General features: G+C 46.2%; 1 protein-coding gene and 2 long non-coding RNA genes across 7 annotated transcripts; 1 reads left to right on the forward strand and 2 right to left on the reverse strand.

Annotated features, from left to right (window-relative positions):
• Positions 1–48,830: 48,830 nt before the first annotated feature.
• On the reverse strand, positions 48,831–70,394 carry LOC116599651. The gene is made up of 3 exons (XR_004289441.1): positions 70,317–70,394; positions 50,883–50,936; positions 48,831–49,767 (listed from the first exon to the last, which is right to left on the reverse strand). It is a non-coding gene; the product is annotated as an uncharacterized LOC116599651 (long non-coding RNA).
• Positions 70,395–81,373: 10,979 nt separating this feature from the next.
• LOC116599370 lies at positions 81,374–97,110 on the reverse strand. Its single transcript, XR_004289341.1, has 3 exons — positions 96,816–97,110; positions 95,554–95,634; positions 81,374–81,411 (listed from the first exon to the last, which is right to left on the reverse strand). It is a non-coding gene; the product is annotated as an uncharacterized LOC116599370 (long non-coding RNA).
• On the forward strand, positions 94,491–216,998 carry FLI1 (Fli-1 proto-oncogene, ETS transcription factor). Of its 5 annotated transcripts, none has more exons than XM_032359182.1 (10): positions 94,491–94,731; positions 95,942–96,022; positions 165,164–165,375; positions 174,399–174,553; positions 178,858–179,061; positions 187,887–187,952; positions 209,734–209,799; positions 211,879–211,938; positions 213,800–213,847; positions 214,988–216,998. In XM_032359182.1, exons 2-10 carry the CDS (start codon positions 95,984–95,986, stop codon positions 215,515–215,517), a joined length of 1,380 nt encoding a protein of 459 aa, XP_032215073.1. In that variant the 5' UTR covers positions 94,491–94,731; positions 95,942–95,983; the 3' UTR covers positions 215,518–216,998. The 5 variants fall into 5 exon arrangements, with proteins under 5 accessions (XP_032215073.1, XP_032215078.1, XP_032215074.1 ...); XM_032359187.1 differs by lacking the exons at positions 94,491–94,731; positions 95,942–96,022 and adding exons at positions 103,379–103,671; positions 136,864–137,023; XM_032359183.1 differs by lacking the exons at positions 94,491–94,731; positions 95,942–96,022 and adding an exon at positions 103,379–103,671.
• Positions 216,999–219,747: the final 2,749 nt, after the last annotated feature.

Consider the following 219,747-nt stretch of genomic DNA (forward strand, 5'->3'; position numbering starts at 1 on the left):
ATGTGAGCAGTGTGAAAATCATACATTTGTTATAGGTGAAAATATACAGCTTCTTTTATTCACATATTCGGAACCATGGTTAAGAATGTTATATTCATGTAAAATCATTTCTAGTAATACGGTTATTTTGTTAAGAGAAAAATTTTTTGAAAAGTCATTATTTGGGGGCGCCTGGGTGGCTCAGTGGGTTAAAGCCTCTGCCTTCGGCTCAGGTCATGATCCCGGGTCCTAGGATTGAGCCCCGCATCAGGCTCTCTGCTCAGCCAGGGAGTCTGCTTCCTCCTCTCTCTCTGCCTGCCTCTCTGCCTACTTGTGATCTTTGTCTTTCAAATAAATAAATAAAATCCTTTAAAAAAATTCTGTTTAAAAAATAATAATAATAATTTAAAAAAAGAAAATTCATTATTTGGCTGCTTAATTTAAGAGTTTTATCCTAAAAGATTCTATCTTTTTTGAAGAATAGATGGGAGCTGGATTTGTCATGGTTGGCTCCTTTCTCTTTCTAGTGACATCACAAAAGCACAACTTGGAAATTCTATGAAAATCTAATAAATGTCCCTCAGAGCAAAAGCATCATTATCCTTCACTCTATAAAGCTAGCAATGCAGTTAAGATGGTGTTGTAATTAAAATGAGATTTTGCTGCTCATCTTTTTTCTATGCACTTTAATATGGCTTCGAAGAAAGGAAGAGATAACGCCATTTGGTGCAGTATTGTTTAATAAATGTCTGTACCAGGCACTGTGCTAGACACTGGAAAAATAACAAGTTTATGCTGTCGTGGGAAGAGAGACACAAATCAACCATTGCAATACAGTGCAAGACATGCTACCTAAAAAGCTCATGGTCAATTAAACCCATCACAACTAATTATAATTGTATTTACTATGTTTGCAAGACATTTGGAAAAAAAGCAGAGAAGACATGGATTCTTGTCCTCCAAGGGTACACGGCATGATTTTTAAGAAGTTCTGGAGTTGGACGTTGTCTACATAAAAGATCATACAGTCAGCAATACTTGAGGACCTTAGCTCCCTCCTCTACCTGTCATGGTGAGAAAGAGCATAAGCTAGAAATCTGAATGATGCCAAGTAAGTCATCACTGTTGTAAGTTGCCTGGCAATGCCCAGGAAAGCGGGAAGTGTTATTTAAATTGGTATTTTCAAAAATGCAATATTAGATCGGTATCCACAGGCAATAAATGAAGTTGAATCCTCATCTCACACTACACACAAAAATTAACTCAAAATGGATCAAAGACCTAAACATAAGAGTTAAAAACATAAAGTTCTTAAAAGAAAACATAGAGAGACACTTCACAACACTGGATTTGGCAATAATTTATTGGCTAGGACACCAAAGCCCAGGCAATAAAAGCAAAAATAGGTAAGCTGGAATTCACCAAAAGCAAAACCTTTTGTGCATCAAAGGACACCATCAAGAAAGTGGAAAAAAATGAGAGAATATATTTGCAAATCCCTGATAAGAAATTAATATTCAGAATACATAAGAACTCCAAATAAAACAAATAACTCCATTACAAAATAAACCCATTACAAAATGGAGTTTTGTAAACAAATAACCCCATTACAGAATGGGAAAAGGACTGGAGTAGATTTCTCAGCAAAGATATACAAGTGACCTATAAGCACACGAAGAGATGAAGAGGCGGTCAACATCACTCATCATCAGGGAAATGTAAATCAAAATCACAATGAGATAGCATTTCACACCTATGAGGATGGCTCTTATTCAATAAAACCAAAACAGAACAGTACTAGGAAAGAACAGGTGTTGGTCAAGATGTGGAGAAAGTGGAACCCTTCCACAAATCCTGGTGAGAACATAAAACGGGTGTAGCCACTATGGAAAATAGCATAGTGGTTCCTCCTAAAATTAAATGTACAATTATTATAGGATTCAGAATTCCCTTCTAGGTATACAGCCAAAAGAATCAAAAGCAGAGACTTAAGCAGACATTATACCAGTGTTCACTGTAGCATCACTGACAATAGCCAAAATGTGGAAACCACCCAAATGTCTGTCAAGACATGAATGTATAAGCACAATGTGGTGGTTACGAACAACGGAATATCATTGAATCTTAGAAAAATGAGATTCTGACATACTATAACATGGATAAACCTTAAGGATAGCATACTAGACAAAATGAGTCAGACCTCAAAAGATAAATATTGTATTATTCTACTTCTACAAGGTACCTAAAAGAATCAAATTCTTAGAGACAGAAAGTAGAATAAAATCAACAGGATCAGAGGGGAGTGGAAAATGAAGAGTTAGTGTTTCATGAGGACAGCGTTTCCCTTTAGAATGATGAAAAGTTCTGGACATGCAAGGTGGTGGTAATTACTTCATGTCACTGAACTGTATGGTTAAAATGATGGGGCACCTGGCTGGCTCAGTCAGTAGGTCATGTGATTCTTGATCTTGGTGTTGGAAGCTCAAGCCCCACATTGGGTGTAGAGATTACTTAAAATTAAAACCTTAAAAAAAAAAAAAAAAAGATGGTTAAGTGGTAAATTTTATGTTGTATGTATTATACTAAAGTTTAACTTTTAAAGATTTTATTTATTTATTTATTTATTTATTTATTTGACATAGAGAAAGAGTGAAAGAGCACAAGCAGGGAGAGCAGGGGAGGGAAAGGGAGAAGCAGACTCCCTGCTGAGCAGGGTTATATAACAAGGTTATAGCTCAGAACCCCAAGATCATGACCTGAGCCGAAGACAGATGCTTAACTGACTGAGCCACCCATGTGCCCCTGTACTAAAATTAAAAAAAAAAAAAAATACACTGACTTGAAGAAAAAAATGTAGGTCACCAGGGTAAAGTAGTCCATTTGCAGAAGGAATGCTTTCTGATCAAAATGGATGGTATGGGACAAAGGAAATGATCCTCCAGAAGAAAAGGGGATGTACTTGTAGCAGCGTGGGATCTCCCCACTATATAGAGCCCCTCCGTCAAGTCATCTGTCAAAGAGGAGATAACATACCGGCCCAATTTCATGAGGTTGTTGAGATGACTGTATAATTGGATAATTAGTATAAACAATTAACTGTAAAGGCCAAAGCTGGTTGTTCTTTTCCATGCTCTTGGATATCAAATTCTATGGAGAAGGACCTTAGGAAAGATGACTATGTATTTCAAGATACTCAAGGAAAAAAAATATTTAAAAACCCAGTTACCTAGCAAGCATATATCTTTGGGCTCCCTTGGGAAAGAGTTAAATCGAAAGTATTGTTGGCTTCTCTAAATATCTCCATAGCCCAGCCTGAAGGATGGTAGTTTCAATATAGTTTAGACACATTTGGAATAGAGCCTGAATGAATTTCTAGAATAATTACCAAGCGATTTGCTGCTCTTACTGTGAAGAAATCTTTTTCCTTCTCTCAGCATAACAAATGACATTGCAAGTTTATATTTCCTAAGAGGAAAAATGGAGAAGAGAGGGAGGGAGAGGGAGAAGAAGAGGGAGAAGGAGAGAGAGAGGGAGAGAAGCAGATGCCCCGCTGAGTGCAGAGCCCCACATGGGGCTCGATCTCAGGACCCTGACATCAGGACCTGAGCCGAAACCAAGAGTCATCTGCTTAATCGACTGCACTACCCAGGCACTCCAGCAATCCACATTTTAAATCGCCGTCTGCACACAAAACAAGTTTGAATTCAGCAATGGCATTAAATTTAATGAGAAACTAAGCAAAATCATCATTTGTTGCATTGTACATACTATCTCTTTTCTCCTTCCATCTCCCTGAAAAAACCTCCGATGTTTAAGAAGACCCCATACATGCAGGAAAGCAGCATCTAAACATAGTATCGAAACTGAGTGGAGGTAAAATCCAGATACCGTTACAAATGCAGTGGTCACCAAATATCGGAGAGGCCCCAAAAGATAAGATGAAAGGAGAGTAGGGAACAGAGAACCTTTGTCTACTCATGCTCCAGCTCTGGAACTTCTTATCCTGTACTTTGTAATGAATCTATCTCCCTTCCGTGATCAAAAGCCAAGTCTATGTCTTGAGCCCCAGACGGATCAGCAGTGGCACACACACGTGTGCGCACACATCTGGCGCCCAGGTGCCTGTCCTTTTCTGTGCCAGCGAGCCGATGGAGAAGCTAGAGTTCTTGGCATAGCCCTCCCAGGACCCCGCGGTTGCTCCAACCGGCTTTCCTGTTGTTTCCGTCCTCTCTCCGATGTGAAATGGGCCTGGAAAAGGGCCCCAGATAGACACTGCAACGTAGCTTAGATCAGGCTTGTGAAAGACACTTCACCATCCTGGTTCCCTTGGGTTCACGGAACATCCTTTGAAACCCACGAATTCGAAAAGTTCTGACAGAGCAGAGTGGCTGATGGTAGGGTATATTGGAGCCCGCAGAAACCCATCTCTAATCACCCTCTTTTTGACTCTGTTCCTTTTTCTGTTCTTTGTCACTGTGTCCCTTGTTCCCTCCTCCCTCGAAAGACCTTTACTTTTTCCCTCTGTCAATAGACTCTGACACGGTTAGCTTTAAATTTCTATTTTTAATTATACAATTAATTTGGGGTTGTAGTATATTCAAACAATACACAAGAATGTGGATAAAAACTCAGAACTACCACCCTTGCCCCCTTCCACCTGATCTCACACCAAAAATGTAACTATAATTTACGGTTTGATATGCAGCCACCCCCTCCCCACTTGTCCCTACACCTTTCTCAAGGGTTTATGTATATGCATTGTTCTGAGACATCCAGTACATTTCCTGGTGTTGTCTTTCCACATTTCTCAATGGAGCTCTCTCATTCATTTCAGCAGGAAGTCTAATCGTCCATCATATTGTACGTGAATATGGATGTCATGAGTCTAACAGGTTATGGCTTGACAGGTCTAAATATCATACCTACAGAATGATACCATTTGTTTGCAATCTGAAAGCACTCATCACCTATGTCATTTCTGGTGGCATGGGAGATGTTTGCTTGCTTTATTCTTCTTATGTGTTTGTGTTTTCTGCTTTTCGTATGAAGTTGTGCTCCATTTGTATTAAGATAAGCAAAATTTTCTTTTCAAGTGTGTGATTTTATTGGTCTAATCAAGATTACAGTAGAGCACCCCATTCTAGCACAGTGTTATGGACTTGAGATTATACTGTCCCAACTTGAATCCCAACCCTCTTCTTCTTAAGTTACCTTGAGCATGTTAAGCTTTCTGACCTTTAGTTCCTCCAATGGAAAACAAGAATAAGGATATATACACCTCAGGGATTATTATGAGAATTAAAGAAGCATTGAGTGCTAAGTATTTAAATAATTAAGTTTGTACCTGATCAGTATGAAGCATTGTTATCAGTGGCAGCATAGGCTTCCATTTTCCGGCCACCATGCCCCACGAATCCTGAGAATGCATGGGCTGCTCTTCCCTCATGGCTGGAGTGTTGGGCTCCTGCTCCGGACAGGAGAGCCTGACACAGCACTGAGTAAGGCAATTAGGACAAGCTTGCTGAGAAACGGGGTCCTGCTGGCTTTGTACAAGGCCAGCCACAGCTTCTTCTGCTTGGGGGCTCCCACAAAGAAATGTTGCCCATGTTAATTTTCCCTTTAGAAATAGTCCAATGATTACAGATTGAGTCCAGTCTTGGGGTCAGGCCCTCCTCCCCAAGATGATAACAGCACCAAACTTGAATTTCCCCAAGCAAATTTTCTAGTCCTCATTTAGAAGGCAAACGACTTTCAATGGAGGGACTCAGAGACCATTAATCTATTTCTTGATTTAACTTGAGATAAACTCCTTCTTCTTCATGGGAGGCTGTCAGGGTTTCTGGGAAGCAGTCTGAGCTCTACTTTCTCTAGGTGCTCAGGATTGGCTGTGTCTGCGTGAACTGTACACTCTCTCTGTGCCTTGGACATCTCCCTATTTTTGCCCCTCACCTGGACCAAATCAGTAGCATCTGTTCAGAAAAGATATGCTTTCCAGAACAGCACCATCATGACAACAACTATGAGCTTGTGAGCTGGGAAGAATCTTTAGGGATTCTGCAATCTCATCACCTTTCAAGTAAGTAAACAGAATTGGGGAAATCAATCTTCTAGTTAAGAAAGTTAATAAATAAATTTGTGACTTTTCTTCAAAGCCAAAGCGTTAGCCTATTTATAGGAACCATTGTCAGCTGCATCTTGAGCATCCTGGATAAGTCTAGAGGTCTATGTTTGAAGCTAGGGTAACTAGCACTACAGGAGAAAATTCAGATTAATTGAACTGTTGATGAGGTTATTGTCCCGTTTTTACATCAGATGCCTGGAGACTCAGTAGACAGCTCAGTCCTCAGTAAACCAGGAAGAGGAAAGAGCAATCCAATGTACCACCAAAATATCACCATGGATTTGCTGTTTCAAAATGTGCTGAGGACGAAGTCCAGTTAACAGCAGTCAGCTACAGGCATAAATGCATTGAGAGATTTATAGAACACCACATTCATCAGTTATTAGTGGGTTCTTACTTTGGCCTTGTGCTGATGAATGATTGGAAGTAGATTGGTTTGTTTTGTGCTTTTTGGAACACCATGTCCATCAACTGCCAGCTTTGCTGTTGACATCTTTATCCTTGATGCTTCTCTTTCTTCCTCAACATAACCAAGGTGATTCCTGAACTCAGGGACCAGGGAAACAAACCAAGGTGATCCGTATGTCTCCGCCATTCACATATGTGTAGTTTCAACTCGTTCTACCTCTATGAGGAGGCTTTCTCTAATCACACCCTCTTCCCTTTCTCACTAGATTGTCTTCTCATGACATGTTTTAAGAGCATGTCTCTCTCTTTTGTAGCAAAAATGATGTTGTAATTACTTGTGTAATGTCCATCTCCTTTGTTTATTGTGAAATCACGGGTTGGGGGAATGGGGAGGAAATGGATCAGTCTTGTTTACCATTGTTCCTGTAGCTATTATCATTATACCTAAGACCTAAAGTAAAGGCTGTATAAATATTTGATGGATGGTTGAATGAGTAAATGGATGGATAGATGGATGGATGGATGGATGGATGGATGGATGGAAGAAAGAAAGGAAGAAAGGAAGAGCAGATGGATATTTGAATGTCATCTCTACATTCTCTAATTTACCTATAATTTCTTAACTTTGGTTCTTTGATCTTTAATTCTCCTTTCATTGCTCCTGTATTGTCATACACTTTACCAAACTCTGGCACCCAACTCTGTCCCCAGAAAACACATCACACAACTGTTTCAGCATGAACTTTTTCCCAGTCAACATAAAAATAAACCTGTCAGGAGAATAATTTATCTTTTACATAGCACGGAGTGAAGTGAAGAACTGACAATTAACCAGAAAATTCAGTCTGTGTAAACAGGCAGAATGAGTCACCACTTCACACCAGATTTCTTTTTGTCTGTTATCTGGGTAATTCAGCCTACATCTGGAGTGTTTTTCCTTTACTATTTGAGTAGAAGCATCAGTACAGCCCTCATCTTATTTTTCTTTAAGGATGAGAAAAATAGAAGTAATTGACTTGTGATTGCTGGGCTGAATCTAGACTGTTGGGTTTTGTTTCCCTCCTCGTTTGTTTGCCAAGAGTTTCAGGTCTGACAAAAAATCTGAAATGTGTTACTCATTTTTATCAATGGCTGTTGGGAACAGAAAACTCTTCACAGTGTATAGGTATATAGAAAAGGTATCCTGGGACTGATTCAGAATGAGACGAGCATATAGTATGGAAAGAAACACTGTGATTGTACAATACAATTTTTAACTTCCCTTATTGCATACAAATCTGTAATCTAAAACACCCATTTCTTTCTTACTTACTTTCTTTCTTTTTTTAAAGGGACAGCTACGGAAATCATATAAGCTTGAACTCAAACGTTGCACCAACCAGAAAACATCTGGGATAGCCAACAATGCTGACCTTGCTACCAGGGAGAAGCTTGTGACCAGAGAGAATCTAGTTCATTATGCAATAAATTGAAGTCCTAATTAAGGCTGCCTCCTCTTGCAATTTGCATGATAGCCCACCACTGGCCAAAGCACAGAATAATTCGGTGGAGCACTTTTTTTTTTTTTAAGATTTTATTTATTTATTTGACAGACAGAGATCACAAGTAGGCAGAGCAGCAGGTGGAGAGAGAGTAGGAAGCAGGCTCCCTGCGAGAAGAGAGCCCGATGTGGGGCTTGATCCCAGGACCTGAAACCATGACCTGAGACGAAGGCAGACGCTTAACGACTGAGCCACCCATGCGCCCCCAGTGGAGCACTTTTTATCTTATTTTGATGGCACTTTGAACGTGGATTTTTAGAAATTTTGGGTGTTTGGATAAAAGGTACCTCCAAAGAGGGCAAAAAAAAAAAAAAAAAAAAAAAAAACAACCCAAAAGAGTAAAAGTAGAAAGAAAAGTATTCTTGCTCCTTGCTTAGTGTAAGGCAGAATTCTCTGGTGGGTCAGAGGTAGAGAAGGGCTGGTACTTGCCCAGATTTTACAAATCAGCTCTAAAGATGAACAAAATTCAAAGAAGCTTAGAGTGAAGAATTTATATTGAAATCGTGCTCTTCCCCTTAAATCACTTCCTAACATGGAAATTCAAGGACTTTAATCTTGAATCCAAGAACAATTCTGCCTTCTATCCTTTTTCCAAATAATTACCTTTCTTATTTTTCTACTTATTTTTTTAAAGTTTTTTTTTTTTTTAAATTGGGGTGCCTGAGTGGCTCAGTGGGTTAAGCCTCTGCCTTCAGCTGTCAGGATCTCAGGATCCTGGGATTAAGCCCCCTATTGGGCTGTCTGCTCAGAGGGAAGCCTCCTTCCCCCTTCCCCTCTGCCTGCCTTTCTGCCTACCTGTGATCTCTCTTTCTCTATCAAAATAAAATAAATTTTTTAAAGATTTTTCTAATTAATTAATTAATTTTTATAAGTAGTTCAAAGATTTATTTAACTGACAGAGAGAGAGCTCAAGCAGGGGAAGCAGCAGAGGGAGAGGGAGAAGCAGGATCTCTGCTGAACAGTAACTCCGACATGGGGTTCGATCCTAGGACCCTGGGATCATGACCTGAGCTGAAGGCAGATGCTTAACCAACTGAGCCTCCCAGGCATCCCTATTTGTTTATTTTGAAAGATAGAGAGAATGGGAGGAGGGGCAGAGGCAGAGAAAGAGAAAAAGTCTCAAGCAGACTCTGCACTGAGCGAGGAGCCTGATATGGGGCTCATCTCATGACTCTAGGACCATGACCCTGAGATCATGACCTGAGCCAAAATCAAGAGTCAGGCAATTAACCGACTGAGCCACCCAGGTGCCACAATAATTACTTTTTTATCTGAAAGCAATAGATGTTTACTGTTGAAAATATGGGAAATAGGAAAAAGTAAAAACAAGGTTAAATTAATCTATAATCCTCCATTCAGAGGTAGCCAATGATAATAGTTCATAAAGACAATTTTTTTCTAGTTTTCTTACATAGATAAGTATTTTTAATTTATATAAAATAAAATAGATCGCATTACATGTGATATTTAACCTATCTTTCTTAGTTATAAATCTTAACTTATTTTTAATGCCATTAAATAGCTGCCCTCAATGGCATTTTTAATGCTTCATGAGATGCTTGTATGTATTCCTAAAAAGTCCAGACATTTACTATAGGACTGAGCTTTCATTTTATACTCTACCGATAATTAAAGAATCACAGGAACTGGATGCAATTCCTAAGTCTACTAACTGGCTGTTATGTTTGGGGGCAAGGTCTCTGGGCATTGGTTTTTTTTATCTGTGATGTAAAAGGTTATATAGTTAATTTCTAGAAAGTCCAAGAGAAGGACCTCGGGGACATAAATCATATAATGCATAGTTTCTTAACTATTCCATTTTGCCTATATGTCTACTCCATATGAGAGGGATTTCCCTTTTCCTTCATCCTTTGATTTGTTTTCCTTTTATTTTTCCATTTCCGTTCTCCTGAAACAATGAAATGTGATGCCTTTGATCTGCTCATCAGAAGATGGGTGGCTGGATTCTTCTTCCCTGGCTTCTGCAAACTTGGCACCACTCTCCTGCTGTGAAATGCAAGGTCTGTTTGGAGCCCCAGGCCCCAGACAGGTACTCATACAAGTACTTCTGCCACCAGGCTCACTGGAGCTCCATGCCCCTGGTGTAGAAAATCAAGTCCTGGAGCTTCAAGTAAGTCTCTGCCTTCTTGAAGTCTCCAGCCAGACTATAAGAAAATATAAAAGGCACATTCATTTTCTTTGGACCAAGAACAGAAATGTTAATCTCTCTTGCTTTTAAAGGGCCCAGTAAGGATTTTGTGTTCCACATCAAAGAGAAGCTAGGAAGAGACAGTGTTTTTCCACTGTAACTTATGAAAATGGATGGGGAACTCAATTTGCCCATGAATTGGAATCTAAAGGAATTCCTGAGGTCTGCTATAGTAGTTCAGAGGAAGCATTGTAAGGTTCCCTGAAACTTCTGCCTGCAATCTTATAGCACTGAGTTCCCAAGGTATCTTTCATGTTCATGGCCTGAAAGGAAGGGTGCCCCTCCCCCATCCCTGCTACTTCAGGTCTCACCAAACTATCCACATAACGGGCCGAGACTGACAAAGATCAAGAGATGAAGCACAGATCTGAATATTATCTCTGTATATTTCTGGAGTCTGTCAACTTAGGTATCTCCACAAGAGCCAACATCTCACTAGAGTGTTTTCTGTAGTCCATCCATTGAGAAGATGTGAAGAAGCCTCTGATGTTTTGCTTTTATCATGAATTCCACTGACCGCAGAGACTTGTGATTCTGGTGTGAAATAGGAGGAGAGGGAGGACTAGTCCTGGCACACATTTCATTATCTCAGGAGGTGCTGATATTCCCACATATCAGCAAGCAGGATTCCAAAAGATGATGGCATCAGATCATGGAGTATCTTGGGAGACATTTCCTTCCTGATTATTTCTCTCCCATCCCTGTCAGTGTTACTAAACACAGCAAGAATATTCATGGAACCAGGCACCACTCCCTACTGCTGCCTAGGATCCTAGCAGGTCTTTTCTCATCGAGATGTTGAAAAATAAAATGAGATAATAGAGACAGAAAATGCTTTGAAAGTCAAATGCTTTGCATATGAAAGGAATTAGAGATTTTGTTTATGATAGCTCTGATGAATCCTGCCTTGTCTCATTGCAGCAGTCTGTTATAATATTTCATTGTTAGAATTGAAATTGCCTCATAATAGACAAGTGTCATAGACTTGAATCAGTAGATAAACATTAAGGGGAGCATATTTCAGATCAAAATGATGAAGTGCTTTTGAACATGTAGAGAGCATTTGAACATTTGGAGCCATTCAAAAAAGAAATGAGTGCCTGGAAAAGCACTGGGTAAACTGAAATAGAGCTGGAGAACCAACCAGCAGGGATGCTGTAGAGAAGTTTCTTGCATTGTACCAGATAGCTAAGGTTCCATCCGGCTCAGAGAATCTGTGAAGCCACTATTGCGATGATCTCTACTGCTATTTTTAAGTATGTAAAGGGCTGTAATGGAGAAGATGAAGTTTTTTATTCCAAAAGCATCAAGCTAGGCCTAGTTAATGGAAGGTATAAGAAGCTGAGCTTTGGCACAACAGAGAAACAATATTCAAGCCTTTATAGGTAATTACCTGATTCATACTTGAGTAGATGTAACTACGGATGCGTAATGAGACCAAAGCTAACCCACCAGTCTTAGACCACAAAGTCCTGATGTTCAGTCCAGTTCTGGGTTCCTGTCTCATGCCTCCTTCAGTCCAAGACAACACATACTTGGAAAACTCATATTTTAAAAATCAGAGGAAAGCCATACATTGGTGACCACTCACTAAGAATCCTTTCATGTTCCTTCTGCCTTATAACCCCTTCCTTTATTAGACTCTGTCTCTTGGGGGGATGGGGAGGGATTAAATTCTTATGCTTGTGTACTCTCAGACCTCCAGTTACTAGATTTAATTAAGTAAAAACTCTTGATGGGAATTTTCTATTTGTTTTTAGGTGTTTGTGTTTTTACTACCATTTGGAATGTCCCCATAACAAAATCCTATTCAGTTGTCACCTCCTCTCTGAATCTTCCCTGCCTGACTTTATCACACCTGTGGGATCAGGTGTTCACCTTCCCAATTCACATTTTCAATTACTTTGTACATAAATCCAATGTGTTTGCTGGCCTTACACATTACCGACTTGTTTACATTCAGGCTAAGGATGGTGACTTACTTATCTTTGTATCTCTAGCATCTTACTTGGTACTTGGCCCTCAGGAGCCTCTCAGTATAAGTTTATTTGATTGAAAATAGACATAGGTTTTAACTTATTTTAGAGCCTAGAAGGTTAGTTGTAAATGGATCCTGTGGCACTCTCCAAAGCAACAAAATATTTCATAGCACTTACTCTTTCTGGACCTACTTATGCATTTGTTTATTGTTTGCTTCCTCTCTCATCATAAGGAAAGACACTTTGTAGGTTCTGTTCATTGCTGTATCCCATAGAAGAATGCTTGGCATATAATAAAGGCTCGGTATGTGTTTACTAAACAAGTGAATGATGAATGAATGAATTGTTGAAAAAAACATGATTTCCCAATAAAAATTTAACAACATACTCGAAAAAAACTCAAAGAACTCTCCTGGGACAAATTGCAAAATGTAAAGAGATGCAAAGTATCAAATAATATAAGTTTAGAGACATAGAAGATCAACTTGGGATGTCCAACATTCACCTCAAGAAGTTTCCCAAAAAAGAAGAGAGAAAATAAAGGGTAGAAAATATCAGAAGAACATTTATGAGAACCAAAGAGAGTCACAATCTTTTTTTTTTAATTTCAATTTTTATTTACCTTTTAAGTATCTCTACACCCAATATGGGGTTCAAAGAGATCAAGAGTCACGTGCTCGACTGACTGATCCAGTGAGGTGCTCTGAATGTCGCCAATCTTATAATTGAAGTTTCATCCAAGGATAAGATAAGATTCAAAAACCTTTTAGAAAGAAGGTAGCAAGTCGTTTACAAAAGAATGAGAGTAAGATTGGCACCAGGCTTCACATTACAAGCACTGGGTGATAAAGGATAATAAAGTCGTGTCTTAAAGATTTTGAATAAAAATTATTTTGAAACTAGAAGTCTATACCTAAGCTATCAAGCAAGTATAAAACAAAATAAAAACAGTTTCAGGCATACAAAGAATGTGAAGAGTTAGTTTCCATGAAATCTTTCTGAAATGAAAAATAAGATGTACTTCAGCAAAATAAAAATAGAAACAAAACAAAAAAAAAAGAGGAGAAAATAAGATCAGGCAGAAGGGGGCCTTATCCAGGAGACAGGTTTACAATAGATTTCAAAAGCAATTAAAGAACAGGAAAATATCTTAAAAGAAGGTAGATTTCCTTGTAACATATAATTTATAAAAAGTTGGATGAAAGGTGAAAAAATAAATTGCTTTAACTAATAAGGAAAAAAAGCAATCAGAAACACCAGGAAAAACAAAAAGGTATTTAAGAAAATCATAGGATGAAAAAGAAAATGTGATCTGATTTTAACTGATTTATGGAATAAGAAAGAGAATTCTTTAGTTCCTAAAATTTGTCAAGCTTTTCATTTGCACACATGTATATGACATAGAATTATACCTCATTCTATAAAGTCTAATTATACAATTTGGTTCTTACTACAAATGAGATATCAATTTTTTGAATCAATCTATAGACAAAACATGACTGACTTAATTATGGTTATAAATGAATGCAAATGTAACTTTGATGATATGAAGAGGTAGAAAGGTAGAAAAACATAGGAGTACTAATTTCATCATTTCACACTACATGAGATCAGAGATGTTACCTAAAGATGATGCACGAAAAAATAAAAATTTGAGATGTGCTATTCAAATTAACAGTGATAATTAAAACAAACACCTAAAAACTGGAAAATCACTTAAAGATTCAGAAGCTAGTGGGGTTGGGTATAGTGTAAATGAACCACTTATTTTATGTTTTGCATTGATGGTTAATTGACATGGTTTAAAGTGATTAAGTCAAGAGGTAACAGAAGTAAATTGCATAAACTATGGAATTAACTATCAAAATACTAAAAATAGAAATAGTTTAAGTGGCTACCTTTTGGGAGTGTGACTCACTATGAAATGGGTATGTCGACTTTCACTTCTCATTTCATAATATCTGTTTTGTTTGGCTTTTCATTGTCTCACAAATATATACATATTATATATTAAAATCTCTGCTTTTAAAAAAGATACTATTTATGTTGGGAAGATACTGGCCTATAATCATTTCTCTTATGACATTTGATGTGTCAGCATAAGTCTGAGCAAAAAAATCCCAAGAATGAACATTTGCCTTTATTTTTCTGATTTCATTTATAAATGCTATGAGGACCTTTGGAAAGACAACAGAAGTTGGTATTAAAAAATAGGAATCTTAGGGCGCCTGGGTGGCTCAGTGGGTTAAGCCACTGCCTTTGGCTCAGGTCATGATCTCAGGGTCCTGGGATCGAGTCCCACATCGGGCTCTCTGCTTGGCGGGGAGCCTGCTTCCTCCTCTCTCTCTCTGCCTGCCTCTATGCCTCTATGCCTCTCTGCCTACTTGTGATCTCTGTCAAATAATAAATAAAATCTTTAAAAAAAAATAGGAATCTTAGATATATCTCTTAATAAATTCCTATATCTCCATCTTCTCATCTTTCAGTGGGGTCTTTGCTGATGTTTTACTCCTTTATTCAGTGTCCCAAGGAGATGAGAAGTTCAAATCCCAAACTATTGGAAACACTGCTGGTGGTTGTTTTCAGACTACGTGAACCAGGAATTGTGGAAAAGAGAAGGGTGGTCTTTATGAATTTGTGGCATGCAAATGAATGTGCCAAATGTTTAAATTACTCAGTGTGATTTCTAAGTCAACAGCTTCCATGCTCCTTGTGGCATAATCAAATTTCTGCACGAAGAGCTGACTTACTGAGCGCTCCGCCGGCAGCCGCCCACCCAGCTCACAGCATACCTCAAAAACACTGAGGTGGGGCAGAGTGAAGAACTTTCTTCAAGAGACCTGTAGCCAGCCTCATCCTCCTATCTCAAAGACCTGGATTTTTGACATTTTTCAAAAGGCTCTGGGTAGCCATCCATTCTATTGCATCAGGCTGTGAGAGGACAGTGGAAGGTGTCTTGCAAAATTCCTCCCTCCCCCACACACATGTATGGCTTTCCTCTCTCTAAACAAAGGGCTCTCCAGTTTCTCTTTCCAGAGTGGTGGTGTTTCCACGGGGTACATTGGGTTGGGTTGGGGGTGGACAGGAAATCTACAGAAAATAGAAAACAAAAATGATTTGTGCAAATTCTCATCTGGGAAGCCGGCATTCCTGGTTGCCTGCATTTATAATATTAAGGGGGAAATTACAAATAAGGCAGTCAATGAGTTAGTATGAATCGGATCTTTGTTCTTTGGCGATCCCTGCCTGGAAAGTGGAGTTCAGCTTTCTCATTGACTTGCGGCATCAATATTATAGAAATGGCTTCAAAATGTGCCCAACGCCCATTCTCCTTCCACCAAGCCAGAAAAAGTAGGCGAGGGTGGCCACACAGCTGGATCCCCTGTGGTCTGGCTTAGGAAAGGGGCAAACTCTATTCAGTGCCTATGTACTCCGCAAAAATCTGGAAAAGAAATGACAAAACGGTCCCTTGGAGGGACCTAAGAACAGAGAAAGGGAGCCAATAAGAGTAATTTCTCCTGGCTCTGTTAATGCCACCCACATCCATGGGCTAGATACTTTCTCTGAATGCCAAAACTGCCCTTCCCAGTCACTCTGTAGCCAAAGCGTAGCTTCAGAAGGCAGCCAGAAAATGCTACAGCCCAGGCAAGCAAAAGAGTTTGACTGTGTACAAGACCATGGGGTGGAAAAAGAGAAAGGTAAATACATTTGTAGATCCCCTTGAAGTTCAAAATGCCTGCACTTTTAACTCGTTTGTCCTCCAGTTAAATTTGCGGAGCAAGCTGATTTTCCCCATTTAATAAATATTGAAAGATAAGCTTCGGGTTTGATCAGGATCATAGCCATTCTGCACAGATAGGATTGCTCTGTCCCTTGGCCTTCTTGTTTTATGGTGTTTTCCCCAGAGCACATTACCAGTAGATGTCATTATCCGACCAGCAGATAAATACTTGACAACAGAAATTCTAGCCACTTGGTGGGAAGGCAAGGATCAGGGGGAGCTTAGCCAGAATTAGAAAGGCTTGAGAATGGTCTTCCCTCCACAGAGCTAGAGGACTAGATTTCATAAGATTTCCCAACATCTTCTTATTTCCTTTCTTATGGACACTCAGTGACACCACACTGCCTCTCAGATCTTCTATCTCTTTGAAACCCCACCACCCCCAAAATGGACGTGATGGACCACATGTTTTCCCTCCAGATTTAAAATATAATCCCAAGGGGTTTATTTTTATATCATTATTATGTTTTATTTTGTTGTTGCTGTTACTTAATCCTCTCTGGTCAGGAGTCTTCTACATGTCCTAGAACAGGTGGGTTCCTATAGCTTCCATTCTAATTTTAATTTCTACATGAATGGAATAAACATGGCTGCCTTAGGATCTCATTTTCCTGTGCTGATGGAAATTAAAACCCAGCCTCTCTCTCACTGGACAGCGTGCTGTTTTGATGCTCCTGCCATTATTAACATGGCAGCTGTCATAGCAGTTACCATGGAAAGACCCATTAGCTCATCTGATCCCATTTCCCTGCCAGGACAGGATATAGGCCCTAAAAATTCTTCCTGGTCTAATGACTGCTTCAGGGTTTATTTATCCTAGGTTACAGCAAACATGGATTCAAAAAAACAGGAAATAAAGTCCCATCTTAGTTAATTATGATACCAGTTATAACAACATAGTAGAGGCTTTCTGGAAGCAAAACTTGCACTTCCATACAAGGCTGCGTTGGAACTTCACCTATCAGAGAGCAGGAGGGTGCAGCTGTGATAACTCTAATAGGACCTCGAGAATATTACATATTCCTACAGTTACATTTCATAGGGCCATCAGAAATAAAGAAATTCTATCCTTTGTGCAGTTCTTAAACTAATCCTAATTGACTGAGCTCCCTGTGGGCAAATTGTCTCATTTACGTTTGATTGTGGCCAGTACTTAAGAGATGCTGAGTAAAATTTTAATTAGTTAAGACTGATTGAGAAGGAGCCCAGGTTTAACAGAGAAGAGGGGAAAGAGAAGAAGGATTCTGGGTTCTTCGTATGGAGAAGCCTGGGTAGATGACAGCTCAGCTCAAATGCAAGAATCATTTCCCCTGCTAAGTACTACATTCTTTTCTTTTTTTAAGATTGTATTTATTTATTTGTCAGAAAGAGACAGAGTTAGAGAGGGAACACAAGCAGGGGGAGTGGGAGAGGGAGACGCAAACTCCCCGCTGAACAGGGAGCCCAATGCGGGGCTCAATCCCAGGACCCTGGGATCATGATCTGAGCTAAAGGCAGCTGCTTAACTGACTGAGCTACCCAGGCACCCCTAATTAAGAGCTAACACTGTATACTTACTACTTTGTCCAGTACTGAACTAAACCCTTGGCATCTGATAAAATTATCTGGTAACAACCCTTAAGAGAGGTGGTATTAGTATTCTCATTTTGCCGAAAGAAAAAATGAGGCCACAGTAAGTTAAATGATTTGCCTAAGGTCACATACAAGTAAATCTGAATTCAAATTCAAGTTGCTCTGACTGGTTGAAGCCCGTATTAGTGACCACAATGTTATACTACCTTTCTGCCCTTGGTTTATTTTTGGACAATCTGTGCTTTCAGAGAAGAGAAGTGAGAGGCAATACCATTGCTGTTATTCATGAGATAATTTTAACTCTTAACCCCTTTCTGAGAGGTGGTTGTTTTCCTTTTCTACCTTCCTTGGTCCTCAACTGACCCTCACCGGGTCTTCTGTTGCTCTACTCTTCCACTTTTCTCCTTCTAGCCTCTTTCCTACTACAACCCTATGTGATGGGTGAACTAGAAAGCACAGTCATGGTCAGTAACTCTGCTAACTCCACTTTCTTTCCATTCCTGCCTCAAGTTCAGAAGAAGACATCATCTCTTGGGTGCTACCTTCCACGACTAAGGATCTAACAACAACTATTATTAGAATGTAGTTCATCTAACACCTTCTTTCTTGATGTCTTATTTGATAAACAGGACTATCTATACATTAGGCCAGGTGGGATCATTAACATATTTTACAGATAACAAAACTGAAGCTCAGAAATCAAATGGTGTCCAATTTAACTTCAAATCTCATCTGCTTCCCTCCAAACTATTCTCTAATGAGAATCGAACTTGCCTGTTCATGCCATCCTAAGGAGGTGATCAGCTCCATCCAGGATTTCAAGTCCAACCCAGGCAGCACTGATATCATTCATGTAGGTGAGGTTTTCTTGGTAAGCAAAGGTTTTCTCTGAGATCTCATTTTATGTTGGGCATTGTGTCCCTCTTCTCCTTGCATGTAAATCACACTAATTGGATTTCCTTTAGTTGTTTCTGCATTGCTTTAAACATTGCCTTGATATAAAGGGGAAAATATAAAGTCTTAGGCATCAGTACAAAGTTTATCAGTATGTCTAAATGGAAATATGTGTATCATTACTGAGCATAAACAATAGGGAGGTGTAAGTCGAAAGACCGGGATTCTAGCACAGATGACCCAGAGAGTCCTAGGAAACCTTGGGAGGGTTTTGCAAGCTCTCCAAGACTCCATTTCTGCAAAAGGCTAGAGGGATTCATATAGAGTCTCAGCATTAAAAAAAAAAATCAGTGTTTTTAGAATTCTTGCCCATTCTGATCCTGATCTAAGTCAGGGAAGTGTATTCATTCTAAACAATTGCTACTGTAGAAGACCAGGGTGTTTCCTTTATGGGGTAGCCAGGCAAAAAGGCATAGGTGAGAAGAAGTCCAAGAAACAGAATATGTGTTGAGCGGGAGTGGGCTGGTCCATAAGGGAAAGAACAGAAGTGCTGAGAACCTTCCCTGAAGAGATGCTTTGAGCCCACTGAATGACACTGGTGACTCTCCATGGGTGGCCTTCCAACTCTCTTTCTTCTAAGAAACCTGGTACGAAATGGGCTTAGCAGGATTAACTCTTCCAAACAACATGTACTAAGCCCTTCTGTGTTCCAGATATTTGATAAGAGCTAAAAATAAAAGATAAAGCAATATCGGTTCTTCGAGCTTACAGTTTATCAGGGTACAAGAAACTAGATGATCTACATTTTTAGTGGCGGCGTCTCAAGTGTTAGATGAGGGAGAAGTTCAGGAAACTAAATCTGATGATCTCTAGGGATCCTTTCATCTCCAAAATTTGTGTAATTACTCTTTCTATTTGAACATGATACTATCTAGGGCATTTTTTTGCAGATCAGAGTCTCCTTATTTGCCTTCTCAGAGCTTGAAACCCTGTATTTGAAATCCTGCTATTCCTTCCTCCGTGGTTCAACAGGATACATTATTTTACACCAATTCATCAAGGTTTCCAACCATTGACTGTTATGGCAAGTCCTGGTTCCCCATCTATGGATATAGCTCCTTTAGGCCGGATCTAGACTCTTGTCTGTTTTGTTTGTTCCACAAGACCTAACCTAACAGTAAGCACCGCAGATCTGTTCTCCAAATGCTGTAGTCCTTCCCCAATCTGGGCACGTGGTAGAATCTCACTTCCCTGTGCCCTTGAAATTGGGAGTAGCCCTAGGACTTGCTTTCACTGATAAAATTCGAGCCTTTCTGGCAGAAGTTTGGAGAGCCTGTGCACAGTTTCAACCATTCTGTTTTTCTCTCTGGTATGTGTCAGATAACAGCTGCTTATCATCCTGGGCCCACCGTCACTCAGATGTTATTGAACATAGCCCCCCAGCTGCCACAGCCACCATCAACCTGTGATCTTCATGCAGCAATTGTCGATGAGTAAGGAGTGTTGCTTCAAAGCCACTCGGGTGTTTGTCTCCACAGCATAAACTAGTCCAAACTGAAGGCTACTGAAGTACTCAGCAAATGCTTGCTGAGCTCTGGACCAATGGCTTCATGATAGCAGAAGAGTAGGAGGTAAATAAATCAGGTTGGCAATGCCCCGGAGAGAAGCTCACCTCCACTGGAAACTGCTTTGCTAGCTCTCTCCAACATGATATTATTGTTCTTGCTTCTAGAAAAGTACTGACATTTTATATCTCTTGGCATTTCTTTCACTTGGAGTCCACTTTACCTTAGCAGGAAATGTCTGTCTTTGCCTCTGAGACATTCACTTAATCTGTCTACCCGTTACTGTTTCCTCATCTGGAATCCGAGGGTAACACTAGAACTCCATTCTGAGGGTTATTGATGACATAAAAAGGTAATGTTCCTTAACAATAAGAAGGCATCTTTATATTTTGTGCTTTTTAAAAGTGGCTTCAAGATAAGTAAGGTCATTTTCTCAAGCACTTAGCACAGTAACTACAACATAGTAAATCTCCAAAAAGAAAGATATCTCTAAGAAAACAGAAGGATGTGGAAGCATTCACTCAGGGCCATGGAACAAAAAGGAAGCTCTGCCCGGGCTCAGCTTCCAGGAAACTCTGAAGTGCTTGCCCAGAGCACAGTGATGCGGCCATTGGCCTTCACCCACACCATGATGATTCATTTTCCAGATATCAGAACCTGCCTAAACCTCAGCCAGTTAAAAGTGCTCTCCGAACAGTGCTCAGGTAGCTTCTTGAGAAGCTTAGGAGACCATAGAGAGTAAGGGGTCGAATGAAATGAGAAGCTCCTTCTTTCTGGGCTGGGTTGCAGGGGTAACCAGGACACTGGAGGAGACTGGCTTTTGTTCTGGCTACCTTACTCTGAGACACTGGCCAGAGGCCCCAGGACAAGAGAGAACTTGGGAGGTCCTTTGTTCATCTTCATTGGGGGGTGGAGAGGTCCTCCTGTCTTCTTGTTCCAGGTAGATGTGGCCCCAGAAAAAGCAGGAAAGGAGGAAAGGCTTGCTGTGACCTACCCCCACCTCCCTCCTTCTGGGCCCTCTCCCTTACCAGAGTTCTTACCTGGGTCCACACACTCAATGCTCTCTGCCCCTGAGAACACCATTCTCCCTGGTAGACTGGAGAAAAGGAAAGTTTGGAATAAAATATCTGAAGCTGAATGCTTCCACAACAGCTTTTAAGTCGTGGCCCAAATAATAATTAATTATTTTATTATCATTTAGCAATAGCAGATTTGGGGTTGATTTGAACAGCAGAGACAAAGACAAATTCATTGTCACCCTTGCAGCTGAAGTAAAATTTAGCTGGATGAAAGTCCCGAACCGGCCTCTTTCACTGATTTTTTTTTTTTCCCCTCAACCCTTTCACTCAATACACATTTATTCTGTGTCTCCGAGTGTACTAACTGGCATGAGTAAGGAGCATGAAAGCGTCTGAAAGGCGGAGTCCCCAACCTCATCGCGCTTACGACCTGAGGAAGGGGCCAGCTACAAAAATAGCGTGTAAGGCAAAGCAGCAAAAGCAGTGTTTGAAATATGGCCAGCGTACTACAAAGGAGGAACACCGATTGACTCTAGAGAGTTCGGGGAAGGCTTCTGGGGGAAGACGTGGCCGACCTGAGTGTGAACCTTCGCCATGAGTGCGACAGGGAGAAGAGGCACAAGGAGAGGCAAGGAGGAAGGGGGTGAGAGGGGCAAAGGTTAATTCAGGCAAGGGGGGCAAGACAGGAGAAGCCTTTCCCTTTTGCTGCCGCATTTAGTAGGAGGTGGAGAGTCATGAAAAATATAGATGTCCCTCACACCCAGCGAACTTTCATTTTAGAAAGTAAACCCTAAAGTGAAGCCTTGATTACTGGAACCAATCTACAGCCGGTCCTGCACACATTCCCAGGTCCCATTAATCCATGCTGAAAATGGAAGGAAGACCAGAGTGCGATCGTCAACATGTTCAAAGCTTCCTCCCGGCCTTTCTCTCCCTCTCTCCCCCTCTCCTGTTTTCTGTCCCTTTTGTGAGTACCAAACCTCCAATGGTAGGAAGCATTTGTCTAAAAATAGCCCTTCTAAAAGACCCAGTCTTTTCTGAGTTTCATAAAACATCTGCTGAACAGTTTCCTATAACTGTTTTTGGCCATTAAATCAAAGCTGGGAGAAACAATGTTCTGTTTCTGCCTTTAAAGCCAAGAATTGCCATCAGACCTTCCTCTCAGACCCCGACGACAATAGGGCCAGAAATAGCCACAGGAGGCTTTGAAACACCTTGAGGCCCAGGACCAAGAAGAGAGTTACTAGTGTCTTGTTTTTCTTTCTTTTGAAAGAGGCTGCTCATCTCACAAGAGCAGAAAAGAAACTTGGAGAGGCAAAACCTCACGGGAGAGGCTGGCTTGCACCATGCAAATCCGCACCTGGGCCGGCAGGAGCTGGCGTGGCCGGGTTGTCAGGGGACAGCCGCATGGGGAGCGGAGCGTGAGCTGCCTGGTGGCTGGCTGTGTGTTTGTGTGATGGGGCCGACTCCCTTCTATGCCACGTCTGAGACTACGCGGGGTTCCCGCTGGTTCCCGTGGCACGGAAGGTGGAAGTTCGCACCATCCAGAAAGCATCTGGGGTGGGAAGGCGGTAGAACAGAAAGCATCTGGGAAAACCAGCAATGAGGCTGATCTTGCTGCCAGGGAGAAGCTTGCGACCAGAGAAAATCTGGCTCATTATCTAACGACATTGAACTCCTAACTAGAGTTCCCCTTGCAGTTGGCCACATAGCCCGTCCCTGGCCCGAGCACAACGTGATTCAGGGATGTTGGCTGGTCCAAGGGGAAAACTCACAGACACAGTGTCTAGAGACCTAGTAGGTGCCATCCAGAGGATGATTCCCACTAGCTGAGGGTGCTTGGCAAGGCACCTCCCATCTCTGACCCTTCCAGCTGTAGTGAGCTGCAGGCTGACCTCTTGTGAATGAGAGCATCAGTACGCAGACTATTACCCAAACCGCTGGGCTTTGCAACTGAGGCAGATGGCAGTGGGAGGAGGAAGCTCGGGATGGTGCGGTCAGGAAAGTGCCCAGGGCCAAGTCTGGCTCTGCCCAGCAGCAGAGCAGTAGGCTCAGAGCTGAAGGTCGGCCAAGGGGCCAACGTGGGCAGAGCTGACGTCAACAGCCGCTTGGGGAGCTGGGATGGCTGGGCACACGGTAAAGCCGGATCCAGTCCCCCAGGGGACAGAGGGCCTGGGACACCTTCTCTCTCTAGGACATAACTTCTGTCTATGCAGCCAACTTGAGGGTTAGAGGAAAACACTCAAGGCACAACAGGAGAGGAACATGTGACGCTAAGACCACAGGGCACGAAGGATTCATCTCTAGCTTGTGTCAAAGGTTCTCCATAGCACATCATTTGGGCCTCAAGACCATACTCTCTGAAAATGGTGATGAAGTCAAATACAGGGCATACACTGTGCCATTGTTGGAAGCAGCTCAGAACAGAGGAGGACCCCAGGACCCGCCCATAGGCACAGGTGTGAACCAGGGGTACGGGAGCCAAGAATACAAAGCTGGACTTCACGACCTGTCCCCCGCTTCCCAGATTCAGCTCCCTCTGCAGCTGCGTGCTTTCTCTCCGTTTGTGAAAATGGCCCCGGGCAGGTTCTAGTGGAAACGGGTCTCCGCGTTCCATGTCCAGTTAGGTCAGCAGGCCATGGAGGCTAGCCCATCTAATCTGTGGGCGTAGTTAGGTGGATCCCATGTCTGTGACTGTGAAGGTAGGATGGGGAGTGAGAGCTGGTGGGTCCTCCCCATTGTTCATAGGCTTGTCCTGAGCCTATGTAGCCAAAGGATGGTCATGCCAGGAGAGAGGCGGGCTCGTTGTCTTTCCAGCTCCCTCCTTCCTACTTCCCTCCCTTCCCCTTCCCCCCTCCTCCCTTCCCCCTCTCTCCCTTCCTCCCTCCCTCCTTCCCTCTCTGTCTAGATGCCCAGTGGTACTAGTAATGCTCTAAGAAGTGATAAAGAAAAGAAGTGATAAAGAAAAAAGATACAGATTCATATTTTATCCAAAACAATGAAACCAAAAGCCGTTTAAGATGAAGAGACAATCCTAATACAGGTAGGAAACCCTCCCAAAATCTTCCTGAAAGCTTATGATCCAGGAGATATCTACAACATCCAAGCAAACAACTCAAAGCAGGCCAACATTTCAGCTGGTTTACAAGATCATTTCTGCACACTTTTCACTTTTTGAAGTACAATGCAAAGTCTGTTTATAGATCTATATTTATTTGCTAGAATAACAATAGCATCGAACGGGCTGCTTCAGGGTTTACCTGTTGCAGATTAAGTGTGTGTGCACATATGTGTCTATGTGTACATGTGTGTACGTGTGTGCGTGTGTGCGTGTGCACGCCAACCTGGGAAGTAGTAATGACTACTAGCTCAGGCTGTGCTCACGGCTCCCGGGTCCCCGAGCCACCCTCCTTGTTTCCCAGCCACCACACACAGAAGTCCAGCCCCAGTCCCGGCCCTCTGTCTTGTTGCTGATGAACAAAACTATGCCTCCTCCTAGTGAAACAAAACCATGCACAAGTAGAAACACAGAAGTCACCGAACCTCAGTGGGTCATGATGGCCACGTCCCATACTATAGCTGTGGGAAAAACCTTCATGATTTTTTTTTAAATGATTGACCTCTGTTTGCCATTCTAGTCTTAACATGCCTGCCCAGGGAGGCTTCTGTATATCTGGGCCTGTGTTACCAAGGTGGAGCGGTGGTCAGCAGAGCCCTGGGCTTGCGGGGATCCCTCAGCCCCGGGTGGGATGTCTCGGGCAGCCATGCCCTACCCCTTTGCCCCTGGAGACGAGTGCTGCAGCATCGCAGGCCAGCCCTTCCCCAGGAGGCCTGCTGGAAGCCAGGCCGGAACTCCCAGGGGGCAGGCCTCAGACTCTCTTGAAATGCCATGCTCATCTTCCCATGTCCGTCCTAGTCCCCAGATTCAAGGCACATTCCAGGGGGCCTGGAGCCCTTGGTTTCTCTCCTTCTGCTTTTAAAGAAGACTTTGTTTTGCTTCCTCTTTCCCTTTCCCTTCCTGTAGAAAAAGACCAGTATATTCCTCGTGGGATGCAGATGTGAGTGGGACACCTGCTCTGGGGAACAGCAGGAAGGACCGTTGGGGCCTCTCAGCTGTGCCCACAGGGGGCTGGCGCTGCGGAGCAGGCCCGGCAGCTGGCTCCTGCCCTTGGAGGTTGCTCAGGTGGCCGCCGTGCCATGTTCAGAATGTCCCAAGGCCACGGGCTCTGTGTCCACAGAGACAGGACTGTGGGCCTTTGTTCCCTGGGAAGCCATGGATTTGATGGGGCTCAGAGCTGGCCACTGGGGCTCAGAGTAGGTTTCTTGAGAATAAAGAAGCCTGAAGATTAGAGGGGCCTCTTACGGCAGCATTTCATGGGAGGAGGTGACCAGAGATGGCAGCTGGAGACCGTCCTCCTGGGACAGGGGGAGCAGCTGCCTTCCCAGGGCAAGACTGGAGGGAAAACACAGATCCTGACACACGCATGCACACACATGTGCACATATAGACATACATATGCGCAGACAGACAGACCCAGGTTCAAGGTTGGCTTCCCCTCCTAGCTCTGGGTCTATGGGCCAATTACTCCATCTCTCTGAGCCTCAAATCCTTCATCCAAAATAGACAGATAGATGATAATAGATGATAGATGATAGATAGATAGGTAGTTAGATAGATAATTGTGCTCTCCATAGGCTTCTGCCAGATCTAGGAACACCATGGGAAATAGTGCAAACACACTACTGATGTGATTACTGTCCAGGGAGAGGCACATTACAAACCAGCAAGGACCCTAGCACGTGTTCATTTACACATTGTGACAACAAGCTCCGGAGGAGGGTCCGGACAGAGAGCAGCAAAGAGGGCTGGAGGCCCCCATTCTATCTGGGATGGTCCCTGAGGAAGGGGTGTTCAGGCCACAGGCTGAGGGTGAGAAGGAACCAGGCTTTGGGCCCAGTAACGTTCAGTCCATCACGCAGCAGCTCTGATGTGCACCAGGCTCTTGGGACACAAAGACAAAGTCCCTGCTCTAGTGGGGCTTACAGCTCGGTGAGGGGAGAGAGCCTGTAAACAGAGAGCATAAGAGATAATGATGGAGGGTGCCTGGGTGGCTCAGTGGGTTAAGTGTCGGCCTTCAGCTCAGGTCATGATCTCAGGGTCCTGGGATCGAGCCCCACATCGGGCTCTCTGCTCAGCAGGGAGCCTGCTTCCTCCTCCCTCTGCCTGCCTCTGCCTGCTTGTGATCTCTATCAAATAAATAAATAAAACCTTAAAAAAAAAAAAAAGAAATAATGATGGAGGCACTGAGGGACAGAAGGGGATGGGGTGCTGGGAGGGGATGGAACAGAGTTGGCGGGGGTGGGGGGTGGTTCCTGTTTCTTTCGTACAGAAGGCTCAGAGCAGGACAGATGGCAGAAGTGACATTCAGCTAGCCCTGAGGAAGATGGGGGAAGAAGAGAACCTGACAGGGTGGTCTGTCCTCTCGGGCTCTTCATGAGGCAAACAGGGGACAGGCCAGCATAGACCGGGTTGGGGAGGCAGCCATTGCCAAGCTCCCTCGAGACATGATATGGCTCCTAGTGGCCAGTGGCAATGCGGGGGACAGGAAGCAGCTGGATACCGGATAGAGTTTAAAAAGTAAAGCCACAGAATTTGTCGACAGGCTGGATGTGGTTCTAAGGAACAGGGGAGCCAGCACCCTCCAGGGATCTGGGCCGCAGAATTTGGAAGCACGGGGAGAAGGCTGGAGTCAGGTGTCCCATCACGGCCACATGAATTCCGAGGGGTCTGCTCTGTGGGCGTCCCCTGTGTGTCCGGAGTCCGAAGGGGGCTTGGGCTGGAGACACAAACATGAGGCTGACCTCCTACATCACTTCCTTCTAAAGCCATGAGGCTGGATGTGTTCCTCAGGGAGGAAAGAAGAAGGCAGAACCGAGAGCCAAGGACCCTCCAGTGCCGAGGTGGTGGGAGGGCGAGGAGCCAACAGAAGGGGCTGAGTAGAGACCACAAAGCAGGGGCAAAACCAGAAAGAGGGCTTTCTGGAAGGCCCTGCAAGGAAAGCATCACCAGGAGAGATGACGGTGTCCCCTGCTGCTTGAGAAGGAAACAAAACAGAGCACAGACAACGGACAATCTTATCTCAGAGTGACCTGAAGGGGTGTCCAAAGCCCCATCCCCCCGAGATAGTTTCTCTTCCTGCCCCGGGGCCTGGAACCCAGCCTAGAAGCCCCCCTGGGGACAGAGCCACAAAGGCCAAGGCCTCCTCTAGTCTGGGGGGACACCACAGAGGAACAGTCTGTTCCCTGAGAGGCAACCAGCCTTCGCCACAGATTCATAAGTACCTTGGTGTGAGGAAGAGACAGAGTCGGTCTAGGCTCAGAAAGTGACACCGTCCCCTGACAGAAGGGGGTTGGCAGAGGACTCCTCTGGTGGGAACGGCTTGGTGAATGGACATTACAGGCTACTCTCAATATTCCCACTCTCTCAGCAATTTTGACATTTCCACCCACTCTCTAAACCTCTCTCCGCTGACTGTGCAGGCAGTTGAAGGCAGCTGGACATGAGAGGAGGACCGGCGGTAGCATCTGTGGTCCCTGGGGGAGAGGAGGGACAGCGCCCAGGGCTGCCTCATCTGCAGGCCCCGGAGCCACCTTCCTGTCCCTTGCGCCACGGTGTTTATGGAGAGGAAGGCAGTGGGGCTGGGCTGCTGAGAGCAAAGCCAAAGGCCTGGTCTGCTCGCCGCTGATAAGTGATTCCACAAGACAACCAGAAGGAATCCAGACAGAGATCTAAGAACATCCAGATGCTCCGCACAGCGGCCGGTTCCTGAGGTATGACAGGCTTTCATGTGCGCCCCGGCTCCTGGGGAGAGGGGCCTGGCTGCCGGCCACCCCCCTCGCCAGCTCAGACCCAGGCCCCCAGTCAGGGGAGGGGACCAGGTCTGTAACCAGATCTCCTCTGCCCCTGCCACTTCTTCTCTGTACACACCCCCCCAGCAAAGGCACCATCCCAGCTCTGTACCAACGAGGGGTTCCGCATGTCCCTCATAATTGAAAGGAGCGGTTTGTATCTGACACCTGCCAGGTTCTTCAAATACTTGAATAGATTCAGTCCTTACACACCGTCTAGGAGGTAATTATTATTTGGTCTCCATTTGACAAATGAGAAAAGGAGGCTCAGAAAGATGAAGTCACTTCACCGAGGTCACACAGCTAATAAGTGGCCACACTGGGGCTCCCATCCCCTCCCCCCACACAGTGGCCATCATATCCCTGCACTTGCAGACGTAGCCCACCACAGAGCCTAACTTCCTCGATAATCAGGGGAGAAGGACCACTCATATCTGACAGGCCACTTTTCCGCTCCCAAAATATCTGACATCAAGAAAGAAAGGGGACGAGGGAGGATTGAGCAAAAATGAGGTACCACATACCAAGCACAGTCCCGACATTTCTGGGTCCTCCCATCCCTGCCTCCCTCCACCAGAAAAGGAAAAGTAAATTGCCTCATGCCTTCTCCCCTGAGTTTGACAGAACCGGAAGCACAGGACAAGAGCGGAGAGGGATGAGATGACGGGTGTAGAACTACGGCCCCTCGACTTGGTCCCTGTCGAAAGACCATAACCGAAACAGGATCTTTCCACGTGGTTGGGGGAGAAGATGAGCTGTCCTCAGAGAGAGGCTCTCCTTCCTACTCTGTGACCACTTGTCATCCTGCGGGACGGATGGGATAAAACGCCAGGAAGGAGGACAGAACTGGGGAAAAGAAGCAGCAATGGTGAATGAGGGGAAGAGAGGCAGAGAGAACAGTGAGACAGACGGACAGATCCAGAGGGAGCCAAAGAACAAAGGACTGGGTACGCTTACTTTTGAGGTCTTTTCCTTCCCTCCAAGTCTGGGAGATCTGATGATTTGGGGAGGATGACCCAAAATCTGGGGCTCCAGAGTGTTCACTGAAAAAAGCCAAGAACAAAAGAAAAGGAACGTTTCTAGGCTAGCGCAGCTCCTGGTACATAGGAACCAAAGACTGACAAGGACCAGCAGGGAGAGAACATGGAAAGCAGAGAACAGGGATGGGAAAAATGAGAGTGGACCCAAGTTGAGCAAAGACAGAAAAGTCACGATAGAACAATCGGCGGGATGGAAGAAGAAAATCTCTTCACCTAACTGTATTCCTAACCTTGACCTTCAGATCCAAAGCAGGGGTCACATAGTCCTCCACCTCAGGACTCTGTTGGCTCGTTCCTGGCCCTGAGATCCGTCTGTAGCCGTGGTTTGGTGACCTCGTGGGGGGTGGGTAATCTGAGGGCCCTATTAGACATGAGCTCTGTGAGGACAGGAAGAACGGCGGGCACTCCATGAACACGGGGTTGGATAGGTGTACGGATGGACTAATGCACAATGGAGCTTCTCTGCTTTGTGGGACTGACCCTCAGCTGGGCTTTCTCTCAGAGGTGCCACCCCTGTTCCCCTGAGCTCCGGCTGCTTTTCCCAGAGTCACATCCTGCTGAAGAAGGTGCTACTTTCCCCACGCCCGTTCTGTCTCCACATCCGTCCCCGTCCCTGGCTTTCCCCCAGGGAGTGTGAGAAGTCTCTTCTGGAGCCAGGAGACAGAGAAGAATTCGGCCCAGCACTGGGATGGGAGGGATGGGCACAAGTGTTGTCTTTTGTGTTCCTTTGTCTGCCAGCCTCCGGTCTGTGCCCGGATTGGGGTTGGGGGGAGGTGGTCAGGCAGGGAGGGGGCAAGGAGCTCTGCTGTTCATACAGCTCCTGGAGGACTGGAGAACGTAAGGCAGCCAGAGACGGATTTTTTTATTGCAAGGAATGCAAGAAAAAGCAGTAAGGCAGGGATGTCCTCTCCAGGCCGACCCAGGGCTCAACACAAAATAAAAAGATGAACAACTTCCATGGTGTGTCTGGGAGGTAGACCCCTTGGGTCCTGTACCAAACGGCTTCTAACTCCAAGTCAAATCCAAAGCATGTCTTCTACAGATATATCCTGCCCTGAGCCAGGTTCTACGAATACTCAGGGTCAGGAGCAAAGCAAAAAATAATACCCACTAGGTCCCCTTCCCAAGGGGACATGTGGGCTACCGGAGAGAGTGTGTCAGCAAGGAACTCGTTTGATGGCAGGTGCATTAAGTGCCATGAAAGAAAAAGCCTAGGATTCAGGGCAGTCCACCTCCATCAGGAGAGTGTCCCCCTACCAAGTGACTTTTAGTGATCCCCTCGGAGGTGAAGGGTGAGTAGGAGCAACCCCGGCAAAGACGGTGGTGAGGGGTGTCAAGTGCGAAGGTTGGAAGTAGCCTGTCACATCCCAAAGGGGCCGGTAGGGCAGCAGTGCAGCGAATAATAATGTGTCCAGGTCGCCCCACTGAGGATGGGAAAACAGAAAGCCTGGGGACACACCATTCTTTCAGGTAGAGTCAAGATCCTGGATATTAAAAGTCATCTAAGGCGCTAGATCAGCATATTTGTGAAGTCCAGGCCTGCACCTCCCTGACCCCTGTGGCCCAGGGACAAGGTGGGTCTGCCTAAGAGGTCCTTAAGAAAGGTAGGGCAGTATAGAGAGTTGGGCACGACAGACCCAGAAGCCCCAGGGTGGGTGGGGGGGACACTGGCAGCGTAAGGGGATGGGACCAGGTCCTGAGCCGGGAGTGAAGTTAACCCAGGTATAAACAACTACTAAGCTCAGCATTATAGACTGAAGAGATTGCACAGATTCAAAAAAAAGAATGGGCTAAAATAATTTGGAAGTCTTAGAGAAGACAGAGGAGAAATTTAGATTTAAGGAAAGTCAAAGGATAGGCAATGTAGGGACAGGTAACAAAGAGTGGGGTTCATCCCCCGGTGGGGAACAAAAGAGCAGAGCTGAGGGAGGTGTGCACCCCACACGGGAGAGGAAAGCCTGACGGGAGAATGAGTGGGAGTGATGGGTCTGACTGGCCAAGCTCTGGGACACCTTCTGAATTCCAGGTGGAGGACTTCCAGGAGAGGCCATGGGAGCAGGGAAGGGTTCTGAAAAGTGAGCAGCAAACTAACAAAGACAGAAAAGGAAATTTAGTTAGACAGCGTTGTGCAGCCTAGAAGGGGAGGAGAGAAACGCTGGTTAGATGCCACAGCGATCTGGGCCCTAAGACAATGGGATGAAGAGCGCCACCGCAGGTGGGAGGAGAAAGTGCCAAATCCAAGAGGCATTTCCAAGGCAGCAAGGGATTTCCTGTGGAGGTGGGAATTAGACTCCTCAGTACACCCCAAGATTTGGAGCCCGAATGACTGGAAGGACGGTTGTAATAGCAAAGGAAGGGAGGAGAGGGGAAAATGGAGAACAGATCGGGGGAGGGGCACGTTTATTTGGGAACATTTTTTTCCAGATGTTGGGAAGGGCAGAAGGAGAAAGAGAGAGAGAGAGAGAATCTTAAAGAGGCTCCATGTCCAGAACAGAGCCTGTTGCTCGACAGCCCTAAGATCATGAAATCAAGAGTCAGAGGCTGGACGCTTAACTGACTGAGCCTCCCCAGCACCCCTAGCTGGGGTCATTTTAAATCTTTGCAAAAACAATTTCAACCTAAAAGCCAACGGTTGCCAAGTTTATTTTAAGCAGCAAGCCCAATCTTCGGAGGAACCTAACACATATGGTAGATTGAAAGGGAGACGTGCTAGTTTAAAAGTAGGCCAGCGCCCCTCCACCCGTATCTCAGATCCCCGGGGCTCCTCCGGATTTCATGGGAAACCCACTGCTCCAGGCAGTTAGAGATACTGAACCAACTTGGATGAGAGATTGACATCAGAGATGAGGACTTAGGGTTCCCAGTGTAGAACTGATAACTGGAGACATTTATGACATGTCTCAGGAAGAGAAAACACTGGGGATCAAGGAGCAGCTGGGGACCTTGAGTCAAGACTCCAGACAGCTTTGACTATTTCAAATGTCAAGTTCATGTTTGTAGTTCATGTGTGCAGTAGACATGTCTTCTCTCCAGGACCCTCCTTCCGCACTCTCCTCTACCCTGTGTCAAGGTGTATCTCTTGTCCAATGTACACTCCCCTCCCCTCTTTCTCCTCTTCCTCCCCTTGCTGTCTGCCTTCTGCCTTCTTTCTCCACTGGCATCCTTCCCTCTCCTGCCTCCGGGCTCTCAGCTCTTCACCTCCCCCACCTTACCACCCCTCACAGGGGTCTGTTCCGTCATGGTTTATTTTTAGCTCCCCTGCCATCCTGAGGATGTGAACAATATTCCTGAGTCATGGTTTTATGAGGAAGCAGAAACAGAGAGCTCCCTCGATGTCTCTGAAGATCACTTATCAACCCCCAGCCAGGCCCGCAGCGGGGAGAGCATCACCGGTCAGTTCCTCTTCTGGCTGGAACCCCCAAATCAGCCTCTTAGTCAGAGAAGCAGCTGCTTCTGCAGGTCCCCAGGAAGCAACTTGAGCTAAAGTCACTGCACCCACATCAAATCCTTCACCAGGCCCATTCCAGGGAGAAGGACCGTGTAAGCCTCTGCTGTCTGGGAGACAGAGTTCCTTCCGGAAAGGAAGAGGTTCCTTCAGAAAGGGAACAGGTGGAATCAGTTCTAAAGAGCCTTGAATTTGAGTCCAGAGACTTGTGGTTCAGGGCCCTGAGTAGCTTGTCAGTTCTACTCAACAAGTATTTACAGGATCTCTCCCCTGGGCGAAGTATCGGTCTGGGTTCTAGATTCATACAATAAAACTAGGCAATTACGCTAGATTAGAAGGGCTTCTATCTACCGCATAATTGCCGTATGCAGTGCAACGTATAAGATTCTCAGGGGCAACTCTGACACTATCCGTGGGGAGAAGTTGAATCTCAAAGGCCTTAAAAAAAAAAAAAAAAAAAAAGTATATGCATTTACTTGAGAGAGGGAAGGAGAAAGACCTGATGTGATGCGGGGCTGATCCCAGGATCCCAGGATCATGACTTGAGCTGAAGGCAGACGCTTAACTGACTGAGCCATCCAGGGGCCCCTCAAAGGGCTTTAACAGAGCCATACGGTCAATAAGTCAAAACCACCGAAGTGTCATCCAAATTCCAGGCATTTCCACGCCACTGCTCTGCCTCCTTGGACGGGCTCTAAGCTCTGCCTCTCATTAACACAAGAGAATAGCAACGGAGTCTTGGAAATGTATCCACTTGCCAGGGACTCAGGCTGGTGGTGTGAAATGAGGAGTTTCAGCAGCACACCCATGGTGATTAAGGATTTGGAGCTCCTTCTCCCCTCCTGGCCAACAATAACGGAGCAGGTGACATGTTCAGCCAGGCAAGGGGGAACAATGTTCAGATCAGGACGAACTGATTATTCCTCATAGACCATCCCCTGCTGGACAAAGTCCCCAAATGAGAGAGAAGGGATTTTTGTTTCTGTGACATGGTTTCCCCCAGTTCTATAATCTGAACATCTACAATGTTGTCAGGCAGTAGCAAATAGGACAGAATTATTAATTATAATATTACAGTTGTAAGCCTTAGAGACCTGGCTTTTTCCTGGCCATTTTCCTTCCACATTCTTCTCTCTCTGTTTCTGTCTCTGTCTCTCTCTCTCTTTCTCTCTCGTATGCGTGTGTGTGTGTGTGTGTGTGTGTGTGTGTGTCTCCTTTCTTCATTCTCTCTCTCTTTTCCTTACAACCCTCCCTTCCCGCCAACCCAAGACACGATTACCTCTGACTTCAGCTTGAGTGTCCCTGCTTGCCTTTCAGATGTTTTGGGATTTCCCAACAGAAAATGTAAACTGATGTGTAAATCACATGGCTGGGTGAGAGGTGGGAAAGCGAAGTAAGTCCTGAACAAGACTCAGAGACGAGTTTCTTCCAGATGGACATGAACAGTCCCAGGGGTGTTGCTCAAAGGGGAGGCTGGGCTGCTGACCCCATTACAAGTCCCGGGACCCAGATGATCCCTGTAGGATATTAGTCACTCTATAAAGCCTCTAGGCCAGTTTCCCAGGCTATGGGGCCCTATAGGCAATCTCCCATAGGGTCTCGGAGCCTGAGAACCTATGCATCTCACCGCTCGGCAGTGGACTCATGTTGCCTCAGACTGGATTTCTCTTAAAACATGACTTAGCAAATGTCGCAAGACAAAGCTGTAAACTTTCTCTACTCCGCTCCCAGTGGGAGCTCTGCGACCCACCGGGTCACCCTCTCCCTGGCCACTAGGCATTTCGGAGCCTGGAGAACCCCAGAGTCTTTGCCATATGTGTTTCCAAGAAGGCACACCTTGGGAGTGTCAGAGATGGTCTCAGGCCAGACGAGGTGGCAGCTAAGAGCTGGGAGAAGACAGTCAGCTCCCTGGGCACAGGAGACACAGCCTCTGTTGACAGCCCTCAAAAATGATCCCGCATTAATCCCTCCCACTGTCATCTCATTCTTGGATTTGTCGGGTCTTGGCTTCAATTCCTCTCTTCTCTCCCCAGCAACCGACTTCATCTTTGGATTCCTTTCCACATTATTACAGTTTTCTGTAATAAATGATCCAGTAACACAGCGGCAGAGATGTCTCAGCCGTGACAGAGCAAGAGAGCACATCCCGTTCCTTCATGTTCCTTCAGGACCCACTCCGTCCTTCCGTACTACGGGCCCCCCATGTCCACGGCAAGGAATTCCAATTTAGAAGATGAAGCAAGATCAGAAGGAGAAGACGTTGGGACAAGAGAGGAAGGAAGAGGGAATATGGCTGGGTGTCAGACAAGGAGGGCGGAGCTATGCCAGCTGGGTGGCAGGGTGTGCAAGGAGGGGGCTCAGCCCTGACTCCCAGGCCTGACATGGTGGGGGCTGGGAGGGTATTCACACTCTGGGCTCAGCACAGCCAGATGCCCAGCAGGAATGACTCCCTGGGGCACTCCTTTCTTCCTGCCCCGCTCCCCAGCCCCTTGAGTCCTAGCGGCTCAAGATGAAGCCCAAAGCCTTCCTCCTAAAAAATCCAAAGTGGTATTGGACGGTATTTTCGCTCTTGAGAATGACACACGTGAGTAGAGTCTCTGGGCCGTAAGACAGTGGAATCAACCCATCAAGCCAGTAATGTAGAAACCACAGCAGATTCCAGAACAAAGGCTTCATCCTGTATTCCAACCAGCACAGACAACTGGCCACCTGCAGAGCCCACGTCTCACCCAAGAAGCAAGGGTTTGAGTCCCATGCTGGCGGGGGTGATGGTGGGGGGACAGGGAGAGAAATCTAGAAAACTGGAAAGGCAGAAGGAAAATGGCTGGGCCCTCAGGAGGCCTCACTTGCCAGGTCTTAGACTGACTTTCTGAGCATGAATGTGATCTAACCCCCTGGGTGTGGGGCTGATTTACACTGGCCCTAGGTGATTTCCTGTTTTTGAAGAGAAGAGGTAGGTAGGAGCTCAAAGGCATGTTCTGGGCACCCGGCAGCTTTGACAAAACAGTCCTCTCCTGACTTCAGCATTACTGGGGCAGATATACAAGATAAAATTACTCCCTGGGCCAGAATTTTTTTTTTTTTTTTAAACCAGGCAGGCTCTGCTCTTAGGAGAGGGGAAGATGCCAGCTTGGGGGCTGGGCTCTGGGGGCCTGACAGGGGTGGGCATGGGCATTGGGTGAGCTCCCAGGCCAACGGGCTTTGGCTTTGACTGCCTTCGCTCAGCACCAAACAAAGAACGCAGCACTGAGAGTGACAAGAGAGTCAGAGACAAGTGCCAGCTGCTGCTGTTGCTGGGAACTGGCTTGCTTGCTGCATGTTCCTTGTTTATTCGCCGGAAAAAGCCTCACGGTGCAGAGGTCACCGGGCAGGTGCCGCGGGACTGAAGGGCACTGGCGGGTCAGTAGGACCACAGCCCGCTCAGGATTTTATGGGCAAGACTCAGTTTCCAGTTGCTGATCTGCAGGTGTCTGGACGTTGAACCAAGCTTCAAGACCACGTGCCGTCTTGCAGCAAGGGAGGGAAGTCACTTGCCCTTGTCCATGACCATGGACAACACTAGATGGGGGTGGGGTGGGCTGGGTCTCGCTTCCCATCAGGCACACGCCCTGCTCAGGGAACCCTTCTCCCACCGCTCCCCCGAAGAGTGCACGTGGGCTCCACCCTGGTCCCCTCCACCCCGAGCCCTTGCTCTGAGTAACAGCGACGATCCCCACCTGACACGTCACTCGTTCCCGGGTCTCGCCCCCATCTCACCCTCGCCATGTGGCAAAGCATCTGATAAGTGGTGTTTAAAAGAGCAAGCCCCTGAAGGAACCTCTCATTTACCCCTTCTCGGCCTCCACTTCTTCGGCGCAGGGCCTGTGTCTGACAATTCTGCAGCTCTTCAGGGCCTCGGAAGAGGAGGTGCTCTCGTACATGTCCATGAACACTGGCCTGTTCCAGCGGATTCTGTCTCTGGAAGAAAGGAGGGACGACCGGACAATGGCAGGCCCCACAAGGGGCTCTGCTGAGCAGCACCCAGAATGCACACATCATCAGACCCTCCACTTCGGAAACTTGCTCGGAACCCCAGGCCTGGGTCTCTTCTGGCTCCCCTACCCTGCAGGCTTCCCTTTTCCTCCAGTGCTCTGTTGACATAATTTTTCCACCCTACACTCAGTGTAGTGTGGTCACTCAGGGTGACCTGGTCACTCAGGGTCTCCAAGCATTTCTATACCTAAATCAGCCAGACCTACCTGGGCCTGACCCCAACTGAAAGACACAAAGTCCCTGGTTTAACCCAGCAACCCAGCATCCCCAACTGAAAGACACAAAGTCCCTGGTTTAACCCAGCAACCCTGGGGCAGCTGACTTCCCCAGGGATGAATTTCTTTAGCCAGGAAAGCACAGTAAATTCAGGATGGGCTAGGAAGGAAATCAGGGTGGGGAACGGTGTAAAAGTCCTCATTACCTTACTTTTTGGGGAATGCCTGCTGATTGCAGACAGTTTCCCATGAACTTGTGGCGCTCGTTCCCCATCCTGAGGGCGGCAATTAGCGCTCACTGATGAGGGAGGTGCAGAAAAGTCAGAAGCTCACAGGGAGTTTCAGGGAGACCCAAACTTGGGGCTCTGGTCCTCCGGCCATGTGCGCGCACAGCAAGTCACCCCACCGGTACTAATGGACACTACAAAAGAGCCCAGGCTTTGGGATCAGAGAGGCCTGAGAATGAATGATAAACCATTTTGCCAGCAGTGTGACCTTGCAAAAGCAATTTTTAAAAAAGATTGATTGACTGATTGATTTGACAGAGAGAGAGAGTGATAGAGAGCACAAGTACGGGAAGCAGCAGAGGGAGAAGGAGAAGGAAGCTCCTTGCTGAGCAGAGAGCTCAACACAGGGCTTAATACCTGAGCTGAAGGCGGAGGCTTAACGGCTGAGCACCCCCCCACCACACCTGGCGCCCTGCAAAAGCAATTAGAACTCACTGAGCCTCGGTCTATGTCATGTGAAAATGAGAAACTCTCATGCACCCCACGGGGTAGTGTGCTGCTTTGGTGAGACAGCCGGCAGAAGGTGCCCAGTCGGCGTCCAGGCATTGCAGATATTTGATAAGACCAAAGTTAGCACGTGAACCTTTGGTTTGGTAGAACACCAGGGACCGTACAAGGCCCAGCAAGGACTTCAAAAATAATACTATCCACTCTTTAAAAAGAGGAGAAAGAGATAAAGAGGAGAGGGAAGACAAGGAAGGACGAAAACGAAAAGAAGACTTAAGAGCCATTAGCAGTGGATTTGAGTGGAAGCATAAGAATGGCAGTAATCGTGAACTCCGCTCTCTGGATGGCAGAGGGGGCCCTATGAGCAAGCGGGGGTGCTCTTCGTAGAGGTTGACCTCACATGGTCAGCACGGACGAGGAAGAATCCAACAAGGAAGGAGAAAGGCATCCAGGCAGAAGGGGTCACACATGTCCAAGCACCACGGTGAAGGCCTCCCCTCAGGTGGCCTGCTCCATGGGGTACACAGGGAAAGTAATGAGAAAGGAGACAAAGAGGCAGGCAAAGCCAGACGGTGAAGGACTCAGTTTGCCTGACTGAGTAGTGGGTTTTTATCTGAGGCCTCCGGGGTGTCCGTGATGGGGGAGGCGAGGGATGGGGTGGGAAGAGACGTGACCAGATTTGTTTCAGAAAGATGACTCAGGTGGTTGGGGGGAGGGGTGTCACAAGTGAGGGGAAGCTGGACCGGGGAGACGGTGAGTAGCCACCCCAAACAGGAAAGCGTACAGGTAGATGCCCTCCCCCCAAGGCAAAGGAGCAGACGAATCTCCCAGGCCAAAGGTGAATTCCAGAGTTGCTGAAATCTAGAATGCGAGTTGATCGCCCAGCGTGCTCTGTTTCTCCTGCTCTGTGTGAAAGTCGCAGTAAACCCTATCTCTGCTTCCCAGCCGCTTTGTAATCCCAGAGATAAAGGTGAGTAATCCAAAGGAAAGGGCCCCCAAAACCAAAGGGAATATTTATTTTAAGGAGATTGACGTCTGTAGGAAGGGGGAAAAAAGCCGGCCAAGGCCTGAGCGGGGTGGCTGACATTCACAGATGCCTGCCATTGTATAAAGAGAGAAATTCCTCAAGATTGTGTTTGTCCAAGAAATCAGACAGTTTACGGTCCCTGAGTCAAAACACTCAAGGATTGGAAGCCAGAGTTTCCTGGGCTGAACCCAGTTACTAAATAAAATGAAAAGGAAAGAGCAATTAGACGCCATGAATTGTTGTTAGGGGGTAGGGTTGGTTGCCAAGGCTCTACTCCAGCAGATGCGACAGAAAAAAGGCAGGAACAAGGCCCTCGGGTTTGCCAGCTCCCCATCCCCCAACCCCCCCCGCCCCCCGCCCCCTCCACAGTCCACCACCTCTCCAACCTAACTGGTACTGCTGGTGAGCCACAGTGAGACCTTCTGGGATCTGGAGATGCCCTAGGACCCAGGGGAGGCTGTGAACCGAGCCCCATCTTCAAGGCCAGCCCGCTCAGCATCAGGCCCATCCCAGAGATCCAAAGAAATTCCCACTCTTCTTGCTAATTGAGTAACAGCCTTTGCTAGTGTCCAGCAAAGAATGACCCCCAGAAGGGTCTGCCTGTGGTCCTTCATCCTGATGGAAAATGCTATGGGCAGTGGGGGTAGGGGGGCTTTATCACCTACAGGGGAAGGGGATTAACAGGGAAAGCCACCCACAAGGGAACAGTGAAAAGGAAAGGTGGCAGAAAGGGAAAGAAGAATAAAGGGGAGGCTGCCCCCAGAACATTCTGGAGCCGACTCAATTCCTCCTGCACCCCCCAGGGAGTCCAGAAGCCACCGCCGCATGCAGGCTATAAGTAAAAAGCTCTCTGTTGGCAACAGAGTTCTTATCGGGACCACCCTGGCTGAACACTCAGGGAAGAAATAGGGACAGTGATGAGGAAAGAGTGTGCTTGACATTGTAATGCCTCATCTGGGCGCCAAGTCACTGAAAGTGACCTGTTTGTAGTAAGTTACAATCCAGCTGCCTCCTGCCTGGGGGGGAAAACACACCAGGCCACTTCTGGCTGGGCTGTGTATGTTTGGGGTTGCCCAGTGACCCTGGACATTGCTCAGCTGTCTCACACGGGACCACACCTCGGTGGCCCGCAGAGGGGTGCGCTTTTCCAAGTGGGGCTGCTCATGGGACGGCATTTGCTGCTCCCGGATCCTCCGGAATGCAAGTCCTAATGACTGCCCTTGATGAGACAGCCTTCAGCTCGGCATTCAACATAATGACAAGTTCAGAGGGATGTGTGAAAGCTCTTAAAGGTGAAGAGCAGAATCATTTCATAAACACATGAAAGAGGAAAAACCCCAGCCAACGTCTGTAAACTATTAACCGTATCTTGGTTTATTTAAAAGAAAAAGTAGATGGACTCTGCTTCCTTTTTTATAAATTAAAAGGTTAGATTTTTTTTTTTTTTTCCTTTAAAGTCCTTTTTAAGGAAACTCCAACTTTTCTTCTGAGAACAGGACTGGGTGTGTTCTGGAGTTGAGGCTGATCTCGTCGGCATCACCGCGACCTGCGGTGGGGATCAACCACACCGTGTGGCAGAAACAGCCCGGCCCGGACTGTTCCACGGGCAGATGCCATCAGAGTGTGCGGAGGGCGAATAATTCATATTCATCTCAGGGCTCCACCTTACTCTCTGGAGATCTGCTTCCTCCGGTAGGTGTGGAGGGTGGGACCCTTGTTTTGAAACAAGCAGCAACATCCTTTATCTGAACACACTTCATTTTGTCAAGGGCGGTGTCAGAACCCTCCACGCAGGACCAGGGCTAGGGGACAGGGGGAAGGGAGGGGCCCTGCAAGGCAACATTTTGTCCCTTCTTTTTTCTTTCTTTCTTTCTTTCTTTCTTTCTTTCTTTCTTTCTTTCTTTCTTTCTTTCTTTCTTTCTTTTTTTGCTGACCCTCCTGCTTCTGCTCTCACTCCTAGTTGGTTTTGTTTTGTTTTGTTTTTTCCTCAGCCAAAAAAGGAGCCAACTAGACCAAAGTCAGACATTCAGGGCTAAATTAGCCATCTCTTACGGAAGTGTTTGCATTTTGCACAGCAGCCGAATTCTCTGGACCAGAGCTGCAGGGGAGGATGGTGGACATAGAGCCAGGAAGGCCAAGACCAGAATGGGGGAGGTGGGGTGGGGCCTGTCTGGCCAGGTCTTCTGAGCACATCTCCAATGCCACCAAAGTGGCCTGATAGGCTAGAAGTGAAGATCTTTTTGATAAAGATGACTTTCAGAGAGTGAGGGGTAGGGGGAGACCAAGCAAAAGGTGATCTTATCATCCTCCCCTGGAAAGTCCTGCAGACGTGCGGGGAGACAGCCAACGAAGCTGAGTGGGTTTGATCTTTAGCCTACGACTCAGCAAGAGGCGAGGATCTGGTCGTTGAAAGACCCCTGGAGCTACTTCAAAACAGCTAGAAGTTTCACAAAGCCTGGCTAGTAGCGCAGGAGACTTTAAGCCACTTCCCCCTCCATACCCTGTAAAACGTGGACCCTCTTAAGTGATTGTTGGTAACGAAATGGGGTGATACCCTGGAAGAGGCCTCCATTTAGACATGGTTTTGCCAAATGACTTCCAGAAGCAACGGGACCCACCATGTTTTCTCTGAGCGAGGTAGTAGCTCTTCCGCCCTTGGCTGATGATGCGAGGGCCTTGGACAATTCTCTAGAAGCCCAGACCATGAGCACAGGGAGACTGACAGCAGAGGCGGGCCGCAGGGTCAGGCCAGGGAGCAGGGAAGTGGCCATGGCAAGGCCCCAGGGGGGCAGGGCCCATGTTCCACATGCTGGGCGCGCTGGGGCTCTCCTGTTTTGAGCTTTCAGGGAAGCCACCTAGTTCGGAACCTCAGACCTGGCAAATAAGCAAATAAGCAAAGGGAACATTGGTCCCAATTATTTTCCCGGGCATCCATTCTCTCTGATGTTAGCTTCCCATTAGCATTAACCAGAGGCAGAAGTTAGTCTTATTCTGTCAATGGGCCGTCAGGCTCTGAAACACCTTTCCTGACAAGGTTAAGGACGCGGAGTCTGACACGGATACTGTCTCAAGTTGTGTGTGTGTGTGTGTGTGTGTGTGTGTGTGTGTGTGTGTGCGTGTGTGTGTTAAGGTAGCTTTATAGTTTTCTGTTTACAGTACAGGGAGCAAAGAAAAGAAACAACACACATTGCAATAAACTTGACTTCTAAAAAGTCCTCCCATTCCTGCAGTGTAGCAATGTTGTTTTTTAAGAGCTGTTTCTTCATAAAGACAAAAGTCTTAGCAGTTTGGATTTCAGCTTTTGAGTTCTTTTCTTTCCTTGATATGTCATTTCAAGTTGTGCTGCGGTTCCATCTCCCTGGAACTAGGTGACTACAGCTCAATGGCGCCCCCTGAAGGCCAATAGGGAAGGGTGCAGTAAAGAGGAGGAGGTGAGGAACCCTGTCCCATCCCACAAGAAAAGTCAGTATCTAGGTAGACCCAAAGGCAGAGTCAACAAACCAAGTAGATGTGTTACCAGCCCTCTCAGACAACCACAAGCTGTTTATGTACGTGCCCACCAAGATGAAAAGAGATTGGACTCTGGCATAAAACAAGCCTTGGATTGAATTCCATTGAAGATGAGTTAGTGCCTCCCCGACTCAGTTTCTCTATCTGAATAATATGGCATGCAAAGCAATATATTTTTGGTTGCTTACCGAGCGGCAGGCTGTGAGTGCACTCACAGAAACCCTATGGCTTACATGCCGTTATCCGTGTTATACAAAGGAGGAAACTGAGGCCCAGTGTGAGTTATAAACCTTCACGGCTGGTACTTGGTAGAACCAGATTTGCAACCTCATCACGTGTCGCACAGCTTCCATACCTCCCCCACGGGGCCTCTGAGGACTGAGAAGAAGATGGTCACTGCTTAACTCTGAGCTTGGCACAAAATAAACACTCAAGAAATAGTAGCCATAACCTGGTTCCCCTTCTTTGTCAGCCACTTCCATATGCATGACTGGCGGAAAACACTGACTTCTCTGTGCCTCAGTTGTCCCATACAGAGAACGGGTCTATGGAAATGTCCTCCTAACTTAACCTAACCTAAGAGTTTCATAGAATCTACCAGATAAATCACTCACTGCACCCCTCAGGATATGTCCTCATCCCTAAATTGAAGTGGTTGGTGATCCTTAAGAACACCGGTGGTGTCACTGAACACCATTCTGGTTCAAAGACAATGAAGTTATTTCTGTGGACCATCGAGAGAGACATATATCAGGGACTGTAGGCATGAAAGCCAAGACCCATGTGCTACCCCTCGGCGCTGCCCTTGCTGAGGGTTCTGGAGCCGTCTTAACAGAAAGGCTGGGTGAGTCTTTACAATGTAATCAGCGAACAGGCTTGGGTGCAAAGAGGTGGTCCAAAAGCTTTCTAGTGTTCTGACCCACTTTTGGGGCTCACTTGTCCATCCAGGGACACAGTGTGTCTAATCTCTACCTCATTCAATCAGAAATAGTGTAAGAAGGAAGAATGCATGTAGGGTACAGTGGGGTCTCTAATTATCTGGGTTGAGCTCTACTTCCCAGTGTTAGGTGGGAGAGAATCCAAAACCACTTAGCACCTCACAGGAAAAATGACCATGCATGCAGGGAACTGGGCAAAAGAGATGACGAAAAGGATGCTTGTTGCACTTTAAAACTCAATTAGATCTTGTGTGGCTGCCTTTTTTCACTTGGTGTGATGTCCTCCAGGTTCATCCATGTTGTCACATGTGGAAGAATTTCCTTCTTTTTTGGAGGCTGAGTAATAGTCCATTATATATAAGTATATGCCACCCATCTTCACCCATCCATCTGTCAATGGACATTTAGGTCGCTTCCAGGTCTTGGCTACTGTGACCAATGCCGCCATGAACATGGAGTGCAGATATCTCTTTAAGATCCTGATATCAGTTCTTTTGGATAAAGGCCCTGAAGGGGAATTGCTGGCTTATAGAGCAGTTCTATTTTTAATTTATAGACAAACCTCCATACTGGTTTCCATAGCTGCTGTGCCATTTTGCATTCCCATCAACAGTGTGCAAGGGTTCCAGTTTCTCCACAACCTCACCACTGCTTGCTGCCTTTCTTTTTTAATAACAGCCCTCCTGACAGATGTGAGGTAATAGCTAATGGATGGGAAATAGGCAAATGAGTTGTCTCATTAACAGGTAAAGAAACCAGTAATATTGGGGCAACCATCATGCCACATCAGAAAATACATTATGTATACATCAAATAATTCAATTAACTCTTACTTTAAATTCTTGGTCTTCTTCTTGTTATTAACCTGTGACAATAGAAAAATTCATTTCAGGGAGGATTCCCAATTATATCTGTTACACACACACATATGGTGTTATTATACAAAGAAATTCCTTGTCCAAAGAAAAGGACAGGTGAATCTAGGGGTAAAAGGGGAGAAGTGAGAAGCTGTTTTCTACCGTGAGGGGGTCTTGAAACACGCCTTCCAGAGGGAGGCCAAATATAGGGGTATTTCTTTGGAGAAAGGAGAGGGGCTGAGTTCCTCTTAATATAGCAAAAAGCATGAGTCAGATTTTCAAGGAAGTCTGGCTTTTGTCCCTTACAAGAAGATGCCCCTCTCTGCAGCTTCCCTTGACTGCTGCGCTGGGAACCTGTGTTCTGCGACTAGAGAGACCCCTTCTGCTCAAACGATGTTGGTGCAAGGTGGCCAACCACGGAGACCTCACAGGCAATGCGGGGAAACGGAGATGCCCAAATCTGCCTGGGGTCTGGGCTGCCCCCGCGAGTCAGAACAACGCTCTGCCCCTCGCTGTACACGCCCTGGGCCCCCATGTCATCAACCAGCTCTTCCCAGCTCCCGTGACAGCTGCAGAGGACAAGGGTGGGACATAGCTATCCATTTCCATGAAGCTCTCAGAGCCCGCTGCAGGAGGGGGCAGGCGTGTGTGACTAGAATCTGGGTGGGAAGTCTCTACTAGAAGGGATAGCAGGGCAGTGATGATCCTTTTCGAGGACACACAGAACCTTCTCAGAGGCCTGGTGGAGGGACCCCGGCCTGGCACTGTGGGACCTCAGGGTTTTTTCTGGGGCTGGGGCATGCAGTGGGAAGCTGAGAGTGGGAAAAAGCCAAGGCTGGAGAAGCAGGAAGAGGGGATGTGGAAGGGGCCTGTGTGCCTCACTGAGGGTTTGAGATTTGTCCTATTAGCAGTATGTGGCCTTTTAGGATTTCAGTGAATGCTCAAGATTTAGAAAGGAAACCTGGGACTCCTCCAGGATGCACACCTGGACTGGGTTTAGAATGACACAGGGACAAAGTGACAGGACAGTGGCCTCCCAAGGAGCCAGGGACATCCTCCCTTACTTAGCCTCAGTTTTTCTGCCCAAATGTCATTTATCACCTCTCTCTGAAGGACAGTGTGATGCATTTATGACCAAAGGGGCTGGCTACAGAGGTCCATACCAATTCCTAATTTAAAGCAAATAATCACAACGACAACAAAAAAGTCTCTATCCCTCCATGGGACTTCTGAGGCAACTAGAATCTAATTTAGAGGAAGTTTGCAATAAAGCAGGAGTAAAAAGATGAAAAAACAAATATAAGAAAGAAAATCATGACTAAATTCACTTTTATCTTTTAAGAAAGATAAATCACATCACCTAGTCACCAGGTGACCCTCGTGATCGAAGAGGTCAGTAAAGAAATGACTCGTGTCCCAAATGGCCCAGACCTTTAGCATCTCTGCAATCTGTTTTTAAATGCCCATGAAAAGAGCGATCCTGACAAGATGCAAATAGAATAACCGACCAGAAATCAGAAGCCTAAATTCCTACTCAAGTAGAGCCCTGCCCTAGCTGGCTCTCCTGGACAGACATCTGGGGCTGCCCTGGGTTCTGGGCTCCACCTCCTGCTGTCTGGGGGTCCTGGATACAGAGAAGAAGTGAGAAGTCCCTTTGGCAACAAGGAGTAAACGGAGGGATTTCTCTGTGGTTCCAGAAAGCAACACAGTTCTCCTAAACTCCCTGGAGCTACTGAACTGATTCCAAGCCCAGGGAATATTCCAAAGCCGGGGCTTTGCCTCAAAGCCCTTCAAGTGACCTCTTCATGAGGTCGGCAGTGGAAAGCGATGGCCCCCCCAAGCTCCTATTACCAACCAGGGGCTCCAAGTCCGGTAACGTGAGCCTTCCCTGGGGCCCCACCCTGCGGCTTTCTTGTAACCCTGGCTGCCTGGAGCAGACAGACTCAAAAGCTGCTGACAGTCCTCTTTCTGGAAAAGAGCAGGAAATGGGGCTCCCTGAGATCCTGGAGGGTCTCCCCTCAAAGACCCTTGAAAGGCCAGGAACGTCCCCTTGGGAAGAAGGGTCATCCGATTAAAGCCACAGAGACTAAAGCCCCCAGCTATAAAGAAGTCCAGGTTCCTCCCTATCAAAAGCAGGGGCCTCGCTTGTATGTCCCTACGCTGCCCCTGCCTGGCACACTTCCGTGCATGTAGTAGGTGCTCAATCATTATTGACGGCGTGCGCGGAGCTGATAGCAGAATTACATCTCCTTTATCACCTCCATCCCCATCATCACTGTCATCACCCAAACATGAGCAGCAACAGCCGTCTTAGCACTTTGGGCGTCCCCACCCCACTGTCTTCAGCAGCCCCATGACTCGGACCCCATTATCAGCCCATTTTCCAGATTAGGGTCTGGCACTAGCAGAGCTGGGCTGCGCATGCATAGGTCACAGCCTCTCAAAGGCACACTTCTCCTTGCCCAGGCCCCAGGACCAGGAGTTCCTGAGACTGTGCCTCAAGAAGGGTCTCCTTCCCAGCCAAAGGGTTGACAGCCAGGTCGGCACTTTCTTCCCATTTGCAAACCCGGGAAATGTTGTAGGTGTTGTCCTCCCTTCCACCCTCATCTTCTGTTCATGCAGCAAAGAATTTTGGGGTCTCTGTGGTGTGATCTGCAGAGCACATGAGAGGAATAATGACCATGACACGTGTGGGTCTGTGTAGACGAGCTTCTGTGTGTGTTACTGAGGCTAGTGAGGAGAGAGGATGGAAGACAAGGAGGAGAGGAGGAGTTACAACAACCAGAAAACCCCTGTAACTAGTCTGCTTGCCTCTAACTTCTGCTGCCCTCACAACCACCACACCCCCACCTCCAAAAACCTGTCTTCCTAGAAGGCATTCGGATAACTATCTAAGGTACCTGCTGTCCGTCCCTCCCCACCAGCATCCAGACGTGGGAAAAGCATAGATAGCAGAACAAATAAAACTTCAGTCTGAAGTCCAGTCTCACCATTCCCTAACTGATGACCTTGCTGAACCTTAGGTCACAGCTGTAAAATAATTTTCCCTTCGGGGCTCACGGAGGGGCTGCCCCCAGGTGGGACAAGGCACATTTGGGGTGTGGGGTTAGGGGGTAAATGTCCGGTAGGGGAATGGAGACAGCTCATGAAAAGTTGGTCTAGGGAAGTGTGCATGGAGAAAGAAAGAGAAATTTGGTGGTAATTGGGTGTGGGAGCATGGTGGAGAAATTAGGGATGGAAAGGAATTCTGCACCTTTATGAGCTCAGGAGTGTAAGCAGCAGAGAAAGGCTGAGTCACAGGGAGAGGAAGGTGACTTGGGACACTTGGAAACCAGCAGGTGGTCGAAGAGTGAGGATAGGATGGGGGCAAATAAGTTGGTCCCTCTGCTCAGAGCCGAGTGGGGAGGAGGGAAGTACAAGTGTGGAGAGGTAGAGAGAAATGCCCAAGTAGCCCACGGACACATGGGAATGGTAATTCCTGATAGGATCCCCCCCCTTTTTTTTTCTATGAAATTGGAGTAAGAGCCACTGTGAGGACCAGGGAGTGAAATACTTGAAGGAAGTTTGAGATGATGGGGAGGGGAGAAGATGTGAGGGTTGAACCCCGAGTGTGGGTCATGGAAGAAGGAGATGATTAAAGCAAGAAAAAAAGCGGATGGGAACCTCTGAGTTCTAGCTGAGTTAGGAAACCGCAGTTTAGTTATAAAATTATACTTAAAAACAAAATGTAGTTAAAAAACGGTAGAGGATCATGAAAAGTCATACACAGGGCCCCTACAGCTCCACTGGGGCTGGGGGACACAGAAGAGCGGATGGAACAGGAGAGAAAAAGTGGACAAAGGGCAGAGGGGCAGGAAGGGACGCCCTTGCGATGACCCAACGCGGCAGGGATAAGGAGCACAGCCAGATGTAGCCGATCTCAAACACCTGAGCGTTGGTCCAAATGTGTTCGGAGCCCAAGCTCCCCTAAGATCTAAGACAGAATTAAACACTGCACGGACTCTTAAAAAATAAATAAGTAAACAGAATCAGCATGGTACAAACATGTCCTGCTTTGGCCAGAAGATGACTAGGAGTTTAGCACATTGGCGTTGGTCTTGCTGTCTATAAAGGATGGGGTTGTGAGAGCCTGAACCACCATCAGCTTGGGCTCCAGAAGCTACTCCCAACACCCCCAGCAAGCGTTTACCGAAACCGAATGCTTCTCATGAGCCATCCATTCTAATCCCATCCAGGGTACCTTCCTTTCTGGAAGTTTTCAGTCCAGCCCGGTGCTGCTGCCGCCCATCACAGGGAGAGCCCGCCGCCTGGTGGTCACACTGCCTGCCTGCAACGTGCGCGCCCGCCACCCCGCCCCATGAGAAAGCTGTCGTTCTGGGAGACCCAGAAGCCCCACCTGAGCGGCTGCCCCTTCCTTTCCCCTTCTCCCCACCTGTTTCCACGAATTAGAAGCCACTAAAATGTAAAAGCAAATAAATAACAAATCGTAGCGGGAACGACCAAAGAACCCGAGAGAGCTACTGAGTGTCCCCTTGGCCTTCCTGCCCATCGGAGACGGCCACAGGCAGCTTGGGAATCTCACTCTTGAGATGCCAAAAGCAACAGGAGCCGCAGACCAGAAATCCATGTGCTTCGTCCCCTCCCTTTCCCGCTGGATTATTTTCCCATTACCTCCAGCTTTAAGGGGGACTTGCAGAGGGCCCATGGGAAGCAGGGTCTGCTGGCAAACTCTGGAGAAAGACAGGCTTGGGCCATAGTTGCACATACATCAAGTGGAGCTACGGAAGATCCTCCCGGTTTCTTTCATTAAAAAAAAAAAAAAAAAAATCCATGGTATCTTAAGGAAAATGGGACAGGTAAGGACAAACCCCACACAGATGAATCTCTGTGCCCTCCGCAGCTCTAGCCCTTGACAGAATCTTCCAGATTCCTCTTCTTTGCTCTCCTACAAAAGGGTGGATCCCAGGGAGGCTAAGATCTGTGTAGGCAGTCAAGGAGAAAGGAGGCTCTGGCAAATTCTAGTTCATTCTGGCATTGTCAAAGCCAAACAGGAAAATACAAGAAAAATAAAACCTGAATTATCGGATTTGGGTTTTAATGATCATGTTGACTATGCGTTTCTTATTTGTCATATCTTCACTCTGTTCGATTGCTATGTTGGCACAGCCTCAGGCTGGAATGAGGAGGGCTCAGCAGAGGGAGGAAGCAAGAAAGGGGTGGGGGGGAGGAGGGAGGGAAGAGGGAGGAAGGAAGAAAAGAAGGGAGGAAGGAAGGGAGGGAGGGAGGGAGGGAACTGGGTTGACCCCATTTTCAGATGCTTAAAACTCATCAACACATCGATAGAGACTCTCTCCTGTGGCATATACCTGTGTCCTTCAGGTAATATCCCCCATTCTCCAGGTTCCTTAATTCCTAAAAGTCATATCTTGGGGTCTCATGCCTGTAGGACCCTTGAGGGGAGCAGAGGGAACAGAGAGGCTAATGTGTCCTATGGTATCAATGAGTCATGTTTACCTCCTCTCATTTAACATTTGGAATTCCAGCAGCCTTTATGGCCCTGACCTCAGTGAGTGAGGGTTATGAAATGCTGATCCCTCTCCCAGGGTGATGCATTTGTAGGACCGAAGGGAGAGTTGGGAGCTCTTAATTACCTACAGATTTTATACTGCTTGTAGGACTGGGCCAACATAACTGCTTTACCCAGAGCCGAAGGAGGCCCAGGAGGGCCCTGCCTGAACGCAGGCTCCTGAGCTCCCTGTCTGTGAAATCATCATTTGCAGTCTCCAGAGGAAGTCTGAGGATTTGGGGCGAGTGGGGAACAGAGCAGAGATAAGAGAGAAGAAGGAAGCCAGCAAGAAGGGGAAAAAAGAACTCCTTTGGGAAGCCCTCAATGCAATTGAACTCTCCTGCTGGCGCACGCTGCTTCCATGAGCCGGAAGTCTCTGCAGGAAGTGTTGGTCCTGATGGTAACAGGAAACTTGTGAAGAAGTATCTAGAAGAGGAAGAAATGTCTCAAAAGATAAATCAACACGCTGTAAAACCCATCATGGTACTTGTTTGGACACAAGCTAAGAAAAACAGGACACCAAATGATCCTGAAAACACACAGCTTAGCACACCACGAATGGGGACCTGAAGACTGTGGGCTCTATGGCTGTTACCAAGGGTCAGGAGTGCTGACCCCCAAACCCACAATGGCTTTTCCTGAAATACCTAGGATTTCAAGCAAACGAAATCTAAGGCCATTATAACCTCAATGGATCTCCATTCCTCCCTTCCCTTTATAAGCATAAGAAATTTCCATCAGTTTTGATTCCACTTTTTTAGAAAATGATTTCTGGTTGCCCAAGACAGGGGAAGGGATCCCTCCTGCATGCTTCCAGTTTCCAGGACCCTGTTATAATAATCTGTTCTATAATTGCTTGATGACTCACCTGAATCCCTTACTCTACAAACCCAAATACGGCAGAGACTGGGTCCTGTTTGCTCTGATATCCACAGCTACGCCCAAGGCCTGGCACATGGTAGGCCCATATGCGCCCTTCGTTCCCCAGCAGAGGACACGTATTCAATCAATATGTGTTAAATGGAATCATCTACTAACCCTCCTTAATAATAACAGCAAATGTGTAGTTAGTTCCTGCTGATCTGCATACCTTGAACGTATTAACTCATTTCACTTTTATCAGAACCTTCTGAGGAATAGGCTAGAACTCTCCAGACAAAAGACTGACACACAGAGAAATGGAGTTTCTGCCCAGGGACAGCCAACCTTTTAAAAGGCTCCAGGGGCACCTGGGTGGCTCAGTGGGTTAAAGCCTCTGCCTTCGGCTCAAATCATGATCCCTGAGATCCTGGGATCTCGGGCTCTCTGCTCCACGGCGAGCCTGCTTCCTTTCCTCTCTCTGTCTGCTTCTCTGCCTGCCTCTCTGCCCACCTGTGATCTCTGCCTGTCAAATAAATAATAAATAAAATCTTAATAAATAAATAAATAAAAGACTCTGGACCCAAGGCCCTCTGACTTTAGAACCCCTGTTCTCGCCACTATGCAACTTTTTCTTGCCTCTTGCAACTTTTCAAGAAACTTCCAATTCAACAAGCACTTACTTGACATCCAACTATTCCAGACCTAGAGGCACACAGAGGAGGAAACCATGATGCCTGTAAGGAATAGACAGGAACATCTCAAAGAAGCTCCATGTTACAGAAGCAAAATGATTCTACCATGTCAAGAAGATATATGTGTGTGTGTGTGTGTGTGTGTGCGTGTGTGTATACTTTAATATGGGAATGACCAATAGGGTTTCAATTATAAAATGCTCAGGTTCACTCTGAAGTGGGTTCTCTCTGACACAACACTAAAGGCACAGTGGTAGCTGAGCTCTGAGCAACAGGTCCCTCTCGAACATTTGCAGAGTCCAGGTCCAGAGTCCAGCAACATTCACTGCTCCCATTGTACGATGGAAGCCAACATTGCATATGCCTAAGTGCTTAAAAGTTTAACTCAAGCAAATATACTGATAAATGTATATGTTCTATCCTCCTGGCTTGATAAGCTTTTACAACAACAACATGTTTTCTTAAATGTGTAAAGCTATGGGCCTTTTTTTTTTTTTTTTTTTACTTTATTTATTTATTTGAAAGCAAGAGCAAGCGAGAGAGAGAGAAACAGAGGAAGCACAAGCGGGGGAGGGGCAGAGGAAGAGGGAGCAGCAGAGCTCCCTGCTCAGCAGGGAGCTCAACATGGGGACTGGATCTCAGGACCCTGGGATCATAACCCAAGCCCAAGGCAGGTGCTTAACCAACTGAGCCACCAAGGTGTCCCAAGCTACGATCTTAAAAGTACTGAGAGTCAGCAAAATATCAAAGAAGTCTGAATCTAGTTATTATTTTGAAGGCTTGATTGATAAAATGGAACAACAACGGGTGTGAATAAAATAAAGACAAATATAAATAATAAATTGTTCTATGTATTTACTCTGTAAACTTTACTGCTCATGTCTACATTTTGGTCAAATTATCAATTATAGTGTTATCATCAGAATTTTCAAATAATTTATGTCCTATTGACAGTGCTAACTTAAAGATAGAAGGTAATCATACTTAGGGCACCCAGGTGGCTCAGTGGGTTGAGCATCTGACTCTTGATCTCAGTGTAGGTCTTGATCTTAGGGTCATGGGTTCAAGCCCCATTTGGGGTTCCATGCTGGATGTGGAACCTAAATAAATATAGATAGATAGATAGATAGATAGATAGATATAGATATAGATATAGATAAAGGTAATTGTACTCAAAGGGTAAACATTTTGAATGTAGCCTATCAAAACCATAAATTGAAATGAATACTAAAAGGAGAAAATCAATTATTGTTTTTCTTTCCTCAGTGCTTTTCATTTGCCACATACATCTTCACCATCATATCAGTCAAAACACCAACTATTTCTCTTGCCAAGGCTGCCTTTTCTCCTACCTCTCTCCAAGTTCCAATGAAGATATTTGAAACAGAGTAAGGAGAAGTAAATGAAACATTTACCCCTAAAGTGTTTTTTTTAATGACATTTTTCCTTCCCCATTTTACCAGTTCATTTTGTTAAAAAAACTTAGTTTCAGGACGTTGTTAGAATGTCCCTTAACAGTCTGTGTGATCTATGCCTTCTTTCGCAAATCATTATGTAGTGCTTACTATACACATCCAAACAGATGTTTAAAAAAAAAAAAAAAAAAAAAAAACAGAGTGGCTCAGTCGGTTAAGCGTCAACTCTTGGTTTCAGCTCCGGTCATGATCTCAGGGTCAAGGGACTGAGCCCTGCATCTGTCTCCATACTCAGCGGGGAGTCTGCTTGAGATTCTTTCTCCCTCCGCCTCTCCCCCTTTTCTCTCTCCCCCCTCCCCCCAAAATAAATAAATCTTTAAAAAAATTAACTTGAGTGGATCTGGGTGTCTCCTTTGATTTTACAGACTGAGTCTTCTTTCAACTCAGAAATATGTTCTTCCATACTAGAGCTTTTTATAATATTAACTCTCTCCTATGTGTCTTTTTTCTTTCTGGAGTTTATGTATCACTTCCTTCAGGAATTCTTCCTTCATGCACTGGGAGTAGTTAAATAGTACCGTCCTTTACTCCCTCATAGTACCATACACTTACCTCAACTTCAGATCTCAACACATATCGTTTCCTAGGTAGCTGTCCCTCCCCACCAATAAACTTCAGGCTGCTTCAGGACAGACAATGTGTCATGTTCACTGTTGTATTCCAATACCTACTTCAGTGCCTGATACATGGTAGGTTCTCAGGAAATATTGGCTGCTATTAAATGAATGAAATAGGCTCTGACTTCCAAATACACTAGGTGTTGCTGGCAAATCATCTAGCAAGACCACCAGGCAGCTCCATTCCATTGATCCATGGGCATTTCTATCAGGGAGCCAGCTAAGTCTATGCAATGTCTAAGGGGTAACCATCTGTCTTATTGAAGCCCACCTAAGGGTCTCAGTCTGCCAACACTATCTCCTCTAACCCTTTCTTTCTTTCTTTCTTTCTTTCTTTCTTTCATTCATTCATTTAAGAGGTAGAGTTTTGTGATTCATCAGTTGCATATAACACCCAGTGCTCATGATATCAAGGACCCCCCTTAATGCTCATTACCCAGTTACCTCACCCCCCACCCCCACCCCTCCAGTATCTTTCAGTTTGTTTCCTATAGTTAAAAGCCTCTCACAGTTTGTCTCCCTTTCTGATTTCACCTTATTTTAATTTAACTTTTAATTTTAATTTTCTGTCCCTCCCCTATGTTCATCTATTTTGTTTCTCAAATTCCACAAATCAGGGAGATCATATAATAATTGTCTTTTTCTGATTGATTTATTTTGCTTAGCATAATACCCTCTAGCTCCATCCACATCATTGCAAATGGTAAGAGTTCATTCTTTTTGATGGCTAAGTAATATTCCTGTGTGTGTGTGTGTGTGTGTGTGTGTGTGTGTGTGTGTGTGTATGTGTGTGTACCACATCTTCTTTATCCATTCATCTGTCGATGGACCTCTGGGCTCTTTCCATATTTTGGCTATTATGGATATTGCTGCTGTAAACATCAGACTGTAGCTCTCGTTTCTAAGCATGCTTTTAACATCCTACTAGAAGAAACAGAATAGTTTTAGGAGATGGACGAGATCTCTGAACCCCCCAGAGAATAGAGATCTTCAAAGTCTTAAGAGGTGCATGAGAGTCTGGAATTCTAAGTCCTTCGGAGTGCAGCAAAAAGAAAAGTCAGTCCCATGCTGAGGGGCACAGTCCACTAGCCACCTGCTGCATATCGTCAGGCTGGCTCTCACCCTGTCCTCATCTTTGCCCAAAGCTTTCATCTTACTTGATTAAGATTTATTTCTATGGTACCACCACTCAGATGGTAAAAAAAAAAAAAAGTGCAAAATGGCATCTGGCCTCAATTTAAGTTCTTCATGGAAAATTCTGCCAGCCTCCCATTTACTGTTCTTATTAAGACAGAAAAAAACCAAAAATTCACAATACCAACATTCAAGACTCTTGATAAATCCAGGAAGACCCACTAGCTGTGGACCCTATAGAACCTGGCTGATGAAAATGGCCGATGGGGTGGGGAACAAGGCAGATCTGCTCATCACCTCGCTTTCCTTCAGGATACATGGTCTGATCAGCATCAGTAGGGAAACCAGGGAGCTGTCCCTCTGTCTTGGAGGCACTTCTCTCCTCAACTGTGCCACTTCCACAGCCCTCTCTCACGCTCAGATCAGAACCTGCTTCCATAACTACTTAGAGGCTGCCAATCCGAGGGGGAAAAAAATAAATAAAAAATAAAATAAAATAAAAAATTTAAAACCTGGGTAGAAGCTAGGTGCGAGGACTAGCAGCACCCTGTGGCTTCCTGCAAGGCTGAGCATCAGAACAAAAGCCAGAAAAGCCCAGTGAGGCAATGCAGCAGAGCAACCAAAGGAAGGTGAGTCCCATGGCTGCAAATGCTGGAGCTTAATGGTGTTCAGGCAGCCTCTGTGTTCAGCTTGACAGAGCAAACTGCAGGTGGTAGAAGATGCTTTCTCATGCCAATTGAGCAAGTTGGCTGAAAAGCCCGCAGACACTAAGTCTGTATCAGCCTGACTTTTTTTTTTTTTTAAGATAAATTTATTTATTTATTTGAGAGAGAGTGAATGCGCATGCACATGGGCGAGGGAGGAGCAGAGGGACAGAAACTCAGACAGACTCCCTCTGAGCATGGAGCCCCGGGGCTTGATCTCTCCACCCTGAGATCCTGACCTGAGCTGAAATGAAGAGTTGGAAGCTCAACCAACTGAGCCACCCAGGCACCTCTCTAACATTTTTTTTTTTAAATTAACATCTAATATATTATTTGTTTCAGGGGTACAGGTCTATGACTCATCAGTTTTACACAATTCACTGCACTCACCACGGCATATACGTTCCCTGGTGCGCATCACCAGCCACCCCACCCCTCCCACCTCCTCCACTCCAGCAACTCTTAGTTTGTTTCCTGAAATTAATAGTCTCTTTTGGTTCATCTCCCTCTCTGGTTTTGTCCCATTTCATTTTTCTTCTCTTCCACCCATGATCCTCTGCCTTGTTTATCAAATTCCACAAATCAGCAAGATCATACAATAATTGTCTTTTTCTGATTGACTTATTTTGCTTAGCATAATACCCTCTAGTTCCATCCATGTCATTGCAATCAGCCTGACTCATATACCTGTTGAAATGAACAGGGAGTTGAACACGTGCCTAAGGATACAGAAGGCATATACAAGCCCTCTCCATACTGAATATTTGCAAACATTTTGTTTGGTTATCCATGGGTCTTTTTTTAAAAAGAAGATTTTATTTGTTAATTTGAGAGATAGAAAGAGAGAATGAGCACACAAGCAGAGGGAAGGGCAGAAAGAGAGAGAGAGAGAAGCAGGCTCCCCACTAAGCAGGGAGCCCAACATGGGGCTCAATCCTAGGACCTGAGATCATGACCTGAGCCAAAAGCAGAGGCTTAACTGACTATACCACCCAGGCACCCCTGGTTAGCCATGGGTCTTACAGGGGAAAAAAAAGTTACAGAGCATGAGAAAAGGTATATCATCTTAAAGCCTCAGGAAAATAACAAGTCTCTAAAATGGTGGCTTCAATATATTGCCAGAAGGTATGGTCTCTGACCTAGTAACAGAACCCCTAAGGAGAGACAGGATATGATTTTTAAAAGTGTGCAAAAAAATAAAAAGGAGATGAATCAAAATGTGGAAAATTACAAACTAAAGAAAAGTATAGTCTCAGAATTACATTAAAGGCAGGAAAAAGGAGAATGGAAATTGTAGGGGGAAAAATATAACACAACTGATACCTGGAGGATAAACTTGAAAAGTTCTTCCAGACCACAAAGGAAAAAAGTCAAATGAAAACAGAAAAAGTATGAGACACGGAGGACAAAGAGTGAAGTTTGGGTCTAAGTCTGATAGTAACCCCGAGGAATAAACCAAAATTGCTCAAACCAAAGTAATAATCAGAAGCATAACTAAAGAACATTTTTTTTGAGCAGGAAAAAATATCTTTGAAACCAAAAGTGTTCACCATGTCCTAATGTAAAGCAACAACAAAGAGGCATGTTCTGAAAATGTGTTATAAACATAAGATAACAGGGGAAACCCTGCAAGTATACAGGTAAAAAAACAAGTTACCTCTAGTGGAACAGTAAAAAATATTGGTGAAGTATTTATGGAGGATATTGAAATACAAGAATTCCATGCTCAGTGCTGTTGTCTTTCACTTCGAAAGGAAATGAGAAAATATCTTCAAGCATTCAGGAGCTCAGAAAATATCATGCTGTATACCTTTTTTGAACACACATGCCAAATGAGGAAGGAATTTCAGAACTTAGGAGTGGTGATGTCATAAAAGCATCACACCACCAGGCAACATTTAAATGAATTACATCTAAAACGAAATCTAAACAATGGTCCTAAACCATGGTTACAAAAATAAATGCAAATGTCAAAAGTGTTTCCTTTTTTTAAAAAGAAAAATGCAGAGTACAAAATAATAATTCTTTTGCAACCATCATCTGGATTAAAGACTCAGGAAAATGGAAATGGTGTATGGAAACTGCTTAGCTGCATTATTTTCTATAGGAAATGCTTCAAGAAGCAACTTTACTCTTGACTTTGTATAATTAAAGAAATACAGATTAAAATATTTTTATAAATGTCAAGGTAACCGATGGATGGTGCAGTTAAAAGCATAACTCATTCCATTGTTTCTATATGTTTCTTTCCCCTGCAGCTCAGGATTACACAAACAACTGTGCCTTCTCTTCCCTCCAACCTATTCCCCTCCTACCAACAATTAAACACCTTCAAGTCTATGCATTCTTTAAAATATATTTGTATATAATTTCAACCCTGCATCTCCTTCTAACCTGGAGATTGTCAGTTTGGGTTGCATATTAGAGTCACCTGGGAGCTTTATAAACTCTCCCAGTGCTTGGGTCTAACTCCCAGAGATTCCGAATTAATTGGTCTTGAGAATGGCGTTGGCATTGGGATTTTTTAAAGGCTTCCACATAATTCTATCATACAGACAAGACTGAGAACCATGTTAGTCCTTACTCTCTGCTTCCTTTCTCATCAAAATGCCTAGACTTTTTCATAAAACCTGCTTCCATTCCTTTTTCCCCTAGTATTTCTTCAAATCACAACCAGGCTTCTGCCCCCAACACAATCCTAAAACGGGTCTTGTTAGAGGCATTAAAAACCCAAATGCCACAAAATCCAAGAGCATGTTTCAGTGCTCATCTCTGCAGACTTCTCTGCAGCTTTAGATGTTTATCATGACCCCTTGTTTCTTGACGCACTTTCTTCCTTTAGACACCAAGACTCTGCACTGTTCAGCTTGTTCTTGGACATCTCCGCTGCTTTACGGAGACTTATCCCCTTCCCACCCTGACATCAGAAATAGACCCTCCTGGGGGGGGGGGCAAGATGGTGAAGGAGTAGGAGATCTAAATATCATGGGGTCCCAGGAATTCAGTTAGATAATTATCAAACCATTCTGAATAGCTACAAACTCAACAGGAGATTGAAGAGAAGAAAAGCAGCAATTCTAGGAACAGAAACGTGACAACTTTCCGGAAGGTAGGAAATGCAAAGAAGTGAACCCAAGGTGACATATGGGAAGAAGACCATGGAGGGAGGCCAAGGCCAGGCAAGTGGTAGAGCAACAGAGCATAAACTTGGAACATTTAGAAGTCTGCTTCACTGAGTGATGTCGCTCCAGAGGCTAAGCAGGGGTGGAGCCCTCATGGGGACAGTGTGGTTTCAGGACCTGCAGGGTCACAGAAAGATTGGGAGTGTCTGAGTGTGGCAGAGCTCCCAGGTATCAGATTGGGAAGCTGGCAAAGGGAGCCAAAATGTGTGCTCTCAGCTTGGGGTTACTTTAAACCATGACCCGAGGCACAACTGGGCCACTGGTCCTTGAACAGGGACCCCACAAGTGGCAGATCCAGGGAGACTCACCTTCCTCCTCCAGGAGGAGTGGCATGGGAGCATGCAGCAGGAATCTGCTGGGTTTGGAGACTCCAAATGGGGGTTGTGCGCCAGAGATAGAAACTCTCAGTAACAGGCCGGGTGAGCTCGAGTGCTGTCAGAGACCAGGAAGATGGGAGGGATTGACTGCTTTTCTCTGAGGGTGCACTGAGGAGTGGGGTCCTGAGCTCTCAACTGCTACAGGGCCCAAGATTGGGAGGCTGCCATCTTCATTCCTGTCCTCCAAAGCTCTACAGAAAGCACTCAGGGAACAAAAGCTACTAAGCATGAACCCAAGCAGATTACTTAGCCTGTCCTCTGGCAAGAGTGGTGCAATTTCGCCTCAGGCAAAGACATTTGAGAATCACTGCAACAGCCCCTCACCCAGATCAGCAAGAACATCTAGCCAAGACCAAGTTACCAATCAATGAGAATTGCGGAACTCCAGAGCTACAGAAATACAGCACACAGAATTCATAGCTTTTTTAACGTGATTCTTTAGACCTTCAAAGTTAATTTTTTTTAATTTTTTAATTTTTTCTTATTCTATTTTTTAAAATTTTTCCTCTTTCTTATTTTAATGTTTTTTTAACTATATTATCTTACCAATACCTTTTTAAGCATCTTTTTGCTTATGTATATATATGTATTACATATATATTATATATATATACATATTTTACTCTCTCTCTCTATATATATATATAGATATTTATATGAAGATATAGATATAGATAAGATATAGATGAAGAAAGAAGGGGGGTAAAATATATATATTTATATATATATATACCAGAGACCTGGTCTCAGGTCTCTTCTGATTTGGTTAGTGTATATTTTTTTGGAGTCATTTTCACCTTTTTTAGTATTTTGTTCTCTCCTTCATCTATTCTTATCTGGATAAAATGACAGGGTGGAAAAAGTCACCTCAAAAAAAAAGAACAAAAAGGCTGTACTGATGGCTAGGGGCCTAATCAAAATGAACATTAGTAATATGTCATAATGAGTTCAGAATGATGATTATCAAGGTGCTAGCTGGTCTTGAAAAAAGCATGGAAGATACTAGAGAATCCCTTTCTGGAGAAATAAAGAACTAAAATGTAACCAAGTTGAAATTTTAAAAAGCTATTAATAAGGTGCAATAAAAAATGGAGGCTCTTACTGCTAGCATAAATGAAGCAGAGGAGAGAACCAGTGATATAGAACACCAAATGATGGAGAATAAAGAAGCTGAGAAAAAGAGTGACACAACTACTAGACCACAAGGGGAGAATTCGAGAGATAAGTGACATCATAAGATGAAACAATATTAGAATAATTGGGATCCCAAAAGAAGAAGAAGGAGACAGAGGGGCAGAAGGATAATGGAGCAAATCATAGCAGAGAATTTCCCTAATTTGGGGAGGGAACAAGTATCACAATCCAGGAGGCAGAGAGAATACCCCTTAAAATCCATAAAAATAGGTCCACACACCACCATCCAATAGGAAAACTTACAAGTCTCAGTGACAAAGAGAAAATCCTGAAAGCAGCTCAGGATGAAAGATCTATAACATACTACAGTAGAAATATTAGATTGGAAGTAGACCTATCCACAGAGACCTGGTAGGCCAGAAAGGACTGGCATGATATATTCAGAGTACTAAACAAGAATAATATGCAGCCAAGAAGAATACTATATCCAGATAGGTTGTCACTGAAAATAGAAAGAGAGATGAAAAAGCTTCCAGGACAAACAAAAACTAAAACAATTTGCAAACAGCAAACCAGACTTACAGGAAATATTGAAAGGGGTCCTCTAAGCAAAGAGAGAGCAAAGAGAGAAAGTAACAGACAAAAAAGGAACAGAGACAATATACAGTAATGGTCACCTTACAGGCAGTACAATGGCACTACATTCGTATTTTTCAATAATTACCTTGAATGTAAATGGGCCAATGCCCCAATCAAAAGACACAGATATCAGAATGGTTAAAAAAAAAAACAAGAACCATCAATATGTTGTCTGCAAGAAACTCGTTTTAGACCCAAAGACACTTCCAGATTTAAAGTGAGGAGGTGGAAAACAATTGACCATGCTTATCGACATCAAAAGAAATCTGGGTGGTAACCCTTATATCAGATAAATTAGATTTTAAGCCAAGATTATAATAAGAGCTGAGGAATGACATGATATCATACTTAAAGGGTCTGTCCAACAAAAAGTTTTAACAATTTTAAGTATCTATGCCCCTAATATGGGAGCAGCCAACTATATAAACCAATTAATCACAAAATCAAAGAAACAGATCAACAATAATACAATAATAGTAGGGGACTTTAACACCCCCCTCACTGAAATAGACAGTTCATCTAAGCAAAAGTCAACAAGGAAATAAAGGGTTTAAATGATACACTGGACAAGATGGACACAAAAGGTATATTTGGAACATTCAATCCCAAAGCAACAGAATACACATTCTTCTCTAGTGCACATGGAACATTCTCCAGAATAGATCACATCCTGGGTCACGAATCAGGTCTCAACTGGTACCAAAATATTGGGATCATTCCCTGCATATTTTCAGACCACAATGCTTTGAAACTAGAACTCAACCACAAGAAAAAAGTTGGAAAGAACTCAAATACATGGAGGCTAAAGAGCATCCTACTAAAGAATGAATGGGTCAACCAGGAAATTAAAGATGAATTTTTAAAAATTCATGGAAACAAATGAAAATGAAAACACAACTGTTCAAAATCTTAGACACAGCAAAGGTGGTCCTGAGAGGAAAATATATAGCAATACATGCCTTTCTCAAGAAACAAGAAAGGTCTCAAGTATACAACCTAATCTTACATCTAAAGGAGCTAGAGAAAGAACAGCAAAGAAAGCCTAAACCCAGCAGGATAAGAGAAATAATAAAGATCAGAGCAGAAATCAATGAAATAGAAATCGAAAGAACAGAAGAACAAGTCAATGAAACTAGGAGTTGGTTCTTTGAAAGAATTAATAAGATCGATAAACCTCTGGACAGTCTTATCAAAAAGAAAAGAGAAAGGACCCAAATTAATAAAATCATGAATGAAAGAGGAGAGATCACAAACAACACAGAAGAAATACAAACAACTATAAGAACATATTATGAGCAACTATACACCAGCAAATTTGACAACCTGGAAGAAATAGATGCATTTCTAGAGACATATAAACTACCACAACTCAACCAGGAAGAAATAGAAAACCTGAACAGATTCTTAACCAGTAAGGAGATTGAAGCAGTCATCAAAAATCTGCCAGCAGGGGCACCTGGGTGGCTCAGTGGGTTAAGCCTCTGCCTTCGGCTCAGGTCATGATCCCAGGGTCCTGGGATCGAGCCCCACATCAGGCTCTCTGCGCTGCAGGGAGCCTGCTTCCTCCTCTCTCTCTGCCTGCCTCTCTGCCTACTTGTGATCTCTGTCAGATAAATAAAGAAAAAATCTTTAAAAAAAAAAAATCTGCCAACAAACAAGAGCCCAGAGCCAGATTGTTTCCCAGGGAATTCCTACCAAACATTTAAACATTACTATCTATTCTCCTGAAACTGTTCCAAAAAATAGAAATGGAAGGGAAACTTCTAAACTCATTTTATGAGGCCAACATTACCTTGATCCCAAAACCTGACAAAGACCCCATCAAAAAGGAGAATTACAGACCAGTATCTTTGATGAACACAGATGCAAATATTCTCACTAAAATACTAGCCATTAAGATCCAACAGTACATTAAAAGGATTACTCACCACGACAAAGTGGGATTTATTCCTGGGCTGCAAGGTTGGTTCAGCATCCACAAATCAATCAATGTGATATAATACATTAATCAAAGAAAGAACAAGAACCATATGATACTCTCAGTAGATGCTGCTTTGACAAAGTACAGCATACTTTCTTAATCAAAACTCTTCACAGTGTAGGAATAGTGGGTACGTACCTCAATATCATAAAAGCCATCTATGGATGGTGAATATCATTCTCAATGGGGATGAATATCATTCTCAATAGGGAAAAGCCGAGAGCTTTTTCTCTAATGTCAGGAACACTGTCCCCACCACTATTCAACATTCCACCAGAAGTCCTACCCTTGGTAATCAGACAACAGAAAGAAATAAAAGGCATCCAAATTGGTAAAGAAGAAGCCAAATTCTCACTCTTTGCAGATGATATGATACTTTATATGGAAAACCCAAAATACTCCACTTCAAAAATGCTACAACTCATACAGGAATTCAGTAAAGTGTCAGGATTTAAAATCAATACACGTAAATCAGTTGCATTTCTATACACCAACAGCATGACAGAACAACGAGAAATTAAAGAGTTGATCCCATTTACAATTGCACCAAAAACCATAAGATACTTAGGAATAAACCTAATCAAAGAGGCAAAGAATCTGTACTCAAAAAACTGTAAAGTACTCAGGAAAGAAATTGAGGAAGACACAAAGAAATGGAGAAACATTCCATGCTCATGGATTAGAAAAACAAATATTGTGAAAATGTCTATGCTACCTAAAACAGTCTACACATTTAATGCAATCTTTATCAAAATACCATCAATGTTTTTCAAATAAATGGAACAAATAATTCTAAAATTTATATGGAACCAGAGGAGACCTCGAATAGCTAGAGGAATATTGAAAAGTAAAACCAAAGTTGGCGGCATCACAATTCTCGACTTCAAGCTCTATTACAAAGCTGTAATCATCAAGACAGGGTGGTACTGACACAAAAACAGATACATACATCAATGGAACAGAATAGATCCCAGAAATAAACCCTCAACTCTATGGTCAACTCATCTTTGACAAAGCAGGAAAGAATGTTCAATGGAAAAAAGATAGTCTCTTCAACAAATGGCGTTGGGAAAATTGGACAGCCACATACAGAAGAATGAAACTGGACCATTTCCTTACACAACACACAAAAATAGACTCAAAATGGATGAAAGACCTCAATATGAGACAGGAATCCACAAAAATCCTTGAGGAGAACACAGGTAGCAACCTCTTTGACCTTAGCTGCAGCAAATTCTTCCTAGAAACATCACCAATGGCAAGGGAAGCAAGGGCAAAAATGAACATTTGGGACTTCATCAAGATCAAAAGCTTTGCACAGCAAAGGAAACAGTCTACAAAACCAAAAGACAACTGACAGAATGAAAGAAGATATTCACAAATGACATATCAGATATAGGGCTAGTATCCAAAATCCATAAAGAAGTTAATTAAACTAAACACACAAAGAACAAATCATCAAGTCGAGAAATGGGCAGAAGGCATGAACAGACATTTCTCCAAAGAAGACATACAAATGGCCAATAGACATGAAAAAATTCTCGACATCACTTGGCATCAGGAAAATACAAATCAAAACCACAATGAGATAAAACCCTCATACCAGTCAGAATGGCTAAAACTAAGAAGTCAGGAAAAGACAGATTTTGTGGAGAAAGGGGAGCCCTCCTACACTTCAGTGGGAATGCAAGCTGGTGCAGCCATTCTGGAAAACCGTATGGAAGTTCCTCAAAAATTTGAAAATATAGCTACCCTACAACCCAGCAATTGCACTGTTGAGTATTTATCCTAAAGATACAAATGTATTGATCCGAATGGAGACATGCACCCAAATGTTTATAGCAGCAATGTCCACAATAGCCAAATTATGAAAAGAACCTAGATGTCCATCAACAGATGAATGGATGAAGACGACGTGGTATATGTATACAATGGAGTAATGTGCAGCTATCAAACACCGAAATCCTGCCATTTATAACGATGTGGATGGAACTAGAAGGTATTATGCTGAGTGAAATAAGTCAATCAGAGAAAAATAATTACCATATGATCTCTCTGATATGAGGAATTTGAAAGGCAGGGCAGGGGGTTGTGGGAGGTAGAGAGGGAAAAAATGGAGCAGGATGGGACTGGGGAGGGAGACAAAGCATAAGATAATAATTACATATGGCCATGTAAATTTTCATATCATTCGATGTTCCAGTAAAAAGAAATCAAGAGATAAGGCTTTTTAAATATAATCTTAATTTCTAATTTCTCTTCAGTGAAAACTGAAAAGGAATCCCCTAAAATGTTAATAGTGATTATTCTAGGTTGTAGAATTATGGATAGTTTTTACTTGCTTTTAATATTTTTCAGAATTTTCTAAATTATTTGTAAGAAAAATACATTAATCAGCAAAAGTTGTATCAGCCAATTATGCTTCCTGTTACAGGTGACAGAAAACTAAGTTCAAAGTGGCTTAGAAATGACAGCAATTTATGGGTAACATAATTGAGAATGTTCAGTTATGGTTTAATCAAGGCCCTAGCTTCATTTCCTGCAAATATTTTATGTTTGGTCTAATTCTGTGTTTACCTTCATCCCTAGATTGACTTCCTTCATAATGGCAAAATGGCTTCAGGGTCTCCAGGCTTTCCTTCTTTATAGCATACCACACAGAAGGAAAAACAAACAAACAAACAAACAAGCAAAAAGCATCTGTGCACCACTCAGATTGGGCCAGTTTAGGACACAGGTCTACTCATGAACTAGTCACTGTGGTTTAGGGATGCTGCTAGTCCATTTCTCAATAGCTAGAGTTGGAGCTGTTGTAAGATTCCCTAGAACCATATGGACCACCAAACACAAATTCAGGGCCATTGGAAATGGTCAAGGAGGGAGTGGATGCTTGATCGACCTGTCCTTTGTAAACATTTAAAAATAAAATGCTTGCTTACTTAATTTAAAAGACTAAAAGGTGTAATGCAGTGAAAAGGGCACCAGGAAACGACAAGGATGTTCCTTCCATACCACTCCTATGCTACATCATACTAGATACAATATTAATGAAATAAGAAAGGAAAAGGTATACAGATTGGGAAGCAAGACATAAAACTGTTCCCAGATGACATGATTGTCTATGTAGAACATCCAAAAGAATCAAGGGAAAAACTCCTGGAACTAATAAAAGATTAAAGCAAGATTGCAGGATACAAGGTTAATATACAAAAGTCAATTGCTTTCCTATATACCAACAGTAAACAAGTTGGATTAAAATTAGAAACACAAATCACTTGCATTTGTGCCCAACAAACTAAAATGCTTAGGTATAAATCTGACATATCTATAAGAACTATATGAGGAAAAGTACAAAACTCTGATGAATAAAGCCAAAGAACAAAATAAATGGAGAAATATCCATGGGCAAGAAGACTCAATATTGCCAAGGTGTCAGCCCTTCCCAAGTTGATCTCTAGATTCAAGGCAATCCCAATCAAAATCCCCGTAGGTTATTTTGTGGAGATCAACAAACTGATTCTAAGGTTTCCACGGAGAGGCAAAAGACCCAGAAAAGCCACATAATATGGGAGAAGAACAAAGCTGGAGGACTGACATTACTCAACGTCAAGACTTACTATAAAGCTACAGTAATCAGGGGCAGCTGGGTGACTCAGCCAGTCAAGTGTCCGCCTTCAGCTCAGGTCATGATCCCAGAGTCCTGGGGTAGAGCCCCGCGCTGGGTTCCCTGCTCAGAGGGGAAGCTGCTTCTCCCACTCCCTCTCCCCCGATCATGCTCTCTCTCACTATCTCTCTTTGTCTCTCTCAAATAAATAAATAAAATCTTTTTTTTTTTAAAGTTACAGTAATCAAAACAGTGTGGAACTGGCAAAAGAATAGACAAATTATCAATGAGACAGAAAAGACAGCCCAAAAATAGACCCATGTAAGTATAATGAACTAAACTTTGACAAAGGCACAAAGGAAATACAATGAGCAAAAACATTCTCTTCAACAATGGTGTTAGAACAAGTGGATGTCCATGTGCAAAACAGCGAATCTAGACAGAGACTTTGTACCCGTCACAAAAATTAACTCAAAATGGATTACAGACTTAAATGCAAAACTATAAACTCCTAGAGGATAACACAGAAGAAAACCTAAATGATCTTAGGTATGGTGATGCCTTTTTAGATACAACACAAGGACACAATGCATGAAAGAGATCATTGATAAGCTGGGCTTCATTAAAATTAAAACCTGGGGCACCTGGGTAGCTCAGTAGGTTAAGCCTCTGCTTTTGGCTCAGGTCATGATCTCAGGGTCCTGGGATTGAGCCCCACATCGGGCTCTCTGCTCAGCGGGAGGCCTGCATCCCCATCTCTCTCTGACTGCCTCTCTGCCTACTTGTAATCTCTCTCTGTTAAATAAATAGATAAAATGTTTTTTTAAAAATCAAATTAAATTAAATTAAAACCTGCTGCTCTGTGAAAGACAGTATCAAAAGAAAGAGAAGACATGCCCCAGATGGGGAGAAAACACTGGCAAAAGACACATCTGATAAAGGACTATTATCTAATACACACAAATAACTCTTAAAATTCAAAAATGAGGGGTGTCTGGGTGGTTCAGTCATTAAGCTTCTGCCTTTGGCTCAGGTCAAGATCTCGGGGTCCTGGGATTGAGCCCCACATCAGGCTCCCTTCTCAATGAGGGGTCTGCTTCTCCCTCTGCCCCTCTCCACTCATGCTCTCCCTCTCTCTCTCTCTCTCTCTCTCTGTCTGAAATAAACAAACAAACAAACAAACAAACTCAACAATGAGAAAACAACCTGATTTTTAAAATGGACCAAAGACCATGGCAGACATCCCACCAAAGAAAATATACAGATGGCAAGTAAACATATGGAGAGATGCTCCACTTCATAAGTCATCAGAGAAATAGAAATTAAAAGATGATACAACTACAGGTTTTATTTATTTCCAGAACACTGACAACTAATGCTGGCAAAGATATGGAGAAATAGGCATTCTTGTTAATTACTAGTGGGAATGCAAAATGGTATAGAACTTTGAGAAATATTTGGGCTTTCTTTACAAAACCATACATATCTTACCATGCCGTCCAGCAATTGTGCTCTTGGGCATTTACCCAAAGAAGATGAAAACACGTGTTCACACAACAACCTGGCCAGATGTTTATAATAGCTTTGTTCATAATTGCGACACTTGGAAGCAACCAAGATACCCTGCAGTAGATGAATGGATGAACTGCCATACATCCAGACAACGGAATATCATTCAGGGCTAAAAATAAATGACAGGCAGCCATGCAAAGACATGAAGGAAGCTGAACTGCATACTTCTAAATGAAAGAACTCAATCTGAGAAGGTCACATACCAAGTAGTGCCATTCTGAAAAAGCTAATAAAAGATCAGTGGTTGCCAGGTGGAGGTGGGGGAGATGAATTAGGCAGAGCACAGAGGATTTTTAAGGCAATGAAATTACTCTATATGATGGGTGAATATCGTTATATGTCAGTCCCAACATAATGAATATACAATACCAAGAATGAACCCTTAGGTAAATTATGGACTCTGAGTAATAATGTATCAATGAAGGTTCATCCTAGGTTTAAAATAGAAAAAAAAAGGTACCATTCTGGTAAGTGATGCCAATAATTGTGGGAGCAGGAGGTATATGGAAATTGTTGTGCCTTCCTCTCAATTTTACTATGAACCTAAAACTGCTTTTTCAAAAAAATTAATAAATAAAGGCAGGACACCTGTGTGGCTCAGTCAGTAAAGCATCTACCTTTGGCTCAGGTCATGATCCCAGGATCCTGGGATCAAGTCCCACATCCGGCTCCTTGCTCTGGAGGGAGCCTCCTTCTCCCTCTGCTTGCCCCTTCCCCTGCTTGTGCACACACTCTCTCTCTGACAAATAAATAATAAATTATTTAAAAATAGCAACAAAAAAATAAAATTTATTAAAAAACGGGAAGAGGAGGAAGGGCACTGGGACCCAAAATCAGGAGACCTGAGTTCAAATTCTGCCACCACCTTTTACTTCCTATAAGATTTGGGGCAGTTCTCCAGGTCATTCAGCATGTTTCCTGCTCTGTTAAATAGCTACCTAAAAGCCCAGTCCAAACAAATAAATAAATAAATAAATAAATAAATAAATAAATGCCCAGTCCTAGGACGGAAGAAGGGTAACATGCAGGCAGATACAGGATGTGGATTTGGTGGCAGGAAGTTCAAGGCGTTCCCAGCTGATGGCTTCCATTTTTTCAGTGAAAGAGACATGCATTGCTTACAGAGCAGGAGGTGAAGTGGGGGTCCTTGAGGTACAGGGAGCGCCGAAAAGGTTTAAAATCAGTGTTGCCAAAGTGAGAGAGGAATGTAGTACGAGCATCCTCACAAACTAATAACTCAGTAAATATTTCTCAATAAAGAATAGCTTTAAAAATGATAAAGGTGCTCTGTATGATGAGAACAAAATGAGCTACAAGAATGAATGCGCTATCCAAATATAAAATAAGATGATGATTGAAGTTAGAGGCTAATAAGAGAATTCACTTGCCAGACATTTGCTTTGGATTTTCTCAAATGCAAATGTTCTGTTTGAGTAAGACGCTTTTAGAGGATGAACTCTAAGTATTTTCACATGGAACACCGCAATCCCTATGTAATTTGGACTCATGGCTGTGTACCACAGCAATTTATCTAACTTGAGCATCACCAGGACTAAACAATTAACTCAACCTGGAAATTAAATTTAACTCAACCTGGAAAAGGTAAGAGAAGCTATTAAAAAAAATAATGATAAAGATGGAACTCCCGGGTGGTTCAGTGGGTTAAGCCTCTGCCTTCGGCTCAGGTCATGGTCTTGGGGTCCTAGGACTGAGCCCCACATCGGGCTCTCTCTGCTTGGTGGGAAGCCTGCTTCCTCCAATCTCTCTACCTACTTGTGATGTCTCTCTCTGTCAAATAAATAAACAAAATCTTCAAAAAAAAAAAAAAAGGCAAAATGTCATTTTCTTGGAGTCAACAAAGGGCAGTGTAAGACACTGACACAGCAAGGGAATATACAATTGAGGAGAGCTTTTGTTATGTTTATGTTATATAGGTATCCTAAGAAAGGGACTTCTTTGCATAGGATGTAGGCGAGCTTATTACCAAGTCCTCTTTTTTCCCCCTCACCACCTGGTAGGTTGGGGCTCTATGAAATACGTTCAGGCTTTTTCCTTCAAAGGCTCCCTCCCAGTCCTCACTTTCATCCCAGTGAAAACTTTGCTTGGCATCCCAGCATCAGGGGAATTCACTTTGATGGGAAAATAAATAAATAAATAAATACTTACTTACTTCTTGCCCCAACCCTCAACAAGAATACCGGAGCTGTTTCTTGTGAACCTGGCAGTCTTGTTTGACAATATAATGAGATCTGGTTAAAAAGATGAAAAATGCCTTAACCTGAGTGTTTATCTCAACCCTGCCAAAGCTTTCAGCCCCCCAGGCACTCCCTTCTCTGCAGAGAGGGTCAAGAACCTTTTCTTGCAGCCCTTGACTCTGAGCTGGCGTCTTGCTACACCAAGCCACTTTTGCAACAGCAGAAGGCAGGGGTTTCTGTCAGTTTGAATTTCCTGAAGTGTACTGGCCTGTGTCACGATCTCAATGGTGTCTGAGGGCAGTCTGTTCTGTCAAACCCCTGGAACAGAATGGGAAGGGAGAGGAGAAAGTGAGCATTAGAAAGTGGCCAAAAAGCAGGTTGGTAAGAGATATTCAACAGTGTCCGGCTAGGACTGGGCTGGGTGTGCGGGAGGCTGGGACCTCACGGATGAAGAAACTTGAGAAAGCACCCTCTCAAGGTTCTAGACAACCAAATGCATAGGCTCGGCAGAGTCTGTATTCTAGGCGACTCGTTGGTCATTCCTTTAAAGCCAAGTGTATGAAAAACAGAGTGAAAAGGAATTGAGAAATTACCCAATTAACGTAAATAAATTATGTAGCCAATCAGGATAGCTTTTAACGAAGATGCAATTTATTACTTGAATGTTTAGTGTGAGAATTAGTCTGACCCAGCGGTGATTGTGGACCCATCCACCTCGGGCATTTGCTTTTGAACCTGATCTTTTTCTCTGCAAATCCCTAGCACAGTTCAATAACACTTACGCACTGTGCTGTAGCCGTGGACTTACATGGATTTCCTCCACCTAATGGGGCGCCTTGAAAGCTAAGTAGTGTTTTCTCCTGCACATCTTCCTTCCTAGAAGGTGTTCTATAAATAGACAATATTGAATTAATCAGTTAATTCATGAATAAAATAATTCTTTTGAGAAAGAATACAGAAATATGTACCTTGAGGGTTAGCACTTTGGGCTCTCTGGGAACCAGGTTACCACGCACCTTTGTCCTTCCCCACCATGCTCCAAATAAAGGGATAGGTTTCAACACAAAGTAACTGCCCCCAAGTGCTTCAGGAAGACATCAGCTTCCCCTCCACTTCCTGTTCTGATGCCAGGGCGACACTGACATTCAGCTACCCGTCACTTGCATACTTGCCCCATGGAGACTTGATTTTCATGAAGGATCAAGTGATTTCCAGAAAGTTTCTTGAAGGGATAGAAATATATCAATATAGTTAAATATTCAAGAAGTTTTGTAGGAGGGCATCTGGATGGCTCAGATGGTTAAATGTCTGCCCTGGGCTCAAGCCATGATCCTGGGGGCCTGGGATCATGTCCCACGTCAGACTCCTTGCTCCTTGGGGAGCCTGCTTCTTCCTCTGCCTCTCTCTCTTTCTCTCTCACTCTCTCTCTCTCTCTCTGCCTCTCATATATAAATAAATAAAATCTTAAAGAAAGGGGTTTTTTTTTAAGTTTTTAGGAGATATTTAACCAAGTTATCATTACCTGGAATTTATTTTCTTTCAGTGGTTCACTTTATTTTAGAACATATCACACTGTAGTCTGAGCTAGTCTACTGTATATTTCCACAGAGACTCTAAGCTCTTTGAAGAAAAGGAAAGACCTTAACTTTTTACCTGTCACATGCTTGGCATACAGTCATGACTCAATATTTGCAGAATACAGAAATTAAGAATGTATTTGGAGATAAGCACAAAGGAATCTAAGATACACGTCTAATTTTTATTGGACTTTGTCTCCCTATGAGGTGGACACTGTTGCTGTAGCTTACTCTCGATGACACTGACCATGGTAATGCAGACATAGAGGAAAAACCATAGACTTCACGTGCCTTGTGTGACGTTCTCGTGTGTATCTGTTTGGGGGTTTTACTTTCTCTTTAATGTGTGTGTAAGTGAAATGAACACCAAATAGTCTGGATTGCACAAACTGCCTTCCCCAAATTGTAGTCTGCCCAACACCCAAGGAAGTCAGATCTTAAAAATAGAAGGAAAGCCCACAGTGGAGAACATGACGCCCTAGAGAGAGAAGGGAGGCCAGACAGTGGAGCTGTACAGGGCAAAAGGCAAAGCTGGCAGGAACAAAGGAGATGTTGTCCCTGTTTTTCCCTTTGGATTGCTTCCACAAGGTTAGAACTGAAATAAAGCGACATGTTACTCAGAAAATTAAGATGTCCCTTTTAAAAATGATCTCTCCAGTGATCATCAGGGCAGCCCGCATCCCGAGGGTCGTTAACCTTCTGCCCTCCATCCCTAACCCCGGGGGCGCTGGGGGTATCTGTCTAAGAGACCGGCTTCCAGAGGGGGTCAGTATTCCCTCTTAAGAGCCCCCCAGAGCAAATGACTGAACAGATTAGGACGGATTAGACAGATAACAACTCAGACCCTTTTACAAGCACATTTTTCACTCGACACTCAAATTCCCTTCTGTGCCCCACAGTGTCACACAGCCCAACGACTGGATAGTATTACTGAAATATCTTTGCGCCAGCCGAGTGCGTGGAACTGTGCAAAGCCAGATGTTCCTGTAAGCCTGTTTTACTGAGTTATTTATATCCATATAATATTTGACATTTCCTGTGTTGTTAAAGAGTTGGGGGCCTTGACGTATTTTTAAGAGAACGGTGCCGACTTTTTATTTTTTTCTTTGATGCCCAGCACCAGAACTAAGTAATAGAGAAGGGTTGAATTAAACAGACGCTTAGATATCTAAAGTCTACCTTATTTTAATGCCTTTCATCTTAAATGATCTTCATGAACGGCAAGATGCTAGAGTCATCTAGATGGAGCGTATGAATTAAGCCTACCATGCAATAAAACACATGCCCATGGGCTTAAAATAAGTCAGCCATAGACAAAAAATTTTAATAAATATTGAAAATATAACCCACATTTCTAGGACTAAACTTTATGGAGTATTGATACATAAATTATATCATCCCTTTGAACTTGATAGATATGGAAAGGGCTAGTTAAAATATTTTCAGGCTTAATAAAATATTAGCTGGCAGATTTCTCTGGTTAAGTGAAATAATGGAAACTTTATAAAGCTGAAAGTATTTGGTTGATTCAAAGTGGTAAGAATATTTATACTGTGTATGAAATTCGATATCACAAAAAGTAATCATACTGTTTTCTTTCTTTACTGTAAGGAACCATTCACAAATTATTCTCTTTATTTTTAAGATTTCCAAATTTGAAAGAAACTTTCCCCTTTATAGGATGACAAAAGAATGGGGTCCTGGTTAACAATCAATTTTTGGTATCTCTGCTGCCCAACACTGAAAGCAAGGTTTTTAGAAAAACAGAAGAAACATGTGAATTATTTATGGGCTTTTTGGTCTTCAGAGGTGCTTTATAAACTTCTACTTTTTTCTAAGAGTTATTTATTTCTTTGAGAGAGAGAGAGTGGGGGGATGGGCAAAGAGAGATGAGAGAGAGAATCTCAAGCAGACTCCCAACCAAGGGCAGAGCCCAATGCAGGACTCGAACCCACGATCCTGAGATCATGACCTGAGCTGAAATCAAGAGCCCAGCACTCGACTGACTGAGCCACGTAAGCTCCCCATTTTATAAACTTTTCAAAACTCCCTATGCTGTTTTTTTTTAATCTTAAGATTAGTTTCCTTCTCCAAAAGCAGAAAAGGTATGCTTATGTCATTGTACAGAGAAACTTCCAGTCTTCCACTGAATGCCTTATTCCTATTCATCCACTCTATACCCCTTTCCACTCTCTGAAGCTGAGGACCCTCCTTGTAAATCAAATCCTTCCCCCAATTTCAGAAAAAAAGATGTCATGGCCCAGCCGTGACAGTAAGCCTGCCCACTCCAACCCAGCAGTCAAATCCCTTGCAAATCCACTAAGCTCTGATGAGTCTCAAGTCTTCAAATAATGGAGATATCCTCTTGGAGCATGGAGATCAGGAGAGCCCTCAGGACACAGGCTTGCTTTTTGTAGCCTCTTATTACTGATCGTATCAGATTCTGCACTGAATCATGCCAAGATTGCCCCAGTACCAGTTGGGATATGGGAGTAGTATCTGGAAGGCCAGTATGATCTAAACCACTGACAAAGGCTTTACTCTGGATCTGTGTCTCCCAGATTTCTCCAGAACCTAGCTAGACCACTGGTCTCTGGCTCCCAAGTCAAGATCTTTTCCCACCTCCTGAACCTTAAAATTTTTTCCTCCTACAAATATTTAAACCCCTACTCTTTCCTATCAAAGACTAGATTTTTGTTTCCCTCAACATTTATCATTCAACTTTGCTTCTTTCCTATTTACTTTAGAACTTTTTCCCTACTCCCCTAACCGTGTCTGTCGAATGCTAAAAATTTTCCCATTAGGAGCCACCCATAGTTCCCTGGGACAATTGTCCCATAGTGTTGGTCATAGTGTTTGGGAAGAGGTCAAATTTCTGTTCACAATTTTCTTTCATCAGCCTTCAAATACAGACATCCAGTATATTCTCATGGCAACGTTTCCTATTCTGAAGTATAAATTTATACACCAAATACAAAGACTCAAGTCCAAGAGATATTTCCTCCAGAAGATCTGGCCCTTTCTTCAAAGATACCAATTGATTCACCTAGTTGGACCCTAGAGTTTATGAAACAAAGGTCCCATGTTTTGACTTTGAGGTTGGCAAGTTCATTTCACATTTCACATTTGGGGTTGGCAAGTGACTTTCACAGTCACAAGCAATACATTCACAAGCAATACATTCACCCAGCAAAACTGGAATAGTGGACGTGGATACATAAGACAATTCATCAGCACCAAATGGAAAACTAACAAAATATATTATACTGGGTTTGGTAACTTAAAATTTCCAAATGTGAGTACTGTATGCTTAAGTCTAAAGAATGACATCCATCCCCCAAAAATGGAGATAAAGAATGATATAGAACCTAGAAGAGTTAGGACCCATTGTGTATCACAGGTTCTAGCTTATGAAAACTAAATGTAAATAAGAAAACATAAGCAAAGCACCTAGCACTGTGTCCATTATATAATAAGGGTTTTATAAATCATAGCTAGAATCATTATGGTTATTATATTTGGGATAGGTAGAGTCTTGCCTTTAAAAAAAGACATGGAGGCACAGAGAGGGAAAAGCTACCTACTACCAGGGCAAACCCTCCTCTCCTACTCCTGTCCCAAATCTCTACTCTCAAAGCAAAGACTGCCTATAGAGTGGCCTATTCCTGATTCCCATCCTCTGAACATAACATTCAGAAACGCTTAGAAAACAAACATCTAGTCACCAGATGTCCCTAACATCTGGCTAAACCCATAAAACTATCCTCTACCACCACTACCTCCTTCCTAAACTCCAAAGTGCAAGGGGGGGAAAGAAACTTATGAAATCTCTGATGTAGTGAAATCAGATCTTGACATGTTCATCTTTGTGATTTTTTTTCTTTCTTTGTTGTATGCCCTGACTCTCTCCTCCGTTGTTCAGAGGCACCCACATGGCCATAAGGAAAAGTTTGACTTCTATAGCGAGAGGATTGAAAGAGAAGAAAGTCTAATATTCTTTTCTTTTTCAAGTTTGAAGCTAAGCTCTTGCGAGTCAAAAGGGAAGGTCATAAGTGTAACAGGAGGTAATGTGTGTGCCAGAGCAAAGAAGCCAGAGAAGAGGAGGAGAAGGAAATGATCATACCCTCCAGGCTAGAGAGACCTGATCATGGTAGCCTGGGCGGGCAGTAGAGGAGTGGATGGGCGGAGGTCAAGGTTAGAACATGTCAGGGGCTGACTTTACTAGGGACTGACTTTACTAGAAGTAAACCTGGGGGGATTCATTAGAGAGAAAGGAGTTCACATGGAGAGAGCCAAGCAGCACACCAGCTCACCACACTGGGAGCCCCAGTAGAAGTGAAATTCCTGAAGACCATCATGCACTGTTCAAGAGGTATACCAGCTGACCTCAGTGCTCTCAGGGAAGGGTCTGCTGGCATGAGTTTCTTGCAAGAAACCTGTGGCTTCTCCAGCAGAAGGACACCCTGGCCAAGCTTCAAGACTTTGCTGAGCCTCAATGTGGGGGTCAATCTGTGAACACTCCAGGATCCTCATGCATCCTTACTATGGGATGGGTCACCTGACTTCTAACCAAACAAGAATGGTATAGAAAGGAAAACGCAAATAAAATTTTTTTTTAAAAAAAAGAAAAGAAAGCTCAGCATGGGTCCTTGGGTTGCCTGGACCAAGATCTTTCAACCCCAGCACTACTTTTATTTGAAGCTGTTTAATTCTTTTTTATTTTTTTTAAAGAATTTATTTATTTGACAGAGAGTTAGAGAGAACTAGGGAGCACAAGCGGAGGGAATGGCAGAGAGAGAAAGAGAAGCAGGCTCCCCGTTGAGTAGGGAGTCTGATTTGGGGCTTGATCCCAGGACCCTGGGATCATGACCCAAGCCAAAGGCTGATGCTGAGCCACCCAGGTGCCCCGGAGCTGGATAATTCTTTGTTGTGGGGGTTGTTCTGTGCACTGGAGAATATTCGATAGCATCCCTGGGCTATAGCCACTAGATGCCAACAGCACACCACTACTTCCTAGTTGCAACAACCAAAGCCTGTCCAGACACCCCCTACAGGGGTAGGCATGCAGAGCTGTCCCTATGGAACTATTGGTCTGGACAGGAAGGAGACCATCCCTAATTACAGTGAATCTGTATCTACCTTCAATATTCCAGTGCAAGACATCAGTGATATCCATTTGTAGCCACAATTTGTGACTGGCAAGCCCAGTCATAAATCTCAGATGTGACACTAATAAGTGCACTTATTTTAAGAGTCTCAACATATTTAAAGCACTCAGTACTACTATCAATAATTATTAGTTCTAATAATTAGTTCTTAATAATTATTCATTGGTAATACTTATTAAATAATTATTAATATCAGCACAATAGTCTTACAACACACACATATACACACACATGCAAACTTTTAATATTAGAAGTCTGATGTAAATCAGCTCCAGTGCATGGAACACCTGGGTGGCTCAGTCAGTTAAGTGTCTGTCTGCCTTTGGCTCAGGTCATGATTCCAGGGTCCTGGGATAGATCCCAGGGCTCTCTGCTCAGAGGGCAGTCTGCTTCTCTCTTTCCCTCTGGGTGCTCTCTCTCTCTCTCTCAAATAAATAAATAAAATCTTAAAAAAAAAAATAACCAACTCCTGAGCAAATGATTTCTGAGTGCAGTTAAGAAGTTCAGTAGTTAAGGGGCGCCTTCGGTTCAGGTCATGATCCCAGGGTCCTGGGATCGGGCCCCGTGTCAGACTCTCTGCTCAGCGGGGAGCCTGCTTCCCTTCCTCTCCCTCTGCCTGCCTCTCTGCCTACTTGTGATCTCTGTCAAATGAATAAATAAAATCTTTAAAAAAAAAAAAAAGAAGTTCAGTAGTTAATTGTGAAAGGGACATTTTTATTAGCCTAAGGACTTCGAGAGCAATAAATGGAAACTAGGTAACAATGATGCAAGTGGTCAAACCCCAAAAATGGAAACAAGTCTAATACAGAATTTGGGACTGTTGGCAATTGTTGTGGAACTGACATCCCTTGCCTTATTAACATTATACTCAAATATATATTAGTAAGCTTCCCCACTTAGTAGATGTATAATATTGATAAAAAATTAATTTTTCTAACGCTTTTTATTCACCAACAAAACCCAGATATAATAACATACTATAGGATTGCACTACAGATTAAATGAACTAAGTCATTAAAGCAATCAGCACAGGGCTGGACAATTAATAATATCTTAATAGAGTTAGCCACTGTTATTTTCACCATAACAGAATAGCAAATTGAACTGGTGAATGATGCAAATAAACACATTTTGCAGCTCTGACTTATCTGATCCCCACTCAGCCTTGTGACACAGACACAGTGACCCTAACCCCCCTTTAACACAGAAGTGAAATGCTGCAAGTCGAACAGACTTGCTCCCAGACACATCACTAGCGCTTGGCAGCCTAAGGCTTTAGGCTAGATCCTTTGGTCCCTACCTGAGTTCCCTTCTACCAGACAGCTCTACACCCTGCCGAGAATTAAAACCCCTAAGTCAGGATGATTTCAGCTGACTCAGATGGCTTAAAATTCCTTCAAGTGAGGAATCCTCTTTGCTCATATAACTGGACATTCAGAAGTTGGGCAGATTCCAAGAACAAGCAACCAGGACTCTGGCTGCATTTCCCTGAGATGCTCTAGAGCTGCCTCCCTCTGAGTATCAACTTCGTTCTCATGGCAGCTGCCCTGGGGTCATAAAATGGCCAACAGAAGACACTGAGGTGGAGAGAGAGAAAGTGGCTATCTACTGCTTCTCCTAAAAGTGAGAAAGAACATTCCAGATGCCTCTGCCATCTTTGCCTCCAGCAGAATAAGGCCACATGGCCCCTCTTGAACACAATGTGTTCAAGGAGAATGGCATTGCCCTGATTTTTGTTTTCAAATCACAGCCCATCCCTGGAGCCGAGGGGGGCTGAGGCATCCCTTAGAAACTAGGACAGGGCGTGAAGAGGTGTGCACTGTGCTTGGATTCGCTCAGGAAGGAAGGGAAGGACAGGTAGGCCTCCACCAAACCCAGCTTCCTAACGAGGGCCATTGTCCAGTTTCCACTTCCTTTGTGGTGAATGTCCACAAAAAAAGAGTTCTAGATGAATTTAATAAAGCCCTCACAAGGAAGTGGGATTTAAGGAGCCTTTGAGAGAACTGGGGGACTCCTACATCCCTCGTAGAGGCATTTCTATCCAAAACAGGAGAAGCGGCAGGTCTGGATGAAGAGGAACTAATGGCATGAAATCCTCAAAAAGATGAAAATCCCATGGAACTTCCTTCCAAAGCCTCAGACATCCCACCAAGGGCTTCACGGTCTTCCCTGACATTTCATTTGCTCCAAGTAACAAAAAGCAGCTCTACACCCTCGGTTTGTTATTTAACACATTGCAGAGAAGTTGGCCGGTCGGGTTTTTATGAATAGTTCCTCCTCTGGAACGTCGTAAATCCTTAGCGGTTCTTCCAGTGTTGGGTTCACTCTGTTTCCAGCTTTCAGCCGCAGCTGATTCACAGATACCGCCTCGCACTGGCCCGAAGATGTCCCCCGAGGCCCGGGATGACGAGCTGAGAAACCCTTCCTGGCGCCTGGGGGAGAGGACTACTTAGGTTATGCTTTCCTCCTGGGCTTGGGGCTTCTGTGCAGTCCTGAGCGGAAAGCCACCGCTCTGGGCCACCCGGTGGAAGGCGGAGGGCGGGCGTGCAGGGGCAGGCAGAGAGGAGACATCCTTCTTACAGGTCAGAGAAGAGGAGAGAGCACGAGGGAAGCCCAGAACCGGTGGGTGTGCTGTGGCTTTACTGCTTCCTGAGCGGTCCCCAGCTCCCCACCCAGAACCCACACTGGGGTAGAAAGGGACAGCAGCGAGCACAGAGTGAACCTTCCAGGCCCTCCACGATGCCCTGACCATGGGCCCCGCGTGCAACCTGTTCCTCTGCAAGGCCCACCCTCCCCATCAACCCCCCCGCGAGGTGCCGAGCCCTCACACACTCGCAGGTGAATCCTGAGAAGTCCTATCGCTAGGAGAAAAGAACAGAAGCAGTTCCAGCAAGTCAGCTGCCCTTTTAGGGCTACCCAAATATTCCCAGATGACTGGCGACCACCACTCCTCCAGGCACGCACACTTTCCAGCATTAAGCTAAGAACCGTTGCACCAGCATGGCCCCCAAACTCAGTCACCCCCTCAAAACTCCATGAGCAGCAAACCCAAAGTTGGGGGGCACAAGGGGGGGGAATGGGACAGAAGACCAAAAAGAAGAGCCGCTTGCTTATGGCATAGTTCCTGGTCACCTCTTTCTGTTCGGGGACCTGCGCAGTGGATCTGGAAACCTCAGGCAGGGCGGGCTGAGGTCTGGGGGTCCACCAGAGACATCCCTGGGCCTTGCTAGCAGAGCGCTTCTCTTCGCTCCACACATGTGCTCCCTGAGCTGCGCGAGCCCCAGCCCTTCTGTTTCTGTTTATTTGTCTTGCGTCGTGTTGTTTTATTAACCAGAAACTTGAAAAGGAGACTTTCTTTGTTGTATTGCCATTTGGCAGAAGACTAGAGGTTACAGTAGCAAGCGAGCCTAAACATTTTATTTTTTTTTTAATCTCGATGAAAGTTTCTTCCAGAGAGAAAAACTATATCCGATTCCCTGTCTCCCATTGAACCTCCAAAGGACTTCCCACACCTTACCTTCAAATAACAGAACCCCAGCCAACGAAAATGGAAAAACGTAAATTTGTGCACGTAAAATGAAAAATCAGAGGGTGCCGACAGGCCTGTGTCAACAGGGTATTTTTAGCTATCAGTGAATTTTTAGAATCAGGCTCTCCGGCATGGTTCTTTGCACAAGAACCTGGGGTGTGTGTTTTTAGGATCTCCGCAGCCATAACTATCTTTATCTCATTTTTATCCTTGTTAAGTGGAGAGGATCCCTACTTAAATGATGAGGAAAACAGAGGCCCAGTGCAGGGGAGAATGGCGGGCAGAAGTTTCTGGTGAGTGAAGGGCAGAGATGACTGTCTACGCAGGACAAACCCTTAATCACTACACCTCTCCAGCCGTCATGCCCAGATCTTCATTTCTCAATATCCACTTGCAAGCCCCCTCCATAGAATTAAATGGTGCCCTTTTATTGTACATTATGTTCATCTTTCTCCATTACAGACTTCCTCTGCCCTAAGCTCAAAGGAAAAAATTCCACGCGGAAGGAGCTCTCTTGGCAAGGTTCTCAGAGTCTCTGTCCCGGATCCTCACCGAATGGTTTGAACGCAAAGGTGACAGTGAGTGACGAGCTCTGGCTGAGGTTCATTTATCTCGGGTGCCGCCCCTGGTTCCAGGGGAGGGGATGCAGGCAGCAGCTCAATTTTCCCTCTATTTCCCTCAGCAGCCACGGGTGGCTAAGTCTCAACGATCAAGCTGTGGCCGTTAGAGGGAGGAAATGGAATCGGAGAAGAGAGAGGCAAAGTTACCCACCATGGAGAGCCCAGGGTGCTTCGAGCTTGTCCAGGTCCCCGAGCCCCCAGCCCGGGCGTACCGGAACAAACTCTCTAGGGCTCAGACAGCCCATCGCATTTCCTGAGCTCCTTGTGAACCTAGGTCTCAGTCCCCACCAGTTGGGGTTGCCCAGTGGCTTTGGAGGACCTGTCCTGAATTTCCTGAAAAACTGACTCGATAGGGTCCTGTTGTGCGTCCCTATCTGGGCTGAGAATCAAGTGGAGGGGTCTTGTCCGTGCTCCTTCCCCAAATGGAAAAACTGGACTGCAAACCGCTTCCCTTTTGTCCTCAGTTTCCAGCAACTCTGACACGTTAGGGATCTAAAAGGAGGACACAGTCCTCCAGAGGTGGTGACAGAGACCTTTTTTACCAACATGTTATATTCAGCTCTTATCTGTGGCCAGTGCTGATTCTGACCAAATTTCCCCCATGTCTGGACACTCATCCACTTAAATGATGAAAATGTGAGGTACAACAGAGGCAGCTTTTCCTACAATCATGCAAAAAGAGTGAGAGACTGAAAGATTTTCTTTAAAGTCACTAAACAGAATTGTTTATAAGCTGAATTAGATGAATTCCTAAAGCCAAACACATCTCAATTTTCAGCCTACCACAATGTGTGTGTGTGTGTGTGTGTGTGTGCCTGTAAACTGAAGAGAGTTTTCTTACCTTAATAATTAGGTCAGGTGGGGCGCCTGGGTGGCTCAGTCGTTAAGAGTCTGCCTTTGGCTCAGGTCATGATCCCAGGGTCCTGGGATGGAGCCCCACATTGGGCTCCCTGCTCAGCAGGAAGGCGGCTTCTCCCTCTCCCCCAGCCTGTGTTCCCTCTCTTGCTGTCTGTCAAATAAACAAATAAAATCTTTAAAAAATTAAAAAAATAATAATTAGTTCAGGAATACTATTAGGTTATGAAGCTGCCTCTCTTTGTTTAAAAATCAGTCAGCATTCAGTCACTTGTACTCCCGGTTTTTACAAAAATTAACAGTTTACCAATACATCCCTGGAATTGAGACTGATTTCAATGGAAATAATTCAATGATTTTTTTTTATTAGAAATTTTTCTGGGGATGTTACTATATTTCAGAATAAGTACACTTTTTTAAAGTTTTATTTATTTAAGTAAATTCTACACCCTATGTGGGGGCTACAAGTCATGATCAAGATCAAGAGTCTTATGCTCTTCTGACTGAACCAGCCAGGCGTCCCCAGAAAAGGTTCGTTTTAGCGACTATAGCTACTGAATTCTTTAGAGCTTGGCATAACCAAATTTCATCAGTGACAATAAAAAATATTTGAAACATTTAAGATAAAAAACTCTTTATTAATATAGCTAATATTTATTGAGAATCAGGTTCTGGACATTGTGCTGAGTACTTTAATACATAAAATAAGTTAATCTTTATTAGAATTTTTTGACATATTAGAACTCTTTGTCAATGAAGAACCATTACACAAACCAGGGTCTATTTGACCCAAACCTGGAATATTACCAACCACACTATATTGCTTCATAGTACGGTTGGTGGTGGAAGTTTAATTGTAATTGTGAAATCATTCTTGACAGCACTGTTAGTCAATCAGATTTCTGAGCCCTTAATTGATAGTCAGATTTCTACATATTTAATTCTTTTTAAGGAGTTTTCCAGTAGTTAAAAGATTATCTTTTATGTTGTTTATATAATAAAAATATAGGTACAAATAAGTTTTTGTGTATATACTGCATTGCATGATTTTTTTTTTGAGAATTATTATCCCCATTCCTTGATAATCAAGGATATATTTAGGCTTATATTTTATGTCTCAGTACAGAACCTTTTATGTAATGCTAAATACTAATATTTGTGGCTCATCTTAGCCACTTATAGTGGCTTAGCAAAAATAGTTCAACAAGGTCAGATGCAGCAATAAAAACCAGTGTTGTATAAATTCTTTAGAAGATGAACACAAGGGGCGCCTGGGTGGCTCAGGCAGTTGAGCGGCTGCCTTTGGCTCAGGTCATGATCTCGGGGTCTTGGGATCAAGCCCCAAATTGGCCTCCTTGCTCCTCAGAGAGCCTGTTTCTCCCTCCATCCCTCCCCCTGTTTGTGTTCTCTCTCTCTCTCAAATAAATAAATAAAATACTTAGTAAACAACAAAAAAAGAACAAGATGCACGCCAATTTTATGTTTCTGGAAATTGTTAAAATGTCAGTTCCCTCAGTTTTCTCTAGGTTCATCACAATCCCAAACACAACCTCAGCAATCTTGTTGAAATATCGACAAGAAGATTCTAAAATTTTTATAGAAAGACAAAGGCACTAGAGTAGCCAAAACCATCCTGCAAAAGAACAAAGGCACAGGATTCATGTTATCCATACATACTATGATTTTAAGACTCACTACAAAGTTAGCATAATCAAGGCCATGTGGTATTGGCAAAAGGTTACATATACAGATCAATAGAACAGAATAGAAAACTCATAAATATACCCACACAAATATAGTCAACTGGTTTTTTTTAATTTAAAATCAATTAATTAACATCTAGTGTATTATTAGTTTCAGAGGTAGAGTTCAGTGAGTCAACATTTGTATATAACACCCAGTGCTCATTGGGCTTAATGCCCATCACCCAGTTACACCCCGTTACCCCCCTCCCCTCCAGCAACCCTCAGTTTGTTTCTTATGGTTGAGAGTCTCTTATGGTTTATCCCCCTATCTCATTATGTCTTGTTCTATTTTCCCCTCCCCTCCTCTATGCTCCTCTGTTGTTTTTAAATTCCACATATGAATTAAATCTCATGATAATTGTCTTTCTGTCATTGACTCATTTCACTTAGCATAATACCCTCCAGTTCCACCATGTCATTGCAAACGGCAAGATTTCACTTTTTGATGGCTGAGTAATATTCCACTGTGTGTGTGTGTGTGTGTGTGTGTGCACCCCACATCCATTCATCTGTCAATGGACCTCTGGCCTCTTTCCATAGTTTGGCTATTGTGGACATTGCTGCTATAAACATCGGGGAGCAGGTGCCCCTTCGGATCACTACATCTGTATCTTTGCGGTAAATACCCAGTAGTGCAATTGCTAGGTCATAGGTTAGCTCTATTTTTAATTTTTTGAGGAACCTCCATACTGTTCTCCAGAGTGGCTGCACCAACTTGCATTCCCACCAACAGTGTAGGAGGGTTCCTCTTTCTCCACATCCTTGCCAACACCTGTCATTTCCCAACTGGTTAATTTTAGCCATTCTGACTGGTGTGAGGTGGTATCTCACTGTGATTTTGATTTGTATTTCCCTGATGCCAAGTGATGTTGAGCACTTTTTCCTGTCTGTTGGCCATTTGTATGTCTTCTTTGGAGAAATGTCTATTCATGTGTTCTGCCCATTTCTTGACTCGATGATTTGTTCTTTGTGTGTTGAGTTTAACAAGTTCTTTATAGATTTTGGAGACCAACCTTTTATCTGATATGTCATTTGCAAATATCTTCTCCCATTCTGTTGGTTGTCTTTTAGTTTTGTCGACAGTCAACTGATTTTTGAGACAGGTAAAAAGGCAATCCAATAAGGAAAAGATAGTCTTGTCAACAAATAATACTGAAACATTTAGATATCTATATGCAAAATATTAAGTAATTAAATAATGAACCATTATAAATACCTCACATCTTATACAAAAATTAATTCAAAACACATTAAAGGCTGAAATGTAAAATTTAAAGCTATCCAACTTCTAGAAAAAAACATAGGGGAATATCTCCATGACTTTAGGTAGGGCAAAGAGTTTTTAGATATGACAATCAAAACAAGACTCAGAAAAAAAATATAAACCAGGCTTTATCAAAATTTAAAACTTTTGCTCAGAGAAAGACATTAAGAGACTCAAAAGATAATACACAAAATAGAAAAAATATTTGCAAACATTATTGTGAAAGAGGCACCTGGGTGGCTCAGTCAGTTAAGTATTTGCCTTCGTCTCAGGTCATGATCCTCCTGGAGTCTTGGGATCAAGTTCCACATTGGGCCCTTGCTCAACCAGGAGTCTGCTTCTCCCTTTGCCTTTCACCCTACTTTGCTTGCTCTCTCTCTTTCTCTAATAAATAAATAAAATCACTTAAAAAATAAATGTGATAACGAATGTATTTCCAGGGAATATGAAGAACTCCCAAAATTCAGTAAGAACTCAGGGCCCCTGGGTGGCTCAGTCAGTTAAATGCCCAGCTCTGGGTCTCAGTTCAGGTCTTGTTCTCAAGGTCATGAGTTCAGGCCCAATGTTGGGCTCCATGTTGGTTGTGGAGCCTACTTAAAAAATAATAATAATAAAATAAAAAATAAAAAGTCAACAAGAACGAAACAACAAAATCGTAGACTAAAGACATGAAAAAGCTCTTCACCAAAGAAGATGTGTGGATGCAAGCACATGTACACACACATGAAAAACATCCAGAATGGTTAGGTATTAGGTAAGTGCAAATTACAACCAAGCGCCCAAGTGCTCAGAAGTGTTAAAAGCAAGTAGAGCTCTCAAACCTATTGGTAGAAAGGCAAAATGGCACAACATCTTGGGAAAAGAGTTTAGCAGTTTCTTCTATAAAGCTAGACGTTCATTAACGATAAAGCCCAGAAATCTCACTCTTAGATATTTACCCAAGCAAAATGGAAACTTACACACAACCAGAAACCTATACGCAAATATTTATAGCTTTATTCATATCTACCAAAAATTGGAAATGGCCTAGATGTCCTCTAGTAGGTGAACAGATCATTGAAACATGGTGCCTCTGTACGAGTACTACCAACAAAAAAATACTGTTTAGTGATGAAAAGGTACACACTACTAGCTCATATACCAACATGAATTAATCTGAAATACACCTACAAGGGAAAAAAGTAGACCCAAAGGTTACATTTATATGACATAGTGAAACTGACAAAACTTTGGGCATGGAAAGCAAATCCCAGTGCTTGCCAGGGATTGGGGATGGGAGGGTATTTGCATTGTCTCAAAATAGCACCCCCCACCCCCAGGGCCCAGAAATACTTGTTAATGACAATGTATCTCCTTCCCCTTTCCAACTCTTGATAATTGTGAAGGGAAAAAATAGTAACTTTGTAGTGGCGTACCCTGGCCAAAACCACGTTTATCAAGTGCTCGAGGTCAGCATCACTAGTAAGAAGACATCAATGTCATGGACCCTCCAGGATGATGTGCTGTAAAAGGCATATCACCTCAGTGGCGTTCCTCCCCAAAATACATATCTCTAGCTAATCATGGTAAGACTTCAGACAAACCCAAATTGAGAGGCATTCTACATCATACCTCACCAATGCCCTTCAAAAGCGTCGAAGTCATGCAACAGAACTTAAGACCAAGGAACTACTGCAGATGGAAAGAGGCTAAGGATATCTGACAATTAAACAGCATAGGGACCTGGACTGGGCCCTGGAGCAGAATAAGGATATTACAGGAAAACTGATGAAATCTGAAGAGTCCAAAGTTTAGTTAATAGTATTGCATTAATACTAGTTTTGGGTAATGAGACCATGGTTATGTAATAAGGTAACATTAAGAAAGGCTGGGTGTGTATACATGAACTATCACTCTCTCCTATCTTTGCAACCCTTCCTCCTGGGATGGAAGGAAGGGAAAGAGAAAGTAACACTAGGTGTTTTAAACGTTGAAGAGAGAAAACAGTTATGAAATCAGTGGACTGGCAGTCATGTTGAACAACCTCATCACTTTTTAAAGGAGATGGAAAGCTCGTGAACCATGTTGATGGAAACTCAACAAGGAAACAGAAGATGAGAAGGGAAAAGACCTAAGTTCTAGCCAAGCCCTGTGGTTCCCCCAGCAAAGCATGAGAAATTACTTATAAAATTATAGATAATGTCTGTAACACATTACTTAGATAATATATGAGATGATTCTAAGAGATTCAAGTTTCTCACATATGATTCAGTTTCACCGTGGAAAAAAGGTGGTGATAACAATAATCATGTTCCTTAATGAAATAAGATATTTAAATGTTTGAATATTTAACTACTTAAACAACTTACATAAATGTATTTAAATGAAATACCATATTTAAATGAAGCAATTTCTGCTTCAGAGTCTGTTTCTTCATCTGGAAATTGAGCATGAATTTCTCTAGGGTCCATCCAATGACATATGACTCTAAGTGCTACATAAAATATATAGACATTACAATAGTAGAACCAGATCAAATTTTCTACACACATTCATCTCTTTCATTTAACAGAGGCAATATGTGCAATTTTTTTATTAACACAAGTGATCTTCTCAATAGCACATAATGAAAATTGGAATAAAAATTGACCCTAAAGTTAAATGCAAGAAGTGGGGCGAGGCACTTCTCTTTACAAAAGCATTATTTATTTATGACATTTTTTAAAGGCAAGACTGCGGAATGCATAGGAATGTTCCCCTGGTGCATAATATGCAAAGTAATCTTAATATAACTGATTTAATAGTAGTTTGTCAGAATTGTGTTGCTTTCATCAAAGCAAGTAGCTAAGTACCCACACAACACACATATGTACCATGTGTACACGTGTATGTGGATTCAAACACATAATGATGGGTGGGCTCTTTTCTTATTTTATGTGTCAGAAAGCTGTATGAAAAGTATATCAGGAAAACAATGATCTCCTTCGCTCCAACTCACACCCTAGCTGATCTCGGTGGGTCCCTTCTTCCCCCACCCTCCACCCCCACCACCTTCTACTCCCCACAGCGGCGGCGGGGTTGAAATGAGGAAACCTGACATCAGCAGCGTGTTCCCTCCATTCCTGTCCCCAGTGGGGCAGGCAGGAAATGCCAGCCTCCTCACAGGAAAGCCTGTTGTGGTGAGATTTCCCGATTTACTTTATAAATGCAAGAAGCCCAGATACAGCAGGAGATAAGCACTCAAGATTGCAAATGCTTATCATCTCTCTCAGGGTTCTGGGCCCCACAGCCATGACCAGTTTCTTTTCTAGAGATGCAAGCCAAAATTCAGTTTGGTTCCAAATCGAAAAGCCTCCCCAACTGAAAAATTTGACCATCTACCCTTGTCAGAAGAAAACCATTGCAGACAGCTTGCTGAAGTTTGACCAGGAGTGGTATTCTCACCCCAGGAATTCCTAAGCAAATTAAGAGACTCATCTAGGCATGTAGTCGGGGTGTGTGTGTGGGGGTGGGTAGATTGGGGTAGCTGGTTCCCCAAGCTCGTAGCTGAAGTCATGGAACCCATTTGAGTCTTGTCTGAGTGGACCCATGAAATTTTCCACGGGAGCCCTCCTCCCTGGCTTTGCTTTTTCACTGCTGGTGCTGCTTCTATAAGCAGTTAAACAGAGTGCAAAAGGTAGGGATCTCCAAAACAAGACAGCTCACTAGCTCAGTGGCTAGCTGAGTCAGAAAAGCACACTTGGAACTAGCTCCATTTGAAATCAAGCACAGTCTCGGAGCCACACTGGCCGACCCACCCCTGGGTCAGAACTTGGAGAAGGGAGAGGTAAGGACTGGAGGGGGCATGACACACTTACCAATTTCTTCAAGACCCACTTCATTCCACCCCTCCCTGGCTCGTCAATTTTTATAAAGTACAACCAAAATCAAGACCCACAGAAGTTAGCGAGCAGGCTCCACAGAGTGTGAAACATAATTCCCACTCTGCCCACCTCCACATTACCAATCACTGACGCAATGAGAATTTCACAGTCAAATACTCAGTTCATCCATGCATCGCTCACAAATCTGAGCTTTTAAAAAGAGAAACGAAGGTTTGCAATAAATCTATATTCCCCTTGAGCTTGGCCAAAAATCTAGGAGACACCTTACTTCACAAAGTCTGATCTAAAAACATACACCAAGAAAATGAAAACACACCCTCGACTTTTGATCTCTTATCTAGGGAAAGCAGGTTCCCTGAGAGGAACTCACAAGGCAGTGAGTCCCCAGTGTTTATTGTGTTAAGTGGGGGACATTGTTTTGTGTTCAGCTATGACGTGCATTGAAGTAATAGTGAGTGACCGTGCTCTCTTCAGGACCCCACTGTCCCCATCTATCAAAGTTGAGGGTCACCAAAATAATAATAATTACACAGCAGACCAGTATTTGATCAGACAAGTAGGTACAGAGTGTCTTTTCCATCTATAAGTTGTAAGTGCTTTGTGGAAAGCAACTCAGTTCTCAAAAGACTATCCCTAGGTATTAGTATTAGGGACATTATTGATATCTGTCTTTATTCAAGTACCCCCCACACCTGACCTCAATCCTATCACCTCCATTAAAAAAGCATACCCTCAAGACCTTTGTGTCAGATATAATTGGCATGGGTCCGGCTCGATTTTTGTCTAGGTTTTTTTCTTTTTTCTTTTTGAAGATTTTATTTATTTATTTGAGAAAGAGGTGCAAGCAAGAGAGCAGAAGCAGAAGGAGCAGCAGAAGCAGAGGGAGAAGCAGGCTTCCCGCTGAGCAGGGAGCCCCATGCGGGGCTCGATCCCGGGGTCCTGAGATCATGACCTTACCCAAAAGCAGACACTTAACTGACTCAGCTACCCAGGCAACCCCCCCTTCTTCTTTTATAAATTGGAATTATAAAGGCCGGCAGGGAGCAATGAATAATAACGTCACTACTTCAGACAACACTGCTCTGGTGTCCTTGGTAGCCAGAGCATATTTTCACTTCTGTGGCATTTTTCTCAACAGCATCCCAAAGGGTTGTTTTGTTTTCAATTAATACAATCACCCTTCACTTCAAAGTTGTGGTGGACATACAGTTGTCCTACTCAACACTTTTGAATCCTTTACTATCCCTGATTCATTCCCCCTAACACTGCGATGGCGACTCCTTCTACAAGGGGTTCTGAACTTGATGCTTTCATTAATTCTGTTCTCTTTCTTCTTCTAAGGGTTGAGTCAGTCCAGGTCAATAGAGCAAAGAGAACATGATCTTTGCAAATCTTTGCCTTCTTAGAGCTAGCAAAGTGATACTATTCAGTCCCTTTCCATGACCCATTTTCCCGCCCCTAGAACACAAATGAATGAACGGAAACATGAATGGATTATTCCATTCAATCAGAAAAAGCATCACCCAACCTGCAACCATACTGGAATGATTATGAAGAACTAACCTTGGCCTAGCTAACTCTTATCTCGGTTTTCTCTTTTCTCTTTTAAAACAGGAGCAAGGATGAACGATGTCTCCCAATAAACTAAAAAAATCGTAATTATAGATGAGACTAGTAAAATGCTCTTTAGAATTATAAAAATTTAAGATAGAACAGGGTTCAGGGGTCATCTAATAAAATTAATTAATTGATATTCGTGGAGAGAGAACTTAAGGGGAGAAAATTTGTTAAGGGAGTTGAAGGAAGGAATATAATGTATATATAAAAATCTTTGGTCCTTAGAGATCCTTGTTGCCTTAATGCATCGTCTTACTCGTTCTCACCTCTTCATCCACAGTCCTGGAAACTTCTTTTTTTTTTTCCTTAGAGAGAGAGCGGGCTGGGTGTGGGAGTAGGGGGTAGGAACAGAGGGAAAGAATCTCCACAGACTCCACACTAAGTGCAGGGCTCGATCCCAAGACCCTGAGATCATGACCTGAGCTGAAGGTGAGAGTCGGACGCGTATCAACTGAACCACCCAGCGCTCCCGTCCTCGGGAACTTTGTATGTGTTTGATCTGCAGGTGGGGGTAAGGGGTGAATCAGTTAGCTTAGGAGAGGCCCTTTCTTTTGTGTCTGATCAGATCACAGATCTCTTGATCTGGCAGTTCTCCGTCCTTGTTCTGAAATCTTCTTATTTTGCACCCTATTCTATCCCATCCCAAGATCCTCTGTTACGCTGAGGATATGCATGAATGCGTGTGTGTGTGTGTGTGTGTGTGTGTGTGTGTGTGTTGGTATGTGATGGGAATCAAAGGACTGACCCACTCACATGCGTCAGAATCCAAAATGCCCCAGTCTGGTAGCTCTTCTCATGGAGTCTGTTCTACTCACTGCCTCCATTTCCTGGACTTATCTCTCTGAGCAGATTTCCCACTTCTCTCTCCTTGTAATTTCCAGGAGCTCAGTGTAGGTTTGCAGCCTTAAAGGGCTACAAGAGGACACAAATAATGAGAGATAAGGAGCATGACATCTTGCTGGCTACCCTTTAAAACCTGAAATTGCTTGATGGGAGAGCAGGAAGCGACTTCCTTCCTTCCCATCATTAAAAGCAAAGGGAATAGAAAATGTGGAGGACACTGAAACTCAGTGTCATTGAAGTCTTTATTTGGGGTGGAAAGAACCACAAAGATCAGAATACTGCTTTATATGCAAGGCTACACAGGACCAGAAACACTGTGGATGGCAGCTCTTCTGGAGAGTTCCAGAAGAGTTGAGTAAAGTGTGTCAACATTGTCAATTCTTTTACTTGCTTGAGGAAACCAAATCATGGCAAAGTACTATTCCCCACTTGCATTGGTTTGCTAGGGCTGCCATAATAAATACCAAAGTATTAGTGGCTTTAACAACAGAAATTTGTTTTTTCATTGTTCTAGAGATTAGAAATCCAAGATCAGGTTCCCAGTAGGTTTGCCTTCTCCTGAGGCCTCTCTCCTTGGCTTAGCACTATGTACTAATCTCCTATTCTTATAAGGACCCCAGTCCTATGGGATTGGGGCCCACCCATTTTACCTTATTTATCTCTATAAAGGCCCTGTCTCCAAATGCATTCACATTCTGAATTACTGGTGGTGAGGGCTTTAATATATGGATTTCAGAGGGACACAATTCAGTTCATAACACTATTCATTAGAGGCAGAACTAAAACTGGAACCCAAAGTTTCTAACCCTAGAACATTAATTTGCCTTTGATTCACATGCTTTCCCAGGTCAAATAATCTCACAGAATTTTTGGAGGGCATCTCATGATGGTCTAGTTGTAACTCTCTCATTAGCCAAATAGGGACACTAGGTCCTCATAGACTTGCTGAGAATCATAGAACTCAAGGTGCCCCCCCCCCCACAGGATAACCAACTCTTCTCCCCTAATGAATGTGCTTTTTGGATTCCAATCTCCCAAGCTCCTAAAGTCAACATCAGAGTCACTTGCTAATGACCAGGCTCTCGGCTGCAAATCAATGGCCAAAGGAGGCAGCCTGGTATAGGCTGGCAAGGAGGCAATAACCGGGGAGCAAGAGAGCCCCGCCCCTTTCCTTTTGGAAGCAGTTAGAGGGATAAGCTGGCTTTAATGAGTCTTCCTGCCCCTTTCCCTTCATTCTCTCCTTTCTTAGGCTCCACCTTATGGCAGCTGTTACCAGTTTCAACAGTTTTCTTCTGGCAAATTGAAGGCTCCAGGTGACAAAGGGAGTTGGCCATATCCTTCTGGAGGATGAGATAGCCTGGGTCCTAATCCCACCCCACCCCTGCTCCCAGACAGGGTGGTTAGGGCTGCCAGCACTCCCTGGGTGGGCCTCCACAAGTCTCCCCACCCCCTCAAGTGTGCAAACAGGTCCTGCTCCGAAACCCTAGCTGAAAGGGAGTCCAGATCAAGTCCACTTCCTTCTCAGCTCATCTGTTTTTCCAGGACCACCAAGATTTTATTTATTTGCATGATCCTCAGCGTGAATGCCCATTCTAGCTCTTAAAATTACATGAAGAGGAGGAAATAGGAGGCCATCCATGCGTGGGTGTGCACAACACACACACACACACACGCACAACACTGAAGGGTTTGATATAGAACTAGCAGAGGACACCTCTGTCAGAGACGGAGGATCTCTTGATCCCTGGTTAAACCATTTATGTAGAAATAAAGTCCACCACCCAGGAGCCCTGACTTTCTCCCACCCTGCAAAGCAGAAAATGAATTACTGTACTCAGGTGAAATGTGCCTATCAGATTTCACTTAGTAACAATGTGATGGCTTGGCTTTGTTTGTTTCGTTTTCCCTATTGTTCAGAAGAAGAGACAGAGGTAAGAAATTGTCCCACTTCAATGCTTGTCAATTTCAGTGTGGACCCGGGGTATCAAGCTGGGAAGGAAAAGAAAGCAACACCTGCCTTCAGGAAGCTTACAGTCTAAGGAAGGGAGGCCAACCTTGGATGGAGAGGTCTATGAATAAGGGTGTGATAATAACTCTGAAACATAAAGAGGAGTTTAAAATCTGAAGCAGGTACTCAAGCGGTCTCTTTGGAAGTCCCCTTTCAAGAAAAGAAAGGAGACAGTAGGGGGGCGGGTGGGGATGTTGAAAAGAAAGCAATTTCAAATCTCCAGCTGTGCTGCAAAAAACCTCTCCTTAAAAAGCATGACACTGGTCTGGGATGTGTTGCCCTACAGAGGAGCACCTTCAGTTTCATTTGTGGTTGTTTGGAATAGTGTTTGTTCCCTTTGGGAAGGAAGACCACCAACCTCTGCACGGAATCCCAGGAACAAAACTATGGGGGCACAGGCCCTTGTACTTCAGGCCCCTCCCCTCCCCAAGCCTCTCTTGTTTTCCTAAGCAATGGTCAGGAATGTGCAGGGCGGGGGCAGCCTGGCCATCAGCCCCGAGCCCAGGCAGCCCCAGCCTCGGTCCCAGGCTGGCCTTTCACCCCAGAGCTCTCCCGGCTGCTCTTATTAAGCAGCAAAATGTTTCAATATGTTGAGCTTTGGGGGAGGGACGGAGAGAAAAATCGGGATATTGTTGAGAAGGAAATAATGAATAACCCTGCCGCCAGTCTTCATACCCCCCACGTGGGGAGATCTGGGTGATAAGTGTGCTTTCTCCAGAAATGGAATCCTAGCAATTGCTTTTGGTCAGAAATTTCCAGAGCCAGCTGAGGGGTGGGGAGCAGGGAGGTGGAGAGGGAGCAGGTACCGAGTTAATTTTCTCGTGTCCAGAACCAAAGCAGCCAGCAGGGTCTGGGTACCCAAGAAAGAACGAGGAGGGAACGGCTTGAGAAACTGAGGCTAATTCTCAGAGGGGACAGAAGCTATGGCTTTCTTATGACACACTCTACCCTTACCTGTCACACAGCCCCCCCTTGGCTTTGCCCTACACCCAACAATGCACACCCAAGTTCAGCTGCTCTGGTCCCTGCCAAGGGCTCTGGACAGAGGTCTGGTGCAAAGCTCTGGGTTACTGGAGGCTCAGGAGACGCAAAGTCATGGAAGGGTGTGGAAACCACCAGCCTGGCAGGGAGCACACAGGCAACGCATCGGCATGGCAAGGCCCAGTCGTTTTGTGGAGAATGGCCCTGGACTGGGCAACTAAAACAGCGAATGTGGACAAGAACTCAGAAATCTGAGTCCCATTCAAGACCTGGTCTAGAAATGAAGAAGCAAGCCAGATTCCAAAATTTAAAAAAAAACAAAAACAAAAACAAAACAAAACAAAACAAAAAACACAAACTCAAGGACCCAGAAACTACTCCTGAGCAAGGGTGTTGTTATATGTAATTTAAAATTGAAACTCCGTAATAGGGTTGCTTCTGACATTTGCAAATCTCCTTGCTCATATAGACGATGCCTAGAAATCATGGGTCTGAAAAGGATGTGTTCTGGGGAGGTCCAAGTAAGGGGAAGAGTCACCTGTAAGTTAACTGAACTTAAGGGCTTGAAAAAGCCAAGAGGACGTCCATCACATTGCTTAAGTCTGAGAAAAAAATTATTTGCACAGCAATCGTTTAAAGCTAATCACATAAAAGCAGGCCAGGGTCTCCGTGTCTCCCCTCGGCTTTATATCTGTAGTATGTGTGTGGCTCCCAGTATTCCTTGACATTTCCTAGCACTACCGTGAGGTTTCTGGAAAAGCAGTGAGGGACAGATGGGTGGCTGTCTACTAGAACAATTCATCAGACAGCAGTTGAAATATTGATAAGAAAACGGAAATCAAGTTAAAAGACGGGAAAAGAGAGAGGAAGGGGGAGTGGGACGAAGGGAGACATCAGGGAGGAGAGCTGCAGGGCACACAGACCAAGTGGTTTCTGTGTACCCCCACCCCCACCCCCAGCTCATACTAGGACTGAGGCTGGCTGTGTGAAGGCGCTGCAGAGAAAGGCACATTTTGACTCCGGGCAGCCAGCAGGTTTAATAGGGCACCGAGGATCCGGGGCTCTAGGTGCAGAGAACTGGCACCCAGAACTCGAACATCCTGGAGTTGCTGGAGTTCTGCTCCTGCTGGCCAAACAGGAAAGGGTATCTAAGGTGAGCGTTCCTGTGTGTGAGATCCTTGGGGGAATGCAGGAGGTTAGTGGCGCCCCTTTCTCCACCAGGAATGGGAGGCTTTCTGGGACTCTCTCTTTCTCTCCGGCACTTTCTTTTCTCTCTTCCCCTGCTCCCGCCTCACTTTTTTCCCTGCAAATTCCATTCCAACTTTCAGAGAAAATGGGGGACACTCTCCACAAGGACCCCGGGATAGAGGCAGGGAATGGGAATCTAGGAGCCCAAAGGAACATACCTGGTCCCTGAACTCACGTATGTGTGTTGTGGCTTCAGAAGCCGAAAAGCTGGAATTTGTTAGTGAGGAGAAAAGTGCTTTATCAGAAACACATTGGCTGCCGGAGAAGCCGCACGCTGCCACGTTAAAGATGGTTTAAGAGAAGGAAGGGAAGAGGGGAGAGAGACAGCCCCCGGACTTGGCCAGACAGGGAGAGACTCACGCAGGGGCACCTGGCATTCTAGGGTGGTTTCTGACCCGGCCAGCCCAATTACTCAGACTTCAGACACCAGCTCCTCTGCCACTAGAAATAAGGCTGCGTTATTCATTGTCTTTGTCTCTGCTGTAAAAACTGTTTTCTTTAAGAAGCAGGGCTGCGGGAAAGGACCTCCCCAGACCTCAAGAAGCTTCTGCCAGTCTTCCTTCCCAAGTGGTCCAGCAGCAGGGAAGAGGGTGGCACCTGAACTCTGGCAGAGTCCTGGGGTTTTAGGGGAGCCAGGCAGGAGATCTGTGCCTGGAGGGCCTGAACTTGGCAGCTCTGTAAATATCTGGTCCCTGGGTGGTTGGGCTGCATTCGAGGGGAAACCTACCTTTATCCAGGCAGCATTCTGTCTTCTGGCTCAGATGGTCCCCCGTCCCCTGGTGTCTGCAGGTGTGAAACTACCCAGGCCCTGGTGGGGAGATGGGTGTCTCTGATTGTGGGTAGGGGAGGGTTACAAGGCTGTGGGAAAGAGACCCAATGGCGTCAGCTGGCTCTCAACCTTCAAGTCTGGAGGCAGAGGGGCAGGGCGGGGGCCCAGTGCCTAACAGTTCCGATCCTCCCTTGCCTAACAGTTCCGATCCTCCCTTGCTGGCCCAGGCGGATCCCAGGCAGATCCGAGCATCCCAACTCTCCTCCTTCATCACCTAACCCCACCCCCACCCTCTACCCTCTCACCCGTGTTGTACTGTTGGGTGACTGAGGTTTCTCCTACCCAGGCTGGTTCTTGGGCCTTCCCCACCCTTCCTTACCAAGCCAGGATGTTTCAGACGGTCCCCGACACATCGTCTTACGTCAAGGTAAGACATGACAGCGTCTTTAAACAGGTAATAACCCCTGCCCCTCTGCCACCCAGGCCTGTGGTCCCTCCATCCCCTTTCTTGGGTCAGAGGGTGGATCTGGAGACTGGGGAATCCTTGATTGAGGAGACAGGCTCTCGGGCAGGTACTGTTTGGGAGACTGGAAGTGGGTGAGCCTGGTGAAGTTTGGGCAGGGAAGCCGAGACGCCAGTCCCTGAACTGAGAGCCAGTGTCCGATCCCAGTGGGTCTTGCGCTCATGCGCCGCGGGCGCACAGCAAGTTTCAAGTTAAGAGTCTGCCTGTACTTGGGAGTGTGCATGTGAGTCTCTGGGCATGTGTGCGAGGGTATGTGAAGGCGACGCGCTTCTCCACTGGTTAGGCACCCCGTCCGTCCTCAAGCACACCTTTCCTTGGCCCCACCCGCTCCTCCAAAGCGCAGCATTTGACAGCATATAGAACGTTTTTTGCACTCATAACAGTTCCCAAGAATGTAAACAAATCGAGGGAAGGACATCTGCGTTACACGTTTAAATGAAAATCCGCCAGTGGGGCGGGGCCGAGGGTCCGGGGTAGGGATTCAGGCGCGACCTCCCTCCTTCCGGGTAACAGCCGGGAGCTGGGGCTGGCTGAGCCTTCCCTAGTTCCGAGGAGGAAGAGCTCGCCGGGGTTCGGCAAACCCACCCCTCAGGTCCCCGCCCCGCCCCCTTCTCCGTGAAACCCCGCCTCCTCCGGCCCCCACCCCCACCTGCGTGCCCGCGCAGAGCTCCCTGCTGCGTCGGCGAATACCACCGACCTGTGGGACAGCCGGCACTTGACCACCTCGTTGGGGTGCGGCTCTCGGGAGGCGCAACTTTTGCATTCGGCCCTCCTCCCATTCCTCTACAGGGAAGTTTGTTGAGACTGGGTAGTATCACCCCCGCCCATTCCCGCCCCCTCCCGAGGTCTAAAGAAGTTTTACAGTCACTTGGGGGGGCCAGGTCCTGGAGCCTTGGCGCGGGTAAGAGTTGTTTAATCTGGAATGAATGAAAAATAAGTGAATCGATGTGTCTACAATCCATATAATGGATCGCTGGACGGAGGGCTCTCGGGAGGTGGCGGGGCGTACACAGGGAGACTAAAGCGCACCGGGTTTCCGGGGTTCGTGGCGTTGTTTTCCCAGAGAGGTTAGGCCGGCTGTGACCCTTCCCACCCCGGCACTCCCAGTACTCAAAGCTAAGGGCGTTCCCTCTTCCAGCTCTACCCCAAGGGCTGCAAGTGGCCCCGGGGTGGGGAGTCTCTCTCCCATCCACAGCCCACCCCCACCTCCCCAGCCCGTGTCTGCACACACCTCGGGGACCCAAAACCTCGGGATGACGGTCCCAAGAGGGGCAAGCAGGAGCCCAGGAGACTGACCCAAGCGGAGAGTAAGAGAGAAAGCAAACCGGCCCAGGAGAGCAGAGCTGTCCAGAGTGGGGAGTAGGGAGAGAGGCGGCAGTCTAGGAGCTGTGGGCAGCCGAAGGAGCCGCTCGCCGCAGGAACTCTTTTCAAGGGGGAAAAATGGATTTTTCAGCAGCCACAAAGTTTGTATTGTTGCACAAAGGGGTGCATTGATGGCGGCTCAAGGTCTGCGTAGCAGGGACAATCTTGGGTCTGTTCCTCCCGCTCCCTACATCGACCATTTGCCAGAGGGGCACAAACAGTCTCTCCCCCCCCCCCCCCCCCCGCCAAAACCCTGCCATTCTGTGTCAGGAACCTTCGAGGTTGTTGACAAACACCGCACGCCCCGGCGCCCAGGCTGGGAGCCTGGAGCCTAGCCGGGCTGCAGAAGCCAAGGGTGCCCACTCCACCGGGCAGCGATCTGGGTTCTGAGAACTCACAGAGTCCTCAGGGAGATTCCACAGGAGAGCGCTGAGGGAGGGTATGGAGCTGGAAGGAGAGAGGAAAAGGGAGAGAGGGAAGGGGGGTGACTCTTCAGGACAAAGACGTTGCAGTAGGTGAATAATGGTAGTAACATCATGGTAGCCCTTGCCTTTGCTAGGCCCTGTTCTAAACATTGTATTTGTACTAACTCATTTAATATTAATAACAATCCTAGGAGGTAATCCATTTTGCAGATGAGAAACTGAGGTATTGAGAGGTTAAGATAACAGAGCTTGTAAGAGGTGGGGCCAAGATACAAATAAGGGCAAAATTGTGCTGTCAGGCAAGTTCCAGACACTCATTTCAAGTTTAGGAAAGCCTTTTGAGGGCTACGTCCTATCACAACACCCATGTACAGATGGAAGACACTGAGGCACAGAGAGGTTAAGGAACTTGTTCAAGGCCACAGAGCTGGTACATGCAGAGCCAGAATTCAAACCCTAGGTCCCACAGTGTGACCTTCCACCTGGATGTTCCACTTGTAGATGTGGGAAGTCATCCTGCCCCTGCAGGGTGCAAATCCCTTGTCAGTCCCAGCGCGGGGAGCACAACCCAGAAAGCCCCTGGTCAACCCCGCGGAGACTGGCTGGGTCCTCCACTTTCTCCTCTTTGCGAGTCTTCCGGACTCCTTGCTCCCGCTCCCTCACAACCTAGCCTGAAGGTTCAGCCCAAGCTGCATTCTGGAGGAGACACCCCGCCCCCCCAACCCAGACCAAAGGAGGCTTCTAGCCCCAGAATATTCACAGCGACCGACACGCCCCAGGGGCAGCATCTGGCCAGCAGGTCCAGCAGCAGCGTTTCAAGGACACAGGTCTGTACTTAGAATAAATGCCATTTGGGGCGGCTGGGAGGCAGGGCGGACAGAAATCGGAGAGGTTGAAATGCTCCCGTGCCCCCCCGCCCCAGGCCCCCCGTCTAGGCATCGCCGCTGGGTGAGAGTCCTGACACCTGGCTGGTCTCCACCTCTTGTCAGCCTGCGCTCTCTGGTCGGCCTGGGACTCCCTCGGGATTTCCTCGTCGACGCCGAGTGGTCTGGGGACCCGGCCCGCAGCGCCTCGGGCTCTGGGCGCAGAGACCCTCCCCCAGCCGAGCCCGCCGACCCCCGGCCCTCCCGCCGCCGCGGCCTCCCACGTAGCGTTTTGAACCCGCTTGGCGCTAAAGCAAGAACGAGCGTGGGGAGCGGGCAGGGCGAGCAGAGGCTCTAAATCTTCCTTCAATCTGTGAGTAGATGAAGTCTGAGAAACAAATTCAAAGCAGGCGCGCCTGCAGAGCCTTCCTGCAGAAATATTCCCCGGCATTCAAGCGCATCCAGGGGCGGCTCGAGCTGCCTTGTTTGGCTAAGGTCAGACGAGACTCGAGTTCTCCAATAAAAATAAATCTCAAATTAATTATGGCCTGGAGCGAGGGGCCAGACACTTGAAGCTGCAGTTGTGCAGTCTGGAGTTTTGGCGCTCGCTCGCCGGTCCCTCCCCCGCGCCCCCGCCTCCCCGCCCTCCCCGCCCTTGCCAGCTCGAATACCAGCCGAGGCCGCGCTGGACCCGAGGGGCGGGGGAGGACGGAGGACGGAGGGACGGAGGGGGGAGGATCCGCCGGAGACATTCTGCCAGGCCTGGCATCTTTCGGGGTTTCAAGTGACGGGGCAGTCCCCGGATCCGGAGGCACCCCGGGGACCCGGCACCGATTGTCGCGTCCTCCCGCCTCCAACCTGGGCTGGGACCGAAGAAGCCCAGGAAGTCGCGTCTGGAAAGTCTTGACCGGGTCAAAAGGGCTGACATTGAGCGAGCCAAGACACGTTTCACCCAGCCGCTTCCCTCCCGGAGGGAAGCAGGACTTCCGCATCTTTGAAAATACTGTCAAGTGCGGACGGTGAGAGGCAAGTCCTCCGACCAGAGTTCCAGCGAAAATGTTCAAAATCCAAATGTTTTCCTAAATATTCACCCTCCATGTGCATGCTTTCTGTACGTGACCCCTAGGCTTAGAACGGTGCCATGAGTTGTTTTGTGGGTCCCCCAGTTGGTAGCTTTTGTTTTCCATGCTGGGCCGCTTCCTTGGCTGCCAGCGCTCCCCGACTTGAAAGCTGGTGGGCGCTGAGGGTAGCCGGCACTGGCTCCTAGGCACCAGCCCTGCCCAGTCTGGAAAAGGCAGGCAGGGCAGTCTCTGGTGAGCCAGGAAAGAGGGTGTGTGCAAGTGTGTGGGCTGGGGTAACCAGCTCCTCACTAAGCTTGGAGAAGGGAGAGGGAGAGAGGGGAAAAAGAAAGGGGAGGGCGAGTGAGGAGATGGGGAGGGGTTCCCCAACTCAAAGACACTTTTCATTTGTAGCGGGCCTTACCACAGGCTCTCTATCAATTTGTCTCAATGCAAACATTCAAAATATTCTCTTTGGCTGCTCGTGAAAACAATGCGAGCTGCCAGGATCAAACCATCTTTCCAGATGTCTGGTGTTAACCACATGAAACAGGGCAGACTTGTTTACTGTTGTGTTTGGTTAGGGCTTTTTCCCCCTTTGGGATTTAAAATAGAAGCAGCAGCAGGAGTTGAGCCTCAAACCCAGAGTTATATAAGTGGGGCAAACTTGCCTACCAGCATGTCAATATGGGGTAGAGGGAGCCTCAAATCCCTCAGAGAGCTGTTGTTCCCAGCTGGGGGGCTTCTTTTTGCTGGTTGGAGGACATCGTGAATGGACAGGAGCGCCTCATGGAGGAGCTGGTAAATAGCAAAAGGCATGGCATCAGTGCCAGTCCATGAGTCACAAAGGGGTGACAGTTATGCCAATGTCAGCCTCTCCCCCCTCCATCTTCCAAATTATGAAATTGCCATAGCTTTGGTTCTTCCGGGAGAAACAAAGTGCTATTGAGTTCCACAGCTAAAACAGGAGGGCAGGGGCACCTGGATGGCTCAGTGGGTTAAGCCTCTGCCTTTAGCTCAGGTCATAATCTCAGAGTCCTGGGATCAAGTCCCTCCTTGGGCTCTCTGCTCAGCAGGAAGCCTGCTTCCTCCTCCCCCTCTGTCTGCCTCTCTGCCTATTTGTGATCTCTCTCTCTCTGTGTGTCAAATAAATAAAATCTTTAAAAACGATAAAATAAAACAGGAGGGCAAGTCCTCATTTTAATGTAGTTTCATATTGACCAACTTCCTGATGTGAAAAGGCAGTTCCTGCTAAAAGGAGTTGGGGGTACTAGGGGGGTGTGGGGGTGACTGTCCTGATCAGTGCAGTGTAGATAAGAATATATGCTCTTGGCCACCCTTCATAGGAGGTGGGAAGAGAAACCTAGCCAACATTTTTGCCATGGAGGTGACTTCTCCAGCACTAGGAGGAGTCTGGAAGGAAGGGGGAGCGGCTGGCTGGTGTGGGGTGGCCATTAACAACCTCAGTGTTTGCCCAGGACCAGGAAGGGGGCCTCTGGGTGGTAGAGTTGGAATCTCTTCTGCCTGAGAAAGGGGCAACGAAGCTGGGGGTGCCGGGTTTCTGGCCAGGTCTGGGTGGAAAGCGGTCTCCCTGCACCCTCCTGAAAGCCCTGTTGTCGTTTGAAGGTCGACAGAGTCTGGGCTGAAAAGGAAACAATTTGGGGTTTGAAAGGATGTAATTCATTCTTCCTTTCCCTTTAACCTCTTTCCTTTCTGGAAAGCATGTGGAAAACTGAAGGGAAGAGTGAGAGCGCAGGCTGCCGGCTGAGGAGACGAAAGGGTTAAGTCTGATTTCTTTTAATTGAACTCCAGAACTGGTGGCCCCAGGCAAAGGGGGGGAACTGACCCCGCTAGCGGTAACCAGATGTGGCAGTCTCTGGGGAGCCCCGGAGCAGACCCCTGGATTGAGAAGCAGACAGGAGGTGGGGGGGGTGTCGGTCCGGCCCCCAACCCACCCCCCCACCCCTCCCCCACCCCACTCCCCCATAAGCACACCGAGTCTCAATTGCTGGCAGGCTGCACCCGCCACTCCAGGTCTGGTCACGTTCAGACCCGCGTCTGTATTCGAACCCAAAATTGGAGCTGAATTGATGAGACTAATTTCGAGAGGGGGTGGGGGGAGGGAGGGAGGAAGGCAAGCTAGCTTTCTGGCTCACTTGGTCCAGAAGAAATAAAGAATTAATAAGTCACCTTTTTCGCCGCTGTGGACACCCTTTTGAATTTTTTTTCTTTCCAATTGACTCGGATCTCCTCTGGATTTTTTTTTTTTCCTCCTTCCCCGGGTGGACTCTTAAATAAAAGTGAAAAAGTCCAAAGCGTGGTCTGGAGAGCGTGGACAAGGTAACCTGTTTTGGAGGTTGGGGAGAAGGGAGTCAAGCCGAGAGCGCTCGGAGGCTGGGGAGGGGGGTCCCCTTGCTGCGTCTGGACTCCTGAGGCTGCCCCAGCTGGAGCGTTCGGCGGCAATGCAGGGGGGCCGGGGAGGTCTCCGGGTGGCGGGGACCAACAAGGCGGGCCAAGGGCCGGCTGGCCTCCCGGCTGGGTGCGCATGATGGTCCTGAGCACTGACTCCAGGGGCTCACCCGAGGGGGAAGTCTGAGTCTGTGCGGCGATCTTGCTTGCTGCGCTCTGGAAACCTGCTGACCAGCGTAGAAGGAATGTCCGCGGTAGTGTAGGTTTCTCCGGGGCTCGGAGTAGCTGCATAGGCGGCTCTGGCCGAGCGCCGGGACTTGGGCCATCGGGTCCAGGTAAAGTGCGAGGGGTTTGACCCTAGAAGGCGCAGATAGGTGGCCTTGGGTGCCGCCGCTCCCGCCTTCGGCGGGCGCCGGGAACTCTCCGGGAGCGAAAGGCCGAGGCGCGCTGCCCCGAGGGCGCCCTTCTGCTAACAATGCGCTGGGAGCCTAGTCCGCGCCCCCGACGGTCCTTCCGAAACCGCCCGGAGTCCGCGTCGACCGGTGAACCGCTCTGAGTCTGCCGCGACTCGGCGGCCGAGGGCCCGAGTGGAAAAATTCCCATTGGATGCACTTTTTTAAATGGTTGGTTTGCTTCGGTCTGCGTCCGGATCTCCCCGGGCAGTAAGCTCCAGGTTATCCCCAGCCCGAGTAAACTCCCCCCCCAACCCCCAATAAGTTTGACTCCGGCTGGAAAAAGCATTAATGAACGTATCTGTGGGAAGAAACGGAAAGTGAATGAGTCAGGAGGGCCACCTTCGGCCAACGGCCCGGGAAAAGGAAGGAGGCCAAAGACGTTTGGTTTTGGACTTTGGGGGAAGGTGTTGGGGGTGGGGGTGCAGACTGCGGGAATCAGGGCGCGGGCGCCGGGCGTGGACCCCGGCATTGTTCCCGGCTCGCTCTTATCTCCCAGGAGCAAGTATCCTGTGTGCGCTGCGCATGAATGTATCTGGGCATCTCCGGGTATATTTATATAGTGTGTGTGATGCGAAAAGCAGGACCAGCAGAGGGGAGGAAGAGGGGGTGTGGGGGGAGGGAAGGCAAGGGAGAGCAGAGGGGAGAGGAGAAGAGAGCGCGAGACAGAGAGAGAGAGAGAGAGAGAGAGAGAGAGAGATAGGACTTCCTCCTCGATTCGCAAAGTGAAGTCACTTCCCAAAATTAGCTGAAAAAAAGTTTCATCCGGTTAACTGTCTCTTTTTCGCTCCGCTACAACAACAAACGTGCACAGGGGAGCGAGGGCAGGGCGCTCGTGGGGGGCACGCAGGGAGGGCCCAGGGCGCCAGGGAGGCCGCGCCGGGCTAATCCGAAGGGGCTGCGAGGTCAGGCTGCAACCGGGTCAATGTGTGGAATATTGGGGGGCTCGGCTGCAGACTTGGCCAAATGGACGGGACTATTAAGGTAAGCGATGGGGCAGTGGGCGCGAGAGCGGCGGGTCCGGCCGGGGCGGCTAGGCAGAGGGCAGGCTTGGCGCGGGGCGCCGGGGTCCCGGAAGACGTGGCTACTCTCCCTTCCTTCCGTGCCCCGGCTTCGCGCCTTCTCCTCCCGCGCTCGGGTGGCAAGTTTCACTCGCGGGGGCGACCCTCCGGGCTCACCACAGACAGCGATCTCCCCCAGCACCCCTTGTCCCAGAGTCGCGTCCGGCTGCCCCCTACGCGCTGCGGGCCAGGCTGCGGGCGGGGTGGGTCCGCATGAAACCTAAGGACCTCGGGCGCGGATCCAAGCCTGGGGCTGGAGACCTTCGGGTCCACCACTCCCACCGGGCAAGCTGGGCGCCTTAGCCCCGGCGCTGGGCACTCGCCTGGCCGGCCGGCTTCCTCTTCCCCGAGGCCGAAGGCGACGGGGGCGGGAGCTGCAGCCGCCACCAGCTGGGGTCCCCCCGCCTGGAGGGCTTTGGGGCGGGCAAGTGGATGGGTTGCAAGCGGATCGGGGTGCAAGTGAGTGTGCCTGGGGGTCTGTGCGAGCGGACTTCTCCAGATGGAAGTCCCTGTTTACATGTCAGCGCGAGCTGGTTTCCCTTCCTCTTGGTGCTTGTGTTGCGGAGCTTTCTGGCCCTCGAGGGCTGCCGGCTCCCCGAGACTGCCGGGCCGGCCTCTGCGCTCCGCCGGCAGGGGATCCCTCTGCAGCCTGGGTCGGCGCCGCTGCCCCGCGCCTTGCACGCGGCTCTGGCTCTCCACTCCCAGCCGTGCGCTGGCTCCAGGGCAAGGGCTCCACCGTCTTCCCAAAGAGGGTCCCGCGCCCTGCAGAGCCGCTTCTCCTGCGGTGGCCGGCTCTGAGCCGACAGCCCCTGCGACCGCGCTGGCAAATCCACCCCCCTCCCCACCCTCACCCCACACCTGGAGCCTGCCTCTAAGTTGCAAAATGCAGCCCAGAGGGATGGATGAGGGTCTGGGGTTTGTGTCAGACTTGAGGAGTGTTGATTGCCTGCCCCTCCTGGAAGCGGGAAGTGGTCCCGGGAGCTGAGAGGAGGGACACCCCCTAAAGTGACTGACCTTAGAGGACCCAGAGGAATGAATGGGACCAGGAGTCGGCTTCCAGGCTGTCCCGCAACCCCAAGCAGGAGTCAGTCTGGAAAAACTATTAGGCTGGTGAGGTGGGGACTGGCAGAGCCGGCCATTCCCCAGAACCCAAAGGAATCAACTCCTTGCTCAGGACTGAGTTTAGAGGAGAGGGAAGATGAAGATGTTGTGCTTGGAGAATTTAAGAGATTTTTATCATTTGGGTGGAGTAGTGGTTTTTATTTTCTAAGTTTGTTTTTTTTTTTTTTTTTCTGAAAGTTTGAAACACGCTGACTTAGGTAAAAGGCACCAAGAGAAGGAACTTGAAAATCTGGAGATGAGATAACTGATTGTACCGAGTTCAGGGGGAAGCCTGCGTGAGTCTGGGTTCATCCAGTTTAAAGTGTGCGGGGGTGAGGAGTGTTCCTACGGCGAGTGTGGAGGTGGCCACTGGTCACTTACACCTGTTTGTCTTCATGTTGGTGTGCGCCTGCAAATGTCTGGGTGTCTCTGGTTTGGTAAAAGGATGCCCCACTCTAGAAGACTCTCTCACATTAGGACACTTACCACTTACCCAGAAGCTCTGCCTCTGATCTGGAAGGGTGGCAGGATGGCTCCAGGGTCTTGATGTGGACACCCTAAGGAGAAGTGAAGCAATATCTCCATGATGCTTAGACCTCTAGGGCCCTGAGCAAATGGAGGAAGCTGTGGTCTGTGTACCCAGGATGTGCTAACCTCTTTAGAGACACACACAAGGATTGGCATGGCAGGCAGGGAAACCAGGCTGAGATGAGGGCCCTGGTCCTTCATGCTAAGGATGGAGGGGAAGGTCTTCTTTCTCCTGTGGGCGGTGGGAGCCTGTGAGTCCCTCCAGCCCCTCCGGCCCCTCCTCGGGAGCACCCTTGTCCCTCCTCGGGAGCACCCTTGTCCCTCCTCCAGGTGACCTGGTTCTGCAGACACACCCACAGAGCAGTGGCTTCTCAAGTCCTAGGGCGGGACTTCAGTCCCCAGAATGCTCAAGGATGGGGCTGTTAATGTATGCTTCGGTATTTAAATTGTGCGAAAGCCACGGTTTCCGGTTCCTATGTGACCTTTGGATCTTGAGGTTCCTAGACCCCATTCCTAGGAGGGTTCAAACACTGTGTTTGGAGGGGACAGTGGACAAGGGGAGGCTAGTGGATTTCTAGCCTCTCACATGAGAATGTATGATCCACTGAACCTGTTTGAACTTCAAAATCTTTGTATAAATGAAACAGGGGAAGTAAAGTCCCTATACAGTATATCTTTCCAATATTCGGTTCCTAAAATACCATGTTTATACGTTCTTATAAGGACATAGGCCTGCATGTCCATGAAATTCTGTCCTGTACAGATGGAGGTCTGTAGACAGAAATCTAGAATGTGTGTTCCCAGTTTGAGTGACCTTGACAAATCATCTTTGAGCAATTCTGGAATGTGATTCTTATGCACCTGCATATTTCTTCCTCAAATATAAGGCATGTCAATATTTCAAAATACCTATGAGTCTCCACACTAAGGAGATACTTAGGCCAGGGAAGTCTGATTGCTTTGAGGAAGGTTTTTATTTTGTGCATAATTTGCAGAACTCCATGTGATTTCAAAATCTTAATTTTGCCGCCCTTGTTGTAAGTCCTTCTGTGTCGTGCTCCTGCCTTCTTCCCAAGAATGTCTCCTGGGAAGGCTTTAAAGAGTCATGTTGGGAAGACCAAAATTTGCAGGAGCCATTCTGCTCTTCTTTGGCCACAGACAAGTTAACCTGCGATATTAAACAACACTTATCTCACCCCTGCCCCCACAGTGACATTATCAGTGTTGAAAATCACGTGATACTGGTTGCTGCTCAGAAGATGACCCGGTTTCAAAACCTGCATCTTTGTTCTAGGCAGTCTTCCACTGAATCTAGTTCCTCCATCTATGAAAGCTTGATTCAATGCACATGGTACCATTAAAGATGGAGAGACAATCAGAGAAGATGCAGACTTGATGAATGAAACAGGGAAATGTGGGGTGGACTTGAAGTCAGAAAATCTGAGTTCATTCTCAGCTGCTACTCAGCTGCTGTGTGCCCTACAGCAAGGCCCTTCAGGTCTTTGAATGTCAGTTTTCTCATCTGTAAAGTGGGGCCAAAGCACTCCCTTGCCAGAAACCACAGTGAGGATTAAATAAAGTCTGGTACCTTAGTGGAATGCCCGTTTGCTGAATTTCTCCTTGGGGTTAAGGACTTTCAGGGATCGATTGGTCAGAGCATCGGATCACAAGTCTGGGTGTCCCATAATACATATTTTATTAATTCAACCAATACTGATTATGTGTCTATTATGTTCCAAGTCTCTGCTTTCTGTGTTGAGAATAAAAGAGGTTATCAAAACCCTGCTAGAATGTACATCTCATAGTAGGGGCAGACATCTAAATAAATAATTTTGTGTCTAGGGTTGATCCACTTTCTAAAGAACAAAGAGGCAGGTTAGGGGGTAGAAGGTGATGTAGCCATATCAGTCAGGATACCAGGGGAGGATGCTTCAGATAAAGTCATAATGGAGCGGAGAAACTGTCAGTCTACATCGTTTGCCTTGGGAAATGGCAGCACCATACAATCCCTTAAGTGATGGGAGAACAAAATGGGAAACATAAGGGGAGGTCCCCACTGGCTTCTGTAAGCCGGCAGAGAGTGTGTGTGTGGCAGATGGGGGCCAGGAGGGTAGGTTAAGGCTGACAAGACAATGCTTTCCAGTCTGGAAACTTCGGGATGGTATCTGAGTAGAAAGCAACAGAGTGAGGAACCCTGGGAACAAAGACTCTACGTCTGTCCTCAAAAATAGGTGCTACCTTGACTTTGAAGAGTGAATTATACAACCCCCCTCCCCCTCACCACTACCTTTTAACCTTCCTGGAGTCATGAGAATGCCAGGCAGAACAGCACTATGTCAATTTCTCTGTCCCTGTGACCACATTGAATTGCTTCCTTCAGGTATTTAACAAATGATGAATCCTATTTCCTTGGTGAATAATTCCCACAAAAATCTTCCCTCGACTTCTCCTGCCATTCAAAGCAGATCTGTAGGTTTGCAACTTGAGAACTTTTGAGATTATTGAGCTCAATATGTTTGTTCTGTGGGTGGGGAAACTGAGGCCAAGAGTTGTTTAATGCACTACCTAAGATCACATAGCTAACCACTGACAGAGTCAAGAGGAGAATTCAGGGATCCTAACCCTCAGGCTAGTGTTCTTTCCACCACATTGCGAAGATTTCATTTGCTTTCATTATAATACCATGAGTTACAGAATCCTGGCGATCATGTGTGTGAGAGAGAGGCAGACAGAGACAGACAGAGAGAGAAGCCTTAAAAAGAAAAACCATGAGGAATTTGGCACTTTGAGCTAAAGATGTATCTGCTATTTAATGAAAAATTTATTACTGCCATCCTGAATTATATCCATACTTTAAAAAGAATTCCAAATTCTCAGATAGGATTTTTACATAGCTGTTTTCCAAAATAAATCCTTCTTTTCCTATAGACAAACAAAGTCTCAAAAGGCAACAAAAAAATAAAGGATTTTGCTTAAATAACCAATAGGTCCCTCTACCGACCAAGGGCAGGTGGGCCGAATTCCTATTTCAATTCCTTTAATAATTGAGTATTTGATGATTTAAGCAAAATATGTTCAGATGAATTACAATATAAATTATAGACCCATCTTTCAGACTGTGTAGTAAGTAGGTCTTAAATAACAACTGCATTAAATAAGAGTTCAGATTTCAATGTCTGCTCATATTTGGGGTTATCTGGTTAACGTGGCATTCGGTTTTAAAAAGTGATTGATTTAAACCTAGTCTGTTTTCTAGAAATGTAACATTGGTCTAATGCTAGTACTGAGTTGCCCCAGCAAAAAAATAAAAATAAAAGTAAAATTTGGGAAAATCTTCATGATGATAAATCACCAGACAGGATTTCTAATGCACTGAGGCCTTTATCTTACCTCAAACTTCAAAAACTATCCTCAAATTGTAAGTCAGGACTCAAGCCATCCTAGTCTGCTCTGAAAAAAGGTCTTATTCTATCTGAAGCTTGATATAGGGGTTTTCAGATTAAGGACAGACTCTCTAGAGTGAGAATTGAAAATCTACTATTTTCATTCATTTTAGACAATTAGCTACATTATTTGGGTCTAGAATAATATTTCTGTTTTGTTTTGTTTTATTTTGAATAACGTGACTTTCTTTTCTTGGCCTGTCGTTGGAACAGTCTTTCTATCTTTGGCTTGTTGTTTTGTGACAAACTGAGAAGGCTAAAGGACATTGGTCACTATGTACACACACACACACACACAATCTCACAAAATCATCAACCAGAATAACAGCTTTTTTAGTAACCTCAGATCTGTGCAGGTGTGTTTTCCTTGCAGAAGACTGTACTCTGCTTCATTTTCTGTTGTTTTAATGATTTACATCTACAGTGCTCATCCTATCCACGTATCAGTTCATCGATGGGATGGTACTACTAAGTGACGTCACTCTCACTCTCCTACTGACCTCTTACACCCAACGTCAGTGGCCTATAGCCTTGAGATGTTTCCCAGAGGAAATGGGTGGGGTTTTGTTACCCCCATATCGTCCCCTTTGGCGCCAGTATCATGGAAGTCTAACAGGATTAGGCTGTCTAGGGAATAATCCTTTTGGTGAGGGAAGCTGGCTGGCTATATTGGGATCTATAATCTTAGTCTCATTGGCATCATAAACTGATGCCAGCCATATTAACGCAAGACAGCAAACCATGCAAATCAGTAAGGTCTTTTGCCTGACTGTAATGTAGGGTAAGGGAATGGGGTCAAGGTAGATAGAATGCCAGTGGCAAAGAGGCTGCTTTCTGAAGACATCAGGATAAGCCGGGTGTGTGCACAGATGAATGCAACAAGTGTTATGCTGACCTCAAGGAAGGAAGGAGCAATTTCAACTGGAGAGACCCAGAAAGACCTAACCCCAATAGTTATCCATATGGTCCTTTCTATTTACAAAGCACTTTTGCGTAAACCTTCATCATTAATCCTCAAAACAGCTCAGTAGGAGATAATACCATCACGCCTCCATTTTGGATAGGAGAAGTTAAAGTTCAGGGAGGTTAGGTAAGTTATCTAAAATGACAGCTGATGGATGGCACAACTGGGTTTCGAGCCTTGGGTTTCTGATTCCAGAATATTTGCTTTTTCTATACACACAGCCTCTTGGTGTAGGTAGAACTGGACCTTGGTTATGAAGGATGGGCAGGACCTGCCCAAGAAGATACAGTTCAGGGGCTTTCTCAGAAATCAGAATACTTTGGTGAGGGCGGGGGGAAGGGGGTACATATGAAGGAAAAGGAGGAGGGGAAAGATTGGCTGGAATTGTATTCCGGACACCTTCAATACCGTAACAAGAATTGAGGTCTAGAAAGGAGGAATCAAAAAGTCGTGAAGAGAGGTATGACCAACACAGATGTACAAATCTCTTAGACATGAAACCCTTCCTGTCCACATCCAGTTCCTTAGGAAATGGAGAGGGAGTGGCTCCATCACTTGCCCACAGGTGGACAAGAGGCCCCAGGAAGTGAATAATTGACAGGATTTGAGAGCCAGTGATATGCTCAGGGAACCAGACCATGCTCTCAACTGTCTTTATTTTTTATTTATTTATTTATTTTTTAAAACATTTTATTTATTTGACAGACAGAGTTCACAAGTAGGCAGAGAGGCAGGCAGAGAGAGGAGGAAGCAGGCTCCCTGCCGAGCAGAGAGCCTGATATGGGGCTCAATCCCAGGACCCCAGGATCATGACCCGAGCCGAAGGCAGAGGCTTTAACCCACTGAGCCACCCAGGCACCCCTCAACTGTCTTTAAAGATGCCTGTTTATTAAGTAAGGAGTCAGGAGAAGGAGGAGAAACTCTACTTCACCAGAGCTCATAAAAATGTGATTTTTTTCCTTTAACTCATTTAACTGTGTCCTCTGTCTCAGTGTTCTAGAGATTACACCACAACCCTCTTTTTTTTTTTTTTTTTTTGAAGATTTTATTTATTTATTTGACACAGAGAGAGAGAGAGAGATCACAAGTAGGCAGAGAGGCAGGGGTGGGGTGAAGCAGGCTTCCTGCTGAGCGGACAGCCCAGTTCGGGCCTTGATCCCAGGACCCTGAGATCATGACCTGAGCTGAAGGCAGAGGCTTAACCCACTGAGCCATCCAGGTGCACCACAAGCCCTCTTTTCAATTAGGCGGCTATCCTGGGGTTACAACTTCAATTCCCTTTGACAATGAGTCAGCAAATAGTAATTGAGAAGAGACAAAAGGAAATGTTGTTTCCCTGAGACTCCAATCTAACTTCGATAGAAAGTCAAACAGGTCTGACAGACTTTCATCTTTTGGTTGTGCCCATCACCTCATGGTGAAATTTCACCAAGCACACCAGAACTCAGTTATCACCACCATTCCAAACAGGATCAGAGATTAAGTGTTCAGATTCATTTCCAGATCATTCAGTCCCACTTCAGGGCAGCTTCTGAGTTGCTTATACCTACAAAAATGAACCAAAATGCCAGCATATTTAACATTAGTTCCCCTCTTTGGGAAACAGGGTACCTACTACTTAGTTCATGATCAAAATCCCAGAGTATGTACATTTTTCAAGTTACCTCCTAGGGAAGGTAGATTTGAAAACTGAAATGTTTTTGCATTTACCTCGAGCAGGGCCCATTTACTCAGACAGTGCTATGTGTCCAAGGTAATGAAAGACCCATGTCTCATCGCAGTGCACACATGCAGGAGGCCAGAATTACGCATGCCATGGAACTCTAACCCGTGTGGGTTTCACATGTCTCCTGGAATCTAACATTCCAGTAGCAGAGTTGTTGGGTCTAGATATATGGGGATTCATTGGTTTTAGGTGTGAAGGAGTCCAAGCACGAAAAATTTTGCACTATAGTTCATATAGCAGAAATGTGGTAACAGTTATTATTATAAAATCACTCCGTTTTCAAATTGTCTTTAAGTTAATGCTGTTACCATCTGTGTAAATGCGTAGAGTTTAATCTAAATTTTTATGCCTGAAGAGTCATTTTGCTAAAGTCATTACTTAATTCATACTCATTCATTTATTCATTCAACCCTAAACTGAATGACACAACCAGGCACAGTTCTCAACAGAACTCCACATAAGTGAAGAAGAACAAGTTGCCTATAATATTTATTCTGAACCTGTAGAGAATAGGGCTTTCTCTGCTTTTGGATTTTAAGGTCTGACTATTGGAGATTCCAAAAGCAGCAATACTCATTGGGCAAATCTTTATCTGTGGCTTTTTACCATAAAAAGTATAGGAACATTTTCCCAAGGATAACATCTGGCTTATAATTTCCATCGCCCCTTCACTTTTGGTGATACTAGTCTGTTGTATGGACATTTTTGGAAAACCAGGGCTTCAGCCAAGGGAAGGACTTCTTATTCTCCCTTTCTTAGCTGTAGGTTCCTCTGCATATATTTTAACACAGAGGAAAAACATCATAGATCAAGTGCAAAGATAAATCAGAACCTGAGGAAGAATATTTCTAGGGAATAAAACAAAAAACAAAAGTCCCAGGATATCAGATTTCTTACAATAAGAAAAAGGTAGACCAATTAGCAGAAAGGTTGGCAAAAATGCTATGACAGACACTGCTAGAAAAAGAAATACAAATGGCCAATAGACCTGTGAAAAGAATTGCAAGCATGTGCCTCATGATAGTCCAATGAAAATCATGAAATCCCAACATCTATCATCTATGAGTGCAGTGTAACAAAGATTAAAACAGCTTAAAATTGCCTCATGTTAGAGTAAACAGAAAAGTCACTGTCTTACCTTGTGGGTGGGAGTCTAGCTTGGTAGTCATTCTGGAGAACACATCAGTTGGAAACATCAATCAGAAACAACGATTGAGATATTAAATATTTACAGAAATTCAGTAACAAGTCCAATTTCTAAAAATTTAGCTTACAGACATGTTCAGTCGGATATGAAAGATGTATGCACATGACGGTTATTGTACCATTGTAATGGCAAAAATTGGAAGAATCTAAACTTCCATCAACAGAGAACTTGTTAAATATGTTATAGATGATGCTTATAAGAAAATACCATGCAACTATTCTGTTGAATAAAATCAATTGTCTATATACACTGATTTAGACTCTTCCCCGGGGCATAATGTCACATGGAAAAAAGCAAGTTACAAAATGTGTGGTCTCATTTTTGTAAAAAAAAGAAAAAAAGTTGAAAATGCACACATATGCATGTTTATGCATAGACAATTTCTAGAGGAATATACAAGAGGCTGTTAACAGTGGTTGCCTCTGGGAAACTTTTATTTTCCCACACGATAAACTTAGGTAGTCTTTCTTTTTTTTTAAGTCAGTAGTATATATTACTTTTATAAATTTAAATAAATAAATAAATAGGGGCTTCAGAAATAGATTTGTAGAAAAGGGGCTGGACACCAGCATTCTAACCCAAATGTGCTGATTTCAGAGATTTCTGGGTCCTACTTTGTAGTAAGTAAGTAAGTAAAAACAGCCCAGCCTAGGATCCAGAGACCTGAATTCCAGGCCTAGCTCTGATGTAAATGAGTGATGGGGTCTTAGGCAAGTCACTTCAGTCTTTGAGAATTCATGTAAAATCTCTCATGCTAAATGTTTTCTGGTGCATACAGTGAAGGTATCATTTCAAATTTTCCTTTCAGCTTCCATGCTCATAAAACTCTGATCACTGGCAGTCTTTAAAACCGTTTCTTATTTGGGGGGCATGGATGACTGAGCCTTTCATAGAAGTTCTGTCTGGGCCCATGTGGCTCTTCCCCACAATATCGGGGCTAAATTCTAGAATGATCTTTGAGGCTAGTTGAAGCCTGGAGCTCTTAGGAGGTGCTTTGTGACTTTCTGTGAGCTGGTTGTTTTTATTACCAAGTGACACTGGAGCTGTGCTAATCCCTTTGCATTAATACAAACTAAGAATAGGGCCTGATTCTGCTATGGGGTCTTATACTCTTTTTCAAAATTTGGTCTCATTTAAAACCCAAAGCACATTTGGCCCCAAGCGCCTTTCCCCTGAACTTTTAAAAAATCCTGTTTAATTGAAGGGAAATTGAATTCGTCTGGTTTTGATTCATTTACACTTAACTCTTAAAAAAACGATATTTTGAGGACTTATTTGATGTCCAAGAAGAATTTTGAGCCTCTTAATGAATTTTCTGGAAGGCTTTTTTTCTTCTTCTTAAAACAGGAAGTGATGCTATGCTAGGGGTAAAAACACAGTCAACCCCAAAAAAGCCCCAATTCAGTTTGAAACTGTATCCCCCACTATTTTACATGAACCCCAATGGCTCTAGCTATGGCCTGTCTTTCCCTACTTCTTACTTAAGAGCAAGAGACTCACTTGCCTTCCATGTGAGGAGGGATAGCATGAGGAGGAAGGAGGAGCAATCAGAGTCATCAGAAGGGAAAAAAAAGGTATTTCTTTAGCTCTTACTATGTGCCAATATCTGTGTTCACCTTTATAAACATGCCCGCCTTTGATCCTTATACCAACCATGTACATTGCAATACATTTGCAATAAGGGTGTTTCCAGGAGCAAAGTTATCAAGACTTCATCACTTCCATTCTGGAAAGGTGGAGTCACTTACCCAAGGTCATGAAGGCAGAAAGTGGAATAGCAATGATTTGAACCTAATCCCGTTTGCTTACAAAGCACATAGAGCATAGCCACAATGATACGTTGCCTGTTGACACATACATCCATGAAGTTTAGGCTCCTAGTCGAACCATCTACCTTGGAGGTTTTGTTGTTGTTTATCATGTCCCTTAGTCTACATGACCCCATCCTTAGCCTGCATGGGTCAGATTCGTGGGGTATCTCAATTCTTTACCACCCTTTACTCAAGAAGGCCTAAGCCCTGTGTTTTCCCCAGGGAAGATTCCCTGCCTGACTTCGCCAACAGGTATAATATGAGGACAGCAGGCAAGTGAGCATGAAACCAACAGGTTTTGTTTTATTTTTGTGGGCTAACGAAATGAAAAAAAGACAGACTGTTACAGCTTCATAGAGAATGGCACATTCTTTGCCTTGACAATGCTTCCTCCTCTACCACCTCCCCCTTTTCTCTCTTGTCCTCATACACACACACACACACACACACACAGATGCCACACATACACTACACATGCTTAAAAAACACACCAACCCAGATTGGGAGCTTACACAAAACACAAAGAAGGGAATGTTTTGCAGGGTTAAAAGGAAACCACCGAGAAAAGCTGAGTGGAACTCCAGTTTCTCCTGAATAGTCTTTCTTGTTATTTCAAGGCTGATTGACTTATAACTGCTTCCACGGCGAGCTCACATGGGTGCCTTTATCAGCCTAAGTGAGACTTCCTGTGGACTGGCCCAGCTTCCTGATTTATTTCCTTTTTCCTTTGACAGAACAAAGAAAACCAGAGCTCCAAGGATACTTGGGACCAAACATAATTTAGTACCGAAGAAGCTATTATTTTTAAAATGTTCACTCTCAGGGCATAGGGGCCGAGGACCTGCCTTCGCAGTTTTCCACAACGTGCCGCACACTATCACGATGGACCCCACATGCAATTATTGGGGGTCAACGAGCCCCTTGAACTCATCCTAGTGGTAGTTTGATTTCATTCGAAGGGGAAGATTGAGCCCATTCTCCTCACTAACAACCCACGAGCACCCCTCCAGCCCCACACACACAGGCATGCTTTCAAGAGTTACCTAGATTACCTCTATATTGAGGGTTTACTCTTTTGTTACCCTAACTCAGCCCCACAGGCCAACAAAGGAACTCTCTTCTTTAGAGATCTTATTCCAGCAATACTCAAAGTTCTAGCTCCAGAAACCTGCCTATAAGAAGCTTTGAAGGCTATCCAAAGGGTCATTGACGTCAGTTGAAGAAGAAATTCCAGAAATTGGGATAAAGGCGTTGCTTTCCTCTCTTGCCTGGATGATGCCATATCACCCCTTATCACTTGGCCTGCGCATTATTTCTGAAAAACCTTTAGGCATAACCCGGAGAAAAAGGGACGGGGCTAAGGAAGTTCTCTGTAGCCCCTTTATGGCCGAGGGCAAATATCGCAAGTTGTCAAATGATAGTAAGCCCCAGTACTCTTAGAAAATAACAGGGGGCACCTGGGTGGCTCAGTGGGTTAAGCTGCAGCCTTCGGCTCAGGTCATGATCTCAGGGTCCTGGGATTGAGTCCCGCATCGGGCTCTCTGCTCAGCAGTGAGCCTGCTTCCCTCTCTCTCTCTCTGCCTGCTCCTCTGCCTACTCCTCTGCCTACTTGTGATCTATCTCTGTCAAATAAATAAATAAAATCTTAAAAAAAAAAAAAAGAAGATAACAGGCCAGTGCACAGGAGAGATTTCAGGTTTCAGGTTGGGATGCATCTGAAGATGAGAACCAGGCAAAAGCTACTCAGAGCAGAACTTGGGTATTCCTGGGCCCAAGCAACACATTTGCAATAAGAGTGTTTCCAGGAGCAAAGTTATCAAGACTTCATGAATTCATGCTTTCTTATTTCCTTAAAACTGTATAATACTCCTGGGGAACTGAAGATGGCATTTTCCATAGATACCAGCTAGATAGCTAAGTAACCATGCAGCCACCCAAATGTTACTAGTGACTTTTCTTTCACTCTTTTTTTTTTTAAACAAAGATCACTGATTTGAAATGGAAATCATATTGAAACTGAAATTACCTCCCGAGGCAAGCAAGATATTTCTGAGAGGAGAGGGTTAATCCGCTGTTGTAATTCACACTGATATCGCCCACCACGGTTCTCAATGTAAGCCTCTCTGGATGAAAAGACATTGAAAGGGTATTTCAAAGAGGAAAAGTGACTTCGGAAACTAGATGGCATGAGGGGAGGGTGTGAGGGTGGTTTTGGACATGACTGGGGTGCTAAGCCTCACATCATCTGCTTTGGCAATGCCAAAGGGAAGGGAGGCACGGCACCCTCATGTGCGAGCAGGAGGGCTCTCTTTTCCTGGCACTGGACTCTGCCACGAGCTCTGTACCAGGTCCATGGCCGGTGAGGAATCCTAGAACACAGATCCATGGCTTATCTCAGACAGCAACCCCAGCCTTGATAATCCCGTCTGTAGAGAGCCTTGTGCAGACCTTGGACTTCTCCTCAGTAAGAGCATATTGGGCCAAAGGGCAGAAGTAACCTTTCTCAAATAGGGTATTTGGTGCAACATAGCACTTCCCCAGAGGTCAGGAACTTGAGGGGTACCTGTATTTTCTGCACTTTTTCTAGAAAGGGGAGGGAGAAAGAACAGACTACTTCTCTGGCAATGTCATTTCAGGAAAACTGGCATGAGGAGACTTTTCCAGGGTGCCTCTGCAAAGGCTTCTACAGCCGCACCTGTGCTGCTCTGGCCACTAGAGCCTCTGAGCCTTTCCTTCTGGAGATGGGTGGATCTCTGCATCCCTACTGGGTCTGTCGTGTGGTAAAGCGGTACCATGGTCATCCTCGCTGCCTTCTTAGAGTTCGCCCCAGAAAGTCTTATAGATGAGCCAGGGTCAGGCAATGGGACTGGGTTTGGAATTTATCAGAATTAACCAATTCTTCCCATCACTTTGGAGTGGATATGGCCCCGGCTCTTCTCTGCCCAGAGCACCTTTTTTTTTGTTTTGTTTTGTTTTTTCTCCTTGATTTTAAACCCTGTGTACATTTCATGGGAAATTTCACACGCCTGTTTCTGATTCACTTCCAATTAAAGGCTCAAAATGCTGGTTTTGTAAGAGCTCTTTGATGATTCAGATTCATGTTGGTTCATCTTTTCTTTTCCCTCCTTAAAGCCCACAGAAGTTTAATAAATTTTGCTCAGACATTTGCATGCTTAATTGTTAAAAAAAATAATTGGAAACAGGAGAGGATATTTAACTAGTGTGCCAAAAACATGCACATTTCCAAGGAGAAAGAGACGGATGCCTCAGTGAAGGTGAACTCCTGTGGAAAAAGAAGGGGTATCACTGAAGGTGGGCCCATCACTGAAGGAGAAAGGGTTGGCTCTGAGCTCAAGTCTTCTAGAAGGGTAAAGGGGAACATTGCATGAGATACAGGAGTCCTTCCTAATGCAGCCAGTCAGCATGGACAAGCTGTTGGTTGACAGGTCTGTCTTGTGGCAGGTGCAGCAGGTGGAGTGGCAGTTTCCAGATGCTCATGTTGCTTACAGCCCCCTTCTGATTAGAGGGGGTTAGTGTTCTCACAACAGCAAGCCTTGTTCTCTACCCCCTTCCTCATAGACATTAATAAGCTTTGATGATGAGCTTATCTGTGTACACCCCTGCACTAAAGGCGGAAGTGTCTGACGGAGCAGACCTGTGCTCCCTGGGCAAGGGGCCCTCTAGTCTACCCATGCATCAGTCCGTCTGAAGCACCAAAGTGGGCACCAGGATTGGGTAATTTCAGTCTGGTCCTGGTTAGGTCTTTGGCTGGCTGGATGACTTTGGGCAAGTGACTCTCCCTTTCTTAACCTCAGCTTCTCCATCCACCCGAAAGGATTAAAACTACTAGCAGTAACCCTCTTCTCCCATGGATTTGGTTTAAAAAAAATGTCTGGAGTGATGAGTTACTTTGAATTTCTTGAAGAAAGCATTAATTAATTGCTACAGTTTGACTATTGGGTGGCTCATTATATGGTTGTTCTTGTCAATTATAAATCACGCAACATGTTCATTTCTGGGGCCTTATTTGAACTTTTTACTAGGGGATCGTCCTTCTCTCTATTGTCAGGGGCTGGTTAATTGTATTCAGTCAGCCTGAGTTACAAAATACAATTTTGTGCTCATACAATGTGATGTGGGAATGCTTTTGTGCTGTATGGTGCTTCTTGCCAAAGAAGGGGGACACAAAAATCTTGTGAAGGCCAGCAGTGAGATGCTGGAGGGTTTTGTAAACCATTAGGACAGTGGCAGAATGGTTCCATGAAAGCCATGTGCCACTTGAAGTGTGAAAATCTAGATTTAAACCTACTTATTAGTGTGATCTTCGGCCAGTTATTAACTTTTCTAGTCTTCTCATTTCCTAGTTGTAAAACAGGAATACTAATGATAATAATAATAAATAATATTGTTTTCCAGCTGCCATACTGTCTAATTGTAAGAATCGAAAGAAGTACAGGAAAAAAAGCACTTCATAATTGCAAAACGCTGTGTAAATGCTAATTGGGATTACCTTTGCTGTTATTCTCAACCAAGTCAGTGTTTGAACTTAACAAATGATAAAGTTTGCTTAAATTGAATCTATGGGGTCGCTCTTTTCTGCCTTTAATGATTCCTAAGACTTAACTTGCAGTTGGTTAATTTTACCAAGTAGCTACTTATTCCTATCTTGTTGCCTATAAAGACACTCTTCCCTCTGAATGCATCAGTACAGGACTGAACACCACATATTCCTCCTTTCCCTCCCTCGTATCCGGCCATTGTTAGACTCATGAAACTCCCATCCCAATCAATGGAGGTTTTACGTAAAAACTGAATTCAGGATATGAGTGCAGCCTCAGGAATTCCAGCCTTGTGCTGCTGATAAAGAGAGTGTGTCACACTGAAAATACCAGAGAAACAAAATTCTCCTGTCCAACCTATGCTCAGAGTTTTTTTTTTTTTTTTGAGGGGGTGTGGCTTGGGGGAGTTGGGTGGTTTTTTTAGGTTTTAAAGAGTCAAGAGTCCTCCCGGAATATGAAACACATTATCTTTTACAACATTCCCTTGGGAACAGTCATAAAATGCTCACCCAGCTAGCCAGAGCCCCCACTGGCTCTCCTGATTGATTCACCTGTGCCCCCTCCTCTCATGTCTTTGTGTCCTTGTGGTCTAGAGTGCAGGAAGTCAGGGCCAGGCCTGAACTCGGTTCATTCAGAGTGAAGCTAACATTGGGTCTTTCCGTATGTGCCACTTTACCATCTCCTTCCAGAAAGCAGTTTTCCAAACTGGCAGGAATCAGAGAACTCAACTCCTTCAATCAAGGGCTCTGAATTCGTTGGGGTCATGTTGGACTGCCTTACGGGTCGGAGCCACTAATAAGCTTCAGCAATTTAAGCATGAGGGAAGGGCCAACAGAATGAAGGTAATTTGCCCCGACAATAGCCCTCTGTTAGTGTTGAAGTCGGGAATAATCCCGGTTCTTTTGCCACATGAGATTAGACAAAGCAGACTTAGTCTTTATTCTCATTGTGCATCATCAATATTTTCGGAAAGGTTGTATCTCTGCCTTCCAGGCTATACCATGTGACCAAATAGGATTATGAGACCAGACGTGAAAAGGAAGAACATTTGTCCATATTCAACCCTCACTGAAGTAGCTACGTAATGACATAAAGAAGGGAAAATGAAGTTGACCATTCATCTTAAAGTGCTCATCTGAACATTTAGGATTGAGATTAAGAGCTGTTCCTTATATCTTTTCTCTGAATATGTTGAATTATATGCTAGTTTTTTTCCCGGTTAACAGAACTGGGATTTCACAGTCCGTGGTGCTGGACACTGAGTTGCTCAGATAGTGATCTGTAGTTCTTTAGGAACCACAGTTTAGCTAAAATCAGTCTTGTTTCTTTGCCCATGAAAACAAATGATCACCAAGATCTTGATGTTGTACTCAAGGGGAAGTCTGTGTTTTCTAGACCAAAGCCATAGCATGAAGGTAAAGAGATGAGAGATCATCTCAGATATTTCAAATTATGAAGAACATCTCATACAACAGAAATAAATGGCACCTTACATGAAACACATTTTGCTTAACAGTGGTGTCTAGCTCTGCAAGATTGGATCATATCATGGTTCTCAACAAACTCACATTGCAGTTGTCTTAACTGTGTCCTATGTCTTACATAAACATTTACACATTTGGGAAGAGCTAATGTCAAATCTTTTCCAAGTAATTCTAAATTTCTGGTTTTAAATTCAATTTGGGTAGAAGGGAGCTGTATTTTCTTGCACTGCGGAAGGGGCAAACATCTCTCGAGAGAGTACTGATGTATAGGAGGCTTCATGACAGATACGGCTCTTGCACAGTTTTTAGGATGAGGGATTTGGGAACTGTCACCAATAGTTCTCATCTTCCTTAGCCTTATCTCAAAGGCAGAGGAGAATGGCAGATGTAGAGACCCATTTTTATTGGACTTTTCCAGTAGGATTGCCTGTGAAGGAAGAATGCCCTGTTTTGCACTGTCCAATATGACAGCCACTAGCCCGGGATTCAGGTAGCTCCTGAACACTTGTGCTGTGCAACAAGGGATTAAATTTTCAATTTCATTGCAGCTGACTTTGCTTAACCTGAATTTAAATGGCCACATGCAGCTGGTGACTCCCTATCAGACAGTACAAGTCTATATAATTCAGATCAGAAGCATCTTAAAATTTGAACTCAGTCAGAGGATATATTTACCTGGATTATTTTTATTGAGCCAGTGATGTGTTGTTCACATGGAGAATAGGGCTTCCACTAACTCCTCATGATCAGCATTGATCAGTCTTGTAAACGTCCAGATACTATCCGTGTTGGCCTGGAGTAGCAAGTAAGGTTACCCTGTAGTCTCCTGGCTTCTTCCTGTGCGATCTTTAAGAATATAATGTTTTCTTTTCCTTTCGATAAAGTGGAGGCATTTGGAATTTATCACAAGGATATTCACAAATTGTGATTAAATGTATTTTGCACTTGTCAAAGAAAGGTATGGGCTTTTTGTATATACCCTTTCAATGAAAAATGGTCTGAGCCCAAGAGAATCCTGCATAACATGGTGATTTCGTTTCCCTCATTTTAAAATACCGCCATTGTGCTAAATTACTTTGAAGGTCATTTTCAGTTCTAATCCTTTTTGCTGCTGTGAGTATAGGATTTTCTGTTACGTGGGACTCTATCCTATTAACAGATGGTTGGCTTTTCTAGTTTCCAGATCCCTATAATTTGTTGTAGGAAGATTTCCCTTTAAGTATAAATATGTACAAACCAACTTCATTGAACAAATAACTCACTAGAGTGTTGATCTTTGAACCCCAACTTCCCTCCGGTGGTAATCCCTAGATTTGGACTGTTCCATGGTACTCTCGGTTACCAAGATCCAAATGCCCACTACCTCTGAGACATGAAGCAAGTTCTCTCTTTTTTCTGCGGCCTCATGGATAATAGAAATGACATGCTATACCTGATGTGGCTTTGTATTTAACACGAGGAATAAACACCTTAGTCTTTCTCCAAAGGAGACCTAATGAGCAGATAGACGGTGGTGTTCACATAGGAAGACTTCAAGGTTGGCATCACTGTGAAGGTCAGTCCTGTGTCCATCACTGATTTTGTGGCATACATTTCTGAGTCGAATTGTTTAAAACCAAGATGGATGGATGCCATCTAGAACATGAGGCAGAGTTCTCTGAGCGCGACATGACAGAATGGTCTTAGGAGAGATGGACCACTGTGGTCGGCTCCCACTCCCACCTGCCCTCTGGAAAGGATAAAATACAGATCAATCCCCAGACCCAAGGGAATGCCCAGTTAGAATCCTTAATAGTCGCATCCCAATTAAGTAGAATCTGTCATTAGCTCGATATTTCTGTGGTTCCTGCATTTTCAGAAGAATGTCTCTTCAGTTTGAAAACTTCCCCTTTTGTTCTTTTCAGATTTTATCTAGAATGAGACGAGGAAGTGTGCGTAGAATACAATCCTGTGATCATGCTAACTGAGTTACTCCTGTTACATGGTTTTAATATGCATCCAAGTGTAGGTTTTTCATGTCTGCACAAGCTCCTTGAGGGCAGACTCTCTGCTGGTTTTCCTTTGAGACTCCACACCTGGCACGGCTTCATGCATTTACTGAGCACCATCTCTACGCAAGGCACTGGGATACTGGTGTAGATAAAGACAGGCAGGGCTGCTGCCAGGCCGCATTACAGCAAAGGTGGGAAGACAGATACTGAGCCACTTGTTATAAGTGCAAAGAGTGAAAAGGGAAGTGCAGGGTACATCAGGAAAGTATAATACTGGGACCTGGCCTAGTCTCAGAGGTCAAAGGTTTCCCTAAGGAAGTGACATTGAGGCTGAACCCTGAATGATAAGAAGGAGCAAGCATGAAACAGGTCCCCAGTAAGTCTGCAGAATGAGCGAATGAATTAAGGGGCCGCTCTCTTACCCAGCCGCTACGAGGCACTGCCAATTTCAGCATCACGAACTCCGTCTCTGTGTCCACGCTCCCTCCAGGCATTATCTGTGTGTCCATGAGCCATTTTCTGAGCCATGTTCCTCTGCAGTCAAGGCGAGTAAAGTGTAATAAAGAATACTCTGAGAGGACAATGACCCCTGGAGGCATTACTGGGCCAGCATTTTACTGAGTGCATGGAACATACATGTACCAGCTGATGTATGTTTAATGTACAGCATGTCCAGAAAGGTCAAGGGCCTGACGATTCTGGAAGGTTGACTTCCACCTCTGAGAACTCCAGTTGGGGGAATCAGCTTAGTGTCAGCCTTTGTAACTCCACCCCTGCAAAGTTGGGTGGCTCTTTGGCAGACAGATCTCTGGAAACCATGCTCACCGGCTTTGATACCAAGCGCTTGCTGTCTGTCCTTCAGCAAGGGCCTGGGTCTCCCCACGCTTCGATTTCCTCAACGGCAGAACGGGGAGATTCTGCCAGTGATAATTTCACCTCAAAAGGATGTTGTGATAAAGATGGCCGTGAAAGTCTTTTGCAAAATTAAAAAACACAACAAAACGCCTACTGAGGAGGCCTATTATCTATATCAGGCATTTGCTAGAATGTCAGAGACGTCTCATCTCTGATGAAGAATGTCAGAGACGTTCTTCATCTCTGATGAAGAACCAGGATTGGCTTTCAAGATCTTTTCTGGAATTACTGTGCCCTTGGCCTCATCCTTACTTCAAAACAACCATTGGTAGGAGCTCACTGTGATGTCAATAGTAATAATGACAGTAACTATAATCACATTTATTGAGTAGTGAGTGATAAACTCACTGTCCTGAGCTGTCCTGAGCATTTAAATGCATTTTAGCACTTCCTTCCCACTGTAGCCCGTGGAATACGTCTATTATTAGACATGCTTTACCATTGAGAAGGAACTAAGGCATAGAAAACTCAAGTCATTTGCTAGTAGTGTCTGTCTGATCCCAAAGACTTTGCTCACTACATATGTGAAATATTTTGAGCTTTTCAGAATAAGAGCTCGGGGTTGCTAAGTGACTAAACATATACAATTAATTACGCCTGCCTTGGAATACAAGAGTGTTAACATTAGCAGAAGTTTATTTTTGCAATTCCTCTGGCCTTCTGGTGTTTCCACATGCCTCTCTACCCCTTTTCCTAACTGTATTGCTCTCCTGTTGTTTAAAGGGGGAGGGGAAAAAAAAAAACCACAGCTGAGCTTCCAACTTGTGCAAATAGAAAATGAATCGCATTCACCGTAGCCAGCATCACCACACAAGACTGATGCGCAGATGCCAACACGTTCTAGAGAGAATCTTCCGTCAATGTTGAGAGAAGTCAGGATCCAGGCACTGTTTTATTTCCTGAGATCTTAAACAATGTTCAAGGGACCTCTTATTACCTTCCCTGTCCCCTCCATCCCGTCTCATTAACTTGGATGTGAAAGACAGAAAACAACACTTTTCTACCTTCTTGAGATCGAAAAAATAGACTTTGCCTGTGCTACTTTTATTTCCCCGCTGGGGAATCGGGGAGCTGACCTGATTGAATTCCACTCGTAGAGGTCATTCTTTGAATTCAAGGCAGAGGAAAAAGTGAAGAAAACATTTTGCAATGATACCCCACGGGTCCAGAGCACACCGGGCCTCTCCTGGCTGCATTGTGGTCCGCTGATAAGGATAACGTGGATGACAAGCGGAACATTTCCAGAACAAAGGAAATTCCCTGTTTCATTGTTTAAAGGAAGCCACCAGCCCACTCAGGAGAACGGGGTTTCAGGCAGAGAGACGCAGATTTCCCTGCTGGCCGGCAAGAGAGGCAGAGCAAAGCTGGTAGTGGGATGGGGGAAGCTGCCAAGCGGCTTGTGAGCACGTCTGTCCCTAATTTCATCTGGGGCGCTCTGGCGTGGTTGGAAGTCAAGAAGGGGTCATTGCAGTTTATGGCATTCGCAGGGGGTTGGAGATGGAGGCATCATGGGCTGGGAGAGTTAAAAGCCCGATTCACACAATGTGGTCCATTGAAGAATCACAGCAAAAGCACCAGGAGATTTTGAGAAGTTGATCTGGTTTTGAGTTTAAATTCTGGACCTCTTTTTCACCCCACCCCCTCCAAGCCAAAATGTCAGAAAAGGGCCTGGTTTCCCTTTATGGAGTGCAAAATAAACAGATCTTCAGCGGCAGGAGAGGGGCCCAGTTCCCCAGCCCATAATGCCAGAGCTGGGGGTGGGGGACCGTGGGGAAAAGCAGTTAGTCTTCTGTCTGGTTAGTATTTGGCATTGACTTTCCTTTTCTCCAACCTCTGTTTTCTAGAAGCCTGCCTGTACGGGAAGTACAGGAATAAAAGAGAAGCTGATCTTGGGAGTTTTTTTCCTGCCAGACTTCAAAGGAGGTGGATTTGGGATTCTCTATAGTTTGAGGAGGCATTTGCAAAATTCAAACTGCTTTGGGGAATTGAACCCAGAGATGGAGATCTGAGCTGTGTGCCCATCCGAGGGCACTGCTCTTCTCCCGCTCGAGCCAGAGCTCTCTGGGAGCTCTGCGGGCCCCTCCCAGTACCCGGAGCGCGGAGCCCTGGGCATCGTGGGGTCAGCTGTGGTTAGCCTGGCCACAGGGCTCTGCATTCCTTCTGGGCTTTGCTTGGTTTGGGTGGGTGTGACCACGAGTTTACTCTGGAGAAAACTGAGACAAAGAGTCTAAATTGGGCAGGATCTCGAATCTAATGACTTGTTTACAGATCCTGTACTTTTTCCAGGCCAGGGAGGAGGAAGAGGAAAGGGCAAGCTCGTCACTGTGGGCATGGCACGTTGTTGTTTTTCATTCTAAGGAGGTAGGATCGTTTCAGAAAGCAGCAGGCATCTGCCCGGCAGCCAGTGGGCACAGTGGCCCTCTGTGTAATTTTCCAAGGTGGGGAGGAAGCAGCGCGGCGGCCTGGGCCTCTGCCCATCGGCTTGGCTTCCGGGGAACGGACCGCTCTGGGGAGAATGCCCGAGCCTGCCACATGAAAGGCCCTGTTTCCTCCTGCCGCCACTTCGAGCGATGGGGGACATTACCCTCTTCACCCCGGCTCCAAGTGCACCCCAAACCAGAGTCCCCGGTCCCAGTCCCACATGCACCTGTGATGTGGCTGAGGAAACTGTGCAGGGCCTGTGTGAGGAGGGAGGAAATTCCCAGAAGGCACCCTCGAAGAGGAAACAGACTCGTTAAGGTTTTGCTGTCAGGTAGCCTTTATTCAGTGATTGCTAAGTGTCAGAAATCCCTGCAGAGGAAGGGATACTGCGGACCTGGAGACTTCTTCCAGGTTCTGGCAGTTCTACCAGGGCCCCAGACATTTAGGTCCCCAGGGTTGATCCCAGAGGGTGGTGTGGGACTGCGGGGGAGGGTGGGAAAAGCCCACATCCACGGGTCTCCCCTTTAGTTCCCACAGCAACCCGTGAGGTATATATTGCAATTACCCATCTTGTGATGAGGGAACTGGGGCCCAGAGATGTTAAGTAATTTACTCAAGGCCACACAGCTGCTCCACATGTCATGCCCCATCTCTTTTGCACCCAGTTTCGAGGGTCTGCAAGGCAAGACAGTCACTCCCTGTGTGCCTGCGCCCCTCAAGCTGAAGAGGATGTGGCCCTAAGAGGCCATCTGCTACCTCTCCTGGACGGTTTCAGCTGGGTGTGGATGGGTCAAAGTCGTGCTTCAAGAGAATGCCCTCCAGCCTGGGAGTGGAGGAGCCCACACGACCATGCACGGAGGACTCTTGCTTTCCGGAAGCCCTCCGATGTTCCCACGGGGTATCTAAGGTGGTGTCCATTTGGTGGGGGGCAGGGGACTGTTCTTGGGAGCCTCTGAATGGGAAGCCTCATAGATAATGGCATCCCCAGTTTAAAAATTCTATGACATCTATTAAGTCATGTGAAAGCTGAAATGCAGGCAGGCCAGCTATTAAGATGGGGACAAGAGGAGCCTGCTAGAGTAGACTGGAGTTCTAATCCCAGCTCCTGCCCTCAACGGGACGTGTGACTTTGAGCAAATCATGTCACTTTCCTAGTCTCCGATTTCTCACGTGCAACACGAGGGACGTACTCCCCGTGGGATCTGGGATACAGAGACGATCCTCCCCAGCCTCCAGAGGCTCCCCCAAAGCCGGCCAGGCAAAGCCACTGCTGAGCACTGTCACCTCCCCTTCCTCTTCCAGCCTGGCTGGAGTGTAACTGGGGGGAGGCCAGGTCCATGGGAAGGAGGAGGGGGCAAGATTCCTTTCCATTTATTTCCTGCACCTGGAGACAAGAACAGAAGCCATTATTTGGATGACTTATTGTTTAGAGCTTTTGTTTAGTTTTTTTGTTTTTAACTTTATAAAAAGAATCTTGCATATTTTTCAAATTTCAAGCTGACTAACCCAGCTCACCACCTTGCAACTGGCCAATCACTGCACACATCTTAGTAGCAACAGACAGTGTTACTTATCTGTACCGCACGCGGGACGTGGAGGGTCTGTGAAAGGGGAGAAGCTGCAGAGCAGCTGAGGTTGCTCGGACACAGTGGAAAATCCAGAAGTGCAGATGTCGATCCAAATTGGGCTGAAAAATCTCATGAGATCAGGCTTTCTTGGACTTCCTGCTTTTAGCCGAAGCAGTATGTTCAACATAAACGAACTTTCGGTATTTTGTAACTTCCGTTTCTGATCTCAGAACCTGGAAGTAAAGAGCTGTGGTGAACATTTCCACAAATTCTGTCATGGCTGTGCTAGAGGCCAGGTTGAACCCAGTCATCATGGAGCTGTGGGATGCACCGCCACCACAGCAGGCTGCGGGGACAGCCATGCAAGAGGGGGAGTGGCACGCTGGCTAGGAGCTTTGAAGACAGGCAGAACTGGGTTCGAATTCTAGCTCTGCCACTTCTGGCCTTGTAACTTAACCTCTTAGACTCTAGGTTTCCTCATCAGTTAGATGAAGAAAATGTACCATTTCCTAATGCCATGAGGACAGAATTGTGTGTGTGTGTGTGCTTGATCTGCCACCCCCAACAAGTATGTGTATGATATAGGCATCTCTGTATATATGTGTGTATACATGGATCTCTGTGTACATCTCCACAATGTACACGTGTGTGTGTATATATATGATTTACTTCCAACTTAAATAAACTCTCCTGGGGAGACTAAAGTAGCCAGTTTCTGATAGCTGCACACTTGGGAGTCGCCGATATCTTCCTAATATATGTCAAATGGTGCTTTATGCCAAGGCAGTGAGGGCTCGGGGGTGGGGAGGCAGATAGCATGAGCTCTATGGAATGGGACAGATCTCAGGCGCTCTCCAGGGACCGGTGAGACTCACCCTGGACTTGGGATGCTAAGCAATGTTCATCACAGCCGCTTTTCCTTCCAGAACCTCTCTTGCTTTTCTCAAACAAGCCAAAAGGAATGCCAGGCAGACAGGTGCCACAGGGAAGGAAGGTGCTGTGGAAACAGCATACAGTGATGGGTTGGAAGGAGCAGAGCTGTGTAGAGATGAGAAAGAGAAACAGAGATCCAGGGACGGGAGGGACGGTCCATCAACATCCACCCAACGGTGAGAGAGTAGGCTCCCCTCACGTGACACCGCAGATACCCTTACTTCTTTCCTCTTCCATGCTGTGGCTTAAAATGTTCTTTTGCTTGTTAAATACCTTGTGTCTTCTTAAAGTATTTTTTTTGAACATGATGATTTCCAAAATAATACATCCGTTTTGTATACAATGGGGAAAATAGAGAAAAATCACAAAAGAAAAATGTAAGAGCACCCATTGTCCCACAACCCAGAAAGCAGCCTGTTAAAGCATTGATATGTTTCCTTCCAGTCTCTTTAATGTAAATATATAGATATATATGCCTTATTTTTTAAAAATATTTTTATTTATTTATTTGAGAGAAAGAGAGAGCATGAGCAAGGGTAGGGGCAGAGGGAGAAGCAGACTCCCCACTGAGCACGGAGCCTGATGCCCGGCTCAATCCCAGGACTCTGTGATCATGACCTGAGCCGAAGGCAGATGAACCCACTAAGCCACCCAAGTGCCCCCATACATGTCTTATTTTTATATAACCAGAATCACATTGTTTTGCAACCTCCTCTTATTTTCTTATTACTAAATTATGGATATTTCCTGTATTATTATTCTTCTACACCCCTACTTCTAATGGATGTACAGTAAATCACTAAAAGTGTGCTAAGTGCTGGGCTTTAAGTCTACGTCACTTTGGTTCTCTCCCAGTTTCTGGACCTGGGATGGCATTTTGTAACAGGGCTAGATTTCTCTCCTTTTTATTTCAATAAAATATTCTTTACAGCCTTTAGAAAGAAAGCCACATGAAATGCTGAAAAGGAGATGTTAAAAAAGTCACAGAGTCCCCCTTGAGTCATAAAGTCGGAGGCCCCGGGGGCGGGGCCAGCCTTAGCTCACCTCTCCGGCCCCGCCCCATGGAAGCCCGCGGAGACCGATTACAGGCAAACCCAGGACCTGATCTGATAGCACAAAGACACCCACAACTCTGAGTTTCCTGCTGCCACGAGGCCTCTTTTTGCATAGGCTGTTTGACTTACACATACGTGGAAAGCAACTACTAATAATAGAAGAGTTGCCTCTTTTCTTCCGTTGTCAGACTCTCCAGTTACTGCTCAGCGAGCCCAGCGTCTGGGGCAGCTGCCTGCCCCCTCCCCTGCCCCTCACAGTAATAGGGTCAGCAGGCTCCTTGTCAGCAAGAGGCCAGGCCCTTTCGCCTTCTCGGTGTGTGGCAGAGGTTGGGAAGGTAGCTTTCTGCAGGCGCTTTGTCTGGCCAGGGAATGGGACCTCTGCAGTGGGGGCCCCTCTGGCTACCCCCTGCCCTCCCCCCAGCCAATGATTTTCTTCTCCTCCAGACCCCACCAACCTGAGCTCACTCAGCTAACCTCAAGAAGTTGGAAACTCCTGGCAACTTTGGTAGAATCAGCCCTTCCCCATCGGGTGCTGACAAATGTGTGAATGAGAATCCTCTAGGAGCCCCTCAGGACTAGCCCAGCATTGCCTCACCCCTGCACAGTGCCTTGCAAAGCTGGGACAGTCAAGTATTTCATTAATGCTTTGACTCCCATGGTGCCACTTATTTCATCATTCATTCATCCCATGAATATGTACTTAGTGTCTCTTGTTCTGGGCACTGTGCTGGAGTTAGCAGCAGGATTGGCAAAGATCCCAGAGAGCCTGGGTGCCTCAGTCAGTTAAGCGTCTGCCTTCGGCTCAGGTCATGTTCCCAGGGTTCTGGGATTGAGCCCTGCTTCAGGCTCCCTGCTCTGCGAGGAACCTGCTTCTCCCTCTTCCTCTCCCTCTGACACTACTGCTGCTGCAATTACTTGCTCGCTCTCTCTCTCTAATAAATAAAATCTTAAAAAGCAACAACAACAACAACAACAACAAAAAACAACAACAACCAAAAAACAGACAAGATCCCTGCTATCCTGAAAGATACAAAGAATAGAAAGGAAGCACCTCTAGTCAAAGAGTCTGGGTGGAGGGTCTCAGGAGTAACATCTGCTGAGTTATAAGAGACACTTGATACTCTCCTATGTTATGTTTGACACTGGGATCCTGTCCTTAATCTACCCCCTGTCTCTCTTGAGCTTGGCTCTGTTCACAGCTCTTCCAGCCGCAGAGCTAAAGAGAGACCATCTCTTTGTGCAAGATCAGTTGTGGGCAGGAGAGCGAGCCTGGCTTAGGCACACAGCCCCACAGACCCTTGTGGTCAGGGAGTTCCTAAATGAACTCAAACCTTTGGGGGCTGGGATCTGTTTACTCTTGGCACACTGGGATTTCCTGTTTCTAAGAAAATGGGCTTAGATGCTCAGCTGCATTAACCAAACAACATGTTGACGCAAATGAATTTGAAACTTGCTAGCTCCAAACTCTCTAGAAGGTCAGCTTTAGGAATGAAGGAACCGAATGACGTTCCAAACCCTGAATTCCAAGCAAGATGACTCAGGCCATGTATTTACTGGGGGGACCTCCTTTCCTACCTACCCTTCCAGCCTAACACCTCACCAATTAGCTTCAGAGTCAGAAGATCCCTGGTCGCCAGGGAGCAGAGAAGGGGCGGGAAGAAGCTTTACCGGGCCCACGTCTAACCTTAGATGTAGGTGTCCTGGGTAGCTGTCATGGGAGGCTCTGAATGATTCACCCCCCACAAGACTCCACCACCAATATCCAATCTTCCTGAAAAAGTCACCCTGAGCTCATTTCTTGGAGCTTCAGGAACCTCACGTCAACATACCGAAGTCACTGGTCGACATGACTTGAGCGACCATGTTTACTCTAAGAGCTTAGCTTCTTCGCAAGGTCCTGTGACTGTGGCAAACCTGGCACAGTGGTTTTGACAGTGTGTGGGGGAGGGGAAGGAGAGGAAAATTTATGAAGGGGTGCTTGATAAAGAGGCTCAGTCCCCAGAGGGGAAGGCACTGAGGTCGGAGTGCAGGAGAAGGATGATGTTCAGACCAGAGGCAGAAAAAACTGCAGACACCAATTTGGTGATTGTAGACATCAAAAAAATCCCCACCTGGCTTACTTGCCTGCAGCTGGCCTTCACACAGAGCACTCACTTTCCTATCTGTGGCCCTGGGGTAGGAGGAAACTCTGTGGGGATGCACCAGCTCAGGCTCCAGGGGAGACAGCTTTCTTTGCTGGGAGAAGAAATTTTAATCAATATTTGAACCAGGAAACCAAGTGGCATGGCTTCCATAATAAAGTGAACCGATGTGGGTCAAAAATGTGTAAATTACTGGAGACCTATTCCATCACAGAAACTAGAGTCCTCAATGTGGCTCCTGAATATTGCTTCAGCAGCAGCTAGTCCATCAAGGTGAAGTTCCCTTGGGAAAACCCAGGGTCTGCGGAGCGATGCAGGATACTGAGAGTCCCTGTCGGACCGTCTAACACAGTCATTCATTTCGTATTCTGATCGTGTATCCAGTAATGTGAACTGTGGGGAAGTCTCCAGAGAATCAGGAGAAAAAAATATCCATGACAACTGCATACAAGTCCCAAACAACAGTGTAGTAATTAAAGAGAACGGAGAAGCGACCAAGGGATTGGGCAGCGTAAGGAAAATGGCTGTGGGTTTGGACTGGTTGGGGAGTCCTCATGGAGGAAGTACGCTAGGACCCAGGAAGGTTCGTCTTCGTGGGTGTCTACATCTTTGAGTATCTGAGTCAGTATCTTTGTAAATGTTGGAGGCCACGAGAATGATGAGCAGTGAATGGCTACGGTTGATGTTACAGAACTTACACACAAGGCTATAAACATTTCAGAAATGGAAATAAAAGGACTGCCTTCCTAGTGCCATAGACAGGTTGAGCGTTGGGAGGTGGCCACGTGTGGGAGAGAAGGAAAGAAGGAGGACAGGTGTAGGAAGACTCTGGAAGGAAGAGATGAATGGAGCCCATTCCTTTTCTCAATAATTTAGTATCAGACATTTACTAGGCACCTATTTTTCTAGGAAGCGTCCAGCACTGTGAAGGCAATTATGCCTCAGACGGCGTCCCAGTCTTTGACTGACTCAGAGTTTCCTGAGGGAAACAGGCATATACAGACCCTCACACGCTAACAACCAGAAAGTGCTTTCACGATACGCACAAGGTGTCCTAGGAGACCAACTGAAGGAACAACTAACTCTGTTGGGAAGGGCTGAGGTCGTTGAGGATGGCTTCACAGGGCGAGGGTAACACTGAAGCTGATTTCTACAATGATCTGGAACTGACCGCCGAGAGAGGGAAGAGAAGCTGGAAACTAGGACTTGACCCTTTAAAAACGTTTAGACCAGGCTGTACAGAGTAATATTTTAGGTTGCAGGTGACAGGAAAGTCAGTATGTGTTTTTCTAAGACAGTGTGACCACCAGTATTCAATTCAATGCCATTGAATACGCATCTGGGTAGAGCACCTCCTCCTGGCAAGGCACTCACTGTGCTGGGTAGCTTTATAGGCCATGCCAAGAGAACATATCCCAAGCCCTCAAGAGACCCCCAGGAAACTTGATGAGGAGCAGGGAGAGAGAGGGAGGGTGAAGAGAAACACAACCACAAGTAATTCTGTTATAAAATAGGAATGGGTTCGTGGTTCTAGGAAAGAGGCCAGCAAAGGGTTATGGAGGCAAAGATTCTCAATAGCCTATGTTTGTCCCGGCCCTCTAAGTCAAAGCAGGCCTGATTTGGAGGACCAACCCCTTCTCGTTTCCTCAGTAATATGTCCACGATTCTCCCTCTGACTACCAGCAAAAGTGCTTTCATCCGGGTCCACACAGAGCTATGGGTTTCAAGGCCAGACGCCAGCAAATAGGATATACACAAAAGCCACCCGAAATAAGCCTGACAGCTTGCTGTCCTGACGGGCCGCCACGCTCTCTCTGCTCGGGGCTAGATTCTAGGCTGTGCCTCTAGGTGTTCTGGTGGTTTAGATAAAAACTATAATTAGCTGCCACAAACGCAGTGAATGTGGGAGGGGCAAGGGGGAGACCTGAATGTAAAGTTTTTTTCTGGATTCATTTATGTCTGGCTCCTCTTATTGCCTCGAGTCTGTGTTCAGCTAAATACTGGGGCCTCTTGGGCAATAGGCGTTTGAACCGTGAGGGCCACTTCTACTCCGATGGCTCCCAGTAGAGCAGTGCACAAGTGTCCTCTCTTCCTGAGGGTTTTCTCCGTGACGTTGTCTTTTCTCTTGCTGACTCTACTGAAAGAACACAGTGTGTAATGCATGTAATGTACAAAGTAGGTGCTAATCGCTGTCAGTGTTATTGGTGAGGCTTCTGGTCAAGAGCAGGCTGTTAAGTAGTTAAGTCTGTGGAGGTGGATTTTCAACCGTGCAGGGTTCTGCGCCCCTAGCCTCCACATTGTTCGAGGGTCACCTAGGAACCCACTAAGTGAGCCTGAACTTGATCCCCATGGAGCACTCAGAAGCTCAGTCAGGGGCCTCCTGGGTCTCCCTCCCCATCTCCTCTGCTCTGTCCCCAGCACGCATGGGTTGTATGTCCCTAAGAGTGCACGTCTTCAAGCAGGACGTGGGAAGCTGGCGGGTCCCCTTCAGAGCATGACCAAAAGTGTCAGCCCCTCACACCTCATCTGTGAGCACAGGCTGCCAGGGGCTCTGGCATAAGGACACCCTCCGTCAAATCTACCTCAAGATGCCCAGAAGCCTGGCTGAGAAGGCAAGTCAAGGACAAGGCAGCCACACAGAACTTTTGCTTGTAATACATGATTTACAGACATCTTTCATCCTTCCTTTTCATCTCTCTCTTTTTCTTTCTCTCTTGCTCTCTGTTTGACTGAGTTGCCCCAGGGCTGGTGGTTTCAAAACTAGCAGCTGCAAACTTATGAAGGAAAAAAAAACCCAAACCACAAAAACCTTTCTTGTGAAAACTGTGTGCCAGTCTAAAAGCAGTAGGCCATGCAGGAGGAATGCCTGTGAACGTGTCAGGAAGACAGAAGCAAGGGAGTGTGATGATCACAGCCGGGTCTTTAGAGCAGAGAGGAATTACAAGGCATTTGGGGCACGCGGGGAGTAGGGGACAGGGCAGCAGAGGAGTTTGGGAGGAGAGAGGGGTCCCTCACTGGCCAGTAGGGCCCTCGGAGGAATGGCTCCCTGCATCAGCCGAGGTGTCTGAAACAGTTTGGCTTCCCAAATGCAAATCAGACCAGCTGTTACTACCACATTACTGGTATCTTCCCCCAGAAGACCCAAGATCCAGCCAGCCCTCTAGTCCAAGTCCACTGGGGAACTTCTGAAGCACACAGAAACCTGTGTAACGATGTCCCAGCTCCAGGCTCAGCGCTGGTGCACCCAGCTAACTCCCGCTCTTACTCACCTACGTACTCGCGTCCTTCAGACACTCAGATCAACAGAAAGATACTTCCCCAGCCACAGCCCCAAATTCCTGCTCCGTTGCTAGTTTCAACCAACAAGTCAGTCTGAGGGAGTGGGGAGTAGGAAGGACACGAGGAGAAATCCCGAGACCCTTTTAGAGAGAATCAGGTCCTTGTCTGCCTCAAGACTGGACAAGAAAGTCTTCCAAGGTTTCACTGGGTGTTAGGTCTGGAAAGGAGAATTCCCAGAGGGACGTGGAACTGGCTGAGGTTCTTTCTCCCGACCTCTTGCCCAAGCTCTGCACTCACAACCATCTTAGGCCAGAACAAAGAGGGTGCTTGAGACATTTGGCCGGATCATTGAGACAATGTGCCTGCACCCCGCTGTGGATGGGAAGAACAGGCTGTTCGTAGGCCCACAGAGACAAAGGAGGCCCACCCCAAGAGATCCCTGAGGACATCCCTCATTGCAAGGCACCATGGGAACAGTACAAAAGAGAGGGGCAAGAGAGAGCTCGGAGAAGAAGACCCAGATGGACCCCAGTTGTAAAAATAAGGCAGACGAAATCTAGTGCAAATTTGAGTGTGAGTGTTTGAGGAGAAGCAAAGTTGGTGAAGTGATCAAAACTGGGTGGGGTTAATGAGAGAAAGCTTCAAGGAGGAAGTAAGTTCTGAGTAGAGGTTGAAGGAGGGGAGGGACAACGGCCGGGTAGAGGAGGGGAAGAGGAAGTGTGTCCTGTGGGGGAGGGGAGGGTGGTTTGTCTTTGGAAAGGGTGATATTGATTGTATGGGGGCCCCGGGAGTTGTGCCACACTTGAGGTCCTACCTTGAGGTAATAGCATTTGGATCTATTTTCAAGGAGGAAGAATAATCGTGTTGACTAACAATGGGCAGGTTGTGTAGTGGGAAGACTTTGGAAGGAGCACAGTTTGGAATCTGAGTTCAGATCTTAGCTCTGCTGCCTATGCGCTAGGTAACCTCCCAAGCTTCACCTTCCTGAACTAGGAGACGAGGAAAGACTCCCTCTGGCTATGGTGGGGATACGAGTGGACAAGAAAACGTAACCCAAGGGGCTCAGTTTTGCCCCTGGCAAATAGCAGCTCCTCCATCCCTAGTGACTGGTAGTGTCCTTTGTATTGCTGATGGGCTTGAAAAGCAGCCACAGAAAATTGCGCAAGGTTTCCAAGGGCCAGAGAATAAGGGACCTGGAGGCCTAGGTGCTCCTGTCAGCAGTCAGGCCCTGTCCCAGGCCTCCAAGGGGTGAGGAAGTCAGGCACATCCCCGTGATAGGTCCCGGGTAGCGGCCGTTTGCTGGAGAGGCAGGTGCATCCAACCACGTGTGCGGTCGAATGTTCAACACCCAGCCCTCTGGGTTTGTGTGATGGTTCCCTATTTCCATGATGTAAATACGCCCACCAGGGTGGACTTCTAGATCCCCCTGGGAGGTCACTGCATGTGCAGCTGAGGAGAGAGGGATGCCGGGAGCTCTGGCTCCCCTCGGCGACACCAGGGCTGGCCGTGACCAGCTCGGGGCAGGATAGGCATCTGACCTCCCCGCCTGGCCTCCTTGGGCTCCCTGCTTGTTTGTGGAGGAGAAGAGTGCTGAGCTGAAGGGGCGGAGAAGCAGCATTCCCGCTGTCTTTTCTGGCCTGCATGGGGCAGAAGTAAAGGTTCCCTCCTTGCACCCACTTCCCCTCAGGACGGTTCCATACTGACTAGCAAGTTCATTTTCCTCACAAGCTGAAACAAAACAAAACAAAAAAGGGGCTCCGTCCAGTGGGTGGGCCATCAGCAGAGCGGCTCTGCAGGAAGAGGAATCAGGAGGCCACGCAGGGAGCCAGGAGCACCAGGGACTCGCTCTTCCCTGCAAGTGGCCACGGTTTGCCCCACCCCCACCCCATGGGTGCCAGGGAACAAAGGAGGCAGTGCCCCCCCACCCCCAGTTTCCTGTGAGGTGGCAACAGAGTCTGACTTCATCCTTAGTGGCTTGTCATCTGGCAGGGGCTGCCACAGACTCATGGAATGCCATTTCCAGAAAGATCTGAGGAACTGTCTAGGAGCACCCTTGCTGCCCAGGTGAGAGTACTGAGGTCATACCTCTCAACGGTGTCAGATCTAGAAGCGGACTTCCCCTTCCTGCCTGCTTCTCGGTGGTTCTCCTGTAAGCTGATGGCTGTTGCATGATTCTCACATCATCACCTCTATGATTCCTGTGGACCCTGCGAATCTGAGGTCCCTCAGGCAACTTCTATGCCTTTTCTTTCTGGTGTATTGCCCGCAGTCACCCAGCACAGCTCTGGGCAGACTTGGCGGGGTGCAGGGGGGCGAGGCGATCGGCAGATCCACTCCTGCTGGGCAGTGAAGGAAACAATAGGAGTAGTGGGAGAAGGAACAGAGTCAGGGCAGATCCTCCAGCAAATTCTGTCTTGGGGATTCCCTCCTTGAGTTACAAGGAGTATCTTCTTTCCCCTCCCCAATTCACACTAGGGGGCATCACCCACTTTTCCTGAAGAGGAGAGACCTGCGTTACTCCCATCACCGGGCAGGATCTCATAAACCATCTGTCAGCTACAAATCAACCTCAGTCAGCTAGCCCTCTGGCTCGGAGGTGGGGTGAGGGAAATGAAAGGAACCCACAGCTCTCCACAACCTCGACTCCAACCACCTGAGAATGTGCCCTTCTGCCTGGGGTTCTCTGGTTCAAGGAGGTGAGACCCACACTGAGCCTTCACATGGGTGATAGAGGGACCCGTGCCTGTCTCGGTTCCTGAAGAACTTGTTGGTTCTCCGCGTGAATCTTAACCTTTTTTTTTTTTTTTTAAGGATTTTATTTATTTATTTGACAGAGAGAGAGATCACAAATAGGCAGGGAGGCAGGCAGAGAGAGGGGGGAAGCAGGCTCCCTGCTGAGCAGAGAGCTCAATGCGGGGCTTGATCCTAGGACCCTGAGACCATGACCGGAGCTGAAGGCAGAGGCTAAACCCACTGACTTAACCCACCCAGCTGCCCCGCTCCACGTGAATCTTAATCCTAAAGGCGGGGTCGCAGTGGGGAGTTCCATCTGCGGAGAGTCTCTACCGCTGGCCTGCTCTGCAGATGAGGACGCTAAGGACACCCGGCCAGGCTCTGCCAAGAGACTTGGTTATGCCCTTTCTAAAAGAAAAAAGGCAGAAGGAGGGACTAATGGCGTTACAGGAAGTGAGATGATTATATTTATAAACAATGAGCCCATATTAGCATTTCAGGTGTCCTGATTTATCTCGCAGGTGGGAGGGAAGAACTGCTGGCAACCTCTCACTCTGAGCTCTGGAACAGGATTTCCTCTGCAAGTTGCCGAAGATCAGATAAAAGTCTTAATCTCAGGCACACACAGTTGCAGGCTTTGGCCTCTGCCACTGGGTGCTCAGCTTTCAGTGAAGAGACTGAACAATGGTCTGGGGCCCTGTGCAGTGAAATAGGTGGGAAAGAAGAGGATGGGGCTAGAGGTGGATGGGGACATCCACCATCTGCACCCACTAAGGGCTCCTGAACAGGTACCGGGCTCCAGGCTCAGGCCTGCCCAGGTCCCTCTGACTGCCTCTGGCCTCCTTGTGCCATACATGGCTTTGCGCATACAAAATAGCCTCAGATACCTACCCCCTTTCTGAAAGGATAGGAAACAGAAGCATTCACTTCTGCTTCTTGAGTTGGGACCTACTGAACCAGCCTGCAAGCCCATGTCCCAGGCCTCGGCTGGGGGGACCGGGAGGTTGAGGAAACGTTGAAACCGTCCTCCTGAATGTTGGTGCCTATTTTTTCACAATGCATCATACAACTTTAACGTCTTCTCAGAATAGGAAGAACCAAGATTTATGAAGTGGCATTTATGAAGTGGCACTCTCTTAGAGGCTGCTCTGAGGAACAGCAGTGAACGCCGTCCCTGAGCAGGTCTGGCCTCAGAATACAGAGTCTATTCGTGCTGAATGAGGCAGCCAACTGTGTTAGCACAAAAAGTGGAAAATCTTGAAGTTGGGGTCTTTAGTCCCCAGGATTCTTCTGCTCCACAGTCCCAGTCTGATTTTATGGTTTTACTACCTCAGCTCTGACGGTAAAGCGTCACCTTCCACTCACAGGGGTATGAGGCTGACGACTAGACTCAGATTCTCTCATCCACCGCTCACACCCTTATTATGCCCATTTTACAGATAAAAATCCGAATCTCAGAGCAGTTTCCTAATTTCCCCGGAGTCCCCCAAGCATGCTCAGTAGACCAAAGCATTTAGGCCTGCCTTTGTGAGACCAGCATTCCAGGGACCCGCTCTTCCCAGGGCTCATTCCCAAGTTTCTTCAGCAAGTGGAACAGGCCAGTGAGAGCTGCTAAAGCCACCGCCCGGCTTGAGAACAGGCTCGGAGTCTAGAATTCGACAAATAAACTTGCACCCCAAGGAGGTCACATCCAAAGAGTGCAGAATGGCTCTGCTCTGAGGAAGGGACTGGAACGAGGACCCTTTTTCCTTTCTTTCTGACCGCTCCCCTTTGCGAACACAGGGGGTCAGGGGTGGAGGGCTGGGCCCCCGCGAGCCTGGGCACCCATGACTTTTCTGTGAGCTCTGCCCTGGTGGGATTTGAGGGAGCTAGACCAAAGGCTGTGTGAGGGCTGTTCTAGGAAGGGATGGATGGATTTGTCTGCCAGGAGAATGTAAGGGGAAGGGGCGGGGGGGTGGAGGGGAAGCGAAGTCTAATTAATGCATTTTAGGGGAAACTCAATCTATGGAATGAATGATTTTCCCAGATGGGTTGTATTTAGAGGCTCATGAAAATCCTGCATTTTTCCATTGCTGTTTCCCATCCTTTCTGAGCCTTGGCTGAATGGATCCGGAAATCCTTTGGAAAAGAAAACGTGCTGGTCTGTTCACCTTGAAAAGGAAGAAACCCAAAAGGCGTCATGTTCCTCTTCCTTCTCAGGTGGAATGATTAATTTTACAAGCATCTCAGGAGGCCCTGCGGAAAAGGCAGATGCCATGTCCTCTCCCAGTGAAAACGCTCATCATAATCTGTGCAAAACAGCACCTTTGGATAAACACAATGTGGCTATATATACACCCTCGGCCGTTTCCTGTTGCTCTCGCAGCTTGTGCAGGCTCTAAGGTAGGGCGAGGCTGTGGCCATAAGCCACACGGTGACATGTACATCAGCCATGCCCTCTGCTTCCTGTGCTGCTGACAGCCTGGGGCTGGATTAGCCCCACAGGGCTCTGGGGCTGCCCAGTGGGATGGAGCCCCCTCACCCCGAGATCTGCCTGCCTGCGGGGTGTCTCCGCCATGCGCTCCCGGCTCTGGGTGCAGGTTGCTGAGCCGCTGAGATAGATGTCCCTGAGAAAAACACCAATGAGCCAGCATGCGTGTCCAACGGTCTGCTTGTGTAACTTCTGCACCACAAAACAAGAGGTCAAGTAAGACAGGGTGGTTAACAGACAGAGCGGTCCTTTTTCTGTTAAAGGGCCAGCATCAAGTAAAAGACTTCCTGAGCAAGTCATATTAAAAAAATCCTCTTGGCAAAACCTGAGGGTCAAAGCCACGTGCTAGAAACCCCACAGTGCTGGAAATAGTAACCATGATTTGAACTTCAGAATCACCGCTCATTTCGGGATTTCAAAATGCCCAAGTAGACAGCTTACAGTGTAATTTTGGAGCAGCAAATGGGACACCCGTTGCACTAAACAGAGAATCAAGGCACCCAAACACGGAGACACTTGTCCAAAACCTAGAGTAAGTCCTAAGGGACCCGAACAAAGCTCAGCGCGCCCTCCTTTCTCCACCCACCCAGCCAGTGGTCGGCGTGGGATCCTGCCACACCCTCCTTCTCCTGGAGGAGATGTGGGGCACAACCTTGCACTGTTGAGAGGGATTTCAGGAAATTCTGAGGTGCAGACAGAACCACGGCGAGTCCCCATTCCCTGGACCCACATGTTCACGTGATTCGCTAGAGTAAAAGTCTGGCATGCACTCAGGCAACAAATATTTATCAAGTGCTTACTATCTGCCAAGCTGAGTCCTGGCTTTCCCGGCTGAACAAATGAGACCAGACACCCTGCCTTCTGGAGAGTTTAGTTTAGCCAGGTGAGACTTTAATCACCTTTTTGCATAAATGAATATGTAATAGAAATGTGGTACGGATGAAGAAGAAAAAGTAGAGTTCTGAAGAAGGACTTAGGCTGGATATCATTTGGATGGGACGATTCCAGGAAAGCCCCTGTGAAGATGCGGTATTTCCACATAAACGATGGAGATGGGAGGAAGGAGTAGACAACATTGCTTCCAACACATAACCGAAGCACATTACGATTCTAAAAATCGACTAGTTTCCCTCCCCCAAAAAAGTGATTGCTGTCTGTCTTGAGCTTACTTCCCTCTTGGAATATTTTGGGTAGGCTGTGGCAGGAAAGAAGACAAGCGAGACCCAGGAAGGTAGGGTCCTCCAATGATGTGCCGTCAAGGCACCATTACGGTATTTTATTGCTTCCAAAACATATCTGAGGGATGTTCAAAGGTACTTGGTGCAACCAGATTCCGTGTTCAAAATAGTGCGGGGAACGCTGGTTTATAGAAACCTGCAAAAGCCTCTTTGCCTCAGGACTTATCAGAACCTTGCGTCTGCTAATAGTTAATATGTATCATGAGTCTCCAAGCGAAAGAGAGGAGCAATGTCTTCTGCAGCATTTTCCAAACAAAAGTGACAGTGGAAGGTTTTGTCACTGAGCACTAACATAGGTTCTGACACTTGCATCTGCCCAGGACTCACTTGGGGTGTGTAGTAGAGTCCTGGTTCATGGGCTCGGCTCCTAAGGTGCTAATTCACAAGATCTAGCATGGTCTCTGGAAGTTTTCATCTCTAAAAGAAAATACACCAAGTCCAAGAACCATGCTTCAAGAAAAAAGAACCAGGTTGGTATCCCGAGAAACATCTGCAACAGCTCTACTCCTTTCCACAAGCTTCCTTGGTTTCCCCTCATTCCTTTTAACCTGGATGATCCTGGGTGAACAGAGAGCTAAGTTGTTGGTTATCTAGAAAAAAAAAAGTCACAACAGCACCAAGAATAATAATAAGCAAAGTGAGTCACAGACCACAAATCTGACCTTGGTCTAGAATCTGTGGGGTGTCTCATGTCCAGCTACAAAGACCACGTTTGTCCTTTGGACTCGGTTGGCAGCAACATGATGTGTGGCAGAAGACTGAAAATTCCTGACACTGTGCAAGGGAAGGATCCAGCAGAATGATTTCTGATGTGCCCATCTGTCTTAGTCTAATTAGCCATGTTGCTTTGGCAGCCTCCCGTCCTTTCAAAAGGAACAAAGGTACCCAGAAAGACACATCTTGTTGCATTCATATGCAAAGCAGTTGGTGTCTTATTTTCTCTCCTTCTAGTCCTGGCCCATCAGAATGAAAAAGCCTGGAGGAACAGTCTCTTTTCAGAGAGGCGTTGGCTCCCGAAAGCTCCTCCCATCTGGGTTGCAATCAGCATAATGGGAAGAGAAGGGGACCGGAGCTCGCTGTTGAGACGCCTGGGTTCAGATTACCATTACCTGTGCCCCGGTAGCCCCCCAGAGCTCCACAGTGGCTTGCTGCAGAGAGAAAACACCTTTGCAGTCACACACCAAAAAAAATCCGTGATACCATCTGCCAGGGATCTGACTAGGTTAGAGACACAGGATGCAAAAAGGAGGCTGTAGAAAAAGAAGAATGGAGGGGTGGGGAGTGCTAGCCTGTGCACGTTAAACAGCCCTGCCTTGTCCTTCTCAGAACATTCTTCAGTTAAAAAATTTAGGGATGGCTGTCCTTGTGCCATAACGAGACCGGGATTTTCGCCAACGGTGGGCCTGGGGGTGAGCGCTGCGTAAGAACATATAGAAAGGTGCACCATTTAACCTGTTGCAAAGTCCAGGATGGTTGCTACTGAAACCAGGAGGAGAGGAAGAAGCGGGTGACATTTCTGCAGCGATAAGTGCAGATGGAATGCCTTTGTCCTTCTGAGCCACGAGGTCTGCCTCTTGGTGTGTTTTGCTTGGTTTGCACTAATGCTCGGGCTGGTGGTCATTTGCTCTCGGTGGCCAGTTTCGTTTCCTGGTTTTGAGAAAATGGCAGGGAGGCCTGTTGCTGGGGCATATGCTGTGTCACTGGAGGAAGTGTGCAGTTCTAAAATGTCAAAGCCAGCAGCCTCGTGCCCAGTGCATGCCATCAATCAGCAAGTGTCTCTGGAACACTAAGGAGCCCACCACAAGTTAAAATGGTAGCTGACCGATAAAGGTCTCACATTAAAACTGCCTACAGTCTAACCAAGGGGGCAAGATCAAAAGGGCAAAGGAAAAGGGCATCAGTGTGAAAAAACGCTGCTGCATTTTGGGGCAGAGAGTGCATTAGAGACAGCGTGGCCCCGTGGAAAAGCCTGGGTGTCTGGAGTCTGGGGGGCTGGGCTCACATTCTTCTACTTAGCAGCTTTGCCATCAGGAATGAAGTGTTACCCTTGCAGAGCCTTCCTTTCTTCACCAGGAAAATGGGGAAGGCTAATAATACTACCTACTTCCCCTTAATCATGGTGATTAAGTAAGATTATAGGTGTGGGAAGTGTCCTATTAAGATAAATGTCTTGAACTATAAAGTAGTCTAACAATCTCAGTTATTGTTATTGCTATAATCACAGTATAGAGGGAAATAAGTCTAGAAGATTCATCTTCTGCCTTTTCCATTAAAAATGCAGGGGTGCCTGGATGGCGCAGTCGGTTGAGTGTCTGATTCTTGGTTTCAACTTAGGTCATGATCTCAGGGTTGTGAGATCAAGTCCTACAGTTGGGCTCTGTGCTGAGCTCAGAGTCCCCTTGGGGTTCTCCCTCTCCCTTTGTGCCTCCCGCTTATGCTTGCATGCTCTTTCCCCCTAAAATAAATGAATAAATATTAAAAATTAAAAAAAAAAAAAGAAAAGAAAGAGAAAGAGAAAGAGAGAGACTGAGCAGTATACAGGAATTAAACCAGCCCAGAACTTTGTTCTGGTCCCTTGTTATATGCTTAAATTCCTCTCTAATAACTTAAAGGTAATTAATAATGGCTATCAAGAGTATCAAGAATGAGATGTTTTTAACGTTATCCTTGGAGGGTCTCATGGGCTGGTCTAAGAAACTGTTTAACCCGACTTTAAAGGGAGAACCCCGAAAGAATAAGGCAAAGGACAATTGAAACAAGCAGCTGGAAACGGGGAGCGGTTGATCCTGAAGTTTTCTAATCCTGAAACCTCCATCTGGTATCCAGAGGCCAAATATCAATTCCTGGGGCATGACCAAGGAGGCTATCTATTCGGGTTAGCTTGAGACCTTACTACTGAAAACCTTCACCCAACCCCACTAAACAGGAAATGCAAGCTGCTTGGGTTTAACATGCAACCCACTCTTGAGGCCCCCAACCCCCACTCTCGCTCAGCATCAGTGCATTTTCTTCCTTTCCATTACCATGAGCTGTACACGTTCATTTCATATGTGCAGGGCAGCCAGTTAGAAATTGCTAGAAAAAGAAGACCATCAGGAATCTTTGACTCAGGAAACTTCCAGCAAAAAGGGGTGATGTGAGTTCAGGAACTACAGCTTTTGATGGTGACATTAGCACTCTGGCTTCTGAAGTCCTTGCAATAGGTACCTGTAGCAGAGTCTTATGCTTGAAATGCTTATCGCTGGCTTGATATCCTGCATCCCTTTGTCACTTGAGCAACTTAGAGAATGTGGGAACCCGGAGAGGGTGTGTTTCAGACACACCCAAGACATACCAGGTACAGATAAAAATCTCCACTGTAGTTAAAAATCTAAAAACAGAGCTTATGGTCAATGATATATCAATAAACCATGTTTCCCCCCCTAGTTTTCCAAAGCAAATGTTTATCAGATACTATATATATGCTCAGAAAACTAGAAAGAATGGTTATTTTTCTGATTCTGAAAGAGACAGGTAGCTACCGTGTTGTCTATGTGCATATTTTCCACTGTAATACTATTTGCATAAGTAATATTTATGGTGCGATATTTAGTAGTTTTCAAAATGCATTGTAATTTGCGGGTATTTGTATGTATGCAGGTGTGTGTGAGGGATCATGACAAGACTGAGATGTCTTGCCATTCGGAGAAGAGCCTGACTCAGCATCCCAAACCAGTCCAGCCCCCAGTCTGTATTCCAAAGGATGGTACTAACCAGATGATAATACTAAGCCTTCCTCCCCATGCCTCAAGCGGGCATTTTCTGAAGGATCTATAAGTGTATTTAAGAGAGTAGGGATATCTTTCTGAGCTCAAGATACATTTCTCCAGGAGACTTAACTCTTAAATGGACAAGAATTTCTGAAGACCCTTTTCAAACTGCATTTGTCAAATTCAGCTGGCTATGTGGGGATGATAGTTTGTTCTCCGGCGGCCAAGGAACGCCCTCCCCGCACCCACCCCCAAAGCAGGAGAAAGGTCTCTTGCTATTAAACAGAAAGAAAGAGTGAGACCTGGGGGCCAGCATGGCTCTGGCCCCTCATCTGTAAAATGAGGCTATACTCTTTGACCTACTTCAGGGCCGTACTACCTGGGAGCTGAAAAAAAACCAGAATGCATAGCACGAAGTAAGTTATTCCCAAATGCAACTCAAATGATCCACGTCTGTCTCAATGGTGCCCACCACACACACCGGAGCACTGGCATCTGCAACATGGTCCTTCTCCAACCTCAGTGAGTTCTATAACTTGAATGAGCCTTTGGTGGGGATTTCATCCAAACTCCTATCTCTCTACCATGACCTCCACCATGAGTGCGATGTTCTTTTTGTCAGCCCATCCTTTAAAATTGCTTCTTAATGAAATAGAAAAGACACAAATACATTCTTTTAACAAATTCAAACAGAGATAAATTAAGAGCCACCTTGCTTCACCACACCCCCCCCCACAAGTCTTACTCCCCATCCTACATGTGGCTATTGATGATTTATTGAGGTTCCTCGGAGAGATCATGTGAATCAGGTATCACCTTTTTCTCTCAGGAAACGATCTCTCACACTGAGTTCCAGTTACTTTTGCTGCAATGTTACTGGTGAGGCTTTTGTAGATGGTTTACTTTCTACCCAACCGCAAATGGTCAATGTCATATACATAGTATGGGGGGGGGCTGGGCAATATGGAGCAGAAAGGCTCAGCAGAACCTAATGTGGAGATAACTTGCTGTCTTTAGGGACATGAATGGCCATCAGTAGTTCCCTGAGCTAAAGACTCCCCCATCAGTGCCGTCGAACTCTGGAGCGGAGAGAGATATGGGTAGCCAGGTTCTGCCTTTGAACGTTCCATCTTAGTCTTCGCAAGGAGCACCCACAATTTACCCTAAAACTGTCACTGTGGTTGTGTAATTTTTAGAGAGTGTGTTCATGGGGCAACAAACGCTCTCCATGCTTCCCTCATCTTCCCTCACCCTCCTGCCTTAAGGACCACAGATCCCACTCCTTCATTTTATGGAAGGGGCAATGGAAAATCTGAGAAGGAATCCTTCCTTAAGGGCTCATGACAGATCAGTGGTGGAGCAGAGACCCGAGCTCTGGAGTCCTTGTTCCTGTCCCGCTGTTCTTTGTTCTCAAAGCTGCTTCTTTAATGCATGCCTCTTGCTAATATACCATCCTAGGAAATCAGGTCTAAAAACCACACTGAAATAGAAGACACCCACGCCTCTGCTTTTGTTGCATCACTCAAGTGTTTCAAAGCTTGGAGTCCCTTCTTCTACCTGCGGAGCCTCTGCATGGACTAGAATGACCATAAAATTTTGGCTGGTGCTCCTGGAACCCACACTTCAAGCTGTATGATAGTGGACAAATCACGTAGACTAGCTCAGGCTCAGCTTCTTTACTCATCAACCATGGTGCCTGTCTTAGAGTGAGTTGTCATGAGAGCCAATAACACAATGCCTGTGAAAGCATTTTAGGACAGTAAATGCTATGGGCAGATTGTCGTTGTCAACACTTGGCTCATCCTCTCATGTCCGGAACTGAAAATATCTCCTCTGTTGACAGCTGAACAACAACAACAACAAAAAATGGAACAAAGCAAAGACCCAGGGTTGTGTTTCTGCTCTGGAGTCCCCTGTTTTATAGTATCTATGTTGGGCTTTCCAGTGTGTAGGTCAAAAGAAAACAAAACAAAAAAGAAGAAGAAAAAGCAGCAGCAAATACTGCTTGGTTTTGCATTTTCCCTTCTGTTTTTTTGATTAGAGTCTCTATGGCCTGTGAGCTCAGAGAGAACCTCAAAAGATTGTGTTTGCTGCAGATAAGCACCAAACTCGATGTTTATCAGCACTTATCTCCTGCAAATTCACTCTCTGGAGGCTTCAAAGACCAAGGAGATCTCTCAGCCTTGTTCTGAGGAGAGGCAAGATCCTGCAGGGCTTAGCAGCAGGTGTGGTCCAAGAGCCCTTGCTCCATCCCTAGGAACCTGGTTCTCTTGTTCCTCCCCATGCAAAAGAAGGAAGCAGAAGGTTTACCCAATGCCTGGGGATGGGTAGTAGGGTAAAGGGAGCAGCAGAAGAAAAGAAGTGTTTTGAAACCAGCCCAGAAAGACTGAGAGAGGAGGTAAAGTGGGGGAGGGGAAGGCAGGCTACCTCCCTACCTACCCAGCCCCACCCCCACCCCCACCCATCTCAGCTCTTCATCTGCCAAACAAATCCATCCCACCTTCAAAAGGTGTTTGAATTCCGTTCATGCCCCCAGCGCCCCTTCCCCTACCATCTTCGGGTGCAACCACTAGTCTGTATTCTGAGCGATTGTTGGCAGAGAGTGGGACAGTGGGAGGGGGAGGCGGTGGTGGGGGGAGTGGGGGAGCCAGCATTTTATTAGGCTGTTGAATTTGATTTATTAGGGGGGAAAAATCCTTCGCTTGCTTGCCACACAGGTTATTCTCAAAGTGAAAACTCTATTTTACTTAAAAAAAAAAAAACAGTGCAAGTGCCTACAGTTATGAATGGAGCTCTTTGTTACCTTCCAGATCGACAAGACAGACTGTTTGGTTCATGTCTGTGCACTAGCAAAGGAGTGTGGGGGCCTGGGAGACAGATGTGGCCTTAATTGCATGGAAATATTAGAAGATCGTTAAGCCATTTTGACAGGATTTTCCTCTTGCTGTAGGAGCAAAGGGCCACGTCTGAGCTGCATCAGGTCTGGCCAGACCCTCCAGCTGGGCCTCTTGTCCCTGTGTGTGAGGAACACATCGGCCCTGATTCACTTGCCCTGGTATTAGAAGGAAGTAGATGCCTCCTTGCTATCAACGTCTAGGTGTGTCTGTGCTCCATGAGTGCAGAGAGTAATCTCCCAAGAAACTCTTGGACCCAAAGTGGGGGTTGGAAGAGAAGCTGTATATTGAAATAAGTATTTCAGAATGGGTATGAACATGCGCACAAAGGGAGAGGGGTCAGAGTGTCTCTAAACCCAAGGTGCGCTCCATAAAGCTCTGGAGGCCCCCACATAGGGTCTGAAGATTTACTGAAAGAGTAACTCTGTTGTCACAACAAACAATTTAAAGACACCAGTTTCCTGTCTATTCACTTGTCCCTTCAGAGCTTACCTTTGGTGCTCATAGAAGTAATGGCCCATTGGGAGAGTTGGAATCCAGTCAGAACAATCTTAAAACAACGTTTGGTTGCCAAAGACCAAGAACCGGTAAATACAGTCCATCTGGTCTCTCCTGGCCCGAACTGACGTGGCCCTGCTGCGTTTTGACCCTCTCCTCTTCCCCTACTTGCCCCCGTTGATTTTCTGTGTGCCTAGAGATGGCAGGGTTTTGTTTTGTTTTGTTTTGTTTGTGTTTGTGTTTGTTTTTTCACATAAGCCTATATTAAGATAATTAGGAGGATTGATCTCCTGGGAGGGAAGGGGAAACCTCTCTCAAACTACAGTGTGGTGATCCCTTTGGGTTAGAAGAGTGGATGTTTTAGAGCAAGTCTTTCTCAATGGGACCAGACCATCGAATGTTGACAGTTGAAACTGGGAAAGAATTAATATTATGCAGTGCTCCCTGCAGAGAGCCAATGTCCTGTGAAGCATCCTAATGGTCAGGCAGGGCCCCTTCTTGGAGTTGGGGTGGTGGGTCCTTGTTTAGATGATGTCTGGACCAGGGCCTGGGAAGGATGGAGACAGGGCGACCAGAAAGGAAGGGAGCTGGGGAGGAGGGAGAGAGTGTGCAGCAGCAAAGATCCTGTTTTCATGCAAATGTTGTTGTTAACCTAGAGGGACAAAGGGAAGGGCTACTGGGCAGCAGCACTGGCATGCTAGATCTCTCAGGCTCTATTAGTCAACTAATCAACGGCTGTCCTTCCAAGGGCCAGAGCTCCGAGAGACACCAGAGCTGTGTTATAGGGCCAGGAACCCCAGTCTGCGAGCTCTGGTTGAACAGACAATCAGTGGCCCTTCCACATGGGTCCTGGGGGTGGAGAAGCAGAGTTTGGCCTCCAGCCAATGAGGATGCAGGGACACCTTACTGTAAGATCAGAATGCTACTCTTCCAGATCACTGGAGACCTACATACTGTTTTAGGACCCTGCAGAGAGAGCCACAGTCTTTTACTAAATTTACTAAATGGAAGTGCCCTTCCAAGTCCCTTGGGAAAAGCCTTTGAAGATGGTGACTGGGAGTCTACGTCCCATGTCCACCTTCCCCTCACTCTCCCCTGCCCCTGGCTGCATGCTCTTCAGAGGCTGCAACAAAACATTTACCTGAGGTCCTAGCTGGCTATTTATGACCAGGAAAGTCCCAGCAGTACTTGGGTTGATCATCAATGAAGTGTTAAGGCCCTGCCTTGGCCACATTCCTGCTCAGTTCACTGCTCTCCTGTCTGCTGAAATGCCCACAGTTGGTTGTGCCATCTTCCTGTGCTTCACGTCCTGTCACCGTCTCATGGGACAATGGCTCAGCAGCTATTTTCTTCTCTGAGATGCTGCCCGGGGCAGCCGTGGACGCCCCTGGCCCACCCTGTTCCATGAGCTATGGCAAAGTACCAACAGACACACCTTACCTCTTGGAGTTCTTTGGTGAGCCTTGTTCTCATTTGATGGAAATCTCACCACAGACCTGTTGCGATTCCTGCCATCATGAATTCAGGATCTTCCCTCCTTCTACCTCTCTCACCATAGCAGATTGGGTGCTGCTACTTACCTGCCCAGGGTGACCCTCTTATGCACAAATGCATTTGCATACTTGTTAAATATTTAGTTCACGGCATAGATAAGGTCAGATTAGGGGGTGCAGGGAGGTTTCTACAGGTATCCTAATTCTATAGTAACAATAATGCTATCAACACCTCGATGCCGTTTTTCCATTGACATATTCCTGAGTTTTATGACAATGCCTGCCTGGTTCCTAGCACATGTCCAGGAAATATTGGTTAAATGAATGAGTGCATCCATGAATGAATGAATGCTCTTTTGGTGGCAAATACATTCACGATCCCATAACTAGACAGGACGTGTTAAGGAACTAGCCAAAGTGACTTTGGCTATTCTGCTTTGCCGAAGTGATGTTTTGAATAGCGCATAATATGGCCAGCAAGCCTAAGTGTCTAGAACCTATGCCGGTCACTGTGGTCACCACTAGGAGCACGTGGCTATTTAAATTGAAATGAAATACAATTCAGTAAAGTTTTAAAATTCAGTTCCTCGGTCGCACTAGCCACATTTCAAACGCTCAGTAGCTCCACGTGGCTAATGCTTCTCTGCTGCACAGTGAGGATTTTGGAATGTCTCCTATCACAGAAATTTCTCTTGGACATCGCTTATCTGGAAGACCAATTTACGAGTTCAATTTCTCTCTACGTAAAAGAATAATATGCTTAGAGAAACACTTTGTTTCTGCACTCTGATTTTGTGGGAAGACAGAGGCTAAACAACATGTTCTTATCCTTTTCCAGAATTCCTTATGACTTTCAAAAAGTCATTCAGGCTGTCGGACCTGAAACCTTCCTTGGGTTGGGATTAGAAGGAGGAAGGTGACCACAGGGTTCCCCCCAGGGACATTTTGCTTCCACAGCTTCCCAAGAAGTGCAGGGTTGGGAAGGTTGACATCACTGATGTTGGCCTTCTTGTGGAAATCACCAAGGCCATAATGAATGTTAGGGATCTAAACTATGCAGAAAACTAAGTGGAAGAGACAATGTAAGAACTTGAGAGCCTTTGACAATGGAGCCTGGAGTAAAGGGAATGAGAAGAAAAAAGTTACTGATGAAGGTTTGGGACATCTCAGGGTGTCCCCACCTTGTGAGCTAGTTTCCCATTTCCCGTAAGTTTTGGAGCCGTCAAGGATCAAGCTGTACTCCCACCATGACACATGTCCCTGAGAGAGACAGACAGGCTCCTACTGGTCAAGGCCAATACCTTCAGAAGCTTCCAAGAGTAGAACACTAAGTACCCTTTATAGAGTAACTAAATCAGTCCCAAGTCCCCAGGAACTGTCAGTGGGTTTCAGCCGGGTTTTCTGTTCTAATAGCTTTACTGAGATTGACAAAGAAAATATCTCCATGTAATCCCACTGAGATGTTTTCATTGGAAGACCATGGCAGGACTTGTTCACAAAATATCTGCTTTTCCTATAGATGGATGCCGAGAGACAGGAGGCCCAGTGCCAGACTGCCTAGGTTTGGCACTCAAGCCAAACAAGGATGAAGGCCAACCCAGTGGGCGACCGCTTTGAGGGTGGCTGCCAACCGAAAGACCAGCTGTGTACCGGAGATGGAGCCTGAGCTCCAAGAGGAGCGGATGCTTGGCTTTTTGTGTAGACCAGGCTGTCCTCGGTTCCCCTTCCCTCCTCCCTGGAAGGGAGAGCAAGGATGACAACCCACGGTCCCATGAAGCTAAGCTACACTGAGATAGCCACGCTCGCTCATACATATAACCTGTCATTCAAATGGGAATAATTCTGAGAGTGGAGAGAGGTGTTATTTAGCATTATCTGAAACAATAGGCCTAAACTGGGACTGTTGCAGGCAATGGGGCTGTGGGGTCAATCCACTAATAGATTTTAGCATCGAAGCCCTGGAGAGGGTCTGGCAGATGATCCCGTTCGGTCCTTTGATGTTGCAAGTAAAGAAACAGGCCCAGAGAAATGAGTGCTTTTCTTATGTTAGAAACTGTGAATCCTAGGAAGAAGATTAAGTTCAGAGGGTGCTTGCTGTGTGAGGGGCATGAGTTAGAATACAATTATTATCATTGTTATTTTACTGAAAAGGGAACTATGGCCCAGAGAGATTAAAGAACTTGACTAAGGTCACAGTACTTAAGAGCAGTAGATGAGGAACTCAGATCCTGTCATTCTGCCTCCATAAACGACATCTCCAAGAAGCCAGCAGGGACGCAGTGGGGAGCCCTTGCCCTATGTGAACGCCCTCTGTCTCAACTGGGTGCTTTCGGGATGAGGGAATCAAGGCACTCAGTCAGTGTGAATGACGTCTATGGAAAATGGCAAAGAAAATCCATCCTTGCGGGATTTACACTCTGGTGGGAGAGACAGAAGGTGAACCTACGAAAACCTACCATATATGGCAGGAGTGAAAGAAAAAAAAAAGCAATGTGACAAAGCAGACTAGAATAAAATGCTGACTGGGCGGTAGAGATAGAAAGTACTACTAATTTCAAGTACTACTGTGGAAGTGGTGACTGTGGTGGGCTGGAGGGGGCAGGGAAACTTCCTGGAGGTTGTGGCCCTTGAGGTGTTCTGGAAGGTGCCCTTCACCCATCTCAGGCTCCTCCTTCAGGAGGCCACCCCCGAGCCCCTCACTTATTGCCCCGTCTTCCCACCCCCACAAGAGTATCGATGTTTGCACCAGTCTTCTGCCTAGACTTGAATTCCTTAAGGGCAAGTGTGTGCTTTTGGAGACTCATTTATCTTTGTAGCCCCTGTGTCTAGCTGAATGCCTGGCCCCTAGTAGGTCCTCTGTAAAAGTTTGGTGAGTAAATGAGGTCCGGTGAGACAGGGGGCATATGGAGAGCAGGGCTGTGTAGGGACCGCTGGTTTGGGCAAAGGGAAAAGGTATTTGCAGACACCCAGAGAGCAGTCAAGGAAGGTATTTTAGATAGGAGTCTGAAGGTTTGGAGTGCTGAGTCTTGTATAACAAGAGGAGAATCTATTTAAGACAGAACATTAAAATGCAAGAGAAGGAACAAGAGAAAGAGAAGGAATGGGAACAGGACGCAGGAAGAGTGAAGAATACAGAAGGGCACCAGCGGAATGGAGCAGGAGGATAACATAAAGAGCAGGGGCTGGGCAGAGGCCGGGTCAGGGCTGCTGAGCTGGCCCAGAGAAGGACCTGCTTAGGTACCACCTCCTTCCATGACCTCCATCCTCAGGGACTTGGCCGCTCGCTGCTGCAACAATATGGTAACCAGATGCTGCCGGGCCACAACACAATGAAGCACCTTGGCTAGGATGGTTCGTCCAGATGTGAAAGTTGGAAATACTGCACACTCAGGACTAGACGGGCATGAGGTCACCAAGCGTGGCTCTTTGGGTGTGAATCATGGAGAGGAGACAGCCATTAAGAACTGTGAAGTGAATTCAGGGGCCCCTCTTTTCCCAGACCCCTGTGAGGAGATGAAATAATATGGCGTCTCTCCTGCTATGCCTTGCTCCCCACCATGGTGAAGCGGCGTTGTCCTAGCCGGTGCCAGCCGTGGCTTGCAGACATGGCTTGGGCGCTTGAGACCAGACACCCAGCTTCTTGAGGCTGGATTTGTTTTCATCCCCCTGCCAGGGTGCTCCTGGGGTACAGGAGCTGGAAGAAACAGAGAAAAGGCCCCCCCCCCTGTGCGTGTGTCCTCGTGGCCTTCCTGTGATTATGAAGACACCAGTTGCCACGGAAACTGTCACACAAGGAAATTGTCCGATAAGATCACAGCTTCTAGGAATAGGACCTCAATGAGCTGCTCAGAAGGAGCGGTCGGTGGCCTTGTGTTTAAACTGGACACTGGGTGTGGCTGTTTGAAAAGAAACTGGACAAGTCTGGAGTGCCCGGCTTAGTGTAAATCACACATGGCCAAGAGAGAATGGGAAATCCAACTGGTAGTTAAAGGTGCTGGCAAGGGGGATGGGGTTTCTGTGTTTCTTATCAGCTCTGGGGCTTTTATCCCTTAGAAAAGGTCACTGCATACCTACTGGGTGTCGGGAACTGAGCAAGCAACTGGGAATGAAAAGAAAGAATAAGATGGATGACGTGCCTCCAGCGGCAGAACCGGTTTTTGAGAAAAAGGATGGGAAAGTTCCCATGACCCCAGGACTCAAAGAAACACCCAAGGGCACCTGCCACCTACACTTCCTCTGCTCCCCACCGCTGATAAACTTGGCAGCAAGTGCCATTTCCACCCCTGCTGGACAGCTGTCTGCCCCTTGGGGGAGCCCATCCTTTCAGACCTGAACTGCCTCCCTGCCCCCTTCCTTCCCTTTGTCACTCAGAGTCCCCTCTCCTCACCACAGACCACATTGAGATCCTCCTGATCCTGCTACCGAGCCAGACCCACCAAGACAAGGCTCCAAGGGCAATTCGTGGAGCTCTCAATCTCAAGCAACAGGACCGGCCAGGAACGTTTTCCCGGCTCCCAGCCTCTTAAATCAGCCCTGTGCGGGGTCACATGGGGACTCTGTGGGGAAATACCGGAGCCAGTCCCCTCAGAGGACACTTCTTCCAAGCTTTCAGTTCTCTGTGTTTGGGGCAGTGTGGCCATTCGTCATCGTCCAAGAGCGTTCAACATTTGATGGAAGACCGTTAAAATTTTCCAGGAATCAAGAGTGTAGGTAGTGTGCCCAAATTCACACAGGCAGTAATGCTCTGCCTTGACCCAGCCTGTAGCCGGTGCCTTTTACTGGAACATGCACCCTATGGAGTGAGGAAAGAGACAAGTGGTTTGTTTTCTCTGTCCTTTGCCTTCTGACACCTTCAGAGGCCAACAGGCTCAAGGATCCTCCTGGGGAGAAAGACTGCTCCCAGCCCAGGCTGAGTCTTCCCTGGTCCTCACTTGCCATCACGTCTGTCATCAGAAAACCCCCTGCTAGGTCTGGGAAAATGTGCAGATCCATAACCACCCCTATGCCGTGGGCACAAGTGTTTTAGAGTGCGGTCTAGGAGGACCTGCTGTGCCAATCGTTGACCCATTCGTTGTCCCCAGGCAGAGAAGGGAAAGGAGGCACTGGTATGGAAGTATTCCAGTATTTTTTTATTTGTAAAGATTTTATTTATTTATTTGTCAGAGAGAGAGAGAGATTGAGAGATCATAGGCAGGGAGAGCAGCAGGCAGAGGGAGAAGCAGGCTCCCTGCCAAGCAGGAGCCCCAATCCAGGACTCGATCCCAGGACTCTGGGATCGTGACCTGAGCCATAGGCAGAGGCTTAACCAACTGAGCTACCCAGGTGCCCTATTCCAGTATGTTTGATGACTGGAACAGCCAGCCTTGTGAAATCTGGCAGAATATAGTCCTGATGCAAGTGATAAGCAGTGAAATTCGTGCACAGGGAACTGTTTCTGCTGCTGTATCCGGGTCCCTTCCAGGACTTTTCTCTTCTGTGTCTGCTTCTCCCCATGGCATCTGGGGTTCTGTTTTGCTGGTTGACAGCTCTTTTCATCATCACCCCATTGCACCTGCGAGAGCTTAATTTCCCCCCTTTCAGCCCATCTGAACACGCTGGAGAACATGTGCTCCATTTCACGGAGGAGATCATCGAAGGTTCCTAACCTTAGTGAACCTCAGCTTCCCATCACTGTTCGGTCCTATCCCTCCAACACTGTGGGGTCCACCTGAGGGGCCAGCTCACCTCCTGTGATGGGAGAGGCGCTCGCCCCCGTGGATGGTCAAAAGTACAACAAACTCCACATGACAGGTCTTTGCTGACCCTTTGGCTACCCCCACTGTCATCGAGAAAAAGCATGTTGAAGGGCGGTCAGGCCCATTGTAAAGAAACAGAAAGTAAAGCATACTATAAAACGTCCCTGTCTTGGGGTTCAGACTAACCTTCTATCCCCTTCCTGTGAGTTTCCATATTCAGCACTTTTTTTCTTTTCAGCAGTAAAATCATTCTCTGTGGGAGGAGAATTTAACTTTGATGTTTAGAGATGCCCTTTAAATGTGGTTATGGTCAAAACAGGGACTGTGAAAACTCAAAGTCAACAGGCAAAGGTAGATACCACGGGAGAGCTGGAGAAGTATCTAATGGGAACCATGATTAACACAAGGCCACAGCTCTGGATTCTGTTACATGGCATGCCTTTATAGAACCCAGAGACCCTCTTCTCTGAACTCATTTAGGCTCATTCCCTTAATTTATTAAACTCCATTAAATAAAGTACTTTCATCTGCAAAGGATTCTAATTCCATTTTCTAGGAACTTGGCTGGCTGCCTTTCCCTGGGTTGCCCACTGCAGAAGCCCCCTCCCCAATGAGTGAAGATTTAAGTTGCGGGGGGAAGGGGATGGAGAGAGGGGAAGTAGGGGGACAGAGTTCAATGAAATACCTTAGAAATCAGCAAAGCACTCCGAGTTTCCTTGGCAAGTTTGGCTCTGTGGCACAGCCTGGATTAGAGTCAATGGGCTAGAAGGAGTTTGGGGGAAGAGTGTGGGTTTTGTACTCAGGCTACCAGCAGGGTCATTTGTTAGTTGAGGGACCTAAGACAAGTAGAAACCCCCTTAAGCCTCAGTTTCCTTTTTTATAATATAAGGATCCTAAAAAAGAAATAGTGGCCCTGGTTATGTGTTTTCTTGTTGTCATGGAGGGGTATTTCTGCTAGGTGGTTATCAGAAGAGTTAGGCCTGAACGCTGAGACTGACTTTCCCTCACTGTGTGATCCTAAGGAGTGTGGGCTTTGTGCCTCAGTTCCCCATCTAGCGAGTCCTGGCACTAATTCTTGCAGCCGGTGTCAGCAACCCTAGTGAAAAGGAAACACAGATGATCGTGCTCGGCAGCCTCTGAATCTGGGTTCTCTTGTTGCTGATTAAAATGATAGGAAATCATTTTAATTAATGATTTTAATTCTAGTTTTAATTCATTTAATTCATCTAGATTTAATTCATTTTAATTCTAGTTTCTATGGCTATGTAAGAAACTATACCAAAACTCAAGGGCATACAACAGCTATGGTGCTCGTGGGCAAAACCTTCATCTGCGGCTCATCACCCCCAAGTCTGAAGGTCATTGCTGGGCTGGTGGCTGGTGGCCTCGGGTCCCTCTCCATGTGGGCCTCTCCATGCCTTTCTCTGCCTGGGCTGGTTTGGGCTTCCTTGTGGCATGGTGGCGTTTCTAAGGCCTGGAGCCCCAAGAGAGACCAAGAAGCAGGTGGAAGTCATAATGTCCTTTATCACCTAGCCTTGGGAGTCCTTTAAGGTCACTTCTGCCATCTTCTGTTTGTTGAGGCAGTCGTGAAGTTCAAGGGGGTTCAAGGGGAAGAGAAAGAGAACCTGTATGCAGACGGGAAGTGGCAAAGATTAGAAATATTAACCTGGCCCTTTCAGGAAAAGACAACCAGGCAGATGTGAGCTCAGGCAGCTCCGGGACTATCCCATGTGTGGCTTAATATTTGGTGACTGTTGATGTTACCCACATTCCTCCTTATCCAACTTGTCATAAAGTTTAGCTTCTTTTCTTTTTGTCCACCTGCCCTCTGTGGGACTGAAATAATGAGGAAGAAGGGAGTACATGGCCAGCGATTAGAAAAGAGTGAGAAGCAAAAGGCTTGAACTAACAGCTTTAGATGTGACAAGGACACTTCATATGTGACTATGACCAGACCGCCACCACCCACCCCCCTGCCCCACCCCCATGAGCTGGATGCTCCCACTGCTGCAGAGTTTGCTGATTTCCAAAAACAGAGAAGACAGGGTATTTTGCTTCCTAGAATCTTGTCTGAATTTTGTATGCACTCTGGCTGGCAAGCAAAGGGACTTCATGTCATTATGCAAAGAATGTAATAAAAAGCCAAAGCTAGCGTGCTCCCTGCGGTGATCCAGAGATGAGCTTTCCAGAGGCCTGGTCTGGGAGTCACGCGGCCTGCTGAGCAGGGCAGCAAGCGGCAGGGAACCTGGTGGGGCTGCTTTTGACAGTCCTTTCACCCACCTCCAGCAAAGCTCATGAACCACAGAGACCTGTCCTTGAAGGGTTCAGGGCAGGAGAGAGGGAAAGGAAAGGGGAGGAAACCACATAGAATGTGTGCTTCTTGGAGCGCCATGTCTTGGGTCATTCCCTGTGCTGGTGTAGAAACTCAATCTAACTATCTAAATCAGGATGAGCGAAGGACAGGGTCTCTCCTCCATGGTTTTGTCTGGAACTTTTCCTCCCCTGAATCTGTTTGTTTCATAAGTGTGGATTATATGTGTATTCTTCTGTGGACAGGATCATGGCAGAAATAGAAGGGGAGAAAGTCCAGGGTCCAGACACCGTCTTAATTTTTTTTTTTTTTTTTTGCTACTCTAGGGGTTTTTCCATCTCTGTTTCAGCAAAGCTTTTTCAGAGATGCAATTGTCTGCTCATCATTAATATCAGCCAGACCATCATGTGGCCGTGCTGTGACCACAGTCCCCTATCACTCAACTGACGTGCACACAGAGAACATATGCCTTAATCTAAGGAAAACGAATTTGGGAAGCTATGTCTGCTAGTATTTTTAAGAAATGAAGGAAGAAAATATATATATATATATATATATATGAGACAAATTCCAAAATGAGGAAAGGTTTTCTTATTAGTGAATTCACAGACATACACATGGTCTTTTCCTGATGTTTACTGCATGTACAATATATGAATGGCGATAAGGATAGGAGTTAGCCGCCTCTGTTTTTTTTTGTTTGTTTGTTTGTTTTGTTTTGTTTTTTAAGATTTTATTTATTCATTTGACACAGAGAGATCACAAGTAGGCAGAGAGGCAGGCAGAGAGAGAGAGAGGAGGAAGCAGGCTCCCCGCGGAGCAGAGAACCTGATGCGGGACTCGATCCCAGGATCCTGAGATCATGACCTGAGCCGAAGGCAGCGGCTTAACCCACTGAGCCACCCAGGCGCCCAGCCGCCTCTGTTTTGATTAGCTCAGCCATGAGTGGCTCTTCCTCTCCCTTGCAAGGCTATTTAACAAAAATTTATCTGCCATCTAGAAGCCTCAATTCAGAAACCGATTTAGAGAGCTCTCAGGCTGCAATGGAACAACATCCATGGTTCGAAAGAGGAGAGTGGAAACAGTAGTGAAGCAGGCTCTATTCTCAGAAACCTCATGGAATTTGCATTTCAAAATCTATTATCTCCAAACCTGCTAATTTTGAACCTTAAGCAACTTCCGTTGAAGTAACCCACACAGGGGAGAAGGAGGTCTATCTCCGGCTTTATCTGCACTCTCTCCTTCCCCTGCTCCATCTCACAGCTCCAGTAACGAGAGTCCCAATGCCATCTCAGCCTTGGGTTTCTTTTCAATGTGAGTATTTACTGTATCCTAAGAACTTTAGATGCTTGATTTGGGAAATTCACTTACATTTACTCATTTTGCCTATATTCAAAATGTACCAGGTGAGGTACTGTGATTATCCGTGTTCTAGAGATAAGGATGTGTAGTTCAGAGAGTCATTCATAAATCACAATCAGTGATGGGTTTATGAGCAACTGCTGGAGAGCAGATTGAAATTCACATCTCTCCAACTCCAAAGATTGGGCTCTACGTTACAATGAACTCAAGAGCTGTCCTCAAGGCGTGCACAGGCTCCCTGGGAGGTGACGGGCGGCAGACCTGAATCTGAATCCCAGATCACGCTCACTTGGTGTGCGACCTGAGCGAGTTCTTTCACCTCTCTGAATAGCCATTTTCCCATCTGAAAAAAAAATGGGGGTAATAATAGTGCATCCCTTATAGAATTGCTAAGAGGATTAAATTGGATTACTCATATAAACAGTGTCTCACACTTACTAAGTGCTATGATAATTATCTGCTAAGATCTCTTTTCAATAATGAGACCACAGGATATATTATAAGTGATGAACTAAAGGCATTTACCCAAGTTGGGTAAGGACAAGCGCTCCATGGGCCATATCCCTCTGCTGGCTGCCCGGACCAGCAGGGGATCACGGGAAGGAAGGCAGACACAGTCTGGTCAGCATTTCTACGGGCAAATAGGGCCAACCTCTTAGATCAGAACTCCAGCTGCCTCTCCCGGTAGCTGACCTTGTCGGAGCTTTCTGGCAAATGGACCGAGTGGGGTACTGATGTACTTGGAGTCAAGGGACTGTGTGCCTCCCTCTGGGTCTAGAACTCAGTGGTTGAGGGACCAGAGCATCCTAAATTGCTATATTCCTTCCAGCAATCAGCAGAGCAAAGGAAAGATACTTCTCAGAACCCAGTTACTAAGCCCATGCAGGGCTCACTTTCCCAGTGATGACTATGAGGGTGAAGGATTAACCCTAGAACTGGGGGCCACATGGGGCTAGGGAGCCCATACCTTGTGTCTTTTTCACTTTGAAGTCAATTTTTATGTAGCATGCTCTAAAGCAACCTGGATTTTAACAGTCTTTAAAAGAATCATTTGTCTTCTGGGTCATGGCCAAAGTCAATAGAAAAAGTGAAGACATTACAAACTGAAGGAACTTAGTCAGTCTGAGAATGGTCTGTGAATTTCACACCAAAAGTCTTTCTGAATTCAATCTCTCATCCCAAAATTAAATTCTTATCAATAAGTCATCGGCAAAAATTTCTTGAAAACCAACAACTCCTTCCTGTAAAGAGTTTTCAGTACAAGTAAGAGTTTCATGTTTAAACTTTTAGAAGTTTTGAGAGTTTAAGTAAAAGCAAACAGCTTTATAAGACACAAAACAGCAAGAGCTGCACATGCGTAAAAGCATGTGTACAAAGTGTGTGATTGAAACATCTACCAGCTCAATAGCTTCTCACATGATAAAAGCAGCACCTTGGGGAGGCTCGGTGGCTCAGTTGGTTAAGCAGCTGCCTTGGGCTCGGGTCATGATCCCAAAGTCCTGGGATCGAGTCCCATATCGGGCTCCCTGCTCTGCAGGTAGCCTGTTTCCCCTTCTCCCTCTGCCTGCCACTCCCCCTGCTTGTGCGTGCATGCTCTCTCTCTCTCCCCAGCAAATAAATAAATAAAATCTTAAAAAAAAAAAAAAAGCAGCACCTTGGTGCCTCATCCATATCCATTATCCACCCCCCCAGCAGCCCCCATAGTCCCCAGCAGTGACAAGATGCTCTCACACAAGTCTGTCAGCCACAGATACCCAGTGCCATGTTCCCCGTTTGTCCTTCCTCTAAGCCTGTCCCCTCCTCACTAAGCCCATGCCACCAAAGAGGTTCAGAGAAATCTCCCCATCTTCAAGACAGAAGCATACTTGCTAGGGGTATGGTCTTGGGATGCCCCTATGGCTCTCAGTCTTGAAGGGCAAGAGGGGTGCTATTTCCTTTCAGAGACAGTGAGAATGTTCTCCTCCCCAACTTTAAGTTTTCACCAGGGTCTTCAGTCAGCCTGTTTCGCTGCCCAAATCTGTTACTCCCACGTAGTGGCTCTCGCCTCTGGCCTCCTGCTCTTACTAGGTTTCTTAATTTCAGTCCAGCAGACCAGACAGGGAGTTGTTCCTCTTCATCTTCTCTCCCTTCCCAGCTTCTCCCAACCACAGATTCTTTTCTCCATACTGTTATAAGGGAAAAAAAAATCTTTTGCTTATCAATGACTAGAAATAGAGAAAGTGTGGTGTGTGTATGTGTGTGTATGTGTGTGCCCGCACACACACACCTACCTAAGGAGTATTGATTTTATTTATTTGAGAGAGAGTGTGAGCATGAACAAGGGGGAGGGAAGGAGAAAGAGGAAGGAGAAGCAGACTCCTGGCTGAACAGGGAGCCCAGTGCGGGACTCCATCCCAGGACCCCAGGATCACAACCTGAGCCGAAGGCAGATGCTTAACCAACTGAGCCAACCCAGGCACCCTCTTCTCACTGCGCTTTCAGAAGCTCAAATGAGTCAGGGGAACTATCAGGGAAGGTTTCACAGGGTGAGGAAGATCTCATTTACCTTAGAAAATGGGAAATATTGGACGTGCATGCAGGTGGAAAGGACAGAGTAAGGGCGCCCACAACACGGGAACTGACCAAGTGTATGTGAGCAGAGCCCGCTGAGTGGAACAGCAGGAATAGTCAGCATCGGGCAGGAGTTGCAGGGGCTGGGGGGATGTCATGAGATATAAGGGTGGGCAGCTGGGGCAAAGCTGAGTTGTGCGAACACAAGCAGATGAGAGTAGATTTGCTGCAGGCAGCATCAAGTGAGCTCTCAGAGGTGTCTGAGCGGGGATCATGGCAGGACGTATTTAGACTTTCGGGGGAGCTCCCTCTGCCCAGGGGATGCGCATGGTGGGCTGGATGGGTGCAGAGAGTGCCCGTGTGTTGTCAGGGAGGGAAGAGTCTGGAAGAGAAAGGCAAGGATGCCCACGTGCCTGGACCGTTAGATGAAGACTAGTCAGGCAGGAGGAGAGAGCGACGTTTGGGGGGAAATCAGGGATCTCTCCCCCTGTGATGTTGCCGCCTGACTGGTTTCCTTTGATTGTGGACTGCAGTCCAAAATGAGTTCAAACAGGTTTCATGCCCTTTACCACACCTACCCTTGGTCCTGTAAGCTCTTCGTTCTCATTTCCTTAAGAAGTCTCTCCATGGTCAGCCACCAACACCCGCTGCTTCACCTCATGTTTTCTGTTGCTGCAAGCCTTGCTTTTGCCACCTGTTTGGCCCCCTTGGACTTGAAACCCTGCCTCTCTTGCTTCCTGGCCCTCTCTCTTTGGGGATAATGAGGAGAGGGATCTTTCCTGCTTCCCTGATGCTTCTGATTGTTCCCTTCTTTTCCTGCCTCTTTCCTCCCATTATTCCACCATCTTTTCCCTAACCTAGAGGAAGGGAGATAAGAAATTCTTTCATTGGAAACTCTAGGATGTGTGCCTGATTGACCAAGCATAAAGCCACTTTCCACAGCGGAAGATGATACCCAATTCCTTACACATACATAGTTTCTTTTAGTAGCCGGACTGGTGAGGGTTCCCCTTTCCACCAAAAGTGCACATGTAGGTCCTAGGGGGTAATGCGTCTCTGCTCCTCATGTAGAACCCCCAGAATTTCAAAGACTCAGGTTCAACTCTCTGGTCACTTACAATGTCATGCTTTTCAACTTAAAATCAAAACACCAAGGGCCTGGATGGCAACTCAAAACTGGTCTGGGATAAGGAGCCAGGTCTGCTCCCTAAGTGACATGGAGAATGGGTCTAATCACCCAAAGACGGTGGTTCCAGGAAGCCCAGATTTCCTCTGAGCATGAGCAAGGGCACTAAGTGGAAAATGAAGAAGGATCCCAGCATATTTTAGGTCAGGATCAAGAGACACCCACTTGGTTGGGAAAATGTGGGCCTTTCAATATTGCGTGGACAGCTCAGCTTAGAAACTGCCATCTCTGGCCATATCTATATGATTCAAAGCTTTCTGGGGCAGGAACAGACTTCCCAGAGTAGGTTCCAGTAATTCTTCCTCAACCCCAGCCAGAAGCAGCCACAAAAGAGCCTTTCTCATTGAACTCTGGCTGTCCTCCTGCGGGGCTGCGAATGACCCTGGGAGAAACAGTAAGGGTTAGCTGGTGGAGCAAACTGCAACTTTACGGGTACGGGAGGGCTTACGTAAAGGTGGTGTATCGGGCCGCCATAACAAGATACCACAGATTGGGTGGCTTAAGCCACAGAAGTTTATTTTCTCACAGTTCTGGTGGCTGGAAGTCCAAGGTCAGGGTGCTGGCAGGCTCTGAGGGCTCTTCTCCTTGGCTGCAGGTGGCCTGCAGCCTCTCCACATGGTGGACTTTGTGTGTCCAGACATCCTCTCCTTATAAGGACACCAGTTAGATCAGATTAGGGTGCACCCAAAGAACCTCCTGACAACTGAATCACCTCTCCAAAGGCCCTTTCTCCAACTGCAGTCAGATCCTGAGGTATTGGCATCAGGGCTTTACTCTGTGAATTGAAGGGAACAATTCAGCCCCTAACACGTAGCCTCAGAGAACCTGTCCTTGAACACTAGGAATCATCATAGTTGACATTAATTGGGTGGCATTAAGTGCCAAAGACTGTTCTAAGCATTTCCTGGATAGTATCCATCTCATCTTCACAATGACAGATTGTGTAATTATAGATTACATTGATTGTAAATTCATTCTGGGTTATAGATTGTTCCCTTCTTTTCCGGAGCGCGGACAACTTACCTTGGTGTGATTATGTGATCTAGGGAACATCAAACTCTAGTCTGTGACCCCTTGGCCTCTGTGATTTAAGGGAGTTGGAATAGCGGAAGCATCTTATTATGGTGCTTTGGAGGGGAGGAGATCTCTGCCCAGTGCAAGGCTTCCTTTCTCCATCCAGATCTCCACAAGACAGACTTGCACCAAGGGATGGGACAGTGTGAGTGGGCAGACAGAGGGTCTTACCCGGGGACTCCCCCATCTGCAGAGCTGTTCCTAGGCAAGCTGAATCATCACAATTTAGACAGGAAGCTCTCATCTCTAGGCATCAGGCAAGAGGGCATGACGGAACTGGGTCCCTAGCAGGCAGGCAGCCTCCCAACTGACTCACGTGTAAGATGCCCCCACCACATGCCAGAGAACCCCTGTGAAAGCTGCTGGGCATCTCTTCAAGCTAGACACCTGTCCCAAGAATTTTTCTTATTTAACCCACCTACCAGCTCTGAAAAAGCTATTCTTACTCCCCTTTACAGATAAGGAAACCGAAATTAGAGGCAACCGCAGCCCTGGGCCCCACCCTTCCCTTGTGTGACCTTGAGTTGGATACTTAACCTCTCTGGGTGGGTCTTACTTGCCTCACCTATAATATCAATGCTCACTTTCACATCCCCTTCCAGCCCTACCGACACATAAGCTAGTCAGACGCGGTTCTGCTGAGACCTGAAAGCCGGTGCTCAAGCGCCCACGGAACACTGCGCATGCGCAGGGTGTGACCATGCCCCCGGGCTCCCAGGGCTCCCCCATCCCACCCCACTGCCCCCAAATCCCTCCTCATGCAGGGTAACCTGCAAAGAATGTACTGAGTTCGCATGGGGGTAGACTTGTCTCCCCCACGTCACCCCGATCACTTCCCCCCTCCCCCACCAAGCGTGAGTCAGTCAGCAATCTGGACCTCCGGCCGGTGGCCGAGGGTAGTCCTGGGCCACCCTGCCAGCTCAGAAAGAGAGTAGGTGAAGAGTGACACGGGATGAACTGACACTGGGCTTTCGGTCTCCTTCTCTGACCTTCCAGGAGGCTCTGTCGGTGGTGAGCGACGACCAGTCCCTCTTCGACTCTGCCTACGGAGCGGCGGCCCACCTCCCCAAGGCCGACATGACCGCCTCAGGGAGCCCTGACTATGGCCAGCCCCACAAAATCAACCCCCTCCCGCCGCAGCAGGAGTGGATTAATCAGCCGGTGAGGGTCAATGTCAAGCGGGAGTATGACCACATGAATGGATCCAGGTAAGCCTGCCAGGCCTGCGGCGCTCCAGGGGTGGGCACAGCCGGCTGCCAGGTGCGGGGCTGGCGGAGGCTTGTTCCCCCGGTGCCTGAGTCCAGCAGATCTGACTTATGTAGCTTCTGGTGCTTCGGGTGCCTGCTGCAGAGGGGGGCTCTGCTGCTAGGCCAGGGAGCCTGAGCCCGTCCCTAGAAAGATGAGACAAAAGAGGGCTATAGAACGGAGGGCAGGGGCTGGAGCAGGGTCAGGAAGCCCCCTCGCCCTCTGAGTCTTGGTTCAGCCCTCAAAGGCCAGGTCAGAGTTAGGCTCATGACCCTATGCGGACACTTAGGGAAGACCCACTTTTTGTCAGGCCCAGGTAGAGTTCCTCTTGGGGATAACTTAGTGAAAACACACTGTCCCTGTCCCGCTGATGCCACTTGACCTTTCTGGGTGGGTCTCAGAGATGACCAAACCAGTCTTGCAGTAGAAGTCCAGAAGTGATGACAAAGGTGAACACATCTGTGGGCTCACTGTGCCAGGGAGGACAGACACATCACACTTGGGAGGTGTATTAGAACTTGGTGATACCCAGGGCAGGAAGACTTTCCTTGTAGGAATGCCGGGAGGAGAGCCCAAGGAGAGAAGATTCACAGGAGCAAGGAAGGGCACGCCTGGGGGATGGGTAGCCCAGGTTTCATTCCCGGCTCTGCCCTTGGACAAGCAATCCAGCTCTCTGAGCACCAGCTTCTCCCTTTCGGAACCAGAGGCCACAGGATTCATAGGCTCCTGTTGATGGTTAACTCTGATGCTGGGGAAGAAGTATCCAGAACAGTGCTTCAGACACAGAAAGTGCTCGATAGTGATAGCGTTCATCCTGGGCAAATGTTTAAAAGAGAGAAAACATCAGTCTTATTCATTAAATATCAGCCCAGTCAATGGGCCTGCAGCACAAGGAGAAAAAAAAAAAATTAAGAAAGGGCCCTGAATGGCATGCTAAGAAAACACAGGATTTTTTTCCATATGCGGATACCGACTCTAAGTGTGGACTTGACATGTAACTTCTTCAGAGCTTGATTTCCAGAGCTGACAGTCATATACGGAGGGTGGGGAAGGGAAGGAGCGTCAGAAAGATAAGAAGTTAGTGAACTATCCCAGTAAGACATGATCACGTTCTGAATCTGAGTGATGGTAATGATTAGGGAAATCAAGAGAGACAGCTCCAGGAGGGACATATCAAAGGGATCATTAGCGGGGCTGAGATGGACACGTACTGAAGCTTGTTTTGGGGGATGGAGGGTATATGAGAGGAAAGAATAAAAAGATCGTTGGCGCTTGCCTGTTTTTTAGCCAGGACGGTGCTGTTAGCCATGGGAGGTAGGAAAGGAAATGCTTCGAGAACAGATGTCAATGTTCCTTCTGAAATTCCTGTGAGCAATCAGTAGAACATCCAGATAAAAATGTCTGCTAAGCGTTGGAAACTAAAGCTGAGATAATGTTTAGGGGCTGGAACATAGGTTTGGGCATCATCTCTAAAGAGTTGTCACTAAGAAGGGATGAGGTCACTAAGGAAATAAGTCTAGAGAAGGAGAGAGAAGGGGACGAGTGTGCCGCTGGGAAGGAGACCTCCCCCAGACAAACCACCGGTCTCGGACCTGCCTGTGGGAACACCGAGCCCTACCACATTTCAAATCCACTAACCAGAGCCAGCCACTGGGATCCCAGCCACCGTCCCAGAGTCTAGCATTTACAGAAGGCTCAGAGGTTCTAAGCCAGGAGCCCCTCAAACGAACTCTCTTCACATAGATAATAAGGATGATGATTTCCCCACAGTGTCAGGAAGGTGCAGTTGTTAAACACTTTTTCCATACCGTCTTATCATTTGCTTGCTACCGTGATGCTGTGAGAAAATGGTGCAATTACATTTTGACATTTAAAGGCAGATTGGACTTTGAGGGGCAAGAGGGTGATTGACGCCTTGTCCAAGGATTTAGAGGAGGCGAAGCCAGCACCAGAGCTGGGCCTTCTGATTCCTGGCCTGTGGGCTGCCTCTCCACCCCTTTCCTCTCTGCCTGTACATTGTGCTTTGGGGTTCATGGTACAGTTTCTGACAGCACCCAGACTGGCAGTGCCTCCCAAACTGGCCCGACCCCAGAACGAACCTTCCTGAACCTTACTGAAAATCCAAATTCCATGCTTGGAGCGTCATTGGTCTGTTCCAGCCGCATCCCAACCACTCTTGTAGCCTCATCCCAACCCAGACCAGCAACACCTGTGCTACTAGGCCACTCCAGTAGCACCTGTTCTCCCCACTTCTGTTTGCCTTCCTGAAGTCTGTTCTTCAGACAGTGGCTAGAGAGAACCTTCCAGAATTTTTAACTCTTTTGTTCAAACTCCTCTACCGGCTTGCAACAAAATCCACAGCCCTCCTCAAGCCCTGTTCCCCCATCTCTATGAAACCTTTTTTAGCCCTCCTATCTTAAACCTTCCTTCTGCACCAGCCACACAAGACTCCAGACTCCAAGCATCCTCCTGCCTCAGAGTCTCCTGCCTGTGTTCCTTCTTTCTGGAATATTCCTACTCCGTTGAGTCCTATGACTCTCTCTCCCACTTGCTTCAGGTCTCTAATGCATCTGACGGAAAACAGCACCCAGCGCTCTTCACCTCACTCAGATTCTTCTTTGTTCTTCCTGGCTCTTTTCACACCCCTCACTAAAATGCGGCAGGGCCTTGTTCTGTCTACTGAGTGATGCCTGGCCCTTGATAGGTGCCCAGCAAATAGTCATGAAACAAAGAAGTGAATGGATGCATGGCTAACCAGACTCAAAGGTGAAGATGCTTATTCAAAGCCCTGTAGGTCCATGCTCGGGGGAGGATGCCTGTATGAGTTGGCTGCTCTCTGCCCTGAGAGCACTCCTACACACTAATCCTGGACAAACAGGGTCCCCCAAGGAAATCAGTTTTCAGAACCTGCTGGCCAGCCGTCCCTGGCTGCTGTCACACCAGAGGCCAGCAGGAGGAGAACTGTGTGATCACCCCCCAAAGAGCAGACGTGGTATTTACAGGGCTGTGGTGACACAGGGCAACCCTTGTTTTGATTCCCAGGTCCTGCCCCAGACCATCCACAGTGACAGAATAGGTGCAGAAGGACAGGCGAGTCTCACCCGTCCCAGGGAAACAGAGATGATCCCGTGGGCTCTCAGGAGCCATTGCTAGCACCCTGTAAATATTCTCCAAGAGCTCACATGGAAGCTGGCCCAGTGGGCAGCAGGAAGCCAGGGTTTTCAGAAAAATGTCTTTACCAAGGCTGGAACCACGTCAGATTCTATTATTAATTAATCATGCAAAAAGAAGGGACACAATGAAAAAGATGCCAGGCAATTTAAATCTCTCATCATTGACACTGCGTTTCCCTGACCCCGAGTGTTACCAAAATGGCTCCTTTAATACAAAGAGTTCCAAACTTCCAATGAGAAAATCGAAGCAGAGTATCTGTCCCATTTGGGGTCTCGACTCGTGGACTAGATTTGTGGCATCCAAGGCAGGAGCCACCAGCTACATGTGGCTTCTGAGCACCTGAAATCCAAAACCAACATGTGCTCGTAATACAAAATACGCACTGGACTTTGGAGACTATGGGGGGAAAAAGTAAAATATCTAATTAATTATTTTTACGTTGATTATGTTGAAATGATCATTTCTTTTGGCTGAGTGATAATTTCTTTTGGATAATTTTCTTTTGGCTGTAGTGAGTTAATATATTAATATATTTTAAAATTCATTTCACCTGGTTTTTTTGTTTTAAAAATGAAACTACTAGAAAATTGAAAATTATATATGTAGCTCACACTGTACTTTAACTGGACAGTGCTGGGCCAGAATGCTTTGGACCATCTCACAATTGCCGGTACATTCTCTCCATGTTCTCTGATAACTTGGGTTTCTGAGTGACTTCGTGCTTCTTGGAGACACCGTAGATATTTCTGTCTCTGGAGCAGGTATTCTCTGTCCCTTAAAGCTACAATGACCTTCTTGCTTTTCATCCCACTCTTAAGTCCTGTGGACCAGGGGCACAGGGTCACATGGAGAGACTGAGGTCTGGGCAGCTCAGGGATAACCTAGCTGGCCCATGTTGCAGGAGGTTTGCTCTCTTTCTCGTCTCTTCCTGTCGTGCTTGAATCTGTTAGGATGAGTTGCTCTTGGAACAGCAAGGCCCATTGGTTCTGTGATGTACGTAGACTTCAGCAACTTGACCTTGGGCTGTGGTCTGCAAATGACTCTCAGCTGCATCCTGCCTCTGCCTCGGGCATGGGGAGAAAACATCCCGTGGAGGAAAGAGTATTATTTTACAGGGGGGTGGGGAGGGTTGGGGGAAGCAAGGACCTGCTTGCCTTGTGCGCCTGGCATGCAGAATCTGAGTGGGTGTTACTCTACGCTGACAGCTCCTAGCCCTGGCCGATGGGCTCTGGATGCTCTTAGGAGACACGTGGAGACTTCACATTCCACTTTCAGGAAGATCAGCCTCGCACACCTGGTAAGGTCTGTGTCTGTGACAATAGAGCCGCTTTCTCAGGTGCTTCCTTCAGTTCTCAACCTTGCAGTACAGAGCATGTCACCCAAGCTGGGCGGGAAGCCATCCCTGGGCTTCAGCAGAAGCTATGTGCAGTGGTGAAAATAGCTAAGTGGTCAGGGCAAATGGCTAGATTAGGGGTGATTTCCTTCCGTCTCCTTGAAATTTGCTTCTCACTTATCGAGTATTCCTTTTTTAAAACAAGGGACATATCTATGCAGGGGTCCTACAGAAGTACTAAAGACAACAGGGATCGCTCAATGGTGCAGAGTGTGCGTGACGCATGGAAGACACATGTGATAGGTCCAAAGGCGACTGTGTGTCTTGGGTGGCCTCTGTGACTTTGCATGCACTGTGTGAATACAGATTATCCACCAACCGCACGCCTGCGCCGTGCACTTGTGGTTCTCGGCAGAACACTTGGAGTTGCTGGGGGCTGAGTGGGAAGGTCGAGAAGATGTCTGTTACAGGCTGAAGGGGCATCTTTGGGAGTAGTCTCTGAAATCTTCTCTCACCCAAATACCCACGCATTCTCACCTTGTTTTAAATTGCTTAACACTTTACAAGACAGCCTTGAAAATCCCTGGCAGGACTTTTTTTTTTTTTGAAGATTTTTTTATTTATTTGACAGACAGAGATCACAAGCAGGCAGAGAGGCAGGCAGAGAGAGGGAGAAGCAGACTCCCTGCTGAGCAGAGAGTCTGATGTGGACCCTGAGATCATGACCTGAGCAAAGGCAGAGGCTTTAACCCACTGAGCCACCCAGGTGCCCCCTCTTCCCCCGGGCAGGATTTTTAAAGCAGCATTAAATACAGAGCTCCTGTCCCATGGGGAAAGAAAAGGAGAAAGTTGCAGGGCCCATGGCACCTTTGCTGGGGCCTCCCCTGCCAGGGCTTCCTGCTGCCCTGAGATGGAGATGCTTCGACTTACACGCTTGGAGCCGACACCGCCTCCCTGCTCTATTGTGGCCGCCCCAGGCCCTCTTGTCACCTGTCCCAGGGCTCTCAGCTGCCTGTGGGCCCCCATCCCACGCAAGCAGTAATGCAGGGCTCAATACCAATTAGCAGCAGCGCGGGCAGGCTGAATGGCAGAACGTCTTCCCCTCCATCCGTGCTCCCCCTCACCGCTCCCCCCTTGTTTTCATCGGGCCTCTTCACAGGCACCAGCTGCCTCATTAAAGATCAGTCTTCAGGCAGGGCTTCACCTGTACCCACCCTTAGCATAGCTGTCAAGCCCATGGCCGCATGTGAGGCGTTTGCTGGCTGCTGGAGGCACAGAGCCCAAGAGCTTGCGAATGGAGGGGAGGGCGGCAGCCAGCGGTAAAGGTATGGCTTCCCTTCCCTATCCCCCCAACAGTCAGGGGAGGGCTGGCCTGGGCAAGCATGATGGTCTATGGTGGTGCCAGGCCTCTCTGAGGGCAACCTTGGTTGGGGGGGACTGGGAGCGAGCACAGGGAGGGGCCCCCAAGGCACGGCCAGGGCATGAGTGCCTACACAGGTGCTGGAGGAAGAAGACGGGGGAAAGCAGAACCATGAGAACTGTGGGAGAGGAAATGAGGAGGTTCCCACTCCTGTGCAGCCCCCAGGGCTCACCCCAGCAAGAGAACCCTGGTCCCGAGGGTGGTTCTGAGGTCCTCCTCCCACCCATCCTGTGACCTGGGCACCCACCTCCCCAGCGCTGTGGTGCTCCTGGCGCCTCTTCTTACCCCGTCCCAGACCAGGTGGCCTTTCCCATATATTTCCTCTCTTCAAATTTATTTTTCTCTATGCTTGGTCCTGATGCCTGATTCTGCCATAGGCACCTGTGGCCTAAAGGGTTGTCCCCCTTTGGCGATTTCTGAGGCTCTGACTTTTCACCTCCGCATGGCAAGAGGTCGGCCTTCCACTCAGTAACCGCCAGAGGCCCAGCCGATGTGGAAAATAATTTTCCAGACCCCGACTCCCTGCTGTTGCTAACGGGCAGCACCCCTCTTCCATCACCGCACCCCTCCCCCAAGGTGGACATTGCTCTCCTCTCTGAGAGCTTTCTCGCCCTTGCCCACGGCCCTTGCACTCTGGCATCCGCCAGAGGAAGTGTGTGCTCGGGCCACCCCACCCTCGGCCGGGGGCTTCCCAGCCAATGAAAACGCTGCTCTGCTGGTGGAGGGCCAGCTTAATCCTCCAAACTCCTGCTGCCCTTGGGTTGTTTCACAATGGACAAGTATGTTGGGAAAGGCTGCCAGGCCATGGCGGTGCGCGTGTGCGCGTGTGCTGGGGGTGTGCCAGTGTCTGTGTGTGCGCACGTGGGTCTGCGTGAGTGTGCTCCCTGGCGTGTGCCCCACAGGCGTGTGTGCCCCCGGCAGGAGGGAGGGGTGTCCTGGAGTGGGGCAGGGGGGTGCGGCGAGCTGGGCGCGGGCTCTGCTGGGACGCAGCCCCAGGGTCTTGTGGTGGCGGCTGGCTTCGTGGCAAACCAGGGTCTCCAACAGCAGAAGCCAGAGGGCCAAACTGGTGAAAAGCCCCGATGTGCTACTGCGTCCCCTCAGACTGCCATGGGGACATTAAACCTTCAACAATCTGGGGCTCTGACGGCTGGTTCTTGGTTCTCTGCCTGGAAAAACAGTAGGCGAATAGTAAAACCTTAAATTCTAACATGTGTAAGTTATACATCTTATTTTCATTTTCAGCCCATGTTCCCCTCTGTAAGACATCAGGAAAAAATTACCGTCTGACTTCTAATATCTCAGTGGACCATTTATCTCCCAGCTATGATAAGTGATCTTCAATATTTTTTTCCTTTCAGATTAAGAAACAAATTCATTTAATTGTCTTTATTGAATGTTCTCTGGCCCCCCTGGCCTGCTGGAGTCCCCCCCCCCCCACCGCACCCGCCCCTTCAGGACCCATTCTTCCTCTCCTCTGTGGTCACTGCCCTCCCTGCCCTGCGAGGCCCTGTCTGGCAGGACTGGGCTTCTTACGTCCTTGGGATGGTTGGTCCCTGCCCAGAGCAGAGTGAGGAGGGCAGCGGCCAGGCCTTTGGGAAGCCTGGAGTCTTTCTTCGGCCCAAGGTTGGGCCGCTGTAATCTGAACCTTATCTGAACTCCTTGGTCTGAGGGCCTGGTTTGGAGCTCTTGAGAGAACTGGCTGTCTCCCAGGTCTCATGCTTCCTGCGCTGTGTAACCACGGCGGCAGCCTCTCTGGGGCCTTCCAGTCGTCCCCTTTGGTCCCGCGGCTGCTGCTGGAGTGGCTGAACAGAAGCAAGGGCAGGGTGGGATGGCACTTCCCCTGGGCACTCTGGGGGGACCATGATGCCGGGCTTGGGGAGGGTGTGGAACATTCTGCCAACCTCCTCCCAGCCTGGGGGTGGGGGGCACAAGTCGGGTGTCAGCTTAGATCTCCAGACAGCTGCTCAAGGCTGAGCTGAGGCCAGGGAGCAGCCTTCCACTGGCCTACGGACATTGAGGTTGGGCTGGACGATTTTTCCTTTGTGTACTTCCTTAATGGTTCTTCCGTGACCGTGGCCAGGGCTGCAACCTGTCACCAGGGCCACAACTTAGTAGGCTGAAGTTCTTGGATTGTATTCCTTCTTCGTGCAGTACCCAGTTTCTTTGCGTGCGTGCGTGGGCGTGTGTTTCAAAGTAAACTCTCTGTCCAGTGTGGGGCTCAAGCTCGGGACCCTGAGATGCTCCACCAGCAGAGCCAGCTGGGCATGCGTGCCTGTGTTTTGATAGGAAAGCTTAACCCTGAAGACCTGAGTCCTGTGTCCACTTTTATGAACTGTGTGACCCTGGGCCAGTCACCTCACCTCTCAGTTTGCTTAACCATAAAGAGGAGGTGTGAACCCTCACCGTGGCTACTGTGGAGGAGTCCTGGGAAGTTTAGCTAGAACAGTGTATGAGAAATACATTAAAATCATAAAAGTGCAGTAGATAGAGTCCACTCAGAAACCACCGATTGCTCATCTCCCATGGAAGGCTCAACATAACACACTGAGGTTTAGGAGAAAGGAATGTCAGCCTCTCAGGAGACCCCCAGTCCAGCCAGGGGGAAGGGCCTCCACCAGGCTAACAATCCCATGGTGTGACCAGTGCCAGAACCCCGGGCAGAAACAGAGCGCCATGGGGGGTGTAGAGGCCTACTTGGGGGCCACCTGGGGGCCCTGGCAAGGCACCTGTGGGGGGAGTACAGGTTGCCTGGCGACAGGGCTAAAAATGTCCCCTGCAGTCAGATTGGGAGGGTTGCAAGCGCCGTCCTGAGAAGTCCAGACTGTAGTCTGAAGCCAGTGAGAAGCTGCCAGCAGTTTGTAAGTACCGTAATTATAGGATTGGGCTGGGATTTGAAGAAGACTCTGGTGGCGGCGTGGAGGAGAGAAATAAGGCAGCAGCAGCAGCAGCAGCCCTACCCCAAGTGGGGCTGGGAGATGGCGCCATGGTTGTCTGCCCACGCTGGGCTGATGGCAGCTGCAGTGATGACTTCCTCTGGGCTTTGTGTCCTCTCACTCCAGGGAGTCTCCGGTGGACTGCAGTGTTAGCAAATGCGGGAAGCTAGTTGGTGGAAGCGAGTCCAACGCCATGAACTACAACAGCTACATGGACGAGAAGAACGGCCCCCCTCCTCCCAACATGACCACCAACGAGAGGAGGGTCATCGTCCCCGCAGGTACTTTGCGAACCAGGCTGCCGGCTGGCATCTGAGTCCTCGGTTTTCTGGGCTAGAAGTTGGAGGGCATGCTTGTCCCGTGGGCCTGGTCGCTAGGCAGTCCCCTCTTCCCAATGGACATGCCTACTTGGGAAAAAGCTACTTTTCTCAGTTTCTTCCAACTGCCCTTCATGAGAATATCCCACATGTCACCAGCACCTTCAGACAGGTCACAGCACGCAGACTGTCCCCCAGGGCCTGGTACCACAGGATGAGGCCTGCAAGGGAAGGCAGAGGTGAGGCCGTCGGAATCCAAAAGGAGTCCCAGGAACTCCCGACGGCCCCGCCCTTGCCTTGAAGGAGAAGGGGCGGCTACAGAGGTCTGTCATGTCCATCAGGCATGGACTTCCTGGCAGCTGCAGGGTCCCACCTTTCCAAAATGACAGCCAGCTCTTTCAGTTTCAAAATAGAAATAACTATATTTAACAAACGGAGCGCCTTAATGTGTGCAGCAAGTTAGGTCATTGTGTAAAAATAGCCTATTTTTCCTAGGTATTGGTGCTGTTGGTTACAGAAAATAAAAATCATTGTTCAAGCCTTCAGTCCCCTGGCCGGACGCTCCGCCTCTGCTGGACCAGCAAGCTCTGGAGCCTGGTTGGAAAGGGGGTTTGAAAACTGCAACATATAGACTTGGTGCCAGGTGGAAGGAGCAAGAATGTCCAAATCTTAAGCAAAGTGAATTACAGGGCAGGGATTACAACCAATCTTACCAAAATAACATGACCAAAAAGGCAAAACCCTTTCCATTTGGAAAAGTGTAGATACAGTTGTGTCTGAGGGCAAAGGACTGGCTAGCTGTCTGAGGTAACGCGAAGGAATTTGCTTGTTGGCCTGGAAGGCATGGTTTTGTAATGAGCCTCTCCTCCCGATGCCCTTTTGTATTTATTTTCCACGGGAAGCTGTGTCTCACCAGCTCTGAGGACTATGGCCACATCCCTGCGATCTGGGCCAAATTCAAGATGGCGGGTGGTGCGAGGTGTGATTGCCCGTAAGGCCGGAGAAGCTGGGCTAGTGGGGACTCTTCCTACAGTGCCATGTAGGACTTGAAAACTGTTCACAAAGGATTTTGAGTTTCCTTCTTCCACAAGCATATGGGTTCCCAGGAACAGGAAGGAAAGAAAGAAAGGAAGAAAAGGAAGGAAAAGGAGGAAAAGGAAGAATAGCGCCCATGCTCTGAGCACTTGGCAGGTGTCAGGCACCATGTGAACTGCTTTCTCTACATTCCATTACTTCTGTCATTTAACGTTTGGTCTCCTCCCTCCTTCAGGACAGCAGGAAAGTTTAGCTCAGGTGCTTTGGGAAGGTCCAAGAAAACCATGTTTCTCCCTTCTAAATGAAGAAGCAGGCGATAAAGCAATAGTAAACCGACATGGTGGGAACCTCCCTATTCTTCCTTAAGCGAAGTCAAGCCTCACCAGGCCTTTGCTCCTTGGGCATCAAACTGCCCTGTTTCCCCAAACAGTGGCCAACATGGGAAGGCAATCTTGAGCACCGAAGACAGGGGATCAGAGATTGTCTCTGAACCAAATGTCGATAACCATCTCATTTCCACAGTCACTTCTGGGAAGTGAGAGGGGGCAAATGTGGCCAGATTGCTTGGCTGAGCCTTCAACTCTGAATTGGTATCGAAATACTTTCAGAAGGCATATCAAAATGTCAGTCCTCAATGCACCCAGGTAACCACAGTAGTAATCGTGCTACTAGCATAGATTCATATCAGAGGGTTTTCAAAGCATTTCTTGTAGTGAATTCGCTAGCTATGGATTTACTTCATTATTTTACCTCTGGTGAGATCTTTAAACATTATCCTCAGACATTTTGGATTCCTCCAGGCCAGCCTCCTGGACATGAGGGAAAGTCTCATTGGGGTGAGTCCACAAATCAAGGCAATAAAACATTTGAGGAGCAACTGATTGAATTTATGGTGGGATTTTAGGACAGGTATAAACGAGGGCCCTGGTTAATCACCAGTTTCAGGTTCAGATGGGAAGAAACTAGGACTAAATCATCCAGGAAATACATTTGGAAGGGCTTAGCATGATCTGGAGTAGAAGATTTATAATTCATTGTGCTGTAAAGGGAGAGAAATAATATTGTGATAGAGCCCAAAGCAAGAGAGGAAATAATAAAATAAATTAAATATATGGTGTAAAATTGAATTTGAGGCCTCAAATACTAAAAGTGAGGATTTAGGAGAAGCAAAAAGAGTGGAGGAAATGAAATGCTGTGGAACCCAAAGCCCACCTGTGCCACTTTTCCTTAGAATTCTGAAATGGTGCAAAGTATTTCCATTTTCCAATGGTCCGTGCCTAATTGTTTCTGGAGAGTAAAAGAGGAAAGCAAACTAAGAAATTTATCTGAGAGAGAGAGAGATGCATATAGACTTATACAATGAACCTATAGGAGGAGCTCCAGTATTTGGCCTAATTAAGGCAGGACTGTGAAAAAGCAAGAGGAGGGGCTTCGGCTCAGGGAGTGGGGGAGCCCACCCCCTCCACTAAGTGAAATCCTAGGAAGACTTAAGTTTCAGCTGGGGACTTAACCTTTCAGAACTCCATTTTTTATCACAAAATGAAAATAAAAGCCATTTTGCTGGATTTTCTGGATACGTGAAAAATGGTACATGTGGGGCAGCCTCACATAGGAAGCACCCCAAATCTGGGGTACGAATAGTAGGTCTCCCAAATCGGGTCACAGCAGCCTGTGACCCATAAGTCCAAATTCTACTCTTGCCTCTCTGGCCAGCTCCTCAACCTCCAGCACCAATATGGAAACCACTCTCACACCTCGGGGGAGACGAGGCACTTTGCAAAGCAGACTCAGCCCTTGCCCCCCAGATACTCACATAGAAAACCAAGGAGGAGTGGAGAGCCTATGGCAACCGAGGGCAATCAGTAGAAGCTCTGAAGAAAAGTGGGGGAATTCGCATCTGGTGTGAGGAAGGCAACAGAACCTTGCTCCCTCCCACTGTCACTACTAATCATTCAAACCTGGTCCCCATTTTTGCCAAGAACCTTCATAGAGTCTTTGAATGGGAGGGTAAGGAAGAGGAGAAGCAGCATGGATATTCTTACCAAGGAAACATGCTAATAAAGCAGGCCCAGTAGGAGCCCGGGGCTGACAGCCCTACAATGTCTAGTCTCCTCCCCTCCTCCAGGAAGCCTTCCATGACTCTCCAAGTTCACACTGTTTCCCTCCACCCATGATTCCTTCAACTCCCACCACAAAATCTGTTGCTGAAGTAGACAGTTTCCCACCTAAATGTTTCACATGAACAGATCTTTTGCGTGGCCGAGAGCCAGGTAGTTTTGTTGTCTGATGGGCATTTCCTTTTTTATGATGGGCATACCTGAGGTGTTTATTGGATTTACCAATAATTGGTTGCCAGGAAAAGAATTAGCCTCCAGGCTGTGATAAGTGATAAGATACAAGTACTCTAACCACTGTGGAATTTGCTGGAACTCATCACCAGCACTCAAAGTATTACCCACCCTCCTGACACACACACCTAGCCAAAAAGGAGGGTTCTAGCTAAAGATGACCTCTATCGTTACATTATTCATGTCCACTCAAAGGAGGAAGGCCTGAAAGGTTTTCTCTCTCCAATACCTTTTCCCAACCTTGGGGACATTAATATCATAAAAATGTTTTGGGAATGATCAGGTAGAGATTTCATCATAGCTGTCTCCACAAGGAGAAAACCCAGGTTGGATTTCTGTTAAAGGCTCACACCACTAGGGTTTCCAACTGTACAGATGGAATCGCAACAAAAGTGTATACATATGTGTTCTTTTCCATAGCCAGCTCAGAGATCCGTGTTCTCCCGTGAAATCACTCATGTTCTTAAGATACAGATGGTTTCCCTTTCCAGAGACTTTGGTCCCTGGTTCCTTGGGACCGTGTGTACTTTCATTTTGATACCACCATTGCTCAGGCAAAGGTTTTAATTGTCCTCCAAAAACTATAAAGAGAATGTTCTGTTGGGATGCCTCAGGAGACATCTAACCACCTCCCCCGAGGGCTAAGTGGTTCAGGCAGTGCCAGATGTGGAGAGCCAGATGGGAGTTCTAGGAGGGAACCATCTGGGAGGGAACCCACTTTCCCAGTGGGGGGCACAGCAGGAGAGGGAGCTGGAGAGGGGTGCAGGAGGGAGGAGGAGGGCGAAGAGAGGGAGGGGCGGGAATAGGGAGGGTCTACCCAGCCTTGGTGAAGGGAAGGGGGTCTTGGCCGGCCCAGACCTTGCTAACAGGTCATCTCCCCTGCAGACCCCACGCTGTGGACTCAGGAGCACGTGCGGCAGTGGCTGGAGTGGGCAATAAAGGAGTATGGCTTGATGGAGATCGACACGTCCTTTTTCCAGAACATGGATGGCAAGGAACTGTGTAAAATGAACAAAGAGGACTTCCTCCGAGCCACCTCCCTCTACAACACCGAAGTGCTGCTGTCACATCTCAGTTATCTCAGGGAAAGTAAGTGTCCTGTCTCTGTCTGGGCGGGGTGGAGTCCCAAGTCCCATGGCTGGCAGAACTCTGCAAGGCCTGCCCTTAAATGAAGACTGACTTCCCATGCAGCCAATCCAGGACCAGGAAACTGGTCTGTCTCCGCCCTCCCTGCCCCTTGGCTGGGCAGCATGCTGCAGGAGCAGGAGCCCCAGGTCAGCGCCTGTGAAGTTGCCAAAGTCACCTTGGTTCTTACAGACCCTTCAAGGGGGCTGACCCAGTCCTGCAGTGTCAAGGGAAGCACAGTAAGGAATGGAGAAAAACTAGGGAGCTGTGACCCAGTGGGGTCTGCCAGAGTGTAGTCACACTGTTTCCATGAGAACCCCTTTCCAGAAACTGCCTTGCCCTGTAATTATAAATAGATGGATATCCTGGCTGGGATTTTCCTGCACAATGATTTAAATTCCTCCAGTAAACTCCAGATCCATGGACTTAGGATTTAAGGTTTTGAAAATTTACACATTAACTTCCTCTTATCCTTAGGGTCACTCTGGCAGACCCGAACCCAGCCTTTGCCGGCTGCTAGCTACGCACCCTTGCTAGCCAAACTGGGAGCACAGGAGAAGCTCTGGGTGCACAAGGGTCTCTGGGACCCTTTCCCCTGGCACAGCGAGAAAGAAAAGAGCTCCGGAAAAGATTTTATGAAAGAAAGCATGTCTTCACTCAAAAAGTGTACCCAGTCTGAGATTTCTCAGGCATCAAGCGCCCATCAATTTCATACGAATTTCATTTGGTCTTAAACCTACACAGAGATAGGAACAGAATTTTTTCAGGCATGCTAATAATCTTCGCCGTAACGCTTCCCCAGAAATCCAGGCCCAGTAGTCTATCAATGACCCCAAGTACTGAAGGATTTGTCTGTGGCCAGAAAAGATGGTACTGAGATCAGGGAGCTGAAAACAGACGTGGGTGGGCTCTGTCTAGAAGGGAGCTTTGTAACAGCCCGGAGCAGAGAGGGATGGGCAACCTCAGGGTACAGTGTCTGCTTTCCTTAGCCCAGGCTGCCTGGCATCTTGGAGGAGTTAAGCTTTGGAGTGAAGGAGCTTGATGATTTTCAAGCCCTTTTGAAGCTGAGATCTTCGGATACTGCTTACGGGTGTCTGCTGCTTTCCCGGTCTCCCGGGCTCTGGGTTCATCAGTTCTTCGTTTGCTCCCCGTCATTTGGTGGGTCTTCAGACTCACCCTCCCTATAATCTTCTGCCTCCTTCTACAACAGTGCACGACATGGGAGCAACACACGCTGGCTTTAAAATTTAAAAATTTTCAAAATGCCTTTGGAAGTTTCCACCGGTGCCTCTGGGCTCTCTGGTCACCTCTGAGGCGTCTGGTAACCAGTGAGAGAGTGTGGGTGATGCCATATATGTTAACAGCAAACCAGTTACCTCATGTCTGAGTCTTGCTGCAACATGAGGTCAGCCCAAGAAACAGCAAGTTCAGAAAAGGGGGCGATTCTCTACCCAGTTTTTCCTGAGCTTTGGAAAACTTAACGTTTTCTAATGATCTGTGTTTCTCAGCTTTCAAGCGCTTATGGAATTTTTTAAAGAAGTTTCTTTGCACAGACCTGCCATGGTGCTAATCTGGCACAGCAGGGGGTGGGAGTGAGCCACAGAAGCGGGACTGAGAAGCAGAGACCCGCAAAGCAAGAACGCTCATGAAGCCTACCTTTCTGCTTCTTCAGGCATCAGAAGGCAGTGCTCCAGGAATCACTGGCCCCTTTACTTCCTTTGTGGGAGAAGAGAGGGACCGCAGCAACAGGCACGGCACATCCCAACAATCTAAGGGACCAGTAATTTGGGATTCCATGTCAGATAGCTTTGTTGGGAAGGCATTTGAGCACATTCTGACTTGACAGGGGTGGGGGGAAAAGGCCATTCAGGCCATGTGACTCCCCAGGCCTGCTTTCTGGCAGGTCCATTAACCATCCAAGTCCCCACGAGGATTTCCTACACAGCAGAGCCCAAGCCACAGACCCTGAAACCAGACCAGCACCTGCCCCAAAGGCCTAGTCATTTGATAAGCCGGCGGGGGGGCGGAGCGCTGGTAACCATGACGGAGGGGCACAGGTAAATAGGGAGCAAAGGGGCAAAGGAGTGAGCAGGTCATGAAGCAGTGGAGGTCAGAGGCTTGGTATTTTGGGGTACAGGTAACAGGGCAAGAAAGGGTGTACGTTGCTGCGGCTTTCCTTCCTTCTTTTAAAAAATATTTGTAGATATTGAGGAAGATGCCCCCAAGCAATAAAAGTAAGAAGTTTCTAGAAAGGAGCTTATTATGGAGCAATTTCCAGGCTGGAAAGGAGAGGGAACAAAGTATATATTTGATACAATGTTGAGCAAAATAGCTAAATAGAAAGTGGTCGGGCTGATAGAAGTTTGCCTGAGGAGGCAAAAATTAAAATCCTGTGGGAAGGTTCGAGAAGAAACGTGCCCCGGCATAGTATTGTAATAGTCTAAAGGCCTTTTGAGGAACCTAGACTTATAGTATTGTAATAGTCTAAAGGCCTTTTGAGGAACCTAGACTTAAAATGATCCACTTTCATGGGAAAAAAAAAAAAAATGGGAGTCCTGCTTCTTTTCAACGGGTGTCTAGCTTCACGTGGTAGCCTCTGGGACTCTGTGTTGGGCGAAGTCTGGCCAGCTGAGACCCCTGCGAGGAGGCCGTATGCCTGGGGACCGGCTGCTCTCAGGACTGGAACTCCCTGCCTTCGAACACGTTATTGTTTTTGAAGACTTACTTCCAACAGATGTTTTGTGCCGAAGCAGGGAGTCCCGTGCTTTGGGGACAGAGGCTAGGGGAGCTGAGTTGAGGCAGGGGCACGGGGTGCTCATTCCTTGTGCTTTGTCATCTGTCCCTATGCCGAGGAGGGGGTTGGGGTTCAAACATGTCCACTCTGGCGAGCGGTGAGAGGAAAAGAGCTCAGCTCCTCGGCACAGCGCGGGAGGGGGACGGTGGGGCCAGGGAGAGTCAACAGAAGAACATGGGAGGCCTCTTGTCACTCCAAAGTATCTGGTCTTTCTGGACTTCAATAGAAAAAGGAAACCTCATAGGACAAGAAGCTCGGGCATCTAATTCACACTCTCTCCAAGGGTGCTTGAGTTTGATTGGGCTTGTCTGGGAGGGCTAGCTCTACCTTTAAATGTTAAATAGCAAACTTACATTTTAAAATGCTATTTTTCAGGGTGGCGAAGAGATAGCAATGCCCCAGGTGCCCCCTGTGCCCTGTCTGATGGCCTGACGTCCTAGGATTTTTCTGGCCTCCTTGGAGGGGCTTATTCTCCCTAGCTTGGCTTTTCAGCTGTCCCAGAGAGAGTGGCCATCCCCTACACCTCCTCTGTAACTTCGCCCACGCTGGGAACGGGAGGAGGTTGATGAGGTGGGGTCTGGGGAGGATGCCTGTATTACTTGGGATGATTCTGGAGTCTCCTAGGGACACCAGGGCTCAGGTGTGCATCTCCCCAGGTGCCTTTCACTGCATGTGGGCAGGACGCCCCCTTGTGGACACCACGTGGACAACCGTCTCTAAACCCCATTTTAAAGCCAAAGCAACTGAGGTCTGGAGGGCTTTAGAAATTGGTGCAAAGACATACAGCCAGCGGAGGGCATCCTGGTAGCTAAGACCCAGGCCTCCAGAGTCCCATTCTGCTTCAGGGCCCACAGCCTCGTGCTCAGAAGTGAGAGGTCCCAAGAGAGACAGTGAGCCAAGCTCCCTTCTCTCCCCTGGGGCTTTTCTGTGGAGGGCCAGGCCACTTTCCCCACAGCATTTTCTGTTTTCATTTGTACCAAGAGATAAATGCTTTCCGAAACTTCCCCATGGCCTCCTGGAATGAGGCAGATTAAAGTCAAGCCTATCACCACACTAACCCTGTCCTTCTCTCTTCCCGGCGCCGCCTCACACCCTGGACCTGACCGGCGGCCGGGCCAGTATCTCTGCTGGGCACACCCCGATTGGCAGGGGCCATATTTACCATCGGAGGGCTGAGGGAAGTGAGATTGGGCTGTCACAAGGCACGGTGGGACCGGACCCCAGAGGAAGTGACAGCCGTCCGGATTGGCAGTTCAGGCTCAGGGCCCCTGGGGTGGGGGGAGTTTGGGGTTTCTGGGAGTCCAGAAGGTCCTGGGCTTGGGTGGCCAGAGGAAGGAGAAGGAAAAGGAGTCTTTTTTCCTTTTACAAAAAGTTGTGCTCCGTAGATGTTTCAGAGTCTGACCCGTGAAAAAGGCTAAAACACTGTGTTTTTAAATTGTGGTGGCACTGGAGGAAGAAATATATTGTGTGACAGGGAGACTGAAGAAAGGTATCTATCTTGATTCCCATTTTTAATTTAAACTTAATGGAAAACACATTTCGTGCTCTGTGGCATTCCCCCCCAGCAGCCTCTGAGGGCTGGGCAAAGGTGATGGGTCCGGGTAATTAAGCTGGTGAAGTATTATCCCTTCCAGGCCAGGGTCTGACCAGTAAAAGAAAACAGGATTCAGGCACAACAAAAGGCCAGATTTCCCCTGGACTCTGTAGTCAGTGCAGCCTGTGGTTGGAACATAGAGCCTTAGTTCCGGTGCTCCCTCTCCCACCCTGCCCTGCCCTGCAGCCCAGAGACAAGGAGAGCCACAGTCAGCAGGCTGTTGGGCAGGAGACAAAGGCTTTGGCCCGGGAGGCTGCAGGCTAGACCCTTGTCTCCCCTGCTCCAGGTGTCCCAGATGAAGAGCTGGTTGGGCTGGGGGACTGGAATGCTGAGAAAGCCCATTGTTGGGGCTCTACCTCACACCTGCAATGCTTCACTCTGCTCATTTCCATCTTCTTTCAGTTCCCTAAGATAATATCCAGCGACGGATGGACTCCAAAATGGAAAATTATTTTTTTCCTTATGTTTTCAGTTTTGAGGGGGAGCACTCCATTCTCAGGGACCTCTTTTGGGTGCCCCGAATTAGTGGAGATATATATATATATTATATCTGTGTGTATATGTTATGTGTATATATATATATGGATATGCCATGTGCATGCATTAATAACAGTAAATAAGCAAATATATGCACATTTTAATGGAAGTTTGCAGAGTTAAGCAAGAATTGTAAATGCATAACCCAAGAAACTATCACAAAGAGAATCCACTCACTTGTATGAGCACCCCAGGTCAAGGTCAAGGAAGAGATCAGAAGCCCCCAGGTACGCTTTCTCTGTCACCTCTCCTCCTTCCTCCCCAGAGGAAACCAACACCTTGGGTGAGTTTCATGTTTCTTAGATTTAGCCTGAGGGCCCCAGGGTCTGTTGGATGGAGAACAGTTTTGTAAATAGACCAGAATGGGAATCCTGTTCCTGGGCTTTCTGGCTGTGTGACCCTGAGCAAACTACCTGACTTCTCCGAAGGCTGATGTTCTCATCTGTAAGAGGAGACCCATGTGATCCCGGCTTCAGAGGACCCATGTAAGGATTAAGTGAGAGAATAGTCATAAAGTGTCTGGTGCTTCCTGCCTGCAGGGGTGTTGGCGTCCCTCCGCCCATCACAGCCTGTTCGCTGGGACAGGATGGTGTCAGGAAAGATTAGGAGCTCACGTTAGCCCACAGAGAAAAGAGCCTGAAAGCAAGAGAAAAAAAAATCCAAAGCCACTGAGCGGGAGACCAGGCTCCACGAAGGACCTCTTCATATCAGAACAAGTTTCCCGTAAGAAAAGCGTGTGTGCTGGGGCTCCTGGGTGGCTCTGCCTTCCGCCTAGGTCATGGTCTCAGGTCATGGTCTCAGGGGTCCTGGGATCAAGCCCGACATCAGGTTCTCTGCTCAGCAGGGAGCCTGCTTCCCTCTCTCCTGCCTGCCTCTCTGCCTACTTGTGATCTCTCCCTCTGTGAAATAAATAAATAAAATCTAAAAGAAAAAAAAAGGAAAGCGTGTGTGCTGTGCCGTCCTCTATAGGCTGAAGAACTTGTCAAATAAAAAAGGGAGCTGCGAAGGGGATGTTGGTCCCTTAGGCAGGAGGCCAGATGCCCTTAACCAGCCCCTCCTTCCAGGAGTGAAACCTGAACCAAGAACGGTCTTCAGGGCAAAATCCTTTTCCTAGGTTACCATGAAATATGTATTTCATGCAAGCTTTGCAGGGGTCAAACGACCCTTTCTTTCTCTTGGCTTTCTGGGAGTTTCCTGTGGAATTCATATGTGCCCATAGAAGAACTTTCGGCGAGGGGAAAATTTAATAAATGTGGTTTATCTAAGCTTCGTGCTCTCCGCTAAATCTGCAGTAATGACTCAGGCAGTTTGCTCTTCTGAGACCATCATTTTTCTTTATTTGCTCCAGCCGTGAGGTTTCAGCCTGAGCGAGAGAATGTCGGGGACAGACAGGCAGACATTCTTGGTCTTACTCCTGAGACTTTTCTTTTTTCTAGTCCCTTGGAACATTTGGTTCTCTTTCTTAACCTCCTTCCAGTCATGGAGGATATTTCTTATTGGCAGCAGAACCCATTCATAAGTCCAGGTCCAGAGTACACGACGAAACGTTCAGCAAGGCCCTTTATGAAGGGTTTATTGTATGTCATTGTGGTGTCTGTGGGAGAAGGGGTGTAAAAATAGTGATGATAAACAGCTAGCATTTACTGAACACTCACTAGCGACCAAGATCTTTTTTGAGCACTTGACACGTATTATTTTATTCAATCCTCGCAACAACCGTGTTAAGTGGATGTTATTATTAGCCTATTTTATATATAAGGAGCCTGTGGCTTAGGGAGATTAGGTCAATCGATGGAGGTCACAAAGCTAGTAAGTGGTAAGAGGCAGGTCCAACTTTTGACTCTCATTTGCATAACAACTATAATGAAATGAGGTCCTCCCAGCCTAGCTGGGTCCTTTTTATTTTATTTTATTTTTGAAGATTTTATTTATTTCTCAGAGAGAGAGCAGAAGCAGGGAGAGCTACAGGCAGAGCAGGTAGAGGGAGAAGCAGGCTCCCCGCCAAGCAAGGAGCTCAACGTGGGACTCGATCCAAGGACCCCAGGATCATGACCCAATGTGAAGGCAGATGCCTAACCGACTGAGCCACCCAAGCATCTGGGTCCATGATATTTTGAGAATGGACTAACCAAATGCATCTGGCTCTCAGGATAGTCCGTGTGCATAACTGTCTTATTTATGTTTTGGGGATTTTTTTGTTTTTTGTTTTTAGATTTTATCTATTTGAGAGAGAGAGGACGAGCTCATAGGAGCAGGGGGGAGGGGTGCAGGAAGAGGGAGAAGCAGGGGCCCGATCCCAGGACCTGGGACCATGACCTGAGCCAAAGACAGATGCTTCACAGACTGAGATACCCAGATGCCCGTGACTGTCTCGTTTCTAAAGTAGTATGCATGTGTCCACACTTTGGCGTAGCGTGGTCTCAGTATCACCTCCATTCCTCCTCCTTTTTTGTTTGGAGCCCTTTCCGGGGCCAGCAGTGATAGTCGCCCTAGCCAGAAGCTAGGCAGTTGGGGGATTCTTACAAAATTCTCTCCCCCGTTGTCTTGCCTGAAAGGAACATGTTTTCTCTGAGGCACACAACCAAACGCCCACAGCTGGGTGAGGCGGCAGCTCCGCGCCGGCATCTCTGCCATGACTGGAGACTAAAAATAGGAGCGTCTGACAGCCCATCCCCTGTCCTCAGCCCTGGCACCCAAAGCCATCCGTCTGCACAGAGAAGGGAAAATTTTCAAAGACTTCCCCAGCCTCAAACACCTCTGGCAGGCTTATCGCGTCCTCTGTAAAAGCATATTCCAACCCCAGTTTTTGAAAGACCTGCAGAGCTTCCCCCACGAGAATCTCAAGGAGAATTGCAAAAAATGCCTCCATTTTGTAACACGAAATTCCTGAATTCTTTTGAAATTAAGGAACCAGCTTAGTTTTAGGGGCAAGAGGGAGTTTTTATATGCAGCAGACAAAAACAAAAACAAAAACAAAAACAAAACTATCATCCCTGAAAATTCCCAGATTAGGGCCTGGTGTGAGTAGTTATGCATTGAAGTTTAAGAGACTGGGTAGGGTAGCAGCCCTCTGGGATGACAGAAAATTCCGCGTACCATGCCTTACGTTCAGCTGTATTCTCTTAGACATTCGCAGGGGAAGGTAAGAGTGGCTGCTGGAACTCCCGTCACCACTCCCCCCTTCCCAACGGCCAGCACACTCCTCTCCACCGTCAACGAGTAATATCCAAGCACTTCACCCCACCAGCGAAAGGACCTGTCCATAAACCCACAGGATATCCTAGCAGGCAGGAATCTTGCAGCTTCTCCTCCAGGGTGTGGTAAAACTACGAACTGCAGGCCAAATCTGCCCAAATCTGGCCAACTCTGGCGCATGGACAAAACAAACAAAAACAAAAAAGAATGTGCACAGAGACTGTATTTAACCCGCAAAGCCTAAAATATTTACTATCTGGTCTTTATAAGAAAAGCTTGCCAACCCCGGCTGTAGTTTAACTCCTTCATCTTTCTGCTGAAGAAATCAAAATCTAGACCTACCCACAGTCATGCAGCGAGATTCTCTGTCCTGTGCTCCTGCTGCGACATGGCATGGACACCCGAGAACTCTTTGGGATCATAAACGTGACTCCTGGGGAGGGCTTTGCGAGTCCCACCCGGAAGTGTTCTGTCCTAACTTACTCTAATGGGAACTCCAGGAATCCAGTACATTTCCCCCAAAACAGATTCCAATAACTCTCTCAAGGAGCCATCTGTCCCTCTTCCCTAGCCCTATCCATTCCCCTCCCCGATCCCTTCTCATCCCACCTTCTACTCTTGATCTCAGAAGAACGTCTTGTTACAACCATCTTCTGCTTTGCCTTGCAGGTTCACTGTTGGCCTATAACACAACCTCCCACACAGACCAATCCTCGCGACTGAGTGTCAAAGAAGGTGAGTCAGTTCTCTCGTGGATTTTCTCAGAACCAGGCTTGGCACCATTCCGTGCTGTTAAGTCCTCGTGTGGGCAGCCCCAAATCTGTGCACCCTTAACCTTAAAGATAGAACTGGTGGTTATTTTACCAGAAAAAAAAAAAATTGGGTTTATTTGGGAATAGCAAAGAATAGGAATTCTGGATAAACAAGTTATGGCAAAACCCTAGGTAAGCCCAGCAGACAAAGGAGAGAAGCGTTATTTTATGGAGAAAGTGGAGGAAGCTGGGAGGACACGTTTTGAATGGAAGTCCATTGGAGAAAGTAAGAGCTCTGGATAATGGCTGGGATGCAGGGGTAGCGGATTTCTTACAGGAGAGATGCAAGGTAAATCTTTCCCCCTTGGGGCCTGTAATTGATGATTCTTTCCTGCTGGAGATTCTTCTGCTGTGGTAGGTCATTGACTCCTCTGTTGAAGTCTGTAATTGACAGCTCTTCCTGCAACTGACAAGTGAGTGGTAGTGCCCCCCACCCAGGCTCCCCTTTCTGGCCTCTCAACTCATTTTATTGAGGTTTCCCTTTGCTCATTTTCAAATACCAAGTCTCTTGTTTTTTCTAGCATACAAGGCAAGAAGCCAAAGAGCGGTAAAAACAGGGCAAGGTTTTAAAATATCTTATAATAATATCAAAGATAGGACTTCAAGTTGTGACACCATGGAATTAAAAAAGGGGTTCCTCTCAGAGCAGCACTCCCTTTCAGAACGAGAAGTCAGGGCTTTCCTCCATTGAAGATAATGAAATGAAGGGGTTTTTTTCTGTTTGTTTTTTTTTTAGGGATTCTTGCAATGCCACATTTTAAGGGGTTCCCCCCCCCTTCACAAATTTTAGCAATGCCAATTCATTTTTAAAGTGGTAATTTGGGGATTTGGTCTAGTTGGTTGGCTTTGCTTGAGAGGGACAGAAAACAACTTCAACAAGTGATTTTCTGCTAGTGAGGATTTGATTATAATGGCTTTTCTCAGCATCTTATTTATGGAACATTGTGGGGATTTCCTGCTCCAGATATTGTGTTAGAGTCCAAACATTTAAACAAGTGAATAAATAATATGGTACCTGGTTTAAGGGAGGAAGAAATATTACGTGAAAAAAAGTCTGCCCAAGACCAAAATATATATATATATTTTTTAATGTATTATAAATATATATATACAATATATACTATATAGTGTGTGTATATATATATATATATATATATATATATTTTAAATATATATGTCTCATGGAGAAGGGCATTTGAATGGAGGCTTAAAGAACGAACCTGGAGTACAGCAGGCATGCGATCTTCCTTCCTTGGCTTCCTTTACTACTTCACCATTTTTTCTTTAATGTCCATTTGCTCTCATACAGAATGAATGGGGGCAGAAGTTCTCCATACAGGTGCCCTGGGCTAAGAGCACAGCATAACCTTCTGGAAAAACTTAAAGCTCTTCTAAGGGAAGAGGCTTAGAGACCATCTGATTGAGAATGCTCATGGGTTACAACCACACTGTGATCACATAGGACTTTGTGTTTGCTGTTAGCAGTTTCTAATCAGATCATGACCAGAAAATGTGGGGGAGGAATATACGACACGGTGGAATCTGCTTTTAAACTTTTGTGGTTTCCTTTGCTTCCTCTTCCCCGCCCCCTGTCCATCCCAGGGTCAGTCCTTTTTATGTTACCGTTTTCCTTTCCAAATCAGATTTTTTGGATTTTGCCATGAAAAACTAAAGTTGAATTGACTCATTCTATAGTCTGAACCTCATTTTACTTGCCGACCTGTTTAACGTTGTGTTGCAGACATCTACTATGGAGGGAAGGTATTGTAGCGACAGATATTAGACTGGAGGTCCAGGCACATTTGGGGTTCATTTGGGGAAATCGCTTCATCCCCTAAATCTTTGTTTCCTGTCGAATAGAAGGACTGAACTAAATCAGGGAGAATCAAGCCCTGACTCCTGGGCTCTTGGCTTCTAAAGAGAGGTCCTAGAGCCATAGCTGAGAGCTCTGCCTTCATTCAGGGCCCCTCTGTTTGGATCTGGTGTACTTAAGTTCATTTCATTTGCAGACAGGCCTCCAGTTCTTGGAAGGATGGGGGCGAGAGGAAAGGAAGGACTGGAGGGAGGGAAGGGGAGGAAGGGAGAAGGAAGGGGGATCCTTCAAAGTTCCTTTAGTTCTACAAGCTAACGCCTGCTGGCAACCAGTGAGGGCTCGGGGACAGAGCCAATGAGAGAATATCTGGTATTGGGCTTAAAATACAGATTTTCAATTAGAAGCAGGACTGAATTGAACTGCGTTGATAAGCAACTCATTACTCCTCCAGGGGTCTTAAGCTTTCAGCCTCTCGCTTGCACCTACCACTCCCTTTGCTTCCCTTGGCCCTTTTGTGTACGGGCGGCTGAGCGTTTGTAATGCCACCGGGCTTATTCAGGCTGATTGCAGGAATAGCTCGCTCTTGCTGGGCAAGCACCCTCAGAAATAAATGAACTGTAGTATCCAGGCAAACGCACACTGCCAGGACCTCATTCAGGTGGTGCCGGGCATTTATCTCCCAACATCGGTTCTGGCCTCTAGAGACCATTAAGTCTGTGCTTTGCAGGTGCATCTTTTGTCCCCAGTAAAGCTTTCCACTCAAGCTGTCTTGCTTCTGTGTTGCCTCCCTGCCTCGTGAGGTGGTCCGAATCTGTCTGAAAGGCCTATCATCCACAAAACAAAGTGCATTAGCAAGACAAAGCTAACCAGGCTTCTCTCCTTCCCTTTCACCCTGCTCCCCAGATCCCCACCCCCCCTTCTCTTTCTCTCTCACATGTGCATGCTTTTTCTCTAATAGCTAGCTTCATGACTTAAAATATGAATTGGAAAAATAATGAGAAAACCCACTTTAACCTTGGCTCCATCTTGTTTGAATAAGACACACACGCATAGCCCCCAAACAAACCCAGGGGACAGGAGCCCAGAGCTCTGTGTGTATGTGTGTGTTTGTGTGTTGTGCGTTTGTGTGTTGTGCGTCACAAAAGGCAGGTGCTGGCATCAAGCACAAAGGAAAGAAGTTGAGGAGATGATGTCTCTTAGTGCTTCTTCAATTCACTTATCAAATTAGAACCTTTTGGCTTTAAAATGGCATAATCACCCTTTCAGCTTGTCTCTTGAAAATGATTGCCTTCTCAAAGGGTTATTTGTGCCCAGGAAGTAAGACTTGATTTTAGAAATTAATTTATAACAGTCCATAAGCCCCTTTAAATCAAGTATTCAATAGTCACACATTGGCCCCAGTTAAAACAGTGGTGCTCTCTTGACCTTTACTTATCAAGGCTAATGCACTTTAAAAAGTACAGTAGGATGGAAGCAACAGTTACCCATTTATAAAAGGAGCCACAGCTGTGGTCTACATAGGATTTTGCAATACCAGAGACCTTCTTACGTGCTCTGTCTCTTCTTCTGACCTGGCAGAGTCCCTGAGAGGTAGCTAAGACCCTCTCCAGTTTGCAGATAAAGTGAGATTCAGCAATATTAAGCCGTTCACTGAAGAGCACGCAGCTAGACAACAGTGTAGCAAAGACTCAAACCCAGGTTGTAGGGTTTCCAATTTCCTGGCTTCCGATGGTCTCCCTGACACCTACAGCTCAACCCTTTTCGCTGGAGGGCCATGCAGACAATATCTGGCCTAAAGATTGTCTCGGCAGAGATTTGACATGTTTCCCATTGTTTGGCCCTGACCTCACAATTTTTCCACTCTCCTCTCCATCCATGCCCTGTACCGTTCTCCGTTCCCAAGGATGAATTCATACACATCCCCTGCTTGGCACTACGTTCTGGTCTGAACCACGCAGAGACTACTGGTGCCCTAGAACAAACACTGTATGGCTCCGCTCCCACAAGGCATCTCAAATGGGCAGATCCTTTGAGATGGAGCATGGAATGGTGGTTACTGGGCCTGGGAGCAGGGACAGAGGGGCAGCTGTCATTGAATGGATGCAGTTTCAGTTTGGAAAGATGAATAAGTTCTGATGGTGGGGGTTACCCAGTGAACGTCCTTAATGCCACTAAAATGCACACTAAGAAATAGTCAGAATGCTCAGTTCTGTTAGAGATGTTTTATCACAATAACAAGAAAAATGAAGCATTTAAATTTTTAAAAAATTTAAGGGGCACCTGGGTGGCTCAGTTGGTTAGATGTCTGCCTTCAGCTCAGGTTATGATCTCAGGGTCCTAGAATCGAGCCCCGTATCGAGCTCTCTGCTCAGCAGGGAGTCTGTTTCTCCCTCTCCCCCTGCTTGTGCTCTCTCTCTCTCTGTGTCAAATAAAGAAAATCTTAAAAAAAATTTTTTTAAACACAGATGCCCAGGCCTCAGACAGGACCCATTAGTTCAGAATGGCTAGGAATTACATGTAGACATTGGGAATTTTTTTTGAAGCTCTCCAGATTACTGTCATAACCTGCAGCTAAAATCGAGAAGCCCTCTGCTGCAGTGCAGACACAAACTCGAGAGAGGAAAAGGAGACCCAGCTCAGAGCACCCCCAGGTTTTCTTAGAGATACACTGGGTGGTTGATCTTGACTTTTCCTGACCCCTAGTGGAGGAGGAACAGGACTTGTTGGTTCACTAATGAAGGTCCGGGTTGAGTGGAGAGACCACGTGATCATGACTTGTTCTTTCCATCATCATTGATGATCTTATAATTATCGTTGATTTTGACAAGTTTGCGTTAGCACCTCTCTTCACATCTCAGAAATCCCTCACTTATACGCTCTCATTATATGTATCTAAATAGTAGATGTGGTATTTATTTTGGGAGGGGCAGAGGGAGAGAGAAAGAATCCCAGCCAGGCTCCAAGTCCCACCCAGAGCCTGACTCCAGGCTCAGTCCTATGACCCTGCGATCCTGACCTGAACCAAAATCAAGAGTCAGACGCCCAACCAGCTGCGCCACCCCCAGGAGCCCTGGAACCTCGATTTTCTAGCGAAGACAATGAGAGTCTGGAAGGTGAGTGGCCTTTCCAAGTCCATATGATGAGTCCTGGAAACAGGACCACTGACTCTCCAAACTTGTTCTCCCTGACCTCCACGCTGAGGTTGGAGTGTGTTTGGGGGTGTAGGTTAGAGCACCACCTTGATTTTGGGGTACACCCTAGGGCCTCCCAGTGCTCTCCGCTGGAAAATCAGCGTGCAATAATGTTCCCATCTCAGCTTGGGAGCTGCTTTGCATGCCTAACCTTCGTTTCCTTAGCTCCTCACGCTGGATCTGTTTAAATACCTTGGACTCTCCAAACGTCAGAGGATATTGAGCTCCTTGCTTATGAACTCCTAGAACTCATAAACCTGCCAGGGGCCCGTGCAGCACTGAGCTGCTTGTCCCAGTCAGGAAGGCTTTCCGAACCTGCTGCTGAATGCAAAACCTGTGCACGGGGAACCCTCTCCAGCAGTTGCCATGTCTAATGGAGAAAAAGTCTGTCTGCTTGCTAAGTACGGGAGGGAGGGAGGAAGCAACTACCTTTCCCCATCTTTTGTCGAGAAACGCCTAACTGGCACTGAAGATCACCCTAACAAGAGCCCGGCTTCTGTCAAGGAGATTTCCAGATGGCAGTCCCCAGCCCCCCACCCCAACACACACACAGCAACTGCCCCTTTCTGTAGCCCTTCATTGTTGACCCAGCATTTGCACACACATTATGTCATATGCGCCTCACAACTTCACCAGGAGGCAGCAGGGCTGGTATTATTATTATTCCCATTCTGTAGATAATGAAAACAAGGCCCAGAGAAATTACAGGCTTCCTGGGACATCCCCCAGGTCCCAGGACAGAGCGGGGCTCACACCTAGGTCTCTGGGTTCTTTCCTCCCACCACGCTGGTTCTCATATCATCCTCTCGGCATTATTTAGTTCAAGAATCTAACGGTATTTTAAATTTAAACTAATTAAATTATTTGATTCGTGCTCCGAATTTACCCAAGGCAAGTATTCATCTCTTATTTTAACATTATCACATCTTGATTAGAAACTCAAGCTCTGGACTCAGACCCTGGATAAGTCACTTACTTTTGATGCGTTAATTTCCCCATGTATAAGTCACTTACTTATATCCTTATACTTATACTTATACATACATACTTACACACACATACTTATACAGTATACATACATACTTATACATACTTATACATATACTTAGGTGTATGACCCTGGATAAGTCACTTACTTTTGATGCATTAGTTTCCCCGTGTATAAAAGTGAGGACCATTTTAGTACCCCATCAGGGCTGGGACAGTACTCACCAACCCCTTACCATGGTATCTGACATACCAATAAGTGCTCCATGAATTATAGTAATTAGTATTATTATTGCAAAAGAATTAGAATAGTTTTGAGGGTTGACCGTTTGCTGACACTGTGCCAAAGGCTGAGAAGCACCATATCATATGGCATGGTGATACCATCAGTGAGACAGCCAAGCTGCTTAAAATCTTATTAAGGAGATGCACGTGGACCTCTTAAAGAATAAAATGAAATTGCATATAATCAACTAGAAAAATACATGCTACTTCCAAGAAGTTCTCTGAGAATAATGGAGAGATGAAAAATAGTTCAATGCTAACACTGTGTACCCTGCACCACCATCCCCCACTGTCGCCCCACTTTCATGGGACAGAAGAGATGTGAGGCCAGAGAAGACTGGGTCCAGCCAAGACCACACAGGGAGGGAGTGGCAAGTGGCAGAGTTTGAAGTCACTCAGGACCTTAAGAATGGACCAAAATTCTGTGATTCGTGCCTTCCTCTACCCTATTCGGTCACGTCTTCATTTCTTAAGAACCTATCATGTTTGGGACACGAGGCTGAGCCCCAGAAATATGGTGTCCAACCAGTACCTACCATCAAGGGGCTAAGAATCAGAGATACTACAGATAAGGCCAGTAAGTCCTTAAATACTGTATATTGGAGTATGGATGAGTATATAACGCTAAATCTTGCCATTCCCCCGGTATTTACATCCTATTGGGGGTGTCCTTTATGATGGAGTTTTAGAGGTTGGAGCAAAAGATGGGAGTCCTCTAGAGATATGCATCATGGCAGTCCTGGGAGTAGATATGGAGACAAGGGGAAGAGAGTCGACCCCTAAGATGCTGGTCAGTGCCACTGGCTCTGTTGTGTACGTGTGGGGACAGCAGTGCCAGGGGCCAGAGGGGTTCAGGCTGGGACTGGGGGTCGGGGCCCAGGTGAGCTTCTCTGGGAGATATGAGCATGGCTTGGGGAAGCACCAAGGCCTCAACATATGACAGGGTTATGGGGGGTGGGAAGCCCTGTGTGGCCTCTTGGTGGCTTACATGAAACTGAAAGACGGAGTCCAGTGGGGTGTCTCCCTGTGGGCCAGGAAGCTCCACGAAGGAACCTAGAGCCCGGAATTTGCTTCAAATTAATGGAGGCTGGGGAGGGATAGTAGGTGGGAGTGGAGCAGGAATGAGATTGACCATGAGTCCATGCTTGTTAAAGCAGGATAAAGGGCCCTCCGGCGTTCTGTAGACTTTTCACTCTGCTTTTCTATACCTCCAGAATTTTCCATAATTTCAAAGTTGCCTCAAGAAACTTTGTTTTGATGGGGAAAAGAGCAGAGATGGGTTCAGAATATGTATTCCTAAGGCAATGCATAGTGTGTGAGGGTGACATGGGTTTGAGTTCAGCATTTGGGGGACGGGGGTCTTTGGGCAGCATCCTGAGTGGGGTCTTTATAGGAGGGTAGGATGAGCGTGGTGTTTGGTATGGGCAGGCCCCGTACAGGGTAGCACATGGGGGATAGGTCTGGAACATGTGTACCCATAGGAAAAGGCCTGTAATACTGTGAGGTAATCTCCTGTTATTTTTAGGGAGTAAAGACCTCTCTTATGTAGCAGGTTATATGGTTCCTCAGGCTCTGTCTGTGTCGACTAACATACACTTAAAAATTTGAGGGTATTAAGGCCTCACAGGAGGACCTGTTAAGAACTTTGTCATTCTGTGTTTTTTCTTTATGATGAAATACCCCTAATCCATTTTTAGCAAAGCCGGGGTGATTGCTGAAATGTGTGTGTGTGTGTGTGTGTGTGTGTGTGAGAGAGAGAGAGAGAGCGAGAGAGAGAGAGCGAGCTGTTTCTGTGGTCCAAAGGCAAGATTTATGATTCTAGAATAGACAGTAGCTCGCTCTCTCCATTTTATTATTTTTTTTAAACTGTTTTTCTTTGAAATTCCAGAGTTAATGTTTTGTCTGCTTTCGATCTGACCCTCTTTGGAGAGCTGCATGTTTTTGTGTGTGTATGTATGTGTGTGTGTGTGTGTTCAGCAGAGAGAGATTGAAAGAGCGAGCGAGCGAGCGAGCTGGGAAACAAAGAATGGTTGTCTCCAAACTGTAGCAGGCAGGAAACCCCAATCCCAAGGGAATTTAGCCAGCCAGCCCTGTCCCGGAGTCAGACTCCAGCTCTCTGAATTCAATTTGACAGCTTGTCTGGGACAGTTTCTAAGTAACCATTATCCTTCCTTTCTCTTAAGTAAAAGCACTGTTATTTTTTTCCGTGGGTGTGCTCCGTGTACTGTTATCACACATGTGTGGGTTACACACAGCGACTAGGACATGCTTTCTCTAAATTATTGGAAACACTTAACCCGTTTCCTAAGACACGTGTAAATTTGTTCCAGAATAACGAGGCCAACGACTTTCGGTATTGTGTCCTTGCTTTGTGGGAGGAAGGTACAGGGGAATTTTGTTAGGACATTTTTTTTGTCCTTTAGTTATAGTTAAGGACTGCATTCCCTTATTTGCAGGAGTTTCTCTGTCTCAGGGATAATTCAAATTGTATATGTTTTATTCCTTTGAGGATATTTTTTTTAAATGTAGTCAAGCAAAGATATCTTCCCATGATCATTCTCCTCAGTGTCTGTGTTTGTTTGTTTGATTGATTATTTTAAAGAAAGCGACCACCAGACATCTCCCTGCAGGAGAGAGTTCAGAGGTGCATGGTGTCAACCATGAGCCCCCCCAGGGTTCCTGGGGCAGACACACATGACTAGGGTGACTGTCTAGAGTTTCACACAGGTGCTTCTCAGTCTTGTCTCCCCCACTTACTCTGATCAGTTGACGACTTTGCCACCACAGCACAGTGGAATTATGAGGCAAAAGTCAGCCTTTACATGTGTGTGTGTGTGTGTGTGTGTGTGTGTGTGTGTGTTTAGGTTGTCCAGCTTCCACTAGGCAGGATCCACAGACACAAGTTCCAGAACAGTCTACTGCTTCTGGTGCAGGGATGTGACAGCCTTGCCCAGTGGCATACACCTTTTCTCCCCTGTCTCACCCCCAGTGCAGCCTGTGTCCTAGAAAGTCACATTCTGAAATCTTCCCAGAACCCCACACCCGCCATGCTGTATTTGAATATTTAATGAAGAAATGTGCCTCGCCCCTTGAGGCCTGGGTCAGACGACGTCTCCTCAGTATGGTCATCCCCCTATTCCCACAGTGCTTTGCTTGGACCCACTGTTTTCCCAATTTAGCCCTCAAAAGATTTTGTCATAGTAGTCTTTTCTCTTAAAAGACTTGGAACATCTCGGAGGTGGGGACTGCATCTCCGACAAGGCCACTGGGTCGATGGGTGAGAATTATAGGCAAAGTGCCTCAAATTATTCTCCAAGAGCTTACCATTCAGCTAACGGTTTGTGGTGTTTCCCAATATGAGAGTGATATTTTGGCTTCATCTGCTGCAGAGGGGGTGTGGAACTTGCCTTTTCTTTCTACCATGCTTCCCATTTTCCCTGTGCTTGACCCCAAGGTGAATCCTCAGAAGCTGTGAGGAGAGGGAAGAACTTACCAGAACCAGAGTTCAGTCAGGAGATGATAGCTCCCCTTCATCCTTTTGGCCCATTTTTTATCAACTCAAACTCCCCTTGGGGCTCTTCAGAGCTGGGCCCTCTGGTTATATGTTCCCTTGCAAAGAGAGCAGAGGAGCGCCAAGCCAAGGAAAGGTCGTATCGCAGGGGAAATGCGCCCCTTGCTCACTTCAACCTTCCGTTCCTTCCTGAGAGCTGAAACACGCCAAGAACTTTCTATTTGCTTCCCATTTAGACCTCATAGTAACCTTATTTAGTTGGCACTGTTGTTATTTCTCACCTCACATCTGAGAAAACTGGGACACAGAGAAGCTAGCCCCACATCACAAAGCTGGTAGGGAGCCCACCCGGCGGGGACAAATGTCCACAGTTGCTTCCTCTAGTCCATGCATGACCCCACGGAAGGGCCCACTTCTTCCAGGCAACTGATGTCACTTAGTTGCTGAGAGGATGTGAGGAGACTCACCATTTCGGCTAAGGTCCGAAAAAATTAGGGACCTGACTGGATGTACTCAGCGTTGTACATGTTTGTACATGTTGTACAGCGTTGTAGATGTTTCCAGAAGCATGTGAGGTGGTTTCACGGTCGACTTCTTCATTATCGTGCCTTATCGTTTACATGACATTACCCGTTCTTCTGTGTTCCATAAAACACTTAAAAGAATAAAGGGAAAAAAGAAGAGATTTAGAAAAGGGAGTTATACTGAGTAACACTCTGTCAATCAATGAGGTTTGCAGTAAACTTAATTTTTTTAAATTTATCTTTTTTAAAATTTAAATTCAGTTATTAGCACGAAGTGTATTATTAGTTTCGGAGGCAGAGTTCAGTGATTCATCAGTTGCATGTGACACCCAGTGCCCCCGACATCACGCGCCCTCCTTTATACCCATCCCCCAGTTGCCCCCTCCCCCACTCCCCTCCCCCACCCTCCTCCCCACCAGCAATCCTCAGTTTGTGTCCAATGGTTAAGAGTCTCTTATGGTTTGTCTCCCTCTGTGATTTCATCTTCTTTTATCTTTCCTTCCCTTCCCCTATGCTATTCTGTTTTGAAAACTTAATTTTTATGTCTTTATGTTTATTGAACCTGCTCTGAAGTGCTCCTGGAGAAATCCAGAACCCGCTAGGCACCAGCTTGTCCTGCAACATTAATGATGATGACAATGAATGGATGAGTTCTGCTGCATTTTAATAGGAGAAAAATGGCTTTAAGTAAGCCTAGGAGGTGGGGGGTGGGGGATGGGGTAAGGCTGTGGGAAAGGTATTTGGAGGCCACTTGACCTAGAGGGTACACTTCCAATCCTTCAGCCAGACACCGATCCAGCCCGCCCAGCAGGGAGGGCCCTCTCATGACAGAGCTGGGTGGAGGGGTGGGGTGCAGCTCTCACAACTGTTAATGCTAGTTTCCCCGTAGCATTTCACATTTACTAAGTGGGCCATTTGAGTTTTGAATTTCCAATTCATCTCCAGATTCTTGACTATTACTATTTCAGGCCTCTCATCTCTACCAAATTTCCCTTTGACTCAGACATTTCATCCCATTCCAGATAACAGAGCTAAGACTCAAAGTGAAATTGGCCTGGGTTGATATAACTCCATTTCTATTGCCATGTGGTCTTGGTTTGTAATAGAAGCTAGAAGTGACCTCTTTGGCTGTTTTGAGTAGTGAGGTCCCAAAGTACTTGGGAAAGAAAATCCTAGGTCCACAAGGGCTCCAGGGGTTCTGTTGGTGGCCACCTCAACACACAATGTTCTAAATGCATTTGTTTTGCAAAATATACTGATAGAGAAATCATACAGGGAGGCTGTTTGAGGGGGTGGTATTTCCAGTATTTCCAAATACTGGAAAGTATTTGAAAGAAGCTTGCTTAGTCTCATATTTATAAACCAGATTCTATCATCTATCTATCTATCTATCTAATCTATTTATCGCTCTATCTGGAGAAAGAGAGAGAAGCTTCTCTCCTTTCAGATAAAGGTGTAGAGGTTTGGTGAAAAACCAAGGCATTGATAGTATCATTTGTTATTTTAATATAAAAACTTTAACCAAAGTTTTGTGGTTCTTTTTATAAATGTTAACAACTTACTCTTTTTAGAGAAGCCCCTATCTAAGAAAATAAAGGACTTATTTCTCATGAGTTATCCTTTTGAAGAACATCAAGTCTTTGAGGAAGAAATACTGTAGTTAAAAACACTAACCAGGACTCATGTGGGCTTTTACTCTCTCATCTCAGGGATCTGTGAGCTCCCACCTGGGAGGATCAAGAAAAAGTTTAAACATGCCTCTTTGATAAAATTCAAATTCTCGTGTAAGCCACAATCTAAAGAAAAAGTGGTAATTAAGTGGGATTATTACTTTGTCTAACAGAATTTAACATACCTTTAAAAAACCAATTCAAGTCCCGCCTTTAAGATATTTCTTCATTACTCGCAAAGACTACAATCTCTTCTCAAAGCCCCACCACATTCACAAGCTATCTATGAACCTAATGACCTAATTACAAGGTTACCTTATAGTCTTTAATTGTGAGTTTCATCCTGCGTCCTTTTTTCCCCAGCTCTGTAGATGTTCCGTGAATAATCACTGATGGTTGATGGATTCACTGGGGGAAAAAAACTGTAGTCTTTGACACTTTAATTAAATATTTCCCCAATCCTTCTGCTTCACTAAAAGAAAGAACCAAAAGAAATTGGCTCTGGTGGACACAAGAAAGATTAACTTCCTATTTCCAATGAATTAAACTCGAACAAGGGAGCAGCTATAATTCTATAGGACACTTTGGAGTATATGAAGCATTTTCACATACATGATCTCATTTCTCTTCAGTAGAACCCTGTGGGCATTAAAGGAGTCATTTGGTTTTCCAAACTCTTAAGTTTAGAAGAATCATCCCTTCCCCCACCCAGGTACCTACCTTTTCCAGATAGATTAACTGAGATTCAGACAGATTAAGTCACTTGCCTTAATTCATGCCGCTGGTAACCAGCAGAGATGGGAAGCAAATCAAGTTCTGAACCCCAATCCTGAATTCTTCCTGTTGCAATGAGCTGTTTCCCTGCTTGGAAGAGATTAAAGAGAAATTATGGAATTCCTTCTAATGAAAATCTTTAGGCATCCTTACGAACACCACAAACAACCATATTATGCTTGGTAAGATCTGGGTATCACTCTTCCAAAGAGATGGAAATTATTCTTGGTGTAATTTTGAAAAACCTCTGAGCTTAAAAAGTCTTTGGCCTGCCTATAAAATAATTATCAGCCCTGCCCAATATCCTAGAGGAGTTTAGAGAATGGCAGTTTTTATGCTATGAGTCATACTTTCAATTTCTATTAAAATTCTTATATGGCCACATATGCTTTCTCTCAGGCTCTGGGCCTCCAGGCCTGTGCTAATTTGCATGTCTGGTTTAGATAATGTCTGAGGTCTCTTCCAGTCTGAAAAAGAGCCTCTGATTCTGTTATATAAGTGAGATCGCATTCCACCTACCAAGAATTGGTGGTTCTTTTTCTTTAAAACTGCTGTGTTTTTGTCATGTGGATGCAGGACTCAGGAATGGAAGCATTTCATGCTTACCTACCAGGCCACAAAGATGGAGTATTCCTTCGTGATGACCTGACCTGTCCATTCTTCCCATGCTGACCCCAGAGAATTGCCCTTTCCTGCATTTCTGATGCAGCTCAACAGGCAGATCATAGGGCAGTGTTGTGATTTTAAGTTTCTTGATCTGAATGGTAACCCTAAATCAGTGTGAGGGGAAGACCTCTGGGTTGCCAGTTAGCATGATTCTAAGTCTGCATGAACTGGGGAACCCTTTACTAGACCAGACTCATCAAACCTCTACTGTCCTCACCCTAAAAAGCCAAAAAGATACTGTCGGGTTTTTTTCACTTATTTTGTTGTCTTCCAACTTCAAGTAATTCTCACTAAAGAAAGAGTTAATAAAAGGGCATCAACTTTCCAGGAGGACTTTCAGATCATGTAGGGTGAGCCGGCGGTCATTCCTCTTGAGAAAATGTGGTGCTAGGGAGAGATCTGTTCTCACACCATTAGACTGGTCAAGTCTGTGCTCCAATTAGATATTTTTGGTGAGGCCCTCCCCATCCCAGTACTGCCTGCCATGCTTTCAGTGTCTTCTCTTTTCCCATGGTTCTCACCACCTTCTCATATACAATGTGGTTTACTGTTTGTTTTGAATGTAAGTCCCACAGAGCAGGAATGTTCGTCTAGCCATCATTGTGTTCCCAGCGCATAGAACGGTATCTGGATTGATAGTAGACGTTCAATAAAATGTGGCTGAATGAATGTACCATGGGATCAGAGATATTGATTAAGTCCAATAAGCTAGTGTTGGGGAGGGAAAGAATCTTGAGTTGGCGAGGGAAAGAAAGGTGATTAAGACACCACAGTCCCTGTCTTTCAAAAGATCATCATCAAGCAAGCAAGATATGTGCACAGAGAACTACACAAGAAGAAGAACAGGGCAGGGCAATAAACATCAGACTATCACCAGGGAGCCTTAACCTGCAGACCTTGAAAAGAAGAGGGTGCAAAAGCTGATTTGTGGAGCAGACACAAGATCATACCCCTTGTGGCCAGAACAAGTGAGGACAACCTCACTGTGAAGGTGTTGGGGGTGGCCGTTCAGATTGGGGAGCAGAGGGGGTCGAACACAAGACCACCTCTCCTTTCTCCTCAAGCCCTGTTACTTAGGTGAACTTTCGAGTTTCTTTTCCCTACTTGGAATCCTTTTAAACCTGAGGCGGATTTGACCAAAAAGCCTGCACTTTAGCTGTGTCTGCATGGCCCAATGCGGAGGGGAATTTGGGCAAACACCCAATTAATCTAGTCAGTATGAATTGCTTTTCCACATAAGGCTGACCCCCAAATCCCACTTTGAGGCCTTATCAAAATAAATAGGTCATTTAGACTTCGGTGTCGTTCAGACACAGAGCTCCTGGGAGACACAAAGTGAAGGAAGGGTCCGGGCTCAGTGGGGAGACTTGCGTGACTGTGGCAAGGTTGTGCCTGGCGAATGGGCCACTCACCCTTCCAAACTTTTCATATTTAAAAACCATCCACTTTTTTCAAGCATTTTTCTCATATGCCTTTTTCCCCCGCTTCGCACATATAATAATCTTAAACAGTACCTCCATTATACTCCACACAGCGGGGCTGGTGCTGAGGCTGAGGGGCTGTTTGGATTCCAGGACAAGATCCTTGAGCAAAGGAAATCTGATCCAGGATGTTTTTTTTTTCTGTGAGTTCCAAGTTTAGGGAAAGCCTTCCCTAGATATTTCCCTCCTCCTGAGTCTCAGTGGAAGCCAAGATCCTCTGCTGCTCTTTGGAACATAAGATACTACTGAGGTGAAGGCTGGCCTGCTCCTATAGCATGAGTTGAAATGAGGTGAGGGGACACAGCTCTGAGCATTGGGGCCAGCTAGGTAGGGACTGGGGGAGCTGGCAGTCAGGTGGACGCTGGACTCTTACTCCCCGAGCCCACTCTACTGAAGGCAGCCTGCGGCCACTGCCCCCCAAAGTCTTCCAGGGCCAGGTCTCTCAAACCAGGGCCCAATCAACCCACTTCTCCTGTGGAAAGTGAGCCACACGTGATTCCCATGGGAGATCACTGATTCAGGAGCATAGCAGTGGAACCATTTCTTCCCTTTGGTGGCTTCTCTCCCTTTTCAAGGCCCTCCTCAATGAACTCTTTAATCTCAACTTACCAAGAGAAATAGTTGAGAGATATCAGGACGAAAGAATAAACAACAGGTCTACAGTGTAAATTTGGAAGTTGCTGCTTATCACACGTGGAATTACTCCTCCAGGCTGTCCTCTAAAGCATTTGTTTTCCGCTCTTATAGAGAAGGAGAACCTGAGATTTAACAGAGTAGTGATTTGGCTAAGATCACTCAGCAGAGTAGATGACAGAGCTGGGGTCTGAACCCAGAGCTCCGTGACTCTACCCACCATGACGTAGCTGCTGGAGAAAGCCCAGGGTCTCACACAGAGAAAAGACAGTGCCCCCCAGGGGTGTCCTGCCCCCCCCCCAAATGGCTGCTGCTCAGGTGTTAGGTGGCTATGTTTTTGAAGTGGGAGGCCAGGCCGGAAGTTCAAATAGCTGGCTTAGTCACTGGCAGGCATTGTAGAGGAGATGGTGGCAGACAAGAAGCTGGCCCGATGTGGGGGCCAGGAAGGTTCAGGAAGCAGAGCAAGCTTTCACGGGTTGGACAGGTTGCCAGTGTCACAGGCAACACAAAGGGAAGCCCAGAGGAAAGCAGTGTGAGTCAGGTTGTTGGCCAGTAGGACCTTCTCCTCAGAGACTGGGCCTGCCAGAAGACCAGGACCTCAAAGGGAGAAGGGGCTTTGGAGGCTCGTCTGGCCCAAACATCTACTGACAACAAACATGGCCGCTCCCTTATGTTCTTCCCTGTGAGCGGCTAGGAGATGTAATTTCCTCCGGGTGGGCTGGACCCTCTCTTGGGCAGTTCAGGGCTCTGGGTCTCCTGAGGTATCCTCCCGCTTTCCAGAGAGGCAGTCTGGATCTGACTGAGCATGAGCAGCCTTGTCCATTCTTCAGCTGAAAGGTCTACATTCAGAAGCTGGGCTTTCCAAGGATAAACATGGTTAGGTGCTGCCAGCTCTTTCAGCAGCAACCAGAAATTCGATGAGAAGGTTCAGGGAAAATTCATCTTTTTTCCATCAAGTAATTGAGAGCATGGCCTGTGTCGTAAGGGATCAAGAGAGAGGCGCTTGTGTGCTGGCCCCCAGTGAGGTCATGACAAAGTAGAGAGCTGCGTGTTCACCGGGACATGAGGCCTTCACACGGCCAACGTGGGCGTCAGAGCAGAAAGAAGCTTTCTTTCCTGAGTCAGTTGGCCAGATTTCTAGAACCCATTTAAAAGCTTCACACAGAAACTGAGTTAACACTGCATGGATGTCTATGAGAAGGTCATTTCCAGAAAAAGCTTTCTCCTTTCAACAGGAAATTTCAGAAAAAAAAAAAATCTCCAGGTTCATAGTTCTGTACTGAGAGGCCATTTTGCGTCTGATTCAGCCATGTTGAGCATCACATAATGGCGATACTAGATACTATTTGGGCCATTACATATGTGAGGCTGAATTATCTACAATGCCCAGCAGTGCCCAGATTTTCCCGAATGAGCCTCTGTTCTCTCTTTGCTTTGGACTGCCGGAAACGATGGACTCCAGCTGGAGCCCTTTGGACGACTTCTCTGAGAAGTAGTCACAGTGAGATGTGTCATCTTAATATTCTATAAAGCCAGGGAGGGTCAGCTCACCAAAGTGAAAAGACAGCTTGTCAGAGTCAGAGTGATTTTTCTGCCCATAAAGCCATCTGCCACCACATAGAAGATCATCAACTGGTTTTCTGGTCCTTAACGGTCACTTTTTTGAAACTTGTCCTCTCTGCTGCTACCTTAAGCTTGTCTTTTCAGAAGACATTTCTCAGAAAGCAGAAGCATACACCATACTGGGGGACTGTGGGGTGGGGGTGGAGAGATCAGTGCACACTCAGGCGGCTGCGTGGACCGGACTCAGGCCATCAGAGAACTCTCCCTGTGCCGACCAGCAGCAGGGGCTCTGACGTACCCAGGCATCAGGCCCCAGGAGGGCTGGTGTTGGTGCAGAAATGTGAGCTGCTGGGTTAACTCCCAGGTCCAGGCTTTTCCATTTGGGATATAAACATATATCTGTTTGTCTGTCTGGGACGGGAACTGCCACACTGCTAAGTTTTCTCTTAATGTGTGATGTCCACTCCTTGACTTCCCAAGGGGGAAAAGGTTTTAGCCTATGTGCATTGTTGTTCATGGTGTCTCAAGGGCATCCAGAATGAATATGGCTTATATACCTCATCACCTAGTCTTAAAACACCTAGGAGACTTCAGTGGGGAGAAGTCAGGGGAGGGGACTTGAATTCTGTTCAACTAGTGAAATAGTGAACAATAAGAGGAAGTGGGTATACTTAGCAAGAATAAAATATTGGCCTGTCTGTTCATTCATTCAACAAATAATTATCGTGCCCCTGCTCTGTGTGGGGCACTGTTCTAGGTGCTTGGTTATACCAGGGAATGGAAGAAAGACTGCTACTCTTGTGGAACTGGCATTCGGCTAGGAGTTGCAGACTATAAGAAACAACCGTGAGTTAGTGATTAAATTTGGCAGTAAAGTAGACAAATACAGCATAGCAAGGGAGTCGGGAGCATGGGAGGGGAAATGAACGTGTATTTGGTAGGGCTAGCAAACCCATGTCTCTGGGGATAATCATTTTTTAGGTGCATAATAATGATGTCAATAATAATATTACTTGGCAACATGTACCGAGGCTGAGTCTGTGCTCTCACTGGGCCAGGCATTTACTTGGCTATCTCGTTTTATCCACAAGGCTACCCTGGTTCTTCAGCTCTCTGAGGCTGAGGGCCAGACCTTGGTTCTTGGCCTTGGTCTTCTCCAGCATCATGCTTTGTCTTTGCCATAGGACTTACTCCCAAAACACTGGTCTTCACTGAAATGTTACATGTAGCAGCTGCCCCCGTGAGCCCCAGTACCCATGGAGTGTATTTGTTAAACTCCTCAGTAAACAGACCCAGGGTGCTCTTTGTGGACCCAGGTACCTGTGGTGGGATTTTCTGTGTAGGTAGATGGGATTGAAAAAACAAAAAAGAAAGGGATCTTGTGATCCGTGTGGCTTTGAGTTCACACGCTCCTTGGGGACCATTGGCTAGAGACACCAGCTGAAGACATGGCCTTTGCTCTTTATTCCTCTGTCATGTGTGCAGGGAGGACATAGTTTAGACTGATTGCTGGTGGCATCTCTGTTTCTGTCACTTCCCTTTTTTACCTACTAGAGGACTCAGGGGTTGGGTAGGACTTTGAAAGTCTTCTCAGCCAGGCTTTCTCCCGAGGTAAGCTAGTGGGAGAATTGTGTCCCACAGAAGCCCTCCACAGACCTCAAGGTGTGGCAGGAAAGATGGGGCCACCAAACACTTCTCTGATAAGGCATCAACTTCAAACCAGGATGGGGCCCCTTGGAGTTAGAGGAGAATCCAGCGGTCACCCACCCTTGTTGGTTAGAAGGAGTACATCCACTCATTCTGTAACCTTTGTGTGCTAGGTCTGTTCCTGGAGCTGCTGGAAAAGAATAGGAGGAGAAGTTGATCAGCCATGGCCATAGTTTAGTCCTCGGAATGGATAGAATAGAGCTTTCAGACAGGATGAAAGCCTTTGGTAGAATAGCAATCGACCAAAAAACACAAGTAAACTTGGAGCCAGAGATTTTATCAATGCAGTAAATCATATGTCAAGTCAGAACTGCAGATGACACATACCAGTTCCTGGAACGACTGATTTATTTTTTTCCTTTGGCATGAACTTGTCACTTTCTTTCCCACTTCTGTTCTGTTCCTATGAGAATCACCTCCTTCCTGGGTGCTCCGATCCATCCGACACAACCTCACAAGCTTCGTTCTCCACCACACCCTTGTGCGTGGTCATGCTGATACCCATGATCTCTCTTGGTGTCCATTCCCTGCACCCAAGGCCACTGTGCTTGCCTAGCTGCCATCACCATGGTCTTGGACATGACCTTGGCCCTCACTTCCACCCTCTGTCCCCTCCCTTCCCTCTACCTCTGTCCATGTGTTCATGACACCCACGGCTGTTCCCCAGATACTTCTGCTTTGTGCCTGCCTTCGTTACTCACTCTCTCCTCCCCAGAGGGATCCCACTCAAGGCTGATGGTCCCAGTGACACTCACCTCTCCCTCCTTAACCTCCAGTGGAACTTGGTACCACACCATTCCTTTGGTACATGGTCCTTATTTTCCCCACAGTCTTGCCAATCTTCTCATATTTAAACACAAGGGCAGGGAACATTTTCATATCCCTTCCCATCCAGTCTATGGCCAAGCACGCGGTGCAGTGCAGAAGTCACTCCCAATTACGGTTGACCCTTGAACGACATGGAGGTTAGGGGTAACAACATGGAGGTCAGGGGTGCCAACACTCTGCTCTGTTGAATATCAGTGTCTAACTCTTGACTGTTCAAAACTTAACTATTAATAGTCTACTGTTGACTAGAAGCCTTACCAATAACATACACAGTCATCTAACACATATTTTCTATGGTAGATGTATTAAATGCCATATTCTTACAATAAAGTAAGCTAGAGAAAAGAAAATATTAGTAAGGAAATCATAAGAAAAAGATGTCATAATACTGTACCATTCACGACCCACGTGTAAGTGGACCCATGCAGTCAAACAGTGTTGTTCCAAGCCCAGCTATAAATTACTGAAGGCCTAAATAGCATTTGCTCCCCACCCCTGCCCCCAAAGAGAAATGAGGAATCTTGCCTTCCATTTTGCTTATACCAGCATCGGACACGCTCTACAGATCCTTACAAGACATCCCAGAAAACGTTCATGAGAGCCCTCACCTTGCTCCAGGCCTCTAAACAAGCTGGGATTTGTGTTTGTGTTTGTTTTGCTTTATTTTTAACAAAAGTAGGAATCTATTTGCGGGAGAATTGTGGGGGAGGGGATGGAAGCCAAAGAAAACAGAGGACTTAAATGCATGGAGCTTTGTGTCTTTTTTGTCCCCTTCTCTGCCCTCCCTTCCCATCCTCATCCCTCTTGCTTTCTGTTTTGCTTTTCATGCCAGTTGCTACAGATGGTAATTTAAAAAGTGAACTGGCTTTTCCAGAGCTGGGAGGAATGTGCGTCCGCACGTGGATTTTTCCACAAGAAAACCAACCGGTTTCGGTTCTTCTTAGCCAGAAGCAATGAGAACAAACAATAGGATGGGCCCGTCCATCTCCGCAGAGCTTATTCTAATTTGTTGGAGAGGCTCCGAAGGGGAAGGGATGGGGATGGGGGGCCTGGGGGGAGGATGGGTCGCCTTTCACCCTGTCAGGCTGCTGTTTGATGAGGTTCGTGCTCCATTTGTTTGGATGGTTTTTATGGTTTCTTTGTTGTTCATGGAAAGACTTTGAAAGTCACAATGCTGAATCCCTCAACTCTTCTGCTATTCCTGCTTCATGTCCCAACAGAACTCACACCATGAGAAGGGAAAAGAGGAAGTTTCCAGACAGTTAGTTAGGCAATTCCTGAACACGGTTATGGAGGCTTGGAAGTTGTCTCACGGATGTTTTCTCGTCGGATTATTGCCTATCTCAGCCAGGCCACTGCAACAAAGTACCATAGACTGGGTGGCTTAGAAATGAGAGACATTTATCACACCTTCTCCAGGCCAGAAGTCCAAGATCAGGGTGCCAGCATGGTGGGGCTCTGAGGAGAGCTCTCTTATGGATCAGAGACCGCTGACTTCTCGCTGTACCCTCGCATGGCAGGAAGAGGGCAGGCTAGCTCGACCACCTCTTCCGATAAGGCCCATTGATCCCCTTCTCGTGAGCTCCACCTTCATAACCTGATTACCTCCCTAATTACCTAACACCATCACATCACATCTGGGGTGAGATAGCAACATGTGAATTTGGGGGTGGAAAGGGGGGAGGACACACAAACATTCAGTTCACAGCATTACTGCAACTCCATAAGGGAAAATGGTGTAAATTTTTATGTCCATAGTCAAGAATATTGAAGCTCAGGGAAGTTATGATTCATCCAAGGTCCCACAACAAATAGTGGCAAGGGACAGAACTTGAACCAATCCGCTGACTTCAAATTCAAGAATCTTCCTGTTCACTCCAACTTCTGATGAGTGTTAATGTTCCTTTCCACCCGTAGCCCAGGAGGAGAGTACACTTCTGGAACTTAGTCATGCCTAAGATGTCATGGCTGATTAAATCAAACTTCTCTTGATCACTACAAGAGAATCGTTATGGCACCTTTCTGAAAAGCTGGAGATGCTGATGTACCTCTACTTGTTGTTTTTCATTAGACCCTTCTTATGACTCAGTAAGGAGAGGAGGATGGGGCAATAACATGAATTCTGGCCTCAACAAAAGTAAGTAAATGACACGCTATCATTTGGAGAAAAAAAAATTTTTTTTCCCTACAAACATGGGTGAAAAACAGGGTCATGAGCTAGAACAGAGCAGGAGTGCGCATTTGTTGTCTTTCCTGTGCAGAGGACATCAAAGTTAACTGCCAGGGTAGGCCCTATCAGTGATACTTGTTCCTTGAAAGGTGACGTGGGATTTTCATTCAGACCTTTCAGGTTTTTTTTTTTTTTTTAAAGATTTTATTTATTTATTTGACAGAAAGAGATCACAAGTAGGCAGAGAGGCAGGCAGAGAGAGAGGGAAGAGGAAGCAGGCTCCCTGCTAAGCAGAAAGCCTGATGCGGGACTCGATCCCAGCAACCTGGGATCATGACCTGAGCCGAAGGCAGAGGCTTTAACCCACTGAGCCACCCAGGTTTTTTGCATTGCATTTGGTTTTCGCATTTTTGAAGCTAGAAGGCTTCTCAAGACTGGATTTTCTGTATGAATGGAAGGTTGCTGGATTTGGATCTAGCCATTTCTGTCATGATAATGGTCATTCATGACTTTCCTCCTCTGAGTGTTGAAGCTTAATCATACCAACCTCCCTGACCTCGGTTCGTGAAGGGCTGGGTTGGAGAATGGTCTTAGGAGGCAATGGTGGGGGTCTGACACATGAATTTGTGTTCAAGACTGACCCCAAATCTCCCATTAAGGGAATATAGAAAGAGAATGACTATGCACTCCTAACCAGAATGTATGAACCTTGCTATTTGTAGGGAACTAAATGTTCAGCACATGGGTGATGAAGGGCCTTCTTTCAAGAAGGTTGTGATGACAAATTGATGCTCAAGCAGTAACTGGGACCCCTTTCCATACTATGTATTCCTTATTTGTCTACTCTGTACCTGGGACTTGGCACTCTCAGGTCCACAAAGATGAATCAGACATAGACCAGTCTGTCAAGCTGGGAGAGAGGTTACACATGCACACAGCTTTTTTCATCTGGGAAGTATCTAGGAGAGCCTGAGGACCTGGCAGCATTTGAGCTGGTTTTTGAAGGAGAGGCAGGATTTGGCCTTGCAGAGATGGGGAAGACAGAGCCTTCCGTGAGAGGTGGGGGGCCAGGGAACAATGTCACGGTTGACATGTCTGATGGTTAGGGAGGACTCCAGGTTCTTGGAGTTTCAGATGCACAAAGGGAAAGCAGTCTGGAAAGGTAAGGAAGGGGGACGAAGGCTGCTGTGAAGGTAGAACTTCATTCTTTAGTCAGTGAGGACTCAAAAAGGTGTTTGGATGGTGGAGTGAAATGGTTTGGGGAAATGAAACTGTCTATATGTATGATGGACCAGTGGGAGGATAGGGAAATGGTGAGGATACATGAACCATAAACTGTGTGAGAAGCCTCCATAGGTGCAAGATGGAGAAGCTATGATGGGAGCAGAAAGGCTGAATGTGAGAGGTTCCACGAAGTGAACTCACAAAACATGGAAACACGACAAGCAGGTGACATTCCCTCACATGTCACCATCCCATTGAGAACCTCGAAATGTCCTACTTAAAAATGCAGTTCATAGCAGAAACACCATTAGACCTGCTGTGCTGTATGTTTGTTGTGGTTCCTCATTGTCTCCTTATGAGAATGTAAGTCCTACCAGAACTGCTGGTTCATTGCTGAAACTCTAGCACCAAGAACACTGCCAGTACTAGTAAATTCTGGACAACTATTTATAAGATTTATAGGATTTATTTATTTATTTATTTTATTGAGAGAGAGAGAGCAAGCGAGTGGGGGAGGAGCAGAAGGAGAGAGAGAATCTTTCAAGCAGACTCCTCACTGAGTGTGGAGCCTGACCCGGGGCTCGATCTCATCACCTTGAGATCATGACCTCAGCTGAAACCCAGAGTTGGATGTTCAGCTGACTGAGCCACCCAGGTGCCCCTCTAGATAAATATTTATTAGATAAAATGAATAAGTGAGTGAGTAGAGAGTGGGTAAATGAGCAAATGAATGAGGAAGCACCTTGTGGAGGGCTTTTAACAAGGCCTTTCTCTTCCCTCATGGAGAGTGGCCCCACTCACCTTATCCCTTTCCCCCCTCAGGTCCCCCACTTGCAGGAGCACAAGCAATTAACAAGAATACTGAACAACGGCCCCAACCAGGTACCTGTCTGGGATGCGTAATCCCTCCTTTGCTCTTTATGCCCCTGTTGATCCCATGTGGTCAGCTGAGGGGGACTGAATCAATACACAGTATTTGTCCTCATTCTTCTCTTTCACAAAGGATCCCTACTTCACTCCCTGTAAGAGCTCTGTGAATAAAAAGTAGCAGACACTAGAAGCGGGTTAAGATTTGTTACATATCAGAGGTAAAAACAAAAGTAAAGATGAAATGTTCCAATGCCTCATTTTGTAAGATAAAGAAACTAAGGCCCAGAGAGGGAAAGTAATTTGACAACAGCCACACAGCTGGCTTATGAGAAAACTAGAGCTCTAATCCACAGACTCCAGAGCTGCTATCCAAACCTTTTAGGCTCCATAAAACCTTTCTTCTAAAACCACTCCCATCCTTGATGGGTCTACTTAACAAATTAGGCAGGGGAGCTTTTCAAACCATGGAATTGGAAACTCTTGGTATTGGAGTGATACTAGGTCTATCACATCCTTCTGTGACATCTGTCTTATGATTACCTCATCTCTCCTTGAATATTTATAGCAATGAGGAGTTCACTACCTCACTAGGCTCATTTCCACTCTTGGAGCCAATGTCCACCTTGTTGTAACTGTTATCCAGCTTTCTGGTTTGCCATCTGGAAAGCCTTCCTCCTGTTCTGTCCTTCCTGTTTCTGAAGACAGCTGTGGTGTCCACTCCCAGGCCCAGCTCTGTCTTCTCTGTGTGACACAGCTGAGATTAAGTTCTGGACAAGCCACTGGCTTTAAGACAGAGAAACGCTGTGTTCCATTTCTATCGAAGGCAGAGCAATAGAGAATGGACCTACATGTCATTGAGAAGGTTGAGAAAGAATGTCCTGAGTGAAACACACAAGCCAAACGGGATTTGACACAGTGCATTTAAAGAATTCCCAGCGACAATAAAATTAGACATTACCTGCCAAAAATGTTTCAGTTGTCGTACTGTGTGGATATGTGGACGCAGGAGAATAAACTCAGTAGCCTTGAGGACTTTTCAAGTTAATTCATGGTTGTAAGCAGAAATCCCCAAATCATGCCAATTTTTTTAAAAATTGCAATGACAACTGCAAAAGTAGTAAACTGCATCAAACATACGACCACCTGGCCAAGTCACGATCCAACTGTGTATCATGACTTCCTGACCTGAAAAAAAGATCGACCCGATGTAAACAACATTGCAAAGATTCTTTTTATAATTAAATAATCATGTAAGTTTTACAGAGACCGAGGTAGAATAGTCATTTTATTGCTAAAATACAAATTCTGGCTACTGCTGCCATTTCCAAGCAAATGAGGCAGGATTTGGTAGTAGAAGGGAGAAGAGATTGTCCCAATGAGTTATTTAGTTTGTAACGTAACTGGGGCTAGAAACCAGGCTGCCTGATTTCCAGGCACGTGTTTGTTATGCTGTATCACAAAACCAGAGATGTATACGGAGCTGTAAAGACCAGGAATCATTAGACCTTTCTGTAAACCCATTTCAAAAGGTGTCCTTCACTTCAGTCATGATGAATGAATATTAGCCAGCATCTTTCCAAATGGATTCATGATTCTGTTTTAGCCACTGAAAGTGTTATCTACAAATATTAGACACTGAATATGAAAAAAAATGATGCTTCTTGTTTTCTATGCTTCTGTAATCATAGGAATGAAAACCATAACTGCTCCAGATCTTTGAGGTTTGCACATAAAAGCAGTAAAGTTTTCTGAAACCAGTTTTTTCTGTGGTATTGAAATGAAAGTATAAACCCCAGGGGTATTCTTATTATTAATGCTGTTGGTTTTATATTTTTAATAATAGGGAAGCTTATTTCCTTTTTTGCTTCCTCAGATCCATATCAGATCCTGGGCCCGACCAGCAGTCGCCTAGCCAACCCCGGTGAGTTTACTTTGGCCTGCAAGGTTTTTCTTTCCATAATGTTCCATAGCTCTGTGAGGTCACAGAGACCACTGTCCAAAATTCAGAGACCTGACTAAGAAGTAACACGTGCTCTTTCCCTTGAAATAGTCAACATCTACTTCTCTGGTGTACAAGTGAGAGTCTGGAGCTTGTTGTTAGGTGGTAGGTATGTCCATTAGCTGAGGCTCCTTCTGGAAAACAAGAGTATGAGCATTGCCTATCTGCATGGAAGTTTAGATCTGTAATAAATAACGCAGGTCGAAATTTTTGTAGGGCAAGATGGGGAGAATGGGAGGGGCAATTCCAGTGAGTTCTCAGTTATGGTCCTCATGGAAGTCACACGTGAATAGATGGTCCAAAGGTGTTTTGTTCTTGACTTTAGAAAGGGTTGCAGTTATCTGAAAGCCTTGTGAAAGAGGCGTGTCCCTGAAAAGTTGCAGATAAAGGAAATCTGACAATGTGGTTTAAGGGTTCATTATTAAAAATAGCTCTCAAATGAATTCTAGACCAAGACCACCAAGCGTGTGAGCTAACTGGCCCTTTGCGGTAGTGAACCCCACACCTTCACACCTCAGGGAACTGCTCTTGCCTGTGTCTGCAGGCCCATTCTTTGGTGCCTGGCCATTCCCGTTTTGGGATCTTGGGGCGGGGAGGAGGCACACAGCTCCCTCTCCTCTTACTTTTCTCTCTGCCCAAGTTCTTCTCTGTCAGACTTAGAGCTGAGATCCAAGCACTGGGGCTCTGCTAAGGAACAACCCAGGTGCCTTCAGCCTGACACCTGGGCCACCCCTTCTCCCTGTGACCAGCTGTGGTCTTCTGGCCCCGCTCCCTTTTACACTGACAAGGAACATTTGGGGGGACTTCATGAGTAAGTCAAAACTAGACAGCGATGCAAATCTTTCTAGAAGAGATTCAAAAATCTTGCCCAATGGGGTGGGAAGCGGCATGCCTCAAATCATCCAGCTACGGGGCTGCCAGAGGCAGTAGATTCTGAACGTGACAGGAAATAATGGGTTTCTTAGGAAGGGTGAGAAGGGAATCGGATGTCTTAGGGAATCGGACTCTGACTTGCCCAGACTGAGCTGCTCTGTCTTCTCCTGTTTGCCTCACCGCCCGCAGGAAGCGGGCAGATCCAGCTGTGGCAGTTCCTCCTCGAGCTACTCTCAGACAGCGCCAACGCCAGCTGTATCACTTGGGAGGGGACCAACGGGGAGTTCAAAATGACGGACCCCGATGAGGTGGCCCGGCGCTGGGGAGAGCGGAAAAGCAAGCCCAACATGAATTATGACAAGCTAAGCCGGGCCCTCAGATACTACTATGATAAAAACATTATGACCAAAGTGCACGGCAAGAGGTATGCCTACAAATTTGACTTCCACGGCATTGCGCAGGCTCTGCAGCCACATCCCACGGAGTCGTCCATGTACAAGTACCCTTCTGACATCTCCTACATGCCCTCCTACCATGCCCATCAACAGAAGGTGAACTTTGTCCCTCCCCACCCGACCTCCATGCCAGTCACGTCTTCTAGCTTCTTCGGAGCAGCGTCACAATACTGGACCTCCCCCACAGGTGGGATTTACCCCAACCCCAATGTCCCCCGCCATCCCAACACCCACGTGCCCTCACACTTAGGCAGCTACTACTAGAAGCTTAATCATCGGTGGTCTTCTACCTGAAGCCCCCCACTCCTCACACTTCCTGGGATACTTTGGACTCCAAAGGACATACGTGGCTTTGAAGAGAAAAACAAAACTGGATGTTCTTTCTTGTTGGATAGAACGTTTGTTGTTTGAAAACAATCCTTTTTTTTTTTTTTTTTAATGTTGGTTAACTTCCGCTTCCTCTACCTTGAACAAAGAGATGGCTGATTTTCTGGGCCAGTACACCAGTTTGGAATCTCAACCTGCTATCCTCTTCTGAGTTGAATATTTCGATTACTGGAATGGTTGTATCATGGTTCTAGGAAAGAAACTGTACATTTTCTTTATATTTTTATGACCAAAGCAGTTTCTTATCAACACACGGGTCTCATCATGGATCTTGTAGGGTTCAGTATGATAAAAAAAATAATCATGGACTTAACCAGTTAATGCTCTGGCTGGAGACTGAGAGAAAATAGAGGCAGGAAGCTTATAACCTTATTGTAGGAGAACCTGATTCAGTGGATGGCAACTGGAACATTGGTTGTAAGGCCAGTGAAGTTTTCACCCAACTGGAATTTAAAAGAAAGAACATGTGTGTGTGTATTTAAGAAGCCGTGGGCATTGCAAAATCCCTCCCAGTGGGCAGTATGTGCTAGGCTGACCATCTCTCTGGAAATAATCAAGATATGAACTTAAGAAATGTTAATGCAAATGCAGACATTACTGAAAGACAGAGAATTAAATAATTTTTTTTTTTTTAAGTAATGACAGTGGGTCCCAGAACTTTGAAAAGTCATAGGGATTTCTGAACACAAGCAGATTCGCAAGCGCTGTGCGTTTGTCCGACCACCGGTCCAGGGTCAACCAATCAGAAGGCAACTTACTGTATAAATTATGCAGAGTTATTTTCCTATATCTCACAGTATTAAAAATAGATAATTAAAAAAAAGTAAAAATAAATAAACGAGTTGACCTCGGTCACAAAGACAATTTTACTATCAAATCAGTCGTTATTTTTTTAAATGTAGTTTGTACATCTTTTGTCAATCTGTACATTTGGGCTGTTTGTACGTTTTTATAGCTGGTTTTTAAAAAACATAATGTGACTATTGCTAAAAAGAAAACAGGACGTTTGAGTCACTGACTTTACTAGAAAGAGAAGCACCATGCAGTATTTAACGGGCGTGCACAAGGAGGTGAAGGTGAACCATTCAAATTGTTAATGCTTTGGAAATGTTTGTAAATAACCATAATGCAATAATCACAACTTTGAAAAGAACAAGCAAACTTTCCCTTGTGGATACGAGGGATTTTCCTGCCCTATATATGCAATATATTTTTTAGATATTAAAATATATATAATTTTGCAGGTAATCATTGACTTTTTTAAAACTATATTAAGTGTTAAGCTGACAACTGTCAATGAAGACTATGTTGTAAAATAATTTGACTAAATAAATTGTGCCTTCTTCTCTCAGAACTGAGAACATCGTTGCCTTATTTACCCCTAAGTCAATCAAAGGGTTTTCCCAGGGGAAGTTCCCAATTGAAACTCTTGCACTGTAAAGGCTTTTTCATGTGTACATACTGCCAGAAAGCAGAAAGTACAAAATCAGTGTGGTTTTTGTCGTTGTTTGTATTAGTCACTATTCTCCAGAGAAACAGGACTGTAAGATGTACAGTACTGATGGAGATTTACTATGGGGATGTAACTCACAAAATCGAGGAGACCAAGAAGTCCCACCATCCACTGTCTGCAAGCTGGAGATGTAGGAAAACCAGTGATGTGTTCCAGTGTGAGCCCAAAGGCCTAATAACCGGAGAAGAGAATGGTAGAAATCCTAGCGCGAGGGGAAGAAACATGCCCCACCTCAAGCTGGCAGACAGGAAGCAAAGAAGTGAATTACTTCTTCAGCTGCCATTTTGTTCTAGTCAGACCCTGCATGGATTGGATGGTGTCCTTGGGCCTTAGGAAAAGCAATCTACTTCCCTGAGTCCGCAGATTCAAATGCTAATCTCATCTGGAAACACTTGCACGTATAAACTTACAAGTAATGTGTAACCCGGCAAGTTGATACTTAAATTAACCTTCACATTATTGATGACCTTTGCAGAGATTTTTAAAAAAATGTTATTTCAATCTACCTCCAGCCTAAAAGGGTTTTTAGGATGACACCAGGGCCGTGGATAATCTGTGTCTAAGAACCAGAACAGAGCAAACACTTCCATCCAGGATGGGCCCTTTGTCCATTAGACTTGACTCTGTATTTCCACTGTACACCTCAAACCCAAGTGACCATCTTCCTGACTTTCCACCAGAGAATAAGAAGGTCCGGTTTCCTCTGATCCCATGTCAGGATCTTATGGCCCACGGAGATTGTTAGGGTCTTTTTTCTTTCCAAGGAAGAAACTTGCTTCAAATTGCTTCACTGTTAGGTAGTTGGTTTTCATTTCCTTTATTTTATAAATGAAAACGAGGGAGGCCTGGAAAGTCTATGATGGTATGAGAAATGAGATGACATCTTCCCTGGGTAGCACTGAGTACCTTCTGGACAACACGTCTACCTAAATGAAATGAGGTGTGCTCCAGAACATTGGTCTCCTTTTTTTTTTTTTTTTTAAATTGTACCCTACCATTAAAAAGAGTTAAGCAAATATTCTCAATATATAAACACTGATTTATAAATCATATACACCAACTATTATCACTATTTATATAATGAAACACGAAAAACAGATAATTCTCAAGAGTAATATAAAAATAAATTGAAACTGAAATTCTAATGTTTCCTGCCTATGTTCTTTGTCTTGTGTATCTCTTGCTGTTAACACTCCACAAGAAAGGTAGTCGTTAAAGGAATGAGTATGTATGTGTACATCTGTATGGGTTTTCCTTCTAAGAAAGGAGAAAGTAAAAATTTGGTGTTTGTGGCCCAAGCATGGAGACAGAAACGATAAAGGCCAGGTATGTTCTAGACTAGTCTAGCTGGATTCTTCTGCAAATCTCCACACCAGCCAAGCAATTCTCCATCAGTTTAGAAATTTGCAAGGTAATCATTAGGGAAGATAGAGGTGCATGTTTCTTGCTGCTCTGGGAAGAATGGGAGTTCATCTTTTTAAGAGGTTTCCTTTATATGCCCTAGTCAAACACTGGCATGGGTCCCTCACCTCAGTGGAAGTCAGAACTCTGGTCTAACCTTGTCCCTTGAATTTGCTCCCAACAATGCTTCCACATTTGGGACATCGGTGCCTCACTGACGGGACCAGGACAGTGTTTCCTCCTTCTAAGCATCTGTGCGGAATGAAGGCCAGCACTCAGTCCCCTGGAATGCCCAGATTTAGGATTTGCTAGCTTCCTAAAAGGCATCCAGCTGAATCGTGGCAGAGGACAAACAGGCTCTTTGCCGTCCTGGCTCCTTGTTCAGTATTTTCTCCGATCAACCCTCTGAGCCTGTGCCATGAAGTTCATTGCGTCTAACACACAGTGCAAGGCAAGCAGAGAGAAGCATAGTAAAACCCGGGAGCAGTTCTCGTGAAAATTATTCTTTCCCAAGCTTTAGCACGCTGGTCAACAGCTCTTTCAAAGAGGAGGTCATTCTTTTGGTTGTTTTTGTTTTGTTTTTTGTTTTTATTTTTGTTTTTAGCATCAAAAAGTATCGTTGCCTCCCACACAAAGGAAATTATATATGCAATATCTACTGTTTTACAACATTTCTAGTGATCAACAACCACTAGAAATTTAATTTAAAAATTATTGTATTTAAAATTTAACCAGTAATATCTGCATGCAATTAAATGTGTTTAGTTAGTCTATGCGTAATGCTAAAGTGTGGGTCCTCAGATGGGATATGACTAGTTTAGAGCAGAGGTCAGGAAGTTCCAGAACTCCAGGGCAGAAAGGAAGATTTGTCTATCCTGGGACGCCTGGGTGGCTCAATCTGTTAAGTGGCTGCCTTCAGGTCAGGTCATGACCCCAGGGTCCTGGAATCAAGTCCCTAACCCTCTGCCTGTTTCTGCCTGCTGCTCTCCCTGCTTGTGCTCTCTCTCTGAAAAATAAGATCTTTTAAAAAAAGAAAGATCTGTCTATCCTAAGCCTAGGTTCTGCAGGGCCAAGGCAGTGGTTAGCGAGGGCTTAGAAAGCAAAGAAAAACAAAATAAAACGCAGTGTTTTCTGTAGGTGGTCTGTGGACCTAGTTTCACATTCCACTTCCTCAAATACCTATTGAATCAACA

The sequence above is a fragment of the Mustela erminea genome, chromosome 9 (assembly GCF_009829155.1).
Source record: "Mustela erminea isolate mMusErm1 chromosome 9, mMusErm1.Pri, whole genome shotgun sequence".
In the NCBI taxonomy this organism is placed as follows: Eukaryota; Metazoa; Chordata; class Mammalia; order Carnivora; family Mustelidae; genus Mustela; species Mustela erminea.

What these genes read in the sequence shown, in the direction of transcription:
- FLI1 (XM_032359182.1), top strand. Translation starts at nt 95,984, where the DNA reads ATGTTTCAGACGGTCCCCGACACATCGTCTTACGTCAAG. An exon ending in GAGGGTCATCGTCCCCGCAG is followed by an intron (nt 174,554 to 178,857) that starts GTACTTTGCGAA and finishes TCTCCCCTGCAG; the next exon opens with ACCCCACGCTGTGGACTCAG. An exon ending in GCGACTGAGTGTCAAAGAAG is followed by an intron (nt 187,953 to 209,733) that starts GTGAGTCAGTTC and finishes GTTTTTCATTAG; the next exon opens with ACCCTTCTTATGACTCAGTA.